Source organism: Pimephales promelas, chromosome 21, assembly GCF_988280905.1.
Source record: "Pimephales promelas chromosome 21, fPimPro1.hap1.1, whole genome shotgun sequence".
NCBI classification, from domain to species: Eukaryota; Metazoa; Chordata; class Actinopteri; order Cypriniformes; family Leuciscidae; genus Pimephales; species Pimephales promelas.
Genome location: NC_142789.1, coordinates 10,008,065 through 10,296,422, shown reverse-complemented (window position 1 = coordinate 10,296,422; position 288,358 = coordinate 10,008,065). Strand labels below are relative to the sequence as shown.

At 41.7% G+C, this 288,358-nt stretch overlaps 6 protein-coding genes, 3 long non-coding RNA genes and 2 pseudogenes across 25 annotated transcripts in view; 4 read left to right on the top strand and 7 right to left on the bottom strand.

The window, feature by feature from the left end:
* The window catches only part of slc1a8a (solute carrier family 1 member 8a), an 18,492-nt gene extending 5,277 nt beyond the window's left edge, over positions 1-13,215 (bottom strand). Inside the window, exons 1-8 of the mRNA XM_089125159.1 lie at positions 13,139-13,215; positions 12,805-13,020; positions 11,302-11,344; positions 5,079-5,286; positions 4,890-4,989; positions 3,164-3,397; positions 2,870-3,064; positions 2,515-2,649 (exon numbers count right to left, since the gene is read on the bottom strand). Coding sequence (XP_088981285.1) covers positions 2,515-2,649; positions 2,870-3,064; positions 3,164-3,397; positions 4,890-4,989; positions 5,079-5,286; positions 11,302-11,344; positions 12,805-13,020; positions 13,139-13,182 — 1,175 coding nt within the window. The 5' untranslated portion in view covers positions 13,183-13,215. The remainder of the gene's footprint in view (positions 1-2,514; positions 2,650-2,869; positions 3,065-3,163; positions 3,398-4,889; positions 4,990-5,078; positions 5,287-11,301; positions 11,345-12,804; positions 13,021-13,138) is intronic.
* A 12,539-nt stretch (positions 13,216-25,754) lies between these two features.
* On the top strand, positions 25,755-31,193 carry LOC120464157 (uncharacterized; annotated as a pseudogene). The gene is made up of 7 exons (XR_016148715.1): positions 25,755-25,970; positions 26,088-26,274; positions 27,642-27,718; positions 27,812-27,992; positions 30,526-30,775; positions 30,901-31,069; positions 31,164-31,193. The product of XR_016148715.1 is annotated as an uncharacterized LOC120464157 (transcript).
* A 299-nt stretch (positions 31,194-31,492) lies between these two features.
* LOC148970137 (P2X purinoceptor 7-like) lies at positions 31,493-32,862 on the bottom strand. Its single transcript, XM_089125160.1, has 4 exons — positions 32,729-32,862; positions 32,450-32,519; positions 32,213-32,367; positions 31,493-31,770 (listed from the first exon to the last, which is right to left on the bottom strand). The coding sequence occupies exons 1-4, from the start codon at positions 32,860-32,862 to the stop codon at positions 31,608-31,610; spliced, it is 522 nt and encodes a 173-aa protein (XP_088981286.1). The 3' UTR covers positions 31,493-31,607.
* Positions 32,863-85,811: 52,949 nt separating this feature from the next.
* Positions 85,812-94,513, bottom strand: LOC148970136 (uncharacterized). The gene is made up of 10 exons (XM_089125363.1): positions 94,412-94,513; positions 93,879-93,927; positions 93,630-93,721; positions 93,457-93,550; positions 93,162-93,407; positions 92,810-92,851; positions 92,369-92,529; positions 92,186-92,250; positions 91,832-91,932; positions 85,812-85,984 (listed from the first exon to the last, which is right to left on the bottom strand). The coding sequence occupies exons 1-10, from the start codon at positions 94,511-94,513 to the stop codon at positions 85,860-85,862; spliced, it is 1,077 nt and encodes a 358-aa protein (XP_088981489.1). The 3' UTR covers positions 85,812-85,859.
* A 12,085-nt stretch (positions 94,514-106,598) lies between these two features.
* Positions 106,599-108,250, top strand: LOC120471733 (uncharacterized). The gene is made up of 4 exons (XR_016148579.1): positions 106,599-106,782; positions 106,957-107,018; positions 107,132-107,223; positions 107,309-108,250. It is a non-coding gene; the product is annotated as an uncharacterized LOC120471733 (long non-coding RNA).
* A 461-nt stretch (positions 108,251-108,711) lies between these two features.
* Positions 108,712-138,534, bottom strand: LOC148970135 (uncharacterized; annotated as a pseudogene). The gene is made up of 3 exons (XR_016148578.1): positions 138,447-138,534; positions 111,169-111,213; positions 108,712-111,075 (listed from the first exon to the last, which is right to left on the bottom strand). The product of XR_016148578.1 is annotated as an uncharacterized LOC148970135 (transcript).
* An 809-nt stretch (positions 138,535-139,343) lies between these two features.
* On the bottom strand, positions 139,344-145,734 carry LOC148970134 (uncharacterized). The gene is made up of 2 exons (XM_089125158.1): positions 145,463-145,734; positions 139,344-145,244 (listed from the first exon to the last, which is right to left on the bottom strand). Exon 2 carries the CDS (start codon positions 142,271-142,273, stop codon positions 139,349-139,351), a length of 2,925 nt encoding a protein of 974 aa, XP_088981284.1. The 5' UTR covers positions 142,274-145,244; positions 145,463-145,734; the 3' UTR covers positions 139,344-139,348.
* Positions 145,735-155,635: 9,901 nt separating this feature from the next.
* On the bottom strand, positions 155,636-172,632 carry elavl1b (ELAV like RNA binding protein 1b). 15 transcript variants are annotated; one of them, XM_089124849.1, is made up of 9 exons: positions 172,550-172,632; positions 171,854-171,919; positions 161,530-161,592; positions 161,214-161,394; positions 160,366-160,380; positions 160,007-160,110; positions 159,095-159,248; positions 158,782-159,007; positions 155,636-155,975 (listed from the first exon to the last, which is right to left on the bottom strand). In XM_089124849.1, the coding sequence occupies exons 2-9, from the start codon at positions 171,887-171,889 to the stop codon at positions 155,651-155,653; spliced, it is 1,104 nt and encodes a 367-aa protein (XP_088980975.1). In that variant the 5' UTR covers positions 171,890-171,919; positions 172,550-172,632; the 3' UTR covers positions 155,636-155,650. The 15 variants fall into 15 exon arrangements, with proteins under 15 accessions (XP_088980975.1, XP_088980977.1, XP_039531062.1 ...); XM_089124851.1 differs by having other exon boundaries at positions 161,214-161,391; XM_039675128.2 differs by having other exon boundaries at positions 161,214-161,391; positions 172,546-172,629.
* On the top strand, positions 168,498-170,632 carry LOC148970133 (uncharacterized). Its single transcript, XR_016148624.1, has 4 exons — positions 168,498-168,836; positions 169,217-169,295; positions 169,838-169,909; positions 170,020-170,632. It is a non-coding gene; the product is annotated as an uncharacterized LOC148970133 (long non-coding RNA).
* A 1,279-nt stretch (positions 172,633-173,911) lies between the features above and the next one.
* Positions 173,912-255,579, bottom strand: LOC120481468 (calcium/calmodulin-dependent protein kinase type IV). The gene is made up of 11 exons (XM_039675134.2): positions 255,058-255,579; positions 247,408-247,486; positions 247,249-247,311; positions 247,035-247,117; positions 240,828-240,900; positions 209,436-209,526; positions 209,233-209,307; positions 208,976-209,051; positions 185,858-185,984; positions 185,511-185,663; positions 173,912-174,993 (listed from the first exon to the last, which is right to left on the bottom strand). The coding sequence occupies exons 1-11, from the start codon at positions 255,162-255,164 to the stop codon at positions 174,514-174,516; spliced, it is 1,407 nt and encodes a 468-aa protein (XP_039531068.1). The 5' UTR covers positions 255,165-255,579; the 3' UTR covers positions 173,912-174,513.
* A 6,045-nt stretch (positions 255,580-261,624) lies between these two features.
* Positions 261,625-266,620, top strand: LOC120493024 (uncharacterized). Its single transcript, XR_016148515.1, has 5 exons — positions 261,625-261,778; positions 262,601-262,682; positions 262,833-262,942; positions 263,213-263,319; positions 266,252-266,620. It is a non-coding gene; the product is annotated as an uncharacterized LOC120493024 (long non-coding RNA).
* Positions 266,621-288,358: the final 21,738 nt, after the last annotated feature.

The following is a 288,358-nucleotide window of genomic DNA, read 5'->3' as shown; positions in this document are numbered from 1 at the left end:
AAGTTGTTGTTGTAAAAGGGGTTAGGCAAAATAAGTCTCGACTTCAGCCTAAACCCCTTCGGTCAGTATTTATGTGTTATTTTAATTTTTAATTTTTATTTTATTTTTTTTCTCTCTCTTTTTTGTGTTACATGATTTATGACATGATTTCTAAATGACTGACCGAAGAAATAAATAAATACAAATAAATAAATACAAAATACAAATAAATAATACAATAAATCTTGCATGTCACAAAGAACTTGTTTTTCTACCTCCACAAATGAGACGAGTGTCGTTCATTATGTCCTTGTTGAGGTAAATTGTAGTTTTTCTTCCTTAAAACCCCAGTCTTAGGTTAAAAAGATGAAAAGTAGTATTTAATTAAATCCATTTATGGTGAGATTACTACATTTTATTGAATTAAATGTATTTATGGTGAAACTACTACATTTCCAGGTCAATCTGTGTTCATTTTGACCACAAACCTTGCGCTGTCACTTTATTTCTGCGTTTGCAGCACAGCAAAAATAGACTCATTGCGGAAACGATCTCTGCACTGCTGTATACGCACAGCAACTGGAACGGATCGACGGACTGCATCCGCGTGCAGTGTGAAAGCTCTAACCTGGACCATGGCAAGCAGACTTTGAGACAAAAAGAGGACTAACGCCCGTTTCACACATACTCCGTTTGCAGTGTGTATGCGGTCCGTATTTTTTTCCGTACCCATTTAACATCCATAATGTTTGAACAAAACCCTGCTAGGGGCGTTCACGCAGTTGAGCATGCATGATGGGCACGACCAACCCAGTTGTCCACGTTTGTCGCCATGGTTACTATTGCAGTACGAGGTCAAACCTGGCGGAAACCGGGGTAACGCGGATATGACGTCATTGACTGGCGACTCCTCACCCCTGCTCCTACTGTGTATCACACGAAATACGTTCTGAGGAAACTATTTTGCTAATCGTAATTACGTTACATGCCAACATATAAGCAGTGCTATTACGTTTGTCCTTAACGTAATACTATTGCAGTGCTATTACGTTTTTCCTGAACATAATACATCCAAGCAGGTTTCTTGTTTGGACTCTTTTGCATTCAACTGTCATATCAATTAAGTTTTCCTTCGCATTTATTAATATAATAGACCAACGTTACTCATAAATATATAAAAAGCATTTTCTCCAATAAAACACAACATACTGATACATTCACAAAAGACATACATTTTATTAGCTTGATGTAAACCAAATCCTAGAATCCATACGTTGTTTGCAAGAAACAGATCCAAATCCAGCATTTTATCCAGTGATCTTCATCTTCATTTCATTCTCAGCAGCGACCGCAAACGTCAAATCCGCGCTGGTGATTATTAATTCAAATTCAAATAATGCGCCTTCAAGAAGCGTTACGACATGTTTTACGGCAGTGATATCAAACGCTCATTGGCTCTCGCCTGCTTCGTCACAGATTGCGACATGCCGTGTTTCAGTCGGTGTAGTACATTCACATTTGAAATGGAGAAGAGCGCGCGCCTTCAGACAGAGAGCGAACCGAAATCAGATTAACATTTTGGATTAACGTTAATAACTTTAATTCTGATCTGTACCTCATACACAACTACTATAATACTGCCAGAGGACTGCGACTGCAACGCATCATCATGTGAACGACTTTTGGTAATGTTAATAATAAATAAATAAATTATTGTGAAATGTATCTGTCTGTTATGTTTTTTTTTTCTTAATTGTGTTAACGTTACCTACGTAGTTTTAAGGAATGGTTATGGTTAGGTTTAGGGATAGGAGTGGGATTAGTGGCTCAAAATATATTTTAATGCTAAAACTCATTTAACTACACATCTCTGTCCATTACGTTTTATTCTTTTTTATATTCTGTATAAAATAAATATGTTTTTTTTGGAGTAGGATTAAGGGGTCTTGTTACATTTATCTTTAAAAGTGAAAGTATACAGATATCGTTATGATATGAAACATATGTAAATAGTTAACGTTTTGTAGCTGTAAAAACGTAATAAGGTTACGTTTAAATGTTGCAAATACGTCCATATTATACGTTTTAGCATCTATCCAAACGTACAAAAACGTACGTTACATATCTTTGAAAATAACGTATTAAATCTACGTATTAACAATGAGACATATTACGTTAAGGAACAACGTAATAGGACTGCTTATTTGTTGGCATGTAACGTAATTGCGATTTGCAAAATAGTTTCCTCAGAACGTATTTCGTGTGATACAGGGTTGCCCTGCTCACACGCCCCGTTTCCTTGGTTAAAAATCACAATTTTCTCACAATTTACAAATAGTTGGAAACATTTGGGACATTGTAAGTAATCAACTAATCAAAATATATAACATTGGCCTAGTGGTTTTTGGATATTTTACTGCAAAAATCCTGCATATTGTACCTTTAATTTACATACTTATAATCCATTGAATTATAATCATGACACTGATTACTGCTTTTTTTCCCAACAGATAAATGTCAGTCATCTCAACTTACAAGATCCAATCAATGGCCACAATCAGTGTGATGTCATCTGGTGGCAATCCAACAGATGTCAACACTATCACCATGGTTACAAGGCCTGCCTGAGGGATTCCAGCAGCACCTATACTGGCAGCGGTCGCCGTTATACTGGAGAAAATCAGAATAGGATGATTATTATGATTTAACTCTGATTCCTGATAGAACTGATCACATCAGATGAATCTGTCTAGTTTCCAATAACTAAGTTTGCACAAAACCAATATTTGGTGGTCGATAAAAATAGGATTTGAAATAGTTGATTCTTAAGTTTTAATTTTGTTTTCCCAATGCTGACTATATTTAGTTATCTCTGCCGGTCTGCAAGTACCTGATGGTGACAAGCTGTCCGAAATCCAGTTCATACTCATTGACCTGAGCAATGAAAATAGCAGCAACTGCTTCATAAAGCGCTGTTCCATCCATGTTAATAGTGGCTCCCACTGGCAGCACAAACCGGGCAATCTGCCTGTCCACTCGGCAGTTCTCTAGCAAACATTTCATTGTAATGGGCAGCGTTGCTGAGCTTTGAAAAAGAACAAGATGCCTCACTCTTACAATGCCTACTTCATTTAATTGAGTTGGGACAAGTTATTTACACGTTTTTTTGAGGAATTCATCTTACCTGGATGACGTGGCTAGGGCAATGACCATGGCTTGCAGAAGTCCTCTAATGTATGTGAAAGGATTTTTACGTGTCAAAATAAAATAGAAGAATGGAAGCAAGATGAGGCCGTGTACAAACAGGCCTGCCAGGACCGTCACCCCATACCAGCCCAGTTTCTTCCCAAGTGTGGAGGGATCGCTCATGTCCAGGATTTTGCCAGCCACAAGGAAGATAATACCAAAAGGAAAATACCTGTTGAAAAATGCAGGGAAGAAGTTAAACAGTCTGGTAGGAATTAGTCGAATGATTCTCAAGAATGTTATTCTTTAAATGCCCATCATGTTGACTTTGAAAACCAATCCCAAACTTCTGTACTGTGATATTTTAAGTAAAACAGGGTAATCAATTTAAAAATGTAGGAGGGTACTTTTTTGTCCATTAAAAATCTTTTATTTTTTAAATTTACAGATGATTTTTTTTATCTTTTAAAAATGATATGCACTGATTCGTTCACATTAAAATGTAAATTTATTAAGGAAAGAAATAGGGTAGATTTTGTTGACATTTCCCTGCCATGCATGTGCTGATGGCATTGTTAGCCCTACACTACCCCAGCTGCATAGAGAATGTGTGACAGGCTCTTAAGTTCAGGTGATCCATAATCCCTGCATGTGCCAAATGACAGCATCGCTTTAACACACCTTCATGCTTGCAGTCGTTATGCACATGCCAGCTCAGCTGCATGCTGGAAACTTCCTCTCAGATTCTCAGCTTATTGAATCTCAGCCCTCAAGCAACGTATTCGGTAAAAACGTTTGTATTTTTAATTTGAATAAAAAATACATTTTTAATTTTGAAGGGGTCATGAACTGTTTTAATGTTTTATTGTTTTATAATTTTTCCTGGGGTGCACTTATAATTTTAGTATAATCTCTACATAAATTATTTTCATAATTTAGAATTTAAAAGGCATTATTGCTACCCTGATTTTATTAATTTGAACGCTCTGTTTTAAGGCAGTGTAAATGCCTACTGCTGTAATTGGCTAAAAGAATTCAGCCACTGATAAACCAGCGATTAGAGGGAGCGTTCTTTGATCACTTTCAACATATAATTAATAACAGTTTACATAAACAGATTATTTTCATCCTACTAAGAGAAACAATGTGAAGTTGATTTAGTCACTGGTTTAATTTACTGACACATAGACAAGACCATCTGACTGTACACAAATCATATAAAAAATCACTGGTCATAGATCAGGCATTAGAATTAGCACGGTTACTTGCATGTTGTGGCATTACTGTCGAGTCCATTTCGTAAAAGTCTGTTTGCAAAGCCTGTGCCGAAATTGCGACTGATTTACCAAAGAATCCACAGTAAAATGTACCGAATACAAATAAATAATGCTCAACTGAGACATTCAAATTGTTAAAAATAAATAACCACATTCCTAGCTTTAGGATCTTTTGGAAGGAAGTGTTATTTTTAGTCCTATATCACCCCCTTTAGTCCTCTATCTATAAAAGGCACATTCCACAAAGAGTCGTTCGCTGGGCTGAAACTTTCCGTTCTGAAACTTACAGGATTTACTTATAGTATGATGACATTTTATATGTCAAAAGCTTAAAAGAAATTTTATTTCTCAAAGGCTCAAAGAAATCTGACCCCTTTAACAACAGTTTTGTATGGAATTACAAAACTATAAAGTGAACCTGTAAAAAAATGCTGCTTTCTTTCTTACCATACAGCAGCATTAATGATCTTCATCACACATTCATTGATGCACTGGCAAACATTCACCAGAGGAGCTCCCCGTTCGCCCATTTTACCAAGTAAGAGACCTAAAGGAAAAGCCCTTTGTTATATTTATGCTTTTAATCATGATGTTACTAAATGAAGATACTTTATTAGGTGAAGGCAAATGTTTTACCCATTGTGGCTGAGAAAATAACAATGCCGAGTACATTCATCTGCTGACTGCTGCCTGGACGGGTCTTATACTGGATGTCTGGAGCGGGGGTAAGTTCCAACAGCACCGTTCGACCCATTCGATTGTCGTCATCTGGCATCAAGTAAACAAAATTTGGGCGTCCAGTATTCACTGGTGTTTTTAAGATGGGAATAAGGTCTGTCTTATACTGAAACAACAAAAATAGGTTTTGCATTTTCAAAAGAAAATGTGAGTATGTTCATTGTTTAATCCTTGGTATAACAATTTTGTCAATATTCTAGGTGATATATAATGTAGCCACATGTAAATATTATTTTTTAACACCTTGCAAAATGGTTGCTAGGGAGTTGCTAGGCAATTGCATACTGGCTCAAGTAAGTAAAGTAAAAAAACAAAACAATTTGCCACATGATTTGAGGTCAAAGGCTGTATATATACCAAAACAGTTCACTCATATTACTATGAATGAGAGAAAGTGGTATGCAATTCGTTAGAAAATGTCCCGCGTTTTAATAAATCCATTCATCAGTTTGTAAAGCAATCGCATCACTGCAGCTGAATCTCTGGTTAGGACCAGGAACTTAGGACTAGGCTGAATCTCTGGTTAGGACTGCACAGGCGCCTTGGCTGGATTTCAAAACCTTGTATGAACGCTTTAAAGGGACAATGTGTAGGAATTTCTCCCATCTAGTGGTGAAAATGTATTTTGCATTCAAATGAATTGTGCTCTCCATCGCCTAGCTTTTTCAAATGCGCATTGCATCTACAGTAGGCATTATGTACCAAGCTATGACAGTATGTCTTCTAATAGCACTTCGTCGAGTGTTCCTTGAACAGGTTTGTCATTTCAAACAAACAGCAACTTGACACAACAAACAAACAAATGTTACAGTATGAATTACTGACTGTGAAATACATGAACTAGTGTAATACGTAGTTATTCCTTCTTTATTCGTTATATTTTCTGAAGTATATGCATTGTTAGATATCATCAACTTTTACCTATAAATGTTCATCTGTCTATAAAATAAAGTACACACCCAAAAAGAAAAAAAAACTATAATTAAGCAACATAATTAAGTAACTTTGACTTACCTGTCGAGAAGAAAGCAACTTCAGTGTCTCTTTTGAAATCTTTCTCCTGTATTAGCTCTATCCACCTGGAAAAACCTATCCCGACATTAACTTGTGTTTTTTTGTAATCTCTGGTCACGTTTCCTTTTACGATCTATTTTGGACTTTTCTGGCAACGAGGATTTGCAATGCAGGCTTTTAAACTTGCTGGGGCAGTGACAAGCGCCTCTCACTGCTCTGCACCTCAGTTTCTGCTGCTTTCAGTTACATCATGCTGGCTCTGAACGAAAACGTGCTCTGCTAAAATAGTTTTTCAAGATGGCGGAACTACATGGAAGCCTCCGTAGACCTACCTGTCCCATGTATATAAGGATAATAAAATTCTTAATTTACGAGGATAAGTCAGATAATTACCATATAATTGCCATATAATTGGAGGTATGACAGATAATTGGAGGTATTTGTACACCATTGAGGACATATGAATAAAAATATTGATTTTAAATAAAAAAATACATAAAAAAGTACACATTGTCCCTTTAATAATGCAATTTAAAAATAAGAAATAACATTTATGGAACAGTTCAAGTTCATGTAGTAGGTTTTTTATGCACAAAATAGCTGTTTGGAGACATTGCAAATATGGCCACAATATAACATCTCGGTTACATATGTAACCCTTGTTCCTTGAAGGAGGGAACGGAGGTGTATGTAAACGTATCAACGTATTGGGATTGCGTCAGAGAGCCCCAATCATCCTGAGTATGAACAGAACGAGCAAATGCACATTGGCTTGCGAAATTTGAATCTCGCACTCCAGCCCGCAGCACAGGTATAAATAGGAAGCGAATGCATGCACCAGTTGTTTTCCACTGAGGAGCTGAGCAGGAGCCTGGCATCAGCGGTGGTCCAGCAATGGTGGCAACGTGACATACGTCTCCTTTCCATCCTTCAGGGAAAGTGGGTTACATATGTAAACGAGACATTCCCTTTCAGTCGGTACTTTCTACGTACGTAGACGTACTGACGTATTGAGATCTCGTAAAACGCCACCTATTGCTTCTAGCGCCCAGAATAGCGTCCCTTCTAGCACCCAGAATAAGCTTCTTGATCCCCTCGCACCTTGGGACGGAAGATGGGACAAGACTCACGCCGAGGAAGTCTTCCTGCTGTTCTGCATGACCCATTCAGTTAGACTATTAGATATCAAAGAACTGCTACGCTAAGCTACATTCGACTGCTGGAGGATGTGGATGAACTCAACAGGGTTCACCTAGGGAACTCACCTGGGGCAGAAATGGTTCACATATCCTGTCCATAAGAGGGCAATGGTGCAGCAAGCCCACACTTTGAGTGCTTACCGGCTATGGGATGCAAGCATGGGAGGATATCGGCTCGACATGAAGGCTATAAAACCGAAACGTATTAGAAGTCACCCAGCCCACAGCTCTACAAATATCTGTCAGCGAGGCACCCAGTGCCAACGCCAAGGAAGAAGCAACACTCCTAGTGAAAGAGGGGTGTAACCCCGGCATCCTGGCCAAATTTGCCCAGTGGCCTCTGTTCTCCATGGCCTCCTAATCATCCCTATATACTCATTGTCTTCAAAACTCTGTCTCCTCTCCACCAATAAGCTCCACCAAGAAGCTCTCCACCACACCTGTTGTGGGCGTTCTAGCACAATATGGCTGCCGTCGCTTCATCCAGGTGGATTCTGCACATTTGTGGTGGTTGAGGAGATGTAAAGCACTTTGAGTGACGAGTAAAGCGCTATATAAATGTAATGAATTATTATTATTACTATTATTAATTATGTAGTAAGCCAGATACAGGCCATATCCAGATCAGATGGTACCTCCACTTCAATATGACTACAATGCATCCCTGAATGTCAGCAGAGATTGTGTCAACAAGATTCTCCCCTGTGAAGGCCTCATCGACACGACAACCATCCCAAACAAACCCGTTGCAACACCGGCATGATGACCCTGATCTTCAACCAAATGGAACTGGATAAATATTCTGAATGTTCTGATCCAAGGTTTCTTCCAAGGTCTTTTTTCTCCATTCTGTCACCTGATTTTGTCTCCTTCCCACTGTCACCTTTGGCTTTTGGCTTGCTTAGTTGGGGACATTTAGGCCTCGTTTACACTGCATGGTTCAAGTGACTCAAATCCGATTTTTTCCTGTCATGTGGCACAGATCGGATATGACCAGTGAACGTGTAAGCAGGGAAAAAACGCATGGATTTCGATTTTGTCAGATCGAATTCAGGCCTCTTTCATATGTGGTAATAAATCGGATATGAATCGGATATGTGCATTTGTGTGTGCCATGTAAGCAGACAAATTGGATATTCCCCGGTAATGCGAGTCGTACGTCATTAAAAAGTGCGCGATTATAGGCGCGATGGAAGAAAGGATACACACAGTGGAGCAATGCGGAGGTTTCATGTCTTTTGAGTGTTTGGGGTGAAGAGTGCAGGCAAAAATGCAGGATTGTTACAGAAATAAATCCATTTTTGAAGACATTTCACAAGATTTCACAAGACATTTGAGGCATCGTTTTAAGTGCTCGTGGCTAGAGCCTCTCCTATTTCTTTTCTCCGCCGTACGAGACCAATTGTTTTGATGACTTATTGAAATATTGTGAAAAGAAAACACTGGATAATTTTATTCGCATCTGCATCCATTGATTTCGTGCTGTTTTGCTTAATTTCCCGGGTCAGAATGCCTGCATTTGGTAGTTTCAGCAGTGTATAGTGTAAATGCAAAAATCGGATATGGGTCACTTTTAAAAGATCATGTAAGCAGATCGTCAAAAAAATCGAATATAGTCAGAAAATCGGATTTGGGCATCAAGACCTGCAATGTAAATGCAGCCTTTAAGGCAGAGTAGGTAAGTTTGAGAAACTAGCAGAAAACTGCTGGATGAAAGTATCCAACTCCTGGATGAAAGTAAACTCCCACCCCCTCCCTTCTGGGCTCCTTCCAAAGCCATGCCCCCAAAACACATAAAACGTGTGATACTGACCGCTCAGCTGGTTTACCAGCGCCAAGCGGAAAGGAGCGTAGTGCATGGAGTGACATCACCTTTTTTTTGGCTTGTTTGCCTGCGCTGACTATATATGCAGGTAAAGGTGGTACTGGGAATTTTGACTGCTCTTTGACTGCCATAATTTTGAGACTTCCTAGCTTCTCGCCGGTATGTGCCTCTCCTCTTTCAAAACGAGCGAGTCAACTGGGTGCGCGCATGTGGGCAGCTCCTGTAGCAGCAGGGATGGTCATGGTAGCTAGGGAGAGTGACAGTCGACCAGCCAATCATTGCATTTGTTCTGAATGGAAAGAATATCTGTGTTTATTGTAGCCCTGAGAGGACTACAAACACTCGATTTTTATACTCGATTTTTTATACTGGTATATAAAGACAGTTTAAACAAAACGAAAGGCACTGGGACGACACACTGAAAACCAGCATGGCCCGCCCCAAAATAGCTATAGCCTATATGCACGATCGCTTCCGGGTTTGTCTCAGCACGCCCAGTTACATCCGGTGCTGCGTCAGAAGCCGGTTTTGCATTAGGTGCAGATAGTGTCAAATTACACTTGCTGTTTACAAAAACTTCCTGCGGTTAACATGAATGATGTTAACAACATTGTGAGGCAGTTAGCTGTCACAGAAGAGTAAATAATTGAAGGGCTTTAAATTATATATTTCGAGCTACATCAACAAATTTGAGGGTGAGTATTCTCTCATATCATGCGAAATCTGACTAGCGAATCAGCTTTTCGAAAATCGTTGTCTCCGTTTCTAAAAAAACTGATTTTATTAAAGTTTTGCGGCTATATACTTTGCCTGCAAAAAGCGCTTGCGGAATTAAAGAAGCTGGCTGAGATTCTTTCGGACATATGTCAGCAGGGTTTGTGCATAGAGTCTATTGTCCAGCCTTGAGGGTTCGGGACATGAGCCCAACTCTCTCAGCGGCATGGGAAAGCATAGCGCCAATTCTGGATCAGGCTCAGGCAATGATGCTCTCCCAGAAGGAGCCAGCGAAGCCTAGTCTTCATATCCAGATACAAGTCCGCCCTCCAATGCTGCAATAGACATCTGGTTGGCAGGGGGAGCTCTGAATAAAACAACAGGCCAGTCATGAGAGGAGCCAGTGCGATCAACCGGAGACTCCACAGCTTGCGGTGTTTGAGAGGAGTGAGGGGTCCACAGGGATTGGGTACTGGGCGGGGAAGCCCTCTCTGTGATCCTCAAGTCACCCTGGCTATTCATCAAAGTAGCTCTCTTTTGGGGTTGGGCAAAAGAGGAACTAGATCAAAGCATAGTTAAAGGGGACGTTTGAGGTATAGGAGTCTGAATTCTCAAACTGCTGAATGCCCAGACACGCAATGCAGTGTTTGTGACAGCTTGCGCCAGGGAAGGACCACATCCAGAAACACACGGTAATATGAGATCTTGAAAAAGACGCAGTCACACCTGTTTTTGTTTTTTCAGGAATTAGCTCTCTCAGAACTACACAGGTAATAATGGCCACAGCGACACTGGCAGGGGATGGTGCTGCCTGCACAGTGAAGCACTTACTGAACTGACATTAAAAAAGAGACCTCTTAGAAGACGGTCTCGAACCAACCAATGCTGTGAAAACAGCAGTTGAGAGCTGTGAGCTCGCGACCACCGCTGCACATGCCGTAAGAACAACACTGCTGGAGAGGCTTCTTAACGAAGAACACTCGACACACTCGTTGGCTGTATTCACCACTCTCAGAGAATGCATTCAAAATGATTTGTTCGGCTCTGAAGCGAAAGACAACTGCTTGCATCTGCTTCCTATTTCGCTGTGGAGCAGAGCGCGAGATGCAAATCTGCCATGCCAATGGCTGATCTGCATTGGCTCATTCTGTTTACACTCAAAGATGATTGGGGCTCCCTGACGTGATCCCAATATGTTAGTATGTCTATGTACGCCAATTGTGACAGACTGAAAGGGAACAGGCTTTTCTTGAAATGGACTTTGGTATTGTTCATGATCGCAGTACAAACACCGTTCATTTTTACTCACAGGCCACTTAATCTCACTTGTCAAATAAGTGGCATTTAATGTGTTAAAGAGTTAACTCACCTGCTGGAATGTGGCTTCAATGAGATTGGAGGGGATCATATTCCTGAGGATACAAAATATGATGCCAGTTCATTAATTCATTCACATTATGAATATTTAGTACATTAATCCCCTATGATATGTCATACACACTGCAGATTTAAGCACCAGCTAGTGTGGCAGCCAAAACTAACAGCAGCTTTGTCCATGGGCAGAAGGGAGTGGGGGATGGGAGGGTCCTCCTCCTCTTACTTTGTACAGATTACTAAAAATATCCTAATCACCCCACTGCTTTAATAGGATTGCACTGTATGGGATGGCTTAGACTCCCCAGACATGGACAATTCTTTCCAATGAATCAAAATAACAGTGACGCATCAAAATAAGGAGCAATTCACCCCCAACGTTTATCATTTTTCAGTTAAAAAGCTAATATTAAAGGGATAGTTCACCCCAGAATTAAAATACTGTCATCATTCCATCTCATGCTATTCCAAACCTGTGTGACTATTTCCTTCTGTATAAAAACACCATAACAGTGGTATGTGTGATTTTTGTGTTATATAAATAGCACAGTGACTTTATATGTATATTATAATATATTCTTCTGAAGCCATATAATAGACTTTGTGAAGAAAATACTGTCATAGTTGAATTTCAACACAACAAAACATTTAGACACAACACACAATTCATATGAAATCATTTTATGGTGTCTTTGTGTAATTTTTTAAGTCTGGGTGTTCCGATTTCCATTGTTTGTAATTGCATGGAAAAACTTTCTCTTTCTGTGTCACATAGGAGAAAAAAATAACCAACACAAGTTTGAAACAATATTTTTGGGTGATATCCCTTTAAGGTATTTTCCATTCCTGACACAGAACACATTCGAACCCACCAAGAAGTCCAAACATTAACCATTAATTACCCCTAAAATCAGATGGAAATCGATTGAAAAGTTCGTCCAAGCCTCAAACCCCATTTCTATTAGGACCACTAAAGTCAAATACGATTGGCAAATAGCATACAGTTAGGATTGGCGGTATGGTTCTGTTCTGGGCATGCCGCCTAGCATGGAGAAGGCCCAATTGCCCTTAGGGTAAACAGAACCAAATTGAATGTATTGCAGATATCATTAAATTAATTAATTTTACAAGATAATTTGAGAATTTTAGTCTGATTCAGGGGTAATCAGAATGCCGAATCCTGACTGATGAGAGGAGGAGCTGGGGATGGAGGAGGGTAATAAGCTCCTGAGAAACGTGATAGTTGCTGTTAATACTGAAAGGAGGGCTTATATACAGTATGTCTACATTGATAGACATCGTATTCCTATAAGTAGACACGGATCTGCTGAGAGTCAGCTGATGCGAGCTTGTCTAACGTGACCTACCAGAGCTGACGCTTTGCTCAAAATCTAAGCCTATTCCTAAAATCTGCTTGGCTGAAAGGAAAGTTGGTCTAAGACCAACAAAGTTGTTGTTTGTACCTGACAAAATGTGTCAAAGTCCATTCTGACTGTACCTGACCAGATCCAGCAGGGCATCTGCAGATGTTATGACCTGTCCACCTCCCAGTCTGTTGCTCTCCACATCTGTCCCATAGCCAGGTTTGATAATTAGAACAAGTACAATGCCAACCACTACAGCAATGAATGTGGTCCAAAGGTAGTAGGTGACCGTTAGCACCCCCATCCTGCAGCAGGCCTTTGACTCCATTGATGACAGTCCAGACATTAAACTACAGAGAGTAAGAGCTGATATGAGGAGATGTTCACACATTCTTAATGTGTGACATTAAGAATTTTGTCTAATAGTTTTAAAATGTAATATGCAGATGTGAATAAATCCAACTCCACCTGGAGGTGATTAGCGGGAGAATCAACATTTTAAGTATCCGCATGAGCAGCTCACCAGGAAAGGAGAAATAGATTTTAGCCTGATTACAAAAACAGAGAAAGAGTTGTTCAGATGATATTCAGACTTTTAATCAGTAATGTGTGGGTGTGTATATGTATATATATATATATATATATATATACACACACACATACACACACTGTATACAGTCAAACCAAAAAAATATTCAGACACCAGATATAATGTTTTAGAATTTTTTTTACTAGTAGGTGCAGGACACTATAGTTAATTTATGTGATGATAGCAAAATAAAGTCAACTGTGACATATTATACTCAAAAACTTTTCATAATACAATGGACTACCATTCAAATTTATACAAATTTGGGACCAAAAATTCTCATCCTGGATAATTAGATAATTGGGCTGATTTTTGGGCTAATTTCCCCCCTCCGACAATGTCCTGATTATCTTGATGGTTTTTCAGATTATCTTATCAGATTCTCCCTTCGTGTGAGGTGTGTTAAAGGGATAGTTCACTTTGAAATTAATTTTTGATATGTTTTAGCTTACCTCAAGGGCATCCAAGATGTAGGTGTCTTTGTTTCCACAGTATTTTCAATTTTGACATTTTTCGGTCACACCATTGTTGTCTGTCAGTCATATAATGGAGTTGTAGGGGGTCCACCTCAAAGAGCATTTCACAAAATATGTTTAGTGAAAGGTAAAAATTCCGAAATCTCTGTGTAAACAATGCGTGACATAGACGCGTGAGAGATCACTTCCGGTGTAACGTCTGGAGACGTAACGTCTGGTTCATTTGGACATCTGATTCAGATCAGTGCACGTAGCTGTTAACAAGAGATAAAAACTATATAAATACTGTTCGTTTTCTCACACAAACCGCTCGTTTCATGTCTTAGGCCATCAGTGTGTACTTACATTCATGAGTCATTAAATCATGTTTAATTTTCACTTCCCTGTGCATGCTCTTTGAGGTGGACCCCCTAAAACTCCATTATATGACGGACAGACAACAACGGTTTGACCGAAAAATGTCAAAATTAAAAATACTGTGGAAACAAAGACACCTACATCTTGGATGGCACCTCCCTGCTCGGAAGAACATCGGAGCCGCCTCGATTGCAAATAGTAAACATTCAACATGTTGAATATTTACGATCAGAAATCCTGATGTGTGGGGGGAACCCTGAGGACAAACGTGCACGCTCTGGAAATTATCACATGAAACAAAACAATATCCGATAACAATATCAGAAAGCGAGATGTTGAAATACGAAAGCATAAAAAAATGCAGTCATGGTACAGCACAGACTGAAGTTGATGTGGACAGCAGAGAAACCCTACACCTTGTCTTTTTTTTTTTCGTGAATTTTCTATGAAGATCATTCCAAACCCAAACATTGTAATTTCTTCCAACATAAGTAGGGCTGTTTTGGTGAAGGAATTTTTGCATTGTTGTAATTTTGAGTGACTCAGTCAACAGCACGAAATGCTGTATTATCTTTATTTATTTATTGCTAAATAAATTAGTGTTATGCTTTGGTCAGCAGGCACGAAGACGAGTACATGTTCAGTAATTAAACCGAAACTAAAAAGCGTATTGAAACGAAGTGGAGTGAATAGAAGATATAAATAAGGGTCCACATAATATAATAACAGAACACAAGCCTCACAATAAGGTTTTTAAGCCATTGTTATATAACAGTTAGTTTCGAATCTCACTTTACTAAAGGCTTTCTGCTGATATTTTACCACTCGGCATTGCTCATCTCTGCGTGTTATTGAGAATGAGAATGTGACGTCACGCATTTGCATTATGGGAATGCGTCGCCATCTTGGAAGGATACTCTATCCGTTTTCATGGTTACCTCGACCGTGAGGCCGAGAGAAATAGCAACACAGAAAGAGAGCAGCTTGATATTTGTTAGCATTTTTGCGAAAAGGCACAGTTTCTTGGGAATAAATGAAGGGGGAAGCAAAAGGAAAGGGGCTCTATCGGGAGAGAATAAAAAAAAACCACCAAGCAGAGTTATTTAGAGACACTACTTGACATCAACAACATGAACCCGTACGACCTGTTACAGAATGTACGAAAGACCCAAAGCACTACCACCTTTCATACACTCTGACATAATTAATTACCTGGTTTATGGTATCAGTGCCTAACGTTACTGCCAACATAATGCAAAAGTTAAGAAGCTTTAACCCAGATAGCAAACTGACATTGAATCAACGTGGAAATATGACATCGAAACAACGTTGATCTGACATTGTTTTGCTCATCGAATTAACGTTGAACCAACGTCAGACACGTCATTCTTTCAAAACTAACGGAAAATCAACTTGAAATCAACGCGTTGTTTCAACGTTATGAAAGCAAACCAATTTTCGATTTTCATTTAGCTTTGAAGAATGCCGCGTCTGACGTTGGTTCAACGTTAATTCTATGAGCAAAATCAACGTTGTTTCAATGTCATGAGAGACGTCGTTTCCACGTTGATTCAATGTCAGTTTGCTGTCTGGGAAGTCATTAGAGGCTTATGAACAATTCTGCTTTGGCTGGGTGCAAGACTTAAAAACCCCCAAACCTGTAACGTTAAACTGGGAGAGTTCAGTCATACTTGAGGTTTCAGACCTCATTTAAACGTGGAAATAAATCTTATATGAATTAGATACGTGCATTTGCACCTGCTGTGCAGGTCGGACAGATTGGACATTCCCCTGTCAATGAGTCGTTGTACGACATTAAAAAAAGTGTCTTTTTAAAACATTTTGTAGTACAGATATATCTATAACAAATTAAACAACTCTAGTTGAATAACATATTATTAATTTTGTTCGTTTGTGTTAATTAAAAGGCGAACTGTGCTAAAATGTGTTGCTTTTAAAATCATGCTTAGCGTACAGTTGCTGTCGCCAGTTTATTGACAAGCAGTTTCTCTAAATATAGCTGGCTAGTCTCTTATTTTTAGTCTCTCCCGATAGAACAACTTTCATTTCTCTTCCTTCTCCATATTTTCCAAAGAAACTGCGGTGTATAGCTAAAATGTAAACAAACACTAGCTGCACTATCTCTCTTTCGCAATTTCTGGAATCTTTAGTTGTGCCCATAGACTGGAAAAAAAATAAGTTGCGCCTCTGTGAAATACTGAAGGCGTTGCATCTCCTACCATCCCGCTAAGACCCCACCCAAATCGGCACGTGACTCCTCACTCTCAATAGTGAGTCATTAAATGTTCATTCAATGGAAATGTAAAAAAATTTGGATTCATTCAAATATAGATGTAATGAAACAAACTGTTAATTATTTTAATATTTTAACTTTGAGCTCCACTTTACAAGGCTCAGCTGAGCAGCTGAGCAGCTGAGCTGATGCTTCACTTCATAGAGATCAATTTTTTCATTGTATTGACCAAAGCTGACGCTATTTTCAGCTCTGTATTTTCTCAGCTCTATATTTTCTAATTTCATTAGAAATAGCCTAAACTTAAATGTTAAAAGGATGATTTAAAAAAAAAAAATCTCTTTCAATTGTGACTTTTCTGCTTCCGATCTGCTGCGTGAGGTGGTTCCTCTGGCACAATAATCTTATAAACATTGTGCAGTGTGTGATGCGCCGCGATTTTCAAATCTTGTAGTGTGCGTATTTTCTTCCCTCAAATCTTATGCCGGGCGTACACCAAAAGACTTTGAAAAGATTTAGAAAAGACTTTATAAGATTATCAGCTCACATCTAAAGACTTTGGGTTCTATGGAAGCCCGTTTCCGCCACAGTTGAGTAAAAAATATAATTCTGTAAGTCATAATAATGAGAAACTTTCTCATAATTATGACTTAGTTTCTCATTATATTGAGAAAGTTTCTCATAGTAATGAGAAACCTTCTCGTAATAATGACTTAACATCTCATAATAATGAGAAACTTTGTCGTAAAAATGACTTAAAATCTCATAATAATGACTTAACATCTCATAATAATGACTTAATATCTCATAATAATGACTTAACATCTCATAATAATGGGAAACTTTCTCGTAATAATGACTTAATGTCTCATAATAATGAGAAACTTTCTCGTAATGACTTAACATCTCATAATAATGAGAAACTTTCTCGTAATAACGACTTAACATCTCATAATAATGAGAAACTTTCTCGTAATAATGAGAAACTTTCTCGTAATAATGACTTAACATCTCGCACTTCTACGCATGCGCGGAGCAGAAGGGAGTGGCACGCTAGCGACATCCGCTGGTCAAAGCCATGTAAATGCATCATATTAAACATGACACATTCCGCAGTGAATTACATTAATAAATTATCAGTATATGAGATGGCTTTTATACTAGATAGTCTTTAATTTATTTGTAATATTCATTCGTAATTTGTGAGTAAGCAGCAACACATAGCCTAAGGGTGATCAATGGATTTCAAATATGGAGGAATGATAAGACAGCACAACTTTCCAAACGGGTATTAAAAGGAGTTCAGCATTTAGAAACACGTCTCAAGACCTTGCGTTTCCCCCCATTTCACTGCCCACTTATGCGCAAATGTCTCAAGACATAAACATCTTAAAGGTGATTTCATTGAAATATTCCACCTGCATATCAAATATCCAAGACGCTAAAAAAAATATGTATTATATTAACACATATATCCATATATTTTATGCAGATGTTACACTTAAACTTAATGAATAAATTTAATATTCCAACCCGGTCTCATCCCAAGACGTCATATAACTGACGTTTTGGGACGTCTTTTGACCATACGTCAATATTCGCCTTTTTAGGGCCCCCTTAAACGTCGGTAGATGAGGTTATGGGATCCTAACTCTACCCCATACCTAAACCTAACCCTAAACCTAACCCGTCACCTAACTGACGTTAAAGGTAAAGCGTCAGTTGTATGACGGCCCGGGATCGCCATCTACCGACGTTTAAGGGGGCCCTAAAAAGGCAGATATTGACGTATGGTCAAAATACGTCCCAAAACGTCAGTTATATGACTTTTTGGGATGAGACTGTGTTAAATATTCCGACTTTAATCAGATAGTTTTGTAACACAATTTCCATCGGTGTGCTCAAGCAGGCGTCCTTCTTTACCATGGTTACCGTCCTGCTTCTGCATTCCACTTTCACTTTTTCGTGCATGGACAATTTTCATTTATTTATGTTATTTAACAGATTGCACTCCGTAGACCACACTGACTTTAATGAAAACAACTGTTTAGCAGAGCGTGCCATGTTTGTGTGATGCGTTTCTGTGATGCATTTACACGGCTTTGACCAGCGGATGTCGCTAGCGTGCCACTCCCTTCTGCTCCGCTGCTCTGCGCATGCGCAGAAGTGCGAGATGTTAAGTCATTATTACGAGAAAGGTTCTCATTATTATGAGATGTTAAGTCATTATAATGAGATGTTAAAGGACAACTCCGGCGCAAAATGAACCTTTAGTCTAATTACACATTGTTACCTAGTCAACCGTTATCTGAGATTTGTATTCATGATTGCCGAATGTAAATAGTTTTATCTTTAAAAACAGTTTAGCCTATAACGCTAGTATAATGCTAGTATATAGGGCATAGAGTAATGACAAATAAAAATCGCTTGTTATTACCACTAACAAGGCTCAAAATAGCCCCACACCAACACGACAGCATAATAACTTTGTCAGTGTCCATACAGTTTAATAAGAAGATATTTTATACACACAGTCAACTTCGCGAATACAGAAAGAAGCCATCTGGGAAAAATAGTCTCTACCAGTCGATCTACAAACGCCGATCCAAGTGCGCTGAACTGTGCAGAGTCCGTTGTTTCCTGAAGAAACACAAACACAAACCGTTTTCTTCTCTTCAATATGTACACGTAGCCTACTGTTCGCGCTCACCTTATCACCTTATTCACATCTCACCACCGCACTTGGATCGGCGTTCGTAGATCGACTGGTAGAGACTATTTTTCCAAGATGGCTTCTTCCTGTATTCGCGAAGTTGACTGTGTGTATAAAATATCTTCTTATTAAACTTTATGGACACTAACAACGTTGTCAATGCTTCGGTTTGAATATAGGGACCCTTGTTATGCTGTCGTGTTAGTGTGGGGCTATTTTGAGCCTTGTTAGTGGTAATAACAAGCGATTTTTATTTGTCATTACTCTATGCCTTATATACTAGCATTATACTAGCGTTATAGGCTAAACTGTTTTTAGAGATAAAACAATTTACATTCGGCAATCATGAAAACAAATCTCAGATAACGGTTGACTAGGTAACAATGTGTAATTAGACTAAAGGTTCATTTTGCGCCGGAGTTGTCCTTTAAGTCATTATTACGAGAAAGTTTCTCATTATTACGAGAAAGTTTCTCGTTATTATGAGATATTAAGTCATTATTATGAGATGGTAAGTCATTATTACGAGAAAGTTTCTCATTATTAAGAGAAAGTTTCTCGTTATTATGAGATATTAAGTCATTATTATGAGATGGTAAGTCATTATTACGAGAAAGTTTCTCATTATAATGAGATACTAAGTCATTATTATGAGAAACTTTTTCAATATAATGAGAAACTAAGTCATAATAATGAGAAAGTTTCTCATTATTTTAACTTACAGAATTATATTTTTTTACTCAACTGTGGCGGAAACGGGCTTCCATAGGGTTCAGAGTTTTTAGTCTCAGACTAAAGATTTTACAAACACTGAATCTTGTAGTGAAACTATTCATAAGACTACAACTAGATTATTTTAGCTTCCCACCAAATTCCTCCCATCATTCCGCATTTGCGTGAATGTGAAAGCAACACGGATTAGGGCGCGCACTTCTTCAGGAAGTAAAGTATCCTGCGCATGTGTCCTTATTGTGATGAATTCAGTTAAATAAAACACTTGTAAGGGATAGTGTTGATGATTTACCTTGGATAAGAGCGAGAGTGAGCCTGCAGTGTATTCGTGCATTGGAAGTAGAGCAACACATTTGGAAATCCCTGGCGCCTCAGAAGAGTACGTTTGCAAGCAACAGAAGTACACTTTATGTGACACGCACAGTAAACCTGTATTGTATACACTCAACTGCGCATAATAGCAGCAAATGAATAGAAAATATATATATATATATAGGCTATAGCCCCTATACCATATTTTCCACACTATAAGGCGCACTTAAAAGCCTTCAATTTTCTCAAAAAACACCTTATATCAAGCGCCTTGGATAAATTGGTTAACAACGCTCCGCGTTATTAAATTCGCCTGTGAACTCGCGCTCGTGTCCATCTTATGCCCGCTTTGTCACACGGCCAGTTCAACCTCGTATAAATCAGGTTAGCTATGTGTGTCTCCCGCTCACGAGCGCTCACTCTTAACGGGTCATGAAACCCCAAACCAAATTTTCTGAGATTATAACAGAAGTATGTGTGTTTAACACCATTGAAGACAATGTTAGCATCTGTTAGATTTAATAATAAGGTTAAAATGGTTAAATTTTAGGTTTTTTCCGCTTTTTTCGTCTTCCGGGTTTAAAATCTTCATTGTAGCGGGTGACGTGGCAGTGCACTGCACAGTGCGTTGATGACTCATCGGTGTTATCCTATGAGAAGACAAGGCCTCTTAATTATTCATGACACCACGTGGATCTTTCCAACGACAGACATGACAAACTGTGATATCGCGTAGTAACGTTAGATGAGAGAGGCAATCATGGGACGCAAACTATTTGTTTTCATGGTGCAAAGTCCAAGTGCGTTGAATATGTTCCCCGCGACGTCTAAACCTGATCCAAACTAGTGTGTGCCGCGAACATTTTCGCGAGAGAGCTGCGACAAGTGGAGAATGAAGGACTTCGCCTTGTTGACAACTAATCCAAGTTGCGTCTTGCGAGTGATGCGGTATCCCGAGGACTGTCACAGAATGTCCATCAAGCGCTCCCCGTTCACAGTAACCGAGTCGTCTCATTCAAAACAGACAGCTGTTGCTGTCAGAGAGCCGCCGCACATTGAATGTTAATATGAGTCAGCATGCGAATGTAAGTTACGTGCCCGCCCAAGCGCGCTCACACTAATAAACGCCTCACCTCCGGCGCCGCGCACTCACTACATTCCCAGCACATCTATGAATGGATAACGCAAACCCAGTCAAACATGTGACTATAGTATCTTATGTGCCTTATAATCCAGTGCTCCGTATGAAAAATGTTCTAAAATAGGTCATTCGTTGAAGGTGCGCCTTAAGTGCGGTAAATACGGCTATATATAATTACCCACATTCTGCTTTCTATCATATATCGAGCTATAATTTTTTGCTCCATATCGCCCAGCCCTAGTAGATATAAAAACTTTTCTGGTAAGGAAAAAAGTCAATATCAGGAAACAATGTGTAATCACCATCACATCCAGCCGGCTCCCTGAGAGAGCTCCCATGAGTGGGTCTCGAACTTGTGTCTCTGGTGTGAAAGGTGGACACGCAAACCTCAATTTTATTGGTTGTTGATTGTTTTACATCACTAGGACTACGCTAGGACTTACGATAATATCAAACATGTTTGATATGAAAGACTACAGAAAGACTGGCAAAAATCGGGTCGTCGACTGCAGATTATCACCTCACATTTAAAGATCGAGACGACGGGAGCGCGCCGAGATTTCAGTGAGATTACTAAAGACTGCCGGTCTTTAGTCTGGGACTGTGAAAATCCTTTGGTGTAAGCCCAGCATTAAACAAGCTCAAAGATTATCCTTAAGTGTGAGCTGCAACCAGATTTCAAAATTAGTTAGGATTTTAAAACTCCTGTAGTGTGAGCCAGGCTTTAGAGAAGGATGGCTAAAACCAGTGAAATATCAACAGATTTGAGAACGTCCTAGTTGCGTATGCAACCCACCGTTCCCTGAAGGAGGATCGCGTTCAATGAGATAGCCAATGTTCTTCGAGTACTATTGAACGAGCCAAATGGAATTGGCGTGCGTGATTCGCATCACACACTCTGCCCCCACGGCGCGGGCATAAATACGGACATGGATGCACGCACTAGTTGCTTTTTCCCTGAGGAGCCTAGCATAACCCGGAGTCAGCGTTGGTCCAGCGGGAGTGGCAAGAGGACTACGTCCTCCTGAGGGAAACCGTTCCATCAGGGAATGGTGGGTTGCATACACAACATGACGTTCCCTTTCAGTCGTGTTGAGGAAAATTTAAATTTTACTTAATCTTAAAGTAATTACTAGTAAAGATTATTAGATGATTCAAGGAATTATTTTCTGTTGAACCAAATGCACGAGCAAAGTGTACAGGTATGTGTTGTACTGTACGTGCATGAGATGACCCACAAGAACAGATGGAAGGAGACCCCTGACCTTAGGCAAAGATCAGAATAGGCCAGGTTATTTCAGCAGGCACTGTCCTATTGTGTAAGAGCTAAGAATTGCATAGAAGTCCTTATCAGGAGTTGACTTGCACAGCAAATAACCTTGAAGTTGGGTATAAAAGCTGACCTGTGGGTGCACTCTGTGTCACTCTCATGCACAGCGTTACTTCTGTGTGTCCGACTGAACCTTCTTGCAAGAATAAAGTACTTCTTTTATTTCATTAATTTGACTCTGAGTGTCTCTTACGCAGTGATGATGTTTGAAAGGATTTTTGCCACAACAGTCGATAACTTCGGATGTAGTCAACGGTTGACTGAATGGGGATAACCTTTGAAAACCACATTAAAGCTGCCAACTTCCAGTGCCTAGACAGTAGGTGGAGAAGGACAGGGCTTAGGCCAGGGAAGTGACTGCTGTTCCTACAGAACCACTGGGAAAGCGTTCCCTGTACATTGGAAGGAAGGGACGCTGCGGAAGCCACATCCAACCCGGAGGGAGGTAACGTGGAGAATACACATATGAATTGGGCGGATGACCAGGCAGTACGACATATGGAATGTCACTGGGGTGGCTCCAGCCTATGACAGGGGGGAGACTTACCGGACAGTGGCGGCAGAGAAGACTCTGCCGAGGGATGACACAGGCTCACCGTAGGGAGCCGTATTGTGAAAGAGAACACATATGGGGTCACCGTAGGGACCGCAACATATGGACCCAGACTAACACAAGTTCTACTCTTGCTTACGAATGGTAGCCCTAACGCCCGACGTTCCGCACGTCCGATGTCGGAGGGGTGTGGAGGACCTAAACAGGGTTCGGTTTAAGGGAACTCAACTGGAGTAGAAGGTGCACATATCCAGTCCATTAGAGGGTAATGGCGCAGCAAGCTGACAATTGAACTGGGCTCATGGTGAACTGGCTTCAGGAGAAAGGAGCCCATGGAAGCAGCAGTTCAAACTAGGTGTTGCACAGCCCCCAACTCTAGAATCTGTCAGCAAAGCACTATGTCAACGCCCAGGCGGAGCACACACTCATTAAAGAGGAGCTCTATAACACCTAAGAGGACATGAGCATCTCAGAATTTTTTCACCGAATTGAAGGCAGCCACCATCAGTGGCCAACTTTGCTTGGAATTAGCCTTCTCTCTCTGCTGAATCTAACAGACAAGAGCTGGTCTGAGGTCTAAGGCTTGCAATCTGTACACGTCTAACTGCTATGAAGCGGACAGACAGAGAAAGCCAGGGCTGGGTCTGCCTCCTCCTGAGTAGCGCTTGCAGGCTCACCACCTGATCCTATTACGGAAGAGGTAGGAACGTGGGCACAATCCAGGCCGAGGTCTCAGCTTGTGAGAGAAGCCGGCATTAACTCCAGGCACAATTTGCTGACCGAAAGCGAGCAAGTCCCTACCCTCTAGTAGAGACCATGCTAACAGAAGAACTGTTTTCACAGAATTTTTAACTCATTGTCTGCAGTGGCTCAGGGGCAGTCTCTGCAGTGCAGTTGCACCAGAGATAAGGCCCAAAAGGATAAAGAGGGCCGCAATGACATTTTCCTTAGCTCCCTCAGGAACCTGATGATCAGGACATGCTTTCCATGCTTCTGCATCACGATGTGTGCCAAGACAGCGGCAAGATCATTTTGAGGGTGGATGAACAGCCTACTCCACCCAACTTGCAGGAAAGAGAGCACTGAAATGATCAAAAGCTTTCAGGATCTCCTTACGAAGAGAAGACTCACCCAATTAATAGGTTCCAATTCTAATGCGTTACCTCTTAAGGAGTGCTCGCAGAAGTGATGGTAACTACCACATGTAGGCCTGTCACGATAACAAATTTTGCTGGACAATAAATTATCCAAGAAATTATCCAAGAAAAAGAAAGTGAATATTTCCTGAAGCTTTGATATATTGTGTATTTCAGGTGTCCAGACAGAGACAACATTGTCAAATTTTGATGATACCACAAAAGTAGTTTCGCATACAGCTGTTGCGTCTTCCACACCCCTCAAGACTTCATCAAAGAGACCATGTCTGGACATTGAGGAAGATGAAGATATCCTACAGGAATGCTCTACAATAATAACTGCACAAGAGACTGATGTCCAGTGTTGGGAGTAACGCATTACAAAAGTAATACATTACAGTAACATATTACTTTTTGCTGTAACGCAGTAGTGTAAGGCATTACTAATCAATTTTCAGTAATATTTTACTCGTTACATGTTCAGTGAGGCTTGTATTACATTTGTATTACAGTGAGGCTTGACTTTTAGTTTTAATTGTAAAAAAAAATAAGTTACCTGTTCGTGGTCAGTCAATAGCCACGCGTGGTGTCCAAGTTTGTAAATAAAGGCTGATATATCTGTATAGCGAAATGCACATTTCATTTCATAAGCAGAGAACAGTCTGTTTTCTTTCATTTTGAATTGTTCTGTTTACAAGTAGACATTTCAGTATAGATATATTTTTCAGGTCTGTGGAGTAGGCTATACTTATACGCTGAGTTTCGGTATAGCCTATTGGCTATTTATGAGACGCCCACCAGCACACCCCGCGCCTTATCTAATAGGCTATTGTCTGCTTTTACTTCTTAAAGGCAACAGACTATGTGAAAGTTTTAAAGCAGTCTTTTAGTGCCAGTTCAGAGCGGTCGCGTCTGTAAATTTGTTTTTTCCTCATAAATGCGAACACGAAAACTAAAATAAAATGAATATTTTAAGTTCTATGGAGACTGGACAGCCAACCCTTCCTCATCCGATTTGCGCAGTGTAATTAACAGAATTACAAAAACTATATTTTGCCTCCTATTTTTTGTCACGCATGAATGTAGTTACAGCCACAAAGTTAAGTTCTACTTCTGTAGTTATTTTGGTAAAAGTAACTCAAAAGTAATACATGAGTAATGTAACGCATTACAATTCTGAGGCAGTAATATTGTAAGGTAATGAATTACTTTTAAATAACAGTAACAAGTAATACCTAATGTATTACAGTTTGGAAGTAACTTGCACAACACTGCTGATGTCACATTTAATCCTACAGAGGCTGAAACATCAACAACAGAGCAAAAAGACTTGTCGTAAGTTTTATATTATATTTTAAAATAATGTTTGTTTTTAATTATAGCATATCTAAATTTTATGTAGAGCTTATATAGATTGTTTTTTTCTTCAGGTCTCAAGCATCCAGCCCTATTCAGAAAATCTTTAAATATATTGTCTATGAGACATGTATCATGGAACTGTTTGAGATGTGCCCGGTATGTCATAGAAGCTGTCATACAAGATCACAAAGGATTGGAACTTTTCTACGTGTCGAACAACTCTGCCACCATTGTCAGTTCACACGTAAATGGAACATTCAGCCGATTTTGGGCAGTACTCCAGCTGGAAACCTTCACCTTTCTGCTGCTGTGTATCTCAGTGGTGCTTCATTTGTGACAATTGAAAAGGTAATTGTAACATAAATAATGAATAGCTTTGTAGGTACATGAGACTAAACATTTACAATGTATAATTAGTATGTTTATTATTTTATAGTTTAACAGCTTTTCTCTATCTGTTGTCAGATATTTGCAGCTATGAAGTTACATCTTTTCAAGTACGACACCTTTCGTCGCTATGCACGAATGTGCATTGAGCCTGCTATTGTTCACAAATGGAGAAACTGGCAGGATGAGATGCTACAGCAGTTAGCTCAAAGGGAAAAGGTCATTGTTGGAGGAGATATGAGGGCTGACTCACCAGGGGCCTCATGTATAAACGTTGCGTACGCACAAAATGGGGATAGAAATATGCGTACGCATTTTTACACGCGCACATCGGGATTTATAAAAAATAAACTTGGCGTAAATAAGTGCGCACCGTAAGGATGCTCTTGACCGTGCGTACGCACTCTTTTAGAAGATTATGGGTTTTGGCGACACCGATGGTGAGCTGGAGTCAAATGTCTTTTTGCTTACTATTAGACAGAGAATCTAAAGAAAATTATACATCTACAGAAAGATAATTCAAATATAATTTCACAAACCTATCATCACTTGAAGCAAACATCCATCCCTTCTTAAATGACCATGCCAGCACGCGCGTTGGGCCGTTTGGTGAAACTAACTGACGCACATATAATATAGCCTATAATCTAACGGCAGATGGAGTAAAACCGTAAATCTTCATTATGAGTCCAAATCATAAATACAGTCCATATTCACAATAACAGTTTAAATAAATAAGAAAATGGTTTAAACTATGTTTTACTTCTAATATAAACATTTAGATTAAATATGCCATTCTCATTAATGGAGTTAAACTCTACATGCAATCATTACTGAGAAGTTACAATATATACAGTATATATATATATATATATATATATATATATATATATTCAATAAATAGAAATATACCTATTTGTTGTGGATGCATTGCTTTTGAACACTTTTCTTCTGGCATGCTGTGTTTTAATGTTTTAACTAGAGATTGTCTGAGAAAACTGTTTCGTGCAAATAATGCACAACCATGTCTATCTCTTTCCATTAAAATATAAATCAATTAAAAATACTATTTGGCCAGTGGAAAAGATTGAGAAAAACTTTCTCTGAAATGTATTTAACACTATTTGATTTATTCATTCAAAAACAAGGCAAGGATATAGGCTACTAAAAAAATGTTATGTGATAATGTGTTATGTAATAATGTGACGGCACATCCGCATTTCATATTTTCCTAACGTCTTGTACCGTTAAACTTGGTATCACGTGGATGAATAATCATATGCAAATGATATGCAGATGAGGATATGCATATTTAAACTAGGCGTTGTAATCTCCATATATGGTTATTTCGGGGAGGAGACGCACGTGCGCACAATCTCCCGCTGACTGGGATTTATAAAGTGAATTCTGCGCAGGTTCTGGCGTACGAACGGTTTTATAAATCTGAAAACTTTTGTGCGTACGCAAATTCTGCCTTATGTGCGTACGCACACTTTAAGGATGAAATCTACGCAAAGTTTTATACATGAGGCCCCAGGTACATTGTGGGAAAAATTTACATTGTAAAAAAAAATGTCTTGTGTAGACAAGGCACATTGTGTAATAAGAGATTATGTATTTTTGTTTTTGAAGGGCACTCGGCAAAATATGGCAGTTACACAATGATGGATCTGGAAACAAACACCGTTGTTGATGTACAACTCGTCCAGGTAAATGAGCTGAAACCCTTGATGCAACGTCTTTGAAAACTTGTATACTTTAATTTTAAACGGGGAAAAAAATGTATTTTGATCACTTGTTAGAGTAATGAAGTGGGAGGAAGTTACCACATGAAAAAGGAAGGATTGACGAGAGGTCTTGACTTTTGGGATACTCGTGGTGTGACTCTGGACTGCATTGTGACTGACCGACATCCGCAAATACAAAAATTTCTCAGGGAACGCAAAGTCAACCAATTCTATGATGTCTGGCACATAGAGAAAGGTAAAAAAAAACTTATTACAATACTATTGTCACGAAGTGGTTTTGTGTGTTTTCGTTATTAGTTATTGCCCGTCTATTATTTATCCCAGGTGGTTCTCATTTCTCACACCCCCTTGTTATCTTGTCTAGCTCGTTTGTCCTTGATTATTTAAGCCCTGTGTTTCTGCCCTGTCTTTGTTGGTTGTTTGAATTTATGTGTGTTACGTTGGTGCTCTCATGATTCTCGAGTCCTGCTTCTAGTCTTGTGTCTTGTTTCTAGTTTGTTAATAAAGCTACACTGCGTTTGGACCCAGCCTCAGCTCTGTTTCTCCGCACAGCGTCACAGAACAACCAACCTCAATATGGGTCCAGCAGTCGTCAGCAACCGGGCTATGATAGAATACCTGTCGTCAGTCTGGCAAGAGGGCCAGTCTGTCCAAAGGTACGCGAAGGAGTTCCTGTCCATTAGCAGTCTGGGAGCGCTAGATGATATCCAGCTCATGGGCCTGTTTCTGAATGGGCTGGATTATGAGATCGCTCGATGGATGCCGCGGGACCTTGCCAGCTGGACTCTTGACGGGTATGTCGCTCGGGCTTGTTCCTTGCAGGACCTCTTCACTACTGCGCGCTTATTCTACTCGACACCTGCCGAGTGTACTTTACCCGCGAAGCCCTCGTCGTCTTCACCGCTGGTTCACGTCAGCCACGACGAGCCCGCGCTTCACGTGCGCATTAACGAGCCCGCGACTCACGTCAGCCCAGCCGAGCCCGCGACTCACGTCAGCCCAGCCGAGCCCGCGTTTCACGTCAGCCCAGCCGAACCCGCGATTCACGTGAGCCCCGCGAGGGAATCTCCTGTTCAAGTGAGTGAATCTTCAGTTCAAGTGAGTGATCCTGTTCAAGTGGATGAATCTCCGGTTCAAGTGGATGAATCTCCAGTTCAAGTGAGGGCTGAGTCTTCAGTTCAAGTGAGTGCCGAATCTTCAGTTGAAGTGAGCGAGTCTCCTGTTGAAGTGAGTGAATCTTCTGTTCAAGTGAGTGCTGAATTTCCTGTTCAAGTGAGTGAATCTCCTGTTGAAGTGAGTGAATCTTCAGTTCAGTTGAGCGCTGAGTCTTCTGTTCAAGTGAGCGCTGAATCTCCAGTTCAAGTGAGCGCTGAATCTCCAGTTCAAGTGAGCGCTGCATTTCCAGTTCAAGTGAGCGCTGCATCTCCAGTTCAAGTAAGCGCTGCATCTCCAGTTCAAGTGAGCGCTGCATCTCCAGTTCAAGTGAGCGCTGCATCTCCAGTTCAAGTGAGTGAGTTGTCCAGCCCAGCGAGTGTGTCTAGCCCTGTGACGCGCCGCCGCAGGAGAAGGAGGACTCGCTCGATTCGCCAGGCCCTAGTGAGCGTACCCAGACTCCTCGCCCTGACGGCCCCGCCTCTGCGCCTCGCCCTGCCGGCCCCGCCTCTGCGCCTCGCCCTGCCGGCCCCGCCTCTGCGCCTTGCCCTGCCAGCCCCGCCTCTGCGCCTCGCCCTGCCGGCCCCGCCTCTGCGCCTCGCCCTGCCTGTGCCCTTCAAGCTCTGTTCAAGCGGTGCCCTTCAAATCCCGGTGGATTTCCCCAAGTATTTTTTTTGGGGGGGGCAGTAGGTAGGGCCATGGAGGCGATGCAGACATGGACCTCGCCTCGTCCTGCTCCGCCCTGGCCTTCGCCCCGTCCTGCTCCGCCCTGGCCTCTGCCCCGTCCTGCTCCGCCCTGGCCTCTGCCTCGTCCTGCTCCGCCCTGGCCTCTGCCTCGTCCTGCTCCGCCCTGGCCTCTGCCTCGTCCTGCTCCGCCCTGGCCTCCGCCTCGTCCTGCTCCGCCTTGGTCTCCGGCCCAGTCTGGTATGCCCATGCTCTGCGGCCCAGGCCCGCCTTGGCTACCTCCTGGTCCTGTTCCCCTGCACGGGCCTGGCCCTCCGTCCCTCCCCCAAGACTGTCTCCACTTCACCGCCCTCCTGAACTTTTTGTTGTTTGTATGGGCGTCGGGAGCCGCCCATAGGGGGGAGGCTATGTCACGAAGTGGTTTTGTGTGTTTTCGTTATTAGTTATTGCCCGTCTATTATTTATCCCAGGTGGTTCTCATTTCTCACGCCCCCTTGTTATCTTGTCTAGCTCGTTTGTCCTTGATTATTTAAGCCCTGTGTTTCTGCCCTGTCTTTGTTGGTTGTTTGAATTTATGTGTTTTACGTTGGTGCTCTCATGATTCTCGAGTCCTGCTTCTAGTCTTGTGTCTTGTTTCTAGTTTGTTAATAAAGCTACACTGCGTTTGGACCCAGCCTCAGCTCTGTTTCTCCGCACGACGTCACAACTATCATTTTCAAATTTTTTACAGACTAATAATTGTGATGAAAATATATTAGCGGATGATTATTTTTTTTGTGGAACATGTATATATATATATATCTCTGTGTGTGTGTGTGTGTGTGTGTGTGTGCATTCATATTATATAAACAACACCATTCCATTATTTGGAAATACACATTGCCCTACTTATTGTGAGTGTTGTCTTGTTTGAATGTTTTTGAAAACTCCAGGAATTTCAAAGCAGCTGGAAAAAGTGTGCAAGTTGAAGGGTTGTGAGAAAGTATGTGAATGGTTGCTTAGTATAAAAAAACCACATCTATTGGACTGCAGCATCATCAAGCAGTGGACCTGAAAGAGTGGCCAAATGGACGTCTATGCTAAACCATATTCAAAACAAGCACACACATGAAGACAGCAATTTTCCAGCATGTCTACATGGAACAAGCAGAAGTCGAGGCACAAAAAAGTGGATAGCTGCTGGTATGTGGTCTAAATAAGCAATATTTACTTTTATTAAAAACTGTATGCAGACCATGTATTTATTCTATTTAATTTTTTTTGTAAAAAATACTTATCTTTCTATAATAACACTTCCAATAATTTAGGAACACTGCCATATCTCAAGTTGGAGAGAGTTCTCTCCAACAACAGAATTTTGAAGGATGTTTCCAAACTAAGTCCACACTACCAGACTTCAATCGAGGTTTTCCACAGTGTAATACTACGGTTTACACCCAAAAATGTGGTATTTCCATTTCTGGGAATGTTGTGCAGGTAATGTTAATGTTTGTTTTTTTTTACAATTTCAATTATACATAAACTGTAGACATTTTATTTTCAAAATGTTTTTTTTTTTTTTTGCTTTCAGACTATACCTGGCTGCACTACATTACAATGAGAATGCCGGGCGTCCTCAAGCCACAACAGCATCTGGTCTACCGGTGTTCAAAGTGACCTTTCCAAAAGCCAAGAAGGGAGAATACCGGGTCAGAGAAGTAAAGACACAAGCAACCTTCAGTATGTATAAAATTTGTTTAGTTAACAAAATTAAAACAAATGTACATGTTTTTTTGGGGGGCATTTTTTCTTACAAGGTATTTCAAAAATCAATATTTTATCAATTGAAAAGTAAATAAAATGTTATGTTGCACAGGATATGTGGATGACCTGCTGGACCTCATATTTGATAAGGTCTTCGTTGATTCTGCACCATATGTGGATGAGGTTTTGAGGATTCCAATACCACCAGTATTGTGTGCAGAGTATGACCGGCCAGCGAAGGAGGAGGCCATCTCTAGTAGGCTATCTAGGTTTAATCAATAGGTGGTCGAAAACCTACATAACTGCCCTGTGCATCAGGAAACTCTCTTCGAATCCTCAGGACCACACAGGCTGGAATCACAACTCGAATTTTTCGTCCAAGGAAACCCCAGCACCAACTCACAAAACTCCGATAAGCTAAAAATCTGTAACGTCTAAGACAAACACAAACATATACACACACACACAGGCACATTCTCAAAATAAGGTTCAGGAATTTTCCTGTGTTTTTTTTCGTTCATATATATATATATATATATATATATATACTGTATATCATTTGTTGTCTGGAGTTGTAATTCTTGATTTGTAATTGATAATGGTTAAGTTATTTTTAAGATTAATGTCCTTTTATTAAAATTATTTTATTTCTAATCTCATTTGTATATGTCAGTGTCTTTATACATAATGTAAATAAAGGAATAAAAAAGGATATGCAAGTTGTTGTGAAATTATTTGAAGCTATACTATGTTTTGTTTCCATTATAATTCCCTTTTAATGTAACCTTTTAAATATTTGATTAAAAACTCAACGATTTGAACTTATTTGAAGAATTAGATCATTTTTTATTAAATGTGTTAATCAGTTTAACTCACTGTTGTATTCCACAAAGTCGTATGGGACCATAGTCAGCCCTGTAAATGTTAAAAGCGTTTTGTAAAGAAAACACATTGAAACAAACAAGATCCATTCCGGGATGGTCTACCATACATGATGGAGTGACTTGAAGTTGTTTCATCCGTCTTGTAACCTTCGATACAACAAATAGCGTTAGACTGTTTTATGTCACGTGTTATTTTTTGCAACAATTAAAATTGTAAATACATTAATACCTTTTCTATCTCTCTGCAGCATATGTTTTCTTGTTCTGTCGCCATCTTCTCACATTTGCCACATAAACACCTGTACGAGAAGTGATGTAAACAGGTCTCTCGCATTAATTTAATTTTGTTTGTAGGTAGAAAACGTTATTACCGGTATTTGTGTTTGTATTTAAAAAAATTTGCGTGAATGTTTTCACAGTTTGTGTGTGTCTGTGTGTGTGTTGCACATCCATTATAACTAAGAGGACGCAGTGACAACTCAATGAGTACATAAATGTATCAAATAACCATTCCGAGACGTCCTGGTCCATTCTCGATCGTGTTTCTTCAGCCGGAGTCTCTTCGTCATCTGGGTCGGACTCTGGTTCAAACATGTATGGCCTAATGCCATACACAATTGCGGGTCTATCACTCTCGGCCATTATCGTTCTATCGACTGTTTATTGCCATTGGTATGCAAGTTACGCCCACATCCAGCAGCAGGGTGGGGATATGCAACTAATTTGCATTTAAGGTCGTCTGCCTCAAAACAGCCTGTTTCAAAACAGGTCCCAAAAATGACATATTCAAATGGTTATAATAAATAAACGGTGGGGTATTTTGTGCTGAAACTTCACAAATACATTCTGGGGACACCCAAGACCAATACTACCTCTTGTAAAAAGGGGCATAATAGGTGCCCTTTAATTCATAGATATTTCTAGTTTGCGGGAGTCCTGCAAATCGTTTTATTTTCCCTCAACCTGCACACACAGAGTGAGTGCATTACCGCCTGCGCTCACACTCGGCCATCAAGTCTAGAGCCGTGCCACGTTCTATTGCGTTGGGAGTGCACGTCTCTACTAGATCAAGGGCCCGGCCCCTCGGACTTGAGCAGATAATCTAAGCTCTAGTTCACGCTAAGGAACCGAGAATTGTCATCCAGAGAGAGAGAGAGAGAGACAAGAAAAACAAGCATGTAAATGGAAATTATCGCGTCCAGAAAAATTATCTTGCTCTTTTTTTTATAGTGCGATTAATTGATTTAACGACTATCGCAACAGGCCTAACCACATGTTCCTATGATAGCTACCTGAACCTCCACATAAAATGTAGGACCGGCCTGGAATCTCCAGGGGTCAGAACGCAGGTGCCATCGTGCCCCATCCCTGAAAATGTGTTCAGGGGAAGTCAGGAAGGTTGTCGAGGGGAGCAAGGTCTGGTTGGGCCAAAAAGGGGCAACTATCAAGACCTGCTCCACTTCTGACCTGGCACAGTAGGTGCAAGCAACAGACGCACAAAAGACAGGAGCACTGCTCAACAGTACATATGAAAATCACTGAGCTTCAAGAGCATTTCTGCTCAACACCTGGTTGTGATGAATTTCACTGAGAAACAGGAGCATTTCTGCTCAACATGTGAGTGTGATGAAATCACTGAAATTGAGCGAGCACCAGGCGACAATGAATCACACATGCTTTTTAGGAGGCTCACTGGGGTTTGCATTTCTGCGGAGCCTTGGGGCCAGCTGAGAGCCAGTGTCTGTCCACGGGGTCGTCCGCTCAGACAGAATAACAACTGGCAGAGGGAGGACTCCGGAAAGGCAAACAGATGTTACTGTGTGGCCCAGAGAAATTCCCTGCCCAGCTGGACCACTAGGGGATGGAGTCTCTACTCTCCCTGGCCAAAGCTGTCGTGAGACTTGTTGGCGGCACGATTAAGCAGGCAGGACGAATAGTGGCATGAAGCGTCCTCAGAAGCTTCTGACTCCAAAGAGGAGGTGACGGGCGAGTTGTGAGATGCGAGGGAAGCATAGCACAACGGTCGCGATCAGACCAGTACCAGCTCGCTGAGCAATGATGGCTCAAAGCGAGGGGAACTGCAACAACTCGAGTCATGGATACCAATACAGTCGGAGGTAGCCCAGGCCTCCGTTAAAGCATGCCCTTTGTACATGGCCCCTCATATGGTGAAAGTGGACCTTGTTCTAGGAGCGGATTGGCCCGGAAAAATGAAAGGTCTGATCACAGACTGAGTGTTTGGCGGCCGGCCGGGGTGATCTGTTGTCACACAGGGCGTGCCACTCTGCCACGGTCACCTCTGGACTCGATCATAAAGCTAGTGCTGAAGCGGTCTTCATATGGAGGAAGCCAAGCGGCTGCGTCTGCCATATGCCCCAGGAGCCTCTGAAAGGGTCCCACTTTTTTATGTCTGATGGCAGACGTACCCATGGTGGGGCAGCAAGATGGAGGAAAGGGACTCGAGAGATGAGCAGGCAGAGGAACTGCCATAGGTGGCGAGGTGGAGGCAGCTGCTGGTCGCCGGGGCAGGATGTGCCGGATGCCCCCGTCTGCGCTTGGGCAGTAGAAAATTGTTGGACGCGTTTATCTGCCGCATCGCCGACCAGCCCAACCTGAGAAATTGGGGAGACCAGGAACCGAACCTTGTCCGCATTCGCCATATCAACCAGGCTGAGCAAAATATGGGGCTCCTGGACCACTAAGGTGGACATCGTCAGACCGATTGCGCAGGCCACGACACTCGTACCCTGGAGGGTGAAGACGGATGCAGTGCAGTGCTCACCTATGAGCGCACGGTCTGGGCTACCCTCGTGCATTTGTCCATGAGTGCCCTGGCCTGACAGACCTGAAGCAACGCTATGGCATACAGGTGGAGGCGGCTTGCCCAAAGGCTTTGTAAACTCTGCCCATCTAAACGGACGAGAATTCACAGGCCTTAGAGGGGGACGAGAATCCCCCCAAAAGGTAGCGGCCGCCAGACACAGGTGTGTGTCAAGACAGATGGAGGGACACCTTGCAGCCCTTCACCATTCCTCCATCAAGGGTAGTGAGGGGGAAAAACTATTCAGGCAGTTTCTGGCAGAGAAAGGAGCCGCTCACCACCTGATAAGCTCTTCATGCATTTCGGAAAAGAAAAGCACTGGGGCAGCGAGCTGAGAACCAGCGCGGCCCGCCCCGAGATACCAATCCTCCAACCAAGACTGAACGGGACATGGTGGAGTTTCCACTCGAGTCCGGCAGCCTCGGCGGCCCGTTTCAGCATAGCTTACATTTCTGGATCTGGCTCTGGCAATGTTACACTACCAGAGGGAGATAACACAGCCGAGTTGTCACCTCCAGAGGCCAGCTCACCCTCCCATGCTGCCATCAACATCTTACCCTTTGGGGGAACCCCATTGAAACAGCTGATCGGTCCATTACAGAGGGACCAGCATGCTCAACAGGAATTCATGCAATGAGAACATGAGCCATCCACATAAGCTGCCTCAGCATGCTGAACATATAAATATATAAATGTATTAGAATTAAGTGTGTAATGGCTAATTTTGCATTTACATTTGTTTCTTTTCTTTCATATACGATCTTTATTTTCTTTTATATGTTTTCTTTTATTTCATTAAGATGTGATAGATGTGTGTGTAACTTTTACTAACGTTGGAGAAGATGTATTCATGACCATTTAAAGGGAAATATTCATATCATCTAACAAATACTCATAAGCATTTAAAGGAAGATGTTCATGTAATCCAAAGGACATTATTAAATATATAACAAGCTGTTAGAAATGCATAAGTTAGAGTAAGCTTAAGGTATAACTAAACTGTTAGAAATGCATAAGTAATGTAAGCTTAGTGTGAGGACATATTGTTCTGTGTTTAACATTTCCACGACGCATGCGCGAGAATTGCAATCTGCTTACACCAGCTTACACTACTTCAGATCGCAATTCTCGCGCATGCGTCGTGGAAATCTAAAGAAGTCTCGTTTCTGGCCTACAAGGAAGAAAAGAAATAGTCGAATAAACTCGTTATTTTTGTTTGTTTTTTCGCACAAAAAGTATTCGTGTCGCTTGATAAACATATAGTTGAGCCACGGTAGTCACTTGGGATATTTAAACATTTTCTTCATTGACTTTTTGGGCCGTCAAGAGGCAGTCCCTTAGGCAGCCAATGTGGTAGTTATACAGCTCTCAAATTTAATCACAAATATCTTCATTTGTGTTCCGAAGACGAACGAAGGTCTTACGGGGTTGGTACAGCATGGGGGTGAGTAATTAATGACTTAATTTTCATTTTTGGGTGAACTAACCCTTTAATAGCTCATTGTATCTCAAGTGTGAATTATATTTGTGCAGGGTTTTGATCAAACAAAAGATAAAGCAGAAAGGTGTGAGGTCGAACAGTACTTGCAACCAAGAGATAAATTGGGGTGTGAAGTCAAGCAAGATTATTAAGTGATTTGTAGACAAGCAATAAAATTTTGTATTCAATTCTAAACTGAACCAGTAACCAATGTAGGGATTTCAGGAGGGGTGTAACATGCTCAAACTTTTTACATCCCTTCAGGAATCTCGCTGCTGCGTTTTGAACGACTTGTAGATGTGTAATTTGAGTCTTAGCCACACCATAATATAGAGAGTTGCAGTAGTCCAGCCTCGATGTTATAAAGGCATGGACAGCAACCTCTAAAGAGGCAGTAGAGAGAAAAGATTTAATTTTAGAGAGAGAGCGTAAGTAGAAAAAGCTAGAGCTCACTACAGAGGCAATTTGCTTGTCAAATTTCAGACTATTGTCGATCATCACACCTAAATTACGCACTTGAGATGAGGTACTCAAATTTAAAGATTCAAAATTTTGTAAGTTTTGTCTATTTGTTTCGGAGGGGCTAAAAACAATGGCTTCTGTTTTATCTGAATTCAAAAACAGGAAACTATTTGAGAGCCATGCTTTTACGTCGTCCAGACACGTGGATAAGCAACTACGAGCATGCTCATTATCAGAGGTCAGAGGCAGATAGATTTGCATATCATCGGCATAGCAATGAAAAGAGACATTATGTTTTCTAAAGATAGATCCCAAGGGAAGCAGATAGAGAGAGAAAAGAGTAGGTGCCAGAACAGACCCCTGCGGCGCACCACAGGTTAGCTTGCGCGATGAAGAATAGTTGAGACAACAGTAGTTGACAGTAGTCAACAGTAGTTGAGAGCTCAAAGCTCGCGATCACCGCTGCACTCGCGCTGTCTCTCTCGCGTGTCGCTTGATAAACATATAGTTGAGCCACGGTAGTCACTTGGGATATTTAAACATTTTCTTCATTGACTTTTTGGGCCGTCAAGAGGCAGTCCCTTAGGCAGCCAATGTGGTAGTTATACAGCTCTCAAATTTAATCAAAAATATCTTCATTTCTGTTCCGAAGATGAACAAAGGTCTTACGGGGTTGGTACAGCATGGGGGTGAGTAATTAGGGCCCAAGCCCTGAAAGGGCGAAGGCCCTATTGTTTTCCTTAGGATTATTATTATTATTAGGGCCCAAGCCCTGAAAGGGCGAAGGCCCTATTGTTTTCCTTAGGATTCTTATTAGGGCCCAAGCCATGAAAGGGCGAAGGCCCTATTGTTTACCTTAGGATTCTTATTAGGGCCCAAGCCCTGAAAGGGCGAAGGCCCTATTGTTTTCCTTACGATTATTAGGGCCCAAGCCCTGAAAGGGCGAAGGCCCTATTGTTTACCTTAGGATTCTTATTAGGGCCCAAGCCCTGAAAGGGCGAAGGCCCTATTGTTTTCCTTACGATTATTAGGGCCCAAGCCCTGAAAGGGCGAAGGCCCTATTGTTTTCCTTAGGATTCTTAATAGGGCCCAAGCCCTGAAAGGGCGAAGGCCCTATTGTTTTCCTTAGGGTTATTCTTTTCTATTATTATTATTTTTCTTACGACTATTCGGGCACTTTTGGGGCCCTTAACATGCTCGAAAACTCAGATCCCACAGCCATCAGAGCCGGGCTGAAGATGGTACCTGGGCGTGGCAGGGGGGCTAGACAGCGCCCCCTGGAACGGGGTCCGAAAACTTGGTCCATAAATCAAACACGCTTGCATGTAATAATATGAAACTCGGTACACATGTTGATCTCATCGTTTCATATATACTTCACACTCTTACTTTTTACCCCAGCCAACAAGAAGTTGGCTATTGAGGGTTGTTTGTAAAACGTCTCTGGTTACTTACGTAACCTATGTTCTCTGAATAGGGAACGAGACGCTGCGGATAGCGCAGTGGGATATTCTCTGAATATGCCGATTGTCTGAAGCCCAATAGAATCACGCCAATTCATTGGCTGATGGCGCTCGCGCAATCTGGCCCCGCCCCGATGCAATTACGTCGCATAATCATATACGCGCGTGCGCCATCTTCCCCTCAGATTTCTCTGCCGAAAAGACTGTCAGCAGCGCGAGGAGCTTGGCCGCTGACGCAGCGTCTCGTTCCCTATTCAGAGAACATAGGTTACGTAAGTAACCAGAGACGTTCTCTTTCATAGGTTCACTCAACGCTGCGGATAGCGCAGTGGGAATGGGATACCAAACTTACCAAGCAAAGAGTGCTGTAATGACTGGTATCGAAAGATAAAGACTACAAACGGTTCAAACAGAAAGAATCTGGGAATCTGTAGAAACGTACAAAAGTGTGCGGAGAGGACCATCCGGCCGCAACACAAATGTCCTCTAATAGAGCTCCCCTGAAAAGAGCTTGAGAGGATGCCACACTCCTGGTGGAATGCGCTCTAATGCCAAGAGGCGAAGGCAAACCACGCGCCTGGTAGGCAATCGATATCGCCTCTGTGACCCAATGAGAAATCCTCTGTTTCGATGCAGCAAGCCCACGGCGGCCAGCACCAAAACAAACCAGAAGCTGGTTAGATTTCCTCCAACAGCTGGAGCGGTCTACATAAAACTTCAAAGACCGAACTGGGCAGAGCAGATTAAGCTTCCTATCCTCCTCAGAGGAAAAAGGCGGAGGGTGGAAAGCGTTAAGGCTAACAACCTGAGAGCGGAACGCTGTGGAGAGAACCTTAGGAACATAGCCTGGCCTAGGTCTCAAGGAAACTTTGACTAACCCGGGAGCAAAGTCTAAGCATGACTCACTAACAGAAAGAGCCTGCAAGTCCCCAACCCGCTTTAAAGAAGATAAAGCCAACAAAAGTGACACCTTAAGAGTCAGAATCCGAACTGGAGCTGACTCTAAGGGTTCAAAGGGGGCCTCCTTTAAACCCTCCAAGACGACAGAAAGATCCCAAGAGGGAACTCTAGGGGAGCGAACTGTTTTCAGGCGCCTAACCCCACGCATGAAGGCCGAAACTAACCTCAATTTGCCCAAAGGAATCTCGTCTGACTCTCTATGTGCCGCAATGGCTGCAACATAGACCCTGAGGGTGGTAGCCGCCGCCCCGGAGGAAAATCTCTCTTGCAGGAACTCCAACACTGAAGCGACAGGGCAGTTAACTGGGTTCCTATCACGTGCCAAGCACCAAGACGCGAAAACCTTCCATTTGGAAGAATACAGTCTCCTTGTAGAAAGAGCTCTAGCACTAGCGATGGTCTCCTGAACGTCAGTCGGGAGATCCAAGCCTAAAGTCGACGACCCTTGATCGGCCAAACGTACAGCTTCCACATGTCCGGGCGAGGATGCCAAATCCTGCCCTGAAGTTGGGAAAGCAGATCCTCTCTGATTGGAATCTTCCAGGGAGGCGATTCCAGCAGAGGAATTAACTCCGAAAACCATGGCTGAGACGGCCAGAATGGGGCTACTAGAAGGAGGCGGACTCCGCTCTCCCTCACTCTGGCCAGGACCGCCTGGATCAGTTTGATGGGCGGGAAGGCGTAGAGTTTCTGCATTGGCCAAGGGTGGGCGAATGCATCTATCCCCAACGGAGCTGGAGGATTCAGGGAGAACCAGAGCGGGCATTGGGATGACTCCTGTGAGGCAAAGAGGTCCACCTCCGCTTTTCCGAACACCTCCCAGATCAGGGAAACTGTCTGACGGTTCAACATCCAATCCCCCGACTGGAGTTTCTGCCTCGATAGAAAATCCGCTGCGAGGTTCAGAACCCCTGGGACATGGACCGCTCTCAGAGAAAGGAACCTGCTCTGAGACCATAATAGAAGATGACGCGCATGCCTGTCCAGGGTGCGAGATCGAGAACCTCCTTGCCGGTTTACATGGGAAACTACCGCCATGTTGTCCGTCCTGACAATGACATGGTGACCCTTTAGAAAAGGGAGGAAATGACTTTTTTTTTTTCTTTTTTTTTCCGCAAAGCCAGGAAGACGGCTCTCAGTTCTAAGCAGTTTACGTGCCAAGCGAGGGTCTCGCCCGTCCAGACCCCACATGCTGGCCTGCCCTCGAAAACTGCTCCCCAACCGGTTAGAGAGGCATCCGTCGTAAGCATCTGGCGACGGAATACCGTTCCCATGCTGACCCCTTTCTGAAGAAAGAGATGGTCCCGCCAAATCGACAGGGCGCGAGAGCAACTGCCCGACACCCTCAACAGGCGAAAGGCTGACCCAGTGGGCCGGATGCCTGAGAGCTTCATCCACCACAGGAAGGGTCTCATGTGGAGCAGACCCAGGGGTAGCACAGGGGAGGCTGCGGCCATTAAGCCCAGAAGCCTGCGGCAAGTGCCCACAGAAACATGATGGCCAAGCGAAAAACGGGCCAAACATGTCATCAAACTGCAAATCCGTGCAGGAGCCAAACGGGCCCGCATACGAACGGAATCCATGTGCACACCTAGGAAGACTGTGTGCTGAGCTGGAGTAAGAACACTCTTCTCCACGTTCAACCTCAGGCCGAGAGACTGAATATGGCGGAGAACAGTGTCCCTGTGGTGGGTAACCAACTCCCTGGACTGGGCTAGAATGAGCCAGTCGTCCAGATAATTGAGAATGCGGATGCCCTGGAGCCGCAAGGGGGCCAGTGCTGCATCCACGCATTTCGTGAACGTTCTCGGTGCCAGGGCAAGGCCAAAGGGAAGGACCTTGTACTGGAATGCCCTCCCTCCAAAGGCGAACCTGAGGAACTTTCTGTGATGCCGCACGACCTGGATGTGAAAATAGGCATCCTTGAGGTCTATTGTCACGAACCAATCTCCTGGTCGAATCTGAGAGATGATGGCTTTCAACGTCAACATCTTGAATTTCCCCCTGAAGAGGGCGAAATTTAGTCTGCGGAGGTCTAGAATGGGACGCAAGCCGCCGCCTTTCTTCGGAACCAGGAAATAACGGCTGTAGAAGCCTTGTTCGGTTTCCTCCGCAGGAACCTCCTCTATAGCTCCTTTGAGAAGGAGGGAAGAAATGTCCCGCTGTAGCACAGAAGCCTGAGTGGCGCTGTTGACTACAGTAGGAAAAATCCCGTTGAACCGAGGGGGGTTGCGGCAAAACTGGAGAGTGTAGCCGAACCGAACTGTGCGAAGAATCCACGGCGATACCCCTTGTAACCGCTCCCATTCTGGAAAGAAATGTGAAAGAGGAAGAGGGGTGTTGCAATGCATATGACATACCTGAGTGAGGGTGTCGTGCTGAAGGTCGTGGAGTTGCAAGGTTGGCCGTGCAGGAGAGCCCTTGGCGTCCTGACACGCAATGAGAGGTGCTAATGCTGAGGTCTGGGTGACCGGGCCTGCCTGCTCCAGAGAAAAAGGAAGAACGTTTCTGAGGACGTGACCGGCAGTCAAAGAGAGTGTCGGGGGAGAGGAGAGAAAACCCAGGGTGTCTCCTTCCTCTCGCACCGGGCTGCGTAGAAGCGGTGAAATATGGCCTGCTCTTCGAAACACCCAGGGTGGCGAAGGAGACAGGGTAAGAAAAGGAGAGCTGGTTGGAGGTGGACAGAAACACTTGCGCGGTCTGTCCCAACCTCGTGCCTGTGGAGGAGCTCTCCTTTTCCCGACCAACGGGTCAGGAGCGGGACGAGTCAGCTGGAGCGGGCGGCTTGTCAGATCGCTGGTCGCTGACGGGGGAACGGGCGACCGCTGGCTCCCGAAACCGTGGGAGGTGGGGGACGCGCTGGGTCACTCCTCCTGAAAGAGGACTCCGCTCCCTGAGAAAAGCGTTCTCTAGGTCTTCGGGCAGGGGAGGGAGCGGAGGATTCCCTAACTCTCCTGGGCATGAACTGCTTAAAAGCGGCGGATTGAGACTTGGAGGAGCGGAATTTCTCGACCACCGTATTGACCGCCTCCCCAAACAGACCTGACTGAGAGATAGGGGCGTCGAGGAGGAAAACCTTATCTCTATCGCGAATTTCAGTGAGGTTGAGCCATAAGTGGCGTTCCGCAGCAACCGCGCCAGCCATAGAGCGGCCCACCGCACGTGCGGTATGTTTGGTGGCCCTCAAGGCCAAATCCTTACGCAGCTCCTTCACAGCCTCAGGAGTGACACCACTACACTCATCCATCTCTTTAAGGATATCGGCCTGGTAGGCCTGAAGGATGGCCATGGTGTGAAGGGTCATGCCTGCCTGACCAGCCGCTATGTAGGATTTCCCGATGAGAGAGGAAGAGGTTCTACATGCCTTCGATGGAAGGAGAGGACGTGCCCTCCAAGATGGCGCCGACGATGGAGCAAGATGGCTGGCCAAAGTATCCTCGATAGCCGGAATGGCAGAGTATCCCTGTTCCACAGAACCCACGAGGTTGGTGAAATCAGCAGCTGACGCATTAGTGAGACGCGAAGAGAAAGGCTGCTTCCAGGATCTGGAAATCTCCCGATGCAGATCGTTGAAAAATGGCAATTTTCTCCTTTGGGGCCTAGAATTAGGGCCACTGAAAAACCTCTCGTCGAGTTTGGAGGACTGCGATTCGCGAGGCTCGTCAGGCCAGTCGATCGAGAGTTTCTCCGTGGCGCGCGAAAGCACATCCACGAGCTCAGAGTAGGTAGGCCGCGGTAGGCCGCGGTAGGCCGCGTTTCCTGGCCGCTAGGCGGGATAACGTCATCGACGAGAGCAGGCCCGAAATCCTCGGAGTCGGAAGCCGCGGTAAAGATGACGTCCTCCAGCCCGAAAGAAACAGAATCGCGTGCTCCCGGGCTGGGACACAAATAATCATGAGCGAACTCGACCGGCGAGTGAGCGAGCTCGGGAGATGGAGGGAGAGAAAGAGCGGGGCCCGTCTGCTCAAACTCCACATCCTCGAGCTCAACATCCGAACCCCAGGCCGCGGATCCTCGAGAAGCCTCGGGAGCGCGACGGGGGGAAACGAATTTAGAATCCTTCTCAAAAACCGCAAGCCGAGAGCGGAGAGTTTTTAGAAGTAAATTATCGCAAAATTTACATTTAGAAAAACCCAAAACGGCCTCGCGCGCATGTGAGAAACCCAAACACCTGATGCACTTACTGTGAGGGTCGTCGCTTGCGATGAAGCGAGCACATGGCGGAGAGCAACGTCGATACTCCATTGCAGCTTCACTGGAAGGAGAACAGAGTTCCACTTGTGCAGTCGCTGAAGTGCAAAAATCCGAATAATCCGAAAATAGGCTTAGAAAAACCGAGACGAAGGGCGATGTGATCGCTTCGTGAAGGCAGAGAAATCTGAGGGGAAGATGGCGCACGCGCGTATATGATTATGCGACGTAATTGCGTCGGGGCGGGGCCAGATTGCGCGAGCGCCATCAGCCAATGAATTGGCGTGATTCTATTGGGCTTCAGACAATCGGCATATTCAGACAATATCCCACTGCGCTATCCGCAGCGTTGAGTGAACCTATGAAAGAGAACACATGCAATGAAATTTGAAATACTCCTCCTAGAGCTCTCATCCAAATTCGACGAAACTCGGTCAGCGTGAAGTCAAGACATTGAGGATGAAAGTTTGCGAGGGGATTTTTGATATCTCGAACGGTTTGGCCGTGGCGAGGAAACGAAATTATGGCGAGAAACGTGAAACAGGAAGTGTGTTATAACTTCAGCATACATTAACAGATCTTGATGAAACTTCAGCAGTGTGTTCGCTGTAAGAGGACGATCACATGGATGTGACTATTGTGAGTCAAAGTTATAGCGCCACCAACTGGCAGCAGGAAGTGTGTAATTTTCAAAATGCTTTGAAATCACCCTCTAATTTTAACTCGATTTGCTTCAAACTTCATCTGTATAATGCAAATACACGGCAGATGAAGACCTGTGAACGGATTCTTGATATCTTTGAAACTGTTGCCGTGGCAACGCATCAAACTTTACCATTCTTTTAGGATGCTTTTGAGACTCTTAGCATGCTTGAAATTGCATGAAACTCGACAGACACATCACATTTATTAGCCAGTAGACATGTGCAAAGTTTCAGAAACGGGCGTGGTGAGGGCTCAGTAGCGCCACCTTTTGACAAAAGTAGGGTTGTTAGTTTTATCTACAGTTACAAAAATCAGTATGTATATTGTACTCCTCGAGCCGGACAACTTTCTAATTGACACTTTCTCTTTTTTATGTAGAGAAAATCTCAGAATTTTGCCAGTCTCTCAGTGTCTCTCTGTGTGAGTGAGAGGAGGGGCGCCTATCAGGTTAATTTTAACCCTTTATTTGCTGTGTGCGACTTCTCTGGCATTTTCGGGGGCCCCAGAACCCGCAGCCATCACAGCCGGGCTGAAGCTGGTATCCGGGCGTGGCAGGGCGGCTCGTCAGCGCCCCCTGGAACGGGGTCCGAACACTCGGTCCATAACTCAAACACGCTTGTATGTAATAATATGAAACTCGGTACACATGTCGATCTCATTGTTTCATCTATACCTCACACTCTCACTTTTTACCCCAGCCCAACAGGAAGTCAGCTATTGAGGTTTGTTTGTAAAACACACGCAATGGAATGTGAAATACTCCTCCTAGAGCTTTGACCCAAATTCGACGAAACTCAGTCAGCATGAAGTCAAGATATTGAGGATGAAAGTTTGCGAGGGGATTTTTGACATCTCGAACGGTTTGGCCGTGGCGAGGAAACGAAATCATGGCGAGAAACGTGAAACAGGAAGTGTGTTATAACTTCAGCATACTAACTGATCTTGATGAAACTTCAGCAGTGTGTTCGCTGTAAGAGGACGATCACATAGATATGACTATTGTGAGTCAAAGTTATAGCGCCACCAATTGGCAGCAGGAAATGTGTCACTTTCAAAATGCTTTGAAATCACCCTTTTATTTTTACCCGATTTGCTTCAAACTTCATCTGTATAATGTAAACATACGGCAGATGAAGACGTGTGAATGGATTCTTGATATCTTTGAAACTGTTGCCGTGGCAACGCTTCAAACTTTGATATTATTTTAGGATGCTTTTGAGACTCTTAGCATGCTTGAAATTGCATGAAACTCAACAGACACATCACATTTATTAGCCAGTAGACATGTGCAAAGTTTCAGAAACGGGCATGGTGCAAGGACTAAATAGCGCCACCTTTTGACAAAAGTGGGGTTGTTAGTTTTATCTACAGTTACAAAAATCGGTACATACCTTGTACTCCTCAAGCCGGACAACTTTCTAATACATAGTCATTAGCTCGGACCAAGAGGAAGTCAGATATTTTGGTTTGAATATGGTGAGCCTCTCTCTGAGCCTACGTCCCTGTATGGCAAGCCCTTTTAACATTTAAAAGCTCAGTTTGCCTATTGTAGATATCAACAATGTCTTTCTGTCTAGTCGTAATTACATTTTGGATAGTTTGTATTATCATTTAAGATATCTGTAACATAATTGTGACTAGTCGAAATGACAGAGTATGGCAAGCCGTTTTAACATTTAATCATGAAAGGGCCAAAGCCTTCGGCACCTCCAACCCGGTGCCTTTAGGTAACTAAGGTGCCACCGGCTTGGGCCCGCCATCGCTGCTCGCAGCTATATTTAATGACTCAATTTTCATTTTTGGGTGAACTATCCCTTTAAAGAAATATATATGTATATACAGTAGATGTTACTTAAAGAAATATACCGTATTTTATTGTATTGTATATTATAAGGCGCACCTTCAATGAATGACCTATTTTAGAACATTTTTCATATACAGGGTGCACCGGATCATAAGGCGCATAAGATACTGCAGTCAAACATTTGACTGGGTTTGCGTTATGCATCCACTAGATGTGCTAAAGGGAATGTCAACAAAACAGTCAAATAAAGTCAAACTTTATTAAGTTTTCTGACAACTCCGTTGTCCGTTACAATGGTAATGTTGTTCAAACGTTAATATGCATATTAACAATATTACATACAGCCTTACTCAATTTGCCAAATGTGGAGGGGAACTTTTCCCTTATTCAAAACGTAACGTTAGACATGTAATCACCATTAAATCAAACGTTAATGCATAAATGCATAAATTGCTCACTTATTACAGCTCTTCTCCCAAACGTGGAGAGGAACTTTTCCCTAATTCATTAAACACGTAGCAAGTAGCAGCTAGCACGTATGCTACCGTAGTAAAAGAAACAGTCTGATAACACTCAATCAAACGTTAGCGCATACTGCATACAGTACTCAACATTGTTCAACATACTAGTATAACCATAGACTGTAAAAAAGCATATAACATGTAAAGCTCACTTTTTTTCCAGTTCATTCCCCGTCCACGAATCCCTCGAATTCTTCTTCTTCAGTGTCCGAATTAAATAGTTGGGCGATTACAGCATCCAACCTGCCCCGCTCCCTCTCGTCATTATCCGAGTCATTGTCACTGCTGTTGCCTGGTAGTTCAGATATTATTCCCGCCTTCGCGAAAGCTCGGATCACAGTTGAGACTGATATATCAGCCCAGGCATCCACGATCCATTGGCAGATAGTGGTGTAAGCATAGACTGTAAAAAAATATTTACGTAGTGTCCGTGACGTCACCCATAGGTTTCTGAAGAGCATTTTTGAAGCCTAAAATGGGCGTGGCCGGCCGTCGCCATCTTGGCAGTGCGTCACCTCTCGTCACTACCGGATAAATTAAAATGGGCAAAGAGGCGGGACGCGGGTGGAGCTGAGGTGCTAATGCTATGCTACTGTTCTACTGAATTGACAGCTGATTGAAAAAGTAAAGCCAATGGTTAAAGTTCATGTTTTGCCCTTCGAAATATTATAATAGTTAAGACGTAACTAAAAGTGAGACTATTTACTTTCCTTTTTTATCAACTTTATTAATCTCACAAGGGGCATGTATACAAGTACATAACACAGATCACACACATTTCTCACAACATACAGTCAACTATCGCATCGTGATGCATTATTATTTTGCTAGTTAAAAATGTATTAATTACTTACAATATTGCTCTAAGCTTGTGCATGTGACAGTGATTCTTCAAGGCAAGCACAAGTCAATCGGCATCTCACGTCAAGTTCATAAAGAGCTTTAATTCAGTCCATTTTACAATCTGATTTTGGCCGCCTCTCAGTTTCTCAGATGGGTCAAACCAAATATATTATCTCAGAACTTCAAGTAAATGAACTAGAAATCCGCGCTCATTCATGGGTGTGCACCTGTTGCATGGACGGAGAGAAAGCACTGAAATCATCAGACATCCATTAGTGCATGCGACGGAAACAGCTGGAAACACAGTGCTGGTTATTCTCTACATACTCAACACGACAGAATCCAACGGCGTGCACGGGCGAAGGTATAATACATGTATTAAATTGTATGAAATAATCCCGGAAAAAGCACAAACACAGCTGAGTGTGACGCTAACAGACAGCAGACAAACGACTAGCAGTGAAAGCAGTGGCACCTGTCACTCAAGTGTCCACGCCCTTAATTATGCAGAACTTTAAGGCTTAAATATAATTTAAACAGATGAGTTGTAAAAAAATACACCCTACCCCCTCACAGTTGTCATGAAGGGAAAAATGAGCTCTATAGGCCAAAGCCACTTTTTGCTCCAGGCTGTAAACATGTTTTTTTCTGCTGTAAAGTTGGGCATTTTAACATGGGGGAGATACAGATTTGACTCGCTTCTGCAGCCTGCCTCAAGCGGCCACTCGATAAATTGCAGTTTAATTCACTTCCGTGTTGGCTTCAAGAGAGAGACGGGGAGGTTGCCGCTTGGGTGTAAGTCGCCCGGCGCTGTCTCCCCGTCTTGGTGAACGCGTGTTCACCTTCTGTCATCCACTGCTCCCACGCAGCTCGCAGTCTAGCTTTGAACGCCCTGTTGACACCAATATCTAGTGGCTGGAGTTCTTTAGTTAATCCACCCGGAATGACGACAAGCTCCGAATTAGTTTGCTTCACTTGTTTTTTGACAGCATCGGTGATATGGGCGCGCATGGAGTCGTATATAAAAAGGGACGGAGCTGCGTGGAAAAAGCCACCCGGTCTCTTGACGTAAATTTCTCTCAACCACTCACTCATCTTTTCCTCATCCATCCATCCTTTCGGGTTAACTTTGATGACGACGCCGGCTGGAAAGTTTTCTTTTGGCAAGGTCTTCCTCTTGAAAATAACCATGGGTGGAAGTTTCTGGCCATTAGCCTGGCAGGCGAGAACTACAGTAAAAGATGACTTCTCATTCCCTGTGGTGCGTACAGACCCAGTACTGGTCCCCGTTTTCTCCACAGTGCGGTTCACGGGAATATCAAAGGTGAGTGGAACCTCGTCCATGTTGGTGATGTGATCTGGCCGGATCTTCTTTTCAGTGATCTTCTTTTAGCAGTATGTAGTATATTCTACTGCGTGACCGACAGCCTTGAGCTTGAACTCTGCATCATAAGCGTGTCTCTTGACAGGTGCCATTTTGAAGCATTTACACAGTAACGTTTTTTACTGACTACGGTAGCCGTAATGCTGCAAGCGTGATCCAATTAACCAATTGATCCATAATTTTTCATAATTTTTTTTAATTAAAGACTTTTAAGTGTGCCTTATAGTGCGGAAAATACGGTATGTGTATATAGATGTGTTTTTGATTTTTGTTGTAATGGATGGAGGCATGTAGGTTTAAAGGTTAGGAATTACCAGGCTACTGAAGAACATCTGTGCTTAGTTATCTAATCCCAGACAGAGAGATAACAACTTACTCAGACTACGAATAAGAAGTATTATATTGTAGCAATTAACCATGTGGCCATAAAAGCAACCTCAAATCAGACAGCAGGTTGAGGAGACCTCTGAGTAGCCTAGTAATTCCTAACCTTTAAACCTACATGCCTCCATCCATCACAACAAAAATCAAAAACCGACAATATTGTTCAATATTTTTTATTTGTGGAGTTATAATAGCAAAAACAGAATGAAAATGGACAAAGATCTAATTGTGTCGTTTTTGGACACATGACCTAGATTTAGCATCCTATCGATTTATTTTAAAAACTCGTTTCCAAGATGAGCCCTTCATCTGACAAGCATACCGTCAAACATACTGTAAGTTCTACATACATTCTAAATCATAAACCTTTAAGACATTTTCTAAAACCGTGACATTAAGCAAGAATAAATAACGTTACAATGAAGGATGGAGAGACCAATTGAAAACACAACAGAATGTTTTCACCATTTCATAAATCTTATCAAAAGATAAAAAAAATATAGAAAAATTAGTGTATTGGAAGGATGTTTGACATGTACCCAGGAGATCATGCATCACTAACAACTTTACAACTACTGCCATTTCTTTGTATAATTCTACCCTTGTGTGCATTTTCAGTGACATGTCCATAGTCATTAATTTATCTAAAATCCTAGTTTAATAAGCCTACCTGTGTGGAGAGGGCCAGGCCCCTCAGCATGAAGCCCAGGACACATCCTGTGATTACAGCTAGTACCGAGAGCGTCAGCAACCCGTTTCGCCTGATGTAGTCCTTAACATACTTCCTGACACTGACTGAGAACATGCTGGCCATGCAGTCCTTTATTCTCTCTAGCGGGGTTTTAGCAGGTCCCGCAGGAGAGAAGAAGGTTGCAGGCTCGGGCGGCGCCTCTTCGGCTTCTGTGGGTATCAGTAGCTCCTCCATGGCGAGACGCTGTGAGTAACGCAGGAAGGAAAAGCAGAGGTAACCTTTTCTAACGAGGGATTAAGCCATCATGCATCCACCCAGCATCTCAAGACCACGGTTAGGAGGAATTAGGAGGCTAAGAGGATTAGGATGTAGTAATAAAATCTAACACTTCCCTGTTGACGGTGGCTCTGTGCCATTTAGATTTTTGTCATGAATTGGTGTCAAATTGAAATAACCCCCACTTTGTGTTTATTTATACTGTAGTAGAAGAATGATCAGAAAGTAGTGCATTGTGTTGTTCGCAAACCTAATCCATATAGTGAGGTGAGGTAAATGATCTAAAGCCACAGGGAAAGTCAGCACGTGCTTTCCCCTGATCTCGTTAAAGATGAGAGTGTCCATTACAAAAAAAAATTCCAAAAAAATTCCTAGAGAATAGACTGACATAGGTAAATGAAGTTCCAAAGTCTTGAAGTTCAGCCTATACTCTTATAATCTGTCTTGTTGTGGTTTAACAGGATTTTCAAGGTATAACTCGACAGACCTGTCCAATGGCCATCAACGCCATTGGACAGGTCAAGTCAAGTCAAGTCAAGTCACATTTATTTATATAGCGCTTTTCACAATACAGATTGTATCAAAGCAGCTTCACAGTGATAACATGTAAGTAGCACAACACAGATCAACAACATTGCTAAACACTAAATAAATAACCCCAACTGAGCAAGCTCAAAGCAAGCCAAAAGCAAGGCGACAGTGGCAAGGAACCAAACTCCATCAGATTGGATGGAGAAAAAACCTTGGGAGAACCCAGGCTCAGTCGGGGGCCAGTTCTCCTCTGGCTTACATTCATATTGTTTAAATATAAATATTAAATATAAATATTGTTTATGAATCAAACGGCGCCATAACATATCGCAGGCGTTGAGTCGTCTCATCACAGGCGTTGAGTCGTCTCATCACAGGCGTTGGGGCATCCGAAATCCCCGTGAGAGGCTGGACACAAAACTGGACCTGACGAACGCCATTTTTCTCGGGACAAGCGTCCCGAGATAACAGCAGAAAGGCAGATGGGAAATAATTAGCATAGCTGATGTTCATAATAATTTCCGTTATAACTCACAAACTCTCCGTAACCCGAACTCTCCGCAACCCAACCATACGCGCCGACCCGTTTGTCTAAGAGGCTGTCGAGCCCCACTGGTGCGTTAAGCAGTTTCAGTGGCAAACGGTTCCGTATGGCATAACAGAGGACTAGAAGGTAAGCATTATGTGAATGCTTGACTAAAGAGATGCGTCTTTAATCTAGTTTTAAACTGTGTCAGCGAGTCAGAGGCTCGGACCGTATCGGGAAGGCCATTCCAGAGTTTTGGAGCTAAATGCGAGAACGCCCTCCCTCCTTTACTGGACTTCGATATCCTAGGAATGACCAGAAGCCTTGAATTTAGTGATCTTAAGGAACGCGGTGGATTGTAGGGCGAAAGAAGGTCCGTTAAGTACATAGGTGCTAAACCATTTAGGGCTTTATAGGTCAGTAGTAGTATTTTGTAGTTGATGCGGAACTTAATAGGTAACCAGTGTAGAGATGATAAAATCGGTGTTATATGATCATATTTTCTTGACCTAGTAAGAACTCTAGCAGCTGCATTTTGTACTAACTGTAGCTTGTTTATTGAGGATGCAGGACAACCAGCTAATAAAGCATTACAGTAATCTAGTCTTGAGGTCATGAATGCGTGAACTAATTTTTCTGCATCAGAAATAGACAGCATGTTACGTAGCTTAGCAATGTTTCTAAGGTGGAAAAAGGCTGTTCTTGTAACATATGAAATATGATTTTCGAACGACAAGTTGCGGTCTAGTATAACACCCAGGTCTTTTACTGTTGTGGATAAAGTAACAGGACATCCGTCTATATTAAAGTTGTATTGTGAGAGGTTTTGTGAGTAGTTTTTTGGACCAATAAGTAATACCTCCGTTTTATCTGAATTTAATAGCAGGAAATTACGCGTCATCCAGCATTTTATATCTTTGAGACACTCTGTCATTTTAGATGAGTTAGTGTTTTCATCTGGTCGTGATGAAATATATAATTGAGTGTCGTCAGCGTAACAGTGGAAATTAATTCCATGTTTTCTTATAATATTACCAAGTGGCAGCATATATATTGAGAATAGCAGAGGGCCTAAAACTGATCCTTGCGGTACTCCATAGTCTACTGACGTTATCTTTGATTTTTTCCCATTTAAACAGACAAAATGAGAACGGTCCGATAAGTACGATCTAAACCAGCTTAATGCCTGTCCCTGAACACCGGTGAAGTTTTGTAGTCGATCCAAGAGTATTTTATGATCTATAGTGTCGAACGCAGCGCTAAGATCAAGTAGGACTAGTATTGAGATACAGCCTTGGTCAGAAGCTAAAAGTAAATCATTTGTAATTTTAACTAGCGCAGTTTCTGTACTATGATGCGGTCTGAATCCTGACTGGAATTTTTCATAGATATCATTTTCTTGCAAAAAAGAGCACAATTGAGCGGACACTACTTTTTCAAGTATTTTGGACATAAATGGAAGATTTGAAATGGGTCTGTAATTTGCCAAGTTATTTGGATCTAATTGCGGTTTCTTAATGAGCGGTTTTATTACAGCCAGCTTGTATATTTTTGGGACATGACCTAAAGATAAAGACGAGTTAATAATATTGAGGAGAGGCTCTTCCACTACAGGTAATAGTTCTTTCAGTAGTTTAGTGGGTATTGGATCTAATAAACAAGTTGTTGGTTTAGATGCAATGATAAGTTTATTTAGCTCCTCCTGTCCTATCGTTGTAAAGCGGTTTAGTTGTTCTAGAGGGTCCATAATTGAAGCTGAATCATAAGACACCATAGCGGATTGTACATTTATAATTTTGTTTCGGATGCTTTCTATTTTCGCGTTGAAGTAATTCATAAAATCATTACTACTAAACTGTAAAGGTATATTTTGCTCTGGTGATGTCTGTTTATTTGTTAGTCTAGCCACGGTGTTAAATAAAAACCTTGGATTATTTTGGTTATTTTCGATTAGTTTGCGGAGATGCTCAGCCCTGGCTGTTTTTAGTGTCTTTTTATAACGTGACATACTGTCTTTCCACGCGATTCTAAAGACCTCTAAATTAGTTTGTTTCCATTTACGCTCTAAGTTGCGAGTTTCTCTCTTGATAGCATGCGTAGCACTGTTGTACCACGGTGCTTTAATTTTCTCTCGAACCTTTTTTAATCTAATTGGCGCAACAATATCTAATGTACTAGTAAGAATGATGCTTAAACTGCTAGTCATTTCCTCTAATTCATCTGTTTGTTTGGGTTCACTTAGCAGCTTAGATAGATCAGGTAAGCTATTTGAAAATCCATCTATAGTGGTTGGAAGGATTGTTCTGCCTGGTCTATAACGTGGCGCAACATGAAATATTTCAGCAGTACGTATTATGCAAGTCACCATGTAATGATCAGTGACATCATCGCTTTGCGGTATAATATCTATATCAGTTGGATCGGTTCCATATGATATAATTAAATCTAGTGTATGATTTAGACGATGAGTGGGACCACTGACGTTTTGTTTGACCCCAAAGGAGTTTAATAAATCTGTAAACGCAGCCCCTAAAGCATCATTTGTATTATCTACGTGTATGTTAAAATCTCCAGCAATTATTGCTTTATCGACATTTACCAATAGATCCGAGAGAAAGTCTGCGAACTCTTTTAGGAATTCAGCATATGGCCCTGGAGGTCTATATACAGTAGCCAGGGCTATAGATAATATAGATTTCCTTCTTACATCTAAGAGCGTAACATTTAGCACAAGTACTTCAAATGAATTAAACCTGTGACCTGTTTTCTGAGTAATATTAAAAATATCTTTATAGATTGTTGCAACACCGCCGCCACGACCGATCAGACGAGGCTCATGTTTATAACAGTATCCTGGCGGAGTAGATTCGTTTAGACCGAAATACTCATTTGGTTTAAGCCAGGTTTCAGTAAGGCACAGAACATCGAAGTTATTGTCTGTGACCATTTCATTTACGATAACCGCCTTAGGTGTGAGCGATCTAATGTTTAGGAGACCTAGCTTTAGAAATTGTTTTTGTTGACTGATATTTAGATTTTCTGGTTTAATTACAATAAGATTTTTGCTAGATCCTACACTAGATTTATTGTTTGGCTTCACTAAACGAGGAATAGACACAGTTTCTATATAATGTTCCACACTATGCTTATTAGTTAAGTTTGGACCGCAAAGGCTGTAATTTGGACTTTGACTCATTAGTCATCTGGTGCGTAATGTCTTGGAAATGTTGTCCGACAGCACAGCCGCTCCGATTCGGCTGGGATGGAGACCATCTGTGCTGTACAGCCTCGGTCTTTCCCAAAACAGATGCCAGTTATTTACAAAGTGCAGCCCCTGTTCATTACACAATGACATTAACCATTCATTTAATGCAAAAAGTCTACTGAACCTTTCCTGTCCTTGTCTGTACGTGGGAAGCGGTCCAGACACGATGATCGCTGCTTTAGGCGCTGTGCTGCGTACCGTCTCTATCAGGCTCCTGTAGTCCTTCTTCAGAACCTCCGTCTGCCGCAGCCTGATGTCGTTCGCTCCCGCGTGCAGCACAACAGCTCCGACGCGCTCGTCCCCGTTCAGGATCTCGGGAACCTGTGCAGCAACATCAAGAACACGAGCACCAGGAAAGCAGTGAGTGCGCACTTTACCTTTATCCGAATTAGCGCGGACATGGCGGACTATGGATGTGCCGATGATCACGGCGTCATCGCGTTCCGGCTCGCGAAGAGGGGAGAAGCGGTTCCGGGTGGAGATCTCGAAGACCGGGAGGGGCGGAGAGGCAGCTCTGGCTCGAGTCTTCCGCTGTGTGATCCATGGTCCATGTTGTTTCGGTGCCGGAGTGAATGAAGCCTTAGATGATCGCATCTTCCTCGGCAGAGTAACGTACGGCGTAGATGAACTCGGAGTCAAAGAGTGATTTGATTTGTTAGCGTCGGCGCGTGATGCTTCAAGCGTTGAGCGCCGATCCAGCAGCTCGGCTTGCTTCACCAGCAGACCGCGGATCTGTTTCTCGACGTATTCCAGCTCCTGCTTCACCGTGAAGAGCTCGAATGTGTCTTCATCTGCACTCAAAGGTAATGTTAGACACGCATCTGATATGTTCGCCATTATAACGGATGATCAGTAAATTAGTAGTGATACTACCGGTCTGGGGGGATGAGATCCATCTCTATCAATGATTTATTGATAGAGATGGATCTCATCCCCCAGTCTTTTTTTCTCAAAAAATCTCAACATTTACAATAACACATATTCTCACAATGACTTGAATCTTTGATTCATTTCACTAAAAAGTATTTTTGCAAGTAACACCATCAACTTGCGAGTGTCTTTTTGTGTTGAGTGAGTCATTTGAATTAACCGATTTATTTAACCGAGACTTATAATGCTTTATTAATATTTGTGTTCCTAATACAGTGGCTCTGAAGTGCAAATACATTTACCAAATCATAAAACACAACAGAAAAAAAAAAACTAAATAAAAATGGAAAGAGCGGTTATACTAAATTTTGATTTAAAATAGTTTTGCAGCTTTGTAGAGGCTAGCAATAGCAAGCTATATAATATATATAATATATAATAGCACACACACAAACAAACACACACACACAGAGACATTGGGTCTAGTCTCGCCTAGAGCTCAAAATACCTTGTGTTGGTTTATCTCTTACCTACTTAACTACCCACATAGCAAACAGACTTGGCCCAAATGTGGCCTCATCATGGCACTGCTGGCGTGTTGCCGGCACTGGCAGGCATCATGTCAGCCAACTGTGGGCCAAGTGTGGCAATGATGGCACTGCGTGCACGACGGCAGACAACTTTTGGGCCGATTGTGGATGGGAGGTGTGTGGCCCAGATCAGTGTAGCGATTATGGGCCATATTCTGTGTACTGGACAATTATAAGTCTGCTACTATCAAGGCAAGATTATACCCCACCCCTCCAAAAAAGATGTTAAGATTTTAATAAGAAATAATAATATTCATTTACTTAAATGAGTCAGTGAAAAAATATATGTCCAATTGTTTAAAAAATGATTAATAATGAATAAATATAGTATTTAGTTTTCAGCAATGTTCACAAAATGCAGTATCATTAAAAAATATACATTTACTAACATTATAATTTGTTTTTTTTTAAGTATTAGGCCTATTATTTATTTGAATTTGTTTTTATAAATTTGTAATAAAAAAAAAAATCCACATACAAGTCTAAGTTTTCCATACTTTTTATTTTAAGCACCATCAAATCATGTTAAAAATGTAATATTTGTATATATATTTTTTTTTCTCGAAATAACAGTTTATTTAAAACGACTGCAGTCAACTATTGTTTTTTTTTTTGTGGCGCAATCTCCATGGTAACAGCAGCTTTTCTGGTTGGTTCACGTGATGCATCTTTTAAAATTTCTCCCGCTGAAGGTTGAAGATGAAAACATCTCAGACAACCGCTATACGGTGAAATGGATGTTTTCCCTGAACCTGACTACTCTACAATAATACTCACTCTAGTTGGCCAAGTCTTATACTTTTACCTCAGCGCGTCTACAGTCGACGTCCTGCTGGGCTATAAACCTACCCTATACCCTAGCGCGTCTACAGTCGACGACCTGCTAGGTACTAATCCTATAACCCAGCGCGTCTACAGTCGACGTCCTGCTGGGTACTAATCCTATAACCCTGCCGCGTCTACAGTCGACGTCCTGACAGGTACTAATAATTCTAACTTACTTGTTCTTGCTGTGCAGCTTAAATAACAGACAGACTCCAGCAAATGTCCTTTCAATGCTTTTAATTACGGCCAGGAGAGTTCTCGAGCAATACTCAGAGAACTTCCCAAGTAAAAACAAGGCTGGTGGATCTCAGACAAATTCCATTGAGAATCCCCCCCAAAACACTGATACAACAGTTTTTATACAATATGGAGGCATGCCATAATGACATTAATTTCATTGGTTCTTCATAGGTAGACTGTTTTGTTACTGGGTAGAGGAGACTTTGTTTTAATGTTTCTAACTTAGTCATCTGTCTAGTTCCATTTCCCATATTTGTTATTTATACACAGTCAGGTGTTTGACACACATACATTCATCTCAGGACATTGTATCAGAGATTTGGCTGGTTAAATGAGGTCAAATGTCGAAACATGGTTAGCTTAATATTCAGTTTAAAATTTTCCACCACAACGGGTAAGTGAAGTTCACTCTCTTTTCTGGCACTTTTTAATACCTGATTTCAAACTCGGATGCCACTTTTTTCTTGAAGTGAACTTTTGCCTATATGGTAGCTGATTCAGCTGCCCCTGAACAATACAGACGCGAACGGGGTGCGATCATGTGCGATAGACCAGGCCTGCCGAACGTCCGAGGCGTGGTACTTCATGTGTGCGAAACAATGTAATGTTAAAGCTTTTAAAATTATAGGAAGATCACAGCAAATTCAGCAACCAGAATTGACTTATAAAGCTGAAAGTGTGGTTGTATAATCAGATTGTATGATATATAAATCTAAACGACTTAGGTAAAGTTGGTTTTATATTCGCACATTCGCGTTAAAGAACTTTTTCAATTAAATAGTCAATGAAGCAATTTTTTTTCAGATTCGAAGCAGCTACATGATATTGACAACAAAGATAGTGAACTACAACCTTTTTTACAATCGATCAAAATGGGCAAGTATATTTTTGATGCATGCATAATTTAGCGAATATTCAATGTAGTGTGGTAACCAAGATAGGGACGTCTACAAATTTAACATTGTTTCATCGTGTGCAAACAGACAATTACATTCTAGCCAACTACAGATGTACCAGAAAATATCTCTCACATTATGTGTTCTAATGCAATAAAATGTCCTTTAGAAACAATAAAACTGCATTATAATGATGGTGTTTAAAAAGGTGTTTAGCAAATAATAAAGAATGAACATGTCGGCTACATGAACTGTAATCTGGTAACAATCCAGACTGTAGAAAGTGGAAAATCATGTGTAATCTCCTGAACATAGTTAATTGCTTCATTTTACATCTGTTTAAATTTTTTTTATCTATTTATTTGAAATCAAAATGAACAAGAACAGTGTTGGTGTTGGTTTTAATAATAACATATAATTTATTTCAATAGGTTTTGAAAGGATGGGCCGACTGTTCCTAAGCAAGTTGGATCTTCTTGTCTGGACCCTACAGAACATACTACTTCTTCCGACTGGGTGTCTAAGGCAGCCCATAGAACCGATTGCAGGAAAGTTATGAAATTTGGTACACTGATAGAGGACAGTCGGAAAATTCTTCATAGCAAATTTGGAGTCTCCAACTCAATCCCTCTAGCGCCACCAACTGTCCGAAATTTCACTTTTATTATGCTAATAACTTTTGAACCATAAGGTCTATCAACAAAATTCTTTTTTCCTCTGATTCCTGAGCTCATGACAATTTGATCGCATCCTATTACGTCATTTTTCGTCAACGAATATGGACGTTATTTTGAATTGTGTGAAAAAGCTACTTTTGTAAACCCGTCCTAGATGGTTTTTCCGATTTTCACCAAAATTGCACCAGATCATCTCCAGGCGGTGCTGACAAAAAGTTATGGAATTCAAGTCGATTCGTTTTAGAGTTTTTGAATACCGCACAAATTAATTTTACGTAATGCTTGCAAAAACAGACATAAGGCTGTATCTCCGCAACACTTTGATTATTTATTTAGACCAAACTTGGTACATGTCAACATAAGCATAACCTGCGGCGTTTCGGTGCTGCGCCACCTACTGGTCCGGAGATATGATAAATGGCTATTTTTGCTCTTAACTTCTGAACGATTTCTCCAAAAATCATAAACTTGGTCTCGTTAGATTCAGGGCATCATGCCGAGTCGACCGATATCAAATTTTCCCAGATCGGCCATTTTGAATTATATGTTAAAATGCTGTATTTTTTGAACGCATGAACGAATTGTTACGGAACTCAGTATGGGTCATCAGTACGATGCCCTGAAGGAGCCTGAGAAGTTTCGAAACAGCGCCACCTAGTGGAAAAATAAATTTTCAAACGCTTATAACTCTGGCTGTGGTTGACTTATTTTCACAGTAGTCATCTCCTTGAGTTCCTGAATCATTGCCGAGTCCAACGATACCAAATATGCTGGGTTTCGTCTTACGGTTGGTGTAGTGTAGCGATTTAGCGCGAAAAAAAACATTTGGTGATATCTTCGAAACCGCTGTTCCGATCGAGACGAAACCACCGTCAGAAAAACGGAAACATAGGTCAATAGCTACATGCCAATTTCCAAATTCGAAAATCTTGATATTAAGGGGTAGTAAAACTCAATCAAAGTCAAGTAGGAGTCATTTTTTACGTGTTTTTTCACATAAATGTCTATAACTCCGGAGGTAATTGAGATATTTTCACCAAATTTGGCACACAGATGTATGGGCTCAGTCTGAGGACATGTAAAAAAAATTGCGTGACTGAGCCTCTTGGTGGCGCTATTAAAGAACATAAAATGCTGTACTTAACGAATGCATTGGTGTAACATTACGAAACTCAGTTTGTGCCATTAGCACCATCCCCTGAAGGTACTCAAACGATTTCAAGACAGCGCCACCTTTTGGTCAAAAGTTATAACAAAATTTATAAAAATGCTTATGACTTTTGAATAAATCTGCGTATTTTAATGCGACTGATTTGAAGGTTGTAAAAGGTCGATTTTGTAACTACGCCACCTATTGGGTGAAAGTGATCATCTATTTAATCACATTTTTAGTTAATTGGATGTGATTTTTCAGCCATTTTGACTAAATTCATCTTTAAATGTCTTCAATGGCTCCTTGCTGCAGTTGGTCTGACACATGTTGGCATGTTTTGTCATCTGATTGTGCTTGGCCCCGGTAATTGCTGCTTGCAGCTATATTTAGGGGCCAAGCACCGATGGTGCGGAGGCACCTATTGTATCTGTTCCGGTTCTTATTAGGGGCCAAGCACCGAAGGTGCGAGGCACCTATTGTATCTGTTCTGGTTCTTATTATTATTAGGGGCCAAGCACCGATGGTGCGGAGGCACCTATTGTATCTGTTCCGGTTCTTATTAGGGGCCAAGCACCGAAGGTGCGAGGTACCTATTGTAATCGTTCTGGTTCTTATTAGGGGCCAAGCACCGATGGTGCGGAGGCACCTATTGTATCTGTTCCGGTTCTTATTATTATTATTAGGGGCCAAGCACCGAAGGTGCGGAAGCAACTATTGTATCTGTTCCGTTTCCTATTATTAGGGGCCAAGCACCGAAGGTGCGAGGCACCTATTGTATTCGTTCTGGTTCTTATTATTATTAGGGGCCAAACACCGAAGGTGTGAGGCACCTATTGTATCTGTTCAGTTTCTTATTAGGGGCCAAACACCGAAGGTGCGGAGGCACCTATTGTATCTGTTCCGGTTCTTATTATTAGGGGCCAAGCACCAAAGGTGCGAGTCACCTATTGTATCTGTTCCGGTTCTTATTATTATTAGGGGCCAAGCACCGAAGGTGCAAGGCACCTATTGTAATCGTTCTGGTTCTTATTATTATTAGGGGCCAAGCACCGAAGGTGCGAGGCACCTATTGTATCTGTTCCGGTTCTTATTAGGGGCCAAGCACCGAAGGTGCGGAGGCACCTATTGTATCTGTTCTGTTTCCTATTCTTCTTCTTCTTCTGTTTCCGACTGGGCGTCTATGGCATCCCATAGACCGTTTTGCGGGAAAGTTGTTTTGGTTTGACATTCTGATAGAGGACAGTCCCAACATTAAATATACCAATTTTGGTGTCTCTAACTCATTCCCTCTAGCGCCACCAACTGTCCAAATTTCACTTTTATTATGCTAATAACTTTTGAACCGTAAGGCCTATCAACAAAATTATTTTTTCTCTTCTTCTGGAGCTCATGCCGTTTCGATCGCACCCTTTGACGTCATTTTCCGTCATAAAAAAAGGCCACCATTTTGAATTTTCCAAAAAACGTACTTTTGCGAACTCGTCCTAGACGGTTTCTCCGATTTTCACCAAAATTGCACAGGATCATCTCCAGGAAGTGCTGACAAAAAGTTATGGAATTCAAGTTGATTCGCTTAACCGTTTTTAATAAACTCACAAACTAATTTTACGTAGCGCTTGCGAAAACAGATGTAAGGCTGTATCTCCTTAACGCTTGATCCTATTCAGACCAAACTTGGTACATGTCATCACAAGCATGACCTGAGGCTACATGTTGCGTATTGCCGCAGCGCCACCTAGTGATCCGGAGATATGAAAAATGGCTATTTTTGCTCATAACTTCTGAACGGTTTATCCAAAAATCAAAAACTTGCTCTCGTTAGATTCAGGGCGTCATGCCGAGTCGACTGATATCAAATTTTTCCATATCGGCCATTTTGGCTGTTGGCCATTTTGAATTATGTGCTAAAATGCTGTATTTTTTGAACGCATGAACGAATTGTTACGAAACTCGGTGTGGGTCATCAGTACGATGCCCTGGAGGAGCTTGAGAAGTTTCGAAACAGTGCCACCTAGTGGTGAATTTTTTTTCAAACACTTATAACTTTGTGTGTGGTACACTTATTTTCACGGGACTCATCTTTTTGAGTTCCTGAATCATTGCCGAGTCCAACGATATCAAACATGTTGGGTTTCGTCTCACGGTTGGTGAAGCGTAGCTATTTAGCACGAAAAAAACATTTGCCGATATCTTTGAAACCGCTGCTCTGATCAAGACGAAACCACCGTCAGAAAAACTGAAACATAGGTCTTTAGTGATATGCCAATGCCCAAATGCGAAAATATTGATAGTAAGGGGTAGTAAAACTCAATCAAAGTCAAGTAGGAGTCATTTTTTACGTGTTTTTTCATGTAAATGTCTATAACTCTGAAGCGAATTGATATATTTGCACCAAAATTGACACATATGTATGGGGTCACTCTGAGGACACCTAACAAAAATTGTGGAACTGTGCCTCTTGGTGGCGCTATAATAGAACAAAACGTGAAATTCCCATTGACTTCAATACAGTTAATAGATTCCTTGGGTTATGCCGAAAACATAGATATCAGGTTTGCCATAATCAGCCAAATTTCCTGTCCGCCATCTTTATTTCTTTGAAAAACCTTCTTTTTCGAACTCCTCCTAGACAGTTTGTCCGATTTTCATGAAAATTGAATCGTATCATCTTCAGACGGTGCAGACTAAAAGTTATGGATTGCGTGACGATAGAAAAAAACGTTTTCGTATACCTCAGCATAAAATTTGAGGCATGCTGCCAAAATGACAATTTAGGTGTTATCTCTGCAATGCCTTCACATTTTCACACCAAACTTTGTATGTGTCATTGTCATCTCATTCTGATCACAACGTATCAATTTCATAAGTGCGCCACCTATTGTTCGAAAGTGCTAAACCATTTAATCATTTTATAAGTTACTGTATTTGTAATTTAAGCCATTTTGCCTAAATTCATCTTTAAATGTCTTCAATTGCACCTTGTTGCAGTTGGTCTGACACATGTTGGCTTGGCTTGTCTTGTCGTCTTTGCGCTTGGCCCCGGTATTGCTGCTTGCAGTTATATTTAGGGGGCAAGCACCGAAGGTGCGAGGCACAGGCACCTATTGTATCTGTTCCGTTTCTTATTATTAGTGGTGCTTGCTGAAAGCAAGGCAACACTATTACTATTGTGTATTTTAAGTCGGCCAAAAAGTTTTACACGCTACTCCTCCCGCAGTTTTTGTCACAGACCCATGAATGAGGTCTCAAAACGTGCGGATAATTCGGGAATGGTGTGCTATGACTTTTCTAAGTGATCTGGGGTACGATGTTCGCCCCAGGGGCGAACAAATTTCCCAAAAATCCCATAGACTTAACATTGCGACAAACTTTGACGATTCATAGCTCCGGGCGAGGATTTCACAGAAGCCTGCGATTTACCACATTTGAAGAGGCTGACAGGCTCTGTAAGAACATGCCTCACAATGGGGTAAAAGTTGCACCCCTGGGGGGCAGGAGCTGCCCGAATTTTCCCCATTGACCCCAATGTTATTTTTTTTTTTTTTTTTCAACTTCTGTGCGTTTTTTGGCACGCTACTCCTCCTGCAGCTTTTGTCACAGACCCATGGGTGAGGCGTCAAATCGACCGGCTCATTTAGGAGAGGTGTGCTATGACTTTTCTAAGCGATCTGGGGTACGATGGTCACCCCAGAGGCAAAAAATGGCCCAAAAAAATCCCATAGACTTAACATTGCGAAAAAATTTGACGAGTCATAGCTCTGAGCTCGGATTTCGCAGAAACCTGCAATTTACCACATTTGAAGAGGCTGACAGGCTCTGTAAGAAAATACCTCACAATGGGGTAAAAGTTGCACCCCTGGGGGGCAGGAGCTCCCCAAATTGTCCCATTGAAAATTTTCTAGTATAGCATTATACTATTCCAGGAAAAAGTTTGGCGCACTCCTCCGCCCACAGCTTTTGTCACAGACACATAAATGAGGCATCAAATCGTGCGGCCTATTAAGGAGAAGTGTCCTATGACTTTTTTAAGAGATCGGGGGTACGGTGTTTGCCCCAGGGGCAAACAAATTTCCAAAAAATCCCATAGACTTAACATTGCGACAAACTTTGACGACTCATAGCTCCGAACGAGGATTTCGGACAAACGTGTGATTTGCCATATTTGAAGAGGCTGGCAGGCTCTTTAAGAAAATACCTCACAATGTGGTAAAAGTTGCACCCCTGGGGGACAGGAGCGGCCCAAAGTTTCCCCATTGACTTACTATGGTGAAGAACGTCCCATCAAATGCATGTGTTTTTCCTACTATGGTAAATTGCATAGGGATTTTGTATTGAACATAGCTCTGGATCACAGTGTCGTAGAGACAAAGGGGCGGGCTCATTTTACTCAGATGACCAATCAGTCTCTCAGGATCATTGTGAAGCTATTAAGCCACGCCCTAGCAACCATTTAGAGCACCTTAGCAACAACTCCCATAGACTTCCATTGAATTAGATCAATGGGATATCTCAGGATATAAGTGTCATAGAAACATGAGGGTGGGCTCGTTTGACTTGGGCCAGCAAACAGCCAATCCTGAATCACCTCAACACTTACTGGCAACGCCCTAGCAACCATTGTAGAGCACCTTAGCAACCAAAATCCAAAGAGGGATATCTTCCATTCTGAATGTCATAGAGGCATGGGAGTTGGTTTATATCATTCATAATGACAAGCAGCCTTTGGAGTTTCATGATTGGCAGCTACCAAGCCACTCCCTAGCAACCAAACAGAGTACCCTAGTAACCATTTTGCAAGACCTATATCTCTGCATCAAAACATCGTATAGAGTTGGGGGTTGGTTTATACATTCACATTGACTTTGGAGCTTCATGATTGGCAGCTGCCAAGCCACTCCCTAGCAACCAAACAGGGTACCCTAGCAACCATTTTGTAAGAACTACATCTCTGCATCAAAACATCGTATAGAGATGGGGGTTGGCTCTTTTTACTCATGCTTGCAAACATGACTTGTTACATGCTACACATGCTAGCAGTGAATAGCTACATGCTAATATTGATTAACTAAGTGCTAAATCATGCCAAGAAAATGCTACAAACTTCATAGTAACCATCTGTGACAACTACCAACCACCTATACCAGAACATCCTAGCAACCTCCCAGCAACACCCTAGCAACCACCTAGCAACCACACAGAACACCCAAACAACCACCCAGAACACCCTAGCAACACCCTAGCAACCACCCAGAATACCCTAGCAACCGACTAACAACACCATAGCAACCACCCAGAACACCCTAGCAACCACCCAGAACACCCTAGCAACCACCTAGCAACACCCTAGCAACCACTCAGAACACCCTAACGACCACCCAGAACACCCTAGCAACCGCCTAGCAACCACACAAAACACCCTAGCAACCACCTAGCAACACCCTAGCAACCACCCAGAACACCATAGCAACAACCCAGAAAACCCTAGCAACAACCCAGAACACCCTAGCAACCGCCTAGCAACCACACAAAACACCCTAGCAACCACCTAGCAACACCCTAGCAACCACCCAGAACACCCTAGAAACCACCTAGCAACACCCTAACAACCACCCAGAACACCATAGCAACAACCCAGAACACCCTAGCAACAACCCAGAACACCCTAGCAACCGGGTGGTGAGTTTTGCCACTGCAAGCACCACTTCACATTTTCTTCTGGAAATGTACATTCTAGTTAGGGGCCAAGCACCGAAGGTGCGGAGGCACCTATTGTATCCGTTCCGGTTCTTATTAGGGGCCAAGCACCCAAGGTGCGGAGGCACCTATTGTATCTGTTCCGGTTCTTATTATTAGTGGTGCTTGCTGAAAGCAAGGCAACACTATTACTATTGTGTTTTTTAAGTCGGCCAAAAAGTTTGATGCGCTACTCCCGCAGTTTTTGTCACAGACCCATGAATGAGGTCTCAAAACGTGCGGATTATTCGGGAATGGTGTGCTATGACTTTTCTAAGCGATCGGGGGTACGATGTTCGCCCTAGGGGCAAACAAATTTCCCAAAAATCCCATAGACATAACATTGCAACAAACTTTGACGATTCATAGCTCCGAACGAGGATTTCGGACAAATGTGTGATTTGCCACATTTGAAGAGGCTGGCAGGCTTTGTAAGAACATACCTCACAATAGGGTAAAAGTTGCAACCCTGGGGGGCAGGAGCTGCCCAAAGTTTCCCCATTGACTTACTATGGTGAAGGACGTCCCATCAAATGCATGTGTTTTTCCTACTATGGTAAATTGCATAGGGATTTTGTATTGAACATAGTTCTGGATCACAGTGTCATACAAAGACAAAGGGGCGGGCTCATTTTACTTAGACGACCAATCAGTCTCTCAAGATCATTGTGAAGCTATTAAGCCACGCCCTAGCAACCATTTAGCACACCTTAGCAACAACTCCCATAGACTTCCATTAAAAAAGATCAAAGGGATATCTCAGGATATAAGTGTCATAGAAACATAAGGGTGGGCTCGTTTGACTTGGGCCAGCAAACAGCCAATCCTGAAATCACCTCAACACTTACTGGCCACGCCCTAGCAACCATTATCGAGGACCTTAGCAACCAAATTTTAAAGAGGGATATCTTCCATTCTGAATGTCACAGAGGCATGGGAGTTGTATTATATCAATCAAACTGACAAGCAACCTTTGGAGATTCATGATTGGCAGCTGCCAAGCCACTCCCTAGCAACCAAACAGAGTACCCTAGCAACCATTTTGCAAGACCAATATCTCTCCATCAAAACATCGAATAGAGATGGGGGTTGGTTTATACATTCACATTGACTTTGGAGCTTCATGTTTGGCAGCTGCCAAGCCACTCCTTAGCAACCAAACAGAGTACCCTAGCAACCGTTTTGCAAGACCTATATCTCTGCATCAAAACATCATATAGAGATGGGGGTTGGCTCTTTTTACTCATGCTAGCAAACAGGACTTCCTACATGCTAGCAGTGAATAGCTACATGCTAATATTGATTAGCTAAGTGCTAAATCATGCCATGAACATTATAAAAACTCTATAGTAACCATATATGAACACTACCAACCACCTAGTAACACCCTAGCAACCACCCAGAACACCCTAGCAACCACCTAGCAACACCCTAGCAACCACCTAGCAACACCCTAGCAACCACCTAGAACACCCTAGCAACCGCCAAGCAACACCCTAGCAACCGCCTAGCAACCATCCAGAACACCTTAGCAACACCCTAGAAACAACCTAGCAACACCCTAGCAACCACCCAGAACACCCTAGCAACCGCCTAGCAACACCCTAGCAACCACCTAGCAACACCCTAGCAACCACCCAGAACACCCTAGCAACACCCTAGCAACCACCTAGCAATACCCTAGCAACCACCCAGAACACCCTAGCAACCACCTGGCAACACCCTAGCAACCACCCAGAACACCATAGCAACCACCTAGCAAAACCTAGCAACACTCTAGCAACCACCAAGAAAACCCTAGCAACCACCTAGCAACACCCTAGCAACCACCCAGAACACCCTAGCAACCGGGTGGTGAGTTTTGCCACTGCAAGCACCACTTCACATTTTCTTCTGGAAATGTACATTCTAGTTATTAGGCCAAGCACCGAAGGTGCGGAGGCACCTATTGTATCCGTTCCGGTTCTTATTAGGGGCCAAGAACCGAAGGTGCGGAGGCACCTATTGTATCTGTTCCGTTTCTTATTAGGGGCCAAGCACCGAAGGTGCGAGGCACCTATTGTATCTGTTCTGTTTCTTATTAGGGGCCAAGCACCGAAGGTGCGGAGGCACCTATTGTATCCGTTCCGGATATTAGGGGCCAAGCACCGAAGGTGCGAGGCACCTAGTGTATCTGTTCTGTTTCTTATTATTAGGGGCCAAGCACAGAAGGTGCGGAGGCACCTATTGTATCTGTTCCGGTTCTTTTTAGGGGCCAAGCACCGAAGGTGCGGAGGCACCTATTGTATCCGTTCCGGTTATTAGGGGCCAAGCACCGAAGGTGCAGAGGCACCTATTGTATCTGTTCCGGTTCTTATTAGCGGCCAAGCCCCGAAGGTGCGGAGGCACCTATTGTATCTTTTCCGGTTCTTATTAGGGGCCAAGCACCGAAGGTGCGGAGGCACCTATTGTATCTGTTCCGGTTCTTATTATTAGGGGCCAAGCACTGAAGGTGCGGAGGCACCTATTGTATCTGTTCCGGTTCTTATTATTAGGGGCCAAGCACCGAAGGTGCGGAGGCACCTATTGTATCTGTTCCGTTTCTTCTCATTATTATTCTTCTTCCGTTTCCGACTGGACGTCTATGGTAGCCCATAGACCGGTTTGCGGGAAAGTTGTTTTGGTTTGACATTCTGATAGAGGACAGTCCCATCATTAAATACACCAATTTTGGTGTCTCTAACTCATTCCCTCTAACGCCACACACTGTCTAAAATTTCACTTTTATTATGCTAATAACTTTTGAACCGTAGGGCCTATAAACAAAATTATTTTTTCCTCTTGTTCCTGAGCTCATGCCGATTCGATCGCACCCTATGACGTCATTTTCCGTCATAAAAAAAATTGCAGCCATTTTGAATTTTCCAAAAAACCTACTTTTGCAAACTCGTCCTAGACGGTTTGTCCGATTTTCACCAAAATCGCACCGGATCATCTCCAGGCAGTGCTGACAAAAAGTTATGGAATTCAAGATGATTCGAATAACCGTTTTCGATAAACGCGCAAACTAATTTTACGTAGCGCTTGCGAAAACAGCCGTGAGGCTGTATCTCCGCAACGCTTACTCGTTTTCAGACCAAACTTGGTACGTGTAATCACAAGCATGACCTGAGGCTACTTGCTGCGTTTCGGCGCAGCGCCACCTAGTGGTCCGGAGATATGAATAATGGCTATTTTTGCTCATAACTTCTGAACGGTTTTTCCAAAAATCAAAGACTTGGTCTCGTTAGATTCAGGGCGTCATGCCGAGTTGACTGATATCCAATTTTCCCAGATCGGCTATTTTGGCTGTCGGCCATTTTGAATTATGTGCTAAAATTCTGTATTTTTTGAACGCATGAACGAATTGTTACGAAACTCGGTGTGGGTCATCAGTACGATGCCCTGAAGGAGCCTGAGAAGTTTCGAAACAGTGCCACCTAGTGGTGAATTTTTTTTTCAAACGCTTATAACTTTGGGTGTGGTACACTTATTTTCACGGGAGTCATATTTTTGAGTTCCTGAATCGTCGCCGAGTCCAATGATACCAAATATGTCGGGTTTCGTCTCACGGATGGCGTAGCGTAGCGATTTAGCGCGGAAAAAACACGTGGCGATATCTTCGAAACCGCTGCTCCGATCGAGACGAAACCACCGTCAGAAAAAAAGAAAACATAGGTCGATAGCTATACGCCAATGCCGAAATGCGAAAATATTGATAGTAAGGGGTAGTAAAATTCAAACAAAGTCATGTGTCAGTCATTTTTTACGTGTTTTTTCATATAAATGTTTATAACTCTGAAGCGAATTGAGATATTTTCACCAAACTTGACACACATATGTATGGGCTCACTCCGAGGACACATGAAAAACATTGTGGGACTGAGCCTCTTGGTGGTGCTATAATAGAACAAAACATGAAATTCCCATTGACTTCAATACAGTTTTGTGATTTAAATGCTATACTAAACAAATGCATTGGTGTAATATTACGAAACTCAGTGTGTGCCATAAGCAGCATGCCCTGAAGGTACTCAAAAGATTTTGAGACAGCGCCACCTGTTGGTCAAAAGTTATAATTAATTTCTGAAAATGCTAATAACTTTTGAATAAATTTGCCTATTGCAATGAAACTGAGCTTAATAGATTCCTTGGGTTATGCCCAAAACATAGATATCAGGTTTTCCATAATCAGCCAAACTTCCTGTCCGCCATCTTTATTTCTTTGAAAAACCTACTTTTTCGAACTCCTCCTAGACAGTTTGTCTGCTTTTTACCAAAATCGAATCGTATCATCTCCAGACTGTGTCGACTAAAAGTTATAGATTTCGTGTTGATAGATGAAACGTTTTTTTTATAGCGCAGCAGCAATGTTGAGGCATGATGCTAAAAGCACTATACAGGCTTTATCTCTGCAATGCCTTGACAAATTGACACCAAACTTTATATGTGTCATTGTCACTTCACTCTGACCACATCACATCAATTTTGTAACTGCTCCACCTATTGGTCAAAAGTGTTATACCATCATAAATCATTATGTAACCCAGCAGTAGAATGGAGCCTTTATGAGTGCTTAAACTTGGGTACTAAAACTCACAATATTGTAGCAGGTAAAGGATTTCTGAAAACGACATTGATTGTATATAGTTAAGTTAAATAAGTTGAGCATTTAAATATAAGAGTTCATTAAAAATAAACTGTAAGGATTTATGTTGACGCTTCCCCTTTAAGAAAGTCACCCCGACCGCGTGCAGCAGCTGCGCGCACCATTTTGTACAGCTACAGAGGAAGAGTGAAGCAGAGAGATCGCGAGCAGATTCACTTTGAGTTTAACTTGAGTAAAGTTGATATTAACACTCAAAAAAAGGATAGATACTGATACTTGACTAGTTAAACGGACCTAAACGGAATGCATTTGGGTGAATGACGATTGTTTGGTGAGTTTGGCTCATATTGTTTGACTGTATGTTTAATGCCTTTAAAGAGCTATCAGTTATATGAAAATACTATAAATATGTACTGTTTAACTGTTTAAATCAACCAAAAATTGAATGTACGCTGCCTATAGTGGATGTTGTTTAAAATTTATTGTATGAAAAGATGCCATTTTGTGTTGCTTGGAGAAGCAGGGTGGTAATATTATGCTTTGATTTTGTTTTTTTTAGTTTTTTCTGAGGGTTATTTGTATTTATGGATGTTTTTATGACCTGTTATGTAGGTCAGGTTTTATGTTCCAGAAAAAAAACGGACAAAGACTCTTCCTTGAAGTGTGTGTGCGCGTGGGTCTTTTCCACATGGTCTTTTCCACATGGGCACACATGTGGAAAAGACGTGCATGACGAGAAAACTAAGATGGCGAGCCAACCCGGATTGTAAACCTCATCTCCTTTCGGTAACCAGGGGACCTATCGCATCACCTGGTAACACATTGACAGAGCATTAGGAGTGATTGTTGTATTTGGATTGGATTACTATCCTTTTCTCATTTTTTTCAACTGGATTGGAGTTTTTTCCCATTGAACATTCTGAACTGTATTATTAAGAAAAGGAAGTACACAGCTTTGTTGCACACAAACTGAACTTTATTGCATTCATTGCATGAACTGAAAAAAGTGCATTACATTTTCTGAAGTGAACTCAAACAAAGCTATATTACCAATTTTTCCATTTTAGTTCATTGTTTTATTGTGATGTGATTGTGTTGCTTTAAGTGCAACTTGCCTCTGGATGGACTCCCTTAGCATAAAACAAACAGATGCAGAGTTAAAATATTGTCAAAACACTTTGAGGTTTTATACATTTAAATTAGTTTAAATATGCATTTAGTCAATATGAAATAATGAGTAATAACAGTTAACAGATTGTATTAATCTTGGGTGATGTTCATTTATACCGTTGTTACTTAATCTGCACTCTTGTGCATTATTAGTCCATAATGCTTTGATGTTAACATGTAGCCTACTTACTTGCTTGTTAGAGTTGATATACTATAGTGTTCTTACCAATTGCAGTAAAGAAAAAATACATGCCTGTGTTCTTGGACGATGCCATCTCTGTGGCTCACTCGTGCAGGCCAGTGGTGGTGGGACAGACTGTAAATTCAGCTGCACAAACTGATACACAAGTGCTGTCAGATGGTTGCACAACCCTTTACCAGCTGCACAGCTGCACATATAGGAAGAAATACAAACAACCTCTTCTGTCTCCAGTGACACCTGTTTGAGAAGACAATCGTTTAGCTAATGAATTGTAATTTTATGCTGTGAGCTACATTAAAGGGATAGTTCACTTAAAAATTGCAAAATAATACCGAAAAAGTTTCTGTTGTCCTCATAGTATTTGTTGCTATATTTGTCAACACCCACTATGGCTTCTGTCTTGATATCATTTACCCTGAGAAAGACATTTGAATTATGCCTTAAAATATTTGTCAATACCCACTAAGGCTTCTGTTTTGATATCATTTACCCTGAGAAAGACATTTGAATTATGCCTTAAATCCCATTGACTTCCATTGTAGGAAAAAAAGTACTATGCAAGTCAATGGCACCAGTAAACTGTTTGGTTACTGACATTATTATTCAAAATTTCTTCATTTGTGTTCAGCAGAAGAAAGAAATTCGTACAGGCTAAAAAACAACTTAATGGTGAGTATATGATGACAGAATTTCAATTTTGAAGTGTACTATCCCTTTCAGTGCTGTTAATTGAAAGCTGCAAACAGCAGCAAAAGCAAGAAATACAGCTGTAGTCTGCAACCGCAGAAGCAATGAAAGAGACATAACTAAAAACCAACATAGAAAAACTTAAGACAGGTGAAACTAAAAGAAAGGGAAATAAATTCTGCAACCGCAGTAACTTGATATCAGAACAGTCTGACTAACTCATATTAGCCAACCGGCATATTAACGTTAGCGTTACATATAACCTCAAGAGTGTGGGGCTCCTCATAGACCGATAACACCTAGCTCTTACTACCACCTTGCGATCAACAACATTGGAGACTGAACACATACAAATGGTTAGCAATTAGCATTCATAATGTTGCAAGTGCTAGCGCCAGATAGTTGTCAACTTACCTTGATAATTGTGAATAAATTCCTCAACGAAGAATTTATAGCCTTTGCTCAGCCTCGTTTCTTTAACTGTTGAGTGCTGTCCAACAATTCTGTCAACATCCTCAAATCTTAGCCGTGGAAGTGTCGAGAGAGAAGTTGTGAAATAACGCTCCATGTTCAAACACCGTAGTTTCTGCTGTGGCGGAAATCAGTTTACCCGGCGTGACGTAGTTTCCGGTTACGCGTGAAAAAGGCTTATTAAGAGGAGAATCCAGAGACAGAGGTACAGGGAAGCATGCATGGGTCAAAACCAGGTAAGCAGTCCAGATCAGCAATAATACAATGCAGGGATAAGGCAAACAGGAAGACCAGATACAGGCAGGGAGTCCAGGAACCGTGAAACCAAGAAACACTAAGAAACCAGGAAAATGCTCGATGCAGTAAGACACTTATAATACTGAGGCTCAGGCTATAATACTGAAAACTCAGGCTTAAATCAGGGACGCTCAATCTACAACAGGACCAACTAATGAACCATAATCAGTCCAGGGTAAAACATGAAGGAAACAATAAACTAGGAAGGAGTGCCCCCCAGATGTTCAAGCGGGCACTCCAGCCGCAAATCGTCACAGTCAAGTCACATTTATTTATATAGCGCTTTTCACAATACAGATTGTATCAAAGCAGCTTCACACTGATAACATGAAAGTAGCACAACACAGATCAACAACATTGCTAAACACTAAATAACCCCAACTGAGCAAGCTCAAAGCAAGCCAAAAGCAAGGCGACAGTGGCAAGGAACCAAACTCCATCAGATTGGATGGAGAAAAAACCTTGGGAGAACCCAGGCTCAGTCAGGGGCCAGTTCTCCTCTGGCTTACATTCATATTGTTTAAATATAAATATTGTTTATGAATCAAACGGCGCCATAACATATCGCAGGTGTTGAGTCGTCTCTTCACAGGCGTTGAGTCGTCTTATCACAGGCGTTGGGGCATCCGAAATCCCCGTGAGAGGCTGGACACAAAACTGGACCTGACGAACGCCATTTTTCTCGGGACAAGCGTCCCGAGATAACAGCAGAAAGGCAGATGGGAAATAATTAGCATAGCTGATGTTCATAATGATTTCCGTTATAACTCACAAACTCTCCGTAACCTGAACTCTCCGCAACCCAACCATACGCGCCGACCCGTTTTTCTAAAAGGCTGTCGAGCCCCACTGGTGCGTTAAGCAGTTTCAGTGGCAAACGGTTCCGTATGGCATAACAGAGGACTAGAAGGTAAGCATTATGTGAATGCTTGACTAAAGAGAAGCGTCTTTAATCTAGTTTTAAACTGTGTCAGCGAGTCAGAGGCTCGGACCGTATCGGGAAGGCCATTCCAGAGTTTTGGAGCTAAATGCGAGAACGCCCTCCCTCCTTTACTGGACTTCGATATCCTAGGAATGACCAGAAGCCTTGAATTTAGTGATCTTAAGGAACGCGGTGGATTGTAGGGCGAAAGAAGGTCCGTTAAGTACATAGGTGCTAAACCATTTAGGGCTTTATAGGTCAGTAGTAGTATTTTGTAGTTGATGCGGAACTTAATAGGTAACCAGTGTAGAGATGATAAAATCGGTGTTATATGATCATATTTTCTTGACCTAGTAAGAACTCTAGCAGCTGCATTTTGTACTAACTGTAGCTTGTTTATTGAGGATGCAGGACAACCAGCTAATAAAGCATTACAGTAATCTAGTCTCGAGGTCATGAATGCGTGAACTAATTTTTCAGCATCAGAAATAGATAGCATGTTACGTAGCTTAGCAATGTTTCTAAGGTGGAAAAAGGCTGTTCTTGTAACATATGAAATATGATTTTCGAACGACAAGTTGAGGTCTAGTATAACACCCAGGTCTTTTACTGTAGTGGATAAAGTAACAGGACATCCATCTATATTAAAGTTGTATTGTGAGAGGTTTTGTGAGTAGTTTTTTGGACCAATAAGTAATACCTCCGTTTTATCTGAATTTAATAGCAGGAAATTACGCGTCATCCAGCATTTTATATCTTTGAGACACTCTGTCATTTTAGATGAGTTAGTGTTTTCAGTAAGAGATGAAATCTTCTTCCTGTTCTTTTAACAGGAAGTAGGTCACTTAAGATGGAGGATGAAAATGGTCCAATTTTTGAATGGAAATTGAGAAGATAAATTGTCCTTAAAGGGTTAGTTCACCCAAAAATGAAAATTCTGTCAGTATTTACTCACCCTCATGTTGTTCCAACCCCGTAAGACCTTCGTTCATCTTCGGAACACAAATTAAGATATTTAAGATATTAAGATCGCTCCTGCATACAGTCCATAGGCTTCTTGAGGGACTGGCTCTTGCTGTCCCCGAAAAGTCATTAAAGACATCGTTAAAATAGTCCAAGTGACTACAGGGGCTCAATCTTAAGTTTATCAAACGACGAGAACACTTTTGTGCGCAAAAAAACAACAAAAATAACGACTTTATTTCAACTATTCACTTCCTTCTCCATGAGCCTGTAAGTCAGTTAACGTAGTGTGATTGCGTAGAGCTACGTCACACGTAGGCTCACTATTGGCCGACGCTGGTCATGTGTGTGTGATGCGTGTGACGTACAATAACAGAAGCTTACGCTATTAAACTAGTAACCTGACTCGCGCAGAGGGAGAAATAAACGAATAGTTGAAATAAAGTCGTTATTTTTGTTGTTTTTTTGCGCGCAAAAGTGTTCTCGTCGTTTGATAAACTTAAGATTGAGCCCCTGTAGTCACTTGGACTATTTTAACGATGTCTTTAATGACTTTTCGAGGACAGCAAGAGCCAGTCCCTCAAGAAGCCTATGGACTGTATGCAGGAGCGATCTTAATATCTTAAATATCTTAATTTGTGTTCCGAAGATGAACGAAGGTCTTACGGGGTTGGAACAACATGAGGGTGAGTAAATACTGACAGAATTTTCATTTTTGGGTGAACTAACCCTTTAAGCTTCACATTGTGGCTTGAGAAAGGTTTCTGCTTCAAAACGTGAAAGTAACACTTCAGTTTTTGGCATCTTATATTTTTTAACCGTAATTTACTTGAAATTAATAATTAAAATTAGCTGTACACAAAATGTTTTATTGTATTACATAATAGGGAAGAAAAACAGTGTTGTAAGTAGAACTACACAACTTCAAAGTTCTTAGCATAACATAATGGCGATATTGAAGACAAACACTTTAGCTAGATCAGGAAACATTTGAATTTGATGTCAATTTATCTGACATACGCATTTATTTTACAACATTTTAGAAAATAAAAAAATGACTACTCCAAGAGGTGGTTCTACTTACAAACTAAAGAAAAAATAAATAAATCACCAAGTGCAACTTTACAGCATGGACATAGCTTGTGAGAAAGCCATTCTGAATCTCAAAATTGTTCAGAATTGATGCAAAAAAAGGGTGTTCATTAAAAATTTAGTACTACTAAAAGTAAATAATTTGAATTCTACAAACCTAATACTTAATACACTGTAAAGAAATATTATTGGTATAACTTTAAAAATTAAGTAACCTGGTTGCCTTAAAAATTTAAGTTCATTGAAATGGAAAATTGAGTTAATACAATGATTGATATTGATTTAATCATCAGAAAGTCAAAATATTATGTTATCTGAACTACATAAATTATTTAAGTTGATTTGACCAAAGAAAAAATGTTGTGATCACAAATCATGAAATTATTATTTTTTTTTACAGTGTATGATGGTCTGGCCCCATAGTCAAAATCTCAAGCTACAACCATTCTATAAAGTCATAACACTACTGGGTGTGGTTTTGCATAATACAGAAAAACTTGCTGATTCAAGCTTAATGCATTTATTAAACCTTTAGTGAGAAGTAAAAAAAAAAGGTTACCTGGGTTGGCTGACATAATTCTAAATAAAACTTTTAAATAACCTTGCCAAAAACAAAAGCAAACAAAAAACAATATACAATATAAATGTTATATAAAAATATACTATATATATATATATATATATATATATTAAATATACAAATTACCGATTGAACTGATTTCACAACAAACGTTACAACAAAATATTTGGCATTTTTAAACAGCTGCTGAGTAATTTCAGAAGTCCTTATATATATCTATAAATAAACAAGTTTTGGTTTTACTTCCATGATTTTATGTTCCAATTCCTTCAACATACACTAATCAAAATCCACTAGCTATGTATTATGGGGTTGATTGGCACAGTTTTAAACCATAAAACAAAAAATAAAACAAGTTCAACTAATTTGTAATTGCCTTGTGGCTTGACTTCTTGCCCAAATGTGTTGGTGAATATAAATAAACTTGGGATGATCATCTTATCAACAGTGGCAATGGCTTATTCAAATATCTGCTCTATAAACATTTAGTGGTAATTTACACACCATGGTGACCACAGTAAGGGTAAATCAGAGTTCCTATTTAGGAGAGGGAGCCGGAGAAATGGAAAATTGATATTGGAGGAACACAGTAAAAAGGTTAAAAGTGATAAAAAAGGAAAAAAGTTTAATTTAACCATAATTAAAAAGACATCCAGTAGTTTGAAAACTTAAAAAGATTTAAAAATGAAACCCCTTGTGCCAGCCAACCCAGTCTTCAGTACCTTGCCACCCCTAGGGAGCCGCCTTCTCTGTCTTTCCTCCCTACCCACCCCTCCCCCAATGGCAGGCGGAATCTTTAGCACAAATCTTTATCACAGCAGTGAAATGACTATCGCCTGGTGAAAACTATAGTACGTTTGCACAACGTCAACACTTATACCTTCCATAGCTTTAGTATAAACATGATCTATTAATGTACCTTTTTCCGTTGTAGGATTTTGTACCTGTTGACTGTATCCATGACTTTCCATTAACTTCACAACTAAAGATGAAGTAAAGATGTCTTCATTAACCCCTTAACTGTCACCCCCCCTTTTTGAGAATGGGGGTTAAATGCACTATTCACACTTAAATGGTTGTAATTCAAGAATGCCTTGGAATATATACCCAAGTTTGGTCTTGTTTTAAAGAAAACACTCAGCAGATTATTGCTGAAGTGAAAACACTTCAAAAAATGAAAGTATGAAAAAGTTATGGAAGTTTTAATTCACAGTAAATCAAATATACTGTACTATATATTTTTTATTTTATATAAAATATATATTTTACAAAATATTTTTACTCTAAAATTACTATAAAATCAAAGCCATAAATCTAACCAAGTTATGTTCCAAATTTGAAGTTGATATCACAAAAATTGAAGTTCCCATGAGATTTTGTTTAGGCGTAGTACCAAAAATAGCCACCGGGTGCCATTGAATTCCATTGAATTTAGTTGTGTACATTCTGCCTTAACAAATTAATAGATTTCTGTCCAAATATCAATTTTGTCACAAAATTTGGAACCTTGAGACTCAGACCTTTCTGACAATGTGTTTTGTCATGATTAGAAAAGGTTTTGATCATAAATTATGAAATATAAGGATGCCCAAAAGGGGAGGAGCCTCATAAAATAAGTACAGTTTCTATGGTAACGCAACATTCAATTATAAAATGGTTTTCACAGGATGAATTCTGAGTTTATAAGCTTTCAAATGATACCTAATTTATGATAACTACTAAAATATGTGATATAATAAAAAAAGGCGATAAAAAATATTATTATATTTTAGAGGATAATATATACATATATATTATAATTTTTAGAGGATAATGTTATACTATACTTTTTATTTTTTATTGAAAAATACTAGATTATATGTTTTATTATGAACTTTTAGCATAAAAACAGAAGTTTCAATGATTAAAAGTGGGTGCATCAACTTTTTGTGACAAAGGTCAAAACTCCTGTTATGATGCAGATTTTTTTAGGTGCACTCTTGTCATAAATTCATTAATTACTCTTCCTACATAATTTTTAACACAAAACAGGGGTCGAATATTTAATTAGAAGTCTTAGACCTTTCCAAAAATATATAATTTGTCATAATTAGATTAGGATTTAATAGAAATATAGTGAAGTAAAGTTAGGCGTCCCGGTACCGGGACGGTGACAGTTAAGGGGTTAAAGTCTCCCATAATTACTTTCTGTCCTGGATGCTTTTCCACCTCTTCAATAACCTGTAATAGCTGTTGTCGAAACATGTCAGTTTTATATAAATTGGGCCTGTACAAAACCGCAGCAGTCAAATTGACATGTGGAACTGTAAAGTATAACCATTCTAAGTTCCAGTTCTCAGGAGTAAAGATGTTACACTCAATTTTCTCAGAACAATATATGCCAACTCCACCGCCTCTCGGATGTTTTAGATCAGTAAAAACAGCATTACTGTTATCATAACACTTAGCTCTTGGGTTGTGCTTGAACACAAATTCTGGTATTTGTGGTTCTTCTCCTTTGTCCTCAACATTTAGCCATGTTTCTGTCAAACAAATACAATCAGCATTCATTAGAGCTTTATGTGCAAGAACATCCTGAAAGTGAGCTTTCAGACTTTGTACATTAACAAGCACTATTCTGAATGTACCAAATGATTTAGTAGAACTGTACTCTTCCAAGGGGAATTTTGGCATATCTTTCAAGGCCAACTCAATTTTGTCATTACAAAATATAGCAGACTCTTTAAAGTCCTCAATTATCAACCCACTTTGAGATCTTACACGGCTCAATGCAACATAAGCTTGCCCTGCTGTAAAGATTTTATTCAGTGATACAACAGCTTTATCTACTGTGAGTCCTTGCACTTTGTGAATTGTACATGCCCATGCTAATCGTAGAGGAAACTGACGCCTTATACCACCATCATTTGTGACTTGGTTCATCTTTCTTGCGTACTCTGAGGCGATTTAACATTTCAGCAAAACTTGGATCTTGTTGTCGAACAACTTTAGTTAATTCAGCAAGTTCAAAGTTATTCTCCCATAGGTTTACTCCTTTTGCATTAGCGTAGAGAGCAGTTCCTTTAACAGGCGGAAGCTGATAAAAATCTCCCACTGCAAGAATGTTCACTTTTCCAAAAAGAGAGTAGTCACCAGTTTGTTTTATTTGCCGCAACCTTCCATGAATATATGACAAAAGACGATGGTCAACCATAGACACTTCATCAATAATCAAATTTTGCAAATTACCCAATTTTGTACGTAAAGAATTCATTTTGTCATCACTGAGAGGCTGATATGGCAGTCTGACGTTTGAAGGAATGCCATATATGTTGAAGGAAGCCACTCTGGTTTACGCGGTCAAAAGTACAGTAATATCATCAGGATTCTCAGACAACTGAGATAACAGTCTGGAAGATTCATACTGTATTGCCTTAATTAGATGACTTTTTCCTGTGCCTGCTCCACCATTAAGAAATAACCGAAATGGTTCAGGGTTTTCGCCAAGTATTTTCTGTAGACGCCACTTTTGCACTTTATAGAACACAGCAGATTGTTCTTCATTTAGTGACCTCAGTAAATGCAGTGCATCTTCTCTTGGCATTGTAGTGTGGTTTGTCTCAATAGTACACACAGTCTGAGGATTTCCTGTCAGATCTAGAATAAGTTCTTGAGTGTCCTCTTCATCAGGTAATAATTTATCCTTCTTCAGTTCTATGCATTCATCGTGCTGTTTTTCTGTTTCAGGACATATCTGGGTCCAAGCATCTTCTAAATCCACATCTTGTTCTAAAAGCTGTTTAAAAAAGCTTGGTCTATTTTGTCACTTTCCTTTTCAAACAATTCTCTGTTGCCATCAACAATGGATTTCACTTGTTTCACTTCACAACCAGTTTTTATGACACCACTTTTGTAGAATTCCTCATATGTCTTATAGTTACTTGGCTTAAGATCACAGTCATCATAATATGGTAAGAAAAGCTTCAGCAATGAATGATAATATTTTTCTGGATCTTTAGTGGGTGAAAACCTTGGATACCTCACTACTGCAGGTTCAGTTCGTGTCCTTCGTTTGACATGGCCATTGTTATTATTGAGTTTAATTATTTTATTTTCGGATGTCTTGTTATGTGAGGAAACCTCTGATTTTGTCAGAACTCTGTACTCAGAACAAAAACTGGCAAGACATAGATTTTCTACTGGCTCTTTCTCTGGTCTGTTTTTGTACCTGTCAATGAGACTTGTCATCCAAAAACTGCTTCCATCATCAGACTGGTCATTTTTCACTTTGTTTCGGAGCATATTCAAAGGCAAACTCATCTTTACAGGATTTTGTCCTATTGGAATAAATTGTACTTTACGAGAGCATTCCTTCAAATGCATGCCTGTTAGTCTGTACACTGCCTCTTGAGCTGAGATTTCTCTGTTGTGCAGATAGACACTTCCCAACTGTTTTAATGATGCTTTAGCATCAACATTTCCATTCATAGCTTCGCTTTGAGTACGCTGAAGCAAGAGACCCATTTCTTGTTCTGCTTTTGTGATGTAACTGATTATATAGACCACTACAGAAAAGGCATCTGTGACATACTGAATGTCCATATTCCCCTGCCAAGCACGCAGTAAATCTCTGTTATACTGGTTTACCCAAACATCTTCTGGATTTCTTTTCAAGACAATACTTTTCTTTTTGGTACACCTGTTGTATGCTTTTTCAAAGATAGTTTGATTAATCCCAATAGATGAAAAAAAGGCATCGACTGAATCAAAATTGACATCAGAATTTAAAGCAGTTTTGACTTTCTTTATAATTGCACTTGCTGTGTTATCACCATCTTTCCCTTTCAACTCATCTACATGACTTGGTCTTGTAATAAACGTACGACTGGATGGTGGTCGTGGGAAATTAAATCTACAAACTGTATTTTTCTTCCGACATGTTTTTGAATGTCTTGTACTGTGTTTCTGAACACTGTTAACTGTTTCATAAAGTACAGTATCATTTTCTGGTGGTGTCTCACATGTGATGTAAGTGTCAATGAACTCAGCAACCGCAGGATCGTTGTCTGCATCATTATCATTGAGCTTCAGAGCATCTTCCACCCAGAACAGACAGTGGACATGAGGAGAACCACGCTGTTGAAATTCAACACGGTAAAAGTAGTCTTTTATTATGCCAATAGGCTTTGCTGGTGACATTATGACATTTTTTAGAAAACAATGCCATCTATGATCAAACATTCTTGCTGCAGTGACAGGATTTCTCCTTATGAGTCCACACTTTTCAGACCAGTCAAGCACATCAACATTTTTTTGTTTCCCCTCTTGCATAAGAATAGTGTTCATCATTTCAGGCCATCTCATATCAACAGAACTAAAAGATGCAAAGAATGTTGGTATGCCTAGTTGTCTTATCAGGGCAAACAGATCTTTTTGTGTAGACATCCAATATGGAGGAGTTCCCCTTACTGGTCTTAAGAACTTATAACCTTCATCATAATTTAGTATTCTTTGCAAGGAATCATAGTTTGTTAGCATATCTTGTGTTACCTTTAAGCAATTTTTTTCACAACCTTTCCTTAGTGCAATTGATACATTAGAAACAATTTGATCAACCTCTGATGTATATTGTGCATAAAAAATGAAGTCTGTGCTGTGTGCAAAACGTCCATCTGCATTTAGTAATCTTGCATTTAGGTATCGTGACAATGTGATTTTTTCCTGTCTTTCATCATGAAATGTTGGACCACCAGCAGGATAGAGAACAGGGAAACACTTTGCCTCATTAGCCGCGTTTCCACTGCCGGGCTAGGGCTGGGCCAGAGCTAACAGCGAGCCGGGCCGAGCTAGTGGCCTCGGGCCTCAAGCACCGGGCTTGCGTTTCCACTGCCGGGCCAGTAGCCCCACAGCGCTGCCCCAGACCCCACCCCTAACACGCCTTTCATGATCAAACGTCATAAAACCCAACCCATTTCAGCGGGTATTATGAATTAATTTATTTTTTAAATTAGGAAGATAGCATGTTAACTCAACTGCCGTAGTGGCTGCAATAGTGTCCCGAGACCAGTACAGGCGATTCTCCATTTCAAGCAGCGATTTTTTGCGCGATATAACAAGTAGGGCTGCGGGCACGTTTTCAAGTTATTCATTAATCGTTAACCGAGGCCCATCGGTTACTCGGTGCATAGTGTGCGCGCCGCAACCTCGAGATACAGAGTACAATTTTTTAACACCTTTAATAACTGATTGGACCCCATTTGAAACGAAATTTATTTATAGAAATAAAACGCAGCAAGTACGGAGCAGTTAAAGCCCCATTTCCATCACCCTTCAAACTGAAATTGCCAATTGAAAATAAGCAAAACGTCCATTTCACAAAATCTCCGTGTCTGCAAATAATAATAATAATAATAACCATCATCATCATTATTGTAACATTTTATTAGGCTGCATATGTAGAAGACGCCTTTATCCAAAAAAGGAACAGAGCACAAATAAACACAATATTTTAGACAAATATCAGCGCATATCCAGTGTGTGTGGAGCACGCACTGATGGCTGCGAGACGCCCATGTGAACAGTTTCATTGCATTTCTTTCAGTGGAAACAACTTAAAATACTCTTTCATTTCTGGTCATACAGAAAATAATAATACATTATTCGCAAATAAATTTATTTATAACAAGAAAACGTTGTGCTTTAACAATTAATCAAGGCGCGCTTCATGATCTCCGTGAACTGAAGCGCGAGACCTGAAACAGCCACCGCATTCGAATTTGTTCGTTTTATATTGGACAGTTAAAGCTTTAGTCTACAGGGGTTATATCATTTGTAGATTAAAGCTTTAAATGTCCAATTTAAAACGAACAAATTCGAATCGAAAGCCAATATCTTCTATGTTTATGTAGCTTAATTTCTCTCTAAATGTGCATCCGGAGATGGAGATATGTTTTTAGCCGAAAATCATTTAGAAAACAATAGTTTATTAATAAACAATTAATGCCTCGTTATTTTATATTATTTTATTATCAGACACATTTATTATAGCCTATAAATCACCCATAAATCCCCTTTCTGTAGGCTGTGGTTACGGCTCTTCTCATTCAGCACTGCGGGGAAAATATCATTTCCAGGTTCTAATTTGGCCTCAGAAAACCAGTAAAATATATATTTTTTTCATATTAATTTGTCAAATATTTTAAATGTTTAAGGGGCAAAAAAATCAAACAAATATCTGAAAATTCGTCGATATGTAGCTATATATAGCCTATATATTGTTGCGCAGCATTTGGCATAGGCCTACAGTTCAAATTAAAATGTTATGCAATTTTAAACGGTTAATCGGTTAAACATGGACACCCCTATGTGCATCTTGCTTCAGATCATAACGTTCCATAACACCGATAAACTCCGCCTTTTACCTTGAGCACGCCTCTAGCCCGAGCTGGCCCCCTCTGGCCCAAGGTATTCGACGGGCCAGAAATCCTGGCCGTTGGCCCTGAGGAAGCCCCGATCAAGCCCCGGAAGTGACAGTGGAAACGCGACTGGCCCTGGCACGCACTAGCACGGCCCGGCCCTGGCCCGGCAGTGGAAACGCGGCTATTGTCTTTATCAGTTAGCAGCCTGACAGGACTGTTACCTTCACCTGGAGCAACATTTAGTACGTCATGAAAATGTTGATCAATTATTTCTGAACCCAAATCAACAGGTTGTAGTGATGTGTCTGACAAAAGACCACTTTGTTCTTTAATATATGTTATGTCTTCATCTGGGTCATCTCCAGCTCCAGCTTTATCATCTTCATTTTGATCAGTTACATCTTGTTCTTCTATTTCAAAATCATCATCATCGTTGTCTAATTCATCAGTTGCATTCAAAGAGTTTACCCACTGCTCATTAAACTCCACATCATTATACCACTTATTATGTCTGACCAAATAAGACAGCGCATGTCTGACACGATCAGTGCTGACATATTTATATTCATAATGGCCTTTGTATGTTAGTTTCCGTTTCAGTTTTAATCTTATCATGTGGTCATCACATTCATTACGTGGGAGAATATTTGAGACATCTTTGGTATTAACAGGAACACACTACAGGACCATGACAACCATTCTGTTTTCCGCGGGGAAGACAAAGCAACTTCATAAAAGGAATATTGCGTGCAATAAGATGCTCTTCCAAAGAGTTCAGACCTTTTAGTTCTTCTGGAACGTCCACCAAATGCATGTTGTTGGCAACACTCTCTCCAGGCGTTTTTCCACCAAGGATTTTACGATGGCATGTATAGCAAATCCACAATTTACAAGCCGGATTACGTGATAGGCATCTGTTCTCACATTCAGTATTGCATTTATGTAAATGCTTTAATGTGATGCATCTTTCTGCCAGATCATTAATTTATTGACCTCTGATTTTATAGCAATCTTTTCTACATTCAACAACCTGTTTTCTGAACAATAAACGATGGCAAACACAGCAAACAAATTCTGGACCTCAATATCAAAGAAATCAATTATTTTTGTCTCTCCTTCTGTTTTGCAGAAATTTCTGATTTTTTTTGTAATTTACTTATACGAAAGTTTTCATCATTGTTCCCACTGCGCAACGTGACGTCGGTGTGACGTCTTTTTCGCGTCATTTTTGGACGTCCATTTTTGGTCGACTGAAGGGGTTGTTTTGTAACGCCAGATGACGTCTTTTTTCGACGTCTACCGCACGTCTAATTTGGACGTCGGTGGAACCTCCGTATAAGGACTAGTTATAGTCCAAATGTGGTCGTTTGAGGACGTCTTTTTAACGTCAAATTTAGACATCTTTTTTAAAACTTATAACTAGTCCCATATGTTTCTCCGGAAACATGGGACTACATACAATACTACAGTTATACACATAGAAGTAAATCACAATACAATTCAATATCACCATTTTCATCTTTATTCAAGGTCACAAGACAAAGCACAATTATAAACAAATTAGATTTCAATTAAATTACACTTTTATGAACAAATTAGATTACACTTTTATGAACAAATTAGATTTCAATTAAATTACACTTTTATGAACAAATTAGATTTAAACTAAATTACACTTTTAAAGGGTTAGTTCACCCAAAAATGAAAATTCTGTCAGTAATTACTCACTCTCATGTTGTTCAAACCCCTTAAGACCTTCGTTTGTCTTCGGAACACAAATTAAGATATTTTTTATGAAATCTGTGAGCTGATCTCATCAAAAATATCTTAATTTGTGTTCTGAAGACAAACGAAGGTCTTAAGGGGTTTGAACAACATGAGGGTGAGTAATTACTGACAGAATTTTCATTTTTGGGTGAACTAACCCTTTAATTCAAGTCCTAGTCATGGCTCAACAGGGCGAATCCTCCACCTCCAAGCCTTTGTGGCACGTGCTTGAGGTGCTCCGAAACATTCACCTTAATGAACTCCTCCGTGGTTGCGGAATCAAATTTCATGATCCCTTCTACACAAGCAGAAAAAGAAATGATTTAGATATATGCAAAGGCAATCTGCAATCATTCACCAAAGTCCCTACTAGGGTTGTGCCGATAGACGATAGTATCGTGTATCGACGATAGTCTGACATATCGCCGATGGCAGATGCCTTTGACGATATCAATACGATAATTGGCTCGTTTTACCATAATGTATTAAATTATTATTATTAGGCCTATTATTATTATTATAAAGCTAGTATTGTTATTAAATGAATATTAGGAACTACAATTAATTTGCCTTGCCTAAATTTACAACGACATCACCTCATAACAATTGCAACAACACACGCACTAATGAGGACTCCTCTTAGAGAATGTTTTTAAAACAGACTAAAAAACATCCCACATCAAAATTCAATCGCAAGGTGATCCATTCACAAATTATCAAGTGTGCTCGTTTTAACAGACGCAAAATTAAATTTCCTACAGATCCAAGATGAAAACGGCATCGTTGTTCGTCAGTATTTGTTTCTGTAACACATTAACAAAACGTTTAATGACACTAACACTAAAAACAATACAATTACTAAATAGTATTAATAATAATATCACTAAAATAGTATTATAGTTACCGTTATCATCGTCGTCTCTGAGGGAACGCGGCGTTAATGCAGATGCCGAAAGCAGTCCGTTTTTACTTTCACTTTCAGAGATATAGAGCGCGTTTACATGCGACGACGTTCTTAACCTGATTATGTTGAATAAACTTGACAATGCATGTGGTCATGTAAACGTTTCCTTTATCAGAGTCAAGTCATAAGTATAAGTATAAACCGATCGACTCAGCTAGACGTTTGGCCCTTGCTCTTGTTTCTATCGGCATTTAAAACACATTAACCCGCGTACTTCGTGCTTACTGAAGTGCGCATGTGAAGTGCGCAGAGAACGCACAGGGGGGCACATATCGCAAACTCCGACTCTTTCTGACCCAAGGAATTATTAAAACGTGTTTTCATCTCGTGCAGAAATAGACCAAAATGCTGCATGTAATGGCATGAGAATAGGCTAATGTGTCCGTAAATTTCCCGTTGACAAACAAAAGGATTAGGATCTCTTTTTTTTACTTCACTATACCAGGAAATAACCTGATCCTATTAATAAACACTCCACCTTTGCTAGCAAAATAGAAAAAAGATTCTCGTATATAAAACGAAGTAGGCTAATAAAACAAGCAAATTAATGAGTAGGCTAAATAATCAAGTTAATAATCAAATAAGTAAGCCCCGCCCCCTCACGATAATATCGTGTATCGCCGATCTCACAGGCTGACGATAGGACGATATGAAAATGGAGCATATCGCCCAACACTAGTCCCTACATTTGTAAGCAAAAATATTTTTCCTGTGCATCCACTGCCAATGCTAGATTAATACTAAGCTATCTCAGCAACTGTTAACTGTAACCGTCTACAAGAAAAGACAAAGCAGTCTGTACTTTTTTAGAAAGCTTAGATCCTGTAATGTGTGCATTATAATGTTAACTGTGTTAGTAACGCTTTATAATAACTCAGTTAAATCATTTTTAAGTGGTTAGTTAATAGGGCTGGGCAAAAAAAATCGGCTCACGGCCACGAATCGATTTTTTTTCCATATAAAGGGCTCGCGGACGCGGTGCTGCATCTTCTCGTCTCTCTGCACTATGCAAGTGCCAAGCACTGCAGCTGTCGATACACACACGCGTTCAGGAGTCGGGACATGACGGAATATTCACTTAACAATCGAGCCAGCATTGCATCGTAACCTATGATCGTAACTAACGTTTATCATTTTCACGTCTTTTTGTGTTTTACAAGCAATGTTAAACCATCCCGTGATCGCGCACTCTCAGAGATGTCTTTCACTGCGTGCACAGTACAACCTAAATCTGCCTCACAAACAGCTCGCCAGAAACAAAAGTTTTGTCCCTGGATTATATCACTTTAACAGTTAAAACACGCGACATTATGTCAAAACTCTGGTCTTGGTGAGTGACCTCGTAAAGACAGTCGGTAATGTCTTAAATTAGCATTAAACGCGTGTGACAGAAAGTTAATGAAACAGTATGGATTCGCGCACTAGTTCTTAAAGTGAACGCAGCCATTTGTGTCAGTCATTAATTCTGTTGTCATAACAACAGAATATAGTATTAATTGTAAGCAATCAGAATTAAAAGCCTTTGTATTTAATTCAGTCTGGACTAAAAAGACTATCCAGTGTTATTTTACATTGGATTACTTTATTCAGTTTCTGTAGTATTTCTGACATACCCAAAAACTACCCCAAAATGTCTCTTAATTTGTGTCTTTATTCTATTGTATTTATTTGTGCTACTTTTTTCAATTTAATTCAAAGATTGAAATCAAGCTTCCATAAATAAACAAAAAAAAATACATTACCATTTAGGTAAGATCAATGTAAAAAAAAGTCTAAATATTTATATATTTATTTATCTTTATCTATCTTAAACATAAAATATCATGATACTGTTTGATCAAGCTGTGCGACTGTTCTGACTTTACAACGATAGGACAGGAGGAGCTAAATAAACTTATCATTGCATCTAAACCAACAACTTGTTTATTAGATCCAATACCCACTAAACTACTGAAAGAACTATTACCTGCAGTGGAAGAGCCTCTCCTCAATATTATTAACTCGTCTTTATCTTTAGGTCATGTCCCAAAAATATACAAGCTGGCTGTAATAAAACCGCTCATTAAGAAACCGCAATTAGATCCAAATAACTTGGCAAATTACAGACCCATTTCAAATCTTCCATTTATGTCCAAAATACTTGAAAAAGTAGTGTCCGCTCAATTGTGCTCTTTTTTGCAAGAAAATGATATCTATGAAAAATTCCAGTCAGGATTCAGACCGCATCATAGTACAGAAACTGCGCTAGTTAAAATTACAAATGATTTACTTTTAGCTTCTGACCAAGGCTGTATCTCAATACTAGTCCTACTTGATCTTAGCGCTGCGTTCGACACTATAGATCATATAATACTCTTGGATCGACTACAAAACTTCACCGGTGTCCAGGGACAGGCATTAAGCTGGTTTAGATCGTACTTATCGGACCGTTCTCATTTTGTCTGTTTAAATGGGAAAAAATCAAAGATAACGTCAGTAGACTATGGAGTACCGCAAGGATCGGTTTTAGGCCCTCTGCTATTCTCAATATATATGCTGCCACTTGGTAATATTATAAGAAAACATGGAATTAATTTCCACTGTTACGCTGACGACACTCAATTATATATTTCATCACGACCAGATTAAAACACTAACTCATCTAAAATGACAGAGTGTCTCAAAGATATAAAATGCTGGATGACGCGTAATTTCCTGCTATTAAATTCAGATAAAACGGAGGTATTACTTATTGGTCCAAAAAACTACTCACAAAACCTCTTACAATACAACTTTAATATAGACGGATGTCCTGTTGCTTTATCCACAACAGTAAAAGACCTGGGTGTTATACTAGACCGCAACTTGTCGTTCGAAAATCATATTTCATATGTTACAAGAACAGCCTTTTTCCACCTTAGAAACATTGCTAAGCTACGTAACATGCTATCTATTTCTGATGCAGAAAAATTAGTTCACGCATTCATGACCTCGAGACTAGATTACTGTAATGATTTATTAGCCGGTTGTCCTGCATCCTCAATAAACAAGCTACAGTTAGTACAAAATGCAGCTGTTAGAGTTCTTACTAGGTCAAGAAAATATGATCATATAACACAGATTTTATCATCTCTACACTGGTTACCTATTAAGTTCCGCATCAACTACAAAATACTACTACTGACCTATAAAGCCCTAAATGGTTTAGCACCTATGTACTTAACGGACCTTCTTTCGCCCTACAATCCACCGCGTTCCTTAAGATCACTAAATTCAAGGCTTCTGGTCATTCCTAGGATATCGAAGTCCAGTAAAGGAGGGAGGGCGTTCTCGCATTTAGCTCCAAAACTCTGGAATGGCCTTCCCGATACGGTCCGAGCCTCTGACTCGCTGACACAGTTCAAAACTAGATTAAAGACGCATCTCTTTAGTCAAGCATTCACATAATGCTTACCTTCTAGTCCTCTGTTATGCCATACGGAACCGTTTGCCACTGAAACTGCTTAACGCACCAGTGGGGCTCGACAGCCTTTTAGACAAACGGGTCGGCGCGTATGGTTGGGTTGCGGAGAGTTCGGGTTACGGAGAGTTTGTGAGTTATAACGGAAATCATTATGAACATCAGTTATGCTAATTATTTCCCATCTGCCTTTCTGCTGTTATCTCGGGACGCTTGTCCCGAGAAAAATGGCGTTCGTCAGGTCCAGTTTTGTGTCCAGCCTCTCACGGGGATTTCGGATGCCCCAACGCCTGTGATGAGACGACTCAACGCCTGTGATGAGACGACTCAACGCCTGCGATATGTTATGGCGCCGTTTGATTCATAAACAATATTTATATTTAATATTTATATTTAAACAATATGAATGTAAGCCAGAGGAGAACTGGCCCCCGACTGAGCCTGGGTTCTCCCAAGGTTTTTTCTCCATCCAATCTGATGGAGTTTGGTTCCTTGCCACTGTCGCCTTGCTTTTGGCTTGCTTTGAGCTTGCTCAGTTGGGGTTATTTAGTGTTTAGCAATGTTGTTGATCTGTGTTGTGCTACTTTCATGTTATCACTGTGAAGCTGCTTTGATACAATTTGTATTGTGAAAAGCGCTATATAAATAAATGTGACTTGACTTGACTTAATTTCTTTGTATTAATTAACCACTAATAAACTTATGTCCACTGTTCTTTTTTATAAATATAGGATTTGTATTACATCTTAATTATAGTCGAATCGAGAATCAAATCAGGAATCGAGAATCGAAAATTGAATCGAGAATCGAAATCGAATCAAACTGAGAGCTTGTGAATCGAAATTGAAATGTGAATCGATACCCAGCCCTATTAGTTAATAATGACTAATCATTTACAAAACATTCATGAATGATTAGCATTAGCAAATTATATACTAATATTTTTTCTATGTTTTGTAAATTCCATTGCAAGTAATCTAAAAGTGATTAGTAAATGATTAACTAATTATTTACAAAACATATATATGCATTCCTTAAATGTTTAATCAATTTTTTTTTCATGTATGCATGTAGCTATTAGAGGGTGCAGAAAGCGTTGTAAATCCCTTGTTTACATGTACAGATCGTTTGTAATAATTTATGAAAGGCTTAGTCATGTTTTGTAAATGATTAGTTAATCATTAACTAATCAATAGTAAATTACTTACAACTGAATGTTATTATAAAGTGTTAAAACAGTGTTTTATCAACCTGTTGGCTTAGTGCAATTTACAAAAGCTAGCTTTGTGCTTGGAAACACATTGGACTCCATTTAAATTATGTGTGAGGACAGTTTTGCACAAAAAATAAGTTAAGAATTCTGGATAATACAACACGTGAACTACATGTACTACTTGTCAGAGCACACCGTTTTCAGTTGGAGGCTACGTCAGCTTCAAATTAATAAGGCACCCCCAAGTCATTCTTAACCACTGGTATAACAGTTTGTAATGACTCACCTTTATGCCATGAGAGGAGAATAATATTGAGAGAATTGTGACTATCATTTACCATATTTTACTTTCAACTTGGCTGTCTTTTGATTCTTTCTTAATGCTGCAACACCTCTTGTGGATTAATAAAGTCTATCGATGCATCAAGATAGATAATTGGCATTTCTTTTTTTTAACAGTCAAAAGGGAAGGAAATGTTTTTTCCAAATGTATTTTTATAGACTGGTCAACATGAAACTTGGGGCTTACCTTTTATTGCTCTATAAACCCTTGTTCCCTCTAAAGGGCGTTTCCCCCTTTTCCCCTTGCCCTTCAAATTAAAGTTGGCCATGAGGCTGTTGGTGAAGAGCCTAAAGAAAAATTTAAATAAATTATTGTCAAGGATATTTATAGGAACAACATTTCAAATGCAATAAACCATTTGCACTAGCTGATCAGCGTCCCCTAGTGTGGTCCTCTTATCCTACCAATCTCCTTGTCAAGCACAGCTGGTCTATCTCACAAAGCATTTGGTTGTGGACTTGTATTTTTCATTTAATTGACCTATTCTGATATTTTTTGAAAGGCAAATGAAAACATGCAAAAAATGTTGTAAAAACATACCTGTCCAACACTTTGTGGACACAGTCCTTGGTGTTCCGCCCACCAGTTCTGGAAATTTGCTGCACCTGTTGGAATAAGTCCATAATAAACTTGACTGACACTCCCTAGAGGAATCTAACTATGCAAGAGCACTGTATTAATTTATTCTAGGCTATCAATTACTTACAGACTTGTAAAACCTACCAGGATTTCAAAGGCCTGTGGATCAGAGATGCGTTGCTCCTGTAACTCAAAGTCCTCCATGCTGTTGATCTTCTCAATATGGACAGCGGAAGAGGCAGGCTGTGCTTCCTTCAGCCGATGGCGGATGTCAACCAGTAGGCTGAGGACCTTTTTCTGGAACACTGAAAAAAAAAAAAAACATTTGTTGATTACAATGCTCCAATTTGAATAAAAAAGCTCAGCTACCTCACAATTTTTTTGTAATCAGCTTCAGTGTTAGTTATTAGTACAACAGTGTTGGAGAAAGAAACAAAAGTCCAAAGAAATGTCATCTGACATGATAGAAACTAAGCCACGGCTATAACTGAAAAGCAGTTTCTGTGGACAGAGAGAACAGTGCAGGAAGAGAGAAGGTGCTACTATTAAAAGAGTCTTCTCCACTGCCAATAGATCAATACTTACCACCACATGGCAATGGAAAGGCCCATCTCCCAGTCACTGCATCTGCACCATGAAAAAAAAGCAGTTATAGAAGATATCAAATTATGTAACTTAGAGTTATTAGAAGATATTATATCTGCAATATTATAATGATTAGAGTTACATCTACTAAACTTGTTGAACTGTAAAGTACTTTGATGAAAACTGGTTTTATTTGTACTGTACCTTAATTGTAAAACAAAAAAACAACAACTTTAAATTACTTGATTTCTTATTCTAAGCAATGTGTGCACTGCAACAGGGTGATAGGATCACCACCTGAATAGCAGAATAATTCTAATTGAGCGCAATGTGAACCCAGGCGACTACTCACCATGCCTGTCATAGGGGGGGCTGCGGAGATCACGTTGCTGTGCTCGTTGATCATGCCTGAACCTGGCCGGGGGACTGGGGGGATCACTACGGGACCGGTCATCACATCGCTGTGGTCGTTGATCATGCCTGAACCTGGCCGGGGGACTGGGGGCATCACTACGGGATCGGGCATCACTACGGGATCGGTCATCAAATCGCTGTGCTCGTTGATCACGTCTGGACCTGGCCGGGGGACTGGGGGATCACTACGGGATCGGTCATCAAATCGCTGTGCTCGTTGATCACGTCTGGACCTGGCCGGGGGACTGGGGGGATCACTACGGGACCGGTCATCACTACCGGTTTGGTCATAACTTCGCTGTGCTCGTTGATCATGTCTGACCCTGACTGTATAAGATCATTTTACTGGTCACATATGATTAAACAAAGTAATATAGCAGTGATATGAAGACTGTGTGCCTCACACCGTCACTGTGCCTCGACTCATCATGTCTGGACCTGAAGGTTGGCCTTGAATATTCACTGTGCCAGGACCTGATGGTGGATCCACTACTGGACCTAGTAACATTTAAATGTAATCACTTGGCCATACATTAATAACTGACAATAACATGCCATTTAATTAGCCCCCTACTGGTTGACCAAAATAAGGGCTGGAGACCAACCAGTAGAAGCCAGCCACTACTGACACTGTGCCCTGTCCTGCTTCTTTTACCTGGAGCGATAGCTGTCCCTGGCATGACCTCTTGCTGCATGACGAGATTCTGAAACACAGAATATTCTAACATTTCACAAGGGGCCAGAGAAGGCTTCTACAAGGACATCAAAGGTTTGACTTTCAGAGTCTAAAACACATGAGTCAGCCTGTAAGTACAGTTATGTTGCATACTAAATGAATAAAGAAATACTCGAGTCATTACTACGCTTAATTAAGAGTGAAAAACTTGGCTTGAATGGACTACGACTTTGTGCAATGCGATGGTTGGTGCGAGGGGAAAAGTAAATACTCACTGGAAGTTAACATTTCACTGCCCTGGGGACTGTCTGCATGCTCCACTTGGCCAGACATGGCTCCAACTTCATGGGCTAAAACATAGGAATATAGGAATGAGCCTGTAACTACTAACATGTATATTTATAAGAGATTACCTTACTTTATTCACAAGCAGTGAGAAACTACTCGTCTTGAATGGATTATAACATTGTGCAGTGCGATGTCTTTGTACAAGGGGAAAAGTAAATACTTACTAGGTGACATTTCACTGCCCAGGGGACTGTCTGCATGCTCCACTTGGCCAGACATGGCACAATCTTCATGGGCTTAAACACAAGATTGAGCCTGAGACTCATGTTGTACACACATTATGCTTCTTAAGTTTTCATCAGTACTCACAAGTATTGTGCAACATGCTGGTGTCCTCAATGGGCTGCAGCTTCCTAGGTGCAGTAGGGAAGGGGGGTAGCTTGACACCTATACAGAGATGATGTAAAACGTCTCGGTTACGGAGGTAACCCTCGTTCCCTGAGTAGGGAACGGAGACGTTACGTCAGAAGTGACGGCGATTGGGGGTTTCGCATAGAAAGCCAATCCTCTTCGAGTATTTAAAAACGAGCCAATGGCGTGCAATGCCTTGGGGCTGCGGAAATTTGCATAGCGTACTCCGCCACACTCCGTGAGTATAAAAGGAGGAAGTGAACGCAACCGCAGTATGTCTTCGCTGAGGAGCCAAGACTGAACTCGGCGTCTACCCAGCGATACAGCAGAAGTGGCAGGGAGACGTAACGTCTCCGTTCCCTACTCAGGGAACGAGGGTTACATCCGTAACCGAGACGTTCCCTTTCGTAGTCACTTCGAGTTACGTCAGAAGTGACGGAGATTGGGGGTCTGTGCCATCACGCCATCTTCAAGCTGTCTACCAGTGCCCTGCGAAAGTCTGGACCCCTCCTTTTATCTTTTTTTTTTTTTTTTTTTAGGGATCCCACTTTAACACAGGATTACCAAGGTACACTGGGAAACATATCCCGGGAGGGACATGCTACCAGCTGCCTACCAAGGGGAGGACTTACAAATACGCATATGGTGTTGGGTGTCGCCCAGCCTGCAGCTCTGCAAATGTCTGTTAGCGAGGCGCCGTGCGCTAGAGCCCAAGAGGAGGCCACACTCCGAGTGGAATGGGCCGTCACACCAAGGGGGCACGGACGGCCTTGCTGCTGGTAAGACAAAGCAATGGCGTCCACTATCCAGTGGGACAGCCGTTGCTTTGAGACAGCCCTTCCCTTCTGGCTCCCCCCATGACAGACAAAGAGCTGGTCTGAGGTCCTGAAACACCGCGTTCTGTCGACATAGGTGCGGAGAGCACGTACCGGACAGATCAGTGCCAAGGCTGGGTCTGCCTCCTCCAGGGGCAGCGCTTGCAGGTTCACCACCTGGTCCCGGAAGGGAGTGGTGGGAACCTTGGGCACATATCCAGGCCGGGGTCTCAGGATCACGTGAGAGTAAGCCGGCCCGAACTCCAGGCACGCTTCGTCAACGGAGAATGCGTGCAGGTCCCCCACCCTCTTGATGGAGGCCAATGCGACCAGGAGTGCTGTCTTCATGGACAGAAACTTTAACTCTACCGATTGCAAAGGCTCAAAGGGATGCCTCTGCAGCGCACTTAAAACTACCGAGAGGTCCCAAGAGGGTACGAGGGGAGGACGAGGCGGATGTAGCCTCCTCGCTCCCCTCAGGAACCTGATGACCAGGTCGTGCTTCCCTAAGGACTTACCTTCCACTGCTTCATGAGAAGCGGCAATGGCCGCGACGTAAACATTAAGGGTGGAGGGCGACAGCCTGTGCTCCAACCCTTCTTGCAGGAAGGAAAGCACGATCGCGATCGAACATCTCCGGGGGTCTTCTCCGCGAGAAGAACACCAATTGACGAAGAGGTTCCACTTCAACGCATAAAGGTGTCTCGTGGACGACGCTCTTGCGGAATTGATGGTTGCCGCCACCGCAGGTGGCAGCGAACTCAAACCTGCCTCGTCCCGTCCAGGAGCCACACGTGCAACCTCCAAAGATCGGGACGAGGGTGCCACAGAGTGCCCCGTCCCTGAGAGAGTAGGTCCTGTCTCAGAGGAATAGGCCAAGGAGGTGCTGTCGCGAGGAGCATGAGTTCGGAGAACCACGTCTTGGTGGGCCAATAGGGGGCTACCAGCAAAACCTGCTCCTCGTCCTCCTTGATTTTGCACAAGGAGGCTCACTGGGGGAAACGCATACTTGCGTGGGCCCCGTGGCCAGCTGTGCGCCAGCGCATCTGAGCCGAGCGTACCCTCGGTCAGGGAATAAAACTGGGCGCAGTGGGATGAGTCCCGAGAGGCGAACAGATCTATCTGTGCCTCCCCGAACTGGTCCCAAATCAGCTGGACCGACTGGGGATGGAGTCACTATTCGCCGGAGATAGGACGGACCCGTGACAGTTCGTCGGCTGCCAGGTTCCGGTCTCCAGGAATGTATACTGCACGAAGGGACCTCAGGTGCTTCTGAGTCCATAACAAGAGGTGGCGGGCGAGCTGCGACAACCGGCGTGAGCGTAGACCCCCCTGGTGGTTGATGTACGCTACTGCCGTAGTGTTGTCTGAACGGACAAGCACATGCTGGCCCGTGAGCAACGCTCGGAAGCGGTGCAGGGCGAGCCGTACTGCCAGCAGCTCGAGGCAATTGATGTGCATGAGGCGCTGGGTTCCTGTCCAGGAACCCGCGGCTGCATGCCCATTGCACATGGCACCCCAACCCGTGGTAGACGCATCCATGGAGACAACGAGATGCCTGGAAACACGCTGAATAGGGACGCCTGTCCGTAAGAAGCTGAGGTTCGACCACGGGAAGAAGGTTCGGCGGCATGCTGGAGTCACTGGAACTCGGAGCGAACCGCGATGCCATGCCCACCTCGGGACTCGATCGCGAAGCCATAGCTGAAGCGGTCTCATATGAAGCAAACCGAGCGGCGTTGCCGCGGCCGCGGATGCCATATGCCCCAGGAGCCTCTGAAATAGTTTCAGTGGAACCGCACTCTTGCCCTCGAACTGTCGAAGACATGTCAGCAGTGAGTGCGCGCGCTCGTTCGTGAGCTGCGCGGACATGGCGACCGAGTCTATCTCCATGCCGAGAAAAGAGATCCTCTGTATGGGGCAAAGTTTGCTCTTTTCCCGGTTGACCCGAAGGCCCAGACGGGCTAGGTGACGGAGCACCAGGTCTCTGTGTTCGCAAACCTGAGCTCGAGAGTGTGCCAGTATCAGCCAGTCGTCGAGATAGTTCAGGATGCGAACCCCGTGCTCGCGAAGGTGAACAAGGGCTGCCTCGACGATCTTCGTGAAGACGCGAGGGGACAGAGCTAACCCGAATGGGAGAACCGTGTACTGATATGCCTGGCCCTCGAAAGCAAACCGAAGAAACGGTCTGTGTCGAGGCAAAATGGAGACATGAAAGTACGCCTCCTTCAGGTCGATCGCTGCAAACCAATCCTAAAACCGAACGCATTCGAGAATGCGTTTGGCTGTGAGCATTTTGAACGGTAGTCGATGGAGAGAACGGTTCAAAATGCGCAGGTCCAGGATCGGTCGTAACCCACCGGTCTTTTTGGGGACAATGAAGTAGGGGCTGTAAAACCCGGACCTCATCTCGGCTGGAGGGACCGTCTCGATTGCACCCTTCGCCAGCAGGGTCGCAATCTCCGCTCTCATGACCGGGGCATTGCCACCGACCATCGTGGAGCGAACTCCCCCGAAACGGGGAGGAGACCGTGCGAACTGAATCGCGTAGCCGAATCTGATCGTTCTGATGACCCAGCGGGACAGCCCGGGAAGCTCTAGCCAGGCTTCCAGGAAGTGAACCAGCGGGGTCATCCGAACCACAGACGGCATCACAGAACCTCCTGCGCGCATGCCGGTCGACCCGCCTCGCTGCCCCCCGGAGGGGCAGCGAGGCGGGTCGACCGGCATGCGCGCAGGAGTTACCCCGTTTGTGCCGACGACTGGGTGGAGGCAGCAGCTGGTCGTCGGGGCAGAATATGTTTGATTGCCTCCGTCTGCTTCTGGGCAGTGGAGAACTGCTGGGCAAAGTCCTCGACTGCACCGCCGAAAAGGCCAACCTGGGAGAGTGGGGCGTCGAGCAGACGAGTCCGCTCAGCGCTCCGAGTGTCTGCCAGGTTGAGCCAGAGATGGCGCTCCTGGACCACACTGGTGGCCATCACCTGACCAACGGCGCGAGCGGCCACTTTCGTCGCCCGGAGAGCAAGGTCAGTGGCAGACCGCAAATCTTTGAATGCCGTTGGATCAGTCCCGCCCTCGTGCATATCTCTGAGCAGCTTCGCTTGGAAGACCTGCAAAGTGCTCATCGCATGCAAAGCTGAGGCCGCCTGTCCCGCCGCTCTATAGGAACGCGCCGCCATAGCAGACGAGAACCTACGAGAACCTTCATGTTATCTCTGGTAACAGTAACAGGTAGACAGCCAAGCACTGGTATTGGATCTCTTGAATACGTCAGCAATTTAACAGGAGGAGGCAGCAAAGAGTCTTGTTTAAAGTGTTTTTCATACACAGATTTTGGCAGAATGGAAACGGAAGATCCCGAATCCACAATCAACTCCACAGTTACAGAAGCTGATGCAGTCATGATAGTAGTAGTACACCTTATCTTATTAGGTACTGAATCATGCATGTAAAGTATCTGAAGCTCAGGAAGTTCAATTTCATGTACAGAACGTGCTTGCTGTGAACGACACACTCTTGAAAAATGTCCCAACTTTTGACAATTATGGCACTTTACAGAAACTGCAGGACATCTGGAATCATTTGCAAGATGTTTTGTAGATCCACATCGATAGCATGCACGAGCCAAGGAAGTAGCAACAGACATTGAAGGCACAGACAGAGGTGATTTCAAACTTGATTGTCTTTTATAACGATCAACAGCAGGCACACTTGTTGCTTGAATTGCTTGCACAGGTACAGAAGTCTGATTTGAAAAAAGTTTAGCTTGTTCAGCAGCAGCCTCCATTTTGTAGCAATAGTAATAGCCTTGTTAAGAGTCAAATCAGTCTCTAGTAGCAAACGTTCTCTAACACGATGACTGTTTACATTCTCCACTAGTTGATCTCGCAACATTTCATCATTATTAGATGCAAACTCACATGTCGTGGCCAAGTCCCGAAGAGAAGCAACATACTGTAGGATTGTCTCCCCTGGTGCTTGAATTCGCTTTCTGAATGCATGACGCTCAGCCACAACATTACGTCGAGGAATAAAGTGTAGTTTCAAAGTCTCAATAGCATCCTCCATTGTTTCTCCTTGGTTTGGTAAAGTATAGAACAGTCTCTGGCCTTCTGTTCCCAGACAAAGAAGAAACAAAGCTCGCTTTCTTGCTACTGGCCAGTCATCTCCTGATGCATTTACAACAAGCAAATAATTCTCAAACATCTTTAACCAGACGTCAAAGGGGATAGACGGCTCACCAGGGCATGGCAAGAATGGCGTAGGAAAAGAAGCAACGGCAGACATCTTTCATGTAGACCAGCAAAAATCCTCATCGCCAATTTGTTATGTCTTAAGTTCTGGTAATCATGAGGACAAGAAACTTGTAACTTCTTCAAGGTTTATTCAAACCCACAAGCAAGGCAACAGTGCCACACGGTCACATAATTAGACAGCAGGTGCAACAACCTCCTTTCTTACTCTACACCTTTTATAGGTAACATCATGTGAACTACAGCGCCATCTCCTGTCAAGTACATAAACACAACACTTTGGATGGGTGCTTTGGAGGACCACGGGAGGAGGCGCTCTGTAGACACAGCTGCATCGCAACAGAGCGCTCCACCGGGGGCATCCCAGTGTACCCACGGGCGGCCCCACCATCGAGGGGGGGAAAGGCGGGGGAGAGATCGTGCTCTCGAGTGGACAGGGGAGCCCCCCAAGAGCGCGATAACTCCACATGCAGCTCGGGGAAGAAAGGCAATGGAGTTGGCCGTGGCCTTGCAGCGGCAGCTTTGTCCAAAAACCAATCATCCATCCGTGAGAGATCGGGGCAGGGCGGAGGGTTCCACTCTAACCCGATACTCCCAGCGGCTCGAGACAGCATGGCCGTCAGCTCGGGATCCGACACGGGCAACGCTGGCACTCCCGAAGGAGGCAACGCAGCCGCATCCTCATCTCCCGAGGACTCTAGCCCGCCTAGTGATGCTGTGATCGACATCGCATCATCATCTGGAGCGCTGCTCGAAGCAGCCGGTACCGCCGAAGAAGCGGCCGACTGAATCGAACTAACGCTCGCTGGCTCTCGCACTGAGGCGGGAGGTGTGGCCCGAGGAATCGTCGGGGCTTTGTTCCACACCGTCACCGTTAGATTACCAGGTCCCCGGGTCGACGGGCCCCCCGTGGAGGAAGCCGATCGAGTAGGGGGGACCGGGACTCTCACTTTAGTCAGATCATTGAGTCTCGACCTCAGTGTAGAGATGGTCATGTTCCCACAGAAGGAACATGAGTCATCCACGAACGCTGCTGCTGCATGCTGAATGCCCAGGCATACAAAGCAGCGATCGTGACCATCAGATGACGATAGAAATCGACCACACCCAGAAGAACACGGGCGAACCATCTTTAAAAAGACGTGCCACGTGCAGCTCTTTCAATGAGAGGAGGAAATTCACTCTTTCAGCGCTGAGGCGACCAGGGAGAAGCGCAAAGTCTGGCAGACCTCTGCTCAGATCGCAGGCGATGCACAATCTCGCTGGGTACCGCCGTCACACCAACACTGAAGAGGACGCTCGTCTCGAAGAGTCTTGAACAGTGAGAATGGCTTTCAGGAGTAAAGAGGTTCTCTTGGCTCCGAAGCGAAAACATACTGCGGTTGCGTTCACTTCCTCCTTTTATACTCACGGAGTAGGGCGGAGTACGCTATGCAAATTTCCGCAGCCCCAAGGCATTGCATGCCATTGGCTCGTGTTTAAATACTCGAAGAGGATTGGCTTTCTATGCGAAATCCCCCAATCTCCGTCACTTCTGACGTAACTCGAAGTGACTACGAAAGGGAACTAAGCATATCCATATCAAAATATATAATCTTAAAGAATTTTATTTGTTTTGAAACTGCAATTATAAATTCATTTAAGTCTAGTTCACACTACATGATTTCAAGCCTAATTTAAGCCCGATTTGCAAATCGTTCAGCAAGGCATGTGCGCGTGTTGTGTTCTTCTTCGCTGGGTATTGGCACGCGTGCTATTTCGCGTCATGTCCAGTTCGTTTTATCGCTTGATTTTTCGTGACAAAATGTGGTTTGTAGACAAGATTGAATTGTTGGGTTGTCGTCAACTCGTGTAGTGCATTACCCCCTATTGAGGATCAATCACGTTGTGTCGTGTGGTGTGAACTAGCTCAACAACTTGAACACTCCTGATTTCACAGAGCCCAAGTCATGTACTGTGTACTGCACAGATCAGCCCGACATTTTAAAATCATGTAGTGTGAACTAGGCTTAAGAGAAGACCATTACCCCTGGCCCTGACACTCTCATCCGAATCCGATAATTCTGCAAAAAATAATTTATTTTTTTCAAACATTGATGTCTCAAGTTTCAGGCCCAATTTGTAACAACCAATTTTATATTTCAAATGTATAAAGTATCTGAGAATGAGAAACATAGAATTTCTAACAAAACCCTCCGGAATTCCTTTTTTAGTGCGCTTCCTCGTCGATCTAATAACCTCATCGTCGTCCTCCTCTGCCTGGCTGGTCAGGTTGTATGCGTCACATTCGCCACGCTTATCTATAAATTAGACAATTCACCTTAAAACAAAGAATTCAACAATATTTTGACATGGAAATGCATTTAATTTTCTATTTATCTATTTGATGAATCTGATTTTTTTTTATTTTTTTTTACAAAACTTGCCTGATGTAATTTTTATCTTTATTAATGAGAATGTCATCCAATCATCCTGGGGGTTCATTTTGTCCTTTATTGCTTTTTTTGTTTTTGTAACGCTCATTTTACGTGGCCATCTGACAGTTTTCTTTTCTCTGTCAATCCAACTGTCAGGAACTACACCCTCCTCCTCTTGGGTACCCTCCCTCCAAACTGCTCTAGTGTACATGACCTGGAAAGGATAAGTTTTTAACATTTTAGTTCAAAGTTTAGATATTGAGAATTTTTGGACATGAATGGAAGGGCTATGAGGGTTACATTGGGAGTGGGATATTGTGGCAAGAGGACAGAGAGAGGCCTGGGGAGTTTTATGGATGCAGTAAGAAAGGACATGCAGGAGTCACCAAGGAAGATACAGAAAGCATACGGATGGAAACAGGTGATCAGCTATGTTGATCCCTGATGGAATCTAGCTAAAAAATTTGTTTAAAAAAAAAAATAACCTTAATGTGTGTGTTCCTGACCATGGCGAAGGGGTATGAGGACAGAACCACCAGCTTCTTGTGGGAGGTAGGCCACCTTCCGGAACAGATCCCTTTCTTGCAGTACTGCATTTTTCATCCTGACATCATTTCCTATGCACACTATGTTCAGAAGTCCAGAGCTACACGGTTGGTGAAATAATGGTGAAGTGTGACGCTGGCGCAGAATTTCACAAGCAAAAGACCCATCTGCATTTTTCTGTCGAACAAAAGCAAAACTGTTGTCCCTCAAAAGAAAACAACTGTCCTTTTCTTTAACAGAGACAAACACTTTAGGGTGTCTTTGGCTATTGTCCACTTCTGATTGCTCGATTTCATACAAACGCCTAGTCACTTGTTCCAAGGGACTTCTCCCACTCCTCACGTGTTTCTTGACTTGTTGTAGGTAGTTTTCAAAGGGAAAACAGGAAATCTGCATGAAAAGACTCAAATCCGGCAATATCCGGGCATGGTAAACTCCTGTGCAATTTGATGTTTGCTGGATGTATGTGGGAAAAAGCGGATTAGAGTAACACGGAACAGTATATTTCCAGACAAACCCGGAAACCTCACCTAAGCGGGCATATACAGGAATCCGTGAAATTTCACGGACATATACAGCTGAAACACTGCTGGGTGTGAGAGGTGTAAAGAAGACCTTTCATATGTTAATGACTGACACTAAGGGTGCTGGCTGTTCTCAGAGGGAGGAGTGGCAGAGGACTTCAGGATTGAAAATTATCTCTGGTCTACAGCAAACAAGTTTTTTGTACAGAAAAATAAATAAATTCTTAAGGCCCTGAAACAGAAAACCGACGTCAAAGAACTAGCAATGACTAAAGCCAACTCTAGGGTTGGCTTATGTCGCCTGTGGGGCCTTAAAACCACTGTATGAAAAAAAGTATCCTAATCAAATATTCTTTTATAAAAACAGGACAAAATAAACACCATGAATATACGTTCACAAAAACATCTGAATATTTAATGAAATAAAAAATACAGGGAAACATTTCAGAATATCTAAATTTTTATTGTGAAGTTTTACCAATTGCAGACAACAACATTTGTCGCCATTGGCTTTGCGTAGTTGGGGACATTTTTATTTAATATTCAACAATGTTATTGAACTGCCTGCATTGACACCATTATATGAGATCTGAACTGAGATGGACAATGACATCACGGTTTTGGCAGAGTTAATTCTTTGGGCATGCATGATGTGAAACGAGTGGTCGCAAAACCACCGGGCTTTCCCGTGTTATTGTCAGCAGCTGGTTATCCTTCCATGTTGAAGAGTCCAGCTGCATCATATTTATTCACAAAATTAAATAGATTCACTTGCAACGCGTCATACCGAGGTTTGTGGTTTGAGTGAATAAGTCCTTCCGCAAACAAACAAGCTGCAAGAAAAGGGGGCGTTTTGAGGTTTGAAATTCACCACTCACAACCATAAACACAACAAATGTGGTGACGTAATGGAGGTGCAACCAATAACGTTAGTGTATTGCTTCAAGCCCGAGAAAAATACTTTAAAATTACAGCATTCCCGAAGCAAAGAGAACAGTTCGAGGTTTGGAAACAGTTTTCTTCTATTCACCTTATTTTGCACGACAACAAGGGTGACGCCATTGCGTTCGTTTTGTCATCTTACTCCCGTCTGAGAAAGACTTCAACTTCCGGCTCATGAGAGGGATGAGATTCTGTGCTAGTTGAAACGAACGGTAAAATATGTCAAGTATTAAATGTTCAGTTAGGTGCTGCCATAACAGTTGGATTAAGAGGAGAGAACAATTGGACCAACGGTGTAACGAACATAATGTGAGGCGGTCAGATTGTTGTTGTGGTGCACTTTACGATTTAGCTACACCCACCACAGACGAGGAGCACCGGAGGCAATGGCGGAAGGCACTACATTTGGAAGCATAGGCTTGAAAGTGCCCAACTGAGGCTAAACACGGAAACGATTCTGATGAGAAAACGCAAAAGTGGCGTTGCGTCATCTTTTTTTTTTATTCTGCGTTTAGACGAGCGTTTTGTGTGAGAAATCCGCGTGCAAATGGAGACGCAAAAGTGTGTGAAATTCAATATAGTATGCACTTCAGGCGGCTAGGAGTGCATACTACAACAACACCAAGTCCATGCGCCTGCGTACAACTTTCACCGTCAAGCAAACTTTTGCGTTTTTACCGTTTACACGGGTAAGATTTAAGATTTCCACTCTGGAGGGTGGTTTCACTTTTTTTTTGCTTTTTTTGAGCCTCAAAAACGCCATCGCCGTGTAAACAAAAGGCACATCCGATAAAATATTTTTACGTTTTCACCCGCGAGCGTTCTCGTGTTAACAGGGCCTAAGGACGGGAATCCGATTGAGGAACACCCCAGAAATGGCTCGGCTACGATGTTCCGATAAAGAAGTCACGCCGGGTGTTGAATATTGTCAGATTCAGGTAAGCTAACTTGCCTAACTGTTGTGCTTGTTTGCCTAACTTTAGATTCGTGAAGTCCGTTCTATGAATGCTTTTAAGATCAGTAACAAGCCGTAAACAAAATACAATGAATCTTGCATGATTACCATTGCCCACATATACATGTTATTTATTTAACTTTGTGATATTGACCTAAGAGTCTGAAAGAATGAATGAATCAATATTCACGGTAGTACAAGATAGTATGGTAACTTACATTAGTCTTACAATACCTCACATTACTGCTATTGCACATTACGAGATGTAAACAACACTGGTCCAGATGCACTTCCTGTTTCAGTTTGTAAAAGGCTTCTTAATTTCAAATGTAAAGAAAATATCTTGAATATGTTTGTTTAACTTTTTGATTCAGTTGTTCTGTTGGTTGTACTTTAACCCAACGTTTATACAGTGTTAAAACTGAAACAGGAAGTGCTTCTGGACCAGTGTTGTTTACATCTTGTGAAATGGTCTATACAGAGATTGCTGATGCTAGCAGGCCAGCTAGCTACATCTCTCATTCAGATATTGATATTGACTTATGGCGAGTTAGGAGATTGTGTATTGTTTCGTTTTTAATTAATGTATCTTTCTCACACACTGTTCTGTGTAACTATGGGTGCCATCATCAATGAATTCTCCATGATCTATTTTAAAGGGTTAGTTCACCCAAAAATGAAAATTAAGTCATTAATTACTCACCCCCATGCTGTACCAACCCCGTAAGACCTTCGTTCGTCTTCGGAACACAAATGAAGATATTTTTGATTAAATTTGAGAGCTGTATAACTACCACATTGGCTCCTAAGGGACTGCCTCTTGACGGCCCAGAAAGTCAATGAAGAAAATGTTTAAATATCCCAAGTGACTACCGTGGCTCAACTATATGTTTATCAAGCGACGCGAATACTTTTTGTGCGAAAAAACAAACAAAAATAACGAGTTTATTCGACTATTTCTTTTCTTCCTTGTAGGCCAGAACGAGACTTCCTTGTAGATTTCCACGACGCATGCGCGAGAATTGCGATCTGAAGTAGTGAAGCTGGTGTGAGCAGATCGCAAATCTCGCGCATGCGTCGTGGAAATCTAAGGAAGTCTCGTTCTGGCCTACAAGGAGGAAAAGAAATAGTCGAATAAACTCGTTATTTTTGTTTGTTTTTTCGCACAAAAAGTATTCGCGTCGCTTGATAAACATATAGTTGAGCCACGGTAGTCACTTGGGATATTTAAACATTTTCTTCATTGACTTTTTGGGCCGTCAAGAGGCAGTCCCTTAGGAGCCAATGTGGTAGTTATACAGCTCTCAAATTTAATCAAAAATATCTTCATTTGTGTTCCGAAGACGAACGAAGGTCTTACGGGGTTGGTACAGCATGGGGGTGAGTAATTAATGACTTAATTTTCATTTTTGGGTGAACTAACCCTTTAAGTAGCTACTAATGTAAAAAATGTTTATGGTTATAATATTTTCATAGATGCATCAATGAGAGTCAGTAATGCAGTGGATAACTATGAGGATGATCACATCCACATGCCCTACAGCTGTGATGCAGAATCACAATGTCAATGGGAGGATCAATCTGTCTTTGGCCACAACCTGATCTTCTCAGAGAGACTCTCCAGCGTCTTGATGCTCTTTAGCGAAAGTATGAGCAGCACAGACTAACGTTACATGAAGAATCTTACAACGCTTCGAAAAGAATAAAAAAGGCACATGACGTGAACATTGCGGTAAGTCCAATTATTGTTCTATAACGTGGCTGTATAAGCCATAGTTCGGTTACAATTATTGTTTTGTCTCTTGCGGTTACTGTGATGGTCAGCTTATTCCAACTGAAAATTCAGTTTTGTGGTTCTTGAAGATTGTGAATCAATTTAATTGCTTTTTAATTTCAAACTTTACAGGAATCTGTAAGGCGCCTCCATAATTCAGAGAACAACCCACACAAATACGTTCCACAAACCAGGTAAGACTGTTTCTTATATACTATAGCCTAAATGTTAGTTTAATCTACTACTCTATGGATTTGGAATGCCAAAAGTGAATTTCAGTAATGATACCTGCAACTTTCCCCCCCAGAATAAATTCATCACATAACCTGGCTGTGACCACTTACCTCTTCGAAGAATTAAGGTCAACTTTTACAGACGTTGACCCTGAATGTGTAAAAGGTAATCTTAAAGATGTTGTAATCATTTTATTGTCCTCTGTTTTACTTATTTTTATTGCCATTACATTTATTTATGATATATTTAGCAGGTTGGAAGATGTATTTTGAGACTTTGCGGAGGAAGTATTCTTTGGCTCAGCCTGAAAAGGCCCAGAAAAGAAAAACTATGACGAGCATTGCAAAGAACCTTCAAAGAAAGCGACTGGTAAGTTAAGAAACTGGTTAAGCACTTTTTTTTCTCTTCAGAATGTAACTATCCTACTCTCTGTGTTTTAGTGGTTAAGTTACTGTCATGTTTTTCAGATGCTGGAGACCAGGTCCGGGGTTGTACAAACCAACACAGAAAAGGAACTTTGGAAGACCGCAACAATAGAACTGATGTCTGATGAAGATGATGCTATTGTTGATGGAAGGCCAGTGTGAATGGTGAGGTCTCCACCAATCTGCTCTCTGCTAGGTACTATAAAACAGACTAGAGGCTGACCCACACTATGCGTCACACCACCAGCGTATCATGGCAGTTTGAAAAATGTTAACTCGTATAAAAAAAAATATATATATATATATATATATGTATATATATATATATATATATATATATATATATATATATAACCGTTCAAAAGTTTGGGGGTCGGTAAGATATTTTTTTTTTTGGTTTGGGGGGGATAGCTCAAATTAACTCAATACTTATATTCAGCAAGGATGCATTAAATGAATCAAACGTGACAGTAAAGACATTTATAATGTTACAAAACATCATATTTCAAATAAATGAAATATAACTTTCTATTGATCAAATAATCCTAAAAAGTCTACAACTGTTTTCAACTTTGGTAATAATAATGAATATTTATTGAGCATCAAATCATCACATTAGAATGATTTCTGAAGGATCATGTGAATCTGAAGACTGGAGTAATGATGCTAAAAATTCATCTTTGATCACAAGAATAATGTATTCCAATAGAAACGTTTATTTTAAATTGTCATAATATTTAACAATATTACTCTTACTTTTTTTGTATTTTTTATATATATAAAAAAAGCAGCCTTGGCGAGCATATGAGACTTCTTACCGATCCCAAACTTATAAACGGCAGTGTACACCTTGAATATTTTATATACACTTTAATTTCTTATTTATTTTTCTCGTATTATTTCATATATTTGTTCCTTTTTTTGTTGTCCATGTTGCTTATCTCCATTTTGTTTACTTGTTTGCATTTTAATGTATGTTTATAATGCACTTTCTGTAATGTTCTATTTATTTATATTGTTTACTTGGAATATCTACGTATATATATATATATATATATATATATATATATATATATGAAGAGTTCAGATGCAAAAGCCTCTAAATGCCATTTGAAATTTTCTCCTTTAATGATGATTTTTATTAAACTTGTATATTTAAGTTTAGTAATTTCACTTAAATAACAATTAATAGGCAATTATCATTGCCATTTAAGAGAAATTACTGAACTTAAATATACAAGTTTGATAAAAATCATCATTAAAGGAGAAAATTTCAAATGGAACTCTTCATATATTTTATATATATATTTGTAACTTTTTATATACACTGTGTACTTTATTCCTTTACATCTGTCCTTTAAAATGATTGGGTAAAAAAAAATTAACGAAAATAAAAAGTTAACAATTTATTTAATGTATGTTTATAATTTTCTTTGGAATGTCCATGATTTTTTTTTTCTTCCTTTGAGATGTTATTACTTCATACTTTTTTTTCTAGTTTTTGTTCCCAATTCCTCTGTAATGCTTGTTTATAATGCTATTTGGAATGTGTTATATACCTTAATAAAAATTTCAGACTTTCCCATTGTTCTTTGTGTGTTTAAATATAAATATAAATATATATATATCAAATTTATTTTAATGAATATATTAAAATTGGGGGAGGGAGGTTTGGTATATATTTGAGCAATATCTGCATAGCTGGTATATAACCAATCAAATCAGTATGCTACAAGGCCTAGGGTGGGCTATGTTTAAAAGTAACCACTAAAGTCCGTTTACTGGGTTTTCAATGTGTCCTGCCCTCCAATAGTGGTCTGGGTGTTGGGAGTGGCTTTAAAAGAACAACCAATCCAGTTTGGTTGGAAGGCAAAAAGGTGTGAATGTTTCCTGCAAAAAGGTGTGATTTTTTTCCTGCTAAAAACTTTAATGGGATTACTTGCCATGGCAACAAATGGCTCTAGCACGGAAGTATACGTCAACATACATCCGATTTGGTATCATTCCGGATGTATGCGGATATATACAAACCCATGGAATTTGACATATCCGGCCACTATACTCCTGGATTCTTCCGAATTTCAGCAGTGTATACAGGAGTATACTGGTCCGGATACACCTATTTTCATGCAGTGTGTTATTCAAGGAACAGTTGAAGTGGCTGGCATCCTCTTTGAGATGAATTAGTGCATGTACATTGTACACAGGAAAGGTCTTGCCATACAGGTCAGCACAGCACATTACAAAGTGTTTGATGAGGTCCTGAGAGTATTGGAGATAGGCATTTCGAATACGCTCATCTGACTCCAGCATTATCGACATAGATACCGTCAATGACAAGAAATGTTGGTATTTTTCAGGGGACAACACCGTTTTCAAAACCACAGGACCTGTGTACAGCAAAAACTGCCTGAGTTCAGTGGCTTTCCACCTATCAATTTCATGCAAACCCCGCGGTTGTCGAGCAAATTCACTTGGCATCTTCCCTCTCAGTGCAATTAGTTTTTGTGAAATTGCATCCTTTTGCCTCACAGATAAACGACAGATCTTTGGTCCACGAGTCAAGTAAATTAGCAGGCGCCTAACTACTCCCAAGCAGACGACATGCATATAATCTAGGACAAAAGAGCTGACGCAAGGAATTCCTGCTGCAATGAATGGGCTGATACCAGTTTGGTGGTTACTGTATTCCACTCTGGAGAAACTGTCATCTGTTCGAGAAGTGCATTCCTGTTCACAGAAAACTATTCTTCCCTCAAAACGAGTACCTCTGATTACACATCTTTCACAACTCTCATAGGCAGTATGACCCTTGATACATTTCAGATATGCCCTTGCTGGGGCATCACATATCAGAGCATCAATATTGACAGTGTAAGTCTGGTCTTTAAAAACTATTCCATTGTCCTTGAGATGTTTGTATTCAGTCACAAAGTCTTTTAAATACTCCTCAAGAGGACTTGGCTTACTTTGTCCACTAAACATGGCTACAATGAATGGATCAAAATGGCCACACTTCAACAGTATTGGCCAGAATTGAACACCACTACTTTTGAAAAGTGGGATACCATCAATGTTTACGCTGAGGTGCACATCATTACTCTCCATCTGACTTAAATACCGACAGATACCCTTTTCTAAGCCGTAGTACTTGTACTGGCCACCACATTTAGGCTCTGTTGTGTTATGCTGTGGTGTAGCAAGGAGTGTCCGGCAATCCACAGGCAATGTGCCCTTGCTTTCTTAATATGGGCAATAGACCATTAAGTGCTCTGTGTGTCAATCTTTGCTCTAAGGCCCAGTGTCTCAGTTCGTCCTCAAAGCTGGTCACTTCAGCTTCCTTTGGTTCCTGTTCCGAATCAGTTGAGCAGTAGTCCACATCAGTGTCAAAGTCAAAATCATTTGATGTCCCAAAAACACTGTCACTCATTACACTATCTGGGGTCCTAGGCACACCGTCACTGCTACAACTTGGAGTACCAGGCACACTGTTGGATATATTTTCAACGGCCTCTTCATCACTGTCAGAATAACAGAGCAGTTGATCCAGTTCTCTTTGGCGTTTCCGCCACTGTCTTATTCTGAAAGTCATCTGTAAACACAGTCGTTTGTCATAACTTAAGTTTTACTGTTTATTTTACAGGGGCCTGTACAAAAGGAAAGAGGATGAGATCACAACATGTACCTTGTTTAGGTGGTTTATCTCCTCACTTGGTTTATCACCTCAGTCCTAGAGCACACAAGACAAAAAATGGGTTAAATTCCTTAACATATTCATTCTCCATCACACAAAAGTTAAAGGATTAGTTCACATTCAAGAAAAGAAAAAAATCCTTATAATTTTCTCACCCTTATGTCAAGCAAGATGTCCATACATGTCTTTCTTCAGTAAAAAAAAAGATTAAGGTTTTTAAAGAAAACTTTTCAGTTTTTCTCCATTTAATGGACTTAATGACAACCAACTATTCAAATGTTCAAAGAACACAATCCTACACAATCCCAGTTGAGAAATAAGGGTCTTATCCAGCAACATTTAAAAAAGAAAAGGAAAAAATACATCTCTGAGATGCGCCCTGCATTGCGTCATCATGTTGGAATGGTCAGGCGTCACATCATCCAAGTTATTTGTATGTATTCGTCTGTGAAAATTCCAACTCATTTTCTTCTCCAACTTCAAAATAGTCCAACATCTTTGGTTTATTTTTTCATAACCTTTACAACGTGATGTCGCATCTCAGAGATGTACAAGATGGGAATTGGCGGTTAATTTTTTTTTTTTTTTTTTAAATGTCGCTGGATAAGACCAATAATTTTTTATTGGTAAAAGTACTGTGTACTCGGTATAAGTTTTTTTTTTTTTTTAATGTTATAATACCCTTATTTCTCTACTGGGATTGTCTAGGGACTTTAAAGCTGCATTGAGGGACATTTGAACATTTGAATAGTTGGTTGCCATAAGTCCATTATATGGAGAAAAATCCTGGAATGTTTTCCTCAAAAACCTTAATTTATTTTCGACTAAAGACAGACAGACATGGACATGGGGGTGAGTAATTTATCAGGGCATTTTTTATTTGAAAGTGAAATAATCCTGTTAACGGTCACAGGCACACCGGTGGGCACAAATCCATTACATATTTAAAACAGTAATATCCTATACTAAACCTAAACTAATCTTGACAAACTATATCTCATTTGAAAGCTTACAATCTCTACTTTGCATATTTTGTGATTTTCAAAATAAATTACAGAGGAGCCATAATTTATCAATTTGCAACAAGAATATTTTCATATTCCTAAGGCGTGTTCAGACCTTTTATTTTGAAATAGCAATGAACATGAGAAATGAAACGTTTGGTACTGCGGCCAAACAAAGTCTCTGAAAGCTCATTTGAGAAACCAAAATTTTGAAACACAACTTGTTCAGATTTTTTACTTTATATTTTTGCAGTTTTAGAGTCACCCAGTTTTTAAAAATATATATTTCATATAAAATATGAATAATTATTTTTTTTTTTACATTTCCATAAACTCAAACTTCTATAACTTTTTTCTGTATCACTTTCTTAATTTATTTCACTTCTACAAAAGTCTGCCAAATGTCTTATTTACAACCATTTAAGTTTGAAATGTGCATTTTCATGTCTACTCAAAAAAGGGCGCTGACAGTTAACAGGTTAAGTGTTGCAAACTAATGTAGCATAGAGCACACAAGCATATTATGCGCTTTGAGTTTGTATGACCCTGACCGTGGTAAAAACGTTTTTCCTAATTTCTGACAATATTCGGAGTGAATGTATTGTAAAAAGGCCCTAAAACAGCCAAAACTAGTAACTAATGTTAGCTAGCAGCCAGATAACAACGTGCAACCTACGTTTGTGTTCGTTTCTTATAACTTACCAGTAGGGTGGTATCAGAGACAAAACACCTTTAATGGTTTACAGTAAAACGTATGATGATAATGAACATGGAAAGTGACTAAGGGACGGTAACATCATCAACCTAGTAACTTATACTGACGCAAAACTAGTTAGCAAAGAGCCGTTAACGTTAAGTTCGTTTAGTTACAACTAACTGCTATTAATATACGTGCAGTTTAGTGTCGAAAATTATTCAAATTGACATGTTCTCTCGTGTACCTCTAAAATAACAACGAAACTGAACATGATCCTTAGCAGCAAGCCAAGTTAACGTTAACGTAAAACAAAACAAAAAATGTGCAACGTGAATGCTAACGCCCTTGGCCATTCGCGGTTGTATTGTGAAGTTTAAGACAATAACGCCAAATTAGCTAAGACTATACGCACACATGGACATTGAATTCAATAGGCTGACCGAATTTACCTTCAATTTAGCAGAATTTTCACCTTCACCAGCGATGAAAAGCTGTGCCGTCCAGCAATACTTGAACACGGCTCCGCCTCGCGCCAAACGGCTGTCGTGTTGCCTCGGGCCAATCAGAGTGACGTTTATTGGTTGGGTGATGATGATGTGCTCGTGCTGCCTCGGGCCAATAAAAGTGGCGTTTATTGGTTGGGTTATGATGACGTGCTCGTGCTGCCTCGGTCAATCAGAGTGATGTTGACTGGTTTTTGACTCTTTATGCCTAGTTCACACTACATGATTTTAAAATGTCGGGCTGAACTGTGCAGTTCACACTAAATGACTTGCTCTCAGTGAAATCATGAGTGTTCAAGTTGTTTAGCTGTTCACACCACACAACACAACGTGTTTGATCCACAACAGGACGTAACTCACTACACGAGTTAACAACGCACTACACAGAGATACAACCACGATCGGATGATAAGAGCATATCATTTGTGACTCAATGAGAGCTGTTTCAGTACTATAGTACGGTCTAAATCCTGAAAATAATCAAACAAATAACGAGTTGACAACAACACGATTCTATCTGGTCTAGAAACCATGTTTTGTCACGAAAAACCACGCAATAAAACGAACCAGAAATGACGCGAAACTGCAGAGAAGAACACAACACGCGAATATGGACGTCAGACAGAAACTAGTGCTGCACACTGTTTGCTCGACGATCTGCTCTGAGAAAAAAAAAATGCAAAAAAGAAAAAGTAAGATTTACCTGGTGTCCTCAACCCATGCGTTGCTATGATTGGCTGTACTCATGACATCACTGAGATTGAGTCGCGCGACTGCGCGAGATATCTAGCATGCTAGATATTTTTCTGAGCTCGGTGACCTGTCTGCGAGGTGTCTGCGAGCTGTCTTTGATGCGTTGTTGGCTCTTTCACACTATCGGATTGGCGAGCGTTAATCGTCCGCTAATCGCCCGCGATTTGCACGCGATAACACCCTGACTTGTCGGCGACTCAACGATTTGCAAATCGGGCTTAAATCGGGCTTAAAATCACGTAGTGTGAACTAGGCTTTAGTTGAAATCCAAAGGTTTTTTTTTTTTTTTTTTTTTTTTTGCTGCTGTTGGTTCTTTTTAAGATAGGAATAAGGTGGACATGCATATAGTACTAGGCTAACATGAAATTATGTTTGGAATTTCACACAAATTATATTTCCAAATAAATAAATATATTAATGCAAACATACGGATAAATAAACAACTTGATTAGGCTAGTTAAAATAAAATAAAAACTGTTAAAGAAAAACAGGAAAAAGAAAAAAGAAAAGAAAAAGAAAACTTAAATTAAATTATACAGATAATAAATTGTGTTTGTTTATAAATAATCTGTATTCATATGTATTAATCATGTTGATAGGCGCTATTTGTAAATAAAACAATTAAATCATGTATTTTCTACAACTGTCATAGACGTCCAAATGACGTCAAAAAAATTACCAAGTTCAAAGGTCAAAAGTTGAACGTCAAGAGGACGTCCAAGTTAGGTCATGGTTGGACGTCCAAATAGTGGACCTAGTTTGGACAACGAATAGACGTCCAGAATTGGTCATGGACCGACGGACCCAATATAGACATGATTTGTACGTCTATCCGACGTCCAATGTTTAGTGGGTTGTATTTCCTTTTAGAATTTTCACAAACAATGGCTTTAAAGGCTGGGTATTGACACACGCTAGCTTTCAATGAGAGGTTTCTGTGATATTTATTCTTTGAATATTGACGTACACTCGCCTTAAAGGGTTAGTTCACCCAAAAATGAAAATTAAGTCATTAATTACTCACCCCCATGCTGTACCAACCCCGTAAGACCTTCGTTTGTCTTCGGAACACAAATGAAGATATTTTTGATTAAATTTGAGAGCTGTATAAATACCACATTGGCTCCTAAAGGACTGCCTCTTGACGGCCCAGAAAGTCAATGAAGAAAATGTTTAAATATCCCAAGTGACTACCGTGGCTCAACTATATGTTTATCAAGCGACGCGAATACTTTTTGTGCGAAAAAACAAACAAAAATAACAAGTTTATTCGACTATTTCTTTTCTTCCTTGTAGGCCAGAACGAGACTTCCTTAGATTTCCACGACGCATGCGCGAGAATTGCGATCTGAAGTAGTGTAAGCGGGTGTGAGCAGATCGCAAATCTCGCGCATGCGTCGTGGAAATCTAAGGAAGTCTCGTTCGCAGATCGCAGATCGCCATTCGCCGGAGATAGGACGGACCCGTGACAGCTCATCTCGTTCGCAGATCTATCTGTGCCTCACCGAACTGGTCCCAAATCAGCTGGACCATCTGGGGATGGAGTCGCCATTCGCCGGAGATAGGACGGACCCGTGACAGCTCGTCGGCTGCCAGGTTCCGGTCTCCTGGAATGTAACTGCACGAAGGGACCTCAGGTGCTTCTGACTCCATAACAAGAGGTGGCGGGCGAGCTGCGACAACCGGCGTAAGCGTAGACCCCCCTGGTGGTTGATGTATGCTACTGCCGAGGTGTTGTCTGAACGGACAAGCACATGTTGACCCCTGAGCAACGCTCGAAGTGGTGCAGGGCCAGACGTACTGCCAGCAGCTCGAGGCAATTGATGTGCATGAGGCGCTGGGGTCCTGTCCAGGAGCCCGCGGCTACATGCCCATTGCACATGGCACCCCATCCCGTGGTAGATGCATCCGTGGAGACAACGAGATGCCTGGAACTCGCTGAAGAGGGACATCGGCCCGCAAAGCTGAGGTTCGACCAGGGGAAGAAGGTTCAGCGGCACGCTGGAGTCACTGGAACTCGGAGCGAGCCGCGATGCCATGCCCACCTCGGGACTCGATCGCGAAGCCACAGCTGAAGCGGTCTCATATGAAGCAAACCGAGCAGCGTTGCCACAGCCGCGGATGCCATATGCCCCAGGAGCCTCTGAAACAGTTTCAGTGGAACCGCACTCTTGCCCTCGAACTGTCGAAGACAAGTCAGCAGTGAGTGCGCACGCTCGTTCGTGAGCTGCGCGGACATGGCGACCGAGTCTATCTCCATGCCGAGAAAAGAGATCCTCTGCACGGGGCAAAGTTTGCTCTTTTCCCGGTTGACCCGAAGGCCCAGACGGGCTAGGTGCCGGAGCACCAGGTCTCTGTGTTCGCAAACCTGTTCTCGAGAGTGTGCCAGTATCAGCCAGTCGTCGAGATAAATCAGGATGCGAACCCCGTGTTCGCGAAGGGGAACAAGGGCTGCCTCGACGATCTTCGTGAAGACGCGAGGTGACAGAGCTAACCCGAAAGGGAGAACCGTGTACTGATGCCAGGCCTCGAGGCAAACCGAGAACGGTCTGTGTCGAGGCAATATGGAGACATGAAGTACGCGTCCTTCAGGTCGATCGCTGCAACCCAATCCTGAGGCCGAACGCATTCGAAAATGCGTTTGGCTGTGAGCATTTTGAACGGTAGTCGATGGAGAGTACGGTTCAAAATGCGCAGATCCAGGATCGGCCGTAACCCACCGGTCTTCTTGGGGACAGTGAAGCATGGGCTGTAGACCCGGACCTCACCTCGGCTGGAGGGACCGTCTTGATTGCACCCTTCGCCAGGAGGGTCGCAATCTCCGCTCTCCTGACCGGGGCATTGCCACCGACCACCGTGGAGCGAACTCCCCTAAAGCGGGGAGGAGACCTCGCGAACTGAGTCGCGTAGCCGAATCTGATGCGAAGCATGCGAACCACAGACGTCCCCCCGGAGGGGCAGCGGTACAGGGAGACCGGCATGCGCACAGGAGTTACCCTGTGCGGATGCACAGTCGAGCCCCGTTCCCCGACAGAAGAGACCAGGGAAGGACCAGCGTTCCACGGGGGTCTGTTCTGCCGGGGGTCTGGCGATAGAGGGGGAGGGGAGTAGTGTAGTCGGGGGACGGCACATGCTCCCATCCGCACCCTCAGAGACAGAGAGGAATGAACGGGGCAACGCACTGGATGTCGTGCGCGCTCATTCCAGTCTGTGTGCTCAATGATGGTGTCAGCTTTCCCTCAACCAGCTCAAGGAGCTAGCTAGAACAAAAAAGATTCTCCACCGGCCCTCCACCGGGGGAAGGAGGGGCCCTGCTACCGCCTCCTGAGAAAAACCATGACACTATCACTGAGCGGCCCACCTCAGGAACATCGCTTCGCCTGGCGTTGGCGGGGCACACGGCCTGAGGGGGCTGAGACGCTTACCTGTGGCCTCCTCCGCGACGCGAACCGGCTGAAGGCTGCTGCTGGGGCCGCGTGGGAGGGAAGGGAGCCGCAGGGGGGCGTCCTCGGCGGCGAGCGGGCGAAGGCGTCTGAGCCGACGGCTGGGTGGGGGCAGCAGCTGGCCGTCGGGGCAGAGAGTAAACCCGCCTTCGTCTGCTCCTAGGCGGTCGAGAAGTGCTGGGCAAAGTCCTGGACCGCACCGCCGAAACATTTAGATGATACTCCTGGACCACATCGGTGGGCATCACCTGACCAAGGGAGCAAGCGACCGCTTCCGTGACCCGTTTAAGAGCAAGGTAGGCGGCAGGCTCGCAGCTCGCTTGGTCCGTCCTCTCCTCGTGCACATTCCTGAGCAGCTAGCAGGTGCTCATCATATGCAGGGCAGAGGCTGCCTGTCTCGCCGCTCTACAGAATCGCGCCGCCATAGACGACGAGAAACCATAGGCTTTGGAGGGGCATCTGAGAGCACCGCGGGTGGACGCGCCCTGCAGACGCAGCTGCATCGCAACAGAGCGTTCCACCGGGGGAGCCCCAGCGTACCCACAGACAGCCGCATCGCCGAGGGGAGGAAGGGCGGGGAACTGAAGCACGCTCTCTTTTTTTTTTATATTATTTTTATTTATTTTTATTAATTTTTTTTTTAGTGCGTGTCAGTTCCGCATGCCACGCATGCAAAAGGAAATTGGGGTTGGCCGTGGCCGTAAGGCGGCAGCGTTACCCAAAAACCAATTATCCAGCTGCGAGAGATCGGGATAGGGCGGAGTTCCACCCCCACCCGATGCTCACGGAGGCCCGAGATAGCACGGCCATCATCGCGGGATCAGACACGGCGACGCTGACGCTCCCGAGGAAGGCAACGCGGCCGCATCCTCACTTCCCGAGGAGTCAAGCCCGCCTTGTGATGCTGCGATCGTCATCGCATCATTCTCTGGAGCGCCGAACGAAACAGACGGTACCTCAGAGAGGCAGATGTCTGAAGCGATACAGCGCTCACTGGCTCTAACACTGAGCGGTGGGTGTGACCCGAGGAACTAACGTCGGGGGAATGTGTCACACATTCACCGTCATATCACCCTATCCGCGAGTCGAAGAGCTTCTATTTTAAGAAGCAGAACGAGTAACGGACACGGGGACTCTCACTATCAGATCATTGAGTCTCGATCACAGTGTAGAGATGCTCATGTTCCCATTCAGAAGGAACATGAGACATCCGCGAACGCTGCTCTGCATGCTGAAGCCCAGGCACACACAGAGCAGCGATCGCGACCATCAGAAAATGACATGAAACGAACGCACCCAGAAGAACACGGGCGAGTCGTCTTTAAAAAGACGTGCCGCGTGCAGCTCTTTCATTAAGAGAGGAGGAAATTCACTCTTTCAGCGCTGAGGCGACCAGGGAGAAGCGCAAAGTCTGGCAGACCACTGCTCAGATCGCAGGCAATGCAGAGTCTCGCTGGGTTACCGCCGTCACACCAACACTGAAGAGGACGCTCGTCTCGAAGAGTCTTGAAACAGTGAGAATGGCTTTCAGGAGTGAAGAGTTCTCTTGGCTCCGAAGCGAAAACATACTGCAGTTGCGTTCACTTCCTCCTTTTATACTCACGGAGTAGGGCGGAGTACGCTATGCAAATTTCCGCAGCCCCAAGGCATTGCATGCCATTGGCTCGTTTTTAAATACTCGAAGAGGATTGGCTTTCTATGCGAAACCCCCAATCTCTGTCACTTCTGACGTAACTCGAAGTGACTACGAAAGGGAACCACATTTTAAAGGTATGCCATGTTATACCAACAACCCAAATCTGGTAATTTTGTCAGGATTAATGTACATTCACTGATTCTAGCTTCTCTCTTTTCTGTCTCTTTATTTTCGTGTGAACTCAGTAGGATATACACATGCTTACATTCATAAATATAAACGTTATTTCTATTCAATTTCTAAATTATTTATAGCCTACATATGTCACAAATGGCCTTTTGCTGTAAATAAAAGACGAGAGTGGTAAATGTTACGGAGATATTATCATGGTACAGTTCAGCCTATTATTGATTTTTATTTCCACTTCCCTTTCATCCAAAGAGATTGAACTATTTGCACTGTATTTATTCATGGGAAATACAACATGCCAAAATAATCTGTCATAGAGCCTACTGTGGTTCACATTATTAGGGTCGCTTGCAAGTCACAACAGCACGAATTACGTGACCAGCAAAATATTTCAATATTTCGTCAAATATTGTGTGTAGTTAAGAGTGAGTGGTAGTTTCAGACATTATTTTCTTAAAGTGCATTTGGCAGTGCCACACTCGAATTGACTCTTATTCTGCCTGACAGAAATAAAATCTCGTCGCTTACTGAAATATCGAACCCATAAACCGATGTGTAAACCTTCACCGCCATAACTTTCACCTTCTTTTTGATTATATTCTATTTGTAACGTAGACGTAACAGTCTTTATATGAACAATCAATAGGCAAGTACAAATACAAATGTAGGTAGTGTTTTCTGTTGATAGAACATGTCTTGGTGCCATAAGTAATATAATGAGGGTTCCCTAATGTAAGCCTATATCAGCCATTTCAACTGAAATACAAAGGCTGTGATATTAATGTTGGCCACTAGAGGGAGCCTATTGATCTTTGAGAATTTCTATAACTATTGTCACAACATCGCTTTACATAGAATCTGTGATATGCTGAGAATGTTAAAACTTTATAAATAAAATAAAACGCATAATTTCAATATTCATATTTTTCAAGTTGACACAATTAAAGATATTGCTGTCCATTAATAAAAATTAAAATTAATATGACATTTTATTCTTCTTTTCAATATAATATAAATTTTCTATAAAATACTTATTTTCTTTTGGTCAAATATATAAATTATGTGTGCAAAAATGCCCCAATAATGACTTACTGATTTTTATATTAATAACATAAGATACAGTTAAGCATTATCACATGAACAAGAATGGTGGTTTTATTGAAGATAAGCTATTTGATTGAATGATTCAATGACTCGCTCGTTAAAAAAAATCTACTACCGACTGGAAGTTTTTATAAAAGGAGAGTATAGGGTAATATATATATATATATTTACACCTTTATTTGGCATTTAAAATACGTACTGGAGAAAAAAAAACCTTGATATTTCGAATAAAATAATTAATCAATGGGTTCCACTTTAAGACAAATCTGCAAGGTAGGCACTACAGTAAGCACTATAGTTTATAATTGTTCATTATTGTCTATTTATTGTCATGCATATATGCTACACAGTATAACTGTTTCATTCCGATTTTATTATCCCTGTCTAATAGCTGCTGAAATGTAACTGACATATAGCAACCCTTCTCAAAGTACATGCAATTTAATTGCAATACAGACAAAGACACTGCATGCCAAATTTGATATCAATCAGACCAACATTTCTAAAGTTACATCAAAATTCACAGCAGTGGCAAAATTAAGAGTTAAACAAACATTGTAAGTAGAATCAGACTAACTGCAACAACCAAAGTCATAAGATGATTTTAGGCAAAATGGCAGAACATTATCAATAGTCAATAATAATAATGATTTATGATGGTATAACACTTTTGACCAATAGGTGGAGCAGTTACAAAATTGATGTGATGTGGTCAGAGTGAAGTGACAATGACACATATAAAGTTTGGTGTCAATTTGTCAAGGCATTGCAGAGATAAAGCCTGAATAGTGCTTTTAGCATCATGCCTCAACTTTGCTGCTGCGCTATACAAAAAAGGTTTCATGTATCAACACGAAATCTACAACTTTTAGTCGGCACAGTCTGGAGATGATACGATTCGATTTTGGTAAAAATCAGACAAACGGTCTAGGAGGAGTTAGAAAAAGTAGGTTTTTCAAAGAAATAAAGATGGCGGACAGGAAGTTTGGCTGATTATGGAAAACCTGATATCCATGTTTTCGGCATAACCCAAGGAGTCCATTAAGCTCAGTTTCATTGCAATAGGCAAATTTAATCAAAAGTTATTAGCATTTTCAGAAATTAATTATAACTTTTGACCAACAGGTGGCGCTGTCTCAAAATCTTTTGAGTACCTTCAGGGCATGCTGCTTATGGCACACACTGAGTTTCGTAATGTTAGACCAAAGCATTTGTTTAGTACAGCATTTTATTTCACAAAACTGTATTGAAGTCAATGGGAATTTCACGTTTTGTTCTATTATAGCCCCACCAAGAGGCTCAGTCCCACAATTTTTTTTATGTGTCCTGAGAGTGACCCCATACATATGTGTGTCAATTTTAGACATTATGTAAAAATAGACATTTATGTAAAAAAACACGTAAAAAATGACCGCTACTTGACTTTGATTGAGTTTTACTACCCCTTACTATCAATATTTTCGCATTTCGGCATTGAAGTATGGCTATCGACCTATGTTTCCGTTTTTCTGACGGTGGTTTCGTCTCGATCGGAGCAGCGGTTTCGAAGATATCGCCACGTGTTTTTTTCGCGCTAAATCGCTACGCTACGCCATCCGTGAGACGAAACCCGACATATTTGGTATCGTTGGACTTGGCAACGATTCAGGACCTCAAAAATATGATTCCTGTGAAAATAAGTGTACCACACCCAAAGTTATAAGCGTTTGAAAAAAAAATTCACCACTAGGTGGCGCTGTTTCGAAACTTATCAGGCTCCTTCAGAGCATCGTACTGATGACCCATATCGAGTTTCGTAACAATTCGTTCATGCGTCCAAAAAAAAACAGCATTTTAGCACATAATTCAAAATGGCCGACAGCCAAAATGGCCGATGTGGGAAAATTGGATATCGATCGACTCGGCATGACGCCCTGAATCTAACGAGACCAAGTTTTTGATTTTTGGAGAAACCATTCAGAAGTTATGAGCAAAAATAACAATTTTTCATATCTCCGGACCACTAGGTGGCGCTGCGCCGAAACGCAGCACATAGCATCAGGTCATGCTTGTGATGACACGTACCAAGTTTGGGCTGAAAACAAGTAAGCGTTGCGGAGATACAACCTCACGTCTGTTTTTGCAAGCGCTACGTAAAATTTATTTGCGCGTTTATCGAAAACGGTTATTCAAATCATACTGAATTCCACAAATTTTTGTCAGCACTGCCTGGAGATGATCCGGTGCGATTTTGGTGAAAATCGGACAAACCGTCTAGGACGAGTTCGCAAAAGTAGTTTTTATTCGAAAATTCAAAATGGCGGCCATTTTTTATGACGGAAAATGACGTCATATAGTCCGCTCGAATCGGCATGAGCTCAGGAACAAGAGGAAAAAAGAATTTTGTTGATAGGCCTTACGGTTCAAAAGTTATTAGCATAATAAAAGTGAACTTTTGGACAGTTGGTGGCGCTAGAGGGAATGAGTTAGATACACCAAAATTGTTGTATTTAATGTTGGGACTGTCCTCCGCACCTTCGGTGCTTGGCCCCTAATAATAAGAAACAGAACAGATACAATAGGTGCCTCGCACCTTCGGTGCTTGGCCCCTAATAATAAGAAACAGAACAGATACAATAGGTGCCTCGCACCTTCGGTGCTTGGCCCCTAATAATAATAAGAGTAATTTAGTTGATAGGCCTTACGGTTCAAAAGTTATTAGCATAATAAAAGTGAAACTTTGGACAGTTGGTGGCGCTAGAGCGAATGAGTTAGAGACACCAAAATTGTTGTATTTAATGTTGGGACTGTCCTCCGCACCTTCAGTGCTTGGCCCCTAATAATAAGAACCGGAACAGATACAATAGGTGCCTCCGCACCTTCGGTGCTTGGCCCCTAATAATAATAATAAGAAAAAGAACAGATACCCCTAATAAGAACCGGAACAGATACAATAGGTGTCTCCGCACCATCGGTACTTGGCCCCTAATAAGAACCAGAACGATTTCAATAGGTGCCTCCGCAACATCGGTGCTTGGCCCCTAATAATACTAAGAACCAGAACGATTACAATAGGTGCCTCGCACCTTCGGTGCTTGGCCCCTAAATATAGCTGCAAGCAGCAATGACCGGGGCCAAGCACAATCAGACGACAAAACATGCCAACATGTGTCAGACCAACTGCAGCAAGGAGCAATTGAAGACATTTAAAGATGAATTTAGGCAAAATGGCTGAAAAATCACATACAATTACCTAAAAATGTGATCAAATAGATTATCACTTTCGACCAATAGGTGGCGTAGTTACAAAATCGACCTTTTACAACCTTCAGATCAGTCGCATTAAAATACGCAGATTTATTAAAAAGTTTTAAGCATTATTAGAAATTTTGTTATAAATTTGACCAAAAGGTGGTGCTGTCTTGAAATCTTTTGAGTACCTTCAGGGGATGGTGCTGATGGCACAAACTGAGTTTCGTAATGTTACACCAATGCATTTGTTAAGTACAGCATATTATCTTCTTTTATAGCGCCACAAAAATTTCGAAAATTTCGATTGCCACCCTTTATTCAAACACTACAATATATATATATATATATATATATATATATATATAAGAAAATGCAGGTACTTAAGTACTTAAAGCTAGCTAGCTACCAACAGGTTTAAAGTTAAAACAATTTAAACAGCAGTGTTCTACATTATACCATTACAGTTTTTTAAAGCAAGTAGAATTTCTCTAACTGTGTGTTAAACTGATTATCACTCTTGTGTGTGTTAAACACAATCTACTTAATACAGACAGCTTCATTATAAAGATAAACAACAAATCCCCAAAATATATGATCATAATCTATGACAAAAAATGCTATTATAAACTAGATTAGTGAATAATACATTTTGCTCTTTGTATTGTTGTAAAATAGATTCATGAAAAACAATACAACAAAAATGAAAAAGAATTACTTTAGATATAGGCTAGCCAAGGCTACTAAAAATTGAGACATGTTTTAAGTGTATAGCACAGCTATTTAATGAGGCAGCAACATTAATAATTATTAATGTTAAGAAGCTTTAATTGCGTCACTGCATTATGATATTAATGACTCCAACACAGTGCGGCACAAAGCGCTTATGCGCATTCCGAGCGCAGAATGATGCGCTTGAAACCACGTGTTACAGGTACACGAGTTACAGCACGCAGCCGAGTATGCACCCTATGGTATGCACGCTGCGCGTCGAGTCCGCTTTAAAAAGTTCAAAGCACAAAGGAAATACATATTGATGGAAGGACAGTGTATTAAACAGTATCTATCTATACAATAGTTTATTGGGCCTTTTCTTTAAACAGTTTTAAATTTAACACTAAACAATAGTGTTCTGACTCTAGTGTTGTGATCTAATCGACAGCGTCCGACACCTGGTAGAAAGTAACACCATTAAGTTACAGCAATAAAGTCCAGCAAGATAATGTTGTTCTATGCGTAAACATAGACCTTTATCTACAGATAAAGTATAATAGTATTAACATTGAATCATCTTGAAGATAGTTTCATCATTTACTGTAACCGAACGCGACGTGCTGTTTGAGTGCTGAATGGAGAATGATTGACAGCCGCGAGAGGGAAAAGTTTACGTGATCTTGAATTTAATAACTTAAATATTAATTTCTCTCTCACATAATGGCTTCAGAACACTTATAATAGAGTGCACGAAAACGTTATGGTACTTTAGAATGTTTTTGTGCCTTCTGTGGAGCTTAACAATAACATAATAGTATATGCACAATATCGGATTTGGATCTGCTTCGTCTGATCGATACCCGATCCCGCAAAAATGGCTGGATCGGAGCCGATACCGATCCTGAGTATCGGATCGGGACATCCCTAGTTATAAGCGTTTGAAAATGTATTTTTTACACTAGGTGGTGCTGTTTCGAAAATTCTCAGGCTCCTTCAGGGCATCGTACTGATGACCCATACCGAGTTTCGTAACAATTTGTTCATACGTTCAAAAAATACAGCATTTTAGCACATAATTCAAAATGGTCGACAGCCAAAATGGCCGATCTGAGAAAATTGGATATCGGTCGACTCGGCATGACGCCCTGAATCTAACGAGACCAAGTTTATGATTTTTGGACAAACCGTTCAGAAGTTATGAGCAAAAATAGCCATTTTTCATATCTCCGAACCAGTAGGAGGCGCAGCGCCGAAACGCTGTATGTTGCCTCAGGTCATGCTTATGATGACATGTACCAAGTTTGGTCTAAATAAGTCAAAGCGTTGCGGAGATATAGCCTTATGTCTGTTTTTGCAAGCGTTACGTAAAATTAATTTGCGCGGTATTCGAAAACTGTTCAGCGAATCGACTTGAATTCCATAACTTTTTGTCAGCACAGTCTGGAGATGATCTGGTGCAATTTTGGTGAAAATTTGAAAAACCGTCTAGGACGAGTTCGCAAAAGTAGTTTTTTTGAACAACTCAAAATGGCGGCCATATTCGATGACGAAAAATTACGTAATAGAATGCGATCAAATCGTCATGAGCTCAGGAATCAGAGGAAAAAAGAATTTTGTTGATAGACCTTATGGTTCAAAAGTTATTAGCATAATAAAAGTGCAATTTTGGACAGTTGGTGGCGCTAGAGGGATTGAGTTGGAGACTCCAAATTTGCAATAAAGACTTTTCAGACTGTCCTCTATCAATGTACCAAATTTCATAACTTTCCCACAATCGGTTCTATGGGCTGCCATAGACACCTAGTCGGAAGAGGAAGAAGAAGAAGAAGAAGAAGAAGAAGAAGAACAGATACAATAGCTGCCTCCGCACCATCAGTGCTTGGCCCCTAATAAATATAGCTGCAAGCAGCAATGACCGGGGCCAAGCACAATCACACGACAAAACATGCCAATCAAATAGTGAATCTAAAAAAGGCCAGACTTGAAATTGAATTTCTGGAGCACCAGGTGGAAAACAGTATGTAAACATTAATCTGTCATTTGTTGTTGAATGAAATCTAAAGCAATAAATACACATGTCCTTTGTTACAGGAAATAAAGAAACAATGAACAGCACTTGACTGTTAACTGGTTTTAAAGAGCCCCTATCATAGCATTTGAAATGTTCCTATTTTTGTTTTAGGAGTTCCCAAAAACAGTTTAACGTGCATGCAAGGATAAAAAAAACACTTTATTTGTCTTATAATATGTATTTATTTTTAACTAATTTGCTCAACGACTCCCAAATAGTTCGTTCGATGATTAATTTTCCCAAACACCTCCTTTAAGTGAATCTGCAGCGATTGGTCAAATGACCCAGTCAGTTGTTACTGATAAACCGTAGGCAGAGACTGTCGGCAACGGAACGCCCATAACCATGATTATAGCTTGTCAAGTGTTGAAAATTGTATATATTGTTTGAACAAACGTGTCAGAAAAAGTGCACTTTCCACACGGTCCCTTACTCGCGTCTATATCGCGTCTAACGCCCGTTTCACACATACTCCGTTTGCAGTGCGTATGCGGTCCGTATTTTTTTCCGTACCCATGTTAACAAGTTAGAGCTTTCACACTGCACGCGGATGCAGTCCGTCGATCTGTTCCAGTTGCGGTGCGTATACAGCAGTGCAGAGATCGTTTCCGTACCGAGTCTATTTCTGCTGTGCTGCAAACGCAGAAATAAAGTGACAGCTCAAAAATGAACTCAGATTGACCTCGAAATGTAGTAGTTTCACCATAAATGCATTTAATTCAATAAAATGTAGTAATCTCTCCATAAAGGTATTTAATTGTTTCATATTTTTACTTTAAGACATCTTAATATACAAGCATGGAAGTGTAAGCATTCGTTGTTTAAATCGTGTTTAAACGAGCATGCGTCCATTCAAGTTTGTAAAAGAGAATCGCAAAGCCATGGCAAAACTTTTATTTTAAAAAAAGTTACTGCATATGGTGAACATATTTTGATTACCAAAAACCAGGACACATGGCCCAGAAAACAAATGATACTCGAAGTTTACTCAAAGATGCCTTATTAATTTCAATACAATTAAAATAGGCTATGCCCCCTCTGTGGATACAAAATCAGATAGGCTTCTCAGAGGATACTCAACATGTTTTATTATGACAGGTTGGTTTAAAAAATAATGAGTGAAATAATGATTAAAAAATAATGTCTCGATCTTCTGTATTAGAAAAAAATAAATATATCAATATTGATTAGCTAAAAGAAATACCTTCAAATTGAACAAAAATACCTCTCACAAACGTACAAAAACGAACTAGTTTCCTTACTCTTTATCCTGTTTTTCCTCCTCATCCTCCTTGTTTGCTCATCTCCTATATTTTGCTATAAAGCTGATCTTTTCCAGCGTTTTTTTTTTTGTTTTTGTTTTTTTTGAAAACGGACATCACTTTATAAAAAACGGCCAGGAAGGACGTGAAAACAGGACTGGGATAACAGTTTGTTGACCAGTTAACTGTTGGTCACTGGTCACGCTATTGCTGCATAACTTCTGATTTTGAAATAAAAATAGCGAGTGTTTGTGGTACAGCTCACGCACTGCAAACGCAGCATATGTGAAAGCACTTTAGCGCGTGCGGCTCCTGTACCGGATACGCACCGCAACACTCACCGCATACGCACTGCAAACGGAGTATGTGTGAAACGGGCGTAATTAGCCACAGTGGCAATATTGTGAAAAACAACACAAGCAGCTTGATATTACATGACCTTTCTGGGCTGACTCTGAGCCCACACAGGCACTGAAACCTTGCCTTCAGGTATGCCTATGGTCATTTTCACCTTGACCCGTGTTCTGCTGTGGGTCAGGTTGAATTGTACCTGCGGTCAAGGTTCAGCTTCAGGGTAGGATGTCATCAAATAGGGCAGAAGAGGGTACCCTCTGTCCCCCAGCAAGTAACCATTGCAGTGTCCTATAAAGGTAGTTAAAGTGTATAATTTGATTTCATATGCTGTATACTGTAATCTTATTACTAGTACTCTTAGATGTTCCTAATGTCCCTCTTTTTTAAGAATATACATTGAGTATTGAATATGCATGATTATCTTATTGGTTTAATTATCTTGCAGTTGCTGATGGCCATTGGCCACATTGTATTATTAGATCCGCCTGCAACATCACACTGTGTCACAGTTGTAAGTGAAAATTGTCTTTAGATTTCTGTTTGCTAGCTAGACCAAGCAACCTTCCTTATTTTCACTGTAGCAAGTAACCACTGAAGTGTCCTATAAAGGTAGTTAAAGTGTATAATTGTATTTAAAAAAAGAAGAAAAAAAAAACATTAAAAAAATGTGTAACGCAAAACATACCCTGTTGAAATTTGACACAATGATGACTCCCTAAATATTCTGGCAACATGTACAAACCCTGGCCATTTGGCTTCAACATTAGTGATGATGTGGCTTGCATCACATATTACCTAGTTAGTGGGGACCAGTTAGTTTATACACCCAAACATTTAGCACCCAAAATATCTATCGTAACCTGCACATTGATGCTATGGATTGACATCCATCCTATTAACATAGTCTCCTTCATTGACTGAAGGAGCTTTAATGGGAATGTGGGTTCCATCAATGCACCCAATCCCATTTGGCAACCCTGAAATTGAAAGTTATATAATGGGCTATATGCACGCATAAGTTCCGCATTTGACGTAAGGATGCTCGTCCATTTCCGGTTGTGTAGATTAAAGCGGAGGAAAACCGGAGAAAATTAAAGAAAGATTATGGCAGAGTCTTCAATATTTACTGTCCTCCCGTCTTTGAAACGAAACGTACATACGTTTAGATGTAATTTTATGTATAGTTATGTTTATTTAATATAATTTTAAAAAGAAGCATAAACACAACGAGGGGAGTCTGTTTTATCTGTGTCACGTGTCTGTCCTATCGTGTTAGCACATGGGTGGTTTTGTTATGTTGAGCCATGTGCTCCTGTCATTGTTTGATTCTCCCACCTGTTCCCTCTTGATTTGTTCCCTATTTAAGTCTCCTCTTGTTTGCAGTCTTTGTCGGTTCGTTGTCATATGTCTTCCCAGTTCTTTGTGGATATCCTGATGTTCAGAGTCAGTGTTTGTTTCATGTTCATTTATTGTGTTTTCCCCCTCGTTACCTGATTAGTGTTTGAGTTTGTCTAGAGGAGCCGCAGGGTCCCTCCTTGTTGTCGCCATCCGCCAAGCTGCCCGTGATCCCGGAGGGTCGTGTTCTAGCTGTGGTTACTCAAGCAGATCTGGTTTCTTCTCCTGAGGTTTCGTCCACACCTCCTGATCTCCGTGGCAAGCGAGGCAGACGGAGTTCATGGGATTCTCCTTCGGAATCATCCTCGACGGAGTCTACGCTGTCTGAGACTGCCCTTCCTGCACCAGTTACAGCCCCCATTGAGCTTCTCCAACCAGTCAAGGGTCCGTCTACTACGTCCGTGCCACGGCCTAGGAAGAAGAGGAGGAGGAGGGGAGCCTCTCGTCCTTCATCTCCGCTTGTCCCAGAGCCCGCTGCCGTAAGCGCTGTCCCAGAGCCCGCTGCCGTAAGCGCTGTCCCAGAGCCCGCTGCCGTAAGCGCTGTCCCAGAGCCCGCTGCCGTAAGCGCTGTCCCAGAGCCCGCTGCCGTAAGCGCTGTCCCAGAGCCCGCTGCCGTAAGCGCTGTCCCAGAGCCCGCTGCCGTAAGTGCTGTCCCAGAGCCCGCTGCTGTAAGCGCTGTCCCAGAGCCCGCGGCTGTAAGCGCTGTCCCTGAACCAGCTGCTGAAGTCACAGTTCCTGAGTCTGCTGTCGTAAGCGCCGCCGAGAGGGCTGCAGCTGATTCGGCTGCTGAGGCTGTTTTGCGGTCAGTGTCAGCAGATCAGGAGTTGCCTATTGCCGTTGCGGCAAGAACTTTGTCCAAGTACCTTTCAAGTCTAGCCAAGATTCTGGAGGTTCCAGCCAGATCTGGCATGTTGTCTTGTCCCGTGTCTACGGCCGCCTGAGGGGATCTTCACTGCCCTGGCCACCCGAGGGGTCTGCACCGCTCTGGCCACCCGAAGGGTCTTCACCGCCCTGGCCACCCGACAGGTCTGCTCCACCCTGGCCACCCGAAGGGTCTTCACCGCCCTGGCCACCCGAGAGGTCTTCACCGCCCTGGCCACCCGAAGGGTCTGCTCCGCCCTGGCCGCCCGAGGGCTCTGCTCCGCCCTGGCCACCCGATGGACTCTGTGTTTTTCCTTCACTGCCCAATGAACTCTGTGTTTCTCCCTCACCACCCTATGGACTTTCTGTTTCGCCCCGGTCGCCTGATGTCTCTGTCACTCCCGCCCCGCCCTGGTCCGTTCCGCCCGTCCCGCCCTAGTCTGTCCCTCCCGTCCCGCCCTGGTCTGTCTCTCCCGTCCAGTCTGATGGAGCGTCTGGTAGCCGCTCCGTTGAGGGGGGGTAGTGTCACGTGTCTGTCCTATCGTGTTAGCACATGGGTGGTTTTGTTATGTTGAGCCATGTGCTCCTGTCATTGTTTGATTCTCCCACCTGTTCCCTCTTGATTTGTTCCCTATTTAAGTCTCCTCTTGTTTGCAGTCTTTGTCGGTTCGTTGTCATATGTCTTCCCAGTTCTTTGTGGATATCCTGATGTTCAGAGTCAGTGTTTGTTTCATGTTCATTTATTGTGTTTTCCCCCTCGTGGGTTTTTGCTTTGTGTTTTGGTTTTCTTTTTGTTAATAAATCCTCCTTGTTTTTGCATTTGAGTTCTCCCTTCCTGTTTGTACTGTGACAATCTGTTTTTGTGACTAACGTTTCATTAGTATCCACAAGTTTCCGAGGGGCGCTCCTGTAAAAAATAAAGTGGGTGAAACTTCCGGTGAGGCGGCGGAAGTAGCATTCCAATGGTATTTTGTGTGTTAGTTAGCGAAGAGGCTAGCTGTTTTTCGGAGAATTATTTTACTATTTAAAGACGCAAATCTTTATGAGAGATGTCGTTACGGAGCTCATGGACAACATGTGCTGTTCGCGGTTGTATGCATAACCGGACTAAACTAGTTCAGTGGCTTAAATGTGATTGTTTTGAACATAAGCTGAAAACGAAATCAGAGTGATCCTGCCAACGACTGTAGTTTCCATCACCTCCCAAAAGACGACGAATCTTCCTGTGTACATTTGTTTAAATTCTTAATATTCTATAAACTCTATCAGCATGTGATTGGCTGTTCGCTACTGATGTTACACCTAAACTCAGGATCAAAGCCTGTGTTGACAGAATACCAAATGTGCCAGTTAATGTATTCAAGTAGCACATTCATTTATAATTTTGAATAAACTCCAAAGCACAATGACTAAGTGTGTATTTTTTATTTTAATTGTTTGTCAGCTCACACAACTGTCTGTCACCATGCCTTGATGAGTATTGATTATTAATAATGTTATTATAATACTCCCAATCTACTGCAGAGGGTAAAGGTACTGTTATTTCACCCTTTTGAATTACGTTGAGGTTGTGTTCCCACATCGTTAGCTAGTTTGGATCGCTATAACTTGAATGACTGTCAACTGTTGAATGAACGAGTGTCAAGCATGTCAAATCGCGCTTTGTTTACTTCCTACCGGAAGTCGCGCCCACTTTTGACGCAAGGCCTCATGTGGCGTAGGAAACTTGTGGATAACCATGGAGTATAAAATTCAATATAAATTCTCGGTATTGCATTGGACTCTATGATCGGCGGAAGTTATCGAGCATCCTTAATCCTTCACCGGAAATAACGCTGTGCATAGAGCCCATTAGAAAAACTTAAAATAATTGTGACTGTGACTAAAATGACTACTAACATACCCTGAAAGTTACCTCCGTTTTTGGAACCGAAAGTTGAGGTTATCCGCTTACTTACTCTTAAAGTCCCCGTGAAATCAAAATTGAACCTATTTACTTTGTTAGCGAATATTACTAGTCTTGTGGTGAACACCCAGACAGCAAACTGACATTTAATCAACGTGGAAACGACGTCTCTCATGACATTGAAACAACGTTGATTTTGCTCATCGAATTAACGTTGAACAAACGTCAGACGCGGCATTCTTCAAAGCTAAATGAAAATCGAAAATTGATTTGCTTTCATAACGTTGAAACAACGCGTTGATTTCAAGTTGATTTTCCGTTAGTTTTGAAAGAATGACGCGTCTGACGTTGGTTCAACGTTAATTCGATGAGCAAAACAATGTCAGATCAACGTTGTTTCTATGTCATCTTTCCACGTTGATTCAATGTCAGTTTGCTATCTGGGCAATTAATCCGTGCAAGTAAAAATATATAAAAAAAAATGTTTTACCTTGGTAATCTTTAATCAAAATCTAAGAAGGTTGCTTCCGGTCTGGAACGGTTTCTTTTTCTGACGTAGGTTTCACAGCTTGGGTGGGGAAACGCTTAACCACTCCCCTCAAACCGTTAGTTTACTATGAGCGAGAGATGGAGAGGAGGAGCGCTAGAGTAAAACCCTGCCCTCTGTTCAATATTCCGTTTCACTTGGAAATACGTCACAGCACTGGAGAAAAATCGTTTGCAACGTCCGGTTCACGGGGACTTTAAACATACCCGGGTATGTCACATAACCTGCTTTCTGGAATACACCCCAGGCTAGCCACTTATATCGTCTTCATGGTATCCACCTTATTTTTAACGGAAATACGGACGCAGCCATTTTGACGGTGTTTTGTGCGAGACTTCCGGTCTGGCACTTCCGGTAACTGTCTAGCTAACTCACTTCACTGAAGCGGTTAATCAAACAAGTCTCCATTAACTAATTACTCATAGTTATGGCTTCGGGGAAAACCGGGACAGTTAGAGGTTGTCATAATAACTGGTACAAAAGAAAAATTTACTTGGAGCAGGAGTGTTTCGATCATCGATCGCGTACGAGAGCTGAATGTTGGTGCGAGGCGCTCAACAAGCTTCACCCCCACAGAAGAATGAGGAATTCCTTCGCCTGTGGTTAAAAGCTTTAAATTTGAAGAAACCACCGACGCAACCTTATGTTTGTTCTTTTCATTTCATGGGCACAAAGACCCACAGAGAAGACCACCCGATACCAGAAAAGTGGCTGGGCTGAACTACGAAGTCCCAATAAAAACACAAAGGAGACGTGTCCAGAGGTTAGCAGACACAGGCAGTGTTGTGCAAGTCACTTCCAAACTGTAATACATTAGGTATTACTTGTTACTTTTATTTAAAAGTAATTCATTACCTTACAATATTACTGTCTCAGAATTGTAATGCGTTACATTACTCATGTATTACTTTTGAGTTACTTTCACCAAAATAACTAAGTAGAACTTAACTTTTGGGCTGTAACGAAATGAAACCGAAATCGCCATTCGCCACACGACTCAGATCCACGAACCTACAGATTCGCGACACACCTCTTCCAACTCCCAGCATTATTCTCCTTATACCGTCCAGATCCAATGCTGCCTTATCTTTAAATTAGGCTATTACTATTATTTGAAGTTAACATTTGAAGTTAACCACAAAACTAGTTGAGGATAAATTATTGAAAATTGGGGAAGTCCAGCATTATGGACATGACATTTGCAGTCAAAACTTGAAATAAAAATTCTCAGAAAATACATGTATTGAAACGTATATAGGCTACTTCCTTAAAGGACTCCAGACATTAGACAAATATCAGTCTATGTTTTATTTTTAATATTAGGGAAAAGACACACATTCATGCGTGACAAAAAAATAGGAGGCAAAATATATATTTTTTGTAATTCTGTTAATTACACTGCGCAAATCGGATGAGGAAGGGTTGGCTCTCCAGTCTCCATAGAACTTAAAATATTCATTTTATTTTAGTTTTCGTGTTCGCATTTATGAGGAAAAAACAATGTTACAGACGCGACCGCTCTGAACTGGCACTAAAAGACTGCTTTAAAACTTTCACATAGTCTGTTGCCTTTAAGAAGTAAAAGCAGACAATACACTGTAATACAACTGTAATACAAGCCTCACTGAACATGTAACGAGTAAAATATTACTGAAAATTGATTAGTAATGCCTTACACTACTGTGCCTACAGCGGCTCAATTATAAGTTTATCAAGCGACGAGAATACTTTTTGTGCGAAAAAAACATAAATAACGACTTAATTCGACTATTCTATTAGTTCCTTATGGGCGCATGCGCGAGAACTGAGACGAGGACGTTCTTCTCCTTCGACTACTTTTTGTTACCGGCTGCTCACCGCTTAGGAGTTTTACCGCCACCTACCGTATAAGATGATGTGCTGATATAGCTGGAAGTGCAAAACTTTCTGTTTACAAGCAGAGGAAGATGCGCGCTGTATACGCTTTTCAATTAACGTATTTTCCGCACTACAAGGTGCACTTAAAAGCCTTTAAACTTCTCAAAAAACAACAGTGTTCCTTATAATCCGGAGCGCCTTATGTATGGATCATCATTTTATACGGTAGGTGGTGGTAATACTCCTAAGCGGAGCAGCCGGTAACGAAAAGTAGTCGAAGGAGAAGAACGTCCTCGTCTCAGTTCTCGCGCATGCGCCCATAAGGAAGTAATAGAATAGTCGAATTAAGTCGTTATTTATGTTTTTTTTCGCACAAAAAGTAGTCTCGTCGCTTGATAAACTTATAATTGAGCCGCTGTAGGCACATGGAATATTTAAACCTTTTCTTTAATGACTTTATGGGCCGTCAAGAGCCAGTCCCTTAGGCATTCTATGTAGGACTGATCAAGCTCTCAGATTCAATCAAAAATATCTTTATTTGTGTTCCGAAGATGAACGAAGGTCTTACAGGGTTGGTACAGCATGGGGGTGAGTAATTAATGACTTCATTTTCATTTTTGGGTGAACTAACCCTTTAAGTTTGGTATCATTTTAAAGAAGACCCGTGGGAGATTATTGCTGAAGTAAAAATTTAGTTAGATAGGTTTAAGTTAATAAATTATTTATGAACATTACTTTATATAAAATCTATATTTTATGAAATAAGTTGGAACTCTTAAACAGCTAGAAAATCAAAGCCATTGTATTGGTCTCACTAAACGTATGCGTATCTAGCTATCCAATGCGTATAAACAGCCAGGTGAGGTGAACAAAGAAATGAGATGATGCTTTATCTTGAGGTCCTTTTTCTCCTCTCCTTTATTTTACACAGAGCAGTGCAAAAACAAGCTGTAAAACTGTAAACACAAATAAAGTATCTATTAACTCAAATTGCCTCCTTCAATCATTTCTAAAACCACATGCAAAATATACATGCTTTTCTACTAAGCATGAGCCGCCATTTCACGGGAAACAGAGCAATCTAGACACTTCATGGCAACACATTAATTTTCTTTTACACAGCTTAAGAAAACGATTAATGTAAACATCTTATATTACACACAGTGCTACTCACCGGCATTGCCCTCGATGGGAACACAACTGAGCAGGGTTTGAAGACACTTATACAACTTGCATGACTGTAGAATTTATACAACACGGGAGTACAACTTGCTCTCTAAACATCGTCTATTAACTTAACGCTAATCTCGTTCCAAACGAGATTACAAACGAGAATACGACATGATAACAATACCCCAAACCTGCCATTACCAACAGTATCCGCTAGATGGCGTTAACGTACTGTAAATAACTAAAGAAACACAAAGTGAATGAGTGATCATTAAGACCAACACACTCCCTGCCTGGTATCTTAAGGATACCACATCTAATACCATTTAAATGCACACATTTAACCTAAACACAAGTAACATCTTGTTTAGGGGAGAAAAGTAAGACAAGTTCCGTTACTGGTCTTTTAAACACTTTAGGAATGCCGTGGCGAATCACTCTGACATCTACAGTCCTGACAACATTATCTCTGCTGGGAAAAGTTTTGATGACCACTGCCATTGGCCAGTGGTTCCTTGGCACGGCATTGTCTTTCATCAAGATGACGTCTCCTTCCTGCAAGTTAGGCCTTTTGTCCTGCCACTTGGCACGATTTTGCAGAGTGCTCAGATATTCACGTTGCCATTTGTGCCAAAATGTCTCTGCGAGATGTTGTACCAGCTTCCATTGGTGACGGATGATCTCTGCTTTGCCAAAGTCAGGCGGAAGCAACAACGGAGCTCCCGTCTTTTGTGTCAGAAGCATGGAGGGAGTGAGTATGAGAGGGTTCTCAGGGTCAGTGGACACAGGCAGCAGGGGCCTCGAATTCATGATTGCACAAACCTCTGCCATGAGTGTGACGAGGACCTCGTGCGTCAATGAAGAGAAGCGTTGCTGCAGGAACATGGAGTCTAGGATGCGACGGGCCACCCCGATAAGTCGCTCCCAGGCCCCTCCCATATGCGAGGCATGTGGGGGGTTGAAAATCCACGTGCATTGTTGGTCTTGTAGATAACGTTGCACGTCTGCGTCATCCTCTAGATTCAATTCTTTTGATGCCCCAGTAAAGTTCGTGCCTCTGTCAGACCTAATCTGTGCGGCAGGGCCTCTGATGCTGAAAAATCTCCGTAGAGCATTTATAAAACTAGATGCACTCAGTGTCTCTATCACTTCAATGTGTACAGCACGCACACACAGACAGGTGAACATTACTGCCCACTAGTGTTAATTTCGTTAACGAAAACTAAACGAAAATATTTTCGTCAACGCACATTTTTCACCGAACGAAAACTAGACGAGACGAGACTAAAATCCCGACTAATAAACAATAACTGGGACTAAATCAGAAATAATTTTCGTAGACTAATAAAGACGAGACGAAAATGCAGTTCGGTAAATAAAGACTGGGCTAAAATCTATGGACATTTTAGTTCACGAACAAAGACGAGACGAAAATTACATATTATTATATGATATGGTTTTGTCAAAACCCACTTTCAAACCTGGAGCGGGCGGGCACAGTCAGTCAGAGTAGCCTACACAACACGGAGCAGACAGGAGCTGGATTCACGGTGAGGCGGCGGCGACAGGTTAAAAGTAAAACATGCTTTGCACGGGGCTCGGGAGAAAGAAGAGACGTGATATATGGACACATTTTGATGATAAACTAACTAATGATGGCTAACTTTCATAGCATTTAGTATCCAGGCTGGCTATGTTGCGTTAGCTTCTTAGCACGTAGCGACCGTAGCCAGTTGTTGATAGAATTGTATGTGAAGTGAAGTTAAATTTATGCTAACTTAGATATGTTATACTGGCCGGGCAACTATAGTTTCAGTTACATTTGATTAAAGCTGACAGACGCTTTAAAAAGATTAGTTAAAAAGATTTCATACGTTCTAGCAATCTATGCCTTGTTTCACCTTAAATACTGTACCTTTATATACCATGTGAACTAGCTGGCAGGAAAGCACTTTTGTTGTATCAGTTGGAGTTTTTTTGTTTTTTTCACAACATTGACCTCAAATCTATTTATTTTATTATTCTATGTGAACTAGCTTTAAACAGCCAGCACTTGTGTTAAGTTCATAATACACTTTATTTTATTTATTTGTTTCCTTTGTCAGGTGTATTTTATTTGTTTTAATGCAAGCATTTGTGTTTGTGTCTTTGAACCTTAACAATGTTCAAAATAAATATGCAAATATTGTCAGAACATCTTCCATGTCTGCATGTGTTCCTTAAAATTGTGTTTTTTTATGAAAAAGATGAGAGAAAATGTTGAAATGTGAAATAATTTTAGGAAATGTTAAATATTATCTGCTGACAAAAAAGTAAAAGGTTAAAATGATGTCCTGACTAAAACTAGACTAAAATGTTGACAGTTTTTTTTTGACTAAAACTAAACGAATAAAATTATGTTTTCTTGGACTAAAATAAAGACTAAAATGCTCGACTTATAGTCGACTAAAACTAGACTAAATAAAAATGGGATGATGTCGACTAAATGTGATAAAAACTAACAAGCGATGCTGAAACTGGACTAAAACTGAAACTAAATTTAAAAATGGCTGGTAAAATTAACACTACTGCCCACCTTTTGCTGTTTGCTTGTCCACCTCTCGTCCGACGGCTGATGACCTCCCATGGGCCAAACACGTCCAGGCCGACGTACGTGAACGGTGGGGCAGCTTGCAGCCGGTCTGCAGGCAGATCTGCCATTAGCTGATGCTCTTGCTTGCCACGCAGTCTTCTACAGGTGACACATTGGGACAGAGTGCTTCTGATACATCTCTTTCCACCTACCAGCCACAGTCCAGCGTCCCTTATGGCCCCCTCAGTGAAGTGTCTGCCCTGGTGTTTTACCTGCTCGTGATGGTGGCGCACAAGGAGAGTCGTTAAATGGTGCCGAACTGGGATGATGAGGGGGTTGGTGCGGTTTATCTCAAGGCCAGATTGAGTGATGCGTCCGCCTACTCTGAGAAGTCCAAAACTGTCAACCACTGGACGCAACTTTGCAATGCTGCTCTGTTTTGGAATGTCTACCTTACTCTGAATGTTCCTACATTCAATAGGATATCTTTCTTGTTGCATGTTCTTGATCAGCAGTTTCTTTGCTTTTTCCAGGTTCTCTGCCGTGATTGCTTTCTTACAGGTATGCCACCCTCTGCATGTGTTGTCTTTGTCAGTTTGTCTGAAACACTGGGCCATGTGAATCAAGACCGCAAGAGCTCTTAGCACAGAAGTCCACTTTGAGAAGCGCTCGAAGCGTTCAGTTCCTAAGCTGGGCTGTGTGATTTCAGTGGCTAGCGTTGCGACCTGAGGTCTGATCTCAGAGTCTAATTCTGGGTCAACTAGATCAAACAGTGACTGATTCTCAGCTGGAGGCTTATCAGACAAGAAGGCGGGTCCGGTCAGCCAGTTGATGTCTCCCAATGATGCAGCAGCAACAGATCTGGAGCCATGATCAGCCGGGTTGAGCTCTGAGGGGACATACTTTTACTGTTGGGGTGACGTTGCTTGTCGGATGCGTTGGACCCTGTTGCTCACATAAACATAAAATCTCCTCTGTTCATTGTTAATATAACCTAACACAACTTTGCTGTCAGAATAGAAAGTGACAGAATTCATGTGTGAGTCCATGCTACTCACAACAATCTCAGCTATCTCAACCGCAAGGACTGCAGCACAGAGTTCGAGTCTGGGGATTGTAGTCTCCTTCACTGGTGCCAGCTTTGCTTTGCCAAGCACGAATCCGACTTCGGAGCGTCCATGTTCATCGGTCACCTTCAAGTAGGCCACTGCTGCGATTGCTTTGGTTGAGGCATCTGCAAACACACACAACTCCCTTGTGCTTGCTGCAGAGGTGGAAAGAGATGTGTAGCAGCGGGGGATCTGTATGTCTTGAAGGCATTGGAGGGAAGACTTCCATCTCACCCACTCTGCTTGGAGGTGTCCAGGTAATGGCGCGTCCCACTCACCGTTTTCTATGGTCAGCTCTCTCAGCAACGATCTCCCCTGTATAGTGACAGGTGAGAGAAATCCGAGCGGATCGAAGATACTGTTTATGGTTGAGAGCACCCCTCTGCGTGTGAAAGGTTTGTCGTCTTGCTGCACTTGAAAGGTGAATGTGTCTGTGACTATGTTCCAGCTGATACCCAGGCTACGCTGTACAGGGACGTTATCTGTGGCAAAGTTCAGGTCTTTAATGCTGTTGGCAAGGTCTTCAGGGGAGAATTCGGCCACAACAGCTGCACTGTTTGACGTAATCTTGTGCAAACGGAGGTTGTTGTGGGAGAGCATCTCCTGTGCCCTCTTCACCAAGCTGATGGCCTCAGACTCTGTTGCAAACGACTTTAGAGCATTGTCAACATAAAAGTCCCTCTCGATGAACGCTCTGACATCAGAGCCGAATTCAGATTCTGCTTCTTTCGCTGCTCTCCTGAGGCAGTAGATTGCCACAGCAGGAGACGGTGTGTTGCCAAACACATGCACACGCATTCTGTAGTCTACCACGTCACTGCCCCACCTGTTGTCGCGGAACCATAGAAATCTTAGGTAGTCTCTGTGCTCCTCCTTGACTACAAAACAGTAAAACATGTGTTGAATATCGGCAGTCACAGCAATTTTCTCTTTTCTAAACCTGATGAGGACGCCTAACAGGTCATTGTTCTGATCTGGGCCTTTAAGCAGGACACTGTTCAGTGAAACCCCTTCATACTGAGCACTAGAATCGAACACTATACGAATCTGTTCGGGTTTTTTGGGATGGTAGATGCCAAAGGATGGTAAGTACCAGCTTTCTTGTCCTTCTTGGAGGACGGGGGCAATCTCTGCATGTTGACTGTCTATCATCTTTTGCATGAACTGCATGTAATGTTCTTTCATGGCAGGTTTCTTATCTAGTGTGTGGCAGACTGACTTGAGTCTTTTCATAGCATAGTCTCTGTTGTTTGGCAGGCGTTCTCTCTTGGTTCGAAAAGGTAGGGGTGCGACCCAGTTTTGAGTGCTATCTTGACATACCTCAGTATCCATGATCCTCAGGAAGTTGAGATCATCAATGGACGGAGCAGGTTGGTGATCTTTGTCTGTGCAGTGGAAGATGGAGGACTTCAGGTTGTCCCCGTGCAGCAGAGAAGCAGAGTGAATGGCAGCTTGCTGATATAGAGGATCATGAAGGGCTGAGTGGCTGTGTGGAGGGTCTTTCACACGCAGGTGGCTGGAGCAGGGTGTGAGGTAGCTGGGGCGGCCACCTCCCAAGATGCATGTTTTGAGGGAAGTTACTGAGGAGGGGCGGTGTGCTGTGCCAAGGCAAACATCGCCGATCACTACCCAACCTAGGTCTAGCTTTTGAGCGAATGGGGCATTGTCGGGGCCGTTGATCTGTTTTCTGATCTTGTGTATACTCAGAATGTCTCTCCCTAGTAACAGCAGTATCTGGGCACTGGAGTCTAATGGAGGAATCTCACTGGCTAAACATCTCAGATGAGGGTGGTGTACAACTGCACTGGGAGTTGGGATTTCAGACCTGTTGTCCGGGAGTTCATTGCATTCAATGAGGACGGGAAGAGGGATGCAAGTCTTTCCGTCCAGTGACTCCAGCATGTAGCCACAAGCTCTCCTTACAGAAGTCTCTATGCTGCCCGCACACGTCTTGAGTGTGTACGAAGATGGAGTGCTATTGTCGCTGAATATCTCAAAGAATTCTGTACGTGCAAGGGATTTATTACTTTGATCATCAATGATAGCGTACATTCTAGTTGTTGCTTCTCTCTGGCCTTGAGGATAGACACTGACCAAGCATATTTCGGAGCAACCTCTAGCACTCATACCATCACCGCATACCTCAGTGCACTTGGAGGAGATCGTCTCTGGAGGCTGCTGATTCTCACTGCCCTCCCTGCCGTTCTCTAACGTAGACGGGGGTGGATTAGCTTTCCATGGTGATGGACCTGGATGGAGAGCTTCGACGTGTTTGATGCTCTGGCATTCTGCACATGTTATGGTTTTGTCACAGTTCTTTGCAACATGTGTGGTTGAAGCACAACAGCGGTAGCAGATTGAATTGTCTTTGAGATATTGTTTACGGTCAGCTAGCAACTTGTCTCTAAAGCTCCTACATGCTCCTAATGAATGGGGCTTTTTGTGGATTGGGCATTGCTTGGTGAGATCCAGAGAGTTGGCTTCAGCCTCACTTTTCTGGCTGTAATCTGCGACTTGAGTCTTGTGAACTGCGACCGACTGGTTGATTCTACTCGGGATGCCTTTGGGTTTGTCTCTATTTGTGGCAGGCATATGTGGCATAGTGACTCTGAAACTGGGATCATTTCTTGCTTTAGCTTGGTTCTGGATGAAGTCGACGAATACGCAGAATGGGGGAAAGGAAATCTGATGCTGTTGCTTTATCTGAGAGCCATAGGACATCCACTTCTCCTGTAGATTATACGGGAGCTTTTCTATGATTGGGGCTATTCCTCTAGCAGTGTCAAGGTAAGTTAGTCCTGGAAGGAATCCATCTTGTTTTGCTGCGTACAGTTCTTGTAGCAAGTCGGCTAAGTCACGTAGCTTGGCTGGCTCTTTGTTGGAGATTCTCGGGAAGCTTTCCAGTCTGGCAAATAGCGCCCCTTCAATAGCTTCGGGGGTACCATAGCACTCTTCAATGCGTTGCCAGATAGCTCGGAGGCAGGGCCGGCACTAGCCATTTGGGTGCCCTAAGCACAAATGCTTGGTGGTGCCCCCATACCCCCCACCCCACCCCCCAACCACCCATACCCATGTATTTTAGCATTGACCCTGCATTCAGAAATACAAGACAAAATATTCATGGATTCTACTGAATCATTAACCATCATACAAAAATATTGCACACATTAGTCTTTTATATAATATAGGCCTATGTGTCACTGGAACATTTAAAACTCAAAACTCTATTCTACCTTTAAAAGAGGTCTGATGAGGCACAATATAATAATTCTGTACATAATTTGTAGGGCTGGGAAAAGATTAATCGTGATTAATCGCATCCAAAATAATGTTTGTGTCTACATTAATGATATAGGCCTATGTGTGTGTACTGTGTATACTTATTTTGTATATATATATAAATGCACATTTGCATGTATGTATTTAAGAAATATTTGTTATTTATATATAAAATATTTTAATTTATATATAATATAAATTATCTATAAATATATACAGTATATACATGCAAATATTTCTTAAATATATATGTGCATATGTGTGTATATTACAAAATAATTATATACAGTACACTCACAGATCATGTAGAAACTTTTATTTTGGATGTGATTAAGCTTTTCCCAGCCCTAATAATCTAATCTAATAATAATTCTAATTGCAGTTTCACCAACAGATGTCGCCCTTGGGCCTTTGACCGCATTATCCGCATAGAACAACAACGAAAAAACGTATCTAAGCGGTCTTCCTTTTCTTCTCAAACAAACTAACTGCATCTTAAACAGCCCAAGTTGAAAAATTTCCCGGAGAAACCCCCGGACCCCCGTTAAAATAAAAGATTCTACATGCTGAGCAAAGCCCTGGATCATTTGCACAACTACTAGCGACGCCCCCCTGGACATGCATACACGAAGCAAGGGCGCCTACAAAACTAACACTTTTATTTAAAACATTGTCTTAACTGCAAGCAAATATTATCCCGCTGTCTCTTCTTTTCCCCTTTTTCCGCCCCCGACTCTTTGTGCCTTTTCGAGGCCATGTCTGATGTCGATCAGGTGTCTGCCAAATTTGACACTGATTGAGGAACAGACCACTGCAAGATGGGGAAGGGGGGGCACCAGAGGGAGACTGGCACAGGAGATTCACCTTTTTCTCCAATTTGGTCTAGCCTAGGCATATTACTTTTGTATTGCTTTTGTATATTAACATGCTTTAGACATATTTTATTTGTTATTTATACTAGTAGCCTATTGTGATGATTTTTCACGACCCAGATTTTTTGGTGCCCCCCCAAGCACTTGGTGCCCTACGCGCAGTGCGTGATGTGCGTGTGCGGAGCGCCGGCCCTGCTCGGAGGCCACCCTGGGGGTCTCTGACGTAGGCTGCTCTGAGTCTTCGTGCTTGTTCGGACGACTCTTTGCCGAGCCATTTAATCAGAAGGTCGGTCTCTTCTGCTACTGACAAGCCTATACTGTCTATGACATTGCAGAATGAAGTTTTCCACGCCCAGTAATTCTCTGCCTTATCGTCGAACTTCATCAGCCCTGTGGAGACGATCTGGTTTCTAGCGATTAACTTCGCCAGGTCAGCAGTAGGGGAGCTGTGTCCATCTTGAGCAGACGTGTGACATGGCGAGGTAGGGTGTGGAGCAGGACTAGATAGCCCATGGTCTTTTCCTCTCAGCCATGCTTGGTTGCTGGCTTGGTGTGGACTGTAATACATACTAGCAGGTAACATGGATGGCTGTTGTGGCTGTAGTGGTATCTGTGACAGTGGCGACAGCCGTCTTTGGGCTGGTTTCGGTCTCCGGGACTCTGCTGGTGGGTGTGTCGATAGCTTTGCAGGCGATGTTGCTGGACGTTGTAATGTAGGTCTTATGGCTGGCTGCGTTGGAGGACGTGCAGGTGGAAGCGGGTGGCTGTGTAGGCTGGGCGGAGTATTATATCTTTCTTGTTTTATATCTCTCTGCAGTGGCACGCTGTTTGCAGTGAAATACCTTTGGACCAGTTCTGACTCCGGTTCCTCGAGGCTGTTGTCATCATCTAATTCTGCCTGAAGAACTGCTGCTTCAGCTATTGCAGCCTCCATTTCTTTTCTACATCGCAATGCCTCCAATTCAGCTTCTGCTTTGGCAGTTCGTAGTTCTGCTTCAGCTATCTGAAGTTTCAGTGCCATTTCCTTTTCCGAATAGGCTGCTTTGGTTCTTGCTGCTTGAGCTCTGGCTTTGGCGGTTGCTAGCACAGTGCTCCTTCGTGAGCTGCATGTCGATCCTTGTTGAGAGAGTGCATGAACAGAGCTTGTTGCTAATAACTCTGATCTCACCTCCCAGTCACCAGCTTCTGCATCAGTCACACCAGTGGGAAGTTGCATTTCGGACAGAGAATCCATGTCTTATGGAGCAGGTGAATCTGAGCAGGCCACATGCAGGCCTGATGAGAGCAGGTTAATGGCGTCGTCTCGACGGGCAACAATATTTTATTTTTCTTTCTAGCAGTTGCAGTTCTGTCTTCTTCTTGACAGGCGAGGGTGTGCCGTTTTACTGTATTGGTCTCACTAAACGTATGCGTATCTAGCTATCCAATGCGTATAAACAGCCAGGTGAGGTGAACAAAGAAATGAGATGACGCTTTATCTTGAGGTCCTTTTTCTCCTCTCCTTTATTTTACACAGAGCAGTGCAAAAACAAGCTGTAAAACTGTAAACACAAATAAAGTATCCATTAACTCAAATTGCCTCCTTCAATCATTTCTAAAACCACATGCAAAATATACATGCTTTTCTACTAAGCATGAGCCGCCATTTCACGGGAAACAGAGCAATCTAGACACTTCATGGCAACACATTAATTTTCTTTTACACAGCTTAAGAAAACGATTAATGTAAACATCTTATATTACACACAGTGCTACTCACCGGCATTGCCCTCGATGGGAACACAACTGAGCAGGGTTTGAAGACACTTATACAACTTGCATGACTGTAGAATTTATACAACACGGGAGTACAACTTGCTCTCTAAACATCGTCTATTAACTTAACGCTAATCTCGTTCCAAACGAGATTACAAACGAGAATACGACATGATAACAATACCCCAAACCTGCCATTACCAACAGTATCCGCTAGATGGCGTTAACGTACTGTAAATAACTAAAGAAACACAAAGTGAATGAGTGATCATTAAGACCAACACAGCCATAAATCTCAAAAAAATTAACTTTAGGTAAGATTTTGGTTAGAGACAGTAACAGATGTTCTCCAGTGGGTGCCAGCAAAATTCCTCTAGTGCACACAGTGATTGGATTTGTTATTTTTTTTGTAGTTGAATTTCTCTCTCTCAATATTACAAACACACACGAGCATATATATATATATATATATATATATATATATATATATATATATATATATATATATTGTAACACACATACTAACCACACTCTGACATCCATACCAAAACACCCACACAAATATTGTTCCAAAATTGGTTGTATTATATATATATATATATATATATATATATAATGAAATGTGTTGAACCTGTGCCAAATTCTATGCAGTAAAACTGCAATTGAAAAGAACAAACATGTCCATAAGGATGCACAAGGGTTAATAATATATTTGTATTTTTTTTCATCCCTGCTAGCCAGGGCATTTGTAATAATTGGAAGCAATATATGCAATATGATTATTTGAATGAGCACTAATACAGGTGTTGCTCTATAAGCTTGCTGTTAAGGTAGTTGTAAGTATTCTAGGTATGTTTTACATTGTTTGCTAAACTGGGCTAATGTGGTCTTATGTTTGGCAGATGACCGCCACTGTGATGAGGAGGCTGACCAGACCATTCTACAGTCAGAGGCAACTCTGCATAAAGATGGTGACACTCAGTGGGAGGTTCAGGCACTGATGGATCACACCTACACACCTAGGAGGCAAGATGAAGGATGTATGCGACAGAGAAACACAATGTGGTGGAGAAGTTGCCCATGCCCTCCTGAAGATCGACACTAGCTGTGTGTTGTACACAGGCCTTTCTCTCAGTGCCTTTTTTGATCATGTTAAATATCTGGAACAGTTCTGTAAAGCAAACTTTAAGATGCATGAAATGGATGAAATATTGATGACCATGATGAAACTCAAATTTCCACAATATCTGTAAATAATTATTTGACAGCCTGCAGTGCCTTGATTGTAGGCCTACTATCATTTTCACATTTGATTTGTCTTTAACATTCTAGTTTTCAGGTATCTCTATTCTGCACTGATGATTTACCAGTAAATTGTAAAATGGAATTATAATACACAATAATGTGTTTTGGATCTCAGGTTTTATACTAAATAGTTTGAGTTTGAAACCTTGATGTTTTCAATTTAGTAATGACTTTTCACGTATTGTATAATATCAACTTATTTTTAGACTATTTAATTGTTTACAGATACAAAAACATGATATTTAACTTCTCCAACTGAAATGTGTATTATTAAAATTTTCTAATTTTATGAATTTGAATTGCTAATGTAATTTGTTGTATTTAGTCATTTTGATCAAGTGGATGTTGTTCTAACCACATGTAAATAACTAAAAAAAGAAGACAAGGAGGCAAGAAGTTACAGTATTTCACTAATGGAATTTATTAACTCATGACATTTGTTTACATTGATGTATTTACAATTATTCACTTTTAAAATGGTAAAACAACACTAAATTTAAACATTTCATGAATTATGAATTAGAATTGGTATACATACCTACACAGAAAGGAGGTGGTTCACAAAAATGTGGTGTGCTGATAGAATATGCCTCTACCCAAACTTGAACCAACTTACCTTAACCCAAGCAGCATCAATGAACAAGAGATTCGAATTTTACTTAGCTGGAAAAGGTGCACAATCTGTTAATTAAAAAAAAAAAAAATAAAATAAAATAAAAAATTAGTCATATTATACATACATACATACATACATCAGGGCTCCAGACTGCGACCAAATGGTCGCATTTTGCGACCATAAATTGAGAGTGTGCGACTGAATTTTACATCCAGTCGCACATGTGCGACCAGTAAATTTGCCACACGTTATGCCGAGTTCAGACTGCATGATTTTAGCCACGATTTTGGCTCGCCGACAGGTTTTGAGAAATCGCCGACAAATGCCCGAAATCACAGGCAAATCGGCGCTCGTTCACGCGAGTGACAATCACGCAGTGTGAATGAACAAAGACGCGAACTGAGAGAATCACCGACGAGTCGCCGACGCCCGTGAGATATGGCATGCTAAATATCTGGACCTGTCGGCGATTCAAAATCCTGCTGTGTGAAAAGTGTTTTGACTTAAAACTACATCGGCGATCACCGGCAGCCAGTGAGAGAGCAAGATACAGAGCAGCAGGGAGTTCGGGGAGGAGTTATAGATCACATATCAACATGATATGGCATTGTTTCAACAAAAAAAGCTTCTTCTCGGTCTATTTGGACACAATAAATGGAAGAAAAATTAGTAGAAATTTGGCAGGAGCACTCGTGTCTGTTTCACCAGCTGTACCACAACCGGGTCGAAAAAAAAAGTCTCACGTGAGAACTCCGGTCTTGCACGTGTGGTGTCGCGCGTTGTTTCCTTTTCATATCTCACGCGTGTTTGTTGTGAAATGTAGTTTGCGTGCAGCGTGCTAGGCAGAGTCTGTCGGCGATTTTTCTAAAGTCATGCAGTGTGAAACCTTCTGTCGCCGATCCATCGTCCAGTGTGAACACAGCAGCGACTGAATGCTGGCCAAGATAGTCATGCAGTGTGAAAAGAGCAGCGACCTGACTACTTTGAAAATCGTGCAGTCTGAAAGAGCCATTATGCCGAGTTCAGACTGCATGATTTTAGCCACGATTTTGGCTCGCCGACAGGTTTTGAGAAATCGCCGACAAATGCCCGAAATCACAGGCAAATCGGCGCTCGTTCACGCGAGTGACAATCACGCAGTGTGAATGAACAAAGACGCGAACTGAGAGAATCACCGACGAGTCGCCGACGCCCGTGAGATATTTGGCATGCTAAATATCTGGACCTGTCGGCGATTCAAAATCCTGCTGTGTGAAAAGTGTTTTGACTGAAAACTACATCGGCGACCACCGGCAGCCAGTGAGAGAGCAAGATACAGAGCAGCGGGGAGTTCGGGGAGGAGTTATAGATCACATATCAACATGATATGGCATTGTTTCAACAAAAAAAGCTTCTTCTCGGTTTATTTGGACACAATAAATGGAAGAAAAATGAGTAGAAATTTGGCAGGAGCACTCGTGTCTGTTTCACCAGCTGTACCACAACCGGGTCGAAAAAAAAAGTCTCACGTGAGAACTCCGGTCTTGCACGTGTGGTGTCGCGCGTTGTTTCCTTTTCATATCTCACGCGTGTTTGTTGTGAAATGTAGTTTGCGTGCAGCGTGCTAGACAGAGTCTGTCGGCGATTTTTCTAAAGTCATGCAGTGTGAAACCTTCTGTCGCCGATCCATCGTCCAGTGTGAACGCAGCGACTGAATGCTGGCCAAGATAGTCATGCAGTGTGAAAAGAGCAGCGACCTACTTTGAAAATCGTGCAGTCTGAAAGAGCCATTAAACGCATGGTAAAGCGAAGAGGCGCGTCAATGAATCTGTGACAAGAATAGCGCGCGTAAACGTTTGTGGGAAGGAGACGGAAACAAATATCACAAACTGATGTGCGTCTGAGCAATCAGCGATCTATCGACTCTTTAGTCGTTACCTAGCAACGAATGCAAACAAAATGAAAGTGGAACGAAAATACGCCACTCATGTATGATTAGGACCGTGGAGCTGCAGCAGCGATCCGAACCATTGACAAAATAAAGCCCCGAACTTGCCAGTCGCGGGCCGATCTCGCTCACGCAACACTGTTACTAGAGCCAGTGAAGAAATCCATTGAATTCGCCTCAGAATTAATAACATTAACACCACGAGATCCAGTGAGAAACACTCCGATTCGGCGCAGAGTTCTGTTATAAACCATATCAGATCAAACAGCGCTGACGTGGAAACCAGGAAAAACACTTATAGAAGGCTTTCAGTCCACAAATCAGCCTAACAGAACCATGAATTTAGGCAAGTTCTTACCATAAATATGATAATGTGTAAGTAGCCTACTACACATCCTTTCCCAGCACTTCAATAATATCATATATAAATGTTTTATTTTTTTGTATTTTTTTATGTGATTACCATACCAACACATTTTTGTTCATCCTTTAAAGATTGTCCTTAAACGAACAATTTTAAGATGTTGGAAAACTCTTAGCCTATTTAAACACTTAAAATAATAATAATAATACCATTGTAAACAGTACGATATTTATTGGCTATTTTCACTCCATATAGGCCTACATATTTTCACTACTTTTATTAATTAATATTAAGACATTATAAATGATAAAAACTAAAGTTAATTTCATCTACACCCTAAATTAAGCTTAGTGATTTATTGTTAGCCCCAGTGCTACCAGATTTTTTTTTTTTTTTTTTTTTATAGAACTGTGAGTTCTCATTTGAGGTGATGCTGTCCTCAACTTTGGGTCTGGAGCCCTGTGAAGTTAAAATAAAACAGCATATCATAATGTTAAGTCTATTTATTATTAAAGAATTTGTCAGTATTACAGTTATTTTGTGGGAAATTTGAATAATTGCATTGCAAGCTTATTTAAGGTGTGCCCCTAAATTTTTTGCTTGCGCTCCTAAAATTTTCAGTCAGGGGCAACAGCGCTCCTAGTAAAAAAAGTTAGTCTGGAGCCCTGTACATACATCTTCTTCCGCTCATCCGGGGCCGGGTCGCGGGGGCAGCAGTCTAAGCAGAGATGCCCAGACTTCCCTCTCCCTAGACACTTCCTCCAGCTCTTCTGGGGGGATACCGAGGCGTTCCCAGGCCAGCCGGGAGACATAAGGTGTGTTCGACATCGCCTGCGGCTGGATGCAACCGATCGGCGAGAATAGCCGCGTGCAGGCGGGGAGGAGCTGCAAATGGAGACGTGAAGTCGGACAATTTCTGGTTCCCGTACTGACGGCTCACGTGGTGTTTGCATGCTTTACCACAGCCTAAGTGAAATAAATGCAACATTTGCCAAATAAACAGATATTTCAGACACATTTTCATTCAACACTCTACTGCTTCATACAGCATCTGTTTGAACTGGAATAAAGTTCAAAATAAGCCTATAATCAATGACGTGGAGTCAACGTTTTTTAATCAGTTTTATTTTGATAAACCTGATAAACATGACACAATATAACATCGGGACTACATAAAAAGACTGTTTACTGTTATAGAAAACAGATTTGTGAGCTTTAGTGGAACTAAATGTGCGAGAATAAACACGAAACACACGTGATCGTTGTCATGCGTTGAATCCGACGAATCGTGGAACAGCTGTGACATCATCAGAGCTCGTGCAGCCGCTGCGCTGGCTGAGTCCTCCGGCTACTCTCGTATCGCTCTCGCGGTACTTTGATGGCATACATCACAGTCACGTGGAGTCAGCGCTGCATCAAGTCGGACAAAATTTCTAACCGGCATGCACTGTTTCAAGTCAGCCGCCGATCGGTCTGCGCAGAGCTGCATGAAGTCGAACAAGCCTATAGTCTCTCCAGCGTGTCCTAGGTCTTCCCTGGGGCCTCCGCCCAGTGGGACGTGCCCGGAACACCTCCCCAGGAAGGCGTCCAGGAGGCATCCGGAACAGATGCCCGAGCCACCTCAGCTGACCCCTCTCGATGTGGAGGAGCAGCGGCTCTAGTCTGAGCTCCTCCCGAGTGACCGAGCTTCTCACCCTATCTCTAAGGGATCGCCCAGCCACCCTGCGGAGAAAGCTCATTTCAGCCGCCTGTATCCGGGATCTTGTCCTTTCGGTCATGACCCAAAGCTCATGACCATAGGTGAGAGTAGGAACGTAGATTGACTGGTAAATCGAGAGCTTTGCCTTACGGCTCAGCTCCTTCTTTACCACAACAGACCGGTACATCGACCGCATTACTGCTGAAGCTGCACCGATCCGTCTGTCAATCTCCCGTTCCATCCTTCCCTCACTCGTGAACAAAACCCCAAGATACTTAAACTCCTCCACTTGAGGAAGGATCTCTCCACCAACCTGAAGTGGGCAAGCCACCCTTTTCCGGCTGAGGACCATATTATACTATTATAGTCATATTATACTAGGTATATTTTATTTCCCAAATGCTTTAGAAGCCAAAGTTTCCATCCACTCTTCTACCTGATACTCAAACAGTACAAATAAAAAAAGAAAAGTTTTATTTCTGTCTTATTTGTACTGTTTGGGTATCAGATGCTTCAATGTAAATCTAGCTTAAAATGTAATGTTGTCAACTTTCATCAAGAATGCGAGTACACATCAGTTTGGTACAGTGTGCCAAACTTCAAGCCTACACATTGAAGTAAGCATCAGTTAACATTTAGATATCAAATTGCAATGTTAGTTAAATCCCAAAATTTAGCACTGCTATGTAAAATATGACTAGCAATCCAATCACAACAAGGCAACAACTAGTGTGTTATGGTACTATATACTGTAAAACAGACAACTGAACAGACAAATCATTGCATTGGCATATTCCATTAGATCGCCGCTGCGTGACTGCAGGACTTCCCCTGACCCGCGACACAGGGGGTCCATGCAGAGTGAACGTCAAACGGCATCAGCCTTCATGAATACCAGGTCATCGATGTTGTTATCCAACTTTTCCACTGTGGAACTTTGCGCATTGTAGAACCATCCGCACCAAGTGACAACACAAAATAATTAAATGTCCTCGTACGTTAAAGATGCCACTTCTTCATGTCATCCTCCCACTCGTGATAGTTTGAGGGTGTGGCACTGACCTGCCATTTCGATTGTTTAGTGATTTTTGGAAATGTTCCCACGACACAGTTCACAAACTTACGACCGTTTCACACATAGGCCTACTCCGTTTGCAGTCCGTATGCGGTTTCACACTGCACACGGATGCAGTCCGTCGATCCGTTCCAGTTGCGGTGCGTAATACAGCAGTGCAGAGATCGTTTCCGTATCGAGTCTATTTCTGCTGTGCTGCAAACGCAGAAATAAAGTGACAGCGTACGGTTCGTGGTCAAAATGAACTCAGATTGACCTCGAAATGTAGTAGTTTCACCATAAATGCATTTAATTCAATAAAATGTAGTAATCTCTCCATAAAGGTATTTAATTGTTTCATATTTTTACTTTAAGACATATAAGTAATGCATGGAATTGTATATTCGTTGTTTAAATCGTGTTTAAACGATCATGCGTCCATTCAAGTTTGTAAAAGAGATTCGCAAAGCCATGGCAAAACTTTTATTTTAATAAAAGTTGCTGCATATGGTGAACATATTTTGATTACCAAAAACCAGGACACATGGCCCAGAAAACAAATGATACTCGAAGTTTACTCAAAGATGCCTTATTAATTTCAATACAATTAAAATAGGCTATGCCCCCTCTGTGGATGGAAAATTGCTGTATTAAGACACAAATTCAGATAGCCTTCTCAGAGGATACTCAACATGTTTTATTATGACAGGTTGGTTTAAAAAATAATGAATGAAATAATGATTAAAAAATAATGTCTCTTCTGTTTTAGAAAAATAAATATAGGCTATAAATATTAATTAACTAATTAACAGTTGGTCACTGATCACGCTATTGCTGCATAAACTTCTGATTTTGAAATAAAAATAGCGAGTGTTTGTGGTACAGCTCACGCACTGCAAACGCAGCATACGTGAAAGCACTTTAGCGCGTGCGACTCCTGTACCAGATACGCACCGCAACACTCACCGCATACGCACTGCAAACGGAGTAGGCCAATTTATACTTCTGCGTCGAGGGTACGCCGTAATGTGCGGCGTTGGCTACGCACGTAGGCGACGCCGTTATGAGCATTTATACTTCTGCGTTCAGGTCTTGGTTGCTCTGCAGTACTGCTCCGAAACGCTAGTTGGCGGCGGAGAGTTTTAATGTGTTTAGATTCCTCGCGGCTAGGTTACTACAAGCAATAGCGATTGAAAGAGAGCTGATCATGTTGGAGTTGGAGCTTATTGAGGTGGAAAACATTTCACTTTAGTGAAATTACTAAAACTGAAAGGCAGAAATAAGAGAAGACGTCGGAGGAGATGAAACTTGTGGAAATCATAGACAGTGGTGGAAATGTGTGAGAAGGTACGTGCGGAAATGCGTAGGAGGAAATGCGATGATACCAAGCCGACCAATCACCGATCTTGCGGTCCGCGTCGTCGCGACGTGTAGTTACATTTTTGAGGAGGTGCGCGTCAGGCGACGGCGAAGGGTACGCGGCATGGGACGCGTCTGTGCGTATGCTACGCCGTACCTACTGCGCGCACCCTACGCAGAAGTATAAATTGGCCTGTTTAGTTCAGCTAACGTTAGTTTGCCCAGGAAAGCGAAGAAACGGAAGTGCCGCACAAAACCGGAAGTTGGACCTATAGTTACTTCCGCGTTCGAAAATAAGGTGAATAGGCCCCTCTTTAAAGAGATAACATTAAATAATAACCGAGATAATGTAATTGCAGTCGTATTGTCCCCCCACCCCCACCCAAATTGCAAAGAAGACCAATGCTTTTGCAAGTTCACCTCAACAGCATATTTTAACAATTTATAATTGATTTTTTTTCTTGAGCATGACAAAAAATAATCCCATCCTCACACTAAAAAGTATCGCAAATGACTATTCCTAAAAAGAAAAATACTAGGAGGCTAACTGAAGGTCTTTTCATGCTTAACTATAGAAGTACAATTAAAATCATAGTGAAATTAACAAAACATCTTTATGACAAAACAATGGTATTTATTTGAATGATATACATGGAACATCATGCTACAAGACTTTAGGTCACATTATCAATAATGACCCAAAGCATGATGTGTACAATTACTGATGTCAAACCTATTGTCATAAAAGAATATGCACACAAATATAGTACTGGTCTGCAATCAGATGTGTACTAGTACTGATATCTTGAGAACAATTAAATACAAATCTTCACCTTTGTGTGGCCTTTACACGACTTTTGACAAGGTCTCAAAGCACATCCAAATTACACATTTAAATGTACAAAGCTGCATTTAGAGATTGACTAAGTATAGAGTAAAACACTACATTAAATGGATTAATGTTAATTCTGCAAGCACATCTGTAAGTGAACATTGTACATCTGTAACTAACCAACTCTATATTAACAACCTGCAGCCATGTGCCTAATAACTCTGCTCCTACCAGACTCAATCCATTTATCCAGAAACTTCTAAGACCTTACAAAGTGGGGAGTGAATTCAATGCTGGTTTAAAAAAAAATCATGTAAAACCAAATCTGCTCCTAACCACCTTCTAAATAAAACATAAAAATAAATGCGTAATTAAATGCAATACAAAGTTTAATATGAAAAAACAAAACCTGCGATAAAAAAGCAAACTGCAATTGAGATAAAAAAAAAAAATTAAAAAAAACACGCGACATCATAGATGACAATACTTGCGGTTTAAATTTTTAACTTCCAACCATGAAAAATAAAACATTTAAAGGCATATGCTTTACACTCTCTTTGGTCCTTCAAATGTTCTTTTACCTTACAGATGGGTGAGCTGGAGCAATGAATAGGTGGCCTATTTACAAAGATCTAGAAGAGGTGAGAATGTGTAGTTTGTAATGACAAAAAAGCTAAAAGCCTTCACATTATAATATAAAGAAAATGGGACCAACAAGTCCATTGTGATTAAGGGAAGAGGTGTTAGAAGGAAAGAGCAATTATGCCATGACATTTTTAAGGTATCCCAAAAGTGTGCACAAACAAAAAAGGATCCTCTGATATATCGGACACTTAAATTGACCAGGGTTTTAGAAATGCCAGGCATCAGGGACAAATCACTTTTTCAAAATTCTATCTTTTGCTTAACCCCACAGTAAAACACTAACACAAATTTTTTTCACCCCAAACATTGTACGAGTAGGTTTATGAAGAGAGTCAACAATAACTGAAACCTCAATTAACTTTCAGATTCTTGAGACAAAAAAAAAGTCCCTTTACTTGTGAGACTTGCTGGATTTGAAAGACACTTGTAGAACTTTGTCTCCCAGGCGGTATCCATTCAGGCTGGCAATGGCCATTGCTGCCTCCTCATAATTTGGCATGGTAACAAACCCAAACCCTTTGCATTTGTTGGTGTTAAAGTCACGGATGACCTTGACGTTGGTGACAGCACCGAACGGACCAAACATTTGCCACAGGATGCCTTCGTCTGCATCTTGACCCAAATTATAGATGAAAATACACCATCCAGAGGAAGAGCTGCCTGCCACATTCATTCCGGAGACGCCACTCATATGGTCAACACTCATGGGTGAAAACCTGTGAAAGCAAGAGATTAATCAGAGAGCAACTCTAGGACAGCTACAAGCTTTTCTCACAAACAGCCAACTATCAAGAACATCCAACACAAAAATTACAACATAAAGTGAAGGATAATATTAAAGGCCCCATATTATGCCCCTTTTCACAAGATGTAAAATAAGCCTCTGATGTCCCCAGAATGTGTATGTGAAGTTTCAGCTAAAAATACCCAACTGATAATTTTTTACAGCATGTTTAAATTGTCCGGGGCGGAGATTCATGAGCTCGCGCTCAGTCTCTCAGGAAAATTTAATCTCACGGAATGATGATAATATAAGAAACTATCAGTAACAGTGTTCATTTCGAGTCGGACAATAATGCCTAAAGAGTCAGAGTGCTGTATACAGATGGAATAGGTATAGTTTAGTACTTTAATTACGGTTATTATAACATATTTATCATCTGCTTGTATGTATCCACGTATATTATTTATTAATAGCCTACAAGTCTGCGGTTTCGGACCAGGTCCGAATGATCAAACATATACTGATGAGTTTAATAAAGTTTATTGTACATCACACAAAAGATGAAGCATGAGTTTTACTTCAGAAAATCACCACAAGAGCTGAGTAAATGGCAACGTTAGTCAAAAAAACTGTTCTACTGACGTCATTAAAGAAGAAGAGGGATGTAGTCCAAACGGGCCGTTCGATGTAGGCTACTTCTGTTAAAGGGATAATTCACCCAAAAATGAAAGTTAAGTCATTAAACCTCTGAGACCGACGGCATCGTCGACGATGCCAAACGTCACCTCCGATAAATGTTTACATAACTCGATGACAGATTTATTGATTTTCTTAGGTTTTTTTCTAGCAGAAAGCTAACAAGCTAGCCATCACAGGGGTGTCTTTGGTTTCTTTCTAGCCTTTACAGAAGGTTTTCCATCCAGCCTGGTACTTGTGCATCCTTTCAGAGGTTTTCAGCAATAAATCCAATTGCGAATATCCAACTTTGATAGTCTTGAAGTCCATAATTTATAAATATTCCGTCATTTTTGCCGCTAGCTCGATGCTAGCTGCCATTTTGGATATCACGTGATGGTTTGACCAATTACAGGCTGATCTGTCGTAAACATTGGTGTGCGTCATTACGCATGAACCAAGCGCTGATATAGTGGAGCGAGATAGAGACGCACAGAGACATGCGTTTCACAGAGAAAAATGGATGTAAATAAAGCGCTGGCCTTTTTAGATGCCATACAGGATGATGGATTTTCAGGAGAACAGAGCTTTTTGACAGATGAGGAACTAGATTACCAGGATAGATCCAGCTGAAGTGCCATTTATTTATTTACTGTAAAAAAGTATTATAGTAGAATAAAAGTAGTATAAAAGTATAAAAAGAATATAATAAATAAAATAATAAATAAAACAGAAATGCAAAGCCTGTGATGTGGCCCTCTGTGTGATTGCTGATAGGAACTGTTTTGAGGCTTGGCACCAGTGAATTTCAATGAGGCCCAAAACGCCTGGACTTCTTTTGGAAACATGTCAATATTTTTTGTTCTGTACAAGTTATAATGTTTATTCCTGTGCTCCAGGACTCCAAAGACATGAACAAACTATTTTCCAGAGGAAATTTGCTTAGCTTTTATTTATTTGTGTGTGATTTCAATAAATATTTGAGTTATTCAATTTCCGATTTATTTTTTCATTCGTCTTTATGGTCCCATAACTTATTTTACATTCAGGTGACATCAATGCAACACAAATATGCCGAAAGTTCAATTTGTCCTGAAAAAAAAAAGAGGTGTGTCCATTGTCTGTGCACCAAAGGGTCGATGTTTTACAAGTTTTTTCTAGTAAACAACACCAGACGGAAAATTAAGTGTAAAAATACCCTTAGGTCTCTGAGGGTTAATTACTCACCCCATGCTATACCAACCCCGTAAGACCTTCGTTCATCTTCGGAACACAAATGAAGATATTTTTTATTAAATTTGAGAGCTGTATCAATACCACATAGGCATCCTAAGTGATTGAAACTTGATGGCCCAGGAAGTCATCGAAGAAAATATTCCATGTGACTACAGTGGCTCAACTTTAATTTTATCAAGCGACAAGAATAATTTTTGTGCGAAAAAATCAACAAAAATAATGACTTCATTTGACTATTCCTTTTCTTCCTTCTGGGCCTGAGATGAGAGTTCAAGAGATTTCCACGACGCATGCATGAGAACTGAACAAGAAGTAGTAGAAAAATAACGTAGTTCTCACGCATGCGTCATATGGAAATCTCTTGAACTCTCGTCTCAGGCCCAGAAGGAAGAAAAGGACTTGTTAAATAAAGTAGTTATTTTTGTTTTTTGTTTTCAGCACAAAAAGTATTCTCGCTTGATAAACTTAAAGTTGAGCCACTGTAGTCACATGGAATATTTTCTTCGATGACTTCCTGGGCCGTCAAGTTTCAATCCCTTAGGGTGCCTATGTGGTAGTGATACAGCTCTCAAATTTAATCAAAAATATCTTCATTCGTGTTCGGAAGACGAACGAAGGTCTTACGGGGTTGGTACAGAATTGGGTGAGTAATTAATGACTTAAATTTTCATTTTTGGGTGAACTAACCCTTTAAAAAATATCTAGCTTGGCATTGAACTTTGAGCTTTATAATTTTACAGATAAAAGATTTATGTATACTCTAACAACAACATTACAAAAGTTCAAAAGTTTGAAACATGGGATCACGAAGAACTGGACCTTTAAAGGACAATCTTCAGAATGAAGGACAATATTAAAATATTTCCTTAAGTATTCCGCTTTCTCACCTGAAGCGCTGTGCCTGGTGGTGAACAGGTCCCCCAAACCGACGGGACTGAGTGTTGTAGAGCTGAGAAAGCAGTTGGGAATTCTTGGTCTGGTTTGGATTTGCAGCAAATTTCACTGTGATTGGTTCAGAGCCACCAGCTGGTTTGGATCCATTAAGATCTTTGATGGCTTCCTCCGCTTCAGACCTCTTATCAAAACGAATGAATGCAACTCCACGTGACAGCCCTGATGCAGGTAAGAAACCCCAAAATAGCTGATACCCAGACTACATTCAAGATGATAAATTACAAAATTCAGGACAGAAATCATTACCTGAGGCCTGATCGACCAGTACACGGGAGTTTATGATACGCCCATACTGTGTAAACATGTCCTCTACATCCTTCTGTGTCATGGTCTTCGGTAAACCACTGATGTAAAGGTTGGCATCTTTGATGCTGTCAGAGCTCGGCCGGGCATATGAGACCTGATTTAATGGAGAGATCACATGAAAGACCCCTTCCTTCATGGATACACACACACATATATATAATATATATATATATATATATATATATATAGCCATCATATTTGCCCCCATTACTAATGGAACAATGAAGTTTGTACAGCCAAAGCGGAACCTCACATTAGACTTTTACAAATGAAAAAGCAAAAAAAAAAAAAAAAAAAAAAAATACAATAAAATTCCGTAGTTCATAGATATTAAACAGTTTTTGTAGTCTATGCTTTCAACACACAAAAAAAAGACAACTTTCAATTTGAAATAATCTACAATGCACAAAGTAAAGTAAAATAAAACTCTGGGACTTCAACGCAGGGCTTCTGTTCGGCACAATCTCATACTCAAGAAATTGACTTAATTTTAACCCTCCATTTCTACACCACAACATCACAATAAAAATGAAAGTAGCAGATTGATCATAAATGAACTTTAAAATTAAAAAGGTCACTGACTTCAGTATAATTCTGTACCGAATTTAAACCATGCTTAGACAGCCAATCATACAGATTATATGGGCCAATATCTAAAGACTTCAAATGTCAAGAAAAATAAAATAAAAAAGCAAAACAATTAGGGAAAAAAAGAACAATAGTTGAAACCAAAAAAAATCATTCCTTACAGAAAGCAAGAAGGACTTGTACGTTGTCCTTTATTGCTTTTATTCTAGTTTAACATGGCATCTATAATGAAACATGATACAAAAACACCTCTTAGCACGTTACCTTGATAGTTTTAGACTGTAGTCTCAGGCCATTGAGTGTATTGATTGCCCTTTCTGCATCACTAGGGTTAACATAGTTAACAAATCCGTACCCTAAACTGTGGCCTAGAGAAAACAAAAGGGGGAAAAAAAAACAAAATAAAAATAACAAATGTTCGTCCACATCCTGCAGACTATTCTTTCTGGACAAAAGAAACAATACAAGCTAATCTTGTGAATGACAATTGAGAAAGAAAAAAAAATACATGTTCATCAAAAACAAGTAAAATTTGACATCAGACAAAGAAATGGTTAGGATACAGAAATAAAAAGTCAAACATCAAAAACTTTATAGAATAGTTTCTAAGAATAAACAAATACCTTCCTTCACACCTCCTTAAAAAAAAAAAAAAAAAAAAATTAGTAAACATTTACAAACATTTTCAAGTAAATAAAATACAGAATGTATACATTCAGCATGTCAACTATACATCACGTTTCTAAATAAAATCCACAGATAGTGAGATGCTGTGGGCAGAAAATAAAAATAAAAGCTAATGGCACAGATACATGAAGATGGCACCACATCGACATAATTTGGCTACTCCAGGTTCTCCACACTTCAATTGGAAATCGATAATTGTCCTCAAACAATAGGAAAACAAAAACAACCAAAAAAAAAAGTACACTGTGCGTGCACGCAAGACAGGATGCCCACAGCATTAAAAGAACTGAGAAGTTTTAAAAATGTCAAGAGTCAAGCTTTTTGCAGTCTCACACTAAAAAAAAATAAATTTACAGAAAAAGCAAATGTGCTTGACTCAACACATTGGGGTGACACCAAATCTAATCAAAAGCTAAATGAAATTGAATTTTACCACAATGAATAATGAGTAAATCCTTTACAAATAGAGGGGAAAAAAATTCTAATTTTGATCCAACTGTTTTAGAGCATAAAATACCACAGTAGAAAATTCTGCTACAAACCATGACCCAGGCTTCAATAAACTGCTCAAAGATCTGTTTTAATATCAACAGATCTTAAATATTGAAAAATCACTCCCTATAGACCTTAAATATGAAAATAAATTAATCCTCAAAAAAAAAAAAAAAAAGAGAGCTGAAAATAAACAAGAACGTATGCAAAAAAAATAGCCTTTGCCTACACATACAGATATCACAGAAGAGAAAGCCACAGACTCATTGTGTTGAGCTCATGTGAGACATACCTGCCATCTTGTCTCTTATGAGTTTGGCTGACTCCACCTCGCCAATGCTGCTGAAGAGACTGCGGAGCTCCTCCTGACTCATGTTCTGGGGCAGGTAGTTGACAATCAGGTTGGTTTTTGCATCACTTGGCTCATCACCCATGTGGTCCTCGTAACCGTTCGGCATATCGTATACTTCCTGCTTCACAGAAGAACATGCATTGTTTGCAAATCATCAAATTTACATTGGCACACTTAAACTGAAACAAAAAGAGCAAGTACAAATATCAATAATATCCAGCATTTGTCTACAGACAGAAATAAAGGCCAATTTTACCTTTACTGAGCTGGCACCCTTGTGTGAGTCTCTGTCATTACCCTGGTTCTGAACCTCACAAACCTGCAGCAACAAATCAGTTGCAACATTATATAAATATGGATCTAATAACACTATGCAATATACCGCTGTTTGCACGTTTTGGTTAGATGCTAACTGCAATTCCTGGGCTTTAAGGCCATTGCACACCGAGTCTGAAATTCGCATCCGGAATTTTCGCATGTTTAAAATAAATAAATAAATAAAACAAAAAAAAAAAAAAAAAAATCGACCTCATGTTATGTCAATCACGCTTGCACACCGCGTCCGAAACTTTCGTCCGTCCAAAAAAAAATTCGGATTGGGTTCGATTTTCTGCGTTTTTCGTATCCACAGCCAGTATTTTGAGAGGTTTTTTGAGAGGACAATTCAGGGCCGGGGGGAGCTCGTTAACTGTCTATGGAGCTCGTTCCGCACATCATTGCGCATATGCGTAGTGCTTTCATTTTCAGTTTTCAATTGGATCAAGTGTTTGTTCTCTTCTCTCGATTGGATTATGAAAGGAATAACCACCCCTTTCAATCAGATTGAAATTTCGGATCGATTAATGTGTGATTGAGCAGCCAATTCGATAACTAATGTATTATTTGGGTACAATTTATAACCTGTAGCCTATACAGCGCTGTCTGCCCAGCGCTTCCCCGTGCGCGTGCGTGTCTGTGTGTCCATACCTGACAGTCTCTGTTCAGAATCGATTGGTTCACGGAAATTGGTGGTCTTGTTTTTAAAATGTGGCTCCAGAATCGCAAGCAAAGCATCAAACTGTTCCACTGACATTCTGAGGTAAATTTTGAATCGCTTGACATAAATTCGCAAATCCTTGATAAGGAGGGGCTTCCTCTCGGCGCAATATCAGGATTGGATGGACGCAATATTTTCTCTTTCTTCTCGAGAGGACAATGAAATCATCCTCACTGCTTGACGAATCCATTTTGTATTTTTGCGTTTTTTTCCGCAATCGGTTTAATAAATTCGCATCGGACTCAGTGTGCAAGGTTTCTGTGCGTGACGAATTTTAAGGCTGACGAACACGAAAAAACGCATACGAAAATTTCATTGCATTTGCACACTGAGTCTGAAATTCGACCTCATGTTATGTCAATCACGCTTGCACACCACCTCCGAAACTACAAAATTCGAAACTCCTTGATAAGGAGGTGCTTCCTCTCAGCACAATTTCAGGATTGGATGGACGTAATATTTTCTCTTTCTTCTCTTTTCAATAAGAGAGAGGACAACAAAATCATCCTCACTGCTTGACAAATCCATTTTGAATTAGGGCTGCAACGACAGGGTTCGTACACCTTTTCCTAGGTCAAATTCAAGCACTTTTCAAGCACTTTCAAGGTCCATTTTAAAGCTTTTTCCATCACCTTATCCACCGTAAATTACAAAACAATGCATAGTAAAAAAATATTATTTAGTGGTTTTTCCACATTAAAAGAGATAGGCTAATATGAAATATACAGCCAAAATTGTGTTTCGTAATAGCAGAAGGATCAGATATTGAAGCAAAACACAGGTTTTATTTTTTTAAAATGTTGTTGGAGGATTTGATCCAAATGACATAGGGGTGGGCGGTATGACCAAAATTCTGTTTCACGGTAATACTAATTTTATTTCACGGTAACGATATTAGTTATTATCAGTAGTATATATCAGTAGTTATTTATACATGTAGTTATTCTCGAAAAATCATCAAGGGCTTTGTATACTAAATAAACCCAAATACTTCAGAAATGAAAAGTTCTTCTCCCTGTTTGACCTTTTTATGGCAAATAATTTATTAAGTAAACTATTTTGAGCTAAATATAGTGAACACTGACTGATTTTAAATACAACTCATAGGTGCACTTAAACTTTAAATAAAGTGTTGCTGAATAATCTTTCAATCTCATGATATTTCTTTACCTTATCAATCAGTTTATAATATCTAAAAATTTTATTTTGAGCTATTCTATTCATAATAAATTAGTAACTTCCTTTTAATTTGGTAGGATAATATTAGCAATACTGTTATGTTTAAATGTGTTCCCTGGTACATTTTTCTGCTTATTATACTGAGTTTAAGGGGCTTGTTTTGCTCTTTTTGTGATATCTGGCAACCCGTCACCTGACGTTCAGTTGTGTCAAGTTCAGAAGTGACTAGAAGGATAGCAGCAGTAAGAAAACCGAACAGCATTTACTGTTAATGTTGACTAAGTAGTTTATATTACACACACCTTGTAACTGCGTCATTATTTAATATGTTACCACAACCGGTACACACACTGACACACCGAGCTCCCTCTCAGTGCGTGTGCGCGCGTCTTTTGCATCAGTAAAATGCGATCGGTTCAGAGTGTCAAGTTGTAATCACGGATCGAATCAAATGAAGATTTTATCAGCTGGTTCAGTGGCCAATTGTTTGGAGTTAGAAATATATAATTCGTGCTGCCTATTTAGTAATTTTGCCTCAGGTAGGCTACCGAATCCAAGACTACCTGGAGGAGGTGCTCTGAGTTCGGCTGCTCCCGAACCGAATGTGAAAGAATCACAGAATCACTAAACAAGTGACCTGCGCATGTGTTTTAGCTGATTATTATGTATTTAGTTAAATAAAACACATGTAAGGGATGATAGTGTAATGTTGATTTACCTTGGATACGAGTCTGCAGTGTATTCGCACGTATAGCGCGTTGACTCATGCCAACAAATTATTAGAAGTCCACTTTCTCCTGCGTTTGCAATCAGCAGAGCCAAATGCAATACACAACCTGTGTTGTTCACTCAGCTGCACATAATAACACCAAATTAATAAAAAAAAGCAATATAAAATACAGTAATGTTTTTCTATTAATTTGGTGTTATTGTTTCTATCATGCGTCGTGCACGTTTGTGATGACGTAAGATGCACGCAAACGCACCAGGATTCGATAGATGAGTGTGAAACCTGGCCAACGTTGCGGGGAACACCAGGAACAATCACGCTCGGGCCACAGCAAACGATTTATTTCGCCATTTAATAAATGAAATATTCAGTCAGATAGGTATTTGTTGTGTAAGAAACAGTTACAATTTCAAGCACTTTCAAGCATTTTATCCAAAATTTAAGCACTTTTCAAACCTTGAAAACACAACATCAAAATTCAAGCATTTTCAAGGATTTCAAGCACCCATACGAACCCTGAACGATTCGTCGACAAAAATCGATAATAGAAATAGTCGACAATGAATTTAATTGTCGAATTGTCGCCAGCAGGGGACTACACTAACCTTTTCCACTGGTGGCACTTGAGCTACTAACTTTTTCAGTTACTGGCGCAAAACATGATTTGGTCGCACAAATTATTTATAGTAAGCCGCACTCTGGATAGTAATGAATAATAATGAAACTGCATTAGGGGTGGAACGGTACAGAAGTCACGGTTGGGTTGGGTTCATACCTTGGTTCAGACGGTTCGGTACGATTTCGGTACAATGGAGTGAAAAGCAAAACAAAAATGGCATTTTTATAAATGTCTTAAGCCTCGTATTTTTTAAGTTGTTTAAGTTTTATTAATAAAGGCATAGAACCAGTTTATTTGTAGTGCACTGACAATAGTTTTATATAATTAGTTTATTAATTAAATTAATAAAAAGACAAAATTACCTTGATGTATGTTTGGTAATTGTACTTGAATGAATGTAAAATTAATTTGCAATATTTCAGATCAATATATTTTTTTTTCTTTATTTTAACTAACCCTAACTTTATTCTCATCTAAATTATAAATAAAACATTTAATTTATCTTCAGTGTGTAGTATTAGCCAATCAGGTGTCTTGACGCGAATCACGCGATTGTGATTATGAAAAAACTAACGTTAGTCTAAAAAACTGCTAGTGATCATATAACGTTAGTCGATGTCAATTTCAGCGCTAGCAATATAATTAGTTAGCTCATGGCAGAGTTTATCAGCCGAACACCAGACCGCAAATCTACCTTTGGTGTAAGGAAGAGACACGGTGTCTTACATCTCTGCGTCTTTTTCCTGCCGCCATGCAGGCTCAGATGGTAGCCTATGATTATGGTTAGCATGCCTATAATAAAGACACAAACCTTTTACTATCATGTCATTTGAATAATATGCGCACGATAGAGAGAGAGAGCAAGACAGCGCTTGTGTTGTGTGAAGACGTGATAGTGATAGAAGTGATAGAAGACTCTCTCTCTCTCTCAGCTCGTTTGCGCCCTGTCAAACGCATCAGTCATTCTACTCCACAACACTCATCCGCGATCAAAAAAGGCTTTGGCGGGACAAAAAGCGGAAGATCCGACAGGTTTTAGAAGATTAAATACAACCCGAAAGAAACTAAAAAAAAAACAGACCCGTCAAAATAGTCAGTGATACATTTGCGACCCATTAAAAATTAGGGTCGCAATGGGATTTCAAAAGGTCGCATATGCGACCATTTTGGTCGCAGTGTAGTTCCCTGGTCGCCAGACATGTTTTTTTTTTCCGACCGAGCACATTCGCTTCTCTGCTGAGCGATAACATACAGAAATGGGGTTGTCCAACGCAGCAGCTGCACATACCAAAACATCTAAAGTTTGAGAGCATTTTAGCCTGGATACAGTGTATAAAAAGATTACCTGTATCATGCAAAGCAGTCCTGCTCTCACGGCAGCACCTCGGTGATGCACGAACATTTAAAGAGAAAGCACGTCGGACAGTTGAATAAAACGGAGTTTGAATCGCCTCGGTAAGATTTACCGTATTTTCCGCACTATAAGGCGAACTTAAAAGCCTTTAACCTTCTCAAAAAACGACAGTGTGCCTTATAATCCGGATCTTTTTATATGGACCAATTAGTTAACAACGCCCCGCGTTTTCATTCACCCGTGAACTCGCGCTCGTGTCCATCTTATGCCTGCTTTGTCACACGGCCAGTTCAACCTCGTATAAATCAGGTTATGTGCGTCTCCCGCTCACGAGCGCTCACTCTTAACAGACACACTGTCCCCGGCGCTACTCGGGCATCACAGAACCTTCATAAAGCGCTCCCCGTTCATAGTAACCGGGTCGTCTCACTCTCATTCATAACAGCCAGCTGTTGCTGACGAGCCGCCGCAATATATGAGTCCAGGCTGCGAAAGTTACGTGCACGCCCCAGCGCGCTCACACTAATAAACGTCTCACCAGCTCCGGCGCCGCGCACTACATTCCCTTTAGCACATCTAGTTGATGCATAACGCAAAGTCGCAAACCCAGTCAAACGTGTGACTGCAGTATCTTATGCACCTCATAATCCGGTGCGCCCTATATATGAAAAATGTTCTAAAATAGGTCATTCATTGAAGGTGCGCCTTCAATTGCGGAAAATAGGACAAATAACATGGAAGCCAATACGTTTTGTTTTGGATCACGAGTAGTAAAGTTATTTTGCAACAGATTGACCACTGAATGTATCTCACAAAATGCACTTAATATTTTTGTTTACTGTTTTATTGCTGCTAATGTGCCTGCCCCTGGTTTACAGGAAGAAAATGTTTACTTGATTTTAATTATTTTTTTCTTGTAAAACAAATGTGCCTGGCCTTTATAAAAATGATAGAGTTTCTCTATTTATATATTTATGTCTATACTGACCAAGCACTCTGCCTAATTGGTTTTAGACAGGGCATTTTTTATTTACTTTTAGTATGAATCGGCCTATCAGCAGCAAAGTTCAATAAAATATGCATTTTTCATTGAAGTACCCCCTTCTTTCTTGTGTTTACTATCATTTTCCACAGAATTAAAGCAATTCATGCTAAATTTTAGAAAAACGTAATAATAATCCGATTAGTCGACTAATCGTTTCAATAGTCGGAGACTAGTCGACTATTAAAATAGTCGTTAGTTGCAGCCCTATTTTGAATTTTTGCGTTTTTCCCCGCAAAGGTTTAATAAATACGCATCGGACTCAGTGTGCAAGGTTTCTGTGCGTGACGAATTTTTAGGCTGGAACACGAAAAAACGCATACGAAAATTTCATACTCCAGTGTGCAATGGCCTTAATAATAATACTCAAGACATTTATTGATGCAACAATTTTTACCTAAAAAAAATTACTTAAAAGAAAAAAAAAAAAAAAAAAAAATCGAAAATAACGTTTCAGTAATTATACTTGGTATACATGCTGTTCAAACATGCTGTAAGAAAGTGATAAATTAAAGCAGCCCAAGTAAAGTTATTTTTGTCATGGTGAAGTGCGTTCACACAGCCGACATTTTTACCTTTGGTAGCTTATCCACGTTGCGCGCATGACACGTTTAATTGAAGCATCTCTGATGCTTTTAACAATCACAGTTTAGGTCATGATGTCAGCCCTCCAAGCTATCATTTTTTTTTTTGCGGCCGAATTTTTTATTCATCACCAAAATTCGTCCCAATAATCAAACAAATAAATAATAAAATGCATAAATCGATAGTATTGGTGTCGAATTGTTATATGATAGCTCACATATCCTTGAAGAAACAGTAACGTTATGGGGCTTTCACACAGGACGCGGTAATAAAATGCATAGATCGATAGTATTGGTGTCGAATTGTTATATGATAGCTCACATATCTTTGAAGAAACAGTAACGTTATGGGGCTTTCACACAGGACGCGGTATGCGCTGTGCTGGCAGCTGGGTTGAGCGTTGCCCTTCAGATACAAGGTGATTTGCGCGGTGCTATGCCGTATGATATACATGTGTGTGCGCGTGTACACATATAACATCGAAATCAACACACGAATCATGAGCTCAGTTTTTTTAGAATAAAACATTTATTCAGATAACAAACGAAGAAATTATACATATATTAAAACACACCTGACTAGCCAACTTGAATGGAGATGTCTCCATGACACAGTTTTTCTGACGATGTCAAAATTGTATCGTACAGCTCGAGAAGGGTCTGACTGCAGAGCTGCAGTTTCACCCCGCGCATGCGCAGTTTCACTATAGCAGTTTTATCCACGCGTTTTGAATAAGTTATTGTCTTCAGTTCAGCAGTGCTGTAGGACAAATCATTCTTTTATTTAACATATATTCATGTTGCAGCAAACTTGCTATGACAGTAGCACCAGGCCGTTGGATCAAAATGAAAAAAAAAAAAAAAAAAAAAAACAAGGTAAGGGTATTTTGTTGTCTTGTTTTCGGAACACTAACGTCCTGTTTGATTTCTTTGTTTTTCGAAATGAAATTTGCCATTTCAGCATATCTCCCATCAACTCGACATGACATCCTGTGGGGTCTTCGTGATTAAGTTATATGGTAAGTAACGTTACTGGACTTTTATCAGTCTGTCTCCAGTCTGTTATATCAAAAAATATATTGTAAAATGAATGTTTCATGAACCCGTTGATTTCACTGCTATAAGTCTTATGTCTACGTTATATTAATATTATTGTTGTTTATAGTATTCATGTTAGTATTGCTTTTTTTCTCAGCATGACATTCATGATGACACAAGAAGTGGTGCCTTCTCCTCATGGAGAATTTTGTTTCTAAGGTTTAGTTATTATTATTTGTCATTTAGCAGACACTATTATCCAGAGTGACTTTTAGTAAACTAACTTTAGGGACAGTCCTTGCTCAGGACTCAGTATTCTGCACAACTTTGTGCTCATTGTTGTCTTTTTGTATTTTGTCAGACATGGAAGGTGGCTTGCACATTGGGCTGAGGCGGTTGGATTGCACATGGCGGTTGGATCTTGCCTCACTGACAGTGAAGTGAGCTTTTGTTGTCAAAGTATTTCGTTTATTTATTCATCCTATTTTCAGTCGACAATATTCTATACTTAGACTTTCAGGGAACACAGATATCAGTTGGGTTCTTAAAACACACACCAAGTCCCATTGTTGCAGGGTTGATCCTTGAAAGACCCCAAAAGACCCCTGTGAACACACATGTGCCCCAAGCCAAATGGTCTAGAGCTAGTCTGATCATTACGGGCATGTACTTCTTTAAATGTATGTTCTTGCTAAATGTAATGTTGTAGTTTTATGATGCAGTATTAAAAAGGGCTTAAAAGTCTTAACTGGTGGACAACCTGCATTAGGGCAGGGACATTGACCTTTGTTATTTTTGTTTGTTTTTGTAAAGTGGATTGATTCAAATAGCTGAATTCTCTCGTGTAAATTCTAAGTAAATCAAATCTTAGTTTGGTTCTGCATTGCATATGCATGAAATTATACATTTTATTAAATGAAACATTTTGTAGTCTTGGGTACAATTGAAATACATTACATCACACTGTGCTCTTCTACAACAGATGAATGGACCAGGAGAAATTAAATATGGCATAGGAGCACTGGAGGGGGACACGACACCACACAATTTTGAGGTATTTTGTAGAGTTCTGCAATGTATATAATATATTTAGACTTCAAGTTTTATTTATCTGAAAATATAAAATTGTTGATTGCTGTTAATTTTCAAATATTTTTCATAAAGAATGCCAATATGATGAGCAGCATCAGGAAAGGTGTGGAATGGTTAAAGGACAATCACCCGCTGATGAAGAGCAAGTACTTGCCACCACGCATTGACAGCATGGAGGAGGAAGAAAGCCCTTTCTCCACTACATTCACATTGTGCCACAACTTTGGATGAGGATGATGAATTAAGAGCCCTATTCTATTTTACATTTAAAAACAGAGAGGACATGCTCTTTTTCATGTCTGAGGTTAAGGACAAGAAAAATGTTAGTGTGTCGTCATTTTAAAACCCTGACATTTAATTTTATTTTTTTTTCTAATTGGTGACAGACTTGGTGTCTATCTGTCTGTATCAGTATGTATATTAGACGGTCTGTCTGTATCAATATGTCTGTCTGTCTGTATCATTGTGTCTGTCTATGTATATCAGTATGCCTGTCTGTCTGTATCAGTATGTCTGTGTATTAGTTTGTCTGTCTGTATCAGTATGTCTGTCTCTCAATATGTCTGTCTGTATCAGTGTGTCTGTGTATGTATGTCAGTATGCCTGTCTGTCTGTATCAGTATGTCTGTCTGTCTGTCTATCAGTATGTATGGCTGTGTATCAATATGTCTGTCTGTGTCTGTGTATCAGTATGCCAGTCTGTCTGTCTGAATCAGTATGTCTCTCTGGTAATTGGCTTTATGCACAGCTGCACTACTTCCTGAACTTAAGCCAGCTCCTTTGTTTCCTGTCTGCCATTATTGGCCAAGCTTGATTAATTCAGGTGTGTCTGATTATTGTTGCCTTGACTACTGAGGTCAGGCACACCTGAACTAATCAATTTGTCCAATAATGGAAGACAGGAAACAAAAGAGCTGGCTTAAGTTCAGGAAGTAGTGCAGCTGTGCATAAAGCCAATTGAATTGAAATATAAGTGTATTCTTGGTAATGTCTCCAAAATTAATTAAATATTTGAAATTATTGTTAATTTGTGTTCAAGTCATTTGTTTCATCTGGCAGATTTAATTAATTTAAGAATAATTAGACATATATTGATTTAGACTAATAGTTCGCCTTTGAATGTCTAATCAGAAGTTGGTGTGTTATACCAGGCATTGAGCAATTAAGTGTACATAGGCCAGGCTATTTATTTTTTGGAGGAAAAATGTAAAAGAATAGTGTAGTGTGTTCCTGATACAAGCACTGTTTTATAAGGAACACGACGGCCTGCGAGCAACAGCAAAAAATAACTAATAAGCAAAACTAATTGGTAACAAAAACTATATATTGAAATTGGGCATGCACGGGTAACTGTTGATGTGAAACTGCGCAAGTGCGGGGTGAAACTGTGGCTCTGCAGACTAATAAGCAAAAATAATTGGTAACAATAACCATTAGATCGTTTTAATACTGAACAATATGCGCGGGTAAAACTGCTATATTGAAACTGCGAATTCGCGGGTAAAACTGTTGTAGTGAAACTGCGCATGCGCGGGGTAAAACCGCTGGGGTGCAACTGCGCATGCGCGGGGTAAAACTGCTGGTGTAAAACTGCTGCTCTGCAGACAGATATTATTGTACAGCTCAGGAAATTCTGACAGTGTAAGCTGTTCAGCCATTTTGATGTCCCGTTTCTATTGGCCGCGCTGATAATCGTCACAGAACGCATCGGCAAAAGTTAAACTATTTTGAACTTTGACCGCGGCCTGCGCGCGAGCAAGTTAATGGTGCGCTTGCGCTTTTGTCGACGCAGCAACAAAACGTCTTCGCGCGGCGCAAGCCATTGAAATGAATGGGTTTGTGAACGCAGCGCATACCGCGTCCTGTGTGAAAGCCCCTTTACTGTATATTATAAATAAATACTCACTTTTAAATACCTTATGTGTCCTCTTCTGACGGCCATGAAGACACTTTACAGCTTCAAAATTTTAGTCTAAAAGAGAAATAGTAAGACACAGTAAAAAAAAAAAAAAATCTACTAGAGCGCCATGACGAAGATTGTTTTGCAACAAACCGCACATATTTAGACCATTTCAATTTTTTCGCAATGTTTGTAACATTACTGACTTACACACTCAGGTCAACTATATATACCGAATTAAATGTCTATTCGTCGACTTATTTCCCCGACAAACACAAAAACAATGAAGAGAAGCTAATTTGCATGTATGCTAGGCTACAAGCTAAGCTAAGGTACATGGACAGCACGAATCGTTACAAATAAATACATAAGTAACAACATTCTAATAATACCATTATCGAGAAATATATTTGTTACTTGATTGCCTAAATTCGTGTTGCACGTTATAATTGTACTTCTATCGCTTCAGGTCACTCTTTTTAGGCCTGCTACCATCAAAGCTATAAGCGACCGCTCATGTGCGGTTGCGAGAGCGAGCTGTCCGCATATTTAAAGCAAATAATGGACACAGAATATAACAGGAATGACATAACGTTAATTATAATTTTCAGCACAAAAAATACCTTGGTGTCCTCGACCGTCGTAGTAGCAAAGCGAGTCAGAAAATGTTTATGTAACAAAGGGGAGATCTGCTCTACCTACTTCGCACGCGCGGATCTCAGCCGAAGACGGGGGTTCGCTCGGATGTGTCGCATTCAGGCGGAAGTGAAGCCACTCCTCCTGCCGGGAGGAAGAGATGCTGCGGAGTGCGGAGTCACCCATCTAAGCTCAAAACACACACACTTTCATCAAAACATCACACAACCTCAAGCATTATGTTGTTGTTGTTGTTGTTTTTAATATCTATTATATTTATCAAAGCATTGGTTTTATAAATTATTTTAGCATGATATGTTTTAAACACATCTGTCTATCTGGATCCCACCCTCCTTACATCGACCCTGTTAAACAATGAAAATCATGCAAAAAATCATAACAGTGTAACACATTTCAGATACTGTACTGATGTAACTGTAATTGAAGTACTTTTAATGATTTAATTTAAGTACTTATTTACTTTGGCTATGTATTATTATTTTTTTGTTGTTTGTGTGTGTGTGTGTGTGTGTGTGTGTGTGTGTGTGTGTGTGTGTGTGTGTGTGTGTGTGTGTGTTGTAACTGTTGCTCGTTTGTTGTAATCAACTTAACAATCAGAATCTGACATACATTAATATTTTAAAAAAGAAAATACACTCAGAAGTAACAACAGTTTTAAGGACTTTACATTTCTCTCTTACAATTAGGGACAAAATTATTATACTATAATAATATTATTACTAATATTACTATAAAATATGGAGGACAATAAATACTCTTTCTTAGACTCCTTATTAAAGTAGACAACTGATAGAATAAACTGCTGCTTCAACAATTGGTCAATGTGTACTGAAGGTCAGCATAAATGAGCTATACCAAAAAAGCATAAACTCAGTTCAATTTATTAATCTTGGAAACATGGAAACTCCTGCTCAAATATAAAAAGCATAGATAAAAAGCATCTACACTGTCTTACAACTGAAAACACATTATTAACTGATTAATCTTAACTGCAAAGTATTACTATTCATACATAGCCTTAATGTTCCAGTGATCTAATCTGGCTACTGTTTATGTCAGCATGTACAAGGCATTCTTTCTTTTTTTGGCAAAGATCAAAATAAATAAAAAATAAATAGAATGACAAGCAGCTATTATTTACTGAAATATTTTGTGATGCTGTTACATGTTCATAGAAGCAGATACATTTAACTTCCATGCTAAGAGTAGAATAATAAAGAATGTACTATTTGAAAAGCCGGAAGTGTACATTGTACATTAGAAGTGTACATTATGTACATTAGAAGAGGTGCAGCCTGGATGAAGCATAGTTGTGTTAATTCCACCTCATAGAGAAGATTTATAGTACAGTGGCAGTTTAGGTGTGTTTTTCCCTAAAACTTTCCGAGAATCTGAAGCGTGATGTTGTATTTCGTCATGACTAGAAAAGTAGGGAATTTGAGATCAGTTTGGTAACCCTGAATAACATCAATTAGATTTGATGGAAGATAAACTGCCAAAGAAGAGGGAAAACATTATTCTTGATTGTGGCATGATGTCATATCCTTCCTTTAGTCTGAGCTTTTAGAAATCATTTCAAGCTTTTTTGCAGTTTGCTAACACAAAATCGGTGAATTAAAATGGGGCAAAATACATATACTGGGGTTAGCCATTTCACACATCAGTCATTCCTAAACAAATATCACAACATCACAGATACATGATCCTCACTACCTCTAGAGATAAGAGACAATCTTATTTACAATGCTTGTGGAAAGAGAGAAAAAAAAAAAAACAATGTCCACTGTGCCGCTAACCTGAAGTTGTCATGAAAGCCACATGCCTCTATAAAGAGCTTTAAGAAACAGATAGCTCATCCAAGGTCAGTCCTGTATCAAAATATATCATAGCAAAAAATGGAGGAGGGGAAGAAGAAATTCTCAGTGTATTTGTAAAGCATCATCTCTCCTGCGCTCTTCCTTGCACAAGGCCCTCCGTCTTCTGTAAGAATCCTAATATTTATATCATTACTACGGACATTCTGCCGTATTGCCACCTGTCTCAACACTCATGGAGAAACCATTACTGAGGTCCTTGGGACTGGGTGGGTTGGTGCTTACTGGCAAAGGCTCATATTTGCCTCCAGGATCCACTGAGCAGCTCTTCTTGGGCATCCTGGGCCGCACCACTGGAGCCTTCGGTATAACAGAGGTCTGCCTGTGTCCGTCTGCTATCAGGGGTGGGCGAGTGGGCAAGGGCCCAGACAGGGCAGAAGATTTAGTTTTATGGGTAGGGTGGAGTGGGGTACTTGAGAGACTCTGAGCTCCATCCTCAACCTGCTTGAATCCCTCTTTAATGGGAATGGGCTCCCTTTGAGAATCCAACGTGTTTTCCTTCTGTATGCTGTTCTGGCACGAGGTATTTTCTGTGTTGGGCATCTCGCAGCTGTCCGTCCGCCGCCGTGAGCCCTCGTGCATGCGGCTTGTGGCAACCACCGCTTTCATAGCAGCCTATAGAAAATGTAACATTAAATTTAATATTCAAAAATAATTATTGATCTGCCTGCATTGACACCATTACATGAGAACTGAACTGAGCTGGACGATTACATTACGGTTTTCTCCTAAATTAAATTTCAACTAAATTGATAACTTTTTTACAACAAAAATTAAACATGACTGAACTTACTGGACTGGACTGTGACGCTATTTTCTTCTGGAAACAAACTTTGTTGCATTATTTTCCTGTTAAATCTGTAAACCTCCTTTGAAACAATTTGTATTGTAAAGGCAATGTAAATAAATGTGACTTGACTTGACTAGACTAGTATCTCATGATTATGTTCACTGTTTCAGTAAAATGCTTTTGATTCTGCTAAATCACAGAAATAATATTCTCTACCAATAACACAATATCCTTCATGGAGCAACATTTAACTTAACTCTGCCCCCTCCATTGACGGAATTATCTGACTTTTTCTCCCTCAGCTTTTTGTTTAAAATATTGCATTTTTATGAAGCTTAGCCACAGTCAAGTGTTGATAAAAAAAAGAATGCATGAAGTTTTTTTTTTTGCTGTTGTTGTTGTTTTAAAGCAGAGGCTTTGTTCTTTTTTTTTTTTTTTTTTTTTTTATAAAGTAGAAAATTTCTTTTGGCCCCGGGGCCACTTATAACATGATTTTTTTTATCATATCAAAATGTAATGGCACTGAAATTTCATAATTCTTGTGACCAATTTCAATATCACAAAAAATAATAGTAGCTTAAGAAAAGAATCTCAAGCTTACTGATGACAAGAGTCATAGAACAAAGGCACATATGAAATCGACCTAATTGAAAAACTTAAAGCACTGAATAATATTATATTGTATAAAGTAATCAAAATATATAATACATAGTTTTCTGTGAGGCGTCACGTAGGATTTAAATCAAACTTCGCTTTTCAATACATGCATAACACGTACATATACACCTATAAATTACTTGCATGTACATGTATACAATTGAATGTTCAAAATAAATACACGTGCACAATAATATGAAATCCATAGGAAAACTCACACTTATTTAAAAATATTTTTTCTTTAAGCAAATAGGAAATTTCTCTGGCATTTCTTTCTTTTTGCTGTATTGAAAACGTACCGAACCGTGACTTTAAAACCGAGGTACGTACCGAACCGTGATTTTTGTGTACCGTTACACCCCTAGTGGATATACTTTCACGCACTTTCATGTCCATTGTCCAAAAAAGGATCGGCCTTGTTTGAAATGGATAGAAAATAGTGCCGCATTAAAACTGAGGTATGAATTTTGCCCGGCGTCTTTTTTTTGTGTGGTAAATTAATCAAGCTTTGAAACGCAAATCATTTTTTCACGTAAAAACGCACAGTTTTGTGGCCCCGGAAAATAGCCGGGAGTACTTCATTGAAAAACTTCCAGCGGTCAGATCTCTGACCAGGGGGGTCACAACAGAGTGGGTCAGTGTGTATGCACTATAGTGCTGGTAAGGATTGCATACAACTTCATGTCTTAAATGGGCGAACTAACCCTTTAAAGAACAACAATATGCAGTTTTTAATACAATATCTTTAAATATATATATAAACGTGTGGTTACACACTATACAAACAATGTTTAAATTACAGACATCCTACGACGACAACAACTTTAGACGCATAATTTGTTGTTGAATTGGCTGACAGACTGAAATGACTATTTGCTCAAAAATCATAAAATACACTTACTAGAGGTGACGTTGGATCACAAACAGTAGACGACAATCCACACTTGAGGATTAATTTTTAAGCCACAACAACAGGATTAACCCACGAGTCCTCGACAGAACACTTATGATTCCAAGAGACATTACCGGCTGTCGTTGAAACAATGGAGGATGGTGTGTACAGATCACCGAGGGCGGTGTCTATGCCACAACCACACTGTCAATCAAACCCCTTTCTCACTTTCTACATCACAAAGAGCTGGATCTCAGAACAGCTCGTTCTGAGACAGTGCACATGATTTATTGAGATTGAAAAAAAAAAACACTGGGTGGATTTTTATCATTCTAGGGTGGTTTTGCTCACACACTGCCAACACACATTTATGTTCAAACACCATGTAAAAGTGAATTTTCCATAATAGGTGCCCTTTAAGCCTCCTCCCCCGCCATCGGATCCAACTCACCACCAGGTGGTGATCAGTTGACAGCTCTTCACCACTCTGGAGTTGACAGCTCTTCACCACTCTTCACCACTTTACCACTCTTCACCATCGCTCCACATCCTCTCTTCACCCGAGAGTCCAAGACATACGGCCGCAGGTCAGATGAAACGACCACAAAGTCAATCATCGATCTACGACCTAGGGTGTCCTGGTGCCACGTGCACTGGTGGACACCCTTATGCTTGAACATGGTGTTCGTTATGGACAAACTGTAACTAGCACAGAAGTCCAATAACTGAACACCACTCGGGTTCAGTCCGGGGGGGCCATTCCTCCCAATCACGCCCCTCCAGGTGTCACTGTTGTTGCCCACGTGAGCGTTGAAGTCCACCGGCAGAACAACGGAGTCCCCAGTTGGACCAATTTCCAGCACTCCTCCCAGAGACCCCAAGAATGCTGGGTACTCTGCACTGCCGTTTGGCCCGTAGGCACATACGACAGTGAGAGACCCATCCCCGACCCGTAGGTGCAGGGAAACGACCCTCTCGTTCACCGGGGTAAACTCCAACACATGGCGGCTGAGCTGGGGGGCTATAAGCAAACCCACACCAGCCCACCGCCTCTCACCATGGGCAACTCCAGAGTGGTGTAGAGTCCATCCTCTCTCAAGGAGTGTGGTTCCAGAGCCCAAGCCATGCGTAGAGGTGATCCCGACTATCCCTAGTCGGAACCTCTCAACCTCACGCACAATCTCGGGCTCCTTCCCTGACAGCGAGGTGACGTTCCACATCCCTAAAGCTAGTTTCTGTGTCCAGGGATCGGGTTGCCGAGGCCCCTGCCTTCAACTGCCGCCCGATCCTCTCTGCACCGGCCCCTTTGGCTCCTCCTGCAGGTGGTGAGCCCACAGGAAGATGGTCCCACGTCGCTCCTTCGGGCTGAGCCCGGCCGGACCCCGTGGGGAGAGGCCCGGCCACCAGGCGCTCGCATACGAGCCCCAACCCCGGGCTTGGCTCCAGGGTGGGGCCCCGGTCCTTGAATTTATTTGTTCCATAAGGGGTTTTTGAACTGCTCTTAGTCTGACCCGTCGCCTAGGACCTGTTTGCCTTGAGAGACCCTACCAAGGGGAATATAGCCCCAGACAACATAGCTCCTAGGGTCATTCAGGTACTCAAACCCCTCCACCATGTTAAGGTGGCAGTTCAAGGAGGGGCAGACCAACTTTTTTTTCAGGGTCCTTTGCTAAGGGCTGTCCGGTCCCTGTATGACCGAAGCAGGAGCTTGGTTCGCATTGCCGGTAGTAAGTCAGATTTCTTCCCGGTGCATGTTGGACTCCGGCAGGGCTGCCCTTTGTCGCCGGTTCTGTTCATAATTTTTATGGACAGAATTTCTAGGCGCAGCCAGGGGCCGGAGGGTGTCAGGTTTGGGAACCACACGATTTCGTCTCTGCTCTTTGCGGATGATGTTGTCATGTTGGCCCCTTCACACCAGGACCTTCAGCATGCACTGGGATGGTTTGCAGCCGAGTGTGAAGTCCCACACTCGGCTGGGATGAAGATCAGCACCTCCAAATCATGGCCATGGTCCTCAGTCGGAAAAGGGTGGCTTGCTCACTTCATGTTGGTGGAGAAATCCTTCCTCAACTGGAGGAGTTTAAGTATCTTGGGGTTTTGTTCACGAGTGAGGGAAGGATGGAACGGGAGATTGACAGACGGATCGGTGCAGCTTCTGCAGCAATCCGGTCGATGTACCGTTCTGCTGTGGTAAAGAAGGAGTAAGGCAAAGCTCTCAATTTACCGGTCAATCTACGTTCCTACTCTCACCTATGGTCATGAGCTTTGGGTCATGACCGAAAAGACAAGATCCCGAATACAGGCGGCCGAAATGAGCTTTCTCCGCAGGGTGGCTGGGCGATCCCTTAGAGAAAGGGTGAGAAGCTCGGCCACTCGGGAGGAGCTCAGAGTAGAGCCATTGCTCCTCCACATCAAGAGGGGTCAGCTGAGGTGGCTCGGGCATCTGTTCCGGATGCCTCCATGTCCCACTGGGCGGAGGCCCCGGGGAAGACCTAGGACACGCTGGAGAGACTATGTCTCCCGGCTTGCCTGGGAACGCCTCGGTGCTCCAGAAGAGCTGGAGGAAGTGTCTAGGGAGAGGGAAGTCTGGGCATCTCTGCTTAGACTGCTGCCCCCGCAACCCGGCCCCGGATTGATTGAACGTAAATTATTGAACGGTAAGTCGAGAGCTTTGCCTTACGGCTCAGCTCCTTCTTTACCACAACAGACCGGTACATCGACCGCATTGCTGCAGATGCTGCACCGATCTGTCAATCTCCCATTCCATCCTTCCCTCACTCGTGAACAAAACCCCAAGATACTTAAACTCCTCCACTTAAGGAAGGATTTCTCCACCAACCTGAAGTGAGCAAGCAACCCTTTTTCGACTGAGGACCATGGCCTCAGTATTAGTAACATAAAGTATTAGTAAATGTTGAAATTAACATTAACAAAGATTAACAAATGCTGTAGAAGTATTGTTCATTCTTAGTTAATGTTAACTAATGTAGTTAACTAATGAACCTGTAAAGTGTTACTAAAATATCTTCTTATTAAACGATCTGTACACTTACAAAGTTCTCAATGCTTCGTTTTGCATGTGTGGACCCTCATTATGTTAATGTCGGGCTATTTTGAGCCTTGATAGTTGCATTAACTAGCAATTTCTTTTTGCTTACCCTATGCCCTATATACTGGTGTTATAAGCTAAACAGTTTTTAGAGATAAAACTCTTTACATTCGATTACCATGAAAACAAATCCCAGAGAACGGTCGACTAGGTACCAATGTTTTATTAGACCAAAGGTTCATTTTGCGCCGAAGTTCTCCTTTAAGTCTGCCATTTGCTATATTGGAGTTCAAAGCAGAATTGTTATTGAATTATAATACATTTCCTTTATCGTTATCCAGGGAGTGGAGAAACTTTTCCATAAACAACATTCTGATGCTGTCACAGATGATAAAGTGGTAGTACTAGAGATCCACTGTCAATCCACTGATCCCACCAGACAATAATCTTGCTTTGTTCAGACACATCCCCTTTGAATGACTGGGATCTTGATCTTCAGACACCTGATATTATGCAAATATTTTAATTTCTAAAGTGCACAAGAGGTTGCACTTTATTTATTCATCTTATTAGTCTATGCTGATCTTGGATTAGCATACCAACAGCATATGAATGTTAAGGGGATAGTTCACCCAAAAATAAAAATTCTCATACATTTTATATACTTCTGCTGTCCAAGATGCATTTTACTTTTTTTTTTTTTTTTTTTTTTTTTTTTACAAATAAACACAAATCAAGATTTTTAGTGTAAAGAAAGAAAGTCATATACATCTGTTCTGGGATGGAATGAAGGTGAGTAAATGATGAGAGAATTAAAAAAACAATTGGGTGGACTATCCTTGTACCCACCCAGTCACTGGGTGCTTCCCAATATCCCTCCTGGTCTCCTAGCTCCTCCGTCCTCCATCCTATGACCCGGAAACCGATCGAGCTCAGCCATCTTGAAGGACATCTCAATTCTCTAATTGCACCGTGAGGAGTCGAGGATCGAGGAGTGAGGAGGCTTTCTGAGGAGTCATAAGCGAGGATACACAGGTGCATCCTATGCGGAATTGTTATACTGACTAAAAGTGACGCATGTATCAATTCTCCTCCCCCTTCACATCGGTCACAATCATTTTAATTTATACTTTGCCTTTTCAGTTTATATAAACCACACATCTCACATATTTCAACAGTGTAGCCTATCTTTATTGTTATTTATTATGAATTTATTAAATAACCAAACTTCAACAACATAAGGGCCGATTCTTTTAGCGCTACTGATGACACTGTGGAGTGACACTCGAGTGATCAAGTATTCCAATGTATATAAAAAAGCTTTTATTCGATTCCTCCAACCTCGTTTCCTTTCCTCGCTTCCTTCATTCGTGTCCTGCAGGGGGTGGAGCTGAGATGAGAGGAAGCGAGGAAAGGAAACAAGGATGCACAAATAAGAAATGAGAAGCACCCACTGTTTTGTTACTTTTACTGTAACAGGAACTACTCAAATGATCATTACATCATTTTAAATGTATATGAATTTTAAATATGTATTCTATATTTGAAGAGTTCAGATGCAAAAGCCTCTAAGTGCCATTTGAAATTTTCTTCTAGAATGATCATTTTTGTCAAGCTTGTATATTTAACTTCAGTGATTTCACTTAAATGGCAATGATAATTACCTATTAAATGTTATTTAAGTGAAATTACTGAACTTAAATATACAAGTTTGATAAAAAAAATCATCATTAAAGAAGAAAATTTCAAGTGGCATTTAGAGGCTTTTGCATCTGAACTCTTCATTTGTTCTTGTGCATTTTTATAGTAATGTATATCCAGGCTTGGGAGGGTTACTTTAAAAATGTATTCCGATACAGTTACAAATTACTTCATAAAAAAAGTATTCAGTAACGTAATCCAAGTACCAGAATATGAAAGTAATGTAACTGATTACTTTTGGATTACTTCAAGGACAGATATTATTAAAAAAAAAAAAATTTTACTTATTAAGAATTTCACATCCCTGAACTAAATTTATTTAAAGGGCTATAGAGACATCTAGTGTCTACAGTAATGGTTTTACAGATTATTATGTATTATGTAGGCTACAAGGAAATAATAAAAACACAACATTTAAAAATTTTACACAATCTACATATTAGTTTATATTAAAATAGGAAATAAACTGCTGTTTCTTAATTTGCATGACTGAACTTGGGCCGTTGGCAGTGGGAGTTCCCTTACGTTAGCAGTGAACATCTCCTTAAGTGAGACTGAGAACGAAGAGATTATGAAAGGACATTTTAGGTACTAAAAAAGCTACTCTCTTAATTTCTACAGATTCCAGCATCTCTAGAAAACAACTGCGATCATACATTGAATTTTAAAGCAGTAATAAACGCTACATAATAGCTAACAACAAGCCAAGGCACAGTTTGCACTGTAAAACCATGTTGTTGGCATTTTCCTCTTTAAAAATAAAATAGCAGTGGAATTTCCAAGAAATCAAAGCATTTTTACTTTACCTGTGGGCAGCATCGTTTCTAGCAGCAGTGATTCAATTGATGTCTGAGGAGATTGTTGTTGAGAGCTGTTATTTTAAGCAGTCACCATCGGGTGGCACATGTGACATGCCAAAATACAGATTTACTTCATTTTAAATTAAACTTTTGTAATCCTGAAAGTATCCCCCCTTTTTCAAAAAGTAACTATAATCTGATTACTATGTTTTTTGATGTAAGTGTAATGAATTACAGTTACTGGATTTTTGTATCCTGATTACATAACGTCGTTACATGTATTCCGTTACTCCCCAACCCTGTGTATATCATGACAATACTGTATGCTACATGTATTGTATGCAGGTAATGATTCTGGTCTTTCCTTTCACAACATAACTGCATCCAAGACTTTCACTTTGATACTTGTGTATATGCTGTAGCGACAATAAAGAATGTAAATTTATTTGAATTAATTCATATTTTCAGTTACATTCATTCAACTGATTTTATAAGTCATGCTTTTTAATTTGTTGATGATTGTTAAAAATGTATTTCCAATTTTAAATATTAGAAGATAATATTAAGGCTTCCGGTTATGCAGTCTTAGTGAAAGGCTGCATGTGCGTGTGGCTTGCTGTTACATCCCTTGAAACTACAGTGCCCTCCACAATTATTGGCACCCCTGTTTAAGATGTGGTTGAGGACTTTTAAAAATTCTCCCTTTTTTTTAAACAACATAGAACCCAAATGCAAAAAAAGAGAAAAATCCAACCTTTTATTTAAGTACATTACTTTGGTGGTAAAAAAAAATGTAAAAATTTAGAAAAATAAAAACTTCAAATCCTGTGTCCCACAATTATTGGCACCCCTAACAATTCCGCTGAAAAATGTAATTGATTTTTTAAAAAAATATATATTTTCTGTAGTTGCTAATGTTGGTCAGGATATCTAGGAACTTTTAATTAGTAATTCATGACTTCCTATTTCCCTGGGGTATAAATATGACATGACACAGAGGCCTAATTCTCTTACCCATTTGTCAACATGGCAAAGACAAGAGAACACACCATTCAAGTAAGGCAGATGTGTGATGACCTTTATAAGTCAAGCAATGGCTACAAGAAAATAGCCACTCACCTTATATTGCCCATATCTAAAGTTAGAGGAATCATTAAGAAGTTTAAAACAACAGGAACAGTGACAAACAAGGCTGAAAGAGGTCCCAAGTTTATCTTGCCACAACGCACAGTGAGGAGGATGCTAAGAAAAGTAAAAAAAAGTCCTAAGCTCACTGTCACAGAATTGCATCAAATAGTGGCATCTTGGGGTCACAAAATCTCCAAAACAACCATCAGACGCTCTCTACATGCCAACAAGATGTTTGGGAGGCATGCTAGGAAAAAGCCTTTTCTCACTAACACTGACAAACGTAAACGTCTGGAGTTTGCCAAGCGGCACTGGGACTTCATCTGGGATCGTGTGCTTTGGTCGGATGAGACTAAGATTGAGCTTTTTGGCAACAAACACTCTAAGTGGATCTGGTGTAAAACAAAAGATGTGTATGCCGAAAAGTACCTCATGCCCACCGTGAAGTATGGTGGAGGATCTGTGATGCTGTGGGCCTGTTTCTCTTCCAAAGGCCCTGGGAACCTTGTTAGGGTGCATGGCATTATGAACGCTTTGAAATACCAGGACATTTTAAATAAAAACCTGATGGCCTCTGCCAGAAAGCTGAAGATGGGTCGTCATTGGGTCTTTCAGCAGGATAATGATCCAAAACGTGTGGCAAAATCTACACAAAAATGGTTCAGTCACAAACTCAAGGTCCTCCCATGGCCATCTCAGTCCCCAGACCTCAATCCAATCGAAAACCTGTGGGGTGAGCTAAAGAGGAGAGTGCACAAGAGAGGGCCCAGGATACTGGATGATCTAGAAAGATTTTGCAAAGAAGAATGGTCAAAGATCCCTCTCTCTGTGTTCTTCAATCTTGTGAAATGTTATAGGAGGAGATTAAGTGCTGTCTTGTTGGCAAAAGGGGGTTGCACAAAGTATTAACATCAGGGGTGCCAATAATTGTGGGACACATGATTTGAAGTTTTTATTTTTTTAAATTTTAAATTTTTTTTTTACCACCAAAGTAATGTACTTAAATAAAAGGTTGGATTTTTCTCTTTTTTTGCATTTGGATTCTATGTTGTTTAAAAAAAGGGAGAATTTTTAAAAGTCCTCGACCACATCTTAAACAGGGGTGCCAATAATTGTGGAGGGCACTGTATATACCTTCAAACATAAGTCTACTTGTTCTTGACCCACACGCTTCTACTGGACAATATGCCACCAAAAAACGCTAAAACTGGCCAACAACTGGGTAAAACGGCAAGGCAAAGGGGCTAATGTTGACGTGGCTAATGCTAGCAAAACACAGCTGGCTATTTCCAATAAAGCCAATATATGGGAGGCATCGGAGACTCCAGAGGCACCCGAAAAACACCGGAGACGCCGTGGCGCAGATTCCGACAAACAGTGACCTTCTCAGAGAAATTGTCACTGTCATTGAAATTCACTGTCATTCACTGTCATTGAAATGTGACATGGCTAAATAATCTACCAACATGCTGAAAGCAATTAACGATATAAAAGGGGATATACAGTTACACTCTCAAAGAGATGGAGGAGCGAATCTCGCAAACAGAAGATGATGTAACTTCTCTTCAAAGCAAAGCTAAAATACTGGAGAAAACTGACGAGACTCTTTGTAACAGAATTACAGAGCAAGAAGACAGGAGCAGACGCTCCAACATGAGACTGGTTGGGCTACCCAAAAAATCAGAGGGCTCAGATCTGTGTGGTTTTCTGGAGAAGTGGCTCCGGGATACACTAGATGAAAGTTTCCCCACGCCCCCCCATCATAGAGAGAGCACACAGGATCGGGCCTACTAACCCTAAATCTATATCACCACGGGTGTAAATAATTAAGTTTCTGAATTACCGGGATTGGGAAGCAACCCTGAGAACCGCCATGAAGATACGCTATAGGTAGGGGGTACGCTATGAGAATCAAGGAGTTGCCTTTTTCCCTGACCTCTCCGCAGAGACACGTAAATTGTAGCAGCGCTTCAACAGTATGAAAATCCAGCTTTGTGCACAGAATTTTCGATATGGACTATTTCCTCTGCACATGTGTAGACTATATTTTTTAAAAGATTTTTTTTCTTTCTTTTTCATTGAACACTAAAACATAGCAGGGCAGTGATGACTAACCTTTAATTTTCGCCGAGCATTAAATTCCTGTAGTTTTCTTTGTGTTGTGTCCATGTGGGAGAATCGTGCTGCTTTTCCAAGCACCCATGGGTGTTCCAGAGCTTGTTTCACCGTGAGACGTTTATGAGGGTCCAGCACAATGAGCTTACTTACCTACAGACAACATAAAAAAGATAACCAACAGCTAATAATGAATTCACAAAAGAGCTTATTAGAGAAAATTATTAAGAGAAAATTAGCATCTGAGTCTGCCTTTGATATTTTGACACTCTTCTCTCCTATCTGCAGTGCATGAAAATCATCAGCGTTACAAACATGACAATAATGATATAGTATGCGTTACTCACCAGATCCTTTGCATTGAGAGAGACTTCATCCCACCAGGGGGAGACAAACTCATAATCACAATTCAGAATGCGACTGTACATGTATTGGTCCCCCCTTGGATCGAAAAATGGTTCAAACCCACACAGCCTGAGGGTGGAGACAGACAAAAAAGAAGCAGATGGCAGAGAAATTACAATTTATAATTTGGACAATGAACTGCATGGGGAAACGCACTAATTATATGCACAATGCCCCCCCTGAGGTTTTATATATATATATATATATGTGTGTGTGTGTGTGTGTGTGTGTGTGTGTGTGTGTGTGTGTGTGTTTTTAAAAGAAGCTCCCAAAGGCTGTATTTATTTGATCAAAAAAAAAATTTAAAACAGTAATATGGTTATGTAACCCCTCCACAGTTACATTTGTTTAAAACAACTGTTTCCATTTTAGTAATGTAATTCATAATTTTATTATTACATTCAATTATTCCATCTTTCTTTCCAACTATTCTTTCTAACTATTCTTTCTTTCTTTCTTTCTTTCTACCTATTCCATCTTTCTTTCTAACTATTGTTTCTAACAATTTTTCTGTCTTTCTATTACATCTTTCTTTTTAACTATTCTTTCTTTTTTCCTAACATTTCTTTCTTTCTATTTAACTTTTCTTTCTTTCTTTCTTTCTTTTTAACTTTTCTTTCTTTCTTTTTAACTTTTCTTTCTTTATTTCTTTCTTTATTTCTTTCTTTATTTCTTTCTTTCTTTCTTTCTTTCTTTCTTTCTTTCTTTCTTTCTAACTATTCTCTTTCTTTCTAACTATCCTTTCTTTTTTCCTAATATTTCTTTCTTTCTTTTTCCTAACATTTCTTTCTTTTACTTTACTTTTCTTTTTAACTTTTCTTTTTTCAAACGAATCTATATTTCTTTATTTCCTTTCTTTCTAACTATTCTATCTTTCTTACTATTCTTTATTTTTTCCTAACATTATTCTTCAACTATTTTTTCTTTTTACTTTTCTTTCTTTTTTTAAAAGAACAGTGTTACAAGACAGAAGGGACTGACTCAAGGATGCAAGTGATATAATGTTTATTGAACAACCAGGTGAAAGTTTGGCAGTGCAGGTGAAGGAATGTGGGTGAGAAAGTTCCAGATGATCAACCTCAGATAACACACTTCAAATACTTGCAGTTGGGGAGGATGAAGACAAACTGGAGTTTGCGAAGACTCAGGAGTCAGGAGAATAGGGGATTATCACGCTGATACGTAGTACTTCCGGATTCAGTGATCTTTGTGCACTGCCACTTCCGTTGAATTAACGATCTCACTGGCGAACTGATGACAGACTACACTAAGTTTATTTATACGTCATCCCTGGTAAATTAGTCTGATTCACTAAAGTGCCGGCTGCAAATACACGTGCTACCTTGTTTTATTTTAAAGGTTTAATCCACTTCTTCCTTATACTCAATTCAGTCGGGAATCCATGAAAACTTAAGTAGGGTTGGCGTTGTTGGTTAGATTTACAAAGTGGAACAGGGCAGTGATATATATATATAGCCTTCGTCTCAGCCATTGTTGAACTGCGTCGGAAGTGGACATGCACAAAGTTGACAAATCCAGCCCATGAAACCCAGAAGCGTGATAATCCCTTATGAACTGGTGTTTCGGATCAGAGTTGTTGGCACGGAGAAATCACACAGAGAAATCACACGGAGAAATTACATGGAAACTGGATAGCAGATATTGAAGTCCAGGGGTTAAGCACAGCGTTAGCGTCTTGATGCAAACGATAACGGACAAAGAATGAGAGTGAGAGAGAGGTTTATAAGCAGGAGTTGATTGCAGTAATGATGATGTGGAGGTGTGATGAGTCTGTGAGTGATCAGTACTCGGGAGAGGGAGTGTGCTGTGATTGTGTGAGGGTGGGGCCAGGCGTGGTTGTGACAAACAGAACAGTTTAAAACTTTTTCAAACTTTCTGGCTAGGCTTTTCCAAGCCAACTTAAAGTTTGTCGAATTTTACCATCTAGTTAATTTCTGTGATGCAAAGTTGAATTTTCAGTTCCCATTATTTCAGTCTTCAGAGTCACATTATCCTCAATAAATTATTCTAATATGCTGGTTTGGTGAAAATATTCATTACCATTGTTATTATCAAAGTTAAAAACAGCTGTTCTTCTTAATACACTGAAAAAATTCTAAGCTTGTTTTTGCCCCCACTTTTCATGAGCTGAACTCTGAAAGCTGAAATATGATTAGTAGGGGTGGAGCCGAATCCGAATACGGTATTCGGAAAGGTACAAATAATGTGTTTTTTACGAATACTTATTCCGAACAAATACTTAAAAAAATATTTGTATTCGGGAACAAGAAATACTTTATATCAAAAAGCTGCGTTCCTCACGAGACCACAGTGTGCGAGTTGAGTGAGTGACGTTCAGGAAGAGGTGACTGACACAGGCTGCTCCACACAGCAACAGAGAGGGCTTGGCTGAGCGAAAAAAACACTTAACTGCATCACTATTTTTGTTTAATAGATGTTCCCATTCAGGGAACTTCGAGCTGCGTGTAAACGCCGTGGGAACGCCTCTGCGTGACGAGTCATGAAGCACGTATGAAATCTGTCCAATGGCGAGACGGAACGTCATAGGCGGGGTGACGTATCGACCAGGAAACTATAAAGCATCCCCGAAACACAAGCGCAACAGCTTCTGAGTCTTCACAAGCGCTCTATGTATGAATTTGTCTGTCTGAAAATATTGTATATATATATATAAGTGAAAATGGCGAGCAAACAACAGCATTTCAGAAAGTGTGTTCATCCCTGCCCTCGCTTCATCACGGGTGGGGATACACACGATCTGTGTGTTGCTTGTTTGGGAGTGCAGCATGCTCAGTCGGCTCTCGAGGGGGCTGGCTGTGAGCATTGCGAGTGTCTGCCCATGAAGACACTCCGCTCCCGCCGAGCACTCTTCGAGGAGAGTGGTTCGGTGCGCGCTCCCCGCGGCTCGGGGTCTCGGGTCTCCCCGAAGGCTTGCGTCGTGGGGATCGCAGATGGATCTATCAGCGGGGATGGAGACGGGCTCCGCCCTTTCTCTGCCCTTACCTGGTAGATCCAGTGCCTCAGATCTCGCTGCGGGGGTCCGCGTTGCGGTTTCTCCTGCCCGGGCTGAGGCGCCATCGCTTCAATTATCCAGTTCTGAGGAGCTGGATGTTGAAAGTGTGGATGCAGAGTCGATGGACTCAGTGGAGATCGGGGACTCGCCATCCCAGTCTCCCGCGAATGTAGAGCTTATGGAGGTTTTGACTCGGGCTGTAGATAAATTAAGCATTGAATGGCCAGTTGAGAAACAAGAGTCGAGGGTGAAAAGTAAAATGGATGAGAGATATTTAGCGTCACACTCACTACCTCCGCGCCGGTGTTTGCCCTTCTTTCCCGATCTACACACCGAGGTGTGTAGATCGTGGAACAAACCAGTGTCAGCTAGAATTTTGACACACCAGACCACGACTTATTCTAATATTGCTGGGTCTAGGAGGCAGGGTTATGGGGCGATGCCGAGGATGGAGGAAGTTTTGGCGAGCCATCTTTCTCCTGAGACGGCATCGTCTTTTAAAACACCGGCGTTGCCCACCAAGCCTCTCAGGAATACTTCGGTTTTGGTGGGCAAAGCTTATTCAGCGGCGGGACAGGCAGCATCTTGCTTACATACGATGGCCATTCTCCAGGCGTATTAAGCAGATCTGCTGAAGGATATGAGCGAGGGGGAGGTCGTCAGCACTGACGTGATTAAAGAGCTGCGTCAGGCGGCAGATATTTCTCTCCGTGCCACCAAGGAGACGGCCAGATCAGTCGGCCGGTCTATGGCAGCCCTGGTGGCCACGGAGAGGCATTTGTGGCTAAATTTGTCCAATATGAAGGAGAGAGATAAAGCTTTTCTCCTGGATGCGCCGCTGTCGACCGAAGGTCTGTTTGGTGGTTCTGTGAACGCAGTAATCGAAAGATTCCAAGAAGGAAGAAAGCAGGCAGCGGCGCTCCAGAAATGTCTCCCCCTCCGTACTCATCCTTCTGGGGCTGCTGGGCGAGAGCAGCCCCGCCCGTCAGGTTCTACGCATAGGGCGCAGCAGAAGAAGAGCGTCGCGTCTAGGGCTCCTCCCCAGCAAAACTGGGCCGAGACGCGGCGTTCTCAGGCGAGGTCTTCCCGGGACAGAACCGATCTGAGGACGGTTATTGTCGCCAGGAAGGCCTCGTCGAAGAAGTCCTGACGCCACTGGTGTCAGGCTACTGAGGGTGGTCCCCACCGTGAGACAGAGGTGTTCGCCGCTGAATCCGGCGCCCGCTCTCTCTCGGTGCCCTCAGGGGTCCGTTCTGCCAACCCTGCCTGTAATGGGGGGCGCAGACGGTCCCAGTGAGCGATTTCCCAAGGGACGCTCGTTTGCTTCGAGGAGCGATACAGAACGGTCGTTAGACCCTGCCTGTGCGCGGTCACAGGGCGCTGTTTCTGTTTTAAAAACGACTCCAGAGGCCAGTCTCGAGAGACTGGTACCCTTAGTAGAATTTCTGGTAGAATGGGGAAGTCTTCCAAATATATCTCGTTGGGTCCTGCAGACTATCGAACGGGGGTACGCGATCCAGTTCAGGTCGCGTCCACCTCGTTTTCGGGGGGTTTTGCCCACAGTGGTGACCCCCGAGCAGGCTCTGGTTATGGAACAAGAGGTGAAAGCTCTGTTACTGAAGGGGGCGATAGAACGAGTTCTTCCTCCCGACAGAGAGCTGGGGTATTACAGCCGATACTTCATTGTTCCAAAGAAGGATGGGGGGCTGCGTCCGATTTTAGATCTGCGCCTCTTAAATCGGTCAGTAGGGAAGCTCAAGTTCAAAATGCTAACTCTCAAGCAGATCGTGTCACAGATCAGGTCCGAGGACTGGTTTGTCACGATAGACCTAAAAGACGCGTACTTCCATATCTCCATCCTTCCGCAACATCGGAAGTTCCTGAGGTTCGCTTTTGGGGGCGAAGCGTACCAATATCGGGTCCTTCCATTCGGCCTAGCGTTATCTCCTCGAACCTTCACGAAATGCATGGACGCGGCCTTGGCTCCGCTGCGTCTCCAGGGCATTCGCATTCTAAATTACATCGACGATTGGTTGATTCTGGCTCAATCGGAGCATCAGGCGATTCGGCATCGAGATGCCGTCCTCGCCCACATCAGAAGGTTGGGGTTGAGACTCAACGCCAAGAAGAGTGTGCTTTCGCCAGTTCAGCGGACCACTTTTCTAGGCGTGGTATGGGATTCGACGACGATGCAGGCACGTCTGTCGCCGGCTCGTATAGCCTCGATTATCTCAACTGTCAAGCAAGTGAAGCTAGGCCAGTCACTCACTGTAAAGGAATTCCAGAGAATTCTGGGTCTGATGGCAGCAGCATCCAACGTGTTACCGTGCGGCCTGCTGTACATGAGACCACTACAGTGGTGGCTCAGGACCAAGGGGTTCTCCCCGAGGGGAAACCCGCTCCGCAAGATCAAGGTCACGCGACGTGGTCTCCGTGCCCTGGCTATGTGGAAAGAACCTTGGTTCCTGTCCCTGGGGCCTGCGCTGGGAGCCCCGTGTCGCCGGGTAACGGTGACGACGGATGCCTCTCTCACGGGTTGGGGAGCGATCATGAGTGGTCGCTCGGCCCGCGGGCTGTGGCAAGACCATCATCTCCGGTGGCATATAAATTGTCTAGAGATGATGGCGGTGTTTCAGGCTCTGAAACACTTTCTCCCAGACCTCAGAGATCATCATGTTCTTGTCCGGTCAGACAACATGTCTGTGGTCTCTTACATAAACCACCAGGGGGGTCTGCGCTCACGTCCATTGTACAAGCTGGCGCGCCAGATCCTATTGTGGTCCCAGGGGAAACTTCGGTCGCTGAGAGCGATTTATATCCCAGGATACTTAAATCGGGGAGCGGACATCCTGTCGAGGCAGGGGCCGAGGCCCGGGGAGTGGAGACTTCACCCCGAGGTGGTGGAGCTCCTTTGGAGGCACTTCGGTCGGGCCGAAGTGGACCTCTTTGCATCCAGGGAGAATTCACACTGCCCGCTGTGGTTTTCCCTGAGTCCTCCATCTCCATTGGGGCTGGATGCGTTGGTACAGGAGTGGCCGAGGGCACCCCTGTACGCATTTCCCCCGATTGCTCTGCTCCCAGGGGTTCTGGAAAGGATTCGCCAGGAGGGGGTCAGTGTACTTCTGGTGGCCCCCCACTGGCCAACCAGGGTATGGTTTGCGGACCTGATTTCCCTTCTCGAGGGTCCTCCTCTGGAGATTCCGGTCAGGAGGGACCTTCTGTCTCAAGCAGATGGGGGGATACTCCACCCCCGTCCGGAATTGTGGAGGTTGTGGGCTTGGCCTCTGAGGGGGCCCAGCTCATAGATTCAGGTCTCTCGACTGAGGTTGTGGAGACCATCCTCCAGTCCAGAGCCCCATCCACGAGGAAGTTGTATGCCTTGAGGTGGAAACTGTTCACCTCTTGGTGTGGAGAGCGACAGTTGGATCCAGTTAACTGCCCGTTGCCGGCAGTGCTGGAATTCCTTCAGGAACGCTTCTCCACAGGGTTATCGTACTCCACACTAAAGGTGTACGTGGCGGCCCTATCCGCTTACCATGTTCCTTTGAGTGGAGCTTCTCTTGGGAGACATACCCTGGTAACCCGTTTCCTTCGTGGTATCCTGAGGCTGAGGCCGGTAGTGCGTACGAGGGTACCGACCTGGGATCTAGCGGTTGTGTTGGAGGGGCTCTGTTTAGCCCCTTTCGAGCCCATTGATGAGGTGCCTGAGAAGTTTGTTACTCTCAAAACCATCTTTCTCCTAGCCATCTCTTCCCTAAAGAGGATTGGAGATATTCAGGCGCTGTTGGTTTCCCCCTCGTGCTTGGAATTTGCTCCCGGTATGGCGAAGGCTTTCATCCTCCCTAGACCGGGGTATGTTCCGAAGGTTCCAACTACGGTTGTCAAACCTATAGTGCTACAGGCCTTCTGTCCTCCTCCGTTTCGGACACCAGACCAGGAGAAACTAAATCTGCTCTGCCCGGTGAGGGCCTTAGACGCGTATGTCCACAGAGCTGCCCTGTGGAGGAAATCAGAACAATTATTTGTCTGCTTTGGGCCTCCTAAGAGAGGTTCTGCGGCGTCTAAGCAGAGAATGAGTAAGTGGGTGGTCGAGGCCATTTCACTTGCTTATGAGTCCTCCGGTCAGCCTTCTCCCTTGGCTGTCCGGGCTCATTCAACCCGGAGTATGGCTGCCTCTAAGGCATTATTGTCAGGAGTTCCCTTGTGTGACATCTGTGAGGCGGCAGGATGGTCTTCACCGCACACATTTGTGAAGTTTTACCATCTGGACTTCAGCTCCACCCCAGGGGCGCAGATGCTTTCGTCAGAATGTGCTCTCTGATATTCATACAACGGACACCTGCTCGCATGGCGGCGTTGGTATTAGCGTTCCCACGGCGTTTACACGCAGCTCGAAGTTCCCTGAATGGGAACGTCTCTGGTTACGTATGTAACCTTAGTTCCCTGAAGGGAACGAGACGCTGCGTGTCCATGCCATACTCCCAGCATGCCCGTGAGCGCTTGCTTCAGTCTTATCAGAAGCTGTTGCGCTTGTGTTTCGGGGATGCTTTATAGTTTCCTGGTCGATACGTCACCCCGCCTATGAAGTTCTGTCTCGCCATTGGACAGATTTCATACATGCTTCATGACTCGTCACTCAGAGGCGTTCCCACGGCGTTTACACGCAGCGTCTCGTTCCCTTCAGGGAACTAAGGTTACATACGTAACCAGAGACGTTTGTACCTTAACTATGTTCCGGTGGCAGTTTATAACTTTCGGGAAGCGGAGTTTGATCGGGAGTATATTCCATTATTGACGTCTGCAGACGGGTGCTCTCATGTTTGCTCTGTTTACGTAGCTCTGTTAGCTCGCTAACGGTAATTATTTGTTTCATGGCTTGATTGAATTCTAATGTAGAATGCGGCCTGTTATTACAACAGGCCGCTGCTTATAAGTATAACACACCGTTGCTATGAAAAACAGAGCGTTGCCATGGATTCTAAACGTAGAGACAGAACGGACTATTTTTCTTTTTTTAGCGGGAGCGATCGTTTTTTAAATCAATAAACTCCTTTTTATATCCATATTTTGAGTCAAATTATTGATTTATTTGGTAGCTAGCCATGTAATAAGCGGGGTAATGTAGAGCGAGGCGTAGTTATAGCGAAAACCCTTCAGGCTTCGCGTCGGGCTCATAATCAACCTCCTCGCTATAAATTATCCCTATAACTTATTCTGTCTGCACAGCGTCCTCCACCGTGGTGTTGGGGTTCATAATGTTCACAATTGTATTTTATTAGTTGTTGGTTTAACCATGGTTCATGAGGTAATGGCTGACTGTTATTTTCTTTTCAATGACTTTTCTTGTTACATGTTCATTGCTGGATTTATAGAAAAAATCAACCAATATTGCATATCCATAATTATTATAATGGATATAATTAAAGAATCCATACACTATAAAGTATTTTTAAAGATTTTTATGCCTATTTTGAATTTTACTCGAATACAAATACAAATACTTTTCCTCCCTGAACAAATACAAATACAAATAGCGGCTGCTTTGCACACCCCTATTAGACAGCATGATTATTGCACAGGTGTGCCTTAGGCTTATGTCTTAGATTATGTCTCCTTCGCATAGAGTTGATCAGGTTGTTGATTGTGGCCTTTGGAATGTTGGTCCACTCCTCTTTAATGTCTGTGTGAAGTTGTTGGATATTGGCCGGAACTGGAACACACTGTCGTGTACGCAGATCCATAGCATGCTCAATGAGTGACATGTCCGATGAGTATGCTGGCCATGCAAGGACTGGGATGTTCCCTTTCGAGGGAACTCAAACTGCGTTGAATGACACTTTTGGGGAACGCCCCGCACGTAGTGGCTCTGAAGTATGAATGAAACTAAGCCAGTCTCCGTGATGTAATGCATGATGGCATACAAGCGGAAGCTATAAAAGGACGCCGGCACACATAAGATGTAAACTTTTTATTCTTCAGCAAGCACTCTTGTGTCAAACTGTCTGTCCTATTTGTTGTTGTTTGTTCCATAAGAATTGTCCTAAATTATTGCAATATGGAATCTAGTGGCTCGGATCTCGCGTTTGCTGAGGCAGCGCATAGATTACAGGTCTACTCAGCAATAAAGATTCTGTGACTGGGATCTCGCATTTGCAGAGGCAGCGCGTAGATTAAACGTCTGCATTGCAATTCAGAATCTAGTGGCTCAGATCTCACGTTTGCAGAGGCAGCGTGTAGAAGGCTTCCTCAAAGAGTTCCTAGCCAGCCTAGGTTCTCTGTGGGCGGCCCCACCCATGGTGGAGCAACCGAGGTCATCTCCTTCGCGGAGCCCGCAGGAAATCGATGTTGCTCTCCCGCCGTTAAACACGTTTCAGGATGCAACGATTTCCAGCGAACGCAGGCTGCACTGTTCACCCCACAGGCTTGCGGCCAGACAGCATTCTCGTTCACCCATCTGAAATCGTTTTCGGTCCAGCCCTACCGGAAATCCACTTCAGGGGGTCGAGAACGAATCCCGGCTGCAGTTCGGTTTCTGGACTGTAGTCGACCCAGTGCAGGGTCGTGTATTGGAACAGGAAGTAAACTCCCTGCTGGCAAAGGAGGCTATAGAGCATATTCCTACACTGGACAGGAAATCCGGGTTTTACAGCCGCTACTTTGTAGTTCTCAAGAAGGATGGAAGGTTGTGTTCGATAGTCCAATAGATCTCAGGCACTTGAATCGTTCTCTGAGGAGATTCAGGTTCAAGATGCTCACCAGTCCCATCATCATGAGTCACATTCAATCCGAGGATTGGTTTGTCACGATAGATCTAAAGTAAGCGTACTTCCACATATCCATCCTTCCATCTCACAGGAAGTTACGTTTCGGTTTAAGTTCGGTTTCGGGGGGGGGGGGGGGGGGTACCAATATTGGGTTCTTCCATTCGGCCTAGCACATTTACTAAATGTACGGATGCAGCTCTAGCACCGCTGAGTCTCCAGGGCATCAGGGTGCTCAACTATATTGACGACTGGCTGATCTTGGCCAGGTCACAGGAGCTAGCGGTTCGGCATCGAGATGTCGTTCTCACTCACATCCAAAGCCTGGGGTTGAGACTCAACACTAAAAAGAGCGTGTTGACACCAGCCAGAGAACTATGTTCCTGTGAGTGGTGTGGGACTCGGTCAAGATGTGGGCACGATTGTCTCCTGCACGAGTCGAGTCCATTCCGGCCAGTGTCCAGGATAAAACTGTCAAACATTTTCAGAGTGTTGGGGATCATGGCAGCAGCATCCAACATCATTCCATTCGTCCAGCTGCACATAAGGGCCCTTCAGTGGTGGTTGAAAACCAAGGGGTTCTCCCCGAGGGGGAACCCTTTGCGCATGATCAGGGTTAGGCGCAGATGCCTTCGTTCCCTATCTATGTGGAAGAAAGCTTGGTTTCTGTCCCTAGGTCCAGTATTGGGAGCGTCATATCGCCGGAAAACCGTTTCGACAAACGCCTCCCTCACAGGCTGGGGCGCGGTCATGGACAGCCGCTCTATGACAGGCCTATGGCAGGAACATCATTCTTCCTGGCACATAAACTGCCTGGAGATGTTGGCGGTGTTCTGGGCTCTAAGGGTTCTAGAGAGGGTCCATCATGAGGGGATCAGTCTACGGCTGGTAGCCCCATTGTGGCCGGCCCAAGTATGGGTCTGAGACATTATATTGCTCCTGGCCGGCCCTCCGTGGGAGATCTCCCTCAGGAGGGACCTACAGGCGGAGGGCTCAATATTTCACCCTCAGCCTGAGCTATGGAAACTGTGGGTCTGGCCACTGAGGGGGCACAGTACCTAGAGGCCGGCCTATCAGCTGGAGTAGTGGAGACCATACTCAGTTCTAGAGCTCTCTACACAAACAAATTGTACAACTTAAAATAAAAATGTCTTTACCAATTGGTGTAGAGCACGTGAGGTGGATCGAGTTAACTGCCCAGTGGCTTCAATTCTGGAGTTCCTCCAAGATCGCTTTGCAGCTGGCCTTACCCCGTCCACACTCAAGGTGTATGTGGCTGCCATTGCGGCTTTCCACACTCCTTTGGGTGATGGGCCTCTTGGGAGGCAGCAGTTGGTCGTACGTTTCTTCCATGGGGCTTGGAGGATGAGACCTGTGGAGACCCATGGAAACTGTGGGTCTGGCCCCTGAGGGGGCACAGTACCTAGAGGCCGGTCTATCAGCTGGAGTAGTGCTCTAGAGCTCCCTCCACGAGGAAATTCTACAGCTTAAAATGGAATGTCTTAACCTAAGTTTCATTCGACACAGTTCTCGTTCCCTTTCTCAGGGAACAAGGGTTACAGTCGTAACCCGAGGATATTTTCAGCTTCCAGGAATTGTGTACAGATCCTTGCAAAATGGGGCCATGCATTATCATGCTTCAACATGAGGTGATGGTCGTGGATGAATGGCACAACAATGGGCCTCAGGATCTCTTCACGGTATCTCTGTGCATTTAAAATGGCATCAATAAAATGCACCTGTGTTCATTATCCATAACATACGCGTGCCTCTATAACCCCACCGCCACCATAGGCCACTTGATCCACAACGTTGACATCAGCAAACCGCTCACCCACACGATGCCACACACGCTGTCTGCCACCTGCCCTGTACAGTGAAAACCGGGATTCATCCATGAACAGAACACCTCTCCAAAGTGCCATACTACAGTCAGGTCGAGATAGGTTGGTGTGATTACACGTGGTCAGTGGTTGTGAGGCTGGTTGGATGCACTGTCAAATTCTCTGAAACACCTTTGGAGACGGCTTATGGAAGAGAAATGAACATTCAATTCACGGGCAACAGCTCTGGTGGACATTCCTGAAGTCAGCATGCCAATTGCATGCCCCCTCAAAACTTACAACATCTGGCATTGTGCTGTGTGATTTTGGCCATGTCCACACTAATACGTTTTTCGTTTGAATTTTTTTCGTATTTTTTTCTCTCCAGTTTGGCCTTCCGTCCACACTGAGACGGCGTTTTAAGTCAATGAAAACATAGCTTTTGGAAAATGCTCTCCATTTAAATTTGAAAAAATTTGAAAATGCCGTTTTCACGTCGTAGTGTGGACAATGATGACGTATGTTTAGTCATGTGATCCATGTTGTACCAATATTCATGTTTACCGGTATTGTGTCTGTTAAGTGCTATTCACTTTTACACTGATGCTAAAATATGTTACTTTGCACACTCTTCATATCATAGTCCTGCACAGATTGCAGAAAATGTACTCACATTTGCTGTCCTGCGGCATTACAGGAGAGCAGTTGCGTTTTAGACCAAACATATGGTGACTGAGTGTGACCTGGACACATCAGTAGCTGCGTTTCCATTACCCTTCAATTTGCGCAAATTGAAATTGCAAAATGAAAATACGCTAAATGGAAAAACGTAAATTTCGCAAAAACGCCCGTTTATCACAAAAAAGTTTTTACGCTCCCATGAGGAGGTTTTTCAGGCAATTCAAAAAAGGATTTTTTCGCAAAACTGCAATGGAAACGGATTTTGCGCATTTAAAGTCACCTGACTTAGAAGACGGAGTGTGTTTTAGATCCGTGTCCGCAAATAATAATAATAATAATTAGCATTATTAGCCTATTATAACATTTAATAGGCTATGTAGAAGACGCTTTTATCCAAAAAAGCACAAAAGCAATTCGTCACATCTCATTCATAGTACAGGTTGGACAATAATAATAATACGGCTAAGATTATCACAAATAAACATTCGATTTTGACCAATATCCAAGAATGTGTGCAGAGTTTGGAGCACGCACTGGATGGCAGACAGGTGAACACTTTCATTTTCCCATCAACAGTGGAATCAACTTAAAATACTCTATCATTTCTGGTTAAACAGAAAACAATAATACATTATTCGCAACTACTTTTATTTGCATAATGTCACAATAACAAGAAAACTATGTGCTTTTGTAAAATAAAATAAAACAATCAGGCATGCTTTATGATCTTCATGAACTGGAGCGCGAGAACTGAAACAATAGCCTTTATAGACTAAAGTTTCAAATATCCACTTTAAAAAGAACAAATTCAAATCGTAAGCTAATACCTTCTGATTATGTAATCCATATGAAAGGTGCAGTTAAGGTGCATCCGGAGATTATGTTTTTAGCTCGTTATTTTTTCAGATGCATTTATAATAACTCACCTATAGCACTGCGGGAAAAAATATCATAAATATCCAGGTTCTAGTTTGGCCTTAGAAAAACAGTAAAATCTACATTTTTCCGATATTAATTTGTGAATATTTTAAATGTTTTAAATGGGGCAAAAAGTCATAAACAAATATCCGAAAATTCGTTGAAATGTATATAGCGCAGCATTGGTATGGTCAATCTAAAATGTTGGTGTTCAACTTTGCGTTTTAAAAATACAACAACCTTTCATTTTTCATTTTGCAACGACCGTTTGGACATAATACAAGATAGAGTTCTTTATTAAATTCATTTAAAAAAAAAGAAACAATAATTACAGGAATATCCTCTCTAAACCTCAAAGAAATGCCATTAAGACATCGAAGCAGAAATTAGGGAGAAACACCCAGAAACTCCCTGCCATTAATGCTTGGATAACAGACCACGTCTACTTCCATTAATAATAATAATGTCTAGAGCGGTGCATGGCTGTGAAATAGGTCATAAAACAAAGTCCGTTGCCATGATTTGTGGAATGACTTATCGCGAGAGGAAAAAAATACATTTTAGTCGCATAACATCGGTTAAAGGAAACACCGTCATTTCGCAATAGTTTTTTATCAACATTTGGAAAATATCGCAAAAGTTTTGTGCAAATCTGTAATGGAAACGCGCCAAGTGATGGTGAGATATTTTGCTAAATAAAATTATCCTGTTTGAGGAATTGCGCTGAAGGAATACAAATTTATTAAATGTATAGTTTAGGTTCCAATACAATAGTACAACCTGAGAAATGGTCTGAATTGGTACATTGAATGAATTTAGCATTCAGCTGTTGAGCACCATTACCTGTCCTGTAATGTTTCTCTCTATACAGCCGCCAGACCTGTTTCTGTCTATTCTAAGTTAAATGACTGAAACTTATGGGGACCCTCGTGAGCGTTTGTCTCAGCAAGAGAGAGTCCTGGCATTCCTGTTCTTGAGTCTCAGTGTTTGAATAAGTTATCACTCTCAGTTTTCTAAACCTGTATACGAGTTTGATCCACCTCAATGTAAATCCCTCCCCCTAAATGTATAAGCTAAGCCCCAGGGCTCGATCTCCGCATTTGCTGAGGCAGCGCACAGGTTGTGGGAATCTCAAATGGAGCTGGTAGAGGAGCATGAAAGACTTTCTCTCACCTCTCCCGCCGGCTTCATCATCTTTGTGCCAGAAGTGAAAGCCCACCCAGCAATTTCTTTCATGGAAAGTGAGGACTTATTTCTTATCTATGACTCAGATATAATAGACATAGTGTCATGAGCTAGCAAAACTTATGACCCATGCCACAGCCAGACATTCCCTTTCTCCCAGGCTGATGTGTAAGGTGTGTGGAGATATCCATTATCTGCCCATGTGATCCATTAGGCTTTGAGTTATGACTGGTGTAGTGTTAATGACTGAGCCCTTGCACCCCTTTTTATTCCTTTCAGCTCCTCCGAGTTTATCTGTGCCTTTTCCAGGAACGAGGAGAGAAAGAAAAAGTGTGCTTAAAGCTAAGGAACTGAGGGCAAAGTGGAACTGTATTGTTTAAAAAGCCATATACGTGTTCCAGTGCTATGTTAAAAAAAATAAAAATAAAGGGGGAGGGGGGAGTGATCGAGTAGAGTTTGTAGCATATGAATGTGGTCAAATGCTTGAGGCGTCATAAAAACTTGATCACTGGCCCCGGCCCCCGGCCCAACTTCTCTTCAAATCCGGTTATCATCTCTGCTCCCCTGGTCTTCCCTGACAATGTCTGGAGCTCTCCTTAAACTCTAAAGACAGCACAGGAGAGGTGTGACTGATAAGGCTTTAAGAGCTCCCTGGATAGAACATGTTTGCATAATTTCTTTGAGCCACTATGCTTCTTGACTTTTCCTGGCAACAAGTTAACTTTGTTGGATACAACATGAAGAACCCAGTGAACCCTTCAGTACCCTACAAATGTCGTTATCATCTCTGCTCCCCTGGTCTACCCTAGCGTTGATGGTGTCTGGAGCTCTCATCAAGCTTCAAAGACCGCACAGGAGAGGTCTTGCTGATAAGGCTTTAAGAGCTCCCTACATAGAACATCTTTGCTCAATTTCTTTGAGACACTATGCTTCCTGACTTTTCCTGGCAACAAGTTGACTTTGTTGGATACAACATGGAGAACCCTTCAGCACATGTCAAAAACACCCCTCTACACTCTAATGGAATCCCAGGAACTAGAGCCAAACAGATGTTTTAGAAATCTTAAAACCAATTTATTTATTTATATAGGCAGTTCTTCCCACAATAAATAGACACTTTACAATAATAAAATTAACAACAAAAGAACAGCTGTCGAAACTGCTCCGGCTGTAACAGTCCACTTGGGCCAGGGGCGTGGCAATCGCGAGGCACCAGGGTTCCAGTCAATTACCAGCCAAGGAGCACCCGCATAGGGAACGGAAGAACAGCGTCCGGAAGCTCCCTCATGGTGTGTTTCAGTCACCTTTTATAGAGCTGTAAGTTTATCATTGTGATGATTGGGATGTGTGGCCATTATTCAGTCAATGGGGGCCACCTGTAATTGTTCATTACATACCACACCCATAGTAGGCTTCCGACAAAACAATGTTAACAAACACACATGCTCATTATAAACATCCATCACACGTGCTCAATATCTTTACACACAAACACTGCAATCCCATCCCTCAACCCACTTTACAATTATCCCCATCTGACAGTTACCCCCCCACTTTAGCATAAGTCGTCCCGACTATGTCGCCCTGTGGTACCTCAGTGGCCGGGTACCCTGTGTAGATCGCTGGGAGCGTCATGGCCCTAGGGACTCTTCAGCACGGGCTTCTGGTTGTGGACATTCCATCTCTGTTTGACCTTCACGTTCCTGTGGGGATGTACTTGGCCCCCCCTGAGAGTCGGTGTTTCTGCTGGTGGCCTCCATCTCCTCTAGTATGGGTGGTTCCAAGTGTGGCGGAGGGTCTCGGACAGTTGCCTCGGGTATTGGTGGGGGCAGAGTGCTCCAGAATACCAGGGGTCTGTATCCACGGTGGTTGCCACCCCCCTGTGGCCCGGTTATTCTTTCCTCCTGGGTGGATCGTGCCTGTTCATTTGCGGGCAGCTGTGGGAAAGATATGGGACACACTCGCAAGTTATTCCTATGAGCAGTATGAATAGGTCCTTCCTCACCTTCTGGACGAATCAGGTATACCGGTCGGCCCATGCGCAGTTGGGAAACTACTACAAAGGGTGTCGGTAGCCACCGAGGTGCCAACTTTCCGTGGGCTCGCCGACGGAAGTGCCTGAGGAGAACACGCTCCCCAACCAGGAGGTCCAATGCTCTGGCCCTCTGATCCCGCCGGGTCTTATCACTTTGCTGCCTCTGCCAGGTATGTTGTTGGACTACTTTGCATGCCTGATTAAGTACCTGATGGTGGGACTGGAACCACCCATTAAGAGTCTGTTGCTTGGTCACGGGCCAAAGCTCATGATTCCAATCTACTGGGAGCCTTGCATGTCTTCCAAAAACAACATAGTAAGGAGTGAGGCCAGTGGTGCCATGTGGCGTATTATTATACGCCTGAAGGAGGGCAGGTAATCTTGCTGGCCACTGGGACTGTGCCTCGTTTGTCAAGGTTCCTAGCAGTTTCAGGAGTGTCTGATTAAATCTCTCCGTATGCCGTGGTACGCTTTCTCCTGCATCCATACAAGAGACAGAGCAGCTGAAAGATATCTGAGGTAAAAGCCACCCCACGATCTGAGAGAATGTGCTCCAGGCTCCCATACACCTGGAACAGGTTCTTCCATCCTGCCTGGGCAGTGGTGGCGGTGGTCTGATCCCTGGTGGGTACTTCAAGGGCATATTTCGAGAACAAATCAGTCATTACCAGAATATAAGGGTATGCATCACCTGGACGACGCAATGACAAAAAGTCAATGCCCACCATCTGAAATGGATATGAAGTCTCTATGGGTACTAAGGGTGCTCTTACCTCGGGACGTGCTTTGTACACTACACACCTGGGGCAATCAGCAGCCCACCCAGTCGCGTCCCGTCTCATCCCATGCCAGAAGAAACGCTTCTTCAACAGAGAGAGTGTTCTCTCCGCACTAGGATGGCCACCTTCTATCTGGTATTCCTGCCACAGAGTTTTACTATGGGCACTAGGAACCAAGATCTGGCTACAGGATTCACCCCTGTGCCCCTCTGCTCCAGTTACTCTACGCAGGTCATCCTGGCCCATTTCAATTTGGTCCCACTCACGCAAGAACTGCTGGAGTGCATCACTCAGTCCAACCTGTTCTTCTACAGGAGGGGGTTGGCCCTGTTGTTTCCAGGAGAGCAACTGACTTAAGTCGGGGTCTTCACGTTGGCATGTGTACCACCCGGATTGCTCCATAGAGTCCTCCCCTTTAGCAGACTCTGCTCCCACCAATTGGGTCATGACCTCTTGTTGTTCTCCTGGAAGTCTAGATAGGACGTCAGCATTACGGTTGGCAGTCCCCGGACGATATCGGATTGTATACTTGAAGTTGGCTAGCTGGGCTGCCCACCGTTGTTCTACCGCTCCAAGCTTCGCCGTCTCCAAGTGTGCAAGTGGATTGTTGTCGGTCTTTAAACTTTAAACTTATCAGTCATTGCCCACTTAAGGGCCAGCAGTTCCAACTTGAATGAACTGTAGTTCTGGTCGTTCCTTTCAGTAGGGTGGAGACTTTGGCTGGCATAGGCAATGACATGTTCTTTTCCGTCCTGAACCTGGGCCAGCACTGCACCCAGACCCTCCAGGCTCGCATCTGTGTACAAACGGAAAGGCAGATTAAAATCTGCATAAGCTAAAATGGGAGGACTCACCAGAGCTTCCTTCAGCTGTTGGAACGCCTGTTCGCACTCCGTTGTCCAATGGATAGGTGCAGTCTTGTGAGTGGTTGCCATACCTCGTGGCAGGCCATGGAGAGGAGCAGCAATCTTTGCGAATGCAGGAATATACCGACGATAATATCCCACCAGTCCAATAAAGGACCGGACCTGACGGACATTCTGCGGCGGCAGTCCAGGTTTTGGATGACTAAAGTCTTCTCAGGGTTGGTAGCTACTCCTTCCGAGCTCACTATATGTCCCAAATAGGCCACTTGTTTGAGGAATAATCAACACTTTCTGGGCTGGAGTTTTAAGCCGTGGCTATTGAGTCGTTCAAACACCTTGTCCAAGTCCTGGAGGTGCTGGTCAAAGCTTGATAAATAGACAATGACATCATCGAGGTATATTAATAGGGATTTGTTCTGGAATTCACCAAGACAGTGCTGCATGAGTCTTTGGAATGTTGCTAGTGTGTTACAAAGCCCAAAGGGCATACGTTCAAACTCATATAACCCTAGGGGGTGGTGAAGGCAGTCTTCTCCATATCTCGCTCGTCCATCCCCAACTTGCCAATAACCACTGGCCAGGTCCAATGTTGAGTACCACTGGGCACCTTTGAGACTAGTCAGAGACTCCTCTATGCGGGGGAGGGGACAGGCATCCTTATGTGTGACAGAGTTCAGCCTTCGGTAATCTACACAGAATCGCCAAGACCCATCCTTTTTCTTTACGAGTACGATTGGTGCAGCCCACGGGCTAGAACTCTCCCTGATGACCCCACCATCCAGCATATTCCTCAGCAAGCTCTTCAATTCAGGATACAGCAAGGGTGGAACTGGTCTGTATCGCTCACGGCTAGGAGGGGCAGCCCCGGTGTGGATTTGATGTTTCACGATATTAGTGTGGCCAAAGTCCTCATCATGCTCTGCAAAGATCGAGCCCCATTTCATCAACAACTCATGTAGTCGTTGGCGCTGCTGCTGGTTCAATGCAGCAACCTCTTGTTCCAGGCCAGATGGTAAGGTGGAGGGACCGGTACAGAGGGTGCTGACCCCCACTTCGACTACTCCAGGACTGCCTGGTGTCAGTATAAGCTCCCTTTGCCCAACTATGTGTTCAGGTGGCAGTGGGGTAACTTCTGCATGTGGCCGACGCTGAAGGACCTCTACGGGGAACATGGTTGGGTTGCAGAGCCTCAAAGGCAGGTGGCCATCCTGTACTACAGCAATGGCAAGTGCTGTACGCCAACTTGACTCATCATCTGCCAACGGCTCAATCAGCACTGTGCAGTTGTCTCTAGGCACTTCATCACTTGTTTGGCACCACAGGACCATCTCTGTCTGCTGAAGAATAACAACAGAAGGCTGCTTAGTCAGCTTCAACACCCCATGTCCCAATGCTGTTGGCCCCTTCTGCTGTATCCGTCGACATACTGCAAAGGCCTTCTCCCACAAGTTACCTTCAGTTGGCGCTACCGCAGCCCAGAAGGCCACCACCCCTGGATGGATACCCTGCATGAGTTCTTTCCACCCTGTCACTGCCCAAACACTGGTCTTCAACAGTGATCACACCCTTGTTGGGAATATATACCCCTCCTACCTTAAAGTCTATCATAGCATAGCCTATATAAGGGATTCGTAGTCCATTGGCTGCCTTCAGTGTCAACAAGTTGGATTCCTCTATCGTATTAAGGACGGTCTCCTGGAGTTGGCTCCTAAACAGGGTCTCGCTGAATAGAGTCACTTGAGAATCTGTATCCAAGAGACATCTGATTAGTTTACCATTGACCTCTACTTCTACTCCAGGGCACATACCTATTAAGACAGGTTTTGATGCCGGGCCACCCTCGGTTGCATTCACCAACGCCACTCCCTCCCCCGTGGCAGGGGTCAATAAAAACCCTTTGGTTGTCCTCGTCTTGGGCAGTATCGTTGTATGTGACCTGCTTCGCCGCAATCCAGACAGATTTGCCGGCCATGTACGTCCCACTGATAATTCATGGTGCAAGGAGGTGGACGTTGATGCCGTGCTTGAAGAGGAGCCTGCCGGGTCCCAGAACTGGCTGATTGACGAGCTACCGGAGCCACATAGGGGGATTGACTTCGCAGTTCTTCTACCAATTTGCTACTAAGGGTCTTTAACCGTGCTGCCAGCTCATCCCGCAGCTCAGACTTCAGGCTCTCTCGGAGATCAACCAGGTCAGACTTACATTCACCCCTTACATCGGAAGAAACTATCTGAGTACGAATAGCATGAGCCTCCGCTTCAGCAGGGGGACTGTCCAGCTCCCTTTCAATACCCGAGCTTCTCTCAGGACAGCCTGAAACGTCAGCCCCTCATCTCTTCGCAAAAGTCGCTGTAGCTCCTGTCGTACCGGTCCTGTCCGAAGACCCAGCACCAGTTGGTCACGTAATAGGGCATCTTCGTCCATGGCGGCATTCCTTTCAGTGGCCCGCCACCTAGCACGGCATTCTCGTAGCCTCAAGCTAAATAGACTGACGCCCTCATCTGGACCCTGGTAACATTTATAGAACTCTGCACGTCGCTGAGCATGAGTGGCTGTATCCCCAAATATCCTCCCTAAGGCCTCAATGACCTTTTCACCGTCGACGCCATCCGCATCAGGTAGGAGGGCTGCTTCCCCGACTTCTCCATCCAGTGTGCTCAAGACAAAGTCCACCTGTTGTTGGGCATTCAAGGGTTGGGCGCGCAGCATGGCTTTTATCTGGGTCTGCCATTCTCCAAACTTACGTCGCTCTACAGTGAACTTAGGGGCCCAGGACGCACTGAAAAACCAGGGCATAATTAGCGGTGACATAGGTGGAACTGTTACATCACTAACCGACTGCCCATCATCATTCTGTTGGCTCATGTTGTTGGGACCCTGCTGAACTACACCACAAAAAGGAGGTGTCAAAAACACCCCTCTACACTCTAATGGAATCCCAGGAACTGGAGCCAAACAGATGTTTTAGAAACCGTAAAACCAATTTATTTATTTATATAGGCAGTTCTTCCCACAATAAATAAACACTTTACAATAATAAAATCAACAACAAAAGAACAGCTGTCCAAATTGCTCCTTCAACCGGCTGTAACAGTCCACTTGGGCCGGGGGCGTGGCAATCGCGAGGCATCGGGGTTCCCTGGGGGCGTGGCCAAGTATCGACACGTCAAAGCGGGGATCCAGGAAGTAGTGTCTTCGCCACCGGCAGTGTAGATCCTCCGACCCAAACAAAAACAAGGATTTGTGGAAATCAGTATAAGACAAACAGCAGCAGAGCTTAAAGTCTCATTCATGGGCCAGTGCAGAAAAACTACTTTCCTTTCCCGAGTGGAAAAGACGTCTTTCTCTCCCACTCCCTCGGTTTGTCTGACGGCTCTATCCGGCGTGGCTTGGCAAATTATTCGTCTTGCTTGCGTTGTATCGTCGTCTTCGATCGTGCCAATTACCAGCCAAGGAGCACCCGCATAGGGAACGGAAGAACAGCGTCCGGAAACTCCCCCATGGTTGGTTTCAGTCACCTTTTATAGAGCTGTAAATTTATCATTGTGATGATTGGGAGGTGTGGCCATTATTCAGTCAATGTGGGCCACCTGTAATTGTCCATTACATACCACACCCATTGCAGGCTTCCGACAAAACAATGTCAACAAACACACATGCTCATTATAAACATCCATCACACGTGCTCAATATCTTTAAACACAAACACTGCAATCCCATCAAACCCACACAAATGAAAGCAAAGCCATACTATCCCTCAACCCACTTTACAATTATCCTCATCTGACACACACTTCTAGCAAAACAATCAAGAATCTCCAGAATCTACCGCATCTAGACTTGTTCTGCAACTAAAATGCAAGTAACCAGTTTGTGGTCTTTAGATCCGTTTCTGCCTACTTTAAAGGTGATTCTGATTCTTTGATGGTTCTCATTTTGTAAATGTTTGATTAAATGTTTGATTTTGCTACATACTCTCACACTGCTAGTACTGTATATAGTAGGAAAAAGTTATTCTTTGTTGGCCAGGAAGATAATTTATTTCCTAGAATTGGTAACTGATGGTAACTGTCTGTTCGGTGGTCGAACTGATTAAATGATTGTAATAAGAATTCTGCTACAGTAAATTCTAAAATGAATCCAAATATGTATAATTAATTATAATCCATTGGAATTAATTATATCTCCCTTTTGAGCTAATTTACAACAAGTCGCTGTGAATGGTCAGATTTCCGGAATCCACTGCACTGCCGCTTTAATGTATATCTGATGAGTGTTTATAAACAAGGTAATATTCAATAATCAATATTTAGCCTTCTACATATTAAATGATTTGTATGACTTCTTCAAGCTTATGAGATTTTACTTAATCATATAATTGTTTGTTTACTGGAACATGTTGGTCGGTGTTAGTTGATCGGATTGTTTCCCTCTCTGCCGTGCTCTCTTACCTTCACTTTCTCCTTACAGTCATGACGTAAATCCACAGCTAGATCAATGAGTATAGAAGGACTATAATTACAATGACCTCCGTTTGAAGTGTCAAATTAAAGTGTCAAAAAATTCAGAAATTATCGTACATTATGGGATTTTTTTTCATTATTGATCGTACATCGAACAGAGGTCATTATCGTACTTCTGGCAACGCTGGCATGAGCTAAATATACTGTATGTATGTGTCACAACTAAAGTGCTGTTATAGTGTCTCCAAAGGTTTAATTGTGTTTTAACAAAATGTTAAACCCTACAATTAAGTAATTAAAAACAGCAATTTTAAATAGGGGTTGAATAATTATGACATAGTTGTTTTTTGAAAAAGTATATTATATATTGATATTATCACTTTTAATATGCCACTAAAGTGTTAAAAAAAACTTCATATGATTAAGCACTTGTGTTTACATTTTTCCATATACTTGCAAGTCAGATAAACAAGTCTGCACAATGAATAAACATTAATGTAAATGTATTACTCACAAAATATAAAGGATGACTCCCACTGACCACATGTCGACCTCAGGGCCATAAGCGTTTCCTCTTAGGATCTCAGGAGCTGAGTGGATGTCAGAATAGAGGCAAATTATTGCAAATTAATTGGCTTATAAAACTTTATTAGTCATTTACTGGGATTCGCTTACTTGTGGATATCTAAATGGTTTGTGTTTTTTTTTTAAATAAAATAAAACGAAATAAATCATAACAGAAATAATATGCTATCTTAAATTCAGACTCACCGCAGTAGCCAGGGGTACCACATACTGTCTTCATTGTCACTTGCTCATCAATTATTTTAGAAAGGCCAAAGTCCGCTGTGGACATTAAAGAAAAGATTGGATCAATAAAAATCCTTTCATTACTGACAGAGTACAATGTTCCATCTCATTTCTTCCACATCAAAGACATAATGGATTAAATGTATGATTATACAGTTTGTTACCTATCTTAAGAGGTGCGTCTATTGACAAGTCAGCATAAAGGAGATTTTCTGGTTTGAGGTCTCTGTGAACAACTCCATTCTCGTGTAAGTACTGCAACAGAGATAGAAAAGAGGTTGCAGATCACTTTTGTGTACATATTATTTTTTAAGTTCATAAACATTTTAAGTGATCCATTCTCTGTGTCTTTTGTACATAGATAGAATGGAAGTCAAAAGAGTCCAAAACAACATTTGACTCCATAGATTTTTGTTGACATACCTAATCTCTTCCAATTATATTATTTTGTGCTCCATAGAAGAAAGTCAGTCATTTAAAGACCCTTTCACACAGCGTGTAGATCCCGGAAAATTGCCAGGAAATTGCCAGAACACCTTCTGTGTGAATGCAAACACGACCCGGGATTGATACCGGCACCGATCCCGGGTTGGGGACCTAGTAAAGCTCCTAGGATTGATACCGGCACCGATCCCGGGTTGGGGACCTAGTAAAGCTCATGTTATCACTGTGAAGCTGCTTTGATACAATCTGTATTGTGAAAAGCGCTATATAAATAAATGTGACTTGACTTGACTTTCACACAGCGCGCTGATCCCAGGAAATTGCCGAGAAATTGCCAGAACGCCTTCTGTTTGAACGCAAACGCATAATTCCCGACTTCCATTTGAACTGTCTTAAAACTTAGAGCACGAAAGTTGTTTGGCCTGATGTGATCTATAAGTATACCGAGTTTCATATTATTACATGCAAGTGTGTTTGATTTATGGACCAAATTTTCAGATCAAGTTTATGGACCAAGTTAATTTAATTAATAAACTAATTATATGGTAAAATGGTAAATGGACTGCATTTATATAGCGCTTTGATAAATAAAAATGCTTAAGAAATGTATGGAGAATTAAGAATTTTATGGAGGCCAGACACACAGCAGTGAAATGGTTAAGCCCCCTCCCCCTACAAACAAACACATAGACAGACAAAGACAAAGACAGAGACAGAGACAGAGACGTAGGCTCAGAGAGAGCATGACCACATTCAAACAAACATATCTGACTTTCTGTGGGTCCTAGCTAATGAGTGTCAATTAGAAAGTTGTCCGGTTCGAGGAGTACAATATACATACTGATTTTTGTAACTGTAGATAAAACTAACAACCCCACTTTTGTCAAAAGGTGGCGCTACTGAGCCCTCACCACGCCTGTTTCTGAAACTTTGCACATGTCTACTGGCTAATAAATGTGATGTGTCTGACAAGTTTCATTAAATTTCAAGCATTCTAAGAGTCTCAAAAGCATCCTAAAACAAATGTTAAAGTTTGATGCGTTGCCACGGCAACAGTATCAAAGATATCAAGAATCCATTCACCGGTCTACATCTGCCATATGTTTACATTATACAGATGAAGTTTGAAGCAAATCGGGTAAAAATAAAAGGGTGATTTCAAAGCATTTTGAAAGTGACACACTTCCTGCTGCCAGTTGGTGGCGCTATAACTTTGACTCACAATAGTCATGTCCATAGCCGCGTTTCCACTGCCGGGCCAGGGCCGGGCCGTGCTAGTGCGTGCCAGGGCCAGTCGCGTTTCCACTGTCACTTCCGGGGCTTGATCGGGGCTTCCTCAGGGCCAACGGCCAGGATTTCTGGCCCGTCGAATACCTTGGGCCAGAGGGGGCCAGCTCGGGCTAGAGGCGTGCTCAAGGTAAAAGGCGGAGTTTATCGGTGTTATGGAACGTTATGATCTGAAGCAAGATGCACATAGGGGTGTCCATGTTTAACCGATTAACCGTTTAAAATTGCATAACATTTTAATTTTGACTGTAGGCCTATGCCAAATGCTGCGCAACAATATATAGGCTATATATAGCTACATATCGACGAATTTTCAGATATTTGTTTGATTTTTTTGCCCCTTAAACATTTAAAATATTTGACAAATTAATATGAAAAAAATATATATTTTACTGGTTTTCTGAGGCCAAATTAGAACCTGGAAATGATATTTTCCCCGCAGTGCTGAATGAGAAGAGCCGTAACCACAGCCTACAGAAAGGGGATTTATGGGTGATTTATAGGCTATAATAAATGTGTCTGATAATAAAATAATATAAAATAATGAGGCATTAATTGTTTATTAATAAACTATTGTTTTCTAAATGATTTTCGGCTAAAAACATATCTCCATCTCCGGATGCACATTTAGAGAGAAATTAAGCTACATAAACATAGAAGATATTGGCTTTCGATTCGAATTTGTTCGTTTTAAATTGGACATTTAAAGCTTTAATCTACAAATGATATAACCCCTGTAGACTAAAGCTTTAACTGTCCAATATAAAACGAACAAATTCGAATGCGGTGGCTGTTTCAGGTCTCGCGCTTCAGTTCACGGAGATCATGAAGCGCGCCTTGATTAATTGTTAAAGCACAACGTTTTCTTGTTATAAATAAATTTATTTGCGAATAATGTATTATTATTTTCTGTATGACCAGAAATTAAAGAGTATTTTAAGTTGTTTCCACTGAAAGAAATGCAATGAAACTGTTCACATGGGCGTCTCGCAGCCATCAGTGCGTGCTCCACACACACACTGGATATGCGCTGATATTTGTCAAAAATATTGTGTTTATTTGTGCTCTGTTCCTTTTTTGGATAAAGGCGTCTTCTACATATGCAGCCTAATAAAATGTTACAATAATGATGATGATGGTTATTATTATTATTATTATTTGCAGACACGGAGATTTTGTGAAATGGACGTTTTGCTTATTTTCAATTGGCAATTTCAGTTTGAAGGGTGATGGAAATGGGGCTTTAACTGCTCCGTACTTGCTGCGTTTTATTTCTATAAATAAATTTCGTTTCAAATGGGGTCCAATCAGTTATTAAAGGTGTTAAAAAATTGTACTCTGTATCTCGAGGTTGCGGCGCGCACACTATGCACCGAGTAACCGATGGGCCTCGGTTAACGATTAATGAATAACTTGAAAACGTGCCCGCAGCCCTACTTGTTATATCGCGCAAAAAATCGCTGCTTGAAATGGAGAATCGCCTGTACTGGTCTCGGGACACTATTGCAGCCACTACGGCAGTTGAGTTAATATACATGCTATCTTCCTAATTTAAAAAATAAATTAATTCATAATACCCGCTGAAATGGGTTGGGTTTTATGACGTTTGATCATGAAAGGCGTGTTAGGGGTGGGGTCTGGGGCAGCGCTGTGGGGCTACTGGCCCGGCAGTGGAAACGCAAGCCCGGTGCTTGAGGCCCGAGGCCACTAGCTCGGCCCGGCTCGCTGTTAGCTCTGGCCCAGCCCTAGCCCGGCAGTGGAAACGCGGCTCATGTGATCGTCCTCTTACAGCGAACACACTGCTGACGTTTCATCAAGATCAGTTAATGTATGCTGAAGTTATAACACACTTCCTGTTTCACGTTTCTCACCGTAATTCCGTTTCCTCGCCACGGCCAAACCGTTTGAGATATCAAAAATCCCCTCGCAAACTTTCATCCTCAATGTCTTGACTTCATGCTGGCCGTCAATGATGAAACGATCTTCAAGATGATTCAATGTTAATCCTATTATACTTGATCTTTAAGATAAAGGTCTAAAGGTCTATGGTTTCGAATGAAGAAACTTTTTCTTGCTGGACTTTATTGCTGTAACTTAATCGTGTTACTTTCTACCGGGTGTTGGACGCTGTCGGTTAGATCACAACACTAGAGTCAGAGCACTATAATTGTTCTTCACGCACACAGTAACTGAAATTTAAACCGTTAAAAGAAAAGGCTCAATAAACTAATTGCATAGATAGATAATGTATAATAGACTGTTCATAAATATGTATTTCCTTTGTGCTTTGAACTATTCAATAGCCGCGTTTCCACTGCCGGGCTAGGGCTGGGCCAGAGCTAACAGCGAGCCGGGCCGAGCTAGTGGCCTCGGGCCTCAAGCACCGGGCTTGCGTTTCCACTGCCGGGCCAGTAGCCCCACAGCGCTGCCCCAGACCCCACCCCTAACACGCCTTTCAGGATCAAACGTCATAAAACCCAACCCATTTCAGCGGGTATTATGAATTCATTTATTTTTTAAATTAGGAAGATAGCATGTATATTAACTCAACTGCCGTAGTGGCTGCAATAGTGTCCCGAGACCAGTACAGGCGATTCTCCATTTCAAGCAGCGATTTTTTGCGCGATATAACAAGTAGGGCTGCGGGCACGTTTTCAAGTTATTCATTAATCGTTAACCGAGGCCCATCGGTTAATACTCGGTGCATAGTGTGCGCGCCGCAACCTCGAGATACGGAGTTAATTTTTTAACACCTTTAATAACTGATTGGACCCCATTTGAAACGAAATTAATTTATAGAAATAAAACGCAGCAAGTACGGAGCAGTTAAAGCCCCATTTCCATCACCCTTCAAACTGAAATTGCCAATTGAAAATAAGCAAAACGTCCATTTCACAAAAACTCCGTGTCTGCAAATAATAATAATAATAATAATAACCATCATCATCATTATTGTAACATTTTATTAGGCTGCATATGTAGAAGACGCCTTTATCCAAAAAAGGAATAGAGCACAAATAAACACAATATTTTTGACAAATATCAGCGTATATCCAGTGTGTGTGGAGCACGCACTGGCTGCGAGACGCCCATGTGAACATGTTTCATTGCATTTCTTTCAGTGGAAACAACTTAAAATACTCTTTCATTTCTGGTCATACAGAAAATAATAATACATTATTCGCAAATAAATTTATTTATAACAAGAAAACGTTGTGCTTTAACAATTAATCAAGGCGCGCTTCATGATCTCCGTGAACTGAAGCGCGAGACCTGAAACAGCCACCGCATTCGAATTTGTTCGTTTTAAATTGGACATTTAAAGCTTTAAAGCTTTAAATGTCCAATTTAAAACGAACAAATTCGAATCGAAAGCCAATATCTTCTATGTTTATGTAGCTTAATTTCTCTCTAAATGTGCATCCGGAGATGGAGATATGTTTTTAGCCGAAAATCATTTAGAAAACAATAGTTTATTAATAAACAATTAATGCCTCGTTATTTTATATTATTTTATTATCAGACACATTTATTATAGCCTATAAATCACCCATAAATCCCCTTTCTGTAGGCTGTGGTTACGGCTCTTCTCATTCAGCACTGCGGGGAAAATATCATTTCCAGGTTCTAATTTGGCCTCAGAAAACCAGTAAAATATATATTTTTTCATATTAATTTGTCAAATATTTTAAATGTTTAAGGGGCAAAAAAATCAAACAAATATCTGAAAATTCGTCGATTTGTAGCTATATATAGCCTATATATTGTTGCGCAGCATTTGGCATAGGCCTACAGTTCAAATTAAAATGTTATGCAATTTTAAACGGTTAATCGGTTAAACATGGACACCCCTATGTGCATCTTGCTTCAGATAACGTTCCATCACCGATAAACTCCGCCTTTTACCTTGAGCACGCCTCTAGCCCGAGCTGGCCCCCTCTGGCCCAAGGTATTCGACGGGCCAGAAATCCTGGCCGTTGGCCCCGAGGAAGCCCCGATCAAGCCCCGGAAGTGACAGTGGAAACGCGACTGGCCCTGGCACGCACTAGCACGGCCCGGCCCTGGCCCGGCAGTGGAAACGCGGCTGACGCGGACTCAACACGCTGTAACTTCAATGTGGCTTCAAGCACATCATTCTCCGCTCGGGATGCACATAAGCGCTTTGTGCTGCACTGTATTGGAGCCTTTAATATCATAATGCAGTGACGTAATGACAGATTATTAGTTGCCTTTCAATTATGTGTTGCTGCCTCATTAAACATCTGTGCTATACATTTCAAAAATGTTCAGTAGCAATTTTATAGTAGCCATGACTATATCTTTTTGATTTTTGTTATCTTGTTTTTCATGAATGTATTTTTCAACAATACAAAGAGCAATGTGTATAATCCATTAATATAGTTTATAATAGCATTTTTGTCATAGATTATGACAAAATAATTATATGATCCACCAGCGAGGAACCAGGAGAATAGAGTCCCAATGACTCTTGCTCGCCTTGTGAAGCCGCGATCGACATCGCGCCCTCCTCTGGAATGCCGAATGAAACACGCGGGACCTCCGTAGAAAGCCCCACCTGAATCACCGCGGCACTCGCGGGTTGCGACACTGGAGAGGGGGGCGTGGTCCGAGGACGTGTCGTCGGATCACTCCACACCGTCACCCTCAGATCACCCGGTCCCCCAGCCAAACTACTAGCCCTGTTAGAGAAGGCAGAACGGGTGGTGGATGCGGGGACTTCAGATCATAGAGTCTAGATCTCAGTGTAGCGATGGTCATGTTCCCACAAAACAGGAACATGAGTCATCCACGAGTGCTGCTTTTGCATGCTCAAAGCCCAGACACACTAGGCAACACTCGTGCCCATCAGAAGATGACAGATATAGACCGCAACCAGAAAAACACGGCCGAGACATCTTTAAAAAGACGCGCACCGTGCAGCTCTTTCAGGAGAGGAAGCTCTACAGCGCTGAGGCGACCAGGGAGAAAACACAGAGTCCGGCGGACCGCATCACAGACCGCAGGCAAAGTGAAGACTCGCTTGGGTACCGCCTTCACACCAACACTGGAGAGCCGCTCGTCTCGAAGAGGTTGTAAACTCAGATCTTGTGGCTTGTGGAGTGAAGAGATGCTCTTGGCTCCGAAGCGAAAACATACTGCGGTGGTGGCCGCTTCCTCCTTTTATACTCACGGGGTGAGGCGGAGATCCGCTATGCAAATTCCGCAGACCCATGGCATTTCTTTGCCATTGGCTCGTTTTTTAATACTCGAAGAGGATTGGCTTTCTAGGCGAAACCCCCATTCTCCGTCATCCGACGTAACTCGGAGTGACTACGAAAGGGAATGGGATTTTTTTGGTTTAGCTGTTTACTGAAAAAAACAAAAAGGTCCGAGACAGATACAAATACTTCCTTAAATTGTCATATATGCATACATACATCTTATGTCACAATCAAGCACTAAAGATTATGCCATAGACAATGTGTATTAAACAGATACGACCAGCACACACAAACATTCATAAATCAGCGCATGTGGCCTCCGCATTGTTCCTTTATTTTCAGATTGCTGAGCTGTTATGTAACACTACATTCCTCTTGCTCAGGGAGATTAAAAGCTGAGGGAAAAAAATTGCAATGTTTTATGGGGTTTTTTTTCTGAGAAGATTATTTTTCACTAGCAGCTCTGCACATACATCCGCTTACTCTACCGTCCGCTTTTGAGTGACGACAAGACTGACCCACATCTCTCCACTGTCAGCCCATCGCTGGACATGTGTTCAGCCACACCAACACATTCACAATAATCCTCCGGCTGAGAATGCATTAAAGCAAATGCTATCCCACATGACACGTATCATTATATCATGCCATTTGCTCATTATATTTGCATTTTTTGCATTAACATCACATATTAATATTAACCATAATACCTTTTGTAATATTTTGTAATAATGTTTCTCTGAAGTCTTATAATGTTGCTTCAACAACGGTCATGATTATGCATTACACAACATTTACACAATTACTCTCTGATACTCAGACATAAACTTTTTTTATATATATACTGTAACTTTAAGACTCCTAACTTGGTGCCCAAATAAACACTCACCAAGCACCAAATGAGAGGCGGTATTAGCATTAAGTGACATGGCATCTGACGCACAGAAGCCAATGGCACATGTCGCTATGCTTATTGGCATATCCAATGGCAAATCTGGTTTTCAATGGCATGTGTCAGTGGACATGTGGACAATGGCATGTGTTCCTTAAAACTTGTGATGTGCCAGTGGATAATTGCTTGTGCCACTGACATTATCATGGAAGGGGCGTCACTAGGATTTTCATTTTAGGGGGGCTAAGCCCCCAATGAGGGTATGATTTTTTTATTTTTTTTTTAAATAATTAAAAAAAAGGTAACACTTTAGTTTGGGATCTAATGCTCACTATTAACCAGTTTCATTACCATGTAAAGGCAGGGTTTTATAATCACTGTGGTTCCTAATGTGAGGTAGGTTAGTTAGGGGGGTTCAGGGTTTCCCCAAGAAAATTTAGATTTCTCTGATCTACATATGTGCATATTAGGATGTTTTGAAGATCAAAAAAATTGGATAACAGCTTTAAAACCATGTCAGTGGGCAGCTGATTGTTTTTCTCTCTCCTCATCAGCATCACCCTCTTTTTCTCTTTGTTTTTCTCTTGCCCTGTCTCTTACCCTCCTAGAGCTGAGCTTAGACTGATATAGGCTTTTCATTTTTGTCTTTCAGTGAAGAAAGTAAACATAGGGTCATCTGATTTTGCCTATGAATAATTTTTCTCAGACATGTTTATTTACTGAAAGCTACTAAAGCTAGCTAGGTAATAAAATTTATTAAATGAATTCACAATATGTAGGCTACACATTCATTATTGATCTTATGCCTAATACAGGGCCCTAGACAGGGCTTTATAATCAAAGAGGTTCTAAATTTGAGGTTGGTAGGGACTGATACTATTGAGATGCTACTGATATTGTGACACCTCCAGTAGTGAATGACAGATAATCTAAACAGCTATACTGATTAATTGTGACACAGAATCTTAAATAAATAGTCAATATTAGTGATATTTAAATTTAAAAAAATAACGTATACTGTAAAAAATAAAGCCTTACATTTTTAAGTACAATCAACTTGGCTGTGTAAGTCATTTCAACTTAAATTACATTATAATAATAAACTTTATTTTATATAGCGCCTTTAAAAAGTATCTCAAAGTGCTTCACAAATATAGAAACATAATAAAACATACAATTTAAACAAACAATGAAATAGAATATGAAATAAAACATTATGAAATATAAGATTAATAATAATAATAATACAACAATTATCAACAATTAAGTAAAAGCTACCCTAAACAAATACGCTTTAAGTAATGATTTAAAAACACTAAGAGATTCTGCTTGCCTAATCTCAATATAGGCAGGGAGTTTCAGAGTTTTGTAGCATTAGACGAAAAGGCCCTATCACCCATGGATTTTAGTCGGGTATACGGTACAATTAAATGGCCAGCTTCCAAAGAACAGAGGTCCCGTGCTGGTGTGTAGGGTGTTAAAAGTTCAGTTAAATAATAAGGTGTCAGTCCATGCAAGGCCTTATAACATTAAACTGACTTTTAAAAGAATTAGTTGAATCTTGTAACTTATTTTAAAAAAAGTAATCAGAATCTGATATTGATAAAAAAAATTAACAGATAACAAATGTTTTTTTATTATTTCTGTGACTTCTTAATTGCTTAGTTGGGGACATCAAATTTAACATTTAATTTAATATTCAACAATAATATTGATGTGCCTGCATTGACACTATTATACAAGAACTGAGCTGGACGTGATGCTATTTTCTTCTGTAAACAAACCTTTTTTCATTATGGTGCTACTTTATGTTATCACTGTAAAGCTACTACAGATTTAAACAATCTGCATTGTAAATAGCGCTATATAAATAAATGTGACTTGACTTTTTCCACAATCAGGCCAAACCGTTCTCTCTGCTTAACCGTTCAATTCCGTGCCAATCAAGGCCAGCCGGTACGGATATGGTTTAATTTTCCACTGTGTGGCTGATAGCAGAGCTCTTTGGAATGTAATACAAACGCTTCAGTCTTTTGAGATGAGATGTAAATAGCGACTAGCTACAATATGGGCGATGATCAGATATTAATTTTAATTTTATTATTAATATGTGTTTACATCACTCAAATTGCGCACTTAGCCAGCTACAAAGAAATTGGTAGCCAGTAGGGATGTGCATCTCCATAACTGAGGCCAATGCGATACGCATCTCAAACGATGCATAGCCAACGATACAATACATTAAAAGATACATATGAAGCAGCTACTGGTGTGATGAGATACAATACACCCCTATTATGATGCAGTGTGATCTGATTTTAATTCGATTCAACAAATGTGATCCAATGCAATACAATGCAATGGGGAAAAAATATGATGCTATGCAATTCAATATGGTACAGATATTTAGATAGCTCTTTTTTTTATGGTTCAGACAGACAGCAAATCATAAATTAACTTAAGTGTCTTCTGACTTTGTGTGTTTCCAAACATTGGATTTGTAATTATTTGGTGGAAGATGCAGGTCTACCTCTCCTGTTAATCTATATTCTATGTCAGTGGCTCCTAACCTATTTTTACTCCAAATATAAAATGTTGAATATTGATATTTGAAAAGATTTAAAACATGAAAAGATATTTTAAATGTGAAATTAAAACCGCCAGTAGGTGGCAGCAAGTCACTGTTAATGAGTGAAAAATTGAGATTCAACCGATTAATTCAAACGGCTGATTCATTCAGGAATGAAGCATTGTATTGTGCTGTGTTCTAAATAACCCCATGATACCCTCATTCACTATTCCCTACATTACTCCACATAGTCCAATTGAAGGAGTGAATGAAAACAAGTGAGTAAATTCAGACACTGAGTAGTTTGTGTTTGCTGTGTAATAATTAATTAAAACTTTGCAAACTGGCAGCTCCAGTAGTAATAAAAAGATTTATCCTGAAACCTGCTATTGAAAATAGCATGTATACACCATAATGAAACAATTCAATAATCAATTAAAAAGGAATTTATATCTGCACGTTATCACGCCGGACCAGCGAGTTTGGAAAATGGATGAATGATTGGTTCAGCTGCGGCGCCATCTCCTGGCGAGACGCAGGAATTAATTCAGCACGCGACTCTCACATTGCATTATGGGTATTCTCTATTTGTTGAGTGTACATCAGTTATTGCGGTGCATTGTGGGTTTGAATGAGTGCAATCAATAATGTCTACTATGGTTTCGGACACCACTACATATGGCTGTCCACTCAAAAATTGCCCTTTTTAATTGACTCTCACATTGCATTATGGGTATTCTCTATTTGTTGAGTGTACATCAGTTATTGCGGTGCATTGTGGGTTTGAATGAGTGCACTCAATAATGTCTACTATGGTTTACAAATGGCTGTCCACCACTACAAATGGCTGTCCCCTCAAAAATTGCCCTTTTAAAGGGTATAATGGGCGATTTCGGACACAGTCTTAGGGCTCTATCTTGCACCCGGCGCAAATGACTTTATTTACTGACGCATCTATCATTCCTATTTTGCACTCGCGCAAAGCGGGCTTTTTTCCTCCACAGTAGCACGTCGGTAAACTAGGAAATGAACTTGCGCTCCCTGGGCTGGTTGGTGCAAAAAGGAGGCGTGTGTCGGCGCAAACAATCCCTAGTGCTATTTTGCAGTTCCAGAAAACAATTGCTCCAATGAACAGAAAAAAACCTGGTCTAAAGTCAGTGGCACGTTGCGCGTACATTCAGATGCTATTTTAAGCGTACATGCTTGGCCATAATACAGAGTGTGAACAACGTGCATACACTGTAGATGATTCTCTCATCTACACAGATGCATTTTACTTTTTGCAAATGATACATTATTATAAGGAAAAATATATAAACATGAGGGAAATCACTGTTGTGTCCATGACGATGGGAAAAATAGGCATAAAGCTTACACATTTACCCAAATTATTATATGCATGTTTAACCGAAGCTAATTTGGGTGGGTTTGTCCCATCCCCAAAACCCCAACGTCACTTCTCTTTCTTTCACGGCCCTGACGAGAACATCAATCTCCTCGGCTGTGAACCGATGCTGAAGCGCGTCTGGTAAATGTGCCGTTAAAATAGAATTGCGCCATGGAACAAGCGCACCTCGTTCATCACGCTCTTAAAGGGAATGTGATATGACGCTCTAATTGGTTTATTTCTGTTACGCCCAAACCACACCTATGAATAATGAAGCTATTTCAAACCAACCCCTTTTAGATTTGCGCCAGGCGCAAGAGGCATTTATCCCGCCGGAAAAATAGCAACAGCGCTGGGATCCGCCCACAAAGTTACTTGCGCTTTGCGTTTTGACACTTGCGTTTCAGATCGTTAAAATATGGCCCTTAATCTATCTTAGTCATAACTGATTTGTTAAAAAAAAAATGATTCATTCAGTAAGGAAACACAGCCATTCATTACAGCGGCGTCACTACACACGTTCTACCAGCACGGTTCGTCAAGGTTAGACAACCGTACAAAGAATTCTGGGCAGAGAACGGTTTGTGTTTGTGCTGTGCGGTACAGGCTTAAGTGGAAACATAACTGAAACAGTTACTTACTGTTCTTAGAACTGTTCAGTCCGATGATGGAAAATTGTGCTAGTGTCAGTGTTCCGCGATAATGTCAGTGGCAAGACACAAGTTTAAGGCTGCATTTACACTGCAAGTCTTGATGCCCAAATCCGATTTTCTGACTATATCTGATTTTTTTTGACCACCCGCTTACATCATGTTTTAAAAGTGACCCATATCCGATTTTGGCATTTACACTATACGATGCTAAAACAACCAAATGTAGACGTTCTGACCCGGAAAAGGAAGTAAATGCAATGGATGCAGATGCGAATAATATTATCCAGTGTTTTTCTTTCCACAATATTTTGAAAAGTCATTAAAAACTTTGGTCTCATATGGCGGAGAAAAAAGAGGAGAGCCCTTGTTGGCACTGTAGTCACAAGCGCTTAAAACTGTGCCTCCCCATACACTGTGTGTCTTCCATCGGGCCTATAATAAGTCATGTGATTTCAGTTGGTGGTGTTCACCTGAGTTGATGTCACTTTTTTAGTGACGTACGACTCGCAAATCGGAAAACGTCTCGGTTACGTATTTAACCCTCGTTCCCTGAGTAGGGAACGGAGACGTTACGTCGGATGACGGAGAATGGGGGTTAGAAAGCCAATAGAAATAGAAAGCCAATCCTCTTCGAGTATTAAAAAACGAGCCAATGGCATGAAAATGCCTTGGGTCTGCGGAATTTGCATCGCGTATCTCCGCCCCACCTAGTGGCTATAAAAGGAGGAAGCAGACGCAACCGCAGTATGTCTTCGCTGAGGTGCCGAGACTGAACTCAGGCGTCTACCCAGCGGAAGTGGCAGGGAGACGTAACGTCTCCGTTCCCTACTCAGGGAACGAGGGTTACATACGTAACCGAGACGTTCCCTTTCGTAGTCACTCCGAGTTACGTCGGATGACGGAGAATGGGGGTCCCCCGTGAAATCATGCCACCTTCACAGCTGTCTTCCAGTGCCCTGCGCAAGTCTGAACCCCTGTCGCACTTAGTTTACGGACGAGGAGTCCTACTTGACACAGGAATACCAAGGTACACTGGGGAGCATATCCCAGGGGAATATGCCGCAGTATGCCTACCCATAGGGAGGACTTAAGGATACACATATGGCCCATGGGGGCTACATATGGTGGAACACTGGAGATACCAACCCGTAGGGTGGCTAGAACCTTAAATCCAGGAGTGGCAAGGTGGCTTGCCAAGGGAAGACACATGCTCAGAGAGGCTTACAGTGGAGAATACACATGTGGAGGTTACAGCAGGAACCATGCACACGGAGGCACCTAGCTGACGTCCAGGCAACAGCACTGGCGCCAGCATCAACGGTTCTGGAGGACTCAGGGCTTCAACGGAAGGCTCAACTGAGGAAGTATCGCACTTATCCAGTCCGTGGAATGGAATGGCGAGCAAGCGAAGACACCTGGGCGGGTCCAGTACTGGCCGGGTGAGCGAGTACAAGAGAGGACACAGGCTCCACTCGGAGGTTATAGAAACTCGCGAATGTGTTAGGTGTCGCCCAGCCTGCAGCTCTGCAGATGTCTGTTAGCGAGGCGCCATGCGCTAGAGGCCAAGAGGAAGCCACACTCTGGGTGGAGTGGGCCGTCACACCAAGGGGGCACGGTCAACCTTGCTGCTGGTAAGATAAAGCGATGGTGTCCACTATCCAGTGAGACTGCCGCTGCTTTGAGAGAGCTGGCTCCCACCATAACAGACAAAGAGCTGGTCTGAGGTCCTGAAACACCGCGTTCTGTCTACGTAGGCACGGAGTGCACGTACTGGACAGAGCAGTGCCAAGGCTGGGTCTGCCTCCTCCAGGGGCAGCGCTTGCAGGTTCACCACCTGGTCCCGGAAGGGAGTGGTGGGAACCTTGGGCACATATCCAGGCCGGGGTCTCAGGATCACGTGAGAGTAAGCCGGCCCGGCATTTAAAACCACTTAGAGGTCCCAAGAGGGCACGAGAGGAGGGCGAGGTCTCCTTGCTCCCCTCAGAAACCTGATGATCAGGTCGTGCTTCCCCAAAGACTTACCTTCGACTGCTTCGAGGAATGTGGCAACCCTTCTTGCAGGAAGGAAAGCACGACACTGACCGGGCATCTTCGGGGATCTTCTCGGCGAGAAGAGCACCAGTCGACGAAGAGGTTCCACTTCAACGCATAGACGTGCCTAGTGGACGGCGCTCTAGCGCAGTGGTTCTCAAGTCGGGGGCGCCGACTCACTCGCGGGGGGTGAGTCGGCTATAGAATAGGAGGGGAAAAAATGTTGTTTTTTTATCACTAAACTACTGTCATAAAAAGTTAAAGTTTTATATATACATAACTCCAGAAAAAAAATTGAAATGTGTTTGGACTGATTTAAAAAGTTTTGATCAAATTTGATTGGTTTGTTGATAGTGAGTGCAAATGCAGCTGATAAGCGGTTTTATTAAGCGAGTCATTGAGTCGTTCATTCTAACGATTCGTTCAAACTATTGGTTCAAACGGCCGATTCATCAAGAATGAGACAGATGTTTGTGAATGGGTCATTGATTCTTTGACTTGAGTTGGTTAAAGAAAGACTTGACATCATCACTGAGCACACAGACAGATGCTCTCTTAAATATTTTCTACCAAAATCACAATTCAAGATGGCGCCAGGTTGTGTGTTGGCTTGCCGTCGCTCCACTTTTAGGATGTTTGTTTTTTGTTTGTTTGTATTTCTTTTATGTTTTATCAACCATCTGAATTGCTCACGGTTGATCTATGATCGCCTTTCGCTGCTTAGCCTTCGATCTACGGCTTTGGATGTGTGCAGCCGTGATTTGAACTTGAAATTGTTCGCTGAACAGCCACGCATGCTCCAGCCGCCGATGAAAATCTGTCAGGTAATGGGATGCGCGTGCTGGAGGAGGAGACGCCGCAGGAGACGAGGCACACGGGCTGGAGTTTTGGTGAAACTTAAGAAACTGAGGATCCTAAATAGTGGAGCTAGACTAATGGCGGAATCATGGCCTACCCATTTGATATATGTTTTGCCTGCCACATCAACACCATCGCGCTGGATTACACGGAGAGAGAGGAGTCGCGGAGGTGTGGTGCATTCAAACTTGCGGTCTGTCAAGCGAAATGAGGCAACGAAGCTAAGTGCTGTTTCTCACTCTAACCGGCCTGTTGAGTCGACCACAGTGCAAATGGCTTTGATAAACGCTCGGTCAGTTGTCAACAAAACATTCATTCTGAATGATTATTATGTATCATCTGGACTGGACTTTCTTTTTATCACTGAAACTTGGTTAAATGACGCTGACATGAGCCCTATTGCTGAGCTTGTACCAAATGGATGTAGCTATTTAAGTACATCGAGAAGTAACCGTCGGGGTGGAGGCTTGGCTGTGATTTTTAATAACAAGATGAAGTGCAAGTTACTGCCTGTTGAAACTTTCATGAGTTTTGAAGTGCAATTAATGAAAATTGACTTGCCATTACCAGTGCTTTGTGCCTTGATATATAGGCCTCCAAGTTACAATAAGAACTTTATCGATGATTTTTATGAGTTTTTATCTGTGATTGTCCCATCTGCTGACAGGATCTTGATCATGGGTGATTTTAATATTCATGTTTGTTGTCCTGGTAAACCAATGACCAAGGAGTTTTTGAATTTAGTTGATTCATTTAATTTATCCCAATCTGTCTCCGGTCCTACTCACGAACATGGGCACACACTTGACTTAGTGTTTTCTTTGGGGATAACAATAAGAGACATTTGTGTTGAAGAAATGGCCATCTCAGACCATATGCCTATTAGGTTTAATTTTACTTCTGCAACAAATGGCCTCTGTTGTCAGCCTTCGCCATTCTTGTCAAGGGTTATCACCACTTCTACACCTAGTGCGTTTTCAACGGCTTTTATTGAATTAGCCGCTCATATTGAGCCTACAGCATTGCCCACTGCGGGACCTGATGAATTGGTAAATTCTTTTAATCTTGCCTGTTCAGAGATCTTGGACAATATTGCGCCTTTTAAATTGAGAAGTCATAAAGTTAAAAAACAACCGTGGTTAAATGATGTAACACGAAATTTGAGGCGACTTTGTCGGCAGGCAGAGCGTAAGTGGCTGAAAGATAAACTGCAAATATCATATGAAATTCTTAGAGAAACTCTACAAAACTACCAAAACACCGTTAGAGCCTCAAGATTTTCATATTTATCGCAAGTTATATCACACAATGCAAATAATCCGAAGGTTTTATTTTCTACCTTAGATAAGGTAATGAGCCCGTCTATTAATTATTTTCCTACTCCGTCGACGGATCTATGTGAGAGTTTTTTAAAATATTTTATTGATAAGGTTGCTCTTATTCAGTCAAATATTGTGCCTGTAGGCAATACAGTCAATATAATAAATCCGCTTCTTTGCTGCTTAAGTAAATTTGAATCGATTACCTTAGCTCAGTTGGAAAAGGTAATAGTGCATTTAAAACCGACCACTTCACTATATGACGTTCTGCCGTCGCGATTATTTAAAGAAGTTGTTGACACGATTGGTCCCAGTATATTGTCGATTATCAACAGTAGTTTATTTTACGGAACTGTACCGTCGGGGCTTAAGCATGCTGTTATTGAGCCAGTCTTAAAAAGAATGAGTTTGGATCAAAACGATTTCAAAAATTTCCGACCCATTTCGAAACTGCCTTTTATGCATAAAATTTTAGAGAAAGTTGTCCATAATCAACTTACAGACTTTTTGAATGTAAATAACATAATGGACACTTTTCAGTCTGGATTTCGGATCAAACATAGTACAGAGTCAGCATTATTAAAGGTTACAAATGACATTCTGTTAAGTATTGATGCTGGGAAAAGTGTCGCCTTAATGATGTTAGATTTAAGTGCAGCCTTTGATACCTTAGATCATGTAATTTTAATACAACGTCTCAGAGATTATGTAGGCATCAAGGGTGTTGCCCTTGAGTGGTTTTCCTCTTATTTGCAAGACAGGACATGTTCTGTTAAAATTGGTAACTATGTCTCAGCACCCGCGACACTTTCCTGGGGGGTTCCCCAGGGATCAATCCTTGGCCCGACTCTATTTTCTCTTTATATGCTACCCTTGGAGTATATTTTTAAGCAGCATAATATTAACTACCACCTGTATGCTGATGATTTACAACTGTACCTTCCTCTGGAGTGTGATGGCTGTACATCTTTTACTAAATTTTATAATTGCTTGACTGAGGTAAAGGGATGGTTATCAAATAATTTCCTACAGTTAAATGAGGATAAGACGGAGTTTATCATTTTTGGGAATAAGGAGTTTGGGAACAATCTAGCTGGTAATTGTGGACTATTGTTTAACAATATCCATAGTTTTGTGAAAAACCTTGGAGTATTTTTCGACTCCGAAATGCGTTTTGATCGTCAAGTTAACAGTGTTGTGAAATCCTCTTTCTTTCACTTGAGAAAATTGTCCAAGCTGAAACCAATCCTTTCATATAAGGACTTGGAGATTGTTTTACATGCTTTCGTTTTAACCAGGTTAGATTATTGTAATGCTCTTTATCTAGGCATAAGTGATTCACTGGTTGGCCGTCTTCAGCGTGTTCAAAATGCTGCGGCGAGATTTCTAACAAATACCAAGAAACGTGATCATATAACACCCGTATTGATCTCTCTTCACTGGCTACCTGTTAAATACAGAATACAATATAAGGTGTTATTTTTTGTTTTTAAAGCATTACATGATCTAGCTCCTGAATATATAAAGGACATGTTAAGCCTGCGTCAGTCTCAACGCCATCTACGCTCCTCGCAGAAAATGCTTCTAACTGTCCCTCGGTCTCGCCTGAGGCGTAGTGGAGATCGAGCCTTTTCCGTTGCGGCTCCTGCACTCTGGAATGTGCTGCCATTATCTCTCAAATCGTCGTCAAGCACGGACATTTTTAAAAAGGATTTGAAGACTTATTTATTTCATCAAGCTTTTGGCATTTGAGTAGGTCCGAGATCTGTGAGCGATTTGTGGGTTGATTATCTGGGTGTCATGTCTTGATGTAATTTTATATCTCTGTGTATTATTTATTGCCTGTGGACAGCACTTTGGTCCATTTTAATGGTTTTGAAAGTGCTTTTATAAATAAAGGTTGAGTTGAGTTGAGTTGAGACAGGAATGAGTGCGCTCGACGTCCCAGTGCGTCAGCCCACTCATTCCTCTCTGTCTCTGAGGTTGTGGAAGGGAGCGTGTGTCGTCCCTCGACTACGCCACTCCCCTCCCCCTCTGTCGCCAGACCCCTGGCAGAACAGACCCCCGTGGAACGCTGGTCCTTCCCTGGTCTCTTCTGTCGGGGAGCGGGCTTCCACTGTGCATCCGGGCGGGGTAACTCCTGCGCGCAATAGGAATACGACTAGGATTTCTCAGTGCCCAACGACCAATAGGGCATCTAGTCTCTATATGATATCTATGGGTACAACCACCAATCAAAATCAAAATAAACAGTGTTCTAACCAACCACCGACAGGGGCAGCTGTGGTAGGCTATAGCTCTTGGGAAGCAGCCTGACCACGACCTCTCCCTCTCCCTTGTACAGAAATGTACAAGGTAAATAAATGATAATAGGCAACGTTCTGACAACTTGCTAGAAACCATTTATATTACAAATAACTATTCTGTTAGCTGGGAGAAAAGCTGGTAGCTACAGTAGCAATGTAGTTGATAACAATGTTCATGCATACAAAGTAAAAACAAATAGAAACGTTTTCTGCATTAGCCTATTTTAAAATAAACAATATTGAAAGTGTAAGTAACAGATATTATATTTACTTGGTTATAAAATTATGTTTGAAAAACAACTATAATGACTTATCCAGCAGAATGAGCCATCATTGAGGTAGACCGTCAATCTGAATATAGTAAGGGGAGCTACTTGGTTTGTTTGCGATCTCACTTTAAACACAAACAGAAGTGATGTCACCCACAATTATAACAATTATAAAATTGATAATAAATATGTAACACGCGTGCTTGCCGTCACCGTTTTGACATGTTTTTGAAGTTTACATGGAGATAACAACATCATCTTCAAATCCCGTTTTCAAAAACTTGTACTTTGAAACCTATTTCAAAGTTTGCATTGTCGGGCCACAAAATGCCGCTGTTGTGTAAACGAACAGCTAGAACACAAAGTATTATTAAAGTAATTAAAACCCACTTTGAAACTCAGAGTTCCCTTTCGTAGTCACTTCGAGTTAAGTCAGAAGTGACGGAGAATGGGGGTTTCGCATAGAAAGCCAATCCTCTTCGAGTATTTAACAACGAGCCAATGGCATGAAAATGCCTTGGGGCTGCGGAATTTGCATAGCGTATCTCCGCCCCACGCAGTGGGTATAAAAGGAGGAAGTGAACGCAACCGCAGTATGTTTTCGCTTCGGAGCCAAGAGACCTCTTCACTCCTGAAAGCCATTCTCACTGATCCAAAGACTCTTCGAGACGAGCGTCCTCTTCAGTGTTGGTGTGACGGCGGTACCCAGCGAGATTCTGCATCGCCTGCGATCTGAGCAGTGGTCTGCCAGACTTTGCGCTTCTCCCTGGTCGCCTCAGCGCTGAAAGAGTGAATTTCCTCCTCTCATTGAAAGAGCTGCACGTGGTACGTCTTTTTAAAGATGTCTCGCCCGTGTTCTTCTGGGTGCGGTCGATTCATGTCATCTTCTGATGGTCACGATCGCTGCTCTGTGTGCCTGGGCATTCAGCATGCAGCAGCAGCGTTCGTGGATGACTCATGTTCCTTCTGTGGGAACATGACCATCTCTACACTGAGATCTAGACTCAATGATCTAACTAAAGTGAGAGTCCCCGTCCCCGCTACTCGATCTGCTTCTTCAACGAGAAGCTCTTCGACTCGCGGCCAGGGTGATCTGACGGTGACGGTGTGGAACAAAGCCCCGACGATAGTTCCTCGGGCCACACCCCCCGCTCCAGTGGTAGAGCCAGCGAGCGTCAGTTCGAATCAGCCATCTGCCTCTTCGCAGGTACCGTCTGTTTCGTTCGGCGCTCCAGAGGATGATGCGATGTCGATCGCAGCATCACAAGGCGGGCTTGATTCCTCGGGAGATGAGGATGCGGTTGCGTTGCCTCCCTCGGGAGTGCCAGCGTTGCCCGTGTCTGATCCCGAGTTAACGGCCATGCTATCTCGGGCCGCCATGAGTATCGGGCTAGATCGGGCTAACCCTCCGCCCTGCCCCGATCTCTCACTGATGGATAATTGGTTTTTGGGCAAGGCTGCCGCCGCAAGGCCACAGCCGACCCCAATACCTTTTTTCCCCGAGCTGCATGCGGAGCTGACGCGCACTTGGAAGGCTCCTTTGTCCTCCTGAGAGCGCACTCTAGCCTCCCCCGCCTTTCCTCCCCTCGATGGTGGGGCTGCCCGCGGGTACACTGGGATGCCCCCGGTGGAGCGCTCTGTTGCGATGCAACTGTGTCCACAGAGCGCCTCCTCCCGTGGTCCTCCTAAGCACCCATCCAAAGCCTGTAGGTTCTCGTCTGCTATGGCGGCGCGTTCCTATAGAGCGGCGGGACAGGCGGCCTCCACCCTGCATGCGATGAGCACTTTGCAGGTTTTCCAAGCCAAACTGCTCAGAGATATGCACGAGGGGGGGACTGACCAAACGGCCTTTAACGAACTGCGAGCGGCCACAGACCTTGCTCTCCGGGCAACGAAGGTGGCTGCTCGCTTCGTTGGACAGGTGATGGCCACTAGCGTGGTCCAGGAGCGCCATCTCTGGCTTAACCTGGCAGATACACAGGATGCCAAACGGACTCATCTGCTCGACGCCCCGCTATCCCAGGTTGGCCTTTTCGGCGGTGCAGTCGAGGACTTTGCCCAGCAGTTCTCAACTGCCTCATCCGATTCGTTCAAAACACTGAATCATTCAAAACACGATTGAGTGATGTGAGATGCGGTATGCTGTGATCGTTGTTTGGATTAATCAGATTCAGATCTATTTTCGCAGCTAAAATATACCAAAACAGTCATTATTTCGTCTAAAATGTAAGTGACTTAATATTATTTTTATTAACTTGTTTGTTGAACTGTCATATGAAATCAGTGTCACATTTTTAATCGTGAGGTGATGGTAAATTAAGTGATGGTCGTTAGGTGGTCGTGTGATATTATAATATGTTGCTCAAGTGTATTCATTTAACTGCAGTATGTCGTTTTAGTGTCATTGTCGGATCTTTGTATTTCTTCACGTGATATCTCGCCACAAACACATATTTCATCTCATTAAACGATAAATTAAACACTATGTATTATTTTAATCCATTGCTGGACATCGATATGTTATTGTGGTGTACATCTGATTTATGATTTAGCATTGTATTAGCGATTTGAAACGAACACATTTTTCGCGCTGCCTGTGAATGTCCTGAATGTGACTTGCAGAAAGACGCGCGCCACCATAAATGCGCATGCACAAATCGTGCGCCAGAATACAGTTCTTTCGCGCTGGATTATGCCAATATGTCGTTTGTTCAGTATCTTCATAACATAAGAGCAGTCTTTTTGAGGGACAAAGAGTTGTGAGATCTGCGTCTCAGCTAGCAGCTGATCTTAAAGGGCCAGCTGCCAATAAAGCATTCTGTCAGTAAAGTTAATTAATGAACAAAGAGAACAGAGAAAATTAATAACTGGTCTTAAACTTGTGTAGCTTTAATAAGGATTAGTCTATTTATAATTTATGCAGTGCAGACTGTTTGATAACTTTATTCAATTTCTGTATGTGTACTACCTTAGGCCCAGGGATGTTGCTACCCCTTTTACTGGGGCACATGCCCAACTAATCTGCTGTGCCCCAGTAAATCTGTGTAAAAGTTTGAGTTTAACAATTTATTTTATATTTCAGTCTATTTCAAATAAATTATATTATAGGGTAATTATATTAACGATCTATTTGCAATGCATTAATAAAACAATTGAATCAACGCTTGTAAAAGCAACACAGTTTAACCGAAAACAGAAGCTGACCTGCACGTGACAGAAATCCTTGTCTGCACGCGTCTGTGTGCGCACACATCTGAGCACAGTCAGCATGTCCGGTGTTCGCACGCTATTAAGGTAGGCTCTGAAAACATGACGAAACAAAAGTTTGTAATTTATACAAATAATAAAGTTTAGTTTTACTTAATGTATACATAGTTTGGTGTGTAAGTGGGCTAATCATATTATGTTTGTGTGCAGAGTTACTATGCAAAAACTTTTTTTTTTTAAGAGTTAATGTTAAAATAGTTTTGAATGTTGACAATCGCATTTTGTAATGTGGATCATTCTTTGCCACATTTATCCTTATTCTCATGTTTAACAATCTGTTATCTGCTTGACAAGTCATTTATGCAACTGCTGTCCACTAACATACTTTGGAATGTTACCCAATTTTTTGGCCTTGAAATACCTTTAAATGCGCATATGAAAGTCGGAGAAATCTAAATTTTCTCGGGGGAGACTCCCCGAACCCCCCTAACTTTCAGAATAAAAGCCTGGTGTTTTTAAAACAATCACCCCAGCCTTCAGCACTGTAGCACATAAAATAAACACATTGTTGTGTTCTGTACTACTATGTTTCATTGTGTGTGATTACAATGTATCATATGACCTATCGGTAAGCCCCGCCTTCCTTAGTTACTTTTGCTATCCCAGACAAATAATGTCGAGTTTGGCACTGGGGCACCAACTGCAATGAACCAGCTTTGGGGGTGGCCCAGCTTGCAAAAGGGTGAGAACCCCTGCTCTAGCGGAGGTGATGGTAGCCACCACTGCAGGTGGCAGGGTACTCAAACCTGCCTCGTCCCATCCAGAAGCCACACGTGTAGTCTCCACAGATCGGGACGAGGGTGCAACAGGGTGCCCCGTCTCTGAGAGAGGAGGTCCTTCATCAGAGGAATTGGCCAAGGAGGTGCTGTCACGAGGAATATGAGTTCGGAGAACTAGGTCTTGGTGGGCCAATAAGTGGCTACCAACAAGACCTGCTCCTCGTCCTTGATTTTGGACAGAGTCCATGCAAGAAGGCTCACTGGGGGAAACGCATATTTGCGTAGACCCCGCGGCCAGCTGTGCGCCAGTGCATCTGTGCCGAGGGTGCCCTCGGTCAGAGAGTAATACAGGGCGCAATGGGATGAGTCGGGGGAAGCAAACAGATCTATCTGTGTCTCCCCGAACTGGTCCCAGGCTTGACCGACCAGGGATGGAGTCGCCATTCGCTGGAGACAGGCCGGATCCGTGACAGCTCGTCGGCTGCCAGGTTCCGGTCTCCTGGAATGTACACTGCACGAAGGGACCTCAGGTGCTTCTGACTCCATAATAGGAGGTGGCGTGCGAGTTGCGACATCCGACGTGAGCGCAGACCACCCTGACAGTTGATGTACGCTACTGTTGCGGTATTGTCTGAACGGACAAGTACATGTTGACCCCTGAGCAGTGCTCGAAAGCGGTGCAGGGCCAGGCGTACTGCCAGCAACTCGAAGCAATTGATGTGCATGAGGCGCTGGGGCCCTGTCCAGGACCCCACTGCCGCATCACCATTGCACATGGCTCCCCAACCCTTGGCAGATGCATCTGTAGAGACAACAACATGCCTGGAAACTCGCTGAAGAGGGACACCTGCCCTTAAGAAGCTGAGGTTCGTCCACGGGAAGAAGGTCTGACGGCAGGTCGGAGTTACTGCCCCAGGAGCCTCTGAAAGAGTTTCAGTTGGACCGCGCTCTTGCCCTCGAACTGTCGAAGAAAAGTCAGCAGTGAGTGCGCGTGCTTGCTCGTGAGCTGCGCGGACATGGCGACCGAGTCTATCTCCATGCCGAGACAAGAGATCCTCTGCACGGGGCAAAGTTTGCTCTTCTCCCGATTGACCCGAAGGCCCAGACGGGCTTAGGTGCCATAGCACAAGGTCTCTGTGTTCGCAAACCTGCTCTCGAGAGTGTGCTAGGATAAACCAATCGTCGAGGTAGTTCAGGATGCGAACCCTGTGTTCGCGAAGGGGAACAAGGGCTGCCTTGACAATCTTTGTAAAGACGTGAGGAGACAGAGCTAAGCCGAATGGGAGAAGCGTGTACTGATATGCCTCTCCCTTGAAAGCAAACCGAAGAAACGGTCTGTGTCGAGGTAAGATGGAGACATGAAAGTACGCGTCCTTCAGGTCTATCGCTGCAAACCAATCCCGAGGCCGAACGCACTCGAAAATGCGTCTGGCCGTGAGCATTTTGAACGGCAGTCGATGAAGAGTACGGTTCAAAACGCGAAGGTCCAGGATCAGTCGTAACCCACCGGTCTTCTTAGGGACAATGAAGTAGGGGCTGTAAAACCCTGACCTCATCTCGGCTGGAGGGATAGTCTCGATTGCACCCTTCGCCAGCAGGGTAGCAATCTCCGCTCTCATGATCGGGGCATTGCCACCGACCACAGTAAAGCGAACTCCCCGGAAACGGGGAGACCATGCGAACTGAATCGCATAGCCGAGCCTGATCGTTCGGGTGACCCAGCGAGATAGGCCGGGGAGCTCTAACCAAGCTCCCAGGAACCGATCGAGCGGGGTAATACGAACCACCAGCGTCCCCCCGGAGGGGCAACAGGGTGGAGAGACCAGCAGACGCGGGGGTGTTACCCCCCGCGTGTGCGTAGTCGAGCTCCGCTCCCCGACAGAGGAGACCAGGGAAGGACCAGCGTTCCACGGGGGTCTGCTCTGCCGGGGGTCCGGCGATAGAGGGGGAAGGGAGCGGCGTGGTCCGGGGACGACACACACTCCCTTCCGCTCTGTCAGAGACAGAGGAGAATGAGTGCGGCGACGCTCTGTGTGCTCAGTGATAGTGTCAAGTATTTCTTTAACCAACTCAGGGTTCTGCCCACCCGTGGGTGAGAAGCGGGCAGCAGAGAACAAAAGATTCTCCCCCGGCCCTCCACCGGGGGAAGGAGGGGGCCTGCTACCGCCTCCTGAGAAAAACTTGACGCCATCACTGAGCAGCCCGTCTCAGGAACGCCGCTTCGCCTGGCGTTTAGCGGGGCGAGGGGCCTGAGGGGCTGTGGCGCCTTCCTGCGGCCTCCTCCACGACGCGGCCCGGGTGAAGGCTGCAGCTGGCTGTCGGGGCAGGATATGTTTAATAGCCTCTGCCTGCTTCTGGGCGGTCGAGAACTGCTGGGCAAAGTCCTCGACCGCACCGCAGAAAAGGCCAGCCTGGGAGAGGGGGGCGTCAAGCAGACGAGTCCGCTCGGCGTCCCGCATATCTGCCAGGTTGAGCCATAGGTGGCGCTCCTGGACCACATTAGTGGCCATCACCTGACCCAGGGAGCGTGCAGCAGGAAAGGCGGGGGAGGCTGACGATCGCTCACGGGAGGTCAAAGGAGCCTTCCAAGTCCTCGTCAGCTCCCCATGCAGCTCGGGGAAGAAAGGAATTGGGGCTGGCTGTGGCCGTGAGGCGGCAGCCTTGCCCAAAAACCAATCGTCAATCCGTGAGCGATTGGGGCAGGGCAAAGGGTTCCACTCCAGCCCGATGCTCACGGCGGCCCGAGATAGCATGGCTGTCATCTCAGGATCAAATACGGGCAACGCCGGCGCTCCCGAGGGAGGCAACGCAGCCGCATCCTCACTTCCCGAGGAGTCTAGGCCACCTTGTGATGCCGCGATCGACATCGCATCCTCCTCCGGAGCACCGAATGAAACAGACGGCACCTGCGAAGAGGCGCTCGACTGAATCATAGCAGCACTCCCATTCTCCGTCATCCGACGTAACTCGGAGTGACACACAAATGCACGTATCTGAATCATATCCGATTTATTACCACAAATGAGTGAGGCCTGAATCCGATCTGAGAAAATCGAAATCCATGCATTTTTTTTCCTGCTTACAAGTTCACCGGTCATATCCGATCTGTGCAACATGAGAGGAAAAAATCGGATTTGGGTCACTTGAACCATTCGGTGTAAATGGGGCCTTAGTGAAACATGCAACTTTCCACTGACACATGCCGATGAAGACCGGATGTGCCAATAAACATATCGACATGTCCTCTTGGCTTCTGTGCGTCAGATGCCATGTCAATTAATGTTAAAACTGCTACTACACCAAATGTGTGCAAAAATCAGCGTTGGCGAGTATAAACGGTGTCAACCCTCGCCAGTTGGCCACAATGGCCAGTAATATTTTTATGAATTCTTACAATGCATGAACGTGAACAAATGTGAACGACGCTCGGGACAGTTGACAGGTCAATGCTGGATCGTCACGAAAGTTTAGGCCTTGACAATTGAAATATTCAAGCACAAGAAGATGTGAAAGGGAGCTCATTTGACACACTAAGTGGAAAGTTTTTTGTGAGCAAACATCCGAAACGCACCCAGAACAGAAACCGCATCTCAGACAGGGCGCAAATATTAAATTGAGCTCTCTTTCACATTTTCTTTTGCTTAAACAGTCAAGTTAACACAAAATTATGTCAAAAAATACAGAGAATCATAGTAAGCATAGTCGGTTATGTCTTAAGTGATCGTAAACAGTTGAGAAAGTAAACACATGGATATTAGATCCATGCATTAGCTCTTAAAGTGACAGCAGCCTAATAATCCTAATAATCCTGCTGTTGTCTGTGTTTTAAATGTTAATCAAACAACAAAGAACAAAGAAAAAATCCCTCATTGCATTTGACTGAATAACTTTTACAATTATTATTAATTAAGTTGATGTTTAATTTCTAGTGAAGACTGTGCAGCGTTATTTTACATTTGCTTACTTTATTACATTTCTGTACCTAATAAACTACTGTTATACCTACCTGAAAAATTTGAAAAAGCCCTGCTTATTTTTTTGTGTTATATTGTATTTATCTGTGCTTTTGCTTGTTATTTGATTATTTGTTCTTATTTTATTACTGACTTTTTGTCTTAAATAATGTTTTAAGTATATATTAGTTGGGCTAGTAGTTTTAGCTGTGGTCTTGAAATTGTAATAGAGAATTGTGAATCTTCACTGTTTTTTGTTTAGTTTTTTTGCAAAAACAGTTTCATGGTCAGTACATTTTCTTAAGTGACAGGCCATTGGCAAGTATAACAAGATAGTTTTAGGCAATCGACAGCATTTGTAGCATAATGTTGATTACCACAAAATAATTTTGATGCATCACTTTTTATCTTAAGAAAAGTAGAAATCAAGGGTACATGAGGCACTTTCAATGAAATGTAAAAGCAGAATGGTGAAACTTATAATTTTATAAAAGCACTTACATTATCTTTCCAAAGTATTATTTGAGCCATTTTTCGTACTAATTAATTTCGGACTGGACTGTTCCGCATTTTATGATAAATTCACGAGTTCACACTTACAAATACGTCAGATAGAATAAATGCATATTTGGCGTGCTGTCCGAGGAGAGGGCTCCGGGCTCGGTATGTAGCCCGAACCCAGAGTGCTCCCCCCGTATTGCTGGTTAAGAAGTAACCAGTTGAGTGTGAAGAGACGGGGTGGTGGAGGGATGCTGTAAAACTGTCAAGGAACATTGGTGAGTCAAATGAGTATAGACCTTTTTACAGTTGGTAAACATGGTGACGTTTTTTTTGTGGGCGGAGCTTAGGTGGAGGCAGAAAGATCCATCTGGCCGCTTCACTAACGCTAGTTAGCAAGGATTGTTAGCTTGTTTTTTTAACAATGACTGGAGAAAATCCGATATTATCTTAATGTGTAAGGTCACTCAGTGTCCAGGACCGTGATTGTTATTTCCAAAAGTTATTTTTAACGGACGGAACCAGATTGGCCGACCTGTAGCCGCCTACACGCTAACTCAATGCATGGATGATCTGACAGGATTAACGTACGTTACCTCGGTTGAGTGGCCTGACTTCTAGACCTACCTTATAGAGAAACCGATCGTAAATAGAAACTGAGGGCATATAAATCTTTAGATGCCTATATGGTCCTGTACAAGACTTGTGTGTACGATCCGCAGTTCTGCCGAGCCAGCGCCGAGACCACGACAACGTAAAGAGAGTGACATTATAGTGCGATTTTAATGATGTGAATATTTTCTAGAAATAAAAGTTCCAGATACAGCATATTCATTTTTCATCAATTCTTGCACCAAACAACACAACAAGATGACATTTAATAATAGTAACAATTATTTAAGCTCCTTATTATGTAGCCGAATCTGTGCTGTTTTGTATTGGCCGCCTCCAGTTTTCACTTTGTTTTGCCTCCAGCTAGCGCCGTGACGTAACTGTGACGTCGGCGCAAAAGGGGTCTATAGGTCTCCAACTCAAGCTGACTGGATAGACATGTTGATTACTGGTTGTCGACAGCTGGTTGGAATGATGTGATAATTGGATCAATTATTTGATCGTGCTCCTCCCGAATTTTGTTTATAAAACATCATCCTTTGAAAGACAAGCGCACGCTGGCAAAAATTGGTTCCACGAAAAATACAAAACAGCAACAGTGAATGATGCTGTTGCACCATCTTGTTACCAATGGTCTGCAATTTTATGTACCCTAAGTCTACTTTTTTTTTACACATAGCTAACAATATTATTAAGTGTAACTTGTATGTGTGCAGTAGGTTTTGTGGGTCTGTGGTTCTGAGTCTGTCCCATATTCCACTCTGAGAAATCTGGTTACCCTACCTTTAATGTGTCTATATGTAAATGATCTTTGTAACAACTGGCTAAATTCTGCATGTCAGCATAATCCTTACAATATTTTTTTTAGTACGGGCTAAGTAGATGAACAATAAACAGGCATTAATCTGTAAGTTTGGATGTTAATATATTAATAAGATCTTGGTTATAACATCAAAACCATGGAGATTTCAGAATTGTTGCAGTTCATCCACATTACCATTATTGTTTTTCACATATGAATGGAAAATCTGCGTGCGTGAAAACGTCTCAGTTACTAATGTAACCCTTACTCCCTGAAGGAGGGAACAGGAGGCCTAACATCGACGTGACGACGTAATTGAGATCACTTCAGGGAGCCCTATGATCTTCGAATTGTCTACAGAATGAGCCGATCAACATTGGCGTGCATGAATTGCGTCACACGCCCCACCCAGCAGCGTGGTTATAAACAGGAAGCGAGTGTACGCACTCATTGTTTTCCGCTGAGGCGCCGAGATCGTGACGGCCATTACAGGACGTCACGTCTCCCGTTCCCTTCTTCAGGGAATAAGGGTAATATATTAGTAACCGAGACGTTCCCTATCAGTTGCTCATATTCGACATAACGTCGATGTGACAACGTAATTGGGATCACTATGGAAAACGCCACGGTTTTGCTGCCACATCCAGCGCCCTAAGCAAGACTCTCAAAACCCCAACTGGCTGGGGCGGAAGGCCTGCATAGAGGGAGTTTAAACTGCTGTTACGTTATACCCAACACAGTGGAACTCTGGAATAACACTGGGAAAGTGTGCCTTTCCAGGGGAGAGGGATGCTGTGGAAGCCACATCCTGCCCACAGGGAGGTAACATGTGAAGAATACACATATAGACTGGCCCGTTAGGGGCAGTGCAACATGGGGAATGTCACTTGGGTGGCCTGAGAAGGGGGGGGGGCAACACCGGACAGTGACGGCAGGGAAGGGAAAGACACAGACTCACCCCAGGGAGCTGGTCGTGGAAGAATACGCATAGGGATGGGAATCGAAAACCGGTTCCACTCGAGAACCAGTTCTAAGTTTTACGATCCATCAATATTGTATGGCCTCGACTTTAACAAGTCCCATCTTATCGATGCTCCTGCTCTAAGTCATAGTAAGTAGGCTACAGACCATGAATTCACAAACTTTCCCTTTTTGTCCTTTATCAAGCACCATAGTACGATTTCCAAAGCGAATTTTTCACCATAATAAAGCACCATTGCATCGATTTCCAAAGCGAATTTTTGTACTGCCAAAGTCTTATTTGATCGGTGAGTAATGTAGATGAACTGCTGCACTTGTGACAGGGCGCATGTTTAACTGAACGAGCAGAAAGTAAGTGAGCCCTGGTTGTGCGTGCGAGCACTCTCTATCTTTGGAGCAAGATCAACATGTAGGCTATAAAACCTACCTAACCTGTTAGGTGTCGTCCAGCCCTCAACTTTACAAATGTCTGTCAGCGAGGCGCCGTGTGCTAGCACGCAAGAAGAAACGACACTCTGACCCAGGAGCTCTGGGTCAGAACCACCCTCGTTCATGTCCATGAGCGCCTGGGCCTGGTGGACCTGCAAGAGCGCCATGGCAAGGAGGATGGAAGCAGCCTGTCCACAGGCTTTATAAGCCTTTGCCGAAAGACCAGACGAAAACTTACAAGCCTTGGAAGGGAGTTGTGGATTACCCCGTCACAGGAAAGCATAGCTGCCCTCTCTGGAGCGGTCTCGGGCACCGCTACACTCCCCGTAGGGGGCATCGCAGCCGAGTCCTCATCTCCAGAGGACTGAAGCTCCCCCTCTGATGCTGTGACTGACATCTGGTCATCAGGTGAAGCTCCAAAGGACACGACTGGTCGTCCATGCGAAGGACCAGCATGCTGCTTTGAAGGCTCCAACGGTGGCAGCGCTTGTGAGGCGTGAGGAGCCCATGGAGATTGCCACGGCGGGGAAGCCCTCACGGTGATCCTCAGATCACCCTGGCCATGCGCCAAAGTAGGTCTATTCTAAGGTCCAGATCTAGATCGGGCATAGACGAGGAGACTGCACCTTCCTTGAGGTAAGCGAGTCTCGATCTAAATGCTGCTAAAGTTATATTCCCACAATGGGAACATTAACTATTCAAAAAGGCTGCCTCAGGGTGTTGAATGCCCAAACACAAGAGGCAACTATTGTGGCCATCTGCTGGCGCCAGGGAACGACTGCATCCAGAAACCACAAGCAGAATGACATGCTGAAAAGGACGCAGAGTCACGCTTGTTTTGGTCTTTTAGTGAAAACAAAAAACAGAAAAACCCAGGGGTAGCCGCGGTGTAACGCGATTCATGCACGCCAACGTTCATTGGCTCGTTTTGTAGACACTCGAAGTTGATAGGGGTCCCTGAAATGATCCCAATTACATTATCACGTCAACGTTACGTCAAACATGAGCGAGTGGATAGGGAACCATATTTTTATAACCTGTGATTCATATGGTCTTACCGCCACAGCCTCCAGAATCTGTTTGATAACGTGCGCTGCATCTCGCTCGCTGTAGTAGCCCCTCTCCACAATCCTGAAACAACACACAGCTCATGTATGAAGATGGTCAAGACAAATTCTGTAAAAAAACAACAACAAAAATCACATAGCACATATAGACTTTTAAATGTTTTTAAAAATGAACAGCTGATGTATGTGTGTCTGGCAGCATCTAGTGCTCTGTTTAGCAGTGTTGATGTGTCGGCAAACCCTAAACTCATTATTGGGAAGTTGTTTTATTTAATTTCGTCTCACTTATAGGCAGAGGAGCAGACAGGCGTTGTAATGACCTGAGCCGGAAGGTGCTGATGATAAAGAAAGAATGAGAGTCATGTGCTGAAGACCACAATAAAGGCCAGATTTCAAGCAAAATCGAAGAACGGAATTCATTCTGAGTTTTTTTTTTGGAGGGAGTTTAGAACTTTCCAGAAAGTTCGCTATGGTTGGTTAACACTTTTGAACTCCCATTGGTTCATAGTGATTATCTAATAGGTAGGTGTGTGCTGAGGCTCGACCTTCTTTCATGTGAAAATCTTTTCCTGTTCATTTCTCCTGTTCAGTCTGTCGTAGTCAGACGTCCGTGACTGAGAGTGACATGAACACAATGGAGATCTGCTTAAAATGGACTGCATTTAGAAATGCACTGCAAGTTTGAAAATCAAGTTGTACTTCTGATGAAATGAGACAATTTCATTATTTTTCATGTTTAGTATGGTAAAGCTGCTTGATTTTAAGAAATATATTGTATAGGTATAGTATAAGTATAAGCGTGGCGTGACTTTACTAGAGTGCCGAATTGCAGAGTTCATGCAAACATATCCACGTTGCTATTATCAGATGCTTTTCTTATGCTTTCTTTAAAAAATGCTTTCTGTTTTCTCAATTTTGTTGTGTTTACTTTGTTAATGAGAGAGGATAGCATGCATACACAGTGGTAAAGCCATAACTATCTTTTAGAATATATATGTGGACATACTAAATAGCTACGCCTATAGGCCTGCTCTATAGGACTGTAATGGCTCGTTTCCACTGAGTGGTACGGTACAGTTCGGTTCGGTACGCAATTATTTGTTTCCACTGTCAAAAGTTCTGAATGGTAGCAAAAAGCCGAACTGTACCGTACCACTTTTTGGGTACCCTTCCGTTGGGGTACCTAGCACAGTGGTTCAGTACTAAAAGGTGGAGCTAGACTCACTGCAGAACGCTGATTGGTGGACAGAGTATTGTCACTCGCGCGTGCTACAAGGGCATTAGAAGCATACAGTTGAAATATAATACTACTGTTATTGTGTCACGAACTGTAGTTTTAAGAGTTTTTCAGGCGAGAAAGTAGTTTTTTAAAGCTCAAATCAGTGGTTTATTTATAGATTTATGATAATTAGACTGAGATCCATTCCAAGCGATCACCGGACCCTCACGCTCGTGTCCCCCACCTGGAACAGCCTTTCCTCGGCTAGTCATACTGATGTGTGCCGCTGACTCTGACGTCTCTGTAGTGGTTAAACATGAGATATAGTTTGTCTTGTACAGACCTAACAGGTGATCTTTGGTCTCGTGAATCTATAATTCGTTCCCTGGCCAATAGTTTTGGCAGAAGGCTAAGTGAAGTTTCATATCGTTGAGCGCTGAATTTGTATATTTGACTGACTGAATTGTTTCTTTATGTTATTTAAGCTTTACTATATATCTTTTTGTACCTTTTACTTATACTTTTATAATGGCTATTATTGATAAAACTGAAATTCAACAAAAATAGATAGTTTTGTCATTTTTTTTATTTTATTTTATTACAAGATCATCTGTAATGTTGTTTATTGCAACATTTATACCAATGCGATATGCAATACATTACATATTGCCTGGAATATGTTTAATATTTTTAAATTTAAACGAAAAAAGGCAGGGTTGTGTTTCATATTTAGTTTTGTTATAAATATAACGTTACATACATGCAGTGAATATAATCAATTGAGAATGAGGAGTTGTCGTCATAGTACAGAGCCCCTCCCCTCTCTGCCATGTTGGTAGGATTCCCACAGCAAAACATGATTGTTTACGTGTGTTCTTAACTCGGTAGTAGAAGAGGTTCTCGCAATTCCGCACTTTTTTTACCATGCCTGGAAGTCACTGCTGCGTTAAAAACTGCTCCAATAACTCACACGATACATATGGAAAACATAGGGACAATGGAATACAGTTTTTTAGGTTACCGCAATGGACACAGCATCAGGTAGAGTTTCTGCCGAGGAGAAGCTGGATTGCTTGGTTGGCTAATGCCTTTAGTATACGATTTTCACTGTTTGCTGTGCCTTAACGAACATACGCAAAAGTGTTGTTTGAGAGCCTTGTTCATTATTTCTTTGAAATAAATGTTTGAAACAACTTGATATGGCTTAAGTATATTTATTGAGAACTGAAATATATAACGTTACATATTTATTTTTGGACAACATAAGTTACATGGACAACATAAGTAATAATAATAAAATAATAATACTGTTATTAGTGCAAAAGAACAAATATATTGATGCTGCTTCTCCAAATACCACTGTTTTGCGCTTTTGTGAGATTGTTTCTGTAAGGTTCCTTTTATTTTGCTATTATCTTTTTGCCTTGCTTTCCTTTCTTCCTTTTTTCTCGTATTCTTAGCTCTGTCTCTGTCCTGCCAAAATAATAAATGCGCAAAAATAATAAATGCACAAAAATTAAAAAGAGCTCTGGAATGTTTAGTCGCACCTCTGTGAGGTTCTAAAGGCGTTGCCACTGGTAACAGATAGCGCCTCCAACCATCATGGCCGACCGGCTCAGACCCCGCCCAAATCGGCACGTGACTCCTCATTCTCAATAGGCTATGCATTGCCTGAACCACATTTGTGTGCTTTATAATGTTTAAAATGTAATGAAATTAAATCGAAAAGAAGCAGAGTGGTGTTTTATAACATATTTCGTTTTATTGTTGCCTAAAATGTACATACAGAGATAACCGGAGTAGCAGAGCCAGAGCGAGCTGAGTGCCACGTTCAAGAACGCGCTGTTCCATTACCAGAATTACTGGACTCGTGTACTCGGGATCATCCTCCTGAGTCGGACTTTGCGTTGGCTACTTGGTATTGAGAAACTCCTAATGCCAGCGCTTGTTTCTTGTGAAAAACATGCCGAGAAGCAAGAACAAGATCTGCTGTCTGTCATCCATTGTTGTTCACTTGTTGTCATCCATTGTTGTTCATGTCGCTTTCTTCGCGCGAAAATGACGTCGATCGCTTCTTTCCAGCAAACACCACGCCTATCAAGTAAGGGTACTGTTGGCGGTGGAAACGCAAGCCGGATCATGGTGTACCGACCCGACCCATACTGTACTGTACCGTACCGTACCCCTCAGTGGAAACGAGCCATAAGTCGACAAGTTTCAATAAACTGTTATTTATTCAAAGAGCAATGAATCCGTGGTGAAACAAAATAATATGCCAAGTATACTTGCCACCAGACTTATTCAGGATACTTCAAGTGTGTTAATGATTAGTTAACTTGAAGTGGAACAACTTATTTTGTACTGAGTATTTAGTTGTAATTAAACTGTAGTAAAGCATAACTTTAAGTGTATACTTTTGTGTACTTTTGTAACTTATTTAAGTATACTTAATATACTTTAAGTATATGCCTACATGCTTGATTTGTGATATTAAAGTGTACTTTACTTAGTTTACAAGTACATTACAAATTCATTATGTGTGTCTTCAAAACATACAAGTCATACACCATAAGTCTATTATATTTGTGTAAAAGGTATATGCTGCTTAGTAATACCTTTGGCTTATTCCAAATACAACAAATGCACATTAAAGGGGGTCGTTTGCGATTTCACTTTTTTTTTAAATAGTGTGTAATATATTGTTGATGCATGAACAGTATCTGCAAAGTTGCAGCACTGAAAGTTTAGTGTAAGCAGAGATATCGTCTTTTAAAAATCAGGACGTATATTGCCTACAAAAACGACTCGATTGGGACTACAGCTGGGTTTTAGATGTCACTAACCCACACATTTGCATCAACCCTCCCTCCGGAAAATGCAAAAAAGGGCATGCGCATATTTCTGCGGCTCGTCGAGTGTGTTGTGTTCACCCAGCTGTCAGGTCTTCTGTGTTCGAGCTTCCCACGGACGCTGTCAACAATGGATACAATTTATGTTTGATTATGTTCCTGAAATGATCGTAATTTATCTCTCTGTGCTGCGCATTTTACAGAAGACAGCTTCCAGAATCTCCACGAATTCAATGCCAGATTCAACAAGAAACTGTTACTAAAACATGAAGCAGTTCCAACTTTAAAACCAGAGGCAGCAGTTGTTGGGCCACAACCTGTAAGTAGGCAAAGACTTAATCATTTTAAATGCATTTGCATGTATAATTCCAGACGTAGCCTTGTGTTTTATTTTTTTCAAATGCCAGCGCTGGCTTTATAGTCACTAGGCTACTAGTTATGCTATTTTGTGTCTACGACAAACCCGTACAAACATAATGGACCTGAATTTTGTATAAGTACTAATGTTTTAAACGTATTTTTCATGTGCCTTATGACGTTATTTTCGATTTGATCAAGAACCTAAACTAATGCCAATGCTGTTTGAGTATAACATTAGTAGCCAGTCAGTTGCTATTGTTGCCAGTCAGATGCTATTGTGTTAAACAAACGTGTATAAAGTTAAAAAATGTAGCATACCATTCAGAAACGTTTTGTAAGAGCCGTGTGTGGTGAGGTTCTGTTTGCCTCTCTTCATCGCCGCTTTCTGGGTCTGACTGATTCTGGCTCATGATACTGCAGTTCGACACCATTATTTACATCTGGACCGGATCGCAGGCATGTTTCGCCCGTAAAGGTAATGCAGGCATGTTTCGCCCGTAAAGGTAATGGGCGTTAACCTTCCGGACAACGTGAGCGACAATTTAACCAATCACAACACACCGGCCCAAACTAACCAATCTGAGCCCACTGCCTCTGAGGGAGTGGGCTGTTTCTGAGGGAGTGGTTTCATAGAATCAGGAAGTCAACCGGTCGTTCAGGGGACATAGGAGAGCGTGGCTTACAATAAACAGGGCTGCCAACTCTCATGCATTGAGCGTGAGACTCATGCAATTGAGCCAATTCTCACGCTCTCACGCCACCCCTCCCGATTTCTCACGCTAAAGTGTCAAGCCAGTCGGCAAAATACCTGAAAGATAAGTTTATCTATAAACCTAACAGTTGAGCCACTAGTTTGATCGACTAGTTTTACTGCAAATTAGCTAAAATATCCTCTAATCTAGTTTAGAGCGATCGTGCATGCAAGACAGATCATGTTGAGCTCAATACATGTTGAGCTCCTAACGGCACGGACGCAAAACCAGGACTGGAGTCAAAGCACATTCCTCTCTGCACTCTAAGCATTCTGTTATCACTCCGATTTTGTGCACTATGGGTTTTCCAGTCTCACTCACAGGAAAAAACTGCTCCGTGTTCAATCGATTCGATTTTAAAAGATAATCTTATGTTTTACTGACTGCTCCGCCGACAAAAATACTTTTGTCCTTATTTCTACACTTGCAAGAAATAAACCCTTGAGCTTTTATTTAGGAGAAAACACCAGATAACCTAACCATGCTGATCGCGTGAGCAAAGTGCACACGTTTCTCTAAAACACCCAGAACAAACAGAATGCCTTGTGAAAGTGAAACAGAAAGTCTTGTGCTGTTTTATGAAGGCAAAAGCCATATCATGGTTTTGTTTTTTAGTTCATTGGCAAAATATAACGCTAGAGACTTTCATGTTAGTTTATAATTTTACATCTCATATGTTCGGCAAAAGGCGGATTCGAACTCGGGTCTGAGCACTGAACTCTGTCATAAACTACACGCTCTATCATCTACGCCACTATAGGTGTTCCGTGGTGGTCGTGTTTTTGCTATAAAGACAGGCACTAAAGGCGGCTTGCTTTAGTGCAAATAGTTTATTTAATTTAGTGCAATTTTATTGCCCTCCCCCACCACCACCCTTTCATTATGTGGGCAAAAACAGTTATACACAATATTTCGTAATATCTTCTTTTGTGTTCCAGTCATCCCTTTAATCGGATGATGCACCTCATAAATCCTGTTTCACATTTGAATTGCATCTAATTAATGGAGGACATAATACCTGTCAAAGAGCTCTCCACCTGTGACCAGCTCAAGGATGAGAAAGATCTCGGTCTCTGTCTCAAAAATTTCCTTCAAACGAATCTAAATGAAAACATAGAAAGAACAGTCTTATCAGAGCAAGCCTATCCATATTCTAATGGAAAACAATGAATATGAAATATTTCATAAAAATGTGAAATTCACCATTCATTGCAGGGAACATAATATCTTACAATATTTGGATGAGACAGACGCAGCAGGACTCCAATCTCTGTCCTCACAATTTTCTTGTCAATCTGAGTTGATGACACATTGAAAATAATCTCAAACAGTCATTGTGGGATTTCAGAAAAAAAATAAATATGCTCCTAGAAAATCACCAATCAACTTACAGTTTTCTTCAAGACCTTCACAGCAAAATGTTTCTCAGTCTGCTTCTCTTCACAGCGAAACACAACAGATGTGGCACCCCTGGTGGTTAACACAAAGCAATCGTAATATACTCATAATTAAATAAGGTTCTTAAATTTGATAAACAAGCATGATAAAAAGTACCATACGCAAACACATATCACAAAGTGACAGATAGGAAGATGCTAATAAAACCAAGAAATTTGATGAAATAAAAATGTTGGCATTTCACAATTGTAACCTCCACCACTCACCTAATCTTGGAGGTTCCTACCTACATTCTATCTTCCCCATCACCACTAATATGTCCATGCATTTCCATGACAACTGAGTAGAAACAATCAGTCTCCATGAGGCCATGAAATCTTAAAGAAGACACATACTAAATTAAACTGAACCAAAAACGAAATGGGCCTATTAAACTTCAGACAAGGCTTTAAAAATGCTCACATATACAAATACTCAACACTCTGGATTCAGCTTGATGTACTAGCCTGAACATAATATGCCATGTATTACAAAATCACCTTCCCTCTCTAATGCATAAGCTCTTTTGCATGGCTGTGTTATGTTATACAATACATGTGTATATATATATATATAACCATATATGGTCCTCATGTTGTCTGTCAGATCTTTGCTTTTCATGGTCATTTAATGACTCAATCAGACAAGCACTCAAAGAGAAGGACATCATTTCTCCATCTGCTGCCTGACATCAGTGTCTGATAAACAGTCTTCAGCATAATCAGTAATAGACATCAAACTACTCACTGTTACTGTATACAATGTGCAGAAATATGCGTACATTAAAACCATTTAATTCTGTGAAAACGAGCCCCATAGAAGTCCTTCTCTGAGCTGAATTTCATGCCAGGTTACACGGCTATAATGACAGACTGAAATTAGGTGACAGCATAATTGCTCAACATTTTGCATCCCACATCCTGGGACGTAATGATAACATTTTAAAATACTTGGTGACATTTGGAAAGGTTGAGTGTTTTCTTAACATGCTCATACTTAGTTTATACAGGGAGATCAAATTTTAGCTAAATTATTTTAGAAACCACAATACCTAGTATCACAATTTAGTATCACAATACATATAGCATTACAAAAACCTTAATTACAACACAAAACCTGAACACCTGCTCATAGACACTGGCAACACAAATGTTAACACTTATATTTTAGATGTTAATATAACCAACTGCTAGCCTAACCAACTGCAGAAATAACACTATTATAACAGCTCCACACATTAAATACCCATTAATTAAGTATAACGACAGAACAATAATTTTACCAAAATTGAACAAATTTTAAATCAGTTATCTTTATTTACATAGCTGTAATTTATTCAAATGTATTATTTATTCAGATTTTCAAGTTAGTTTTATTTTAATGATAACTAATCATAATCAAACAAATCAACTAATCACACAGCCAACTATCGGTAACAACATAACAATGATATTTATAAATATGTCATGCATTTTTATTGTTGCAGTCTCATGATTACTTATTGTGGTAAAAAGCAGAAATAAAATAATTAATTAAATATTGGTTACCCAGATAGCATGGTAACATTAATTCAATGTTGAGTTTTGATCCAAACCATCATTTTGGTTGAGATTAACATTTCAATGTTTAAAGTGTGTTGGATCAGCATTGAAATGTTGATGAAAGCCAACAGCACACATGAGTGGAGACAGTGACATTGAACTAACGGTGATTTGTAGTTGATGAGCACAAGATCATTCAGGCATGTATCTCGCAGAACACTAGTGGGTGTTTCTCAGTCAGTGGGGCGTTTAAACTATAGATATCTATATAAAGGCTAGATATCTCGTCCGCGCTGCTGGCCAATGGAGGTCGACGTCAGCACCTGGCGGCCATCTTGTCACAGGCAGCTCGCTCACTGGTAACATTGTTTTAATGGTGCATGTACTTTTTAAATCACCGTAACTTGCTCAATTTTCTACCGATTTTCAAACGGTCTGGTTTGTTATAAACGGCAAAGATGTAGTTATAATACTGCATACTTAGGAATAATAAGTGTATAAATAAATAATCATCCAGAATTATAGCCACGTTAATAACGTTTGTAAGAAACCAAACCGTTTGTAAATCCGTCAAAAGAGGAAACGCTCTCAGAAATCGAAGTCATCCAGCCAGAAGGGTGACCTGAGGGACGTCATTCAGGCTAGGAGGGCTTCGGGAAAGAGGTCCTAACTGTGGTGGGACCTCGGAGCGCTGCCCCCTCCGCTGTGAGACAACCGAGGTTGTTCTCGCAGTGGAGCCCTCTAGGAAAAGAATTACGCACAAAATATTGGAATTACGTTTCAAAATATTGGTATTAAATCCATTTTCTGAGAATTTATCAGTCAACTTGTTGATTAAAACGATTGATTAAAATGAAATACAATTTATAATAACGAAATTCTTTTAAAAAACATAATAAGTCAGAATTACTGTGGGCTATGTCTGACCCATTCCAAATGTTTTCCGATATGGTGACTCTACTGATGGACCGCTCCTTGATCCATCAGTGCTTGAGTCACCATATATCGGAAAATAAAACGTTTTAAACATGAATAAAACATATCCTGTTAAGCAGAGCATTAATTTAGTTCGTTTAAATAAGAGATCTAGCGCTAAAATGTTTTGTTTTTGAAATCAAGAGGAACGCTTGTTGCCGCTGCTGTCAGTTGTAGGCTATGTTCTCTGTGGCGCGCAGTCTTCACTCGGACGCACACTTTAATCGCCTTTACGTCGGAGACTCTATTCATTCCGGTAAAATCACAAAATAAATGTGTCCTATGCTTGATATTGACTGTAACCACAGATGGACATATATTTTGTTTTGATGAGAGAGAAAAAAAACTGTACCTAGGGCGGATTAGAACCCGTAACCTCTGGCACTCTGGGCAAAAGAGCTACCACTAGACCATTCAAACGGTCAAATGATGATGATATGATATTACTTTATTCAGGACTCAAAAAGAAAATGAAATCTGGCGGATCGATTTATTTATTTATGGGTTGAATAGAAAGGCTGCACAGTTTGACAAGTTTGTACCCAGCACTTCCAAATTTCAAACTGACGCCCGTGCTTAGGTGAATTTAGGGGGCGGCCGGGGGAGGGGGGCGGCCGTAGGAGGGGGGGCGGCCGCCCCTCCCGCCCCCCCTGTTCCAACGTCTATGGGTACTTTATAGTTCCAAAAAAGGATGGGGGGTTAAGGCCAATTTTAGATCTCAGGGTTTTGAATCGATCTCTGAGGAGGTTCAAATTCAAAATGTTGACCATTCCTGCAATCGTGAGTCAAATCAGGTCCGAGGACTGGTTTGTCACAATAGATCTGAAAGACGCCTATTTTCACATCTCCATCCTTCCATGTCACAGGAGATACCTGAGGTTCGCTTTCGGGGGCGAAGCTTACCAATATCGGGTTCTTCCGTTCGGCCTAGCACTCTCTCCCCGCACATTCACCAAGTGTATGGACGTAGCCCTTGCTCCACTGAGACTTCAAGGGGTCCGTATATTAAATTATCTCGACGACTGGCTCATTCTGGCTCAGTCTCGGGAGATGGCAGTTCGGCATCGAGATGTCGTTCTTGGCCACATTCAAAAATTGGGGTTAAGACTCAATATGAAGAAGAGTGTGCTAGAACCATCCCAGTCCACGACTTTTTTGGGAGTCGTGTGGAATTCGACTACAATGCGAGCATGAATGTCTCCCGCACGTGTCAAGTCGATTCTGGCGATGGTATCCAGGGTGAAGCTGGGCCAGGCCATCACTGTAAAACACTTTCAAAGGATGCTGGACCTCATGGCAGTGGCATCCAACGTTATCCCTTTGTGCCTCCTACAAATGAGGCCTATTCAGTGGTGGTTGAAAACCAAGGGGTTCTCCCCCAGGGGGAATCCGTTTCGTATGATCAGAGTAATGCCCAGATGCCTTCGTTCTCTGCACATATGGAAGAAACCTTGGTTCCTATCCCAAGGGCCAGTGTTGGGGGTGTCATGTCACCGGGAAACCGTTTCGACGGACGCCTCCCTTACTGGCTGGGGCTCGGTCATGGACGGCCGCTTTGCCAGGGGTCAATGGCAGGACCATCATCGCACTTGGCATATAAACTGCATAGAGATGTTGGCTGTGTTCAGGGCTTTGAGGAGCTTCCTCCCAGACCTCAAGGGTCACCACGTCTTAGTGCGGACAGACAATACGTCAGTGGTGGCCTATCTAAACCGACAAGGGGGACTCAGATCGCGCCCTCTATGCAGACTGGCGCATCAAATTATCCTTTGGTCCCAGGGGAAGATACTGTCAATAAGAGCAATGTATATTCCGGGGGTTCAGAATCAGGGAGCAGACATCCTGTTGAGGCAGGGGCTGAGGCCCGGGGAATGGAGACTTCATCCGGAGGTGGTGAAGTCCATATGGGAGAGGTTTGGACCAATGGAAGTGGATCTGTTTGCGTCTCGAGAGACGTCCCACTGTCCACTTTGGTTTTCCCTCTCACATCCAGCCCCACTGGGGTTGGATGCCATGGTACAGGCCTGGCCGAGGCTTCGCCTGTACGCATTTCCCCCGATCGCTCTGCTCCCGGGAGTCCTGGAGAGGGTCCGTCAGGAGGGCATCAGTCTACTTCTGGTTGCCCCAAGATGGCCAACGCGAGTTTGGTTCTCGGACATAATATCACTCCTCATAGCTCCGCCGTGGCAGATTCCTCTGAGGAGGAATCTGTTGTCTCAGGCGGAGGGCACAATCTTCCACCCTCGCCAGAGTTGTGGAAACTGTGGGTCTGGCCTCTGAGGGGGTTCAGTACCTGAATGCTGGCTTATCAGCTGGAGTGGTCGAAACCATACTTAGCTCTAGGGCTCCGTCTACCAAGAGATTATATGGCCTCAAGTGGAATGTGTTTGTCACTTGGTGTAGAGAACAGGGGCTAGATCCAGTAAACTGCCCGATGGCTTCAGTTCTGGAATTTCTCCAAGACCATTTCTCTACGGGTCTCTCCCCGTCCATTCTTAAGGTGTACGTGGCTGCCATTTCGGCTTTCCACGCGCCAGTAGATGATGGACCTCTGGGGAGGCACCAGTTGGAATTTCCTGAATAAAGTTCTAACATCATTTAACAGATTTCAAGTGTAGGACACATGAAAATGAGCAAGAATGTTACACTACAAACATAGCCCATTTCTTATGCAGAGCACATTGCTCCTTTAGTAGGAGTGAAGGCAGATGAAGATGGACAATAAAAAAAAAAAGAGAAGCACCCTCATAATGCTGACATTGATTATACATTGAGTTGTTGTCGACAGCATAATCACCTGACCATTTTATCACTGCTTAATCAGGTAATCATTCATATTACTGAATCTGTATTACATTTGAGAAATGTAACTGATTGTAACTGAAATGTAACTCATTCAGTTAAACTGGTTTCCACTGAAACACAATAACAAAAAACATCTTGTGTTTATTAAGAAAGTGACTGACATCTATTTTGTCATATTTAAAGAAAATAAGGTGAATCTTCAGCTTTAAAGGGATAGTTCAGCATGAAATGAAAATTATGTCATCATTTATTAACCCTCAAGTTACCCAAACCTTTCTTTGGTGAAGCGTGTTGGTAACCAGATGGTTGATGGTAGTCATTGACTTTCATATTTTTTTCCTACTATGGAAATCAATGGCTGCCGTCAACTTTCTGGTTACCAACATTCTTTAAAATATCTTATTTTGTGTTCAACGGAAGAAAGAGACTCATACAGAGTTGGAACAGCTTGAGGGTGAGATAATTATATGGCAGAATTTTCATTAAGGGCTGAACTCTCCCTTTAAAGAAATGTTCATTGAAAAAACCTAAGCTCTTTTATTCTACAAGATAAACTTGTTACTTGAAAAGTAGTTTGACAGAAAATGAGAGTTGGTTCTCACTGCGGAACATGAAATCCATGGGGAGGAGTCGGATCCAGATCCAACTCCTCCCACCTTACATACACTTAAACCTACACAACTCTGCCCCCTGATCCCTTAATCCAGCCCTAATCCCTAAACCCAACCCTAATCCTACCCATCTCCACCCCTTGGATCGTGATCCGACTCCTCCCCGTGGATCTCGTGTACTGCATTGAGGTGCTACTGGAAAATGAACTGAGATGTAGTTAATGGCTATAGGAGTTTGTTCCTCTTCATGAAGAGTTTAGCTTCAACACACCAGCCTGTAAGTTTCATTGATCCTAATGACCTTGATTATCTGACTCAGGTGTGTTTAATTAGGGCTGGAGATATCGGACACCCCTGCCAGTGCTTTTTTTTAATATCAAAGTATTAATAGATTTTAGAAAAATAAATTAAATAAACAGAATTTAACAATACTATAATCATAGTTAGAATATTTTGTGCTCAGCAACTTAAAAAAAGCGAATCGTATTTTGTTTAGTATATTAACATTCTTCAATGTGATTGTATGTATGACAACTGAATTGACTCGTTCTTGAGTAACATCATTCTTTCTTTTTCAGATTTCAGAGAACCCCAAGGAAAAGAGGAAACGTGTAGTCTGATGCAAGACAGAAAACCCTAACCTGAACCATTGGATCACCTGGACCAAGGCTGAAGTGCTTTTGTCCTATTTCTGCCCCTTTCTTTTTTAAAGAATAATCTTTTAATGTATTTCTGTGATTGATTGAATAAAATAAATTGACTCAACTGCTGAAAAGGTGTAATTTATATCTTAAAAGGTTTTCACCAAATTTTGAAATGGTCAGGAATTTGTTGACACACCATTGAAGTGTTTTAGAAATGTTCATGTTTCAACATTAACTTGGTACAGTACATCTGATGGCAACATTGACATTCCTTCATTCCTAAATGTATTTAGAATCAACATCACATTGTAACATTGATCAAACCATATTACCAAAAATTATTCTTGTTAATTTATGAGCTGATTCAACAGCAGTGATGTAGATTCAACATCATAGTGTAACATTGATTCAACAATATTACCATTTATTATTTTTGTTAATTTCAATATTGATTCAGCATCAGTGATGTAGAATCAATCATAATGTTACGTTGATTCAATAGCATTACCATTGATTTTTATTTTATTTTTTTAAACATAGTTTCAACATTAACTGGGTGCAAAAGTGATGTTGATAAAATATCACTTTTTAATGTTGAATCAATACAATTACCATTGATTTTTGGTTGAAATCTGAACATTATTTCAATATTAACTGAGGGTGGAAGAGTGACGTTGAAACAACATCACTTTGTAATGTTGAAGCAAGTCAAGCAACACCATTGATTAGTGGTTGAAATCTGAACATTATTTCAATACTAACTGAGGGAGCAAGAGTGATGCTAAATCAACATCACTTCCTAACGTCAATTCAATGTAATCAGCGTTGACACATCAACACTGACTCAACATTGTTTCAATGGTTACATGCTATCTGGGTCTGACTCTGCATATCGGTTAATTTGAATCACTAGTAGTTATAACAAAATAAGTCGACTAATGTGTTAGCCTACATAGTGTGAATGCCATGTATTTTCAATATAATATAAAAACCTATGTTAATAGGATGAAGTAATGTAGACTACTCACCTGCCTAATTCTGGGCCCATGCTATAGAAATCCTCCACTGTCGCATCTCGGCGCGATCCATCGACCCAATATTCCACCGTGCACGCCCCGGACCGAGAGGTGGGCATGATGGACTCTCCGAAGACTGTTCTGTTATATTGAATACAACTAATCCCTTAGATTAGGGAAGCCCAGGGAACCTCGAACACTTTCACATCTGGGAGTCAGCTTAAACTATATGTTTGTTAGTCTATTTGTAGCCTATAATTCTGCTGTTTCTAGTGATCAATGATTTACAATGTCCAGGTTTCCATCTGAGTGCGCGTATTAAAAGTCAGCCCAGACACTGAAGCACTGGAGTTGATCTCCAAATCAGGTCTATTTAAATTGATCTATATCTGTATCCTACAAGAAGATATTATTTTTTTACGCGGTTTTCTAAAATATTGATCAAAACAGTACAAGGCTATTTTCAAAGCAGGTCTTCAGTTTCCAAGGGGCGAATAGATCCCATCCCCAAATATCCCACGACATTCAAGAAAACATCATAATCCTGCGATTCCCGATTTCACAAGCGACAGGATGATGAACGATTCCTTGCTTTGGTCCTCGACAGGATGAAAAACAAATCTTGTCTTATTTCTCAGATGCTTCTCAAAAAGCATGGATAGGTGACTTAGCAGGATGAAGATGAAGTAAATGTCGTTTTAAATATAAATATCAGACTGCTGTTTGTGCTGGTAGCCTTAGGGGTGGAGGAAGGGAGGGGGTCTGTCACACGCTAAACCGCGCGCGCGCACACACACACACACACACAGTCACATGCACACGCCATCTCAGCCAACCTCACTCTGCTGCAAATGGGCTGCAAATGGGAAGCGGAATCTTCAATCAAAATAACGAATGTGCTTCTGATTGTTACGGTGAAATGCCATAATATGGTTTGTATCCTGTGGTGACGTCGTTGGCCCGGTTCGCGGGCAGTTGTTAATGGAGTTTGGCATAATAAAGACGCACATTGAATCAACTCTTGATTATTCATGGTCTATGTTTTCGCATAAAACAACATTATCTTGCTAGACTTTATTCCTGTAACTATCGTGTTACTTCCTACCAGGTGTCGGACGCTGTCAGTTAGATCACCTCACCAGAGTCAGAGCACTATTGTTCTTCACGCGCATAGTAACTGAAATTTAAAACTGTTTAAAGAAAAGGCTCAATAAACTATTGTATAGATAAATACTGTTTAATACACTGTCCATCAATATGTATTTCCTTTGTGCTTTTAACTTTTCAAAGCGGACTCGACGCGTAGCATGCATAGGCCCTGTCCCAATACTCACTTGAGCCCTAAGGCCTTCCTCGAAGTGGACACTTGTTGAAAGTGCACTTAGCGGAGAAAGAGCGCAAGGGCCCGAAGCTGTGAAGAGCAGAATTGGGACAGTTTTGCACACCTCAAAAAGCTACTTTTTTTTAAACTCTTAGCCAGCAACCTTTCTGTTATGCTATTAATATTAAAACAGTTTTTGGCTAAGATAAAATGTGATTGAGGTTTACCTGAGTTTATACTGCCTTACCATATTCACAGAGATTCGAAATGCAATGTTAATTGTTATTATGGAAATTGATATATGAAATTCCCATACATGAAAAAAAAAGAAAAAAAAAAGAAAACATGACGTGTTGGTGATATATTTTGTATAGACTATAGATTAAAATAGTCTAACATATAGGCTGTATAAAATAAAACGACACAACCTTGTCTCTTTTTATTTTATTGACCAAGAATAGCCATTATTAAAGTATAAGCTTAAAAAGTATAAGTACCCAGCCAACATGTATATGTGGGCCCCACATGGTTTATGCTTGGGCTACGTGGGTACCAAGTGGGTATGGTCCCAAAATGGGCATCTTTTCTGGGGCCCACTTGGGTCAGCTACGTCGGTCCCACATGGGCAAAAATAGGTGGGCTCCCTATGTGGGTCCTAGTTGGGTCACTAATGGGAAATGAGGGCATGGGCTCAAAATGGGGAACACAAATGGGGCCCATTTGGGTTTATCAAATGGGTGAGACATTGGCAAATACAACCAGTCCCATATAGGCTGCCTGCGTGGGCCCAAGGTAGTACCCACATAGATAATCTCTATATGGGTTATGAATGGGAAAAATATATGGGGTCCACTTTCATAACCCATATGGGTCAGACATGGGCAAACACAATCAGTCCTATATAGGCTGCCTACATGAGCCCAATGTGGCACCCACGTTGGTAATCTCTATATGGGTTTTGAATGGGGCAATACATATGGGGCCCACATGGCCAAACTATATCGGACAGACATGTGCAAACACAATCAATCCCATATAAGCAACCTATATAGGCCCAAGATAGTTCCCTCATAGGTAATCTCTATATGGGTTCTGAATGGGAAAAACATATGGGGCCCACTTTGATAAACCGCATGGGTCAGACATGGGCAAACACAAACAGTCCCATTTAGGCTGCCTACATGGGCCCAAGGTAGGTCCCTCATAGGTAATCTCTATATGGGTTCTGAATGGGAAAAACATATGGGGCCCACTTTGATAAACCGCATGGGTCAGACATGGGCAAACACAAACAGTCCCATATAGGCTGCCTACATGGGCCCAAGGTAGTTCCCTCATAAGTAATCTCTATATGGGTTCTGAATGTGAAAAATATATGGGGCCCATTTTGATAAACCGCATGGGTCAGATATGGGCAAACACAAGCAGTCCCATATAGGCTGCCTACATGGGCCCAAGGTAGTTCCCTCATAGGTAATCTCTATATGGGTTCTGAATGTGAAAAATATATGGGGCCCATTTTGATAAACCGCATGGGTCAGATATGGGCAAACACAAACAGTCCCGTATAGGCTGCCTACATGGGCTCAAGGTAGTTCCCTCATAAGTAATCTCTATATGGGTTCTGAATGGGAAAAACATATGGGGCCCACTTTGATAAACTGCATGGGTCAGACATGGGCAAACACAAACAGTCCCATGTAGGATGCCTACATGGGCCCAAGGTAGTTCCCTCATAAGTAATCTCTATATGGGTTCTGAATGTGAAAAATATATGGGGCCCATTTTGATAAACCGCATGGGTCAGATATGGGCAAACACAAGCAGTCCCATATAGGCTGCCTACATGGGCCCAAGGTAGTTCCCTCATAGGTAATCTCTATATGGGTTCTGAATGTGAAAAATATATGGGGCCCATTTTGATAAACCGCATGGGTCAGATATGGGCAAACACAAACAGTCCCATATAGGCTGCCTACATGGGCCCAAGGTAGTTCCCTCATAGGTAATCTCTATATGGGTTCTGAATGTGAAAAATATATGGGGCCAATTTTGATAAACCGCATGGGTCAGATATGGGCAAACACAAGCAGTCCCATATAGGCTGCCTACATGGGCCCAAGGTAGTTCCCTCATAGGTAATCTCTATATGGGTTCTGAATGTGAAAAATATATGGGGCCCATTTTGATAAACCGCATGGGTCAGATATGGGCAAACACAAACAGTCCCGTATAGGCTGCCTACATGGGCTCAAGGTAGTTCCCTCATAAGTAATCTCTATATGGGTTCTGAATGGGAAAAACATATGGGGCCCACTTTGATAAACTGCATGGGTCAGACATGGGCAAACACAAACAGTCCCATGTAGGATGCCTACATGGGCCCAAGGTAGTTCCCTCATAAGTAATCTCTATATGGGTTCTGAATGTGAAAAATATATGGGGCCCATTTTGATAAACCGCATGGGTCAGATATGGGCAAACACAAGCAGTCCCATATAGGCTGCCTACATGGGCCCAAGGTAGTTCCCTCATAGGTAATCTCTATATGGGTTCTGAATGTGAAAAATATATGGGGCCCATTTTGATAAACCGCATGGGTCAGACATGGGCAAACACAAGCAGTCCCGTATAGGCTGCCTACATGGGCCCAAGGTAGTTCCCTCATAGGTAATCTCTATATGGGTTCTGAATGTGAAAAATATATGGGGCCCATTTTGATAAACCGCATGGGTCAGATATGGGCAAACACAAACAGTCCCATATAGGCTGCCTACATGGGCTCAAGGTAGTTCCCTCATAAGTAATCTCTATATGGGTTCTGAATGGGAAAAACATATGGGGCCCATTTTGATAAACCGCATGGGTCAGACATGGGCAAACACAAACAGTCCCATATAGGCTGCCTACATGGGCTCAAGGTAGTTCCCTCATAGGTAATCTCTATATGGGTTCTGAATGTGAAAAATATATGGGGCCCATTTTGATAAACCGCATGGGTCAGACATGGGCAAACACAAGCAGTCCCATATAGGCTGCCTACATGGGCTCAAGGTAGTTCCCTCATAGGTAATCTCTATATGGGTTCTGAATGTGAAAAATATATGGGGCCCATTTTGATAAACCGCATGGGTCAGACATGGGCAAACACAAACAGTCCCATATAGGCTGCCTACATGGGCCCAAAGTAGTTTCCACATAAGTAATCTCTATATGGATCCTTAATGCGGAAATATATACAAGTATAATTGTGAATATAATGAACTATGGAATAAATATAAATTGTGCATCTGTAAATGACTTCATAAACTATACACTTGTAAAAAAAAACATATCTGTGCAATCATTAAAACATTTATATACAGTATATTTATGATTTACAGTATAATCCTTGTTAAAATACCACTAACAGTTGACCATATTTAGTAGTGAGGAAATTTCACAAATTGACTTATTCCACAGGTGGAAACCTATCATGGTACCATGCTTGAATTCACTGAGCTCCTGAAAGCAACCTATGTTTTTACACATGTTTGTAGAAGCACCTGCATACCTAGGTGCTTGATTTTATACAACTGTGGCCATGGAAGTGATTGAAACACCCCCATTCAATAACTTGGATGGGTGTCCCAATACTGTTGGCAATAGGATACAGTATAGGCCACGGCTCTTCAAATCCAGTCCTGGAGTGTTGGCGTTCAGCAGATATTAGTTCCAACCCTAATCATTGACACTAAATATTCAAAGTGTCAACTTTTAGTGGTTTAATTTTGTTACTGCAAACTTCTGAGTTACTGCAATATGCTTATCTCAATATAGTTATACAAATGGTTCAAAATATCCCGAAAATGGTCACTGTACAATATGAAGAACGGGTTACAGAAGCTACTTATCTATCAAAATATTCTAATGACTTGAGATGGCTAGAATAAATCAAACCCCTAGCATCAGCCAAATGCCCTTATTCAATGGAAATACTCAAGAGTTTTCTAGTCAGTCAGTTAGTGACAATGTAATTCTAGAGATTTTAAATATTGGGGTTAGGGTTAGGGTTTTGATTATTGAAAGAGACTCAGTCCAGATGATGAAATAGCCCAAGTAAAAAAAGTTAGAATGCAACATGCAGTGTTTGAAGGGAAAATCAAAACTAAATTCAAAAATCACATTTGCAGCGGGAGTACAGAATGCACACAATGTACACAAATGTAACATTTTAATGCTAAACAGTTGAATTTTTTTATCTGTTTGTTGAATCATGTCATGTCTTCGAGAAATCCATTACATTTAAATTATTATTATTTCTAATTATTAATTTCTAATTATTATTGTAGCATTTTATGATATTTTGATCAAAACACCACTTCAAAAATATAAATTTGTGTTGAAATAGAATCAGTATATTATTAACAATAATAAAAATAATGGATATAATTTCAATCTCAACAAGTGCAGAATAAACTTTTTTTGCTTTGTGCGATTTTGTTTGGGGTTTACAATTTTGTGTGTGTGCCTAAAGTTTAGCTTAAGGATTACATTTTTATTCACACACTTTCATAAAAACAGTAATCAAATAATATAGCCTACAAATTAAATTAAACACGGATTTCTTAAAAAAAAAAAAAAATCATTACCACTTTTTTTTTTTTTAATCATTACCACTGAAACAATAGAGTGCCGAAGTGATGACGTCACTTTATAGGACAACCCGGAAGCTAGCGGCGCATGGGTTCCCTCGGTAAAAAAGCAATGCATTTTCCCCATAGACTTTTGGAAAATCGCAAAAAATAAGATCTGTGTTTAACAGAGGGTTGTGACCCTTACACGTTTTGTCTAGCAAGATAATCTTTACAAGTTAATCCAAAATTTATATACATTTTGAAGTATATTTAAAGATTTTAAAAAACACAATCCGACACAATAAAGTTTAAAAAAAAAAAACACAAGCAGGTTATAATTGTGTGTTCTGTCATAGATCAAAACGTGAAAATATTTAGAGGCTCTGTTCACCAGAGACCTTATTTCAGGAGATTTAGCAAAAACCCATTCAAAAAACCCATAGGCTTTAGAGCGAGGGAACTGTAATGCTAAAATGCAAATTCACTTCTGCGTTTTGGCCTACAGAGTGACGTCGTAACTTCGGTTGTTTCACCTTCTTTGATCATGATTGGTTAATCTGACTGTCATCTATGTAACTGGCCAATGACAACTGTGCGCGCCTTTTTACTGGTCAAGTTTGAAAAATCAAATACATTTGAGTTGATGACGACGGCTGCTCAGCAAGGTTACTCGGTCTTTCAATTATTATTTTGAACTAATTTGCGATGTGACATGTAAACGAAGGAGAACAGAAGATGTGAACACACAGAAGACGCTCAGACTGGATGCGTGAGATCCTGCAATATTGGCGATCAGGTAAGAGAACATTTTTCTGTCTCCACTATCATTTTAGAAAAACTGAGATATAAACGTTTAGGTATTACATTCAAATAAGTGGATGAGAGTGTTAATATAGTTCATGGTTGAATATATAATGCAGATAAACAAAACGTGTGTGAATGGAGTTCATTAACTACCCAGAAATGTTCTGTGTAACTTAACGTTAACGTCACATACGAGAGTTTTATAAACGGATAAAGGACGTAGGCTACTAAGTTACCTGCAGTTGTGTTTGTAACGTTAACATAACGGGTAGCTAACCATATTTATCTGAAAGCAACGTTAGTGCTTCTGAGTAAGTGTATTTGATTGTGCTAAAGTGGAACTATTGCAAATATACTTTTGGTACACTTAATAGTGGTAACGTTATTACTTTATTTTTTGGTCGTAATATATAGCAGCTATATATATAATGTTCATTGTGTAATAAAGTCTTCTTAGGTGATGTGTCAATAATTATGTTAATGAAATTGAAGTATAATTAGTATGAAATGTGTTCTAATATATTCTGGTAGAAGTTATTTATTTATTTACTAGGGAAGTAGAATCCAAATGAGTAAAGTGACTGATATATTGTGAAAAGCGCTATATAAATATGATTTGACTGATAAAACGGTCATTTACTCTCTGAAACACTGGAATCTACAGAAGAGTTGAGAAATGTTATTGGTCTAACGTTAAATCTCTTATATTTTAGTAGATGCCCGTTTCTAAATATTTTGACATCACCTCTTAAAAAACTGACAACTGCTAATCTTAAGAGATTTGTTTATTTTTTTATTATTTTTATATATCAAGCACTGGAAGAAGATTTTTGGGGGGAGAGCAGGCACCCAACAGAGAGACAAATCCACAACGGCATGATTATCAACTTCATTATGTAAGTCAGTTTTAACCATTGCTTCTAAACCTTACATTGGGATTAATACATTATGTTGTCAAAAGTATTATACTCATCATCAAAAGTCATATCCTCTACCAGTGACAAATCTGAGTAACTAATTATCTTTATGTCTTTCTTCCTCTAAAGTGACAAAGAAAGGAGAACATGTCACCATCATGAGCCCTTTATTTAGTTCACGGAAGAACATCAAGGGAAAGACCCTCAGACGTGTCATAACAGGATAAATGTGGCTACAGGTAAAATTGTTTGATGGTTTGTTTGATTTTGGAGTAGCAATTTCTTTTTTTAAAGCTTCAATTGATGTGATGTGACATGTCTCCCCAAACTCAGAATTTGTGCTCTTCATTTCATCCATTCAAGTGCACACACACACACACACAGCAGTGAGTATTAAACACACACAGTGGAGACCGGGGAGCTATTGGGCTATTTTTCATGTTCTCTGAATGTTTTATAATGGCAAATGTTGGTATGATATTGATACGTTTTGTTTTAATATTGTTAAGGACGCATCACCCCACCCCATCCCAGATTGACCAAGGATCCAGATGAGTACTGGCAATTTGGTGGAGGATTGCTCTTTATCTACTACTACATTGTACTGCCACTTCCGGTATGGATTTATTAACCTTTTTGAGGTGTTTTGATTGTACTTAATTTAATACATTTTTCAAAATTAGATTTTACATAATTTAATTAGAGTATTTAGCCCATGATTTACTCACCCTCAAGCCATCCTTTGGTGTATATTAGCCCACGTTCTTCTTTCAGACAAATACAATCAGAGTTTTATTAATAAACACCCTGACGCTTCCAAGTTTCGTAATGGCAGTGGATTGCAACTATTAGTTTAAAAAAGCTCAAAAAAGTGCATCCATCCATCATAAACTCCACACGACTCCAGGGGGGTTAATAAAGGCCTTCTGAAGCAAAAATTTTGTTTGAAAAATATTCATATTTAAACTTTTTAAAGTAAAACAACTAGCTTCCAACTAAATGGCCATAAGCAGCCTACTTGCAAACTTATGCAATTGACCTATGGCTAAGCCACGCCCCCTCCACTCACTTGGACAAACAGTCAACATTCGGGGACAGGCGCTATGGCAGACATTTTTCAGGAGGCAATTGGTGATTTTTGGAGACAGAAATATATATCATCTCAAAGTCACCTTAAGGGCCTTAACTATGCATTGGAGGGTTATATTAATAATTTTATTGTTGAGAAGGTCGATGAAAAGCTTCAGCTCCAGGCAAAAATGTAATTTACAGGTCACAATGTAAACGTGATATACCGCATATCGTTGCCATCACCGTTTGGTGCTACAGTATTTACATGAATCATTCAGCACAACATTGTTAACATTTGTTATCTCGGTTATTTACAGATACGTTAATTAAGCTAAGTGACATGATGTACAAAGCAGCTAGAAGGCTAACTTTAGTTGTTGTTGTGGTCTACCGCGGCGCATGACTTAATCGCATAACTTAATCCAGAGCAGATACTTATCTCTGTTGAGAAGTGGCTTGGGAAAGGGTAAAGAAATACACACCGTCGCCCAGTCTCTCGGGAACCTAGTGTCGGAGTTGTATGTACCCCATGCACACCGTTTGACCATTTTAAACTTAAAATGACAAAAAAACCTAATGAAAACTGACTAACTGCAATGCATTTCAATGGACGTGGAAGCAGAGAATGTCCGAGTGTATTAGGTTAGGTGCGCACTGCTCATCGCGTTTGACTGAATGGCTTAGCCATAGGTCAATTTGTGACGTCAGAAGTAGCGTAGTGCATAATGGTGTAGAGTAAATATCAACTTAAAACCACATAAGTTGCACTTTACACTTAAGTGCAATCTGTATGTTTGCTTGGCCGGAAGCTGGTTATTTTATTTAATAAAGTTTTAAATATGAATATTTGATAATGCTTTAGATTACAGCCTGGAAAGTACTGCGTAATTAAAGCGATTTAACAGCGTAACCTTTGGTAATTATAGTGTACCTATAACATACTTACAATATAAGTATAAAGGAACAATATATTAAGTTTGGGGAATAAGGAGGTAACAACCAGGAGAATTAAACAATTATTTATACTGTAAGTATTAAAGGACTAAAGGGTGTTTATCCTACTATTGTGATAACAATCTTACATTTGGGAGCAATTTCACCAGAAAATTGTACACTGCGTACCTTTTTGAAATAAAGGTGAACCAATACCTACTCTAAAATTACAGGCTTTTAAAAAAAAGTACAGGGTACATATGCATTTATAAAGTCATCTTTTTTACTTAAGTGCACTGAAACGAAAACTATTGCAACTTTTGCTTAAATATTGGGGAAAGATACACTTGTTTCATGTGGTGGTGCTTGTTACCCCCTTGTTCCATGTAGTTACAGGGTAAGTACAATAAAAATACATACACAGTTTTATATCACTGACTTGGAAACCTTTATTTATTATACAAGCACCACTTACCCTGTAACCACATCAAACAAAATATATGTCCCAGTATTTAAAAAAAAATGCAATAGTCTTAGCTTTTCTTGCCTTGAAACATGTTAGCCAAAACTTAAACATCTGCACTTTTGCTATAATTTTTTTTAAAAAATATTAAAGAATTGTATAAATGCCTATATATGTACCCTGTCCTTTAAAAAAAGCCTATACAGTATTGATACACAATTTTTACAAAAAGGTTTGCAGTGTATGTACTCGCTAAATTGCTCCCAAATGTAAGACTGTTGTATCATAATAGTAGAATAAGTAACCCTTATTTCTATAATACTTACAGTATAAATATATATTTTTAATTCTCCTGGTTGTTACCCCATTATTCCCAAAACTTTACCCATATACTTACATGCAAGTCCTTTATAGGTACACTATAATTGCAGAAAGTTACACTGTAAATTCCTCTTAATTACATAGTACATTCCGGGCTGTAATCTAAAGCGTTACCGAATATTTTTCTTACACAAACTCATGGCTTTGCTTCAGAAGGCGTTTAATAACCCCCTCCCACTGTATATGCGCTCTTTTGACTCTGTTGATGCCTTCAAATGCAGACTAAAGTCTCATTTATTTGTTCAGGCTTTTAATTAGGTACCTGTGTTACATGATATGGTCATGTACTGTCTATGCTTTTATTGTGTGTATTTTATGATATTAATGTTTTTGTTGTAAGGCACTTTGTTGCCTTGTACCTGTGAAAGGTGCTATATAAATAAACTTTTACTTACTTACTTAGTTAACCTAACCCTAATATCTGGCCGATTGATCGGAGCATTCCTAATTTTACTTTAAAAGTAATCATAAATCATTATACTTATTATGCATACTTTATAAACTGTTTTTTATTGATTTCCCAAATGCCCTTCCAGTGACATTCCAAAACCGTCACCATTCCTATATAATTTTTTTGCTGTTTTTTTTTTTTATCCTGAGTAAAAATTGTTATTCTGTCATAAGGTATTGTGACGTGTAAGTAACATGATTTTTCTAAAATCAAAATCCCTAAAAAAAAAAAAAAAAAAATGTTTTGCAGAGGCTCTTAAGAAGACAACACAGATCAACTGGCAAGGAACTGAGAGGGAACTCTCAAAATAGTCCAGGACAAGAGATGGAGGAGGAGAGTGTCTAGATGCGCAAATGACTGTCTGCAGTGTAAGCTGTACTGATAAATGTACTGTATAGTTGCTGCTTCTTCTAACTGTCACCAATTTATATCCTGTTCAAATGTTCAGTAAAGACTGGGTCAAATACAGGTTCAAAATATGTATTTTAACAAATAGGTATTAAATAGATACTCTTTAATCTGACATAAATCTGCTTCTTTAAATATTGTCCCTGGAATTTCAGAATATAGCATAATATGATGATGAGTAATTTTAATAAAATTGAAAATATTTCAATATCACTGTGTGCTCTAATGCTTTAAAACTTGTTTGTGTGGTGTTGCTACTCATTTAGATGGAGCCCAGATGATCCCTAATTGGGCCACATGCATATGATTCCTAGTTGGGCCCCACCTAAAGCCCTGTGAAATCCTGTATAAAAGAAATCCTGAATCCTGAAATCCAGCAAGTTGCTGGGGCCAGCATGGAACCTATGGACAAACCCACTTAAAGCCCATATTTCAGCCCATATAGTAACCTTGTAGTACCCACAAAAAACTAAAGCTGGGACCAAGATAGGTCTTGTGCATGTGGCCCAGTTGGGGCCCACCTGTTTATAAGTGCGATCCTACATTAAACCCACCTGGGCGATTTACATGGCACCATAATGGAACCCATGGACAATCCCATACAGAGCCCACTTTTCATTTCAAAGCCACATGGGACCCACATACAAATGTCGGCTGGGTTAAAGCTGGGCCCGAGATGGGTCTTGTGCATGTTGCCCACTTGGGTCCGGCCTAGTATCAAGTGTAATCCTACATAAAATTCATCTGGGCAATTTACATAGGGCCATTATGTAACCCGTGGACAATCCCATACAGAGCCCACTTTTCATTTCAAAGCCACATGGGACCCACATACAAATGTCGGCTGGGTTAAAGCTGGGCCCGAGATGGGTCTTGTGCATGTTGCCCACTTGGGTCCGGCCTAGTACCAAGTGTAATCCTACATAAAATTCATCTGGGCAATTTACATAGGGCCATTATGTAACCCGTGGACAATCCCATACAGAGCCCACTTTTCATTTCAAAGCCACATGGGACCCACATACAAATGTCGGCTGGGTTAAAGCTGGGCCCGAGATGGGTCTTGTGCATGTTGCCCACTTGGGTCCGGCCTAGTACCAAGTGTAATCCTACATAAAATTCATCTGGGCAATTTACATAGGGCCATTATGTAACCCGTGGACAATCCCATACAGAGCCCACTTTTCATTTCAAAGCCACATGGGACCCACATACAAATGTCGGCTGGGTTAAAGCTGGGCCCGAGATGGGTCTTGTGCATGTTGCCCACTTGGGTCCGGCCTAGTACCAAGTGTAATCCTACATAAAATTCATCTGGGCAATTAACATGGGGCCATTATGTAACCCGTGGACAATCCCAATCAAAGCCCATTTTTCAGCCCATTTCAAACCCACATGGGCCCCACATATAAATATCGGCTGGGTTAAAGCTGGGACCGAGATGGGTCTTGTGCATGTTGCCCACTTGGGTCCGGCGTAGTACCAAGTGCAATCCAACATGAAATTTATCTGGGCAATTAACATGGGGCCATTATGTAACCCGCGGACAATCCTACATGGGGCCCATTTTTCAGCCCATTTCATACCCATATGGGCCCCACATACAAATGTTGGCTGGGTAGTATAAGTATAAGAAGCTATATAAGTCAACAAATAAGGCAAGTTAAAAGATTCAGTCAAACATACGTTTCAACGTTACAGTTAAATAGCCTAAATATATAGTTATATGAAACTTCACTTTTCCCCTCAGCCAAAACGATTTTCCAGGGAACAAATCATAGAATAATGAGACCAAAGATCGCCCGTCTGATGTACACAAGCCGATTTATAACTCATGTTTAACCACTAGACACAGAGCCCGCGGGAAACGCAAGAATGACTAGCCGGGGCAAGGCTGTTGCAGGCGGGGAACATGAGCGCTGAGCACCCGCCGCCCTGTGACTACCTGGAACTCCGAACGTCAGATCAATTTTTTAAAATAGGCGCTATTTTTATAAATAAACCACAGATTTGAGCTTTAAACAACTATATTCTCGACTGAAAAACTCTTAAAACTACATTTCGTGACCCAATAACACAAATATTTTTGAAAAATTCTTCACCACACCGGCATCCTTTCCGCTCCCGAACAGCACCATAGCAACCGTTCTCCCCTACAAGGATTCTGGGTAATATTCTATAGCAAAGTGAGGTCTGATGCGCACTTACGAAAAGGGTGCATTAAGTGCCCTTTTGAGCACCCCTGGAGAACACTATTAGAGGATTGGGACACCCTACGGTCTTGCACCCCTTAGCGAGAACGCGCATTGAGGGGCACAAGGGCGCAAGTGCGGATATTGGGACAGGGCCATAGTGTGCATACTCGGCTGCGTGCTGTAACTCCACGTGGTTTCAAGCGCCTCATTCTGCGCTCGGAATGCGCATAAGCGCTTTGTGCCGCACTGTGTTGGAGTCATTCATATCATAATGCAGTGACGTAATTAAAGCTTATTAACATTAATAATTATTAATGTTGCTGCCTCATTAAATAGCTGTGCTATACATTTAATGTCTCAATTTTTTAGTATATAAAAAATATATAAAATAATTACTTGGCTATATATAAAATAATTATCTTTTTCATTTTTGTTATATTGTTTTTCATGAATGTATTTTACAACAATACAAAGAGTAATATGTATTATTCACTAATCTAGTTTATAACAGCATTTGTTGTCATAGATTATGATCATATATTTTGGGGATTTGTTGTTTATCTTTATATTGAAGCTGTCTGTATTAAGTATAGATTGTGTTTAACACACAAGAGTGATAATCAGTTTAACACACAGTTATAGAAATTCTACTTGCTTAAAAAAAACTGTACTGCTATTTAAAATGTAGAACACTGCTGTTTAAATTGTTTTAACTTTAAACCTGTTGGTAGCTAGCTAGCTTTAAGTACTGAAGTACCTGCATTTTCTTTTATATATACACTCACCGGCCACTTTATTAGGTACCCCATGTTAGTAACGGGTTGGACCCCCTTTTGCCTTCAGAACTGCCTCAATTCTTCGTGGCATAGATTCAACAAGGTGCTGGAAGCATTCCTCAGGGAGTTTGGTCCATATTGACATGATGGCATCACACAGTTGCCGCAGATTTGTCGGCTGCACATCCATGATGCGAATCTCCCGTTCCACCACATCCCAAAGATGCTCTATTGGATTGAGATCTGGTGACTGTGGAGGCCATTTGAGTACAGCGAACTCATTGTCATGTTCAAGAAACCAGTCTGAGATGATTCCAGCTTAATGACATGGCGCATTATCCTGCTGAAAGTAGCCATCAGAAGTTGGGTACATTGTGGTCATAAAGGGATGGACATGGTCAGCAACAATACTCAGGTAGGCTGTGGCGTTGCAACGATGCTCAATTGGTACCAAGGGGCCCAAAGAGTGCCAAGAAAATATTCCCCACACCATGACACCACCACCACCAGCCTGAACCGTTGATACAAGGCAGGATGGATCCATGCTTTCATGTTGTAGACGCCAAATTCTGACCCTACCATCCGAATGTCACAGCAGAAATCGAGACTCATCAGACCAGGCAACGTTTTTCCAATCTTCTATTGTCCAATTTCGATGAGCTTGTGCAAATTGTAGCCTCAGTTTCCTGTTCTTAGCTGAAAGGAGTAGCACCCGGTGTGGTCTTCTGCTGCTGTAGCCCATCTGCCTCAAAGTTCGACGTACTGTGCGTTCAGAGATGCTCTTCTGCCCACCTTGGTTGTAACGGGTGGTTATTTGAGTCACTGTTGCCCTTTTATCAGCTCGAACCAGTCTGGCCATTCTCTTCTGACCTCTGGCATCAACAAGGCATTTCCGCCCACAGAACTGCCGCTCACTGGATGTTTTTTCTTTTTCGGACCATTCTCTGTAAACCCTAGAGATGGTTGTGCGTGAAAATCCCAGTAGATTAGCAGTTTCTGAAATACTCAGACCAGCCCTTCTGGCACCAACAATCATGCCACGTTCAAAGTCACTCAAATCACCTTTCTTCCCCATACTGATGCTCGGTTTGAACTGCAGGAGATTGTCTTGACCATGTCTACATGCCTTAATGCACTGAGTTGCCGCCATGTGATTGGCTGCTTAGAAATTAAGTGTTAACGAGCAGTTGGACAGGTGTACCTAATAAAGTGGCCGGTGAGTGTATATAGTGTTTGAATAAAGGGTGGGATGTGAACTATATACTGGAGGTATATTTTAAGGGGCTAATTGAGAAAATTGCTATATTTTTTATTAGTTTAAAAATAAAATAAAAATATCGGATTAATATCGGTATCGGCAAAAGCCAAAACTGTGGCATCGGTATCGGTATCGGAAGTGAGAAAGTGGTATCGGGACATCCCTAATTAATAATCATGAAAAATATTTTTAATTGAACTCGAGTGGACTCTGGAATTCCGAGTCCTAAAAAAAAAATGTTCGAGTACGAGTCAATTCCGAGTCCAAATGGACACGAGTCCATGACAAGACCAAGACCATTAAAATATGGTCTCGAGACCGAGTCCGAGACGAGTCCGAGTCTCGAGTACTACAACACTGGTCAGGGGACATATCAAAAAATTGGGACAATTTCAGAGCGGAGTTCGAGGACTATGAGCTTGCTACCGGGCTTAGTGAGAAGCCCAAAGAGGTGAGAGCAGCAGCGCTGCGACGATTAATGGGTAATGAATGGCGACATATCTACAGTCATGTGTTGAGCGAGGAACAAACGAAGGATCCGAAAGTCATACTTGATGCATTAGGAGAGTATTTAAAGCCTGCGAAAAATGTGATCTACGAAAGATATATGTTCGGTTGTTGCAAGCAGGAACCGGACGAGCCTATAGACAACTTTCTCACGAGGCTGCGGGAACGAGCATCGACCTGTGAGTATAGGGAGCTCAAAGATGAAATGATTCACGATAGACTTGTCCTGGGCATTGCCAATGAGAACACGAGGCGGCGCTTGTTGCGTGAACGTCAGCTGACTTTGTCACAGTCTGTCAAAATATGCCGACTGGCAGAAGCGACGGAACAACGAGTTAAAGATATCGACAACACAGTCAGTGACGCTGTGAATTTTGAACAAGCACAAAGGCTGAAACGCAGGGATGGTGAAATGAATAATGAGCAAACGCTCATAACTGTGAATTGCAAGTATTGTGGGGGTGGTCACAAGAAAGGCAGAGATCAGTGCCCCGCAAATGGAAAGACTTGCCGATCATGTGGTGTATTGAATCATTTCGCAAAGGTGTAGAGCGCGGCAGATTACTGGCAGGTCCGCCAGAGTGAATGTAATGATGGATGATGATCAGGATGAGCAAGGGCCCTATACAGCGAGGGTCGACTTTTCGCTGCTGAGGAATGCATTGACACAGTAAAGTGCCCAGGTCCAAGATGCTTTGTGAACCTCACGCTTAATAAAAGAAAGCAGGCCTGTCAGCTTGACACGGGAGCAACTTGTAATGTTATGAGCCGTATTCCAAAGATAAACTTGACCCAGAAAGCCCTTTGCAGCCAAGCACGACAAGGCTGAAATTGTACTCTGGTGCCACAATGTTGTCTTTAGGCCGATTTCATACAGAATGCACAATAAAGAGCACCAAATACAAGCTAGTCTTTGAAGTGGTCGAAGCCGATGAGCCATTGCTTTCGGGTGACACATGTGAGCGGCTAGGGCTCATGAAATTTACCATCCCAGAAGAGCTTCACAGACTGATTGCATACTCCGACACGCCTTTCACAAAGCAACAGTTAATTGACAATTTCAAGGACGTGTTTAATGACCCAGTCGATTCAGTCCCAGGAGAGGTCCGTTTTGTGCTCGACAGCAGCAGCGTGTCGCCTGTGCAATGCGCGCCACGGAACGTGCCAGTGGCCTTAAAAGCCAGAGTAAAAGAACAGCTGGATAAATACATGAGAGACGGATACATTACAAGTGTCACGGAACCTACTCCATGGATCAGCAACATGGTAATTATAGCCAAGCCAGACAAAGTGAGAATATGTATAGACCCAAAACACCTCAATCAAGCACTGCAAAGATCACACTATCACATGCCAACACTGAAGGACGTTCTGTATAAATTACCCAAAGCACGTCTGTTCACGCTGGTAGACGTTCGCGATGCCTTTCTGCACTGCAAGCTGGATGATAAAAGCAGCTTAATGACAACTTTCTGGACACCATGGGGGCGGATGAGATGGTGTAAACTGCCCTTCGGCGTCTCCATAGCACCAGAAATCTATCAACGTAAGCAACACGAGCTGTTGATGGGACTCAGAGGCATAGAGCCCATAGCGGATGACATACTGGTTGTTGGCTGCGGTGACTCGGACGCAGAGGCCGAGTTAGATCACGACAGAAATCTCTGCGCTCTGATGGAGAGATGCAGGGCTGTGAAACTCCGCCTGAGTGAAAAAAAGGTGCAGTTCAAACTCAAAGCGGTGCATTTTCATGGCCACATATTGTCAGCGGAAGGGCTGCGAATTGACCCAGAAAAGACAAAAGCAGTCCTGGCAATGCAGACACCGAAGACAAGGCATCATGCCTCAGACTAAAAGGCTTCAGTTATTGGACAAAACGGCATCACGCCTCAGACTAAAAAGCTTCAGGTCTCAGGAAAAACAATGTCAGGTGTCAGGTCTCGTACAATTAGGCATCAGACAAAACAGCCTCAGACAAAAAGGCATCAGGCAAAACAGCTTCAGACTAAAAGGCATCAGACAAAACAGCCTCAGACAAAAAGGCATCAGGCAAAACAGCCTCAGACTAAAAGGCATCAGGCAAAACAGCCTCAGACTAAAAGGCATCAGATCAGACATAAAGGCATCAGGCGAAACGGACTCAGATGGAGTTTGGAGGTTCGCATTGCCCCGCCCCTTGTGACGTCACGTGTACACGCGGTTCATAGCTCGAAAGAACCAAAGAAAGCTTTACTTCAAAATAGTTTGCACAAATATGTCATCCAACATTTTAAACGTGCAAATAAAACTCGCGAAATGCATGTTCTCTTCTGCATACAACGAAATAAGTGTAACATTTAATTAGAGCATATATATCACTAAGATTTTTTCTAATGTTGTAAAGTGTAGCCTAATTTATTCCTGTGATTTAAAAGCTAAATTTTCAGCATCATTTTCAGCATTACTCCAGTGTCACATGATGATCCTTCAGAAATCACTCTAATATGATGATTTAATGATCAAGAAACATTCATTATTATTATTGTCAATGTTGAAAACAGTTGTGTAGTTGTGTTTGATGAATAGAAAGTTAAAAAGAACAGCATTTATTTAAAATAAATTATTTTCTAACATTATAAATGTCTTTACTGTAACTTTGATCAGTTTAACTCATCCTTGATGAATAAATGTTTTTATTTGTTTTATTTATTTCCCCCCAAATATAAAACAAAAATTCTTACTGACCCCAAACTTTTAAACGGTAGTGTTTAATGTTACAAAAGCTTTAGATTTCAGATAAATGATGTTCTTTTGAAAGATTCTTTTGTTCTTTTGCTGTTCTCTCCTCAAAGAATTTTGGAAAAAAAAATGTACACACCTGTTTTCAACACTGATAAACATAATGAATGTTTCTTGAGCATCAAATCATCATATTAGAGTGATTTCTGAAGGATCATGTGACACTGAGGCCTGGATTAATGATGCTGAACGTTCAGTTTTAATCACAGGAATAAATTACACTTTAGGCCTACTGTATATTCACATACTGCCCTACAAAGGCAAAGTGCAGTAACTACACATTTGGTCAAAAATGACTGAGTACTTGTAATGGGCTTTATGACATGTGTTCTGTCTTGTGAAAAAATATCTGGGTTCAATTATGTCCCATTTCGGAGATGCATTACCACAAAATTATCTACCAATAACACGTTTGACTGGCTGGTATAAAAAACTTCAAAGGCCTTTTTCCCTGTTTCTTTGTTTGCGTAGGCCTAGTTACTGCACTTAGCCTTTGTAGGGCAGCATAGAAAACAGATGATTTACATTGGAATAATATTTCACAATATTACTGTTTTTTTTATCAAATAAATGCAGCCTTGCGCAGAAGATAATTTTAAAAACATTTTAAAAATCTTAGTGTTAGGCTATATAGGCTATCGTTCATAAATGTTTTAATTAAATGTTACACTAATTTCATTGTATGCAGAAGAGAACTTGCATTTCGCGAGTTTTATTTGCACGTTTAAAATGTTAGATGACATAATATGTGCAAACTATTGTGAAGTAAAGCTTTCTTTGGTTCTTTCGAGCTATGAACCATGTGTACACGTGACGTCACAAGGGGCTCCATCTGCTCCAACTCCATCTGAGTCCGTTTTGCCTGATGCCTTTATGTCTGATGCCTTTTAGTCTGCACAGTTAATGCACAGTATAAGCTGATCTAGTAAACACTCATGTTCGGGTTGTTAATTAATGTATGGGGCTCTTAGTGAAGTGTGGCAACGTTCTAAAGAAAGGGAGATGTTATGATGAAATGCCATATATGGTTTGTATCCTGTGGTGACGTCGTTGGCCCGGTTCGCGGGCAGTTGTTAATGGAGTTTGGCATAATAAAGACGCACATTGAATCAACTCTTGATTCTTCATTGTATAGTACACGAACACTGATATCATTATGGAAATGTATTCTTATTAACAGTTGTCGAACGTCAACGTGCATTACACAACCTTATTCCTGCGCTAACGCCATCACCGCTATTGTATAGGGATACAAATCTCACCAAATGTGTTGCGGCCACGGATCAAAAAATAATAGCCTATAGCGTGATTTTAAAAATGAAAAAAAAAAACACTTGTAAAAATATATTGTACACATGGAAAAAAATAATGCAATTATCAGAAAAGCAAACAACATGGTCACAGATTAAAATATACTAATAAGCGTGAATAAAAAAAATAACACGCATGAATACAAACTTTAAATACATTAAAAACAACTATTTTGCAAGAAACTTAAATTTATGTTCTTGTTTCTTGCTCTTCTTTCCATATTCTGCGCTTGCTCTTCCGAATGTAGCAGTTTAGTTTAATGTAAATTAGGGTGTAATGTAACCTGATGTTCACTGGCAGCTACCAAGCGGCAACCTCTATTGCTGTTAGGGTCATATATCTATATAAAGGCTAGTTACTGTATCTCGTCCGCACTGTTGGCCAAGATGTCGACGTCAGCTCCTGGCGGCCATCTTGTCACAGGCAGCTCGCTCACTAGTAACATGTTTTAAATTAATGGTGTTTTAAATTTAAATTAATGGTGATATTTCTGAACGTTTGTTAACAATCATTTAAATATGCCTATGCATAGTTTATAAACACCATACAACCCAATAAACAACAGTACTTAAATAGCATATTAATTATAACAGCTCCTGAATGTTTTCCCCAGATCAGAAAAAAATCACGCTTCAACTGATGCCTTCGATGTCTTTTATATTTAATGTCTTCTTCTCAAGAATCAGGACATTTTACCATCACAAACATCAAATGGACACCGTGAAAAAACTGAAAATAAACCAAAATTACAAATTAAATTTGTGAAGAAGTGATTTTTCCATGACGTTATTCAATTTAGCCTATTACTTCAAATCATCAATACACATAAACGATAAACAAGATACGTACAAACATACCGTGTGCCTTCTAATCAGGATTCAGGAGACATTAGGAGACATATTTTGATCAAAACTCTTCTTAATTTTACACCTCTCAATTCGTGTGCGACACCTCATGTCTCTCAGTTTCTTCTTTCTTTCCGTGTTCACGCAAAATCAAATCACATGACCAGTACGTCTTATGTCACTCATTTTCTCCAGTAGGTGTCACTATTGCCAAACTATCATGCAAATAAAATACAATTCCCAAAAGAGTAATATAACGTTACAACATTAATAAAACAAACAAAACAAAACTTTCAAAAGAAGATGAATATTCAGCAAGAAAATACACTATGTGCGACAGCTACACTGCCACCAAAATTACAAAGGATTTATGTCAGTAATATCTTGAACAAATTAAATAAATCCTGTAATTTTCTTATGAGCTGTCACTTAACTTGCATTCATCTTTCAACACTTTCACAACCAGTGTTATTTAACCATTATTTGAATTAAACTATTTTAGATATGTCAAAACTAATCCGTTTAATCCCATTTTGAGATTTCACGGATTATTTAAGAGTTGTTTTCAACTATTACTACTAATTTTTGGATTGGACGCTCCAAAAGGGATATTTGTGTCAATCGCTCACCCTTTTTTCCTAACTTCCTTTGTCCCATTTGGAGTTTAACCTTTCGCACCAACCCATCATCGTCTGCACTTGTCTCAACGACTCTAGCTAGTCTCCATTCATTTCTGGGAACATTGTCCTCTTTGAGAATTACTACATCTCCAACATGAACATTTCTTCTAGGCCTGTGCCATTGCTGTCTGAGGCTTAAGTTGGCCAGGTATTCTTTGCGCCATCTGCCCCAAAACTGTTCCGACAGGTATTGCACTCTCCTCCATCTTTTCCTAGCATACAAATCTTCCCGAACAAATTTGCCAGGAGGAGGAAGAGGCACTGAGGTCTTCATCGTGAGCAAATGATTAGGCGTCAAAGGCTCAACACTCTCTGGGTCATTTATTGTGTTTGTGGTAAGCGGACGACTATTTACAATTGACATTGCCTCGTAGAAAAATGTTCTTAATGAAGTGTCATCCAGTCTTCCTTTAGCTTGTGCCAGAACAGCGTTCATCACACTCCTTACTGTCCTCATTTGGCGTTCCCACACACCTCCCATATGGCTTGCTTCAGGAACATTCATAAGGAAGTCACATTGTGTCTGGTCCTGTGAGTAAGTGGTCATTTAGACATGTCCCTTCAAATTTGGCTGAGCAGTCAAATACCACTCTTATTTTTTCCGGCTTTCTGGGATGGTACACCCCATGGTGCGGAATGTACCATACATTGCCTTCTTTTGATGTGGCATCTGCTTCTTCGGCATCACCATCTCTAAAGATACTATCCATAAATCTCAGATAATCTTCTCTGTACTTGGGATTTCTCTCCAGTTTTCTTTTCAAATGTTTCAAACGAACCGTAGCAAGCTGCTTATTGTTCGGTAATTGAGGACGCTCTCTGAAAGGTAAGGGCATTTCCACATGTCCTTCTTTGTTGTGTTGAGTAATTTTATCCAACTGTTGAAGAAATTGAATGTCCTCCTGAGATATTGTCTTTTCTCTTGAGTCTGTATCCCGAAAATCTGCTTCTAACGTCCTTATTACAGCAGCAGGAGTGATTGCTGGGAGTTCCTTCACAGAAATGCGATGACAGAATCCTGCTATGTTTCTAGAGCAAGTATGGGGTGTTATGGATCCCACTATACTCCAGCCTAAGTCTGTTTTGACTGCGTATGGTTCATGATTCTTCCCTGATATCACCTGGGTTGGCTTCAGAGCTCTTGGACAATCAAAACCAATTAGAAGACCTACAGGACAATTTAACAAATCTGGCATCTCGTCTGCAACACTGAGCAGATGCATCCATTTCTGAGCCTTTTTGCAAGTAGGAATGCTATCTCGTTCCAAGGGAATGTATTCTCGAGTGTATACGGGTGGCAACTCTTGCAGACTATAACCTCTCACTCTTAGTCCAACTGCTCTCTGACAATTCTCTATTGAAGCTCTATCAGTCATTGTGGACAGCTTTAATTTCACAGGTTGTGTGTTTGCTTGAAGATTATCAGTTGTCTTGATTGATAAAGGTATTACTGCTCTGCGTGTCCAGCAATGCGTAGGCTAAGATTTCTGTGCTCTCCTTTGTAGCACAAGAGAGCCATACTGAAACAATCATTGAAGTGTGATTACCATTATCCATCTCCACACTGCATAAGCTAGTGGAAGCCCTTCCATCAGGTGAAGCTTCTGGCTTTCCTCCTTGAGAGCATTCTTTGTGAAGTGGAGAGGGGTGACTCTGCCTGCAGATGTTGCAAGTAGCTCGCTTCCTACAGTTTTTAGAGACATGGCCGACTCTGAGACAAGCAAAGCACATCTTGTTGTTGAGGACAAACCTTTTCTTCTCCTCAAGAGGCATAGCTGCAAACCTTTCACATTTGTATATGAAATGATTTTGCTGACAGCAGACACATTCTATTTGTCTATTATCCCGAGTGACCGAAGGGCTTGGTTTGGAGCCTTTCTCTCTTTCCAATGCACTCCCTGCAATGGGTTTAACATTTTGTGTCAGAGCACTGGCCTTGATACGTTTCTGCTCCTTGACAGACTTTTCATCTGCATGTTTTAAAGCAAATAGAGAGGAAACAGGATTACATGCAATACGTGCCTCCTCTGCCACAAAGTCTGCAAACTCAGTGAAGCTGGGGTATGGCTTCTCTTCATCTAATGCCTTAGTGACATACCTATTCCAGCGAGTTGTTATCCAGTCAGGAAGTTTCTGAAGCAATTTCTGGTTTTCTTCACAATCGTCCAAAACTCTCAAACCATGTACATGAGGCATTGCATTTTTGCAAGAGATGAGGAAATCACTAAACTCCCTTAATTTCAGTGATTCTTTGGGTCCAAGTTTTGGCCAATTGTTTAGCTTTGTTCTAAACGCTCTTTGAACTACAAAGGGGTGTCCATAACGTTTGTTCAGAGCATCCCAAGCTTGTGTGTAAGCATCCTCATCACTCCTATAAAAATGTTCCCTCTAGTACACTAAGCGCATCTCCACTTATGTATCTTTTCAGATAGAACAAGCGATGTCCTGGGCTTGTACAGTTTGTTTCAATCAAGGCTTTAAAGCAGGTGCACCATTCAGTGAACTTAAGTGGATCACCCGTAAACGTGAATGGCTCTGGAGCTGGAAGTTTAGTCATTGCCAGGGATTCTTTTAGAGCTTTCACTAACAAGACATCATCTACTCTTTTCTCAAGCTCATTTTCAGAGCAAGGTTGAGCTAAAGTTTCTTGGGAAACCTTGATGCGTGAAACGTTTTCGTGATGCAGTGGAAACTGACTTGGAGGCATGGTGCTTCTTTCTTTAGCATCTCCTATTTCAGCATTCAATCTTGATTCCTCTTCTGCATACACACTGTATTCAGCTTCCATTACTTCAAGATCCCTTTGTTCCTCCAGCATTTTTAACCTCTCTTGTTGGGCTAGTACCTCTTTTCTTTGAGCTGAGATTTCTTTTTCTCTCTTTAGTTCAGCACGTTTCGCAGCCAAGCGTGCCGCTGCTTCCGCCCTTTTTGCTGACATATGACTTCCTTGCTGACTATCTCGTTTAGCTCTCGACACAGTTGAACCATAAATTGACCTGGCGTCATCTCTTTGCAGTAACTGAAGGAGTGTTTCCTTTACAGCTTCAGCATCAAACTCCTTTGTGCCAACTTCTGCGCATTGTCTTTTCAGTAGTGTAGTTATTTCACTAGTAACTGAAGTGCAGCTATCCATTCTCCTTCTTATATCTTGAGATAGTACGTTCAGTGCGCGAATACTCTCATAAATTTGTTTTAACTCTGCTTCACGTTTCTCTGCCGTCACTATCATATCATCTAACTCAGTTTGAGAGCACTCTTCTTTCAGTTTAGATCTGATAAATTGAGCTTCAGCTTTAAAGTTTAAGTAAGTGAACATAAACTTCCGTTCTCTTTTTGCCAACTCGTCATGTTTAAACTCAAGCATTTTTTCTGTAGGACGCCTTTCTCTTTCTGATCGCCTAACTTCTTGCTCAACTTGTGATGATAATTCCTGGAATCTCGTCTTATTAACTTCCAGATCTGCATTAATTTCAGCTAAGCGTTGTTCACATTTTTCTCTACCACAGGCATCAATTTCCGTTTCTAATTTCCCCTCTAATTCTGCCTTTTCTTCTTCAAGAGCTTGAATCACTTGGTCTAAGACACAAATTTTGTCTGATCTATTTTGATCCATGTTCGTAACTTGATGTATACCACACTATTAAGCTTTAAACACTGATAACAAGCTGTAATGTGGAAATTGCAAAATGTCAGTTATTAAACAAGTTACACACTTCTATCTATTTGGAAAATTATCAAATGCAAATATTTGTTTAAACTATTTGCACAATTTCAACCAGAATAAATGTTAAGGCAACCAAGAAATTAAATTTCAAGTTGAAAAGACACAGTCTGACCTTCAAATCCAAAGGTAGCAACTCTTATTGACAGCTACATTGTCCGAAAACTTTGCAACGTTGCCGCCTTGTGGCTGTCGGTCATCACTGCAGCAATATCTTCTTGCGTTGCACTTCATCAGCACGGCAAGGGATGCAGTCACGCGAAAGGCAATAGAGTTTCAATGCGACGAAATCGCGTTGCTCAATTGAATGGCGACGTCCTCACTTTCACCAATGGTAGTGTTCTACCGGGGTCGACTGAACGTTGTAGGCGCTTCACATCGAGGTCTGGCGATCTTCCTTTTCCACGAGGAACTCTTGCACTCTTCCAGGCAGGGTGAATGCACGTTTTTTCACTATAACGGCTCCTGAATGTTTTCCCCAGATCAGAAAAAATCACGCTTCAACTGATGCCTTCGATGTCTTTTATATTTAATGTCTTCTTCTCAAGAATCAGGACATTTTAACATCACAAACATCAAATGGACACCGTGAAAAAACTGAAAATAAACCAAAATTACAATCAAATTTGTGAAGAAGTGATTTTTCCATGACGTTATTCAATTTAGCTTATTACTTCAAATCAATACACATCAATACACATAAACGATAAACAAGATAACATACCATGTGCCTTCTAATCAGGATTCAGGAGACATATTTTGATCAAAACTCTTCTTAATTTTACACCTCTCAATTCGTGTGCGACACCTCATGTCTCTCAGTTTCTTCTTTCTTTCCGTGTTCACGCAAAATCAAATCACATGACCAGTACGTCTTATGTCACTCATTTTCTGCAGTTGGTGTCACTATTGCCAAACTATCATGCAAATAAAATACAATTCCCAAAAGAGTATTATACAACATTAATAAAACAAACAAAACAAAACTTTCAAAAGAAGATGAATATTCAGCAAGAAAATACACTATGTGCGACAGCTACATTAATAACTGCATAGCCTACTAAGCACTGTTTTATAAATAAATAAATGTGTGTTTTTCTTATTTTCTTATAATTTTCAATTGTAATTTTCTTTCAATTGTATTTTTTTTTTACAATTGTAAAACTATGATATAGGCTAAGCAAGGCATGAACATATTAATATGTTCATGCCTTACAGCCTATATCATAGTTTTACAATTGTATTTCTACACCACGTTTACCAGCCTAAGCATATAATTCAAACAAATGTTTTACATTTCCAATGCTTTCATGCTCATTCCATTTACAGTTTTGGCAACATACCTCATATCCATTAATAATGAATCAAGTTTCAGGATATGTTTTCTGATTATCAATCATAAATTATAATTCATTCCATCAATTCTAAATGTATAATGCTGCGTGACGTCTACATGTTTTGGTTTTAATGGGCGCGTGCGCTGAAATTCGAGCCGCATCTGAACTTGAGCGGAGGGCGTTACCATGGAAACGGGGTGACAGCTCAACTGAAAAGCTGCTAAACTCCATCTCTCACTGTTGTTTTAACTACTTTCAGGTAAGTGTAGTCCCTAAAATTACACAACTAGTACATACAAATGTTTCTGACACTTTCTTTCATGTAAATGACAGACTTTCGTTACTGTATAGAAATGGTTTAGTGCAGGGCTGCAACTAACGACTATTTTAATAGTCGACTAGTCACAGTCTCAGACTATAACGATTAGTCGACTAATCGGATAATTATTACACTTTTCTAAAATTTAGCATGAGATTGCTTTAATTCTGTGGAAAATTATAGTAAACACAAGAAAGAAGGGGGTACTTTAATGAAAAATGCATATTTTATTGAACTTTGCTGCTGATAGGCCGATTCATACTATAAGTAAATAAAAATGCCCTGTCTAAAACCAATTAGGCACAGTGCTTGGTCAGTATAGACATAAATAGAGAAACTCTTCTCATTTTTATAAATGACAGACATTTTTTTACAAGAAAAAATAAATTTAAATCAAGTAAACATTGTCTTCCTGTAAACCAGGGGCAGGCCCATTGTCATGATGTGGTTTTGTATTTTTGTCTTTGTGTTATCAGTGGTTCCCTGTCTATTGATTTTTCCAGGTGTTTCCTATTTTCCACGCCCCCTTGTTACCTTGCTTGTCTGATTATTTAAGCCCTGTGTTTCTGTCTTAAGGCCTGTTCACACCGGGACGAATTTCGCGCGCGTTATTCGTCGACGTTTAACGCCTCGTGACTAAACAATGGGCGCCAATGTGAGTGTTCACACCGACGCGAAAAACGCCACGCGTAAAAGCGTCATTTTTAAAAAAACGCCTCGGGTTCGTTTTTTTGGTTTGACGCGCCGCGTCAAAACCTATCCGACCAACGAGATCGGCGGGTTTGCTCACGTGTCTGGTACTTCTGAAGTTACAGTAAAACACAACTTGAGGGCGCTCAAACACAAAACGGTCTTGCCGAGCACACATACGGCGAAGAAGAGACAAGATACCTACTGTATGGGCAAGATGAATGTTGAGCTGCTGGTCTCGGAGCACAAAGAGCTATAAGATAATATTTATATTAGTATTTCTGTAATAATAGTATAGTATAGGGTGACCAACAGTCCTGTTTTCCCGGGACATATGTAAAACGGTCACTTTGTGCTTTATAGAAATCTGAGTTGAAATGAGAACTGCGCATAGTGTGCATAATGTCAGTTAGATTTTGACAAGTGAGGAGAGGAGATAACCGCTGTGCCGACTCTTTGTATTCTTTCTTTTATTTTATTTTTCTATTGTGACCAGATGCTTGTTTGTTTGTTTTCTCTCGCTCGATCCCCGTGTATGAGGAGGACGAGTGTGACGTTTGAGTGGTTTTATTAAACGCGGGGAAATACGACAACTCTCGTCTCTCGTGCATCTGTTCATCTGACAACTGCTATGTTTTTATCTGTGGGCAACATCTCAACTTTGCGTTACACATGTCCTGTTTCCACGTCCTGTCCTGACTGTTTTTAAGTGATGAAAATGTCCTGGTTTTCAAACAAAAACTGCTGGGAAAGATCAGTTCTACAGGAAAATATAGATGGGCAAACAAGGTGGATGAGGAAGAAAAGCAAGATAAAGAAAATGAAAACTAAAGATATAAATAGATTTTGTTAGTTCGTTTTTGTAAGTTTGTGAGAGCTATTTTTTGTTACATTTGGAGGCATTTTTTAGTTATTTATTATTTATATATTTATTTTTCTATATTTATTATTTGTCTTACAGAAGACATTATTTCTATCATTATTTCATTCGTTTTTTTTTCTATCTCAAAATAAAACATTGAGACATGAATGTGATCACCCTAGTATAGTATTCTATTATTATTTCTGTTTTACATTAAGCGCCATCTAATGTCAGGGAATGAATTTGCATGTTCACTCGGCTCATCGTCAGCGAAAAACGCTTGGGTGTGAACACAAAAAACGCGTTGAAAAACGCTGACGAATAACGCGCGCTGATATTCGTCCCGGTGTGTACGGGCCTTAAGTTTGTGAGTTGTTGAACGTGTGATGTCGACGTTAATTGCTCCTGCTTCTGAGTCCTGTATCTGAGTCTGACTTTGTCTAAGTATGTAGTTTGTCTAAATAAAGCCTGTACACTGCGTTTGGATCCAGCCTCCTTCCCGTGTTTCTGCCACATCACAGTACCGGCGTCACAGAACAACTCACCACGAAATGGATCCAGCAGTCATCAGCAACCGGGCTCTAGAATACCTGTCGTCATTCTTGCAAGAGGGCCAGTCTGTCCAAAGGTACGCGAAGGACTTCCTGTCCATTTGCCATCTGGGAGCGCTAGATGATATCCAGCTCATGGGCCTGTTTCGGAATGGGCTGGATTATGAGAGCGCTCGATGGATGTCGCGGGACCTTACCAACTGGACTCTTGACAGGTATATCGCTCAGGCTTGTTCCTTGGAAGACCTCTTCTCTACTATGCGCCTATTCTACTCGACACCTGCCGAGTGTACTTTACCCGCGAAGCTCTCGTCACCTTCTTCGCCGCTGGTCCAATTCAGCCAGGACGAACCAGATCTGCTTCCTGACGAGTCCGTGCTTCACGTGTACATTAATGTGCCCGGGACTCACGTTGGCCCAGCTGAGCCCGCGCTGCACATGAGCCCCGACGAGCATGCACTTCACTCAAGCCCCGCGAGTGAATCTCCAATTCAAGTGAGTGAATTTTCTCCAGTTCAAATGAACAAGTCTTCTCCAGTTCAAGTGAGCGAGTCTTCTCCAGTTCATGTGAGCGAGTCTTCTCCAGTTCATGTGAGCGAGTCTTCTCCAGTTCAAGTGAGCGAGTCTACTTCAGGCCCAGCGAGTGAATCTTCAGGTCCAGCGAAACAATCAAGTCAATCGAGATGCCGCCGCAGGAGGAGAAGGAGGACTCCTTTAGTTCGCCAGGCTCCGGTGAGCATACCTCTGCGCCTCGCCCTGCTGGCCCCGCCTCTGCGCCTCGCCCTGCCGGTCCCGCCTCTGCGCCTTTCCTGCAGCCTTCAAGCTCCGGTGGATTCCCGTGGATTTCCCCAAGTATTTTTTTTTGGGGGGGGGGGGCAGTGGATACCCTGTGAGGCCCATTGAGGTGCAGACATGGACTTCGCCTCGTCCTGCTCCGCCCTGGCCTTCACCTCGTCCTGCTCCGCCTTGGACTTCAGCTCGTCCTGCTCCGCCTTGGACTTCAGCTCGTCCTGCTCCGCCTTGGACTTCACCTTGTCCTGCTCCGCCTTGGACTTCACCTTGTCCTGCTCCGCCTTGGACTTCACCTTGTCCTGCTCCGCCCTAGACTTCAGCTGGTCCTGCTCCGCCCTGGCCGTCGCCTCGTCCTGCTCCGCCCTGGCCGTCGCCTCGTCCTGCTCCGGCCACGCTCTGCGGCCCAGGCTCGCCTTGGCTATCTCCAGGCTCCGTTCCCCTGCACGGGCCTGGCCCTCCGTCCGTCCCCCAGACCGCCTCCGCTACACCGCCCACCTGAACTTTTTGTTGTTTTTATGGGCGTCAGGAGCCGCCCATAGGGGAGGGGCTATGTCATGATGTGGTTTTGTATTTTTGTCTTTGTGTTATCAGTGGTTCCCTGTCTATTGATTTTTCCAGGTGTTTCCTATTTTCCACGCCCCCTTGTTACCTTGTTAAGTTTGCTTGTCTGATTATTTAAGCCCTGTGTTTCTGTCTTAGTTTGTGAGTTGTTGAACGTGTGATGTCGACGTTAATTGCTCCTGCTTCTGAGTCCTGTATCTGAGTCTTTGTCCAAGTATGTAGTTTGTCTAAATAAACCCTGTACACTGCGTTTGGATCCAGCCTCCTTCCCGTGTTTCTGCCACATCACAGTACCGGCGTCACACACATTAGCAGAAATAAAACATTAAACAAAAATATTCAATGCATTTTGTGAGATACATTCAGTGGTCAATCTGTTGCAAAATAACTTGAGCTACTACTCGTGATCCAAAACAAAACGTATTGGCTTCCATGTTATTTACCGTATTTTCCGCACTTTAACCCTCCTATTATCCTTGGGGTCAATTTGACCCCATTCAATGTTTAACGTCTGTAAAAACATAATTTTATTTATTTTTTTTGCTTCAAATCTAACCCCTTATACATCCAGAATGCCCATTGCACCACTATGGACAAATTTAGAAATCAACATAAAATCTTACTGATTTGACCTAAAATTGGAAAAGTATAAATACATCTGGTGTTTTATTTGTTTTATAATATTTCTAAGTATAGATTTATGTAATCTATGACAGTTGGAAAGAAAAACTATTTATTTTATCAAGGATAGTAACACGAGTTATGTTTGGGGTCAATCTCACAAAAATTATGTTTTCTCCTCCCCCATTGCAGGGGAAACATCAAATTTCTCACAAAAATGATGTTTTCCCCTCCCAAATACACAGGAAAGAATTATTAGTTATCTTGAGAATTATGTCACATGTCATGTGAACTACTAGTAGTTCTCGCAATACTACATATATGGTTATGTTTGGTTAGAGCCCTAAAACAGAGGGACGTTTTTTGAAAATGATATTGAATATGTAAAAATACAATGAACATTATAAATTCAAATTATAACATGTTATAATGACCTCAATATAACAACCAAAACAAATGTGTGTGAAATTTTAATATTTCTTCTGTTTTATTATACATCTAAAAGAGCCTGGGGTCAAATTGACCCCAAGGAACACTGATGTTACAAAATTTGTACAGGACTTTGAAAAAATATTAGCAGGTTAATTTTATGTTTACAGAGTTGTCCCCATTAAATTAGGAAAAGTCATTAGGTTGGGTTAGGTGGGGTGGGGAGGGTGGTGGTGGGTGGATGTCAACTTAAAATGTTACTTAAGTAGTCAACAAAGACATAAATTAACTGAGACAAACCTTTGTAAAAAAAAAAAAAAACATATTGTGGAGGTTTAAATTACTGGGCTCAAATTGAGTAGTGGTGCTTTGGAGTGCTGGAGATGATTCGGGAGAGGTCCGTGCAACTTTACCGATCAGAGCGCGCGCTGACACGGACAGCACGAGCGCTGCAAAAATGACAAGTTGACTGTTTCGCCACAGCTTGTTTGTAACAGCGCGTGGCGCCGGCAGCATCCGAGGATGAACGACTTCAAACCGAATATGTCCGAGCTTAATCTGACCGTCGCAACTCTGTCGTCATTATGTTAAGCCCGCCTGCCGACTCTATACACGATGTGATTGGCCCTTCCAGAGTTGGGGTTTTCCAGCTAAAACGTCAATGGAGAGTTGCTAGACCACACTTTGCTGCAAAATAATTTTTGCTGCCGCTAGGGTGCGTCTAGATTTCTAGGCTACATTAGAAGGGTTGCTATCCAAAAACTATTTTTATTCAAAAAGTAAGAAAGGAAAAATAAAAATAAGGATTTGTGATGATCAAAAACAAGTTAATTGAGGAATACCTGGAATACTGAATGATGAAATTAATTTCTTGCAAAGATATGGAAAATTAAATCTCAGTCGGGTCTATTTAGACCCATGTTGTGCATCAAAGGATTAACGCGCAAGACGCTCAATTCGCGCCATTCGCGCGTCACGTCTTCCGCGCCGCTCTCCACGCTTCAGCTAAGGAGAAATTCCTCGCCGCAGAAATTTTTCACGCGCGTAACGCGTCTTTGCATTGACTTAACATTGAAATCATTCACGCCTGACGCGCGCGTCCGGTGTGAACGTACTATAATAAACGCCTCACCTCTGGCGCCGCGCACTCGCTACATTCCCAGCACATCTAGTGGATGTATAACGCAAACCCAGTCAGTATCTTATGCGCCTCATAATCCGGTGCGCCCTATATATGAAAAATGTTCTAAAATACGTAATTCATTGAAGGTGCGCCTTAAACATTCTCTATATTACTTTTAATGACACAATGTCTCTTTCTCTCTCATAAACACACACACACACTCTTTCTTCTCCTTCTCTCACACATATAGTTATAAACTCTTTTGACTTTTAATGATTAGTGTTTTATTTTTAAAGTTTGTGGGTCGTGTAAAAAACAAATCCCTTATTTTGGGTATGGATTCAGGAATAATCTCCATTATTTTCAGTGTTCAATGTTGACAGGGATACGGTAAACGTTTAATATATCAACTTGCTCCGCTAACTACGTCACCTTCTTCATTGCTCTGATTGGCTGTAGTATCTAATTGCGTGCAGAGAGAATTTGAAAGACAACCGTTTATCCCGCCCCTCGGATTGAGCCCTGTCAATGATGAGTTCCCAGACCTAACATCTTGATGTAGGTCTGGCATGCCAGGCTACTTCTAATGCGC

Coding starts and splice junctions, on each gene's coding strand:
- LOC148970137 (XM_089125160.1), bottom strand. CDS start 32,862: ATGGCCGAGAGTGATAGACCCGCAATTGTGTATGGCATTAGGCCATAC. Junction 32,368..32,449: donor GCTGCAGAGAGATAGAAAAG/GTATTAATGTAT, acceptor GTTGTATCGAAG/GTTACAAGACGGATGAAACA. Junction 31,771..32,212: donor CGACTTTGTGGAATACAACA/GTGAGTTAAACT, acceptor TGTTTGTCTTAG/ACGTTACAGATTTTTAGCTT.
- LOC148970136 (XM_089125363.1), bottom strand. CDS start 94,513: ATGAGTCTCAGGCTCAATCTTGTGTTTAAGCCCATGAAGATTGTGCCA. Junction 93,928..94,411: donor GGGCAGTGAAATGTCACCTA/GTAAGTATTTAC, acceptor TCTGTGTTTCAG/AATCTCGTCATGCAGCAAGA. Junction 92,251..92,368: donor CACAGGCCTTTGAAATCCTG/GTAGGTTTTACA, acceptor TTATTCCAACAG/GTGCAGCAAATTTCCAGAAC.
- LOC148970134 (XM_089125158.1), bottom strand. CDS start 142,273: ATGTCCTATGGCTCTCAGATAAAGCAACAGCATCAGATTTCCTTTCCC.
- elavl1b (XM_089124849.1), bottom strand. CDS start 171,889: ATGGCCGTCAGAAGAGGACACATAAGGTATTTAAAA. Junction 161,593..171,853: donor GACACATAAGGTATTTAAAA/GTGAGTATTTAT, acceptor TTGTTGCTGCAG/GTTTGTGAGGTTCAGAACCA. Junction 159,249..160,006: donor TACAGTCTAAAACTATCAAG/GTAACGTGCTAA, acceptor CCATTAAATCAG/GTCTCATATGCCCGGCCGAG.
- LOC120481468 (XM_039675134.2), bottom strand. CDS start 255,164: ATGCCCACCTCTCGGTCCGGGGCGTGCACGGTGGAATATTGGGTCGAT. Junction 240,901..247,034: donor GGTGGAGAGCTCTTTGACAG/GTATTATGTCCT, acceptor GTGTTGTTTCAG/GATTGTGGAGAGGGGCTACT. Junction 209,052..209,232: donor TGGTACCCCTGGCTACTGCG/GTGAGTCTGAAT, acceptor ACATCCACTCAG/CTCCTGAGATCCTAAGAGGA.